This window comes from Castor canadensis, chromosome 8 (assembly GCF_047511655.1).
Source record: "Castor canadensis chromosome 8, mCasCan1.hap1v2, whole genome shotgun sequence".
Lineage (NCBI taxonomy): Eukaryota > Metazoa > Chordata > Mammalia > Rodentia > Castoridae > Castor > Castor canadensis.
The window spans coordinates 111,763,427-112,051,784 of record NC_133393.1 but is presented as its reverse complement, the minus strand read 5'-3'; the positions used below and the strand labels follow the sequence as shown (position 1 = coordinate 112,051,784).

At 36.8% G+C, this 288,358-nt stretch overlaps 2 protein-coding genes across 4 annotated transcripts; both read right to left on the bottom strand.

The window, feature by feature from the left end:
• Positions 1 to 72,137: 72,137 nt before the first annotated feature.
• Positions 72,138 to 173,900, bottom strand: Tph2 (tryptophan hydroxylase 2). Its single transcript, XM_074081780.1, has 11 exons — positions 173,353 to 173,900; positions 171,010 to 171,162; positions 168,556 to 168,739; positions 168,351 to 168,451; positions 163,397 to 163,464; positions 137,292 to 137,488; positions 133,070 to 133,205; positions 110,793 to 110,919; positions 81,952 to 82,047; positions 73,621 to 73,754; positions 72,138 to 73,492 (listed from the first exon to the last, which is right to left on the bottom strand). The coding sequence occupies exons 1-11, from the start codon at positions 173,455 to 173,457 to the stop codon at positions 73,318 to 73,320; spliced, it is 1,476 nt and encodes a 491-aa protein (XP_073937881.1). The 5' UTR covers positions 173,458 to 173,900; the 3' UTR covers positions 72,138 to 73,317.
• An 18,354-nt stretch (positions 173,901 to 192,254) lies between these two features.
• Tbc1d15 (TBC1 domain family member 15) lies at positions 192,255 to 277,187 on the bottom strand. Of its 3 annotated transcripts, none has more exons than XM_020177892.2 (18): positions 277,110 to 277,187; positions 261,853 to 261,951; positions 261,393 to 261,467; positions 248,069 to 248,207; positions 241,985 to 242,195; positions 234,732 to 234,834; positions 233,630 to 233,680; positions 233,134 to 233,331; positions 231,954 to 232,082; positions 231,334 to 231,437; positions 230,236 to 230,330; positions 211,890 to 212,006; positions 205,910 to 206,010; positions 200,588 to 200,687; positions 199,684 to 199,781; positions 195,497 to 195,613; positions 194,916 to 195,002; positions 192,255 to 193,663 (listed from the first exon to the last, which is right to left on the bottom strand). In XM_020177892.2, the coding sequence occupies exons 1-18, from the start codon at positions 277,137 to 277,139 to the stop codon at positions 193,445 to 193,447; spliced, it is 2,073 nt and encodes a 690-aa protein (XP_020033481.1). In that variant the 5' UTR covers positions 277,140 to 277,187; the 3' UTR covers positions 192,255 to 193,444. The 3 variants fall into 3 exon arrangements, with proteins under 3 accessions (XP_020033481.1, XP_073940035.1, XP_020033476.1); XM_074083934.1 differs by lacking the exon at positions 277,110 to 277,187 and adding an exon at positions 276,452 to 276,699; XM_020177887.2 differs by lacking the exon at positions 233,630 to 233,680.
• Positions 277,188 to 288,358: the final 11,171 nt, after the last annotated feature.

The window sequence follows — 288,358 nt, the reverse complement described above, 5'->3', positions numbered from 1 at the left end:
AAAGGAAGATCCAGCAATCTGCTGCCTACAGGAGACCCATCTCATCAACAGAAACAAGCACTGACTGAGGATGAAAGGCTAGAAGAAGATCTACCAAGACAATGGCCCCTGAAAACAAGAAGGGGTAGCAATACTTATCTTGGACAAAGTAGACTTCAAACCTACATTGATCAAATGAGATAAAGAAGGACACTCCGTGCTAACAAAAGGGGAAATATACACCAAAAGGAAATAACAATTATCAACTTATATGCACCCAACATCAATGCACCCAATTTCATCATGCATACACATGTATAAACTCCAACACAGTGGTAGTGGGAGATTTTAATACCCCACTATCAGCAACAGATAGGTCATCCAAACAAAAAATCAATAAAGAAATTCTAGAACTAAATCATATCATAGATCAAATAGACCTAGCTGATGGCTACAGAATATTTCATACAACTTCGGCACAATATACATTCTTCTCAGTAGCTCATGGAACCTTCTCCAAACTGATCATAACTTAGGGCACAAAGCAAGCCTCAGCAACTATAAGAAAACAGAACTAATCCATGGATTCTCTCTGATCACAATGCATTAAAACTAGAACTCAACAACAAAAACAACAGTAAAAAACATGCAAACAATTGAAAGATGAACAACACATTGCTCAATGATCAATGAGTCATTGATGAAATAAAAGAGAAAATTAAAAGGTACCTGGAAGTAAATGAAAATGTAAACACGACCTACTGGGACCTATGGGACACAGCAAAGGTAATCCTAAGAGGAAAGTTTATAGCCATGAGTGCATATAATGAAAGGTCAGAAAGATCTCAAATCAATGACCTAATACTACTTCTCAAACTCCTAGAAAGATAAAAACAAGCAAATCCCAAAAGAAGCAGAGGGAGAGATATAATAAAAATAAGGTATGAAATAGAAACAAACAAACAAAAAAGACAAAGAATCAATGAAACAAAATGTTGGTTCTTTGAAAAAATAAATTAGATTGGCAAACCTGACTAAAATAAGGAGAGAAAAAACCCAAATCAGTAAAGTCAGATATGCAAAAGGGGAGATAACAACAAACACCACAGAAATCCAGGAAATCATCAGAGACTACTTTGAGAATCTATATTCTAATAAATTTGAAAATCTTGAAGAAATGGACAGATTTCTAGATACTTATGACCATCCAAAACTGAACCAAGAGGATATTAATCACCTAAATAGATCTATAACACAAGATGAAATTGAAGCAGCAATCAAGAGTCTCCCAAAAATGAAAGTGCAGGACCTGATGGATTCTCTGCTGACTTCTATCAGGCCTTTAAAGAAGAACTAGTACCAATACTCTTTAAACTGTTCCACAAAATAGAAAGGGAAGGAACACTGCCTAACTCATTTTATGAAGCCAATATTACTCTCATCCCAAAACCAAAGACACCTCCAGAAAGGAAAACTATAGGCCAATTTCTTAATGAACCCATCAGTGCAAAAATCCTCAATAAAATAATGGCAAACTGAATCCAACAACATATCAGAAAGATCATCCACCATGACCAAGTCAGCTTCATCACAGGGATGCAGGGGTGGTTCAACATATGCAAATCTATAAATGTAATACAGCACATTAACAGAAGCAAAGACAGAAACCACTTGACCATCTCAATAGATGCAGAAAAAGCCTTCAACAAGATCCAACACCACTTCGTGATAAAAGCTCTAAGAAAACTAGAAATAGAAGGAAAGTACCTCGACATTGTAAAGGCTATATATGAGAAACCTACAGCCAACATCATTAGGGGAAATTGAAACCATTTCCCCTAAAATCAAGAATGAGACAAGGGTGCCCACTTTCCCCACTCCTGGAATTCCTAGCCAGAGCAATTAGGCAAGAAGAAGAAAAAATAAAAGGAATACAAATAGGTGAAGAAACTGTCAAAATATCCCTGTCTGCAGACAATATGATCCTATACCTTGAAGACCCAAAAAACTCTACCCAAAAGCTCCTATACAACATAAACAGCTATAGCAAGGTGGCAGGATACAAAATCAACTTACAGAGATCATTAGCTTTTCTATACACCAACAATGAACAAACTGAGAAGGAATATATGGAAACAATTCCATTTACAATAGCCTCAAAAAAAATCAAATACCTAGGCATAAACTTAACAGAAGATGTGAATGAGCTCTACAAAGAGAACTACAAACCCCTGAAGAAAGAGATCAAGGAAGACTACAGAAGGTGGAAGGATCTCCCATGCTCATGGATTTGTAGAATCAACATAGTAAAAACGGCTATACTACCAAAAGCAATCTACATGTTTAATGCAATTCCCATCAAAATCCCAACGACTTTCATCACAGAGATTGAAAAATCTACCCTAAAATTCATTTGGAAACACAAGAGACCACAAATAGCCAAGGCAATACTCAGCAAAAGGAGCAACACTGGAGGTATCACGATATCTGACTTCAAACTATATTAAAAAGCAATAGCAAGAAAAACAGCATGGTACTGGCACAAAAACAGACATGAAGACCAGTGGAACAGAATAGAGGACCCATGTACAAATCCATGCAACTATGCCCGCCTTATTTTTTACAAAGGCGCCAAAAATATACAATGGAGAAAAGACAGCCTCTTCAATAAATGCTGTTGGGAAAAGTGGTTATCCGTCTGCAAGAAACTGAAACTAAATTCATGTTTATCACCCTGTACTAGTATCAACTAAAAATGGATCAAAGTCCTTAATATCAGACCCAAAACTCTGAAGTTGGTATAGGAAAGAGCAGGAAACACTCTGGAAGTAATAGGTATAGGCAAGGACTTTCTCAATAGAAGTAGCCTTGCTTCCCTGTAGACTTTGATACATCCCTGTTTAACATGATTCTGACACTTGAATCATCTGCCAGGGGGCCCAGAAGATTCATATCTACTCATGCTTTAGATTATCACCCAGTGACCAACGTCCTGACTATGAAATCTGAAGTTGCCTGTGACTCAGCTCCAACTCCTCTCACTTGCAGTCTGAAAGGGATCCTGTCCCAGTAGGGACCAGGTGGGAAAAACAGTCATCCATGCCCCTGCAATGAAGCAGACCTGGTAATCCAGATCCCATACCAGATTAAAAAATGACCTTATAATTCTGATCATCCCTCTCTCAGCTGGACTCTGGGAACATTTCTTCCCATTCAGGAGCCCACTAGGTAAATGCCTGATGGTGTCTCCCCCAGAGGGACATGATTTCCATACTTCTCACTCATGGTACAGAGCCAGTCCTTTCTGCCTAGGGACTCACTCAGTGATCCAATGGGACCTTTACCAGGGACCAAATGGGAGGCATACATCAGCATAGAGGACTACTATTCCCAGACTTTCAAACAGACAGTCATCCCAGCATCAGCCCTACTGACCAAGTCCCTAAAAGCAAGCCAGTTCACTCAAAGAGCAGACAGGAGCCAGGCCAGATAAAGCTCCTGCTATTATTCCTCCCAAACATAACAGCTCCAACATGACCCAGTTTGAATACTATTTAACTACAATGCTAGAGACAAATCTTTCAGTCCAAAGACCCAAGAAGAAAAGGTCTTTACTTGCTAAAACCAGTCTGTAAAGCTACAAGAGTTACTTGCTCCTTCAAATACATAGACAGTAAGGTCAGACTACATGGATCACAAAGAATCAGGTAAACACAACACCACCAAAAGAAACTAATAAAGCTGCAAGAACTGACCCAAAGGCAATGGGGGAGCTTTAAAATAATCATTTTCTAGAAGCTCAATAAGATACAAGAAAACACAGATGGGCAACTAAACAAAGTTAAGAAAACAATAAGCAAAATGGGAAATTTAGAAAAAAAGAATCAAACATAAATCCTAGAGCTTAGGAATACAAAGTAGAACTTAAAATTTCAATAAAAAAAAACTTCGATACCAAAATTAACCATGCAGAGGAAAGAATTAGCAAACTCAAGGACGGATAATTTTAAATTATAAATTAGAGGAACTAAAACAGAATGAAAAGGAGTGAAGAACGTGTATGAGTCAGGTGGAACACAATCACAAAAATATGTGACTTGTCAGAGTCTCACGGAAGAAAGGGGAAGAAAGTTTACTTTAAAAAACACACAATGGAATTTTATGCAGCCATGAAGAAGAATGAAATGTTATTATTCGCTGGTAAATGGATGGAATTGGAGAACATCATTCTGAGTGAGGTTAGCCTGGCCCAAAAGACCAAAAATCGTATGTTCTCCCTCATATGTGGACATTAGATCAAGGGCAAACACAACAAGGGGATTGGACTATGAGCACATGATAAAAGCGAGAGCACACAAGGGAGGGGTGAGGATAGGTAAGACACCTAAAAAATTAGCTAGCATTTGTTGCCCTTAACGCAGAGAAACTAAAGCAGATACCTTAAAAGCAACAATAGGAAAAGGGGACCAGGAACTAGAGAAAAGGTTAGATCAAAAAGAATTAACCTAGAAGGTAACACCCACGCACAGGAAATCAATGTGAGTCAACTCCCTGTATAGCTATCCTTATCTCAACCAGCAAAAACCCTTGTTCCTTCCTATTATTGCTCTCTACAACAAAATTAGAAATAAGGGCAAAATAGTTTCTGCTGGGTATTGAGGGGGTGGGGGGGAGAGGGAGGGGGTGGAGTGGGTGGTAAGGGAGGGGGTGGGGGCAGGGGGGAGAGAAATGACCCAAGCCTTGTATGCACATATGAATAATAAAAGAAAAAAAAATGGCAGAAAACTTCCAAAATCCTGGGAGGGATGTGGACATACAGGCCATGAAGTTCAAAGAATCTCAAGCAAGATCAACCCAAAATAATTCTACCTGATTCATAATAACCAAATTATCAAAAGTTAAAGACAAAGAGAAAATCTTAAATGCAGCAAGAGGAAAAAAATCATCATGTATAAAAAAACCTCCATAAAAGTATCAGCAGGCTTCACAGCTGAAACCTTATACACCAGGAGGGAATGGGATTAATATATTCAAAGTGGTAAAAGAAAAAAGTCTGCCAACCAAACATACTAAACCCAGCAGAGTTGTTCTTCAGAAATGAAGGCGAGATCAAGATATTTCCAAACTGGAAAAAAAAAAAAAAAGTTGAATGAATTGAAATTCACTATCATTGGATATGCTTACCTGAAATGCTAAAGGGAGTCTTTCAAGTTGAAATGAAAGGAAGCTAAATAACAACATGAAAATACATGAAATAATAAGTGAAACTGGTAAAGGTAAATATATACTCAAATTCAGAATAATATAATGGTGAATAAATCACTTTTAATTCCAGAATAAAGTTAAAAGAAGAAAGGGTTAAAGATAACTATAGCTACCAAAATTTGCTAATGGATATAAGACGTGAAGTGTGGCATCAATGGCACAAAGTGAGGGAGGGAGAAGAGCTAAACATAAAACGTTCTTGTATACAATAAAGTTAAGTAGTTATCAGTTTAAAATAGAATGCTTTTACTGTATTTTGTATAACTACAAAGAAAACACTTCTAATAGATACCCAAAATATACAGAGAAAGGAATCAAAGCATACCCTTAAAAAAAGAATCAAAAACTACAAAAGAAAACTCATTTATTAGGTCAAAAAATTATCATAAAGACTCCCTTTGACAGAACCCTTAAGAGATATAGCCTATCATAACAAGGCATGAATCCAGGAGAAATGATGAAGGATGGGGCAAAAAATCTATTATTACCTAATAAGTAATAACTAGGAAAGTGTATCCATAAAAACCCAAGATAAAATTTTAAATGATAATAATACGGTAATGAAGTGTGACAAAACATACCAGAGAAAAATAAGAGAGATTAGAATGCACTAAAGTTCTTGTTTTCTTTTCAATGAAAAATCATAAATATTAGTAAACATTTCAACTTTTGAAAGGGAAAAATAAGCACAAGTATAAATCTTACTAAGTTGGGAGTTGCGATGGTTAATTTTAAATAACTTGATAGGACTGAGAATTGCCCGGGAGATTAGTAAAGCACATTTCTTTTGTGTCTGTGATCATGTTTCCAGAGATGTTTAGATCATCAAGGCTCTGACCTAATAAATGGATTAATCACTGGATGGATCCACAGTGTGATGGCACTATTGGGAAGTGATTAAAAGTAGAAAGGTGGGGCCAACTTGAAGGAAGTCCTTGCCCTGGCCCCTTTCTGTAGTCCCTTTTTTCTGCTTCCTGGCTGCTGTGATGAGAACTTCTCTGCTCCACTAATCCTTCCCTACCATGATAGACTGACACATCTGAAAACGTGAGGCAAAAATAACTCCTCTTGTTAACTTGTTTCTGTCAAGTAGTTTGTCACCATGATGAGAAAAGTAACTAATACCCAAGTATATCACAAGAATATAAATAAAATATATACCTTTCAAAAAAGAAAACAAAATTTAACTTAACAAATAGGTTATATGAATAAATAAATGAATGAAAAAAGAGAAATGGTAAATTGAAAATAAAAATAACATTATAGAAACAAACCTTAATAAAAGTATAATGAATACAAATGAATCAAACTGATAATAAAAAGATGGAGAATCTGAGGATGAATTTTATAGAGGAAAAGAAAGCAAGTAGAGAAAGTAGATAGAAATGTTTATAATAATGGGATGGGAAAACACAAAAGAAAAATAAGAACTAAAACAAACCCAGTTATAGAACTTGAAGTGGACAATGTCATAAGGGAAAGAGTAACATCATATATTGCTAAAAAGGAACCTAACATCAAGAAGACACAACAATCATTTATATATATATATGAAGCCTTGAGATGTGTATTTTAAAGCAGTAAAAATAGGTGAGAAATATATCTATTTCTGTTACTGATAAATCAGCCACTTTAAGGAAAGATTTTTGTCACATTCTATAAGTCACCTTTGCATTAATGTGACAAAATACCTGAGATAATCAACTTAAAAAGAGAAAAGGTCTATTTTGGTTCATAGTTTTAGAGGTTTCAGTCCATGGACACTTGGCTCCTTTCACTAGGGGCCTGTGGTGACATAGGACATGTGATAAGGGAGCACACGGCAGAGCAAAGCTGTTTACCACAAAGTGGCTTGGAAGCAGAGAAAGACAGGGGCTTCAGTTCCAATAGTCTCTTCAAGGGATGCCCTCGAACTTCATTCTACTAGGCCTCCCTACTGAATGATTCACCATCTCTGAATAGTCCCACAGACTAGGGACCAAGCCTTTAACCAATGAGCCTTTGGAGGATATTCAAGATTAAAACTACAGCATACATTAATTTCAGAAACTGCTAGATCAATAAATTATAAACCAAATAGAAGATGTATAAATCCCACCATAAATAAGTTTTATCACTAGTTATAACATTATAACTAGTAACACTGACTGCACCTACTTCTTTGAACCCATGAGAACACCCAAAGAATTCATATTTTAGTATAGTTTTCCAAACTTAATATATTCACTATGTTGGCATTTTGTTTAGAATTCAGTTTTGCAGACAGCCCCTTGAAATTTTCATAATTTGTTTCTTGAGAGATGTTCTTTAAGAATGCAAACTAAGAAATAAACAGAAAAAGAATACAGGCTAAAGGCACATACTTGCTTACATGCTATTTTATAACATCTTATTTTTTATTTCTTCTGTTTTACTTAGTTTTAGGAACCAACTGCTCTGAATAAAAGGCAGTTCTGACATCTACCTCCCTTGTAGTGGATATTACAACCTATAACATTCTTTTGTCTACTATAGATAGTAATAAGTTATCTTAGTATTGTCAAAGGTTATTTGGTATCATGACTGGTGATGAAAGTGGGTGTTTTGAAACACAAACAAGTTTTGACTTTTAAAGATTCATACTTGCTGTAGAGTGTTTCAGTATTCTCTCACCTTTCTTCCAGCAACAGAACTCTATTTTTACACTTTCTTTATCCCCTCTCTTAGTCTGTTCATTATGATTAGAACAAGACTCCATTGGGAAGCACATGCCCCAGAACTGGACCCAAATCCAAATGTGTTCCCCTAGTCTCATAAATGGTTTCACTGTTCGCATGCAGTATAAGTTTCAGGACTTCTCTGGGAGTTACAGAAATGATGCTCTCTGCTTCTGAGGAACTTTAGCCTACAGGCTGCTGAAGTTTTTACCACTATACAGAAAGAACCACTCTAAGAATAAAGCCAACAAGAAGGAATGAGGGCCCAGAAACAAGGAGAGAAAAAACTGGATCCTGATGATATTGTTTGAGTTTCTTTGTCTACCTGCATTTAAAAACTAACCTCCCCTCATGCTTTCCAGTTACATGGGAAAATAAATTCCTTTTCTGCTTACATCATTTGGGTGGTGTTTCCTGTAACTTTCAGCCAAGACTTTTGATAATGTGACTCTTATATAGCTCACAAATTTCCTACATAGACAAATTCTAGAATGTGAACTCAAACATATTCTGAACTGTGATATAATCATAATTGAAATGAAATCATCCAAGGTGATCATAGCAGAAAAAATTACTTATTCAAATGCATAGATTCTTACATATTTGGAAAATTACCAGTCTCTTTAACTTTAAGTCATACTTCAGTCATTCTAAGTCAGATATTCTTATTAGATTACATGCCTACCTTCACATCCCCAGCAAAAGGTTGGGCAGTATTACCAGAAGAAAGATTTAAAATAGGTACTTGGAAGATAAACATCAGATGTTCATCACATCTGATGATGATGTTCATCACAGTTATCATTGAAAAGTATGAACAGTATAGGAATACATTTTAACTCCTCATAACATCAGAATTTAAAATTCTGAAAAGGGGTCCATGTCTTACATGAAGGATTTTAACCTGGAATCCATAAGCCATTATAGTATTCAGATTGCCCATAACATATGTAAGAAAGTGTATGTGAGAAATTGTTAAGAATTACTGCTCTGTGAATTGTGAGGTTGTTTTCATGTCTAATGAACAAGTTTCAAGGGAAATATATCCAATTTTTAAAATAAGTTGAGATAAAGCATGTATAATATATCAATAGGCAAAAGAATAGTTATCTCTGGTGATTGTATAAAGGCTAATTTTTTATTCTTTGTACTTTATCTGCATTTCTAACATCATTTGTGATGAATGTGAGTTATGTCAGTAATATAAAAGGTTAATTTAATTTTTTAATATCTACCTATATCCTTAGGTATACTATAAAACTCTCAGGTCTAGCATAGCAATTAAGCATTTCAATAAAGCAATAGGTAGTACAAGAATGCAAAACATCAAAATTCAAAAGGCATAAAACCTCACTCAAACTAACCAGAAAATCCTGTATTCGCTGAACTAAAATTTTGCAGTTCTCTCCTAAAGTCACTAATTGCTCAAATTCAAGATATAAAAAAAGAAACACTAAGGAAAATGTGAGCAACCACTAAATCAATCCTCCTATCAATTCTATTCTCATTCAAATGCTCCCCTAAGAGCTTTGAAACCTCAGTGGTGAACAGTGTCCTCCAATGAAGTCTATCATTTTGTTCAGTGCCAAAAGATTAATAAAACTTAACCAAGATAATTACTTAAAAGTAGTCTCCATTGAGTGAATCAGGGTGGGAAAAGACTCATTCCTGTTAGCAATAATTATCCTTGGGTAAATTATTTCCTAACTATTCTCTCCCTAAGGTACCTTCTTCCAAAGAGCTCTTACTAAGAAACCAATAGACTGCCAGGGTTTATTTTTAAGGTCATAATCCACTTGCCAGTGTATGCCAACCTAAACTTCTTCCATTTTGTCCTTTATTTCTCAAATCTTCCTAGGATATCTTTATTCTTCTCCCCCAAGTAAAATTAATACCAATTAATGGAGTGATTAGCTTAATATCCAGCCTATGAAAGTGCCCTATAGTCATCTGCTTATTTATTTATTTATTGTGTTATCCCACCAACAAGTATTTATTGAATGCCCACCCTTGTCAAGCACTATACTAGGTTCTTAGTGCATAAGAGTTAAGAAAGCAGACAGCGACTCCTACTCACTCAGAGGGTTCATTGCATGAGGGATCAAATTAAAAGTAAACATAATAAGTTAGTGAATTATATTGTATGTAAGGAGGTGATAATAAAAAGGAAAGCAAGGTTAAAACATTAGAAATGTCATGGCAGGGGAGAGGACCACAGCAAATGGTATGTGGGGCCTTCATAAATGGGGAAGTCAACATAGGCCTTGATTGGGAAGACAAGATTTTTTCTTGACTTTACTTTTTATAATGTAAAAATCTTAATTTTAAATTTATATCTTCATAATGTATCACTTTGCATTTTTAATGTGTTTGTTCAACAAAATACTATTTTATTATCTTTACAATATTTTCCTCTGTTTTAAGTTTTATTTTATTTTTGCATTAGCATACATTAATAATATGAGGGAATTTTGTTGTGATATTTCCGTGCATGCACACTGTGTACTTTGAACAAATTCGCCCTTTCCATTATATTTCCATTCCTCTACTTTCCTTCTCTCTCCCTTTTCAAAGTGTTTGCTGGGTTTTGTTATGCTGTCTATGTATATATATAGTACATGGGAAGGCAAGATTTGAACAAAGACTTGAAGGTGAGGGAGTTCAACATGAAAATATATGAAGGAATAGCATTCTACATGGAGAACATTATTAGCACAAGGCCCAAGTGTAAAGAATTCTTTCAAGGACCAAGGAGACTGAATGGGCTTTGGCAGGATCAGAAAGGAAGACAGCAAAGGTAATGAGGTCCGACGAGGAGAGTATGGATTGCATGTAGCTTTGTAGGTCTTCATAAGGACTTTAGTTTTCTGCAAGAAATAGAATCTATTGTACAGTGTTAGAATACTGATATAATCTGACTTACATTTTTAAACATCTCTTTGGCGAATTCAAGCTACGCTGAGAAAAGACTGGAGAGAGAAATGCTGGAAACAATGAACTCACATCAGAATGGTAGGAGCAGAAGTGGTGAGAAGTGGCTGGATTCAGGATATTCTTTGTAAATAGAGCCAAGTGCATGTGGGTTCTGAGAGAAAGAGAATAACTTCAGAGGTTTGCTTTAGCAACTGGATAGAGCTGCCATCAGTGAGATGGCAGAGACTAGGGGTAAAGGTTTGAGGGGCAAGATCATGATTTTAGTTTTTTAACATATTGAGCTGGAGATACCTAACAGTCATTCAAATAGCTTGACAAATTGGCAAGTGGACACATAGGTCTGAACTTTGGGAGAAAGGTGTGCATTAAAGATAATAGTTTAGCAGTCATCAGCATATGGATGGTACTTAGAACTATGAAGCTAGCTGATAAAAGAAAAGGCAGGACAAAGAAGGATAACAGAAGAAATGAGAGAAGAGAGGAGAACATGAGGCAGTATGAAATTTGAGCCCTAAAAGCCTTCCACATTAAAATCCCAGGAAGAAGAAAGAACCAGTGAAGGAATCAAGGATGAGAGATGCATGAGGTAGTACTTAATCCATACCACAACCAAATGCTATTATTTCCATCTTACAGACGAGGGGACTAAGACACAGAAAAGTTGTGCTGTGCTAGGTCACATAGCTCTATAAACTAGATTTGATTCAGTTTTTATCTGATTCTGTAATCCACATCTCAGTCCAGGATGCTAAACTTCTAGCTTCCTAAGCCTCAAGGCAATCTTCCCCCTAAAAGTATGGCTTTTTAAAAAATATTCTACTCATGGACTAAAGGAGTGGCTCAAATGATAAGAGCATCTGCTTAGCAAGCATGAGGCCCTGAGTACAAACCCCCCTAACCACACACACACACACACACACACACACACACACACACACAAAATCCTCTCAAGTACTCATTCCCTTAAAAGCCCACCTCCTTTAAGGCTAAAATATTTGGGTATCACCTTCCGTTTACCCACTGTTCTTTTTTTTTGGCAGCAGATATTTTATTCTTTTCACTCTCAATTTAAAAAAATGTGTCTTCACTTCTTCAAGACACATTTGATGTCTCATAACTCCTTCCAGCTTTCCATGTTATTATCCAATGACCTCCAGATCACTTCTCAAGATCTATGGAGGACTTGGAAGCTGGGTTAATTTGGTATCAGTGTGGATTACTTTCAAAAACCCATTTCCATTGCTGGAATCTTACTCAGCTTAAGCACCCAAGATACTAATACGCTAATCTGAAAACTCAACCTCCTGGACTTCTACATAGCTCACTCCCTCATTCCCACAAAATTTGGTGATGACTTCTTCAAGCCCTCAAATTCCTGACTTCTCCAGTTCCTTCTCTTTGAAAATCCCCATGACTTTGTTTCCTTCATGATTGATCTGCAGCTTCCAAGACAACTCATCTTGGTAATGATCCTGCAGCTCAGCTGGTAAAGGTTGCTGGGGAAGTCACACAACTGCTAACAGTTTTGCTTTTTAATCTCAAATGGGCCTCTGATGTTTCTCAGCAATATGTTTTTTCTTACTGTCTTTGTCTGGTGTTCTCTTCCATTCCCTGAAAAGTTATTCTAAACCTTCATCAATCTAATCAATCCTTGCCACTTGCCACCATCACTCCATGCTCCATTGCTTTTCATATCATCAGAAAACCTTATCTCCCTCCTATTTCAAATATAAAATGGAAGCTACCACAAACCCCTTTAGTTCCAAATTCCTGACTCCCAAAATTAACTCATTTGCACCCATATCTTCTCCACCTTCCTTTCCTCCTGCCTCAGAGTAATAGATGTCACTTTTTTTTAATCTAAAATTAATCCTTCTGCCATTATCTGGAGCCTACCATTTCTTACTTCTTCCCAAGTCATGCTCTGTCATTGATCAGGGCCTTTCTGTCTCCTTCTTCATCAGTCTTGATCTCTTGCCTGGCTCTTCCCTGCAGCAAATAAATATGCTCTTGTGTGATAAGACAAGCTAGTTTACATGGACTTTTCTGACCTTGTTTGGATCAGGAATTCTATCTCTTCTATTTCTTCAAAGAATCCTACTGTTCTTTACAGACTTGGCTCAAAGATTCCCTTGGGTCTAAGATCCCCCCTAGCTGAAATATGTCTATTAGAATTCCCTTAGCACTTTTGTTACCATTCTTAACCCATATTGACTTATCCCATAGTCTGTCCTTCCTTTCTTTGTTTATTTGTGTCTTTCTTTTAACAAACACTTTCATGTAGCACTTACAATATCCCACATACTGTTCTAAATTTATATTAAACTATCAATTCATGTAATAATATCAATAATTGCAATATATGCTTATTTAAAAATTTGTGTCTACTTTTCTATATTATACCACAAAGTACTTAAAGGGAAAATTCATACTGATACCTCTTAGCCTTTCCCTATTATATTCTTCTAGATCAGGTGGGCATCTTCTTCATATTAGATGTTTGATATGTTTCCCAAATACATAAGTGTATAGAAGACCTCATATAGTCTTCATGCCGATGTAAAAAGCGCCATATTATGCCTTGTTCTATAAAGACACATCTAGACTGATCTTTTAGTTCTGATGTATGGAAAAAGACTATTTATAGTCACATTTATGTTTGAAAATCTAGAAATGATCCAACTTAAAGTCCTTCACATTATCTTTTTGTTCATTAGAATATGCAGTGTTTCCTCCACTACTTGTAAGAGATTTTTATTTCATGTACTGACTGCCATGTAACATAATAGGCCTGCACTTAGAAAGTATATTCTAGATAATGCTGTATCTTTAAATCCCTAAAATCACCTTCAGCAGGTGAGATACACAATGCAAGCCATGCAGGAACAGTCATTGAGATCAACTGTCAGAACTACAGATTCACATTTCCTTACTAGCATATGCTTGTCAGGTAGAATGATGGGTAGAATCAAACCAAAATGCTGGTGCTACCTACCACATCTCCTCAAATCTTCAGATTCATTAACTATAAGACACAATTTTATATATTTCTCTAAGAAAATTTAAATGCTACCAATCAAATGATGTCATGTCATAAATTATAAAAGAAATACCAATTTTAGGGATGTTAAAATGTGTATCTTAGAATACCTAAGTACAGTATTTTAACCAAACTGTAAGATTTTCAGGAAAAGGAAACTATTTGTATACTCTACAGATCCTTGTATGTAGTTGATAATAATCTTTATTGAATATAATCACATGCATGTAAAAAAATTCAAACTTCCCCTCTGTGTTATGGACCCTCTTTCAGTCTATGAAGTATAATAATGAATCAGTAGCTTACATTGTCACTAGAATAAAAAGACGTTCAGAGGAAATGCTGATCAATTACATAAGCAGAATCCCCATTATCAGGAGTAGAAAGCATAAAGCATTTTGATGTCTAAATGTAAATAAGCGTAATTTTATTAAACTAAATTATAAAAACAATCTGGAATGGAAGGTAAGAGGTTCCATGAGAGTTTTAGGTAGAATCAAGAAGGTTAACAATTGTCCATATTCAGTATGTTATTGTTTGGATATGAACTGCTGGGGTCAGGGAGGCATTTCAGTCCCTCCCTTTTAGTTCTTATCTGCCACAGGGATGTCTTCTGCCTATGCTCTCAACATTGACCACTCCCCTACCAGCTGTACTACACACACACACACACACACACACACACACACACACACCCCATTCCCCAGGTTATGATATGGAAGGGATGCTACAGAAAATTAGTCAGAGCTCAAGACAGAAGCTAGACCCATTTCACAAGTAGATAGAATCACTGAACTTAAATTAGGCACCCTAATTCTCAATTTATGGCTGGATGAGTCAGATTGGGTCTTCCCGAGGATTATTAGCAGGTAAGAATGAATGAGAATCTGCTTTTAAGTTTCCAAGACTAAGTTTGTGTTGCAGTATTTGTTAGTTAAGGACCATCAGGCAACTAACCAGATGTTATTTTCCTATTTAAATTAATGTCTGTGCTCCCTTTTTTGGAAGTCATAGGAAAGAGAATGATAAATGACAGGATTCCAGAAATAAAAATCCATCCAAAATCCTAAAACAAGCCTTCTCTCCTCACTGCCTCTGTCATCCTACTACTTTGGCATGACCCTGTGGTTCTATCTATGTCCACTTACAGTTCATCTTGGTCCTCACCTTGTCTCTTTTCCCTCAATCCCCAATTGTTATGTGTGGGAAGACTGGGAACAAGTTCCTAGACTTGTTATAACATGTAAATGGCCTTGACCTTCATACACATCAAATAAGTGAAAAATAAGTTGCATTCACCTAAGTCATTAATGACCCCAAACGAAACTTCATGGATAGATAGAAATGAACTTGTGGTGACACATGGAATAAGATGGAAGAACTATCAGTGGAAATTACACACATACATCTCCAAAGAAAAAGTAGGAAACTATTCAAAAATATATCCTTATCTTCAATAGTTAAAGATTTATGTCAAACATTGTACTAAGCCTTTGATTTTTCTTGGCAATTTTGCTATATATCATTAACTCTACATAAAATTAAACTATAGCATTTTATATTGCTTTTTAAAAACATTCAGGGCTTCACTTTCCCCAGAATCCTAGGCTTTTAGAAATGGAAGGACTTTTAGTGGTCTGTAAATCTACTCCAAACATTTTACAGATGAGGAAACTAAGACGGTATTATCCATCACTTGCCTAGGGCTGGGATGTAGCTCGGTGGTACAGCGCTTGCCTAGCATGTGTGAGGCCCTGGGTTCGATCCCAGCACCAAAAAAGAAAAAGACAAAAAAAAAAAAAAAAACCTCTCCCCATCACTTGCCTAATATTTCTGGTCACTGGTTAAGAATCAATGCATTAGGTAAATATGCTTTTACTAAAGAACTTTAACTTTAACCATGGAGCATGATAATCATGAAGAAATAGGAGGAAGAGAAGTTTTATTCTTTTGTTATTTGTGTAAAGGGAGGGTATAATACGAAGAGAATATAAAAAAACCATAGAATACACACAAATGGAATATTAGCAGGAACACTTGAAATGCTACACAAAGAAACATTCTAGGAATTGGGAGGCCCGTGTAGTTATTGTTTAATAAAACCAGCTTGATATTTCAATATAAAAGCAAGAATGGCTAAAAAGTGAGCAAGCATCTCATTAAAAACCATTCTTGCCTTCCACTTTTCAAGCTTCATCAGAATATCAAAGGAAACTGTACTTTATTTTTCATTTAAGAACTATCAGATATTCTTTTATGGCCATACTTGACTTTTTTCTGAAAGTCCCTACATACTCTTAAGTACCAAACTTATCAGGTATAAAACCATATTCTTCATCTTTACATGTACACATTCAAATATCTATCCAAATACATAAACTATTATTTAAATTTTGTGTTTTAAAAGCTGAATAACTAGTGTAGTGATGTAAATTCAAGCACTTTTTTTTAAAAAGCTTCTATGTTAGTATGAATATCTACACAAATAACATGAGTTGATCTTTCAGGAAAAAATATTTAATCCCTTAAATACACTCCTCTTAACAGAATCAACTTAATTTTATGTGACATTGTCCTTTCCAGAACTGAAAATGCAATGAATGCAGCAGGTCCCGATCTTGATTTTTAACAGATGGCCTCAGCAATATGACAGTAATAGCATCTGACATGTGTTGTTTCAATGATCTCTTTTACTCTTGGAAAAGTATGGAAGCGTTAGATCCCGTGTGTTCCTTCGGATTGTTATTTCTGGCACACTCTTCTTGGCATATGTTATGATGAACCATTCATAACAAATTAAATTTTCATTAAGGTAAAAAAAATCTTCATAATCCATAAGCCTACAACTTGTCTCAGTTACCAAGGTAACATTTTCTGTGCAAATGGACCAGTTATACAAATAATTGAGTGTGGGGCTGGTTTAGATTTATTTTTTTAAGAATTAGCTGTTTTACTAAAGTGGGGGTGGGGATAAGCCAAGACCTAGAATCCCGGAAATGGAAAAGGGACAAATGCCTGAAAGATTCGTGGCCTTACTCTCAAAGCATTTTGCAGGGACACAATAATCATAGGTTCCCAGGAAACACATCAAAAGAAGCTAAGCCACATAATGCCTCTTGAATGGCACCACATGGGATGGATACAAAGACCAGCTGGAACAGGCAAAATTCCTGTACCCTTAAGGTACTTTAGAATTCCTGTACCTTTAAAACTGATTGTAGCTGTAATTAACAGCTTCCTCTAACTGTGCAATGAAATTTTCCTGAAGGACTAAGTGGTTTTACTCGCTGGCAGGTTTAGTAAAATGGGATTTCAGGCAGCAGTGCTTTCAACCCAAAGTAGCTAAATCTAGTTAAAGCAGAAACATCAGTGATTTTCAGTGAGCACACATCATAGAAACGCCTGAGCATCATAAACCACTGCTGATTGATTCTTTTGGAAGCAAGCTGAAACTAAGTGGGGACCAGAGAAGATGTGAAAGCTAGCCTAGATCTCTCTCTGCCTGAGCTTGCACTCAAATTTCATATAATTTTGTTTCCTATAATAATGAATTCATGCCTACTTAGTAACTGGCAGACTACTTTATTTTCAATGTACACTAGAAATACTGGCTAATTGAATTGGATTCTTGGCCTTGCCTCACCCTTCATACTACCTTACATTGATGATGTTTCAGAACCTGCTATGTAAGAGAAAATCTCTTCTGACATGAAACTTAGGCTACAAATACACTTCATTAGACTCTTTTCAATATTTTCTTTCTACTGAAAATGGAGTTCAGCCATCCACAGTTTATAATAATATGTAAGCTGAAGTCCAAAGTAGTGTAAACAAACAGTCTTACTATCAAATATCTAATTATAATGAGTAAAAAAATTACCAGTGTTTATGAAATAAACATTTTCTATTCTCCCAAATGATTACGTGTAGGAATCAAAATAGAAAAGAAAACTGAAAAAAAAATCATGAGCATAAAATAAAAAACAAGAGTTTGATCTGTTTGATTACTTACTAAAAAGAAAAGAGACTAAAAGAGCCAGTGAAAAAGGGACAGTAACAGGATTATCACTCCATGGCTGAGCAGCTACGAAATACTTAACCAGAGAGAGAAATACATGTGCATAAGACTCAGTATTTCACAGATGCCATCAAAGAACTCTCAGAAGTGAGAGTTTGTGAAAGGAGGAGATGACGAATGCATCTGAGGGAATCAGAAGAGACACAAGCAGGAGGGGAGCATCTGGGAAGGAAAGAGCAGCAGGTTGCACAAGGACTTGGAACAGAGTTGTGTTACGAGACAGTGTCCTGGAGACTCTCTAACACTCTAAGTTGCTAGCATCCCTAGAAGTGGCCAAACACCCTTGGACAAAGTCCAAAATGAAATCAGCTTTTGTCAAAGTCTAAGCTAAAGTAAATAGCTCAATGGCAAATTTTCACTTTGTTCACTTGAAAACTTATATGATAAAAATGGTATGACATAACCTCCTGAGATTAATTTTGTGTTAGATGTATTTTCAAAACAAAGCAAACCAACCATTATTTTAAAGAGAATAATTTTTCTTTCTTGAATTAGATTGTGTGAGAAACTCTGATAGAACTTCTAAGGTGCTAAAACTCTTGGTAAAGTGAAAGTGAGAGAAAACAGTACTTTATTCAAAAAGGTCAGTTTTATACTAGATACAAAGAAAATATCAATAAATCCATAAGAGCAAAATTTGGATAGACTCCATTTTCTAACCACAATGCAATTAAAGAAGTCAATAACAAAGCTGTAGGTGTGGCTCAAGTGGTAGAGTACTTTCCTAGCAAGTATACCTGAGTTCAATCCCCAGTGCATTTCTAGAAGCCACTCTACACAGTGACCAGGAAGGTTTTCTAGAAATGTAAAGTAGATTAAGTCACTCTTAATAAAGACTATTCCATGATTTCCCACTATATATACATGAAAAATCCAAACTTCTCACCAATATCTTATTTCAAAGACTGATGGAGAGGACTGGTGGTGAGCCCCTATAATCCCAGCACTCAGGAGGCTGAGGCAGGAGGATTCTAAGTTCAAGACCAGCCTGAACTATGTAGCAAGACTGTCTCCAGAAACAAAAACAAAAACAAAATAAACAAATGAAGGCTGTAGACTGGGACCTGTGAACAGAATTTCACCCACAGACATATCTAACTTTACTACAAGATATTTGAAAAGATTTTTGATTCATTGACAATCTATGAGAACAAAGTAATTTCATATTAAAATGGAAATTTCTGAATTTTCTTGAAAAGTCTGCCTACACTTGACTCATGTTTCCATATAATGAGTAATAATCAGATAGTTTTTGCCACCTCAATTTATCTCCAAACCCTAGTCTGAGAGTCAGTAGTTCTTTTTTTTATGCCCGGCTTTATTAAGGCATATTAGACAAATACAAAATCATACATACCTATGGTACAAAATGTGGTGTTTGGATATATGTATGCATTATGGAATGACTAAGTCAGGCTAATTAACATATCTACTACATTACATACTTAACATTTTAGGGGGATGAGAACATATAAGAGCTACTCTCTTAGCAATTTTTAAGTATATAATCCATTATTGTTAATAGTCACCATGCAATACAATAAATATCAGAACATATTTGTCCTAACTGAAACAATGCATTTGGCCAACATCTCCCCATCACTGCCAACAAAATTCATTGTGTGCACTGTGTAACATTTCTTTATCATGTCTTGCTATAAATATTTTCTCTATATAAGTATCTCTCACTATGTGAGAAAATGAAATCTAGACTGAAAGAGTTATATTTCTTACCTTTGGGACATTTTGTTTGTTTCTGATACTTATCCCCAAACTGTATTGAAATTAAATGTCTGCATGCTATTCAATAATACACCAAATAGTCTCTTTCAAATTTCCAGATGTTTAGGAACAGTTGAATACTTGACATCACATATAAAAGGGAAAACTCCATGATAAAATTTTTCACTTTCCATCTTGGTCTGTCTATGCAAAGAAAGAAGGGAGGGAGAGAGAAAGGGAGGGAAGGAGAAAGGGAGCTAAGACCTAGGGAAAAGCAACATTTTGAAGCACTTTTATATCCTGTACCTGTGTTAGGCACAATGGGATACTAAAATTTAATGTAAAAAATAATGTCTCCATAATGGCTTAGAATCAAGTTAGAGAGATAGGACATGTGAAACAACTAGAAAATAATTAACATCTATATTTTATTCTGTACATAATTACAATAAAAATTCAAGAGAGAAGAGACCCAGAAGGCTGACAAGATGAAAGGAAAAGTCATGATTAGAAAAGAGCCTAGAAAGTAGAATAGCATCTCAATTAACATAGAAATTACAGACAAAAAAATCAGAACAGGCACAAGCAGGAAGGGGATGGAGTAAAGCATATAACATGACCTAGAGAAAGAACAAGAAAACACATCTGATTATTGGAAAGGTGATTAAACAATATAACAATGACCTCTCCATGTATTATATCCATATTGACATGTGTTCATTTGCATTTCCACTTGCATATCAGGGTGGGGAAAATGGTCTGCCATCCACAGACTTCAAACTCCTGGAAGACCAAATTATCCACAACTCACTTGAACCACTTGAAACATCTTCAAAAATCTCCCTCCACACAAAGTAGATAGAAATAGAAATAACAACATATTGTCTTTCAATAGGATTCTTTGTGAAATAGCTGAAAGAATCTTACGACAAAAATTACATGCATTCTTATTTCACCATAAGGTAAGTAGATAGGAGCTTTTATCTGCAATTCAGACAGGATGAATAAAGGAGCTAGGGGACTTGACCATGCCATATTTCTGGCTAAATTTTAGGTGACTCTCTATAATTATTTAGCTTTTCAGGTGCTTTGGAAATTTTTCCTTCTCTATCCCAGAGAAGTGCATCCATTGTCTCCCCCATTCCTACCACAGGGCTAATAGTTCTCTGATAGCAGGCTGCAAGGGTGTCATTAGCCTCTCCCCTCTCCATCAGCTCACCTCTTGCCAAAAAAGAGCTTCAGAACAGTTGGCTAGAAGTTTTCTATTTGATTTCCTTGCCAATTTTATTTTTACTTTAGCATGCTCTGATTTTTCTGAACTAAGGTTGTACATAGAAAAATTCAACTAACAATTAAAGATACAATTTGATCCATTCATCCATCCTTGCGTGTTTGAAGCCATTTCAGACACAAATCAGATTTTCAACAATTTTCCAACACAGGAACAAATGTTCTCAGTGTAAATTATCAGTCCAGCCATGTTTTTAGCTCAGGTAAGATAGGAGAGATATTAGATCCTTTCCTTTTTTCATCAATCCATGAAAATACAATTACAAACATTTCTGTTGTATTAGAAACAGAATAAACCTACAAGTCAAAAAAGCTGAATTTTGAACCCAGCTCTGCCATGACTTGTTATTTTAATGAAGTGGAAAGAGTACAGGCTTTCAAACAGTACAGGTAAGCAAAAATACTGACTGTGCTGTCTGACACAGAGAGGTATCTTAACTTCTCTGATCCATCTATAAATAAAAATAAGACTATGTAATTCACAGGGTGGTTATGAAGATTAGCTAGACTAGCCCATAAGCAATTATGGGTGCTTCAAATAGGTGGCATCTAATTTGTCTTTCCTATGAAACGGAAGAGTTGAATTAGATGAGTTTTAAGGTCCCTTCTTACACTAATATTTTATGTTTCTGTTATTTTTTCCTAGGCACTATAAATTGTATCTCAGCCTGGTTCCCTCTCCTAGCCTCCAAGCCGTATAATTATAAATACACTACTCCCACCTGTGGGCTGAAAATAGCTCCAGGCTCTGAGACTCTTATGACCACACTATCACATCATAACCCATTTTCAAGAATTGGCTAGCTCCCTGATTTCCTGCTTTGTGTCCCTTTCCTCTGGAACATGAATTTCATCATTTCCTCCCATTGCTCTTATGATTAGGGCCAGTCCTTGATCCCTATTACCATGGCATGGTCAAAGCTACCTGCTATAAGTCCTCCCCACTCCAACCACCTGCCTGCTTGGACACCCACTTCCTGTCTGTTGCCAGCTTGAGAGCCCACACCCACCAGCCAGGACATCTGTCTGTAGACCACTGCCAGGCCTCTCAGATCTTACTACCCATCTGCTGGCTTGCTTCACAGTGCTCATGTGTGACAGCCCAGCCCTGTTCTCTCCTGTCCAACCAGGCCTAATCCACTGTGGGTCCTGAGTTAGCCTGAACCTGGGCCTGCCACAAACAAGACCAAAGACACAGGATATAATACTGTTTTTCTTACTTTAAAAAAAAAAATGAATGTTCCTAATACACTTGAGATGAATTGTCTTCATCTCCTTCATAATTTGTCTATTTTGTAGCCTATTTTTATCATCTAATTTGTTCCTTTGATTACTTGCATTTTTATGAAGATAAAACACATAAACAGAAAAAATGCACAAAATATAACTGCATAGCTCAATGTATTATCACAAATCAAACATACCCATGTAACAACAAGCCTTCTCATTGTGTCCTCCTGGAGTGAAAAGATAGCTCTGGTGCTTCTTTCTTTTCTAATAAGACAACAGCTTATTATAAGAGCCCCATACTTATGGTCTCATTTAACCTTAATTACTTCCTTAAGGCCTTGTCTTCAAGTACAGTTATATTAGGGTTTCAACATAATGACATTGGGAAGGACATAATTTTCAGTCTATGGTAGCTATAATGATACACAAAAATAAAAACACCTAATCCTTATTTTCTGGTTGTATACCAGTGCTTTATCCTCAGTGTACCACTTAGTCCTCCAGCAGCCTATCAGGTGGAACTACCATTATTGTCTAACTTTTACATATAAGAAACAAGTTTCCAAAAAGGTTAAATAATAAAACTCAGAAAAGGTCTTCCTGCAGATTAAAATTTCCCAGTGACTCCCCATTATTCTTAAAATTATATCCAATTTACTCTTACCATGGCAAACGGTGTCTCCCTCTTCCAATCCCACCAGCCTTTTGTCCTCATCTCCTACCACTCTCTCTTCACTCACCACACTGCAACTACAGGAGGCCTCGTTCCGCCATGCAAAGCACATCCCTATGTGGCTTTGGCACTGAGAGTTTTCTCTACCTGGAATGCATGCTCTCCTTATCTATCCTTCCATGTTCCGCTGTTCAGTGGTCTAAGTTCCAAATGAAATACATCTTCTCAGACCTGGGCAACACTATCTTCCACTCCCAATTCCCCCTCAAGCATCATGTTCTATTTTTACTTTGTTTTGACACTATTCCAAATTTTTTGTTGTCTTATTATTTATTCCATTTTTGATTGCTGGCATGTATTGTTCAAATGCAAGAAACATAGTAAGAATAAAGGCCTTGTTATTCTTTTTCACCTCTTTGTCCCAAGTTCCTAGAAACTGGAACATAATGGCACCAAATTCCATTGAGTAAGTGTGAGTAGATGAATGCAGGTCTGATTAATTGACTTGTCCATGGCCATAGTAAAGTTAACAGAAGAACCTAGATTCTAAACTATTCATTCCTGTGTCAGACTCTACAAAGTAATATTTGAAAGAATTTATTTCAAAACTGTACATCAAAATTAAAACAAGTAATAGATTAATTCTTGAAAGAATCTGATTTCATAATAATTATAGCTACCATTTATGGTGGGCTTACCTGTGCTATATACTCTGCTAAGGACTTTTTCAAAACCACCCTATAAAGCAGCTGTCATTATCTTCATTTTGCACTAAAGGAAATTGAGGCTTATAGATGTTGAATAATTTGCTCACACCATGCCTAACAGAGACTGAACTAAGATGGGACCCAGGTTTGTCTATCTGCAGAATTTAAGCCATCCACACCCCAGACTGCAAAAATCAAGCCCATTTAAAAATAATGTGTCATATTGTATATATTTCCTATTCTAAATATGTATGTACTTGGAACTTTAGAAATACAATTAAAACAAGTTGTGTCCAAAAAATAATATGCAAATTTTATCACCATTCCTGACATTATTCTCATCTTTAGTTCTTGTTCTCACTAGAGAAACAAGATGTAATTTGATGATGAAATTTTCCCTGCACTAAAATATAGTATGTGATACAAAAAGGCAGTTCCACTAGATAGAAATTATAGATGGCAGATGTCCACATCTCATTTATTGCCTTTTAAATGAAATAGCAAGAATGTCTTTGAAGGGACATTTATACTACCTAATAGGTAATCTTCCAAAGTGTGGAGTGTTAGCAATTATTAACCAACACAAACTGCTGAGGTTAATGAATAATGCTAATCTGAATCCATCTACATAAACTGCTTTTACTCTGGATGCTTTTTTCCCTCCTTTTCTCTTAAGATGGCTATTCACTAGCTAAAGTAGAAATTAGAAACTTGCAAAGAGTTATCAGACACCTATACTCTTTAAACATCTGTGAATGCCGGACTAGACATGAGAGAAAGTCCCTTACTATTTCCTAACCAAGTAGATTGTCTCCTGCAGGCCTGCAAAACCAGCTTCTAACAGGAGCAGGCAAGTTATTATTATCTGTTAGATAAAGGATTCTACAAGGGAAAGGAAATTGAAAAACATACACAACTAAAACAACCTGCCTAAGCAAAGCAGAATTGGTAAGAAAACAAGTCGATATGAGTTGCTAAACTGGATCATTTTCTGAAGTAAGTGACGCAAAGACTATTTACTGCCACAGAAGGGACAAAAGAGGAAAGCGGGAGTTAAAAGCTTCCCATGAACAGCCTGGCAGAAATACCATTATTTCAGGATCCAGTATGTAACTTCAGGGCACCCAGTTCCATAAGCATCAGAATATTTAGTATGGTCATCAAAATGGATTTTCTTATATACTTAAACTTTTCTAAATGAAACTAATGTTTTCATACAGTTTTGTGCTTTTACTTCTGCTGGTGACAGAAAGATCAAATTCAATAATGTAAAAGTTCTTTGGATTCTCTGAAATCAATCTACAATCTAAACCCAAGCATCTCATTATTCTTCTTTAATAAGCAATCAACATTAAAATCCACCTTCATCAAAGACAAGAGAAAGGGTATAGAAAACTTCTTTCAGTACAAAATATCCTTTGTTGGGGGAAGGGAGGTCTTTCTAGATTAAAAAATTTGCTTCCCAGTCTCTGGCCAGTTTCCCAAAGCTAGCCACCATATTGGCCACTGTTAAAGTAGTTTACTTTCCCCCTTAAAACTGAATGTAAACATAATTCTTGTCTCCACCCAAAACTCTAAAAATTCCTGTTTCCTACCTCTAAAGTCCAAATCCTCCAGTCTCCGCCTTCAAACCTTTTATAAATTGGCCATTTCCTAACTCTTCCAGCATGTGTTGAATAACCCCAATTGTCTTTATATCACACGATTATGCTCAATTCTCTAAACGAACTCCAAGACTACTTATTTCTAAGCCAACATTTATCTAACACTAGTGCTCCAATGGGCTTCCCAGAAATAGTTTGGGAAGTGATGCTCTGGCCTTTTCTCAGGCAGTCCCCTCCATTGGGAATGCCATGTCTCCACATGTCCAGTCCCAGCCTTTTGTGAAGGTCCACATCAAAGTCTGCCTACAGCAAGAAAACAAATGAATCTCTCTTCTGCAGTCTAATAGATGTAGAAGCTCTCTTTCATTACTTTGTAAACCAACATCTGTACAATGCTTTGTGGTTTACAAAACTCTTTCACATATATTGTCTCCAAATTGTTCTGTTTCTAGCACTATTTTCTTGTGCAAAGAGGAAGATTTTTTTTCAGAACCTCAGACAAGTTACTTCTACAACTAAGGAATCATTGATAATATTGTAGGGGAAGTGTTGTAGTTTTTTTTCTTTTCTTTTTTTGATGCAGGGTGCTGAACTTATGGTCCTGTTGCCTCAGCCTCCTGAGTGCTGGAATTACAGGCATGTACCACCATCCCCAGAAATACTGTTATTTTTAAACCAAGGTACTTATTCCCAAAGTCTTTACACAGTTCTCATACAGAGAACACAAACTGATAGACTATAAACAAAATTTGACTGGCACGTATATTGGGTTTGGCCTGCAAAATATTTTTTAATTGAGCCAACTTCTAAAAACTAAATATTTACATAAAATCCAGATCAGCTATCAAGCTTCTCCCTCAGAAGAAAAGGAGGTGGAAGATTATTTTACATTCCTATATGATAATAATGCCCTGGAGTAAAGTAGCTGGTGTTCTCTCCAAAGAAAGTATGTCTCCAGTGTGTCACAGTCCTCATCACTCCTTATTGCCTCCCTAACACTAAAGTCAAGACTTGGACCCCATTATCATCATACACTATTGTTTTTCTATAGAAAGCAAATATATCAAAATTGGAAAAGTGAAGGATCATCCAAGAAGAGCTCATGTTTTAAGAAAAACAGGAAACACCACAAAGTCTGTAGAAGTGAAAGCTGTTTATACATATGTAATAGTAAAAGAAAACGAATCGGTGTCTGACACTTGAGCTGCGTCACCCCATCACATTACAAGTCTGGTCTCTAAGAATGTAAATTTCAAACACTAGGTCTAGATTGCAAAAAGAGAGACAATATTTTGTTTTTATTGTGTATTGACAAAGCTTCCCAAGCTACAACAATGCCTGGCACAAAGTAAGTCCTCCGTTAAGTATTCATGAAATAAATATAGTCTAACAGTAGGGGAAACAGCTATTTTTCAAGCTAACTTAAATTGAACTGAGGCAAATTCTATAAAAGAAGTGTATACAGGATACGATGGAAACACAAAAGACTTTGCCTCCTCATTAAACAAAAGGGGAGTGCATGTTTCTTTGCCCGTTACACCTCGTGACACTCATCCCCACACACACAAAAGTTGGTAAAGCAGAGAACATGCTTTCTACAAAGGGCCAAATAGTAAATGTGTTAAGTTTTTCAGGCTATACCATCTCTAATCTCTATTATAACTATTCAGCCTTGTCATTATAACACAAAAGTCACCATAGACAATATGTAAGTGAATGAACATGGCTGTATTCCAGTAAAACTTTATTTACAGGCAGCCGTATTTGGCTCATGAACCATAGTTCTCCAAACATTGCTCTAAGGAGAACTATTTTTATCATCTTTGTAGTTTATTGAGTTGAACTATTTAAAAGACTTTATCCTTTTTATTTTGGAATATATAGAGATTAGATAGATAGATTTCTATATATCTGTCTATATCTATACAGATACACATATAGATATATACATGCAGAGAAAGAGAGAGAGAGAGGAGAGTCTTTGAGTAATAATAACTGACTCTAACTACTTCCAGAAAAAAAAAAAGTGATACAAAAAAAAAAAAAAAAAAGGAAACAGAATGGGAAAATCTTTTTATACAGTTTCTTAACGGAAACAAAAATCTCTGAACTTTCACTATTAAAGTCTTGACCTCAATACTACTGCTTGGTCTTAAAAAGATACAAGGAAATATGTTTTAGAAACAAATAAGTACTGTTACAGAGAAAAACGATCTTGTTGCCTCTGATGAAAACTCCAGTAATAATATTTAGTGAGATTCTATTGCTACCCTTAATTGTAGTTAGATACTTGGGATTGGAAAAAGGGGATAAGAAATGGACACCATACATTTTAAAACTATTTTAAAACTTCAGACAAATATAATTTATTCTGAGTTACCTTGCTATGCTTGGGTACCTCAAGATCTGCACATGTACCCATTGCACCCCTGTCATTTGAGATCTCTATCATGGGGAGAATCATGCTGTATCTGATATGGGTCATATGATAGGGAGGAAATTTCTAAGACTATACTGACTGCCGTATGCCATGATTCATTGATTTCAATGAGTAACTGAGAAGATAATTCTTGAAAGTATAAAAGTATGTCAAAGGAACTCCAGCAAAAATTATTAACTCTTGCTTCCACACTCTGAAACCAATGTCAAAACCAAAATGGTGAAAAATGAATGTGTCCTCTTTTTTTCCCGTAGTTTTTCCTCCTTGCTCCAAGGTGACCACCAGCTCTTATGTGTTCTTTTTAGGGGCCATGCATGGCCAAAGAAGAATTTGCCTTGAGAGTATGCATCTTTCTGATTTTTTTCCCCTAAAAGCCTAAATTCATTTAGGACTGTAGGGAAAGAAGGAAAGGAAACATGGTGAATGCTTGGAGAGGAAACCTCTCTCAAGGCTAAGAAAAGGTCTAAGGGCTCTACAACAAGGAGGCACCACAAAATGGGGTGATGGCAGGACCCCTGAAAAGAATGACTGCATGCATGTGGGCACACAGGCACCCAGCCTCATACAGACCCAAGTTTCAGCTTGTAAAAAAAGCAGAAGAGCCTCACCTCTGCAAGGGCTAATGTGAGTTGCAGCAGAAATTCATCTGAACCAAAAACATGAATACCTACCCACCCCCCATCCCACTCTCACCACTACCTTTGACCAACCCAGAGATGGAGAAAACTCCAATAATTACTGAAATTGAATTACTTGCCAATATAATGAGATGAAGGCTTGGATCAGGTTAAATTTGATTTAGTGAAGAAAAAGAAATTTCTTACACCTCAATGTTGTGGTGGAATAAAATTCATTGCTACTGTAGCACTTTTTAATGAGTCACTTTAATTTTATACAGTTCAGTCACATCTCACATTAAATGCAAAGTAGAATCATTCTTCTTCTCAGCTTCCTCCACTCCCAGCTCATGAGCTACAATGTGTCAGACACTGTTCTAAAGCACTTTGCCTCCATCTTGTGAGGATTTTTGCTATTATTACCCTCCTATTACTGAGGGGAAACTGAGGCAGAGAGACTAGATATTTACTAAGGTCTCACAGCTTGCAAGTGAGAGAACCAGTGCTCAAAGCTAGGCAATGTGACCAGGAAGGCCATGGTCTTCACCAACAGGCTCCTTTCCTGTCTCTTCAGGCTGGGTGGACCTCCCACCTTCACACAAACAAAGTCTAAATGATGTGGAAGTTCCACAGAACCCCCATGTGCTGGTGTAGCCATAGATAGCAGATGTGAAAATGAAACATGAAAACAAAATAAGCTACAGTGAATAGCTGTTGATTAACTGAATGTTTTCTTTGACATTTTCCAAAAGCAGAAATGTAAAGCCTCTTTCTACAATATTGCCTATTCCAATGTTTTTAAGGTTTTTTTTTTTTTTTAAGAGTGTTCTGGAATCCAACCAGTCCTTTTTGAGCTTTTTCTAGGGATAGAGAAATCCTTCTCTGCACCTGTCTCTAAAGTCTGATAAGCCTTCACAGAAGAAAAGACCCTACCCATCTGGACATGTGGTTGTGGCCACAGCAAGGAGGGCAACCTAGGAGGAGGGGCTGGGCCAATAGACAGTCACAAGATGCACATTCATTCACTACCTTGTCTATGAAGCACACACACTCCTTGTCTCTCGACCCAAGAGGAAGATTATAGTTTGATTTGGAGGGGAAAGTGGGTTGGAAATTTGTAAAAGGAGCAAAGATCTGATTAAAATCTCATAGCATATTCTCAATCTAATCTCCTTTTTCTCTGCAACCTGATTTTAGCAACTGTTTGTCTCCTAAATGCCTTCTCTTGTTCATAACTTTGATGATTCTCACATGGGCTGTAGATGTTTACTCTAATTGTGTTCTTATTAACATTTCCATTTTAAATGTCTAAAAATAAGACTTTGACCTTCCAAAGTAAATGACTGTTTACTGTGTTCCTCCAAGAAAAATTGACTTTGGAAATACTGTAAAGTATGGCCAGGGGGTATGTTCACTAATTTTTCTTCCTATTTGTTTAAGGTAGAGTGCTCTATTTCTTTTCTGGAAGAGATACGGGGACAAAGAATCACTGAATCCTTATGAAAGTATCAGAAGATCATAGTGACAAATGGAAAAGGTTCTGTGGGAGAATACTAAGTGACTATTCATTCTCACAGGCTCACTGATCCATTGCTTTTATTTTAGAAAAGAGAACTAACACTGAATGTAAATTATTTTTCTTAATATATGCCAGTCATTAAAAATGACATCACTTAAGTTCATTTTTTTTTCACCTAAAGAAAAACTATCATTTTATCACTTCAAGGGGATAAAAACAAGATTATGGTTTGCTTCCAAAAAAATAAATATCTTCCTTTGGGATGTGGAACATGAAGAAAAAGGATAATGAGGATTTTTTTCCCCCCTAAGCAGACAGAAGATTAAAATATGAATTAAAAAACATTGAAATATGAATGAAAACAATCCGAGATCAAAAGAGCTATTTGTAAAAACTTGGAAAACCTAACCCAACATATCCCCTGTGCCTTTACAAACGTATATGCTAAGTGGCATGTCACTGCCAAATAATAATTCTGTACACTTTATTGATGATTGTCTCCAGCCTGGCACATGGAAGGAAGCATAATAGTTGCAGAGAATTGCAGCAATAATTTAGCTCCTTTAAACCTCTACTTCAATCACCTTTCATAAAGTGAAAGAAATGAAAGGAACTTTGTAAGATATACAAAGGAAACTAAACTTACTGATACATGCTAGGAGACCTAAACCAATTCCTTTCATCCAGACACACATAATTCTTACTACAGACCACCCTCCATCTTTTTTGGATGAGCAGTCACTCCCTCCCATTAGAGCTGGGGAAGAATGACTACCTCTGATCATGTATCACTATCATTAAAACAAGGCAACATGCCTACCCACCCCTTGCATATGAAAGGAGAGAAAAATAAAAAATAATAATCACCAGCTACCAAACACTGACTTTTTATGTCTTTTACAGAGCTCCATGAATCTTCCAAAATTAATGACAACAGATAAGCTTCCTCAAAGATTTTTGCAGGAGGCTGCAGGCACGTTTCCACAAGGTAAAGCGATTTACTCTGCCCTCGGTGGAGGAAAAAAGGGAGGGCTTAGAAAAATAAACTAGCTTGAAAATAAAATTATAAAGCTGAAGAAATAACATATGAAAGGAACATCCCACCTATTCTCAGTTTTAATCATCTCAAAACCTAAAGGAGAATTAAAGTTATTTATTTCCACAGTAAGGCCATTTTTGCTGAAATTGCAAAACCAGTTGTTTTACAAAAGAAAAAGAACAAATCATAAAAGTTCTGTGCTATCCAAAATAGATACTACAGGTTAAACAAGTAGGGAAAATGAAAATAAAGCTCTGATGAGAATAATTCCAGAAAATGTATTCTCTATTAATAGCAATTCACTCACCAACATCAAAATTATATAATTTCTCTGGCAAAACAATTCCTAAATCTGTAGCTGACTCCAGAAAACTATAAGTAATTAACAATATTTCAAAAATTAAATATCTTTAAGATATTTACTGGGAATTATTCACAAATAAGCAAAGAAGTAATCTTTCTGCCCTTTTGGAACTAAATATGGATGAAAAATAAAATTCATTCATTCAGAAAGTACTTATTAAAGGTATACTATTGTAGTGCCAAACATTCTTCTGGATACTGGAGACACAACACTGAATAAAAAAGGGAGAAAACTCAACTGGATGAGTACAAAATAGAGCTACTATTCCAGTGTACAAAGACAAAATATGAAAAAAAATGTGCATATTAGGTGATGATAAATACTATGGACAAGCAAATCAGGAAAAGATTATGTGTGCTGGTGGTGATAAAACTTAGGGGCAGGTGAAGAGGAAAAAAAGTTGAATAATTAAGGCCTCACTGAGAGGTAGCATTTTTTTATAGATCTGAGGTGAGAGAGCAAGACATATTGATATCTGGAGTAAAAACACTCCAGGGAGAAGGCATAGCAAGTTCCAAGGCTATGGTGGACATATACAAGGACTATCAAAGAATGCAGTACCCCTAAGCAGCATGAAGCAGAAAAAATAAAGATGACATCATAGATGTGAGGATGTCAGGTCAAAATCGTGTATATTCTTTTAAACTCTTTAATTTGGGAAGTTTTTGGAAAGATTCGAGAAAAATGATGCAATCAAACAGGTTTTAACAGGACTACTCTGGTTGCCTTGTTAAGAAATACCATCAGAAAAAAGAGACAACAGGGAGACAGTATAGAAGACTGTGGCTACCCAAATAATATATGATGGTGGCTGGAACATGAGTGGTATCAATGAAGAAAGGATGAAGCAATGAAATTTTGGATATATTTTGAAGGTAAAGTGAATAAAATTCAATGATTTGACATTGGTGGGAATATGGGAGTGTAATAAAGAACAGTCAACTATCACACCAAGTCTTTTGCCAAACATCAGCCAAATGACTGAGCCTAATTTTTCCTGTTTCCCAGCATTTCATGCCCTTCCCATGGTCTCACTACAGACTGCATGTTTTCCCAACCCTGACTATAGGTTCACCACACTTAACATTAACCAATGATCTATGTGGAAGAAACTGTCCATTTTAAACCTGGGGTTTAAGAAGCTTTGCATACTGTTTGTTGTCCTCTTATACATCTGCCATCAGTATAAAAAGAATATGCCATGATGAGTAAACTTGTTCCAGGAAAATAAGAAACAAGTGAAATAGATCTGCTCAGGTGACCAACAGACCTACAGTGGGCATAGAACTTTCTTGGCCTCTGAAGTCTGAAATAGAAGTACCTAGCCAAGCCTAGTCTACATCAGTCAAATCCAAATCAACCTCAGGCATGTGAGTAATAATTAATGATTGTTGTTGTAAGCCTTTGAGGATTGAGATGGTTTATTACAATATAATAGCTAACTGATACATTGAACAACTTAAAGGATAAAATTAAATTGCTAAAATTGGGAAGCCTGAAGAAAGAGCAAGTTGAGAAGGAGAAACTTTTACTCTTGGATGTATTAAGTAAAGATTATGTATAAATAGATCAAGTAAGATGAAGACTGACAGGATCCAAGATGGTGACTAGAGGGAGGAAGCAGACAGCATGAGCTCTGTAAATCAGAAAACTTGCTGACACACTGGAGCCACACTTGGCAGAAAAAAAAACTCCAAGAAGAAGCAAAACTCTGACACACTAAACCCCCAGCCTATACAAAACTTCTCCATGCCATGTTACACTGAGAAAACAGGAGAACTCCTGTACACCATATGTCAGCTCAAAACCTGCCTGGGAGTTGCAGACCAACAGAGCAAGGACAGAAAAAGCACCAAGTGGAATGAAGGGAAGACAAAAAAGGGATGGAAACCATTCTCCCCCCCAAAAATAAATTGGTACAGGAATTCTTCAGAAGGAAATGAAGAAAACGGACACCCTGTTCCAGATTCCAATAAAACAAAGATAGACTATCCCAAGGAATCCAACAAACCCTACAAGAACACCCTAAAAGAAGAAATCCTGCAAGAAATCACTGAGAATTTCATGGAGATGTTATTAGACAAGATCAATCAAATGTACAGGAGGCACTCAAGAAATTCCAAGACAACAAAAATAAAGAATATGAGAAGACACAAAAACAAATTAATGAACTCATAGGAGCCCTAAATAAATACCAAAGTGAAACACAGAACTCCATAAATAGAGAGATAAATGAATTAAGGAAGAAAATTGACAATGTTAAACTGGAAGTAACCCATCATATGGAAAACCTCAGAAAAAAGAATGAAACAGAAATAAAAAATACAATGGAAGGCCATTCCAGCAGACTAGAACAAGCAGAAAACAGAATCTCAAAACTCTAAGATGAAATGGTAATTAAAGGAAAAACTGAAGAACTGTTACTCAGACAACTAAAACCTGTGAAAGGAATATGCAAGAACTCAATGACGCCATCAAAGGACAAAACCAGAGATTCATGGGCATTGAAGAGGAGAAGAGGTGCAAGCAAAAAGATTCATAATATATTCGACAAAATAATAGCAGAAAATTTCCCAAATCTAGAGAAAACTGCACATTTGGGTACAGGAAGCCTCCAGGACACCAAACAGACTTGACCAAAATAAAATTACCCCACAACATATTATCATTAACCAACAAGCACAGAGAATAGAGAAAAAATATTAAAGGCTATAACAGAGAAAAAATAAGTAACATACAAAGGTAAACCCATCAAAATCACAGCAGATTTCTCAATGGAAACCTTAAAAGCAAAAAGGGAATGGAGTGAGGTATTCTGGGCACTGAATGAAAATAACTTCAATCCTAGGATACTCTGCCCAGCAAAACTATCATTCAAAATTGACAGAGCAATAAAGTCTTCCATGATAAGCAGAAACTAAGACAATATAGGACCACCAAGCCACCACTACAAAAGATTCTTCAAGGGATTCTGCACACAGAAAAGGAAAGTAAACAAAACCATGAAGAGCAAGCAGTACCAAACCACAGGAGAAGAAAAGGCGAGAAAGTAGAGAGTAACACTGATTCAGGTGCACAAAATCAAACCCTTAAACAAAGACAACTAAATGACAGGAATCACCACATACCTATCAGTACTAACACTGAATGTTAACGGACTTAATTTCCCAATCAAAAGACACGGTTTGACACACTGGATTAAAAAGGAAGATCCAACAATCTGTTGGATCTCCTGTTGATGAGACAGGAGACCCATCTCATCGACAGATACAAGCACTGACTGAGGGTGAAAGGCTGGAAGAAGATTTACCAAGCTAATGGCCCCCAATAACAAGAAGGGGTAGGAATACTTATTTTGGACTAAGTAGATTTCAAACTTACATTGATCAAGTGAGATAAAGAAGGACATTCCATACTAATAAAAAGGGAAATACACCAAAAGGAAATAACATGTGAAGTTAGAATGAAACTCACTGAGGCTGGGTAGGGTGGATGGGGTAAAAAAAAAAAAAAAAAGGGAAATAACAATGCACCCAATTTCATCAAACATACTCTGAAGGACCTAAAAACATATATAAACTCTAACACAGTGGTAGTGGGAGACTTTAATAACCCCTCTCCCTTCACAGATAGATAGGTCATTCAAACAAAAAATCAATAAAGACATTCTAGAACTATATCACACCATAGATAAAGTGGACCTAGCTGATGTCTACAAAATATTTCATCCAACTTCTGCACAATATACATTCTTCTCAGCAGCTCATGGAACTTTCTCCAATATTGATCATATCTTAGGGCACAAAGCAAGCCTCAGCAAATATAAGAAAATAGAAATAATCCCATGCATTCTACTGATCACAATGCATTAAAACTAGATCTCAACAACAAAAACAATAGTAAAAAACATGCAAACAAGTGGAAGCTAAACAACACATTGCTGAATGATCAATGGGTAATTGATGAAATAAAAGAGGAAATTGAAAAGTTCCAGAAAATTAATGAAAATGAAAAGATGTACCAGAACCAATGGGACACAGCAAAGGCAGTCCTAAGAGGAAAGTTTATAGCCATGAATGTATATAATAAAAGGACAGAAAGATCTCAAATCAATGACCTAATCCTACATCTCAAACTCCTAGAAAAACAAGAACAAGCAAACCCTAAAACAAGCAGAAAAAGAGAAATAATAAAAATAAGGGCTGAAATCACTGAAATAGAAACAAAAAAAAAACATACAAAGAAACAATGAAACAAAAAGTTGGTTCTTTGAAAAAATAAATAAGATTTACAGACTCCTGTTAAACCTGACTAAAATGAGGAAAGAAAAAAGCCAAATCAGAAATGCAAAAGGGGACATAACCACAAATACCACAGAACTCAAGGAAATCATCAGAGACTAGTTTGAGAACCTATATTCTAAACAAATTTGAAAACCTTGAAAAAATGGCCAGATTTCTAGATACTTATGACCATCCAAAATTGAACCAAGAGGACATTAATCACCTATATAGACCTATAACACAAAATGAAATTGAGCAGCAATAAAGAGTCTCCCAAAATAGAAAAGTCCAGGACCTGATGGATTCTCTGTTGAATTCTGTCAGGGCCTGATGGATTCTCTGTTAAATTCTGTCAGACCTTTAAAAAAGATCTAACACCAACCCTCTTTAAACTGCTCCAGGAAATAGAAAGGGAAGGAATGCTGCCTAACACATTTTATGAAGCCAGTATTACACTCATCCCAAAACCAGACAAAGACACCTCCAAAAAGGAGAACTATAGGCCAACCTTCTTAATGAACATTGACGAAAAAGTCCTCAATAATATAATGGCAAACCGAATCAACAACACATCAGAAAGATCATCCACCATGACCAAGTTGGCTTCATCCCAGGGATGCAGGGTGGTCAAAATATGCAAATCTATAAATGTAATAACAGCACATTAATAGAAGCAAAGACAAAAACACTTGACCATCTCAGTAGATGCAGAAAACACCTTCGATAGGATCTAACACCACTTCACGATAAAAGCTCTAAGGAAACTAGGAATAGAAGGAATGTACCTCAACATTGTAAAGGCTATATATGACAAATCTACAGCCAACATCATACTAAGTGGTGAAAAACTGAAACAATTTCCCTAAAATCAGGAACGAGACAAGGGTGCCCACTATCCCCACTCCTATTCAACATAGTACTGAAATTCCTAGCCAGAGCAAATAGGCAAGAAGAAGAAATAAAAGAATACAAATGGGTAAAGAAACTGTCAAAATATCCCTACTTGCAGATGATATGATCCTATACCTTGACGACCCAAAAAACTTTACCCAAAAGCTCCTATACACCATTAACAATTATAGTAAGGTGGCAGGATACAAAATCAACTTACAGAAATCATTAGCTTTTCTATACACCAACAATGAACAAACTGAGAGAGAATATATGGAAACAATTCCACTCACAATACCCTCAAAAAAGGTTAAGGAGTAAACTTAACAAAGGATATGAAGGACCTCTACAAAGAGAACTACAAACCCCTGAAGAAAGAGATCAAGGAAGACTACAGAAGATGAAAAGCTCTCCCGTGCTCATGGATTGGTAGACTCAACATAGTAAAAATGGCTATACTACCAAAAGCAATCTAGAGCAAATACAGCAATGTTGTTGGACTTGGGACACATGATAAGGGGAGAGCACATACAAGAGGTTTGGGGATAGGTAAGAAACCCAAAACACGAAAGTGTTTAATGTCCCCACTGCAGAGCAACTTACACAGAAACCTTAAAGCGACAGAGGTTAACACGAGAAGGGGATCAGGAACCAGTGTAAAGATCAGTTAGAGATAAATCAACTTGGGATGTAACACATTTGTACATGGAAGCAATGCTAGGAATCTCTCTGTATAGCTATCCTTATCTCAACTAGCAAAAATGCTTTGTCTTTCTTATTATTGCTTATGTTTTCTCTTCAACAAAATTAGAGATAAGGGCCTGTTCTGCCTGGAAGTGAGGGAGGGTGGGAGGGAGAGGGAGGGGACAGGGGTAGGGGGCAGAAATGGCCCAAACAATGTATGCACATGTGATTAAATGAATTTAAAAGAAAGATGAAGACTGAATTAGGTGTGGATAGTTCAAGATGAAGACTGAAATATTACCATTGGATCTGGCAACATGACCATCCATTGACTTTACCAAGTTTTGGTAGAAGGGTAGAGAAAAAAAAACCTTAACTGGAATAATACTAATAGAGTAGAGGAGAGAAAAGAGAGCAATATGATCAGATTTCTCTTTAGCAAGTCTTGGCATAGAGAGGAGCAAAAAAATGGGAAAATAGAGAAAAATGATATTCAAAAATGGTGCTTTTTAATGGGAATAAAAATCTCAGGCTTTTTCAAATACTGATGAGAATGACCGGGCAGAAAGGAAAACATGATGAGGAAGAGAGGGGAACATTCAATAAGCAGGAGAAAAAGTAGAGTTATTTGAAAATTAATGCTAGAAGGTGAGTAGTGTTGGGTAGTAGCTCATGGAAAGTCTCTTTTGGATACTTATATTTTCTCAGTGGACTAGAAAGCAAAGTCAGCTAACAGAATCAGGGAGGAAATGTAATAAATAATCATCTAGGAGAGCGGAAATCAAATGACCTATGTAAGGCTTAACCCACCTGAGATTCATGATCACAAATTTAATCTGAGACCAATCACATGATGTGTGTTTGGAGGATAATTAAATTCAACCAGGGTTAGGTGTTCTCTAACAAATGAATGAGGCTAGAGGCAGTATCAAGAGAATTGAAAGTGTAGGCAAGAGAGTGATCATTTAAGTTGGAGAAAAAGGCAAATGTATACAAGACAGGAATGAGGGAAAGTAAAAAGATTGGGTTTAAGGACTTTGAGTTGTGGATACTGAAGACGCTTCAAACTTGTGGTGGTGATGGCAAAAAGTTGCAGTTACAGAGAACAATAAAGTTGAGGCATGTCTTTGAGAATGAAGAACTGCCAGAAGCGTGGGGAAGTAGGCAGATGGAGAAGGGAAAGTGAAGAAAGGGAGAAGTCAGTGTACTGGAAGATTCATCAAGACTCAATTGCTAAGAATTAGGTCAAAAAAAGTGAGAATGCCAATGAAGCAAATGGTAAAATCTTCCAGAAACTCAAAAGTTTTTGAGTTTTTACAAAGTATTTATTTTATATCTTAACTGAAACCATAGTAAGTAGCATTCGAATTTCTCCCTAAAACATTTACAGGGACCTTAGAAGTACATTAGAACTCTCTTAACCCCTGTTCACTTAACCAACTTGTTGGATTACACAATGCTTCCAGTTCTCTGCAGAGGTTTTCTGTGAAGGTCACAGTCATGAGAAAGTCCCTGGCAGAAACTGCTTTCTCATTCAGCTTCCACCAGTTGAGCTGGATGCTTGCCAAGAGTTCCCAACACTGTTTATGCCTCTTAAACTTGTTTTTGTAATTATATGCCCATATTTTCACTAAAGAGGGTGTAAGGTAAATGATATATAAACACACCAAAAAGTGTTTTTTTTTTAATCCTATTGACTGTTAGAAAGATTTTATAAAGATGAGTTACTAAGAAATATGCTGTCAGATTAGGTGTGACCCAGACAGCTATAAAGTATTTTTAAAGAATAATAAAAATGTAGAAGATGTCATCACTTGGATTGTTTTACCCATGTCTTTAGGTTATTGCTCCATTTACAGAAGCCAAGTCAAAACTCAGAGACAATGAATTTTGGGTGTAATAGGTACAAGAAAGACAACACAGAGCTCATTCAGGGGACCCGTGCTAGAAGACAATGAATCCATATCAAAATATTGGTGAATAATTATAAGCTTATGTTTTTAAGCTAAGCTAAATCTTGAAGGTATAATTTTAAAATAATTCCCGTTTTATCCAACTTTTTCAATTACTACTACTGTCGTGACTGAATTACATTAAAGAGCTTCTCATGTTACTTGAAAGTAGGGCAGAATTTAGACAAGAAAAACAGAGAGATCAAATGATTTCTTCCCAAAATAAATCCTTTATAAAGGTGGGAAAAGCATTACTTGGTTGAACTGGACAGCAACTTTGATTTTCATTGTTATTTGTGTGAAGTCTCATCTTGTAATTACTGGAATGGGGAACAATGTGACAAGAGCATCAACCACACACTTGCCTTTAAGGCAGGCTGCTCCTGAATGCCTAAACAGATGAGAATTTCTGCATTTACGTTTCCCTTTGATTCCCTTTATATCAGAATAAGAGTTTGCTGCAATAAATTACATTGTGTCTTTACATTCATCATTTAGTAGTGTAGACTGCATGAGTATGGTTAAGAATCAGTTAAATAATTAAACCAACCTGCCCCTGTCCCGAAGGCTATTAAACATATTTAACAGTGATTATGTTACTGTACAATTTGACCCAGTATTTGTGCCCAAATCCAAGACACTAGACTAAACTACCATAGTGAGGCAAACCACAGAACAGACTCTGTAGAGAACCTTAAAAATGAAGAGAATATTGCTAGGGTAGTAAGAGGAGAAGAAGGAGCTGATGAGAAGCAGTTTGCGGGGGAGAAGAGGAAAGCATTCTCTTTAGAACACTGTGCTGGACTCTGCAGTTTCAGACACAGAAGGAAACCAAAAATTTGCTGCAAATGGTAAGAAACGTCCTGTTCAAAGGAAATAGACTTCTAATATGGAAGCAGAACACCATGAAATACACAGAAAAGGATCAACAAAACTTGGATGGCACAGGAGAAAAATTGAAACCAAAACTGTTCTCTCTGCCACATTTGGCCAAGGTTTGTATTCAGGATGAATTGAAACTCTAGTCTCATTATCTTCATTTATGGTTAACCATGTATAATTATACTTAGGTTAACTAGATACTAAACTATATATAGCTTTCATTTCATACTATGAATTCTATCAAAATTAAAGTTCAAAATCAAAGAACCCTTTTGGGTATTGTAGAAGTTATGATTCAAGACTGAATTGTAACTCTATTAACTACTACACGCAAAATTCTGATACTCATTTCTGATATCATCCTTTTCAGAACAATTTAATGGTATGTATTATGTACTATAAATTCTTCATACCTATTTATCAAGTGCTACTACATCTAGAGATTAAAACTATGGAAATGGGAAGTAAATAGGGCTAAAAAGACTTAGAAACAACTCAAATTTAACAGCTTTAGAGAAATGGTTAAATTATGATATATTTGTATTGTGCTTGGGTCCCAGGTAAGACTAGGTTAATAGTACAATGGGTAGTGTGTATGTGTACAGGGGAGAATGTTTGTTCTTTTGAGAGTTGAGCACTTTCTTCTTGTCAGGATAAAAATGTTTCCAGATGGGAAAGAAGTTACAAGTTCATATGCCCAAAGAAGTCAGGCAAGTGTCATAGATGAGTCAATGGTCTATGTCTAAGAGGTAACAACATGGAACATGCTGCAGAGCACCTCCCATCCACACAGGCAACCAATACTCAGCTGCAGTTAGCAGTGTCTGAGAATGTTTTCCCAATGCTGTCACCTGTTACCTGTTTCCAAAAAGAGCTTACCACTTGGATGCTGCTATGCTTTTTATATAATGGTTAATATAGTAAAAGAGTTCTTTCTAGTAACCCAAGGGATAAAGAGTAGTTTGTTTGTTTGTTTATTTGTTTTTGCAGCCAACATAGAGATCAAAATTAATTACTCACTATAAGTATGGCTTATTGTGACAAGGAGGCTTTCATGGACAGCCTGGATAGGCTAGGACTAGTCAAAGAGTTAGCTACTGCTCTTCAAAAAATGTTAACTTAGGGGTAGGAAAAAGTGGACAAAAGGAGAGAGAAGAGAGAATAAGAAATCAAGCAATACAACAGTAGATGGACTAGAGCTTTTAAGAACATGGACTTTTAAAATATTCAATTCACTGGGATTTCTATGAAACGTCAGCAAAGTAGGCCATGCACATAAGTGCTTTGGAGGATGCCATTTTGGGAAAATCAAATGATAGGAGTTATTCATTCATCCATCTGGATAAGGAAAAAGAAAACCACTCTAGGACATGAGAGTTGAGAGAGTTTCACAGTTTTAATAAAACAGGAAATCAAAGAGAGGGATACCACAAAAATGTAAGCCTCTAGGAGTGGCTGAAATCATAGCTGGGGCACTGGACACCCCATCAGATAGTAATTAGTGAGTATATTTTGGAACTCTACCTACTATCCCAAGATCAGTTTAAAATGATAGGGATTTATTTCTATGTCAAGTCACAGTTAAACTAGTGGTAAGTGAGAGATTAGGAGTTCTGTTCTATAAAGTTATTAAAGTTCCCAGGTGAGCAAAGGATCACCTGGGATCCAACACATGGATTTCAAAGTCAATCTGGGCATTCAGCTAATTCTGGGTAAGAGAGAGGGAGAAAGAGAGAGAATGAATCATGCAAGATATTTCCACATTCCATATTCTATTTGCCATAACTCAATTATATGGCTATACCTAACTGTAGGAAAGACTAAGAATGTGATCTAGGTATATACCCATGAGGAAAGGAGAACTGTTTTCTCCGACTCAGTGAATTCAGGCTAAGTTTATTTAAATCTCAAAGAAATGGGTGATGTGGAAGATGGATGGATGGATGGATGGATGGCAGATTAAAATACATATTTTGAAGAAAAAACAGAAACAAACAGAAAAAAATAACAGATAGAATCCCCAAATATCTGCCTGAAAATTTATATGTCCAGATTCCAGTGGAATATATATACAGCACCCCTATGATGTTAACCTTGTACACATGATCCTGCCTTCTAAGACAAGGTCTGACTAACTGGGGTAACCTTACCAAGCTAGACCAATTAATTAGAACCCACTCAAGAGAGCTTGGAATTGAGGCAGAGGAGCTAAAGTTGGGTTCTTGAACTAGAAATCATAGAAGAAGCTGTTAGTTGTCCACCAATCCCCTTTGTACATAACAATTGGGCTTTGTCTGGCCATATAGCAACCCAGATAGATTTTACATTTCTCAACCTCTTGCATCTGGCTATGGTTATATGGTTTAAATCAAGTCAAAATACTATGAAGCTAGGTGTTGGTGGCTCACACCTATGATCCAAGCTATTTGGCTGTCTGAGATTGGGAGGATCGTAGTTCAAGGCCAGCCAGGACAAATAATTTGCAAGACTAAATCTCCAAAATAACCAGAGTAAAGTGGACTGAAGGTGTGGCTCAAGCAGTAAAGCACTGTCTTTGCAAGTGAGAATCCCTGAGTTAAAACCCTAGTCCCACCAGAAAAACAAACAAACAAACAAAAAAGACTAAGAATATCAGACAAATAACTGCTGGATCATCTCCTACTAAAGACAAGCCTTTTCTCCTGTACTAGCGCCCCTCCTCTCTCATGAAATGGACCTTGGACATGCCCATGAACTACCTTCAAACAGACAAACAGAACAATGATCTAGAGAATGGCAGAGAAAAAGATAAAGAAGTCAGCTGGATCCCAAAATAGTTGCACAAAGCAGGCCTGTCCCACCAAACTGGAATGAAATAGAAATAAACTTTTAAATCATTGCAGTATTTGAGGAACTCATTGATACAGCAGCTCTGTCTTTACTGAAACTTCTACAAAAGTCTTGCAAAGCCACTTATATACCTATGTTGGACAAGTCAGCAATCGAGAGAAGAAAGACACCCAAAGAAAGGATAGGAAAGAAAACATTCTGCCTCAGAGAAAAGATGGAAGTAACTTGCTACTGCTAACTTCTCAGTTACCAGGTCCAGTCTTTCTTGATGTGTTTGAATTACAAGGATATCTTTTCTATAAATGTCTATTTTTGCTTAAGCTACTTTTAATTTATGTTACTCATAGTTAGGAAAATCTCAACTAAGGCTGTGAGAAAGTAAGAGTGAGAGCAAGAGATACACTAACACGTCAAAAATGGCTGGGATGCAGCAGGTCTGTATGGCATTTCATTTACTTTGTAGGTTTTTTTTTAATTTCTCAAACATCTTGTAATGAAAAGATAATACTCTTCTAATAGGAGAAAAGTAATAATGAAAATCTTTCCAATATGAGAAAGGGAAAATTATACTCTGTGTGGTGTGCCAGCTATTACATGAAAAATTATAGTAAACTATCCAACATTGATCATAAAATGCATTGATCTATGAATTTTTAAAATATTATTTCAGTTAATCCTTGAGCCAAACATATGAGGAAAATAATGTCTCCATTCTACAGATAAGGAAATTGAGGCTTTATTAGATTAAGTAGCTTTTCCAAAGTCACAGAACTAATGATTTGCTTAGTTAGAATTCAGGTTTAGTATAATAAAGGACTCAGAATTAAGATTCAGCACATCTGTTGTTACTAGCCAATAAATAACCCATATTTTAAAATGGGAAAGAACATTACATGAGAGATACCCACTCAACTTTCTCTTAGCAAGGAACTACTTTTGCTCCTATGAAAAGAGGTGGAGCCTTTGGGAAGTAATTAGGATTACATGAGGTTATAAGAGTGAGGTCCCCATGATGGCATTAGTGACTTTACAAGAAGAGGAAGAGAGACTTGAGCTAGCACACATGCTCTGTCTTGCCAGTAATGTCCTCCACTATGCTCTGGTCCAGCAAGAAGGCTGGTACCAGGCTCTCAGACTTCTCACCATTCAAAACCATGAGGCAAATAATTCTATTCCTTAAAAATTACCTGATCTCAGGTATTTTGTTTTAGAAACAAAATTAACTAAGACAAGGACTAAAGATGTTTACTTTCTTGTAATTCCCCATTAGAGCAGAGAACCTGTAAATCAGGAAGTTGTCTGGCTTATCTCTGTAACCTCAGGCCTCCAAAGGCAGCTGTTCAGAAAGAATGAATGACCTTAGGAAAATATTTTTCTACTATTGATGTTTGGTTCTGTAGTTAATAATTTGGGGCTATGCAGATTGAGTACTCCTCTACTGAGCAGTGGAGAGGAGCAAATTGAATGTCAACCTAAATAAGCCCAAAGATACTAAAATAAATGTTTTTTTAATTAACTGTTGAGGACTCTGAAATCTCTAAGGCCATTAAAAAAGAGAAATTCTAACTGGGCACCTGTGGCTCACATTTATTATCCTAGTTACTTAAGAGGCTGAGTTCAGGAGGATTGCAGTTCAAGGCCAGACTAGGCAAATAGTTTATGAGACCCCATCTCATTTAATAGCAGGTGCCCAGTGGCATGTGCCTGTCAATCCAATGATATGGGAACCTAAAAAGGAGAATCACAGTCCAGGCTGACCTGTGCAAAAAAAGCAAGACACTAGCTCCAAAATAACCAGAGCAAAAAGGGCTAGAGATATGACTCAAGTGGTCCAGCACCTGCCTTGCAAGTGTGAATCCCTGAGTTCATACCCAACTATTACCAGACAGAGAGAGAGAGAGAGAGAGAGAGGGAGAGAGAGGAGAGAGAGGGAGAGAGAGAGAGAGAGAGAGAGAGAGAGAGAGAGAGAGAGAGAGAGAGAGAGAAACTCAACCTGCTTTAATAAGCTTTGTATTCTAGGAAGGAGGGCATGATCAGAAAGCAAAGGGTTCCCTTCTTACTGAAATCTATTTCCTAATAAACTCTAGAAGTAAACTGTAGAAGTAAACTAGTTGTCTCTGGATAGTGAGAAAATACAAATTATTATGAACTCCGTATTAATATTGTCTGGGAAGAGATGAGTTATGCTTAAAAGGCACAGTATGTCCTTGGGGAAAATTCAACTTTTTCAGAGTCTTGGTAGCTAAGCACCATGAAAATTGAAGGTAATTGTCCCAAACAAGGCCCATTCTTCTACTCAAATATGGAGAATGGGAGAAAGCTCCTTTAAGACCTGGAACCAGTCTTGTTCTTTCAGTCGGTATTATAGCCCAGTCATTCTCAGGCAACCACTGTAACAACGACAGCAAGAGTGATACCAGCAGCTAATATTACTAAGCACTTACTATGTGCACTTCTGTGTACTGTTTCAAAAGCTTCATGTGTATCATCTGACCTCATCCTCAAAGTAACCCAGTGACGTAGCAAATACTGATATTGTCAGTTTGCATGCAAGAAAACAGAAGTACAGAGAGGTTGAACAACTTGTCAAAAGTCACTCGATAGGTCATTTCAAGAAGGGATTGTAGAGCTGGGAAACCAAGAGCTCTTAAGGCTATGACCAAAGATTGAAGATACCACAGTACCTCAATAGTGCTATGTTTTCCTCTGGAGATATAAGATTTTACCACTCATATCATAGTGTGATGTATGATTGATGATGTGAGAAAGTAAGTAAACATCTCAAATTATTTTTAAGAAGTCATAAAAAAAATAAGTCATCCAGCTAATCAGTGGTAGAGACAGAATCTGAGCTCAGAAAACCTCAGGCTGGAGGTAGGCTGTGGACAGCTTTGATGTGGCTCTTGTTTTAAGCAACAGAGGGCATAGGGTCAAGATTCAAGTCTTAGCCACCTATGCAGTCCCCATACCAGAATCATTTCAGCACAGATAAGACAGAATAGCATAGAGGTCAGATACTGGGCTATGGGGTCAACCATTCCAAGTTGAAAAAAAGTAACACCTGCATACAGAATGACCCTGGTAAGTTTTATTTACCTTCTCTGAATTTCATATCATTGATTTTTTAAAAGGAGCATAGTAAAGAGATCTACTTCATAAGGTTATAAATACAAACAATACAGCACGTTCAAAGGACTTAGCTTTGCATGTGTATTTGATAAATAATGCACAAGACTCTGCACAACTTGAAGTTATTTTTATCTTCCTTTGCCTTTTATAGCTGTTTTTTAATGTCCCCAAAAGTTCAGTGTCTTCCAAGTCCTCTCCCAAGCATATATAGAGTCCATGTAAAGATTAATTTTTAAAAATTAAAGAAAACAGGTTAAACAAAGCATCATTAAAAAGAACTTCATTGAAGCTTAAAAGGGAAGTCAGGCTATAATTTAGTATCACTGACAGAGGCAACAGAAAAGGGATCAACAAAATACAGAGTCTTTGTGAATGTACACAGGAGAGTATTAAGGTAGGTAATCTATAGAATTACTCAGGAGACTAAACACAGTTCTATCTTTGAGTCAGCATTCTTTTACATTAATCTCCCTGTTCCTTCCTATGACATTGCTCCTATGACACTAGCTTCCAGAACCTGCTTTATCATGGTTTTCCATTGAAAAGATATTACTGAGCATTTCTTTTGTGCAAAACATGATGCCTTGTGAACACAAAAACACACAAGACACAGCCCCTATCCTGAAGGAATTTACAGTCTAGTTGGAGAGACAAAATATGTCCTGTCCTTGCAAAATATTTAAAATAACAAGTGCCACAGATTAAACACCAAGTAGAATCCAAGTACATTTCACTTTTAATTGCTGACACTGCAGATTTTTGTATGTACTAATAGACCTTTCTCAGAGATCACAAAGTCTTCCTACCAAAGTTTAGCTGAAATCTAATTCTGAGAGTAGACAATGGACAATGCATTTATTTGCAGATCTGTCTCCTTGCTACCTTGGGCATTAGTTAAGAGAAGTGTTCACATTTTGACACATTTCCATATCACTTATAGAGTGGCAGAATCAACACTGGTCAAATGAAAGGATAACTGCAGTTTATTAGATAAAATTGACATTATTGTCTGAAATTAAAGATTTTATCATATTTGACTTTTCATAATTTCCCCCATTAGTCTGATATATCCAGGCATAGACAGACTCAATTATTTGCTCCCACTGTATTTTCCTAATTAAATCACATAAAATGTAACCACCCATGGGCTAGGGACATAGCTCAATGGTTAAGTGATTTCCTAGCATGTGAAAGGCCCTGGGTTCAATCCCCAGCAACACACACACACACACACACACACACACACACACACACCTCTGTAATCAAGAAGCTGGCTTCTGTGGAACTAATATTTGCACAAAGCCTAGCAAAGACCAAACACACACTAGGAAAGAACCATGCTGTTCGTGTCCACTCTGCTGATGGCTTATTCATCTTTCCAAGTGACACATGCTGCTGCCTCTTCTTGGAAAGCTCTTTCTTGCCCCATCATAACCATCTGTTTCTTTCACCAGTTACCTCATTGTTATCTCTCTGATTCCAGCTTATAATTAACCCCCTCAGGAAAGGTTTTTCAGACAGTTTATAAGCTGTCAGAACCAGTACTTTTCCTTGACAGCAATCATATATCTGGCAAACTAACATTGTCTGTTAATCATGTGATTACTTCATTTATGTCTGTCTTTTTCTCAGATTATAGGATACATACATGACCATAACATATATGAATATTTATCTTTTTAAATAACACATAATAATTGTACATGTTTATGGGATACAGAGCTATATTTTAATATATGCATACAATGTGTAATGATCAGCATATCCATCACCTCAAATATCTGCCATTTCTTTATGTTGAAAGCCTTCAAGATTCAGTTTCAAAATGGCAGCTAGGGCACAGACACAGACTGCATGAGCTCCATGAATCAGGGACCTTGCTGAAACACTGGAGACATGCGTGGCTGAGGCAAAGCACAAAGGAGAGCTGAAACTTTGGCACCCTGAACCCCTAGCCCATGGAAAGATCCTCCACACCACAAAACACTGAAAGAACAGGCAGGCTGCCACACCTACACCACCACCATATGCTGACCCATCAGGCCACTGCCCCCTGGCCCACTAGGACACTGCCCCACTAGGCCTCAGCCCCACAACCCACCAGGTTGCCACCCACCCACCAGCCCACCAGCACAAGAGACCTCTACCCCAAGGCCAGGCAGGCTGCCTCCCCACAGGCCAGAGAGGCCACCACCCACCCATGGCACACTAGCCACCGCCTGCCACAGGAGGGCTATAAAACCACCAGACACCAACTGGTAACATTGATTCAGCTGCACACAATCAAACCCTTAAACAACAGAGACAACTAAATGACAGGAATCACCAAGTACCTATCAATAATAACACTGAATGTTAACGGACTTAATTCCCCCATCAAAAGACACCACTTGGCAAACTGGATTAAACAGGAAGATCCAACAATCTGCTGCCTACAGGAGACCCATCTCATTGACAGAAACAAGCACTGGCTTAGGGTGAAAGACTGGAAGAAGATCTACCAAACCAATGGCCGCCAAAAACAAGCAGGAGTAGCAATACTTATCTCAGACTAGTAGACTTCAAACTTACATTGATCAAATGAGATAAAGAAGGACATTCCATACTAATAAAAGTGCAAATACAACAAAAGGAAATAACAATTATCAACTTTTATGCACCCAACATCATTGCACCTAATTTCATCAAGCATATTCTACAGGACTTAAAAACATATATGTACTCCAACAGTGGTAGTGGCAAATTTTAATACCCCCCCCATCGCCAATACATAGGTCATCCAAAAAAAAAAAATGAAGACATTGATTTTTTAGACTTCTAGAACTAAATCACACCATAGATAAAAGAGACCTAGATGATATCTACAGAATATTTCATCCAACTTCTGTACAATATACATTCTTCTCAGCAGCTCATGGAACCTTCTCCAAAATTGATCATATCTTAGGGCACAAACCAAGCCTCAGCAAATATAAGAAAATAGACATAATCCCATGTATTCTCTCTAATCATAATGCATTAAAACTAGAACTCAACAACAAAAACAACAGTGAAAAACATGCAAACAGTTGGAAGCTGAACAACACATTGCTCAATGATCAATGGGTCATTGATGAAATAAAAGAAGAAATTAAAAGGTTCCTGGAAGTTAATGAAAATGAAAACACAACCTACTGGAACCTATGGGACACAGCAAAGGCAGTCCTAAGAGGAAAATTTATAGCCATGAGTGCATATAATAAAAGGTCAGAAAGATCTCAAATCAATGACCTAATGCTATATCTCAAACTTCTAGAAAAACAAGAACAAGCAAATCCCAAAACAAGCAAAAAGAGAGAAATAATAAAAATACGGGATGAAACCACTGAAATAGAAACAAAAAAATCATTAATAAGATTGATAGACCCCTGCCAAACCAACTAAAATGAGGAGAGAAAAAACCCAAATCAGTAAAATCAGAAATGCAAAAGAACATAACAACAAACACCACAGAAATCCAGGAAACCATCAGAGACTACTTTGAGAACCTATATTCTAATAAATTTGAAACTCTTGAAGAAATGGACAGATTTCTAGACACCTATGACCAGACAAAATTGAAACATTAGGATATTAATCACCTAAATAGATCTATGACACAAAATGAAATTGAAGCAGTAATAAAGAGTCTCCCAATAAAGAAAAGTCCAGGACCTGATGGATTCTCAGTTGAATTCTATCAGACCTTTAAATAAGAACTAATACTAACCCTCATTAAACTGTTCCATGAAATAGAAAGGGAAGGAACACTGCCTAACTCATTTTATGAAGCCAATATTACTCTTATTCCAAAACCAGACAAAGTCACCTTCAAAATGGAGAAAATAGGCCAATCTCTTTAACGAACATTGGTGCAAAAATACTCAATAATATAATGGCAAACTGAGTCCAACAACACATCAGAAAAATCATTTACCATGACCAAGTTGGCTTCATTTCAGGGATGCAGGGGAGGTTCAACACACACAAATCTATAAATGTAATACAGCACATTAATAGAAGCAATGACAAAAACCACTTGGTCATCTCAATAGATGCAGAAAAAGCCATCAACAAGATCCAACACCACTTCATGATAAAAGCTCTAGGAAAACTACAAATAGAAGGAATGTACCTCAACTATGTAGAGGCTATATATTACAAACCTACAGCCAACACCATACTTAACAGTGAGAAACTGAAACCATTTCCTCTAAAATCAAGAATGAGACAAGGGTGCCCACTATCCCCACTCCTATTCAACATAGTACTGAAATTCCTACCCAGAGCAATTAGGCAAGAAGAAGAAATAAAAGGAATACAAATAGGTAAAGAAACTGTCAAAATATCCCTATTTGCAGATGATATGATCCTATACCTTAAAAACCCAAAAAACTCTACCCAAAAACTCCTAGATACCATAAACAGTTATAGCAAGGTGGCAGGATACAAAACCAACTTTCAGAAATCATTAGCTTATCTATACACCAACAATGAACAAACTGGGAAGGAATATATGGAAACAATTCCATTTACAATAGCCTCAAAAAAAAATCAAAGACCTATGCATAAACTTAACAAAGGATGTGAATGACCTCTACAAGGAGAACTACAAACCCCTGAAGAAAAAATCAAGGAAGACTACAGAAGATGAAAAGATCTCCTGTGCTCATGGGTTGGTAGAATCCACATAGTAAAACTGGCTATACTACCAAAAGCAATCTACATGTTTAATGCAATTCTCATCAAAATCCCAATGACTTTCATCACAGAGATTGAAAAATCTACACTAAAACTCATTTGGAAACACAAGAGACCACAAATAGCCAAGGCAATACTCAGCAAAAAGAGCAATGCTGGAGGTATCACAATACCTGACTTCAAACTATATTACAAAACAATAGCAATAAAAACAGCATGGTACTGGCACGAAAACAGACATGAAGACCAGTGGAACAAAATAGAGGACCCGGATATGAATCTGCACAACTGTGCCCACCTTATTTTTGACAAAGCTGTCAAAAATATACAATGGAGAAAAGACAGCCTCTTCAACAAATGTTGCTGGGAAAAGTGGTTATCCATCTGCAAGAAACTGAAACTACATCCATGTTTATCATCCTGTACTAGTATCAACTCAAAATGGATCAAGAACCTTAATATCAGACCCAAAACTCTGAAGTTAGTACAGGAAAGAGCAGGGAATACTCTGGAAGCAATAGGTATAGGCAAGGACTTCCTCAGTAGAACGCCAGCATCCCAGCAACTAAGAGAAAGGATGGACAAATGGGACTTCATAAAATTAAAAAGCTTCTGCACAACAAAAGAAATGTTCTCTAAACTGAAAAGACCACCCACAAAGTGGGAGAAAATATTTGCCAGCTATACATCAGACAAAAGACTGATAACCAGAATATACAGGGAACTTAAGAAACTAAGCTCTCCCCAAATCAATGAACTAATAAAGAAATGGGCAAGTGAACTAAACAGAACTTTCTCAAAAGAAGGTATTCAAATGGCAAAAAAATACATAAAAAATGCTCACCATCTCTAGTCATAAAGGAAATGCAAATCAAAACAACACTAAGATTCCACCTCACCCCCGTTAGAATAGCCACCATCAAAAACACCACCAACAACAGGTGTTGGTGAGGATGTGGGGAAAAAGGAACACTCATACACTGCTGGTGGGAATGCAAGCTAGTGTAACCACTCTGGAAAAAAATTGGAGGCTTCTTAAAAATCTAAACATAGATCTACCATATGATCCAGCAATCTCACTACTGGGGATATACCCAGAGGAATGCAACACAGGTTACTCCAGAGGCACCTGCACACCCATGTTTATTGCAGCACTATTCACAACAGCCAAGTTATGGAAACAGCCAAGATGCCCCACTACTGACAAATGGATTAAGAAAATGTGGTGTTTGTACATGATGGAATTTTACTCAGCCATGAAGAAGAATGAAATCTTATCATTCTCAGGTACATGGATGGAAATGGAGAACATTTTCTGAGAAAGTTTAGCCAGGCTAAGAAGACCAAAATTCATATGTTCTCCCTCATATGCAGACTTTAGATCTAGGGTAAATACAGCTTTGTGGCTGGACTTGGGTCACATGACAAGGCGAGAGCCCATACTTGAGGTATGGGATAGGTAGAAAACCAAAAACATGAAAGCATTTGAGTCCCCACACCAGAGGAACTAATTCAGAAACCTTAAAGCAACAGAGGTTAACATGAGAAGGGGATCAGAAACCAGTATAACACATTTGTACATGGAAGCAATGCTAGGAATATTTCTGTATAGCTATCCTTAACTCAACTAGTAAAAATGCTTTGTCTTGGAGATGCAAGATTTCAAGATGGCAACTAGAGGGAAGAAGCAGAAAGAATGCTTCCTAAAGTAAAAGCTTGGAGAGACACTGGAAATACACCTTGCAGGAAAAACTACCAAGAAGAAGCAAAACTCCAACACCTTCACACCCCCAGCCTGTGCATAGTATCCTTACTCCAAGTTAAACAGAGAAATCAGGAGGGCTCCTGTGCCTCCAGACACCAGCTCCTAAACTGCTTGGGAGAAACAGACCACCAGGTGAGCTAAGCGGCATGCGGTACTCCCACAGAAAACCCTGAGCCAGATCAGCATAGCCCCCTGGACAGACTGACCCCCACCCAGGGAAAAAACAGAAAAAAACAAACTGAATAATAAACAAGCAGCTGAAAAAGAAAAAAAAAAAGACAGGTAGCAAAGAGGCAGGGCACTCTGAGCTCTGGAGATTGGGAGAGGAGCACTCCCTCAATCGAACTGTAAATAAACAAGCTGGCTGGAGAAGGCAGGTGTGGCACCACCTTCCCCAGTGTGCTTGGAGAGGGGAAGGCTTGTAACAGTGGCTGTCATGTGGAAAGTTACACCGGAGAGTGGGGGAGGAGAACCTCCCCACGCAAACTCTAAATAATAAAAAAAGACTGCAATTGCACCAGGCGTGTAGGGTTGTATACTGGAGAAAACAAAAGGGGCATGCATCCAGGAGAACTCTAAATAAACAAAGCCTGTGGGGCTAGGTGAGTGTAAAGCTCATTCCTGAGATCTGCAATAAATAAAGCCTGCAGCAGCAGTTGGCGGACAGTAGGTGGCAGGTGAGCCTCAGCCTCAAATAGACATTCACAAAGCTGTCTCCAGACTCTTTTTTTTTTTCTCTTACTTTGCTGAGACTACGACAGAACTAGGACTGGACGTTGAAGGACTAACTGAAACTGTATTTCATTTGAACTTGGGATATTTTGTTTTGTTTTGTTTTTTTCCCCTTTGATGAGACAATGACAGAACTATTTCTCAGACACCAACACCAGGACTGGAGGCTGAAGGACTAACACCAAAATTATTAAGAATGAAACTTTATTGTATTTGAACTTGGAAATTTTTTTATCCTCTCTCTGTGTCTCTAATGCCTGTTTAGCTTACCATTAATTAGTACACTCTCTCCCTGTTTATTTCTTCAGCTCTGTTTCATTGGTTTGTTTGTTTGTTTGTTTGTTTTTCCCTTTTTCTTTAGCTTCTGTGCTTTCCCTCTCCTCTCACCCTTCCATTCTAGATATCGCCATTGTCATTATTACAAGCTAGACAATACTGAATTACACAGTACAGGGACAGTAACAATAGCAAGGGCAATGAAGGGAAGACAGAAAAAAGAGGGAAACCATTTTCCCCCCAATAATAAATTAGTACAGGAACCAGAGAGAAATGAAGAAAACAGATACCCAGATCCAGACTCCAACAAAACAAAGATAAACTATGCCAAAGAACCCAATGAAGCCCACAAGAACAACTTGAAAGAAGAAATTCAATATCATCTCTATAAAAATCTCATTGATTTTTATAGAGATGATACTGGATGTGGTCAACCAAAATGTACAAGAGACACTCAAGAAATTCCAAGATAACAAAAATAGAGAATTTGAGAAAGCACAAGAACAAATAAAAGAAACTATAGAAGCACTGTATAAACAGCAAAGTGAAACAAAGAACATGATTAATAAAGACATAAAGGAACTCAGGACGAAAATACACAGTATTAAAGAGGAAACAACTCAGGATATGGAAAACCTCAGAAAAAAGAATGAAACAGAATTGCAAAACAAAATGGAAGGTAATCCAGCAGACTAGAACAAGCAGAAGACAGAGTCTCAGAACTCAAAGATGAAACAGTAATTAAAGGAAAAACCGAAGAAGTATTAGTTAAACAACTCAAGACCTGTGAAAAGAAAATGCAGAACTTATTGACTCCATCAAAAGACCAAACCTGAGAATCATAGGCATTGAAGGAGAAGAGGTGCAAGAAAAAGGAATGTGTAATATATTCAACAAAATAAATACAGAAAATTTCCCAAATCTAGAGAAAACTATGCCCATATAGTTTTCTATATGGAAAGCCTCCAGAACTCCAAACAGACCTGACCAAAATAGAACTACCCCAGGACACATTATCATTAAAACAAGTACAGAGACTAGAGAAAGAATATTGAAGGCTGCTGTAATTGAGAAAAAACAAATAACATACAAAGGTAAACACATTAAAATCACAGCAGACTTCTCAACAGAAACATTAAAAGCAAGAAGAGCTGGGGGTGAGGTCTTCTGGGCACTGAATGAAAATAACATGAACCCTAAGATACTCTACCCAGCAAAACTATCATTCAAAATAGATGGAGCAATAAAAGTTTTCCATGATAAGCTGAAACTAAAACAATACATGACCACAAACCACCACTACAAAAGATTCTTCAAGAGATTCTTCACACAGAATGTGGAACCCAACATAACCATGAAAGGGCAGGATGTGCCAAACTACAGGAAAAGAAAAAGGAAGAAAGTAGAGAGTGACATCAATTTACACACAATCAAACCCTCAAACAACTAAGACAACTAAATGACAGGAATCACCACATACCTATCACTTAATGTTAATGTTAATGTTAATGGACTTAATTCCCCCATCAAAAGGCACTGTTGATAAACTGGATTAAAAATGAAGATCCAACAATTTGTTGCTTACAGGAGACCCATCTCAAAGACAGAAACAAGCACTGGCTTAGGGTGAAAGGCTGGAAGATCTACCAAGCTAATGGCCTCTGAAAACAGGCAGGAGTAGCAATACTTATATCAGACAAAGTAGACTTCAAACTTACATTGATCAAACAAGATAAAAAAGGACATTCCATACTAATAAAAGGGGAAATAGACCAAAAGGAAATAACAATTACCAACCTATATGCACCCAATGTCAATGAACAAAATTTCATCAAACATAACCTGAAGGACCTAAAAGCATATATTAACTGCAAAACAATAGTCATGGGAGACTTTAACACCCATTATCATCAATACATAGGTCATCCAAACAAAAAAATCAATAAAGAAATACTAGATCTAAAACATACCATAGACCAAATGGACCTAGTTGATGTCTACAGAACATTTAATCCAATTTCTGCAAAATACACATTCTTCTCAGCAGCTCATGGAACCTTCTCCAAAATAGATCATATTCTAGGGCACAAAGCAAGCCTCAGCAAATATAAGAAAATAGAAATTATACCATGCATTCTATCTGATCACAATGCAATAAAACTAGAACTCAAAAACAAAAATAAAGACAAAAAACATGCAAATAACTGGAAACTGAATAGCTCATTGCTTAATGAACAATGGGTCATTGATGAAATAAAAGAGGAAATTAAAAAGTTCCTGGAAGTCAATAAAAATGAAAACACAACCTATTGGAACCTGTGACACAGCAAAGGCAGTCCTGAGAGGAAAGTTTATAGCCATGACTGCATATATTAAAAAGATTGAAAGATCTCAAATCAATGACCTAATGATACATCTCAAACTCCTAGAAAAACAAGAACAAGCAAGTTCCAAAACAAATAGAAGGGGAGAAATAATAAAAATAAGAGCTGAAATCAATGAAATAGAAACCAAAAAAACCATACAAAGAATCGATTAAACAAAAAGTTGGTTCTTTGAATAAATAAACAAGATTGATAGACCCTGGCAAACCTGACTAAAATGAGGAGAGAAAAAACCAAAATCAGTAAAATCAGGAATGCAAAAGGGGAGATAACAAGAAACACCATGGAAGACCAGGAAATCATCAGAGACTACTTCGAGAACCTATATTCAAATAAATTTATAAATCTTGAAGAAATGGACAGATTTCTAGATACTTATGACCAACCAAAATTGAACCAAGAAGACATTAATCACCTGAATAGACCTAAAACACAAAATGAAATTGAAGCAGCAATCAAGAGTCTCCCCAAAAAGAAAAGTCCAGGACCTGATGGATTCTCTGCTGAATTCTATCAGACCTTTAAAGAAGAACTGATACCAACCCTCCTTAAACTGTTCTACGAAATAGAAAGGGAAGGAAAACTGCCTAACACATTTTATGAAGCCAGTATTACACTTATCCCAAAACCAGGCAAAGACACCTCCAAAAAGGAGAATTATAGGCCAATCTCCTTAATGAACATTGACGCAAAAATCCTCAATAAAATAATGGCAAACCGAATTCAACAGCACATCAATAAGGATGAAATTATGATATTTGCATGTAAATAGATGGAACTGGAAATTATCATGTTAAATGAAGTAAGCCAGGCTCAGAAGGACAAAAGTTGCATGTTTTCCCTCATATGTGAAAACTAGACCTATAAGATAAACATATACATATACATGGAAGGGAGAACATGATTTTATTAAGAATTTGTCTGAGGGGACTTCAAGGAGGCAGGAGAGCAAAAGAGAATAATAGGACTGAATACTATTGAAACATTATGCATTTGTGCATGAAGATAGTATAATGTAATACACTAAGTTGCCGAATAACAAGGGGAGTAAGGCAATAGAGAAAGAGCAATAGAGGAGATTAATCTGATTAAGGTACAATGTCTACATGTCTGAAATACCAAGGTGAAATCCCTGTGAACAATCAATATACACTTTTAAAAATGAAGGACGGGAAGGTCCTGTCTGGGGGAGAGGGAATGGTAAACAGAGAGGGTAGAGGAGGGCAAACATGATGGCTGTATTTTGTCTTCATGTAAAAAAATAGAACAATTGAAATTGTTCTAGGAAAGGAGAGGGAGAATGATGTGGAAGGGATGAATCTAAGATATATTGTAAGCACATGTAAATATCACAATGCATCTCTGTACAACTACTATATGATAATAAATTTTTTAAAATCCTCGGCTACCTATTTTTTTATGGCATTCAGTTTGAACTTAAGGCCTTGAGCTTGCTCACTACTTAAGCAACAACTTCTGGCCCAAACAGTTGATTGGGGGCTTTTTTCATGGTACTAGGGTTCGAATATAGGGCCTCACACTTGCTAGGCAGGCACTCTACCACTTGAGCCCCATCCCCAGTCCTCTGGTAGCTATTTTTAAATATACAATAAAATTGTTGTCAACCATAGTTATCCTACTGTGCTGTAGAACTTTAGATGTTATTTTTCCTGTCCAACTGCACCCCTATACCTGTTAACCATCCCCAGCCTTCTCAGCTTCTGGTAACCTCTTTTCTACTCTCTGATCCTATGAAATCAACTTTTTTTAGCTTCCATGTATAAGTGGGAACATGTAGTGTTTATCTCTTTGTGCCTGAATTATTTTACTTAATAATATCTTCAAGGTCATCCATGTTGCCCACAAATGACAGGATTTCATTCTCTAATGCCTGAATAATAACCCATCATATAGATCACATTTTCATAATCATTCACCTATCAATAAGTACCTAGGTCTATTTCATTTCTTAGTTATTGTAAAAGTGCTATGATAAACATGAAAGTGCAAATATTTCTTCAACATAGTGGAACTCCTGAATCTATGGCAGCTCCATTTCTACTTTTTGGAGAATCTCCATATGTTTTCCATCTATCTCAAACATATAAGAAACTCAAACAGCTCAATAGCAAAATATAGTAATTGTAATAATGCAACTAAAATGGGAAAATGATCTCAAGCATTTCTCAAAAGAATAAATACAAATTTCCAGCAAATATAGGAAAATAAGCTCAGCATCACTAACAATCAGGAAAATTCAAATCAAAACCAAGGTGTGGTAGATGTATTTGGTATTCATATATGAAAATAAGCAACCTGTTGAAATTGTTCTAAGAAGTGGGGAAGTGAAGGAAGGAGAATGATGGAGGGGGTAAATCTAAGACATCTTATAAGCACATATGTAAACATCACAAAGCACCCTCCTGTACCATGATTATATGCTAATAAAATTTTAAATATAGAACACCAAAATGCATGAAATAAAAAGTGACAGAATTAAAAAGAAGTAGAAAATTCAACAACAATATTTAGAGACTTCAACATTCTGTTTTTAATAGCAGATAAAAGTATTAGGAAAACCAATAAAAGAGAAAACTTAAACACCATAAAGCAAAAAAAAGAACAATGTGTTATCATTTTACTCCAGATGGAATGACTATTATCAAAAAGAGAAAAATAACAAATACTAGCAAAGATGTGAAGAAAGGGGAACTTTTGTTCCTCTTTTGTTCACCATTAAGTTTATATCATGGAGCAATGTATCGTGTGTGTGTGTGTGTGTGTGTGTGTGTGTGTGTGTGTGTGTTGCATAAAAATATACACACAAGATACATACACAAGGCAGTTTGTTTCATGATCTGTCTCTATCTTTGTCTCTCTCCCTCTCTCATTTTGAATTAATGAATTCAACATACTTCATCCATGAATCTTAAAAGAAAAAAATGAAAGCATGGTTGGTTCTTGCCCAGAATGACAGACACTACAGAGTCTTAGGCTCATTCTGTGTCTTGCCATCTCAAGGAGATGTGAGATATGCTTTTGGAACAAAGGCACCCGAACAGTGATTTTACAGGGAGCAATTAGCATATTCAGCAGTTCATCAAGAGGGAAAAGCACAGGCTAAGGTGGAGCCCAGTGGTAGAGTACTTGCTCAGCATGTGTGAAGGGAAGAATTCACTCACATCTATCTTGTTCTGGCCCTCTTTTGGTCAAGGTGTTAATTCACCTGGAAACATAGAGCTCTCACTCCCCTGCTAAGCACTGTCACTTCCTGATCGCCAGACCCAGGCATCACCTTTCTGCCTCTGTGTATCTGTGTTTCGTCCTCTTTCTCCCCTGGGCATGTTATAAAACAAACATAAGAAGACTCTAAAAAGTAGAGGGAAGTCAGACCTGATAGAGACCCCTAAACCTGAGGAACTATACAGCAGTGAGTCCTCTGGTTTTCTTTTTGCCTTATCTATCCTAGATTGGATGCTGGAAAAGCTATCAACTGAGACACAACATATCAAAGACACAAAACCAAACCAAATCAAACAGAAAACAGCAAAACCACTCTTTTAAGCAAATGACCAGAAAAGGTGTATCTCAGAAAGACAATATCACTCTTCCACAGACAAAATAGCAGGAAAAAAAAAAAAAACCCTCTGATCCTACCCCATTGCAAAAGAGAAAGGAGCCAAGACTTACATCTTGGTGGGGCTTCAACGAAGTACTCCAATGCCGCTAACTGGAGTGATATCACAAGGCATGAGTAGGGAGCTGGGATTACATTTCTACTGAGCAGTACCTAGGTTCTCCTTCCCCATGCTGTCAATGGAGAGCACATGTGGACAAAGGAAGCAGTCACAAGGCATTCACTCTCTCAGACCCTCTACATCTTGGGGGTCAACAGAGGCTGTGTGGAGAAACTGGTGATAACAAGGTGAGCCCCACCCTCCCACTGCCAGAATGGTGTCAGAGGAAGCTAATAAAATAAAAAGGTATAAATAACACCAAGAGTCTCATAACATAATATTCAAAATGGCTAAGTTTCCATCAAGCCACTCATCATATCAAGAGCCAGGAAAATCTCATCTTGAATGAAAAAAGGCAATGAATGGATACCAACATCAACATGACAGAGATGTTAGAATTACAAACATACTTGAGACAAATGAATAATAGACGTTCTCAGCAAAGGTATATAAGACATGAAAAAAAAACTAAATGAAAATTTTAGAACTGAAAAGTTCAAAAATCAAAATAAAAACAGTGGGTAGGCTCAACAGGTGATGAAGTAAGATAGAGAAAGAATGAATTTGAAAAAGAGCAGCAGAAAATTAGCAATATGAAACAAAGGGAAAATACAGTGGGAGAACCATTCCTGTCATTTGAGTTCTGAAAGAGAAAGTGAAAGAGGGCAAGGCTTAAAGAAAAAGTACTCAAACACTGGTGGAAAACTTCCAAATTGATTAAGTGTTTTAACTTCACTGGTAATTAAGAACACAAATTGAACAATAAGATGATGTTTTATTCTTTGCTCCAATGTCAAAAAATTTCTGATCAATAATACTTCATGTTGGTGAATATATTTTTTTAAAAGGGGATTCCTACAGTTAGTGACAGTTTAAATTTGTGGCACATTTTTAAGAGGCTTTTTCTGAACAGCATTTTAGCTACTGCTATCAAAATTATAAATGTACACATTCACTAATGTGAAATTCCACTTCTAGAAATAAATTTTTGCCATGAAGTAGCCACACATGTTCAGAAATAAACTACATAAAGGATATTTCAGCAATAGGTGCAATAGTGGAAATTATAGGCAAAACACAGTTAGGAAGAAATAGCTAATGAGTGGTGTTCTATTTCTACTACAGATGTAGGAGGTAAACTCACACACTTTTATATGAAAATAACTTCAAGATGAAATATGCTAGCAAATATATACAACATGGATACTCTGATCCCTGAGATACTCTTACAAAGAAAGATTGTATGAATACAATGCATAGAAAGTGGATAGAGAGATTAAATTTTAACAGTAGACCCAACTCCAAGCTGTTTTTCTTGAAACTTTGCATAAATTGAAAAAAAAGGAAGTACTATTGTCAAATAATGATGTGGAAAGAAGAGTAAAGATCAAGAGGGGACCAAATCTTCCTAGAGCAAAGACTGATAATTGTTGAGTTTGATGAGGAAAAGGGGGATGTTTATACTTCATTCTCCACTCTTTGTGTCTTTGACTTTTGCCTAATTTTTAAAAATGTGTCGATATATCAATTATACAATAAAATTTTATGAATAAATAAGCATATAGTTCATAAAAATACAATGGAAAAGAACAATACATAGAATAAAATACTATGCACTCATGTATGAAAATGGAAAAATAAGACCTGTTGAAACTATTCCAGGAATGAGGGGGGTAAATGAAGGAGAATAATGGAGGGGATGAATTCAACTATGACATATTGTCACAATGTCACAACGTACCCCTGGTACAGTAATAATATGATAATTTTTTAAAAAATAAATTATTCCAGGAATGGGGTTGGGCATTAAAGGAGAATGATGGAGGGGGTGAATTCAACTATGCTGAATTGTAAGAACTTTTGTAATAATAATAAAAAATAAAATAAAGAAAAAAACAAACATTGAGCCCCAAAATAAACATTGAGTCTCATGAACAAACATTCATGAGAACTCTGTGAGACAGTAGGTTCTATTCTAAGTGCTTTTCATACAGCATCGCATTTAATGTTCATGGTACTCTATAAAATCAGTACTGATATTAATTTCCCTTTCACAAATAAAATACAGTGGTTAAGCCAAATATAGCAGTTATCTTATTTATGCTCTTAGCCTCTAAATGACTTAGAAAAGAAAGCCTACACATCCTCTAAGCCTAAGCAGACACATTTCCTCACCTGTATTTACAGAATACTGACTGCCTTACAAGCTTTAAACAGGATTCAAAAGGAAGGAAAATAAAATGAATTTATAAAATAAAAGGGAGACATTTTAAATTTTCTTACAAATGAGCCTCTAAAATAATTGGGCAGTGTGATGTGTTCAGACAAACCCACTATTATGTTCTCTTTGATTTCATTTTATGTATAGCAATTATACTAAAAATAATGGATATTCAACTAATCCTGACAAAACAAGCTAATTAATACTAGTGTGCAGCGATCTAATTTTCCTTGGGTTGAGATAGGTAATCCCAAATGATAAATTACAATTAGCTAGGGAAACACGTTTAACTCATTTAAAATAACACAACACATCTCAAAAAAAAGAAGGAGAAGCTATAAATATCTTCACAAGCTGAATATGGTCATTCAAAGGCAACATTTTTAGTAAAGGTGGAGGTTGCTCCTCTGAAACACTCATGAAGTTAATGAGTCCACTTCTGTCTAAGATTAAAGGCAGCACTTGACACTATCGAGCTCTTAAGCTCCTGTCCTTATTTTTCTAAACTATAGCCTGAACCAACACATCTACAAGGTCACAGTACTTCAAGGAAAAAATGTTTTGGAAAAGTTTGAGACAGAAAAAGAAAGCAGGACAAAATTTTGCCAGAGTAGGCATCACAAATCTCCCACTTACGTGACATCTAGCTTGTCAAGGAGGATTAAGTCTTCTGCATCAGCCTCCATATTTTGATGGAAACAAGACCACTATAAAATTTATCTACCTCTTAAAAGAAAGAAAAGCATCACTCCCAGAATGAGGCAGAAATCCAAGTTGGAATGTATACTCCACATGCATGGAACTTGTCTGACTTTGGTCATCATTACAACCAGTGCTTAGATGCCCCACCAACACCTCTAGGGGACTACGGACTCAGCTCAACGTCCATTGCTCCTTACGCTTCATTTACAGTGTTTCTCCTCTGGCTTCTAGGACCACACTTTCCTAATCCTCCCACTTCGCTGGATGCCTCCTCCTCTGTTTCCACTGTCTCTGCTCTGTGGCCTCAGTTTCACTGATAGAGGCTCCAAGGGACTTTACAGCCTGCATCTGAGATGATGTCAGGTACAAAGTGGTTAAGGAGCAGGAAGAGGGGAAGGATGATGGGCTTAGGGTTGTTTAGTATCAGTCCATTTGACCCACTCCAAAAACGAATGTTTGGATGAAAATCCAGCAGAAATAGAAGAAAATTATAAAAAGAGAGAGAGAGAGAGACATCAAGGTAAAAGGCCAACCTTAAGTCTGATCACTTATGACACAAGAATCAGCTTCATGAGGCACAGTAATTTTCAAAACAGGACAATAGTTGCATTTTGGACTTTAAAAACCTATTTGAGTTTCTGCACAGCCCGTCTTCTCTCAGAACTCTCCCACCGCAGCTGAGGTTCTCTGCAGTTATTATCAAAGCCACCATACTTTTCACACCGGTCAATCAACTCAGCCAGAAATGGACAGCTGACCTTCACTGGATCAGATTCTCTTTCCTGGGAATTTGGAATTTCAATTCACAGTAATGGGTCTGTCTTTCTCTAAAACTGTAACATTGTAAACTTAGGAGTTAAAAAAATACCCTAGTCCACCATGCAGATGGGTAAGGAGAAAAATCTCATCTGCAGGGAATAAAAGAAGAAAAGACATTTGTAGAAAGCTGAGGTTATGCTCAGCAGTAGACACTTGCCTAACATGAACAAAGCCTGGGTTCAATCCCCAGCATCACACACACACACACACACACACACACACACACACACACACAAGTCATGGAAAGTAGATGAAACAGATATGCAGCTAAGGCAGAAATTCTGAAACCTTTCTAGTTAATAGCTATAGTATCTTTTGGAAGCCCACCACATTCCTGTTCTTGAATTTCATTTATAATAAATTTCCTCCTGTGACTTCAAAGTGAAGTCAACTTACACAAATAATACAAGTCAACAAAAGTCACAAGTAATAAAAGTCAACAAAATAAATGTTTAGAAATGGAAAACAGATTTAAGATTAGACACAGCTTTAATTATAAACCTTACTGAGATGAGGTGAGGTGACACATGTCAGGTCAAAGCAGTCCACAAGGGTAATTGCTCTGTGCCTTGGCTGGTAGTCAAAACCAGTATTCCTTTCAAAATTGTTTCATTTGCAACAAAGATGAGACAGGAAAGAATAAAGCTCAAAGTAAATTGAATATTGTTACTGCTCCCCTTCCCATTATCAAAATATTTTTCTTTTTTTTTATAGTGCTGAGTTGGAGGGTACATTGTGGCATTTATAAAAGTTCTCACAATATATTAAATATATCATACTTGAATTTACCCCCTCCACCAATCTCCTTCATCCTCTCCCCTTCCATTCCTGGAATGGTTTCAGTAGATATCATGTTTTCATTTACATACATTTTTCTAAAAGTAAATTCTCCAGAGAAGAGGACATCACAAAAGAAACAGATGGTTATTTTAAGATAAGTATGAGATACTTGAGATTGCCTTTCCCTCACTCCTTCCTTCAACGGGAAGAATTTAAGCAGTTATGGTTATTCCTCACATACATTTCAGCAGTCCTGTTTATATGAGGCAAAAGATAGACAGATAATTACATTATTGCACTACAAAATAAGCAGCTGAATGTGCAGCAGGACTCAGAAATGGAAACCTTGTCAGTTAGTGTTAGTGAATCATCATATGAACCAAATTGTTCACTTTTTGCTCAGTACATTAACTGCAAGGATGAAAAGAATTGCTCTCCCAACACATAATATTCCAATTTCCTATTTTCACTTAGCACTTCCCTTTCCTGCTTGACGAATAAAATACATTTATAATTTGGACTTAATTTGTTCCCTCTGACGAGGACTTTATTTTTTATCAGAGACAGCCCTAAGCAATTGCTCTCTGAAATGGAGCCTTAGGTACTATGTTAGTACCTCTAACATAGATGGGATTGGTTGGGCCCTGGTAGTAGATGGTCCGATGACTGGAGCATAATACCCAACAACCACTCTGCCCTTGTTTTCAGTTTAAGACAGGTGTAAAATGGCTCACAGCTAATTTGCCACAGTTCAAGAAAATTATGTATGTATTACATTTGTGTATATAGAAATTTTATGTACAACCATGTGCCACACAATGATATTTCTGCCAATGACAGACTGCATGTACAGCAGTGGTCCCATAGATTATCCTGGAACTGAAAATTGCCGTCACCTAGTAATGCAGCCATTGTAATGTCACAGCATGATGCACTATTCACCCTTCTGTGATGATACTGGTGCAAATAAATTTACTGTGCTGCCAGTAGTATAAAAGGATAGCACATGCAGTTATATACAGTAGGTCACACTTGATAATAAATGGCAATGCTACCAGTTTGTCTCTACTAAACTATCTTTTTTATAATTATTTTAGAGTGTACTAGTTTACTGTAAAACGGCATGTCACATTATGTTGTCAGCAGCCTTATACCTCTTACGTTTGCCGTGTTTCTTGGTGGCATCAAGAGGCCACATCAAGTTGTTGTTAACCTATAGCATCTAGGTTTGTGTGAGTATATTCCATGATGTTCAACACAATGGCAAAATTGCCTAACAAAGCATTTCTTAGAAGTGTCCCCATCACTACATGGACAGTGACTGAATATATATATTTAGTTTTCGTGATAATTCTGCAAATGCAGAATGTTCATTCCCATTTTACAGTAAACTAAACTGAAGTTCAGAAAGTGTCAATAAATCTGCAGAGTTTATCTAAATAGTTAGGAAGCAGAAAAAACAAAACTCATGCCCCCGTTTATCTGATTTCAAAGTCTATGTTCTTTCTACTATACTCCGAGAGTTTTTACCTAAAGATGCCCAATACTAATAAAAACCAGATCCTCCTAGAGGAAAACTGAAAAACTGGGACATTGAAAGTCTTATCCACTTCTCTTATCTAAGCTGCCTTTCAGTTGAAGCTGAATTTACTTTGATATTCTCCTTTCATGGAATAAATCAGTGACCTACAGATTGAATCTCAAGTTGTCACCTAAAACCCAATTGAACACTTCTGTTGAGCAATTTTTCTGGCCACATCTCACTGGAAGAAATCTCACCATTCTCACAAATAGAGGAGTAAAACAGGTTGGATATTCCATATTTCTATGGTATAAATTAAGCCAAAAAAATTGTGATTCAATTGTGAAATTGTGATTCCCAGAACCAAGAAGAAAAGTATGAAGAATTCAGATCTAAAATCTCCTGCTTGGCCTCTTGTGCTTTTATCCTGGGTGTTAGCACATTTTTATGCCAGTGACAGCAGTCAGCTGGAAGATGGGAGCAGGAGAGAAGGAGCTCAGAAATTCAGAAAGTCCAAACATGCATCTAACTACAGGTGCAGCTAAACCTATTAACGTACAATGCCATTAAGACATTGTCTTAATCTATTACCCTTGGCCCTACATTCTCTACATGGTAACCTGTGTAAAATTCAGACTCATCTTCCACCACCTTACAGTCACAGAAGGAAGTAGCACATTTCTTTCCAGAAAAGTCCAGGGTTTGACATTAATTCACCCAACTCAGTATACTGCCACCTCTGAACCAATCACTGTAGACATGAGGATATCATAGCCATTGGCCAAACCTTGGTAATAAACCCACTCCTAGAACCAAAAGGTGAAATCAGCCGTACCTAAGGTATGGACTAAAGGAAAAATGGGGATGCAGTTATTGGACACAAAAGGTATGGATGTTGGGTAAACAACTGCTGATCTGTATAGCAGAGCAACAAAAACCCTATTTCCAACATGGAAAAATAGGCTCCACCTAGTCTAGAAGTTGGTAGGAGTGTTTTTCTCTATGTTTCCAGGCAGGAGCTCAAGAGGCAGACTCAGTCTGGCAATTAACTGTCAGCTGATCACCAATTCAAATGTCCTGGAGTGGGCCGTGCTGATGATCTGTACTTGCGGTAATCATTTGGCTGGGTGAATCAAATTATACTTTCCAATGTCACTTCAAATCAGGATTGCTATGTCTGCACTCATTTTTGGCAGTAAGTATTACCATGCAAGTTATTTTCTTTGATATTGACTATACGCGGGCAAAGAAGGAATTTAGGCTTCTTTTAAGTTCTGTTCAACAGGAAAGACCAAAAAGTTTTAGAGATTTGTGAGGAGACTAATTAGGATTCATTCCACTTTAATGGCTAGGCTTGCACACTGAAATGGATAGGGGAACATGCTCTGCCTTTGCAAGGTAGAGATTTTTTTTTCCAAGTAGCTATCTGATTTGGGAGCCTCATTCTTTCATAATGCCATGTGCAGTGATCAATCAAATGTAATGATCAAAAGGAAGTTTGCTTCAATCAATCCCAATAAACAAATAACTGCTATAGTGGCAAACCTAATGTGTTCTTCACTTCAAATTCACTTGCCAATAATTGGCCTCATTAATGTCTGTGAAGTTAGCTGTTCACTAAAATTGGGCAAGCTGTACATTAGATGTGTTCAGTGGTTTGCAAACCTTTGGGAATAATAGACCTACTGAATCAGCATCTTGCTAGTTGAACAAGCTAAAAAGTAAGGAGACTGGAAGGGATCTAGAAAGAGTGAAGGGAGACCAGGAAATCCCTATCACCTTCCAATAATATTATCTAAATATAAAATGGGGCTAGCTTTGCATCTTTAGTAAAAGATTTGATTTTGACAGAAAATGAACTTGATTTCTTTGTGCCATATAGCTTTCAAATTACCCTGCCCACATCTGTCAGATGTTTTTGTTGTTCAATTATAAAAACTGTATCCAGACTGGTTATGAGAATGCTGTTTGCAGGCACCATAACCGCAGATGCCCTTGGGTTGAACATCAGGCTCACTGCAATCTTCACAAAGAAGGAAATATACTTCCAGCTGCTGCACCAGACCCATCCTCCTTGAAGAGAGGAAGAAATCACAGCAAGAGAGACTTTTTTAGGGTGTCTGAAATATGCATTTGGGAGATGAGCGACAAGAAGAAGAGTGGAGATCAACTTAACAAATGTAGTTACACTTGTATGGCCTAGTACTACAAAAATGGCCAGAATGGACAGTGAATAAGCTATTTAGTTGGCCTAGAAATAAGGGATTTTTTTTTTGTCCTGAATTACCCTGTATGTCAGCACCACCAACATTCACTAATAATGTCCTATTTTGTTTCTTTCAGCAACATCTATGAGTCACGAGAAAAAAAAATACCTTTGCTTTCCAGTCTAGCTTTTCTTCCTTAAGAGCTGGCCAGGGAAAAATTAACATTATGGTGTTTTGTCAAAGCTTTAAATATTTACAAAAGACAAAGGATTTCATTAGATGACTGCTGTTTCAGTCAAATGAGAATCAACACAGATCCAGGTTATTCTGCTTTCCTCCAGTCTTTCATATGTGGTTCTCATCCACGCACTTAATTTATAGCTTTATTTAATTACAATTTTTAACAGTGTCCACCATGATAACACAAGATACTGACTTTGCAGATCCTTGATACTGCAATGGCCTCTTAACTAGCTTTACAGTTTGGATATGTGTTCCCACACCCATCCTCTCACCCCACCCCTAACACACACAATCTATTTCCACACAGCAGCCCCAATAAGATCTTTAAAAAGTACATCAGATCTTTTCACTGTGTTTTTTACAACCCACTAGTGACTTTCCACTCTATTTAGGGTACTCCTGACCCCTATGGAATTCTGTATTATCGCTCCCTGGTACTTTCCCATGCTATTCTTGCATCACTTTACTACAGCCCACTGGCAACCTATGTCTTCCTCAAATGCATAATTTATTTCTGCTGATGGGTCTTTCATCTCACCATTCCCTCTTCCAGGAACACTCTTTCAGTCTTTCAATGGCCCTTTTCATGCCTGATTTCTTTTTTTTTTTTTTTTTTTAAATTGTTTTCAATTTTTTTTTTTCATTTTTCTTTTATTATTCATATGTGCATACAAGGCTTGGTTTATTTCTCCCCCCTGCCCCCACCCCCTCCCTTACCACCCACTCCACCCCCTCCCGCTCCCCCCCTCAATACCCAGCAGAAACTATTTTGCCCTTATCTCTAATTTTGTTGTAGAGAGAGTATAAGCAATAATAGGAAGGAACAAGGGGTTTTGCTGGTTGAGATAAGGATAGCTATACAGGGCATTGACTCACATTGATTTCCTGTGCGTGGGTGTTACCTTCTAGGTTAATTCTTTTTAATCTAACCTTTTCTCTAGTTCCTGGTCTCCTTTTCCTATTGGCCTCAGTTGCTTTAAGGTATCTGCTTTAGTTTCTCTGCATTAAGGGCAACAAATGCTAGCTAGTTTTTTAGGTGTCTTACCTATCCTCACCCCTCCCTTGTGTGCTCTCGCTTTTATCATGTGCTCATAGTCCAATCCCCTTGTTGTGTTTGCCCTTGATCTAATGTCCACATATGAGGGAGAACATACGATTTCTTATCTCATGGCTCTTAGTCAAATACCATCTGCTAAAAAACACCTTCCTGGCCAACTTACTTCATCTTTGTCCTTCCCACATTTCTACTTATGAAATAATTCTGATGATTTTCTTCATAAAGCTTGCCACCATTTCAGATTATGTGTGGTTTTTGTCTGTGTCTTTGCCAACTAGAATGTAAATTCATTGTGGGCATAAACTTCCACTCGCTTTATTCCCTACTACATCCTCTAGGTCTAGAACAGCTTCTGGTATGTTCTAAGCCGTAGAGAGTATGTTTTGAGATGCCAAGTCACATTATAAAGAATCACTAGATCATATTGCAGAACAGGCTTATTTCAAAATGTGCCAATCTAACAGCAACCCACTGTTAATTCCCCTGACTCCTCCCAGAATACAGCAATCTGCACAAGAATCATTTTCCAAAAGAAGAGAGCATCTACGGAAGTTGAAGAAAAAAAATAAAAAGAAAAACTCAGACACACCAGAAAACTCTAGGCTGCTTTCTTTTCATTATAAGACAAGGTTCACGAGAATAAGCATCAGTGCTTGATTCCTTAGAAGTTGAAAATTAGATCAAATGAATTGAAGGACAACTACATCTTCTGTTAATGTTTTCTTCCTCGGATGAAGAAAATGAGATGATGTGAGCCATGACTCCATTTGAAAATGAATCTTTGTATTTCTATTTGCCTCCACGTTAAAGCATACTGTTTTTCATTTTAGACTTTTCATGTTGGTAAATGTTGCAATACTTTACATTCATTAGGCTCAGGTCCATTTACTATTGTGAAAGCAAGACAAGCACAGATATACTGTTTCTATAATGCATAATTTCTAAATTGTATAGTAAATAATTTCTAAACCAGAAACCCAAGTCTCACGACCCTCACCATTATGGTGTTAAAAAAATAAACAAAACTTAGGTTAAAGTTCCCCACTCTTAAAAGGTACAATTTATAGAAAGTCTACTATGTTCTTATTACATCAAATAAATTAATCATTCAGATCATTCATACTCTGGATACCTGACCCTAACTCATAACAGACAAAAATGCTTCAAGAGTAACCTGAGCTAATCAGGTTTTATCTATTTTTTGCAAAGCAATATGCATAAGAAACTTTATTTTTCTAGGAACTCTGTGTTGATTTCTGATGAACTGATTATAGAAGTCAGCAGCAGATCCAAAATAAAGTAATGACTCACAGTGAGATGACAGTGAGCAAGTGTCTTTAAATTTATAATTGCCCTTGGATCTATTTAATTTAGCTTTAAGTCATGAGGCATAATTGAGACAAATGGTTACACTAAGCAGGTATCAGATATGACAAGAAACTGGCTGTGATCGTTTTGTTGCACTATTTCCATTCAAGGACTTTTTTCTGCCAACACTTTTCCTATGATGGCTATTAAATTTTATAGGAGTTTTCCCACCATTAGCTGTTATGGCATTTTTATGTTAAATGCTCACAACAAATGAAAACCATGATTCCATTGTTTCACAGGGTGAAAACCATGGTTACTGCTATTCCAAATAGAGAACAAATCTAAAAAAGAATCAAATAATTCCCCCTCTTTGTATGATACCTATATAAGCTCTGTGGGAAATCCTATTTGCCTTGCAGCTCTTCTATTTTTGAAATGATAGAATTTTGCACATATAAGAAAACTGAAGATCCTGGAATACAGCAAGCAGAAGACACCTCAAATGCTTTTTTGATGTTTTGTTTTGTTTTTGTGGTACTGGAGTTTGAACTCAGAGCCTCAAGCTTACTGGGCAGGTGCTCTACTAATTGAGCCACTCTACCAGCCCTCAAATACTATTTTTGTTGAGGGGATTTGTTTACAATTAAATATAATCTTCCCTCAAGTACATTTAACTAAGAAGTTATCCTTTCCTAAACCTACAAGGGAAAAGCTCACTGGTTATTAATCGTTTTTTTGTTTGTTTGTTTAAATGAAAAAAATATGACAGAACTCTCCAGGACTTGTGTCTAAGGCAATATTAAATCATTAAAACAACATATCAGCAGATATTTAGGATTTCTTAGCCAATTTTCTCCTACTAAAGAATTTAGCAACTTGTTCTGAAAATTTGGGGATTTTATTGTTCTAGATTACTATTTATAAGTAAATAGGTATTCAAGGTCACCTAAGCAAGACATAAGAAACCATATATTTATGGTTCTACAAAACTATTAAGATAAAGAACTCCTTCGTTATTCTAGATCTTTTTAATGGTTCAGCTTGCCTGTCTTTCTCTACCAGCAATAATTTTCCAAGGCACCATCCTCTTCACCTCAAATAGGACTTAATTTTCAGGATTCTCACATTTCGCTCACCAAGTGCCTTCCCAAGAACTGAGTTTTTCTGAGAATACTTCAGAAATGAAACAGCCTCTATATTGTGATAACCAGTATTGTTCTGAGAGTGTTCCAGAAATAAAACAGCTTCCATAGTTGTGATAACCAATATTCAAACTTCTGAGTTTTCATTTGAACTTGACCTTTCCTTAATGTGTATTTAAGTTTTTTCTCAAGTTTCTCCTGCATATATTTTCTAAAGATTTCTGACCCATAAGGGACTCCCATATAACTTGTTTAAATTTATGTATAATTTCTTATTAAAAGAACATCCTTGAAAATTACTTGGGTAACATTTTCTTTTTCAGTATCAAGGACTGAACACAGGGCCTTGCGCATTTTAGGCAAGCATTCTACCACTTGAGCCACACTCCCAGTACTTTATATTTTGTTTTTGAGATAGGTTCTCACTAATCTGGAGGCCAGGGCTGGCCTCCAACTTGCAGTCCTCCTGGTTTCTGCCTCATGAGTAGCTGGTATTACAAGTGTGCACCACACACTATTAGAAACTGCTAACTTAAAAGTCATTTTGTCATTGTTTTTTTCTCTCCTTTTGTCCTAATTCCCCACTTCCCGTAGCCTATACTACCAACCAAAGGCACAGTCCAGAGAGTACTGGCTGTGTTAAAGAAATCAGAAAATGAAATTCATTCACTCATTCAGCAGGTTTTTATTTGTTCAGTTAACTACCTTATTTTCTCTTATGGCAAGGACCACCAGAAATTTGTGACATATCAGTATTATTTGCCCAAAGTTCCCCAAACTTTGAGAAAGTAAACAGCCTCCCATAGAGCTGGCCAAGTTTAGGTACATAAGGATAAACACTATATGTGCTGTTGGCAACCCTTAATAACAAACCATCTCTTGTTTAATTATAAACAGTTTGATAGGCATTAGTTTCCCTTCTCTGATTACACATAAACATATACATACACTAAGTTGAACTTCTCAGCAATCAAAAATGAAAGTGCAATGAGCCATGAATGTTGGTACACAACCAACTATGCTACCTTGGGCAAATCACTTAATTTCTCTGTGACTCAATTTCCACACCTCTGAAATCAAAGATGATCGTAGCCCTATGATTTTATTATCCTCTGTACAGAGAAATGGGTCAAACACTTGAGATGACAATTCATTTTATTCTACCAGTGAATTCATAGTTACAAGATTTATACCCCACTGTTTAGTCCTGCCTAATACTCTTTTTGGAAATATTGTCTTTCAAAATACTTCAGAAAGCTTGCCACAATTTGGTTTCTAGAAGGCCAATGCAACCTATATATCCTGTTTATAAAAAGTTCTCTTTTCTTGCATTGTTCAACCTAAAAATCATTCCACTACTCTGTTACCTCAACAATTTTGAAGTAGAATACTGAATCTTTTGTTATTATGATGGGAAGTTTCCTACAATTCTGGGTTTATCTCAAGCAATGCTGTGGAAACACTCATACAATTGAAAACAGAAACTGCTTCACTGCTATTTTCATTGTATCTAATGAACACAGAGGAAAGGCTCAGATCCAAGGAAGAAAAGGTCATAATCTAGAACCTTAAGTGAACTACTTGTTACAAATTTTAAAGATGCAGTTTGGTTAAACACATTAAGCAGGATTGTCAAATATACTGAAGACATTTAAACATATTATGATCTTTCAAACAGTGAGTTTCTTAGGGTGTTTTACATTAACACAGAAGTTACAAGTAGGTATCGAAATGCAGAAGTGCGTGCTTACTAGCCAAGCCACAATACAGAAAGTTGTTGGTGTTACATGACATTGACCGAATTGCCCCTAAGCCCCAAAAGATTATGGTGGCAACAACACTGGTTCCAGGCATCAAATCCCCAGATATTGGTTCATCTTGTTCAAGGCATCACACACCGTGTTCAAATCACTGCGGAGGTCCTGCACCACATTTTCAACACTTCTGGTGTCTTTCAGAATTTCAATACTCTGTGTGTAGGGATTGAAGTATACTGAAAAGGGACGGGTAATTGACTTTGCAAAGTCCCTGCAGAATAAACAGAAATAGAAGAATATGTGATCAACCCCATTGTACAAGAGATTAAAAGAAGGAAGGAACAGAGACAGAAAAAACTTAAAAGTTATTTTCAATAGATGGAAGAAAAACATGTTTACCTCATTTTTTCTTTGGCTTCTTCAAAACTTTCTGAAACAAAGTAGGCTTCCTGGAAGGTGGTGATAAGACATTCCTGTAAGCAGGTTGTCTTTGGGTCAAAGGCTTTCACACAAGCCTTGTCAGAAAGAGCATGCTGCAAAAAATACCACAAAGCCTGTTCAACCACTATGAAATTTTCAATGTGCTATGACATCACATTTCTACAATACATCTGATAGCTCAGTAATCCCACAGAACCACTCGGTTACTAGTCTGCCATGAAATATAAAAGTCTCCCATGTGCAGGGTAAATTGGGTGTTAGGAAGTTTTTTGTTTGTTTGTTTTTCTTTTCAAAGTCTCTTAGGTGCTAAGTGAAAAGTGAGATTACGGTTTTATTTAATTTATTATTAACCAAATTCATGCTGAAGGACAGTTAAGAGCTATATCCCAACAGAGATGAAATTTCAAATCTGTGCTATGAATAGAAGCTTGTACAGCATAAATTCACTCCTAAATTTGTTGCTATAAGCAATGTACTGAAATTTCACTTAAATGGCAGAAGTAATAATTACCTGCATGGAGAGGTAATTGGGACTCTGACTGAACTATCTGTGGATTCACTGTGAGATGTTTTGAGGCCAGATACTATATATCAACAGTCTGGAGACAGCCTGAATACTTGAGGATGCTTGCAAAGCATTCATTTACCTTCCACCAAGTACAGCAGAGCAATATGCACCAGATAAATATTGCCAGTTTGGGAGAAAGAAGAACTAATATTAATAGTTATATAAATGCCCAAAGCAGGCATTAGAAAAACAAAAAAGCTGCTATAATTACTCTCTGAACCATCCATAGTTCCATTCAGCTCACTACATGACCAGCGCTAAAACAGCAAAGAAGTGTGAATGACTGTCTCCTCAAGATCAATTCAGTGATGTCAAAAGTCAGGGGTCATTTCTGTCCTATGCCACCTTTCTATTTATAGGCCCTAGATGGCTGGTTCTGAAACATAACGTGTAATGTACATAAAGATCATTGAGGGATTTATGAGAGTGTAAATACCCAGGCCTCCATTTTATTTAACAGGTCTGTATGAAACTCAGATACATGCATTTTAAAAAGCATCCAAGGTGACTCTGATATATATAGTTATGAAATATATCTTGAGAAATACTCCTCTACATTCTATCTTTAATTTAAGGGGTAAATTTGTTGGGAGACCAAGAAAGGGGGCAGTAGAATTTGTCTTGACTGAGCATTAGAATACAGAGGGGTAAACTCAGCACGTCATTTAGCTTCATGGAGCCTCACTTCCCCCAATCTAAGTGAGAGGTTTGGGCCAGATGGTCCTAAAGGCACTAATCCAACTTCTGGAATCCACCCAAAGCACTTTTCCACCTTCTCAATCTCTAACGACTAAGATTTCCTGGAAAAATTCCAAAAAAAAAATCCTTTCTTGATCAATATTGTTGGTGCATCCCCCAACAATTTCAAAATGCATGCAATGATTTACAGCCTTCTGCAGGCTGTGGTTCCTTCCCTAAATTTGAAAATACAATTGAGAACCATTACCATCATATAAGAGAAGGGGCACACGGCTCACCCGATGTGTGATTTGCTTTCCTGCAAAGTTCCATTGTCCAGGTCAATGAATAAATGAATCATGGAATACAGAGGGCCTCTCAGAGTGAGCTCTTTTTTTTTTTTTTTTTTTTGGCCCACAAAACAACTTCATTATTAAGCAGAAGGTCACTACACCTACAAACGCATTTGTGCTAGATTCAATGCAGTGCAATGAACATCAGGAGATTTTGGTTCCACGTGACCAGTAATTCTCTCCACATTTTTGAAACAACTTCACAGTTTCAAAAAACAAAATATCCTTTGATAAAAGCTGTTGCTTCTCTGCAAACAATTGGCTTCCTATTGGCTTGCCATGGTTTTTAGCAATAGAGGTAGCTTTCTCTGCAGCCATACACTATAGTTACTTTTAAGTGCAGCATGTTGCTCAAATTTTCTGTTCATCAGTACCCATGGAAGAAAGGACACAGGCTCAGTCAATTGTCTTCAATCATTCTGCCCTTTTGTCCCTGCATCAGGGGCACAGAGTAGTAGCAGCACTGAGTATAAGAACATTTAAGCCATGGCTCCCCTGGGATATCCTTGCTAAGCCAAAGTCTTTGCACTGGGTCAAGGACAAGCACAGAAAGGAAGTGAAACTTATAGTTTTGGGTCTCCAAGGCTTCCAGAGGATTTCAGCAACCTTATTGGACACTGTATGTAGAGGGTGCCTTTGGAATCTGTGTACATAGTAACAGATGGAAATCAGTGTGGGTACAGAAAAATTCATCATGTGACAATTCCACTAAATATTCAGATGACCATATTTAGTCATTTTATCAGGGAAAAGGGATAAGAGTAGGTCAAGAAAAGGCCCAGGCAACAGGGTGCCCAGCATCAGGTGTCAAGAAAAATCAGTAGGTTCACAGAATATACACTGCAGCAAAATCGTTAGACAACATAGATCACACATATCTGATGCGATGTTTAAGTAAGAAATTCGAAGTTGACTGTTTTCTGTGGTCAAAATGTAGTTGATTCTGAAGAATCTGTTATATATTGTCACTGCTGGTTACCTCAAAGGGTTCTCTCCACCCATAGAGTGTGGGACCAGTGTTACGCCTTGTCTGTTAATGAATATGCAGGTAACATTCACATATTAGCCGGAAAACTAACAAGAACCCAGAGTTAAGGAAACAGCTAGTAAATGAGACCAACAAAGGAGGAGGTGCCCACACCTGTGAATGGTCTCATCTGCCTGACCATGCACTCTCCTGTGCTATGACTGCCAGAAACATCCATGGCCCCCACAAGGTCTGTGTCTCTGAATACACGACTTTGTGGCCTAAGGGATATAAAATAGCATCCATGTCTCCCTCGATTCCAAAGTCCACTGTTGAATACACAGTTTTCTCCTCAACTCCTAGCCATGTGTCTCTGTAAGCTACCTCAGTTTTGGAGAGCAGCTAGTATACCCTACCCTCTATGTTCAGCGTTGTCGAAAAACATTAAGACAAACTAGTCCATGTCTCCTGGGGACTCTGTGCTGAATCCTTCCTGAAGTGTTAACCATCTGAAATCCTAAAGTCTGCAAGAATTAATCCAGCTTCCTGCAGAGAAAGGCCTAATAATGCTGACAGAATCTGCCTAAAAGTCTTTTACTCTCAAGCCACTGCAAATGTGCAGGAATGCCTTACAGTCACCTTCTCCTACCTGAACGTTATAAGGATTTTCTTGGATTTACCCATAGTTCTAACGATATGGGCACAGGACTGGAACCAGGAGACCTGGATTCTCACTGTGGCTCTCTTCAGGTCTGAATATATGATATCAAATGAGTGGAGCTACCTCAACTTGGTCTGTAGCTTTCCTCTTTAATAAACTGAAAAGATCGACCTACATGAATGCTAAGGCTGTTCTTACAGAACATTTCAACAGGGCCTATAAATACACAGCACTTACCCCACCACCCTCTGCCTCCACTCCAGCCAGTGCAAATGGACAGTAGCAGCCTTTTTCACTGGGCCTGGGGATGACCTCGCCACTCTTTCCCATACAGGTGGCCATTGCCAATTAATAGGCTTTAGTGGACAAATTAAGACTTACTTGACATCTCAGCCTATTAAAATATAGAAATCTCTTTTCAACATCGAAAAAATTTCCCATTACCCAACTGCTAATAGATAATACTGTTAAGAGTGCAGGTTTTTAAGACAAAGAATTGAGGTTCAAATCTGGCCCCATCCTTTTTTCAACTATGTAACTTGGGTAAATTACTTCAGTCTGCAATCCTATTATAATATTCATCCAGAAAATGAGAAAAACTAATGGTACCTAAAACCTAGGTCAGAATTAAATGAGGTAGTGTATGCAAATTCCTAGCATGGGAAGTACTCATATGTTTAGTTATCATTACTCGTTTAGTAAAGAGGATGCTTGGTGTGCACATGTATGCTGCCATCCACATAGGTCTAGTAGAACCCATGGAGGAAGAAACATGGTCTCAGTTATGAGATTTCCAAGTCCCAGACTGCAACAGGGCCTGCCCTGGCTCTTCAGCTTGAAATCTTCCTTTGTCCCAGGTTACCTGTCTTTGCACTGACACAGAATTATCACCTCAAGTACTCTAAATGTAAACCCTGTGATCCTCACTCTCTATATTAGGACTGGTTAAAATTTGGAAAAAAACTCAAGTGTTTTGTCAGGTTTATAGGTAGTTTGTGACCTAGATTCCAAACAAGAATTTGCCAACACTCCTACATTCACATCGGAACAACAGATGTACTTACATGTGTAAGTACATATGTACTTACATGTTTACCAAGGAAAACATGCCATAGATCCCTATTGCCAAATTAGACAATGATGCATCACACTTATTTTTTAATCAGTGATGCTAAGTCTTTATTGATTTGAATATAAGCGTCACAGGTGAGAGAACAACCTCCCTCTTCAAGCAATCCCTCATAAAGGTCAAAGAAACAATTCAGGAGTTTAAAGCTCCAAGTCCTCAAGCATTTGTTCTCTTATTGCTAACAGTTCCAGCTTCATGAAGGGAAGGGGAAGACAAAGGAAGATGTGAACCAGCTGAATAGTGTACACGTGTGGGAGCTCAGCAACCATGAGCTGTAACTCTGGCAAATGCCACGGACCTACTGGTGGCCTCAAACAACCTGCAAGTTCTTCGAGGCTCTTTTCCACAGCATGGAAGTAATTCTGACCACCTCCAAGAACTGCTGGAAGTAGCTGGTAGTAAATACAAATGATCATAATAAATAGAAAGCTGTTCTGAGAATGCTGATTAATAGCTATATAAAGGCAATATAATAAATTCACCATGCAAGGACATGCTAAAAGTAAAGCAAAAACAATTAAGAATTAAATTTGTTTAAACCACCAGCCTTGCCAAAATCTGAAAAGCAAAATAGATGTATTTTTTGTAATATTCCAGCAACTACTATGGGGTAGGTGCTAAGGCTACTAATTAAAAAAAACCTAAACTCTGCCCTAAAGAAAATAAAGAACTAGACTTTACCCTTAGCCATAAAAGAGAAGTAGAAACTGCCTTTTACTTGTGTGATGGATCAAATGTTTGAGATAAGACTCATAATTAATTGATTTGTAATCATTTCCTTACCGCCTACTGTGAACAAACTTCACTGTTGCCTCTCTAAGAGAACTGAGTTCAACAAAGATCCACACCAATCCCATTTTTAGAACTTTCTTACTAGACTCCATGTTCCTTGAAATCTTGAGCATCAGTTTTGTGTTTGTTGAATAAAATGAATGAATAAGCAAGCAAATAATAAGTGAAAAAATGATAGATTTATGTAGCTAGATCAACTCTAGAGTAGAGAGAAAACAAGTGTAAAATGAAAGACACATGTTAGACTGTGGGCAAATATCAATCAATTATCCTATTTTCAATGTGTTTTTCAAAGCCATTTTTCCAGATGACTTAGTTCATGATTAACTGCTCCCCCCAGTGATGGAAGGTATGGAATAAAACCCTTTCTTGCACACTTTTGGAGCTCTTGCCAGTACAGCATGGAACAGATCATTAGAACAAAAGAAAGAACAACCACTGTGGGGGTAGGGAAATAGCCTTTATGATTATAAGATTTATATAGCTTTTACAAGATTTTCCATATATATCCCATTTCTGTATTTAAAAATAAAAATAAGTATTGTCAAAAAGGAAGGGGAAAATGACAGTTATCCTCCAAATTATAGATACATCCTTAGGAATTACTTGCCCAGTTCTAAAGAGCATCATCTATGCCTCAGGAAAATGTAGCCTCTTCCAGTACAAATTTTAGCCATATTCATGTTCTAGGAGAGAAGGTGAATCACAGATACATATAAAGACTATACCAAAGCTTCCAGCAACTTAGCTGAGAACTATATTTGGGCAGCAGTTAAAACAGCATAAAATATTTTACTGCGAAATGTAACTGCATTCAAAACTGTAAACATGTTTACACAGGAATTTTGATAATCTTATTAATAAAGCCATCCCCACATTGGGTCCAGGACTATCATTTCTTCACTCAAATAAAAGTTAGAAGTATTCAGAATTGTGAGAGGGCTCTGGAAACTCACAGGAACACCAAGAAGGGGGTATTAAGAAAGCAACTTGTATTATATATTCTCTGTGGACAGTCAGAAGATATTTCTTATAGAAAGAATTTCTGAATTGTAAAAATGGTCCAAAGTAGCAATGACAGGGATGCTGGAGTGTTGAAATTTGAGAATGGAAGAATGCTAATGACTTGAGGTGATGGACCAGAACGAGAAGATGCATGGCGGACAATGCCCTTCGGTGTACATATTTTTGGCTGGTTTCCATTTCCAGATGATTCTGTCCACACCAATAGGAATGAAAACAACAGATTCACCCCAGTGCTGCCTATATATGCCTCATTAACCAGAGCAGAAGTCCTTGTCGAAAGTTGGGGGCCATGAGAGAGATTTGTTTCTTTTGTTTCTGGTATAATTTATAAACTATCTGAAGAGAATGTAAATAGATGTAGCTTAGGAGACACATCATTTCCAACTAACTTTTTTTTAGAGAAATCAAGAAGTACTCTGCAGAGGGCATGGTCTTATGAGAATATGACACCATGCTTTTGCTTTGAGTTTGGCCACAGCACTAAGATTGTTGAGAAATTTAATCTTAAAAAACATTTTACCACATTTCACAAAGTTTTTGTTATGTTGACCATCATCCTCTGTTCCAGCCATGCTCAGCCCATTCCCAAAATGGGCCAGACTGTAACGAGAGTTCAGGTGATACACACTCTTCTGTCTGCTGACTGTTTCATGCAGCCCATCCTTTCCTAAATCATCCTTCCTATCCCTCAAGAATCAGCATGGATAGGAGGGTCTTCATCAGGAGGTTTTCTCAGGCATGGCCTAAGATATGCCAGGCACATTTGTCATAGCTTTTCTATTATCGCATTGATTGTTTATCTCTCACGCTGGATGTCAAGTCCTCTATAGCAAGAATCCCAGGCAGTATAGCCTTTTAGAGAAGAGCTCTGGTCCAAAGGCTTAAACTGCCTGAATTTGGGCCCAGCTCCAACTCTTATTAGCTGTGTGACTTAGGCCAGTACCTTAATGTCTTTAGGCCTCTGTTTTTTACCTGTAGTAATAATATCACTCATGTCATTGGGTTATTATGAGAATTAAGTGGATTAATAAGTTTAAAGCACCAAAAACACCAAGGTCTCCTTAAGAGTTTGTTAAGGTTATTGTGTTATTTTCTTCATATTCTAATTCTTCATTATTATTATTTTTCTTTTTATCACCACTGTCTGGTAAAGTACATGGTGCATTATAAGAACTTCATTAAAGTTTTGAGGAATTAATTAATTAATGGAGTCATAAAACTACAGTGAAACTGTATCTTTCAAGAATACAAACAACAAAAACTATGTTTCTAATAACTACATTTCCAAATTATATTATGTTAAGATAATAATTGCACAAAATAAAAACTCCAGGATAGTCCATAATCCTGACTTTTGTAGGAATAATGGAATAAATATTAAACTAGTTCAGTACCATTTCCAGATTGTATATCACATTGCATTCTAAATTCATCAAACCCTGCTATCCCCCAGCAGTATATAGAAAGCAATTCTTAAAGGATGAGGATATTAAAATTATCAGCATGCTCCCAGATCCCACCATTTCTGAATAAATAATCATTGCACCAAATTAAAGGACAAATAGCATTCTTATGCACATATTAGATGCTTCCTTGGCAATATGCTTGTTTAGTTCATTTTTTCAATTGTATATGCTCATAAGTATTTAATATACATCCATTTTGAAGAAACTGAAACAATCTGAAGCTCCCCTTTGGGAAGTGGATGCTGGAGAGTCCATGGGAGTCATGGTGGTGACAGAAATCAGAGGAGCAAAGCCACCTCACAGATAAATTTCAATCAGTAGGATCACTGCTAACTCATTGCCCATTTTTCAACACTAAATTTAGGCCAGCCATTTGTTATCCAACATTTGTCACCCAACATTTGTCATTCCTGGTGATTTGTACACATGACTGCTCATCTATTTGAGTCACACCACAAATCCAGAAAGGCATGACCCATTTTCTGAAGTGCAAAAAGTTAGGTCAACACCCATATCTAAGGTGCCAAATCCTCTGTATTAAATATTTATGGGGTATCTGTGAGTAAAATGCTCAGACAAACAAATCAATATTTTCCATGACCTTGAACCAGTTTTCTCGGGAAGGATATTTTCATTTATAGTTTGATACCTTCAGTTCTCCAATGGAGGAAAGTAGTCCTGCTCCATATGCCCGCAGTTGACCTTCTTGCTTGCACAGGCCAAACTCAATTGTGAAGAAATAGCACTAAAAAGAAAAAAGACACACATCCATTGAACTGGTCAACAAATTCTTCAGTAGAATAAAATGGCATCCAAACTAAACTGCTGCACTCTACATAATTTCATCAACATTATCAATTTAAATATACTTAAATCAAGAACACTTATAGAAAACTGTTTGTTTACTTAATAATCCTTCCCTAAGTTTAAGTCTATAGAAAAGTATTAACTATTAAGAGTCTTTTTGTTTGGTTTGGTTTGGTTTGGTTGGGGTTTTTATTGTTTTGGTTTGGGTTGTTGGGTTTTAGGAGTTTTCTGAGACAGGGTCTCACTATACAGCCCAGGCTGGCATCCAACTCACAATCTTATTGCCTCAACCTATCAAGCAAGTATTGGGATTAGAGGCACAAACTGAGCTCACTACTAAGAGTCTTATACTTCCTGGATTCAGAAACTCTATGGAAACTCTAAATTACCATAAACCCTATAGTAATTTTAAAAATTAAAAGTCAGATTTAGAACTGAGTGAGCATATAACAGTAGCATAATAAGACTGTTCTACTGTGCTTACTACATTGTGTTTCTGTGACATAAATAGTTCATGCAAATGTGAAAAAGTAACTTGGAATCCAATCATCTCAAACTGATCTTTTCAGTTGGCTAATTCATTCAACAAACATTTGTTGAATACCTACTCCATGCTAATGCATGATAAAGAAGTGTGACAAAGAAAGCAAATATATACTACCAAATATCGAAACCATTAGTGTATTTTTAGTAAAATCTTGAATGTATATTTATGTAGGCATATGTGTATGCATTGTGTGTATTTACATGTGTACAAATTAGTCTAGGTTTTATCAGCGTCAACTAATGCAGCTTCCCCCAGGGTACTAAATCTGCAATTGCTTCTGTTGTGTTTAAGAAGTTAACATAGACTAGAGCTGGAGGTGTGGCTCAGGTGACAGCATCCCTGCTAGCAAGCATAAGGCCCTGAGTTCAAACCTTAGTAGCTCCTTCCAAAAATAAGCAACCTAGACAGACAGAAATCTCTGCACAACCAACAAAACTTCACGATGCTGCTGAGGAGCTAAAATCACACTGTTTTTACTCTGACAGAAAAGTGAGAAGCTGACAATGAGCAATAAAAATTGCATCAAATTAGCACTGTCCTGCCCCAGTGATGATAGAGCAGGGAAGGTGGTAAGAAAGAGGAGAATTTAAACACTCCTGAAAGGGGGCAGAAAATTATTATTATTTCTAGCTCATGGTAGTTTTTTCTATTTTTTTATTTGGAGGTTAAGATGTCCCTTGGTTCAGGAGGGCTTTATTTGTTTTTTAATGTGGGGGTGACCTCTGAAAAAGAGAGGCCCGATGCTCTGCAGCACTGAGCTGGACCCAAAGGAGTGGTCGTTTCCAGGTCATGGAGCTTAACCTCCACAGCCAATAATCTTCTTTACTGAATCACCTCCCAAAGAGACAAAAATGACAGCTATCTTTCCATCACTACCACCACAGCAACCCTGCACTCCTCTTTACTCTGCTCCACATTTATTTTCTCTCTTTTTTCCAGCATACCACCTTCTAACAGGATCTATAGTTTCTTTATGCATGATATGTATTGTTTGTCATCTGTCTCCCCAGGCAATAAATGCCATGGTAGTAGGTAGCAGGTATCTCTTTCTGTTGTACTTTTTGTTTTGGGGTGTGTGTGTGTGTGTTTGTGGTGCTGGGATCAAACCCAGGACTTTGCACAGGCTGGACCTTCTACCACTGGGTGCACCCTCTGCCCCTCTTTCTGTTCTTTAAAACAAAGTTTCCCAGCTTCTACACTACAGTAATCCCAATAAATCCTCCTCAATTTATTGTATGCAGTTTTGACCAAGCATGGTCAAAAAAATAATAATAAATTTTTTTTAAATCAAAAGGAATTTCAAAAAAATTGTTTTAATTCCTGCTCAGGCATTTTGCAGTTCAGTTGATGGGGAGAAGCTCTCAGTTCATCCTGCTTTATCAATTGTATCGAAATTGTTGTGTTGATCTGCCTTCAATTCTGTGAAAATCTACCTCTAAAAAGCAAATGGTGCCCAAAAAACAAGGTCAAAGTTAATGTGCTTAATTTAAGAGACACAGTGAAAATCTTAGCTTTGTTGAAAGGCAGCATATCTTAGTGGAAGTTGGGTGGTAATAGGAAAAATGAATCAAGCATCCACAATGTAGCACTCTACAAATGCATCCTGAGCATTTGTAGTTTTTCTTCAATGGTGGTCTCCTTGGAAACACATATTGCCAATATCAAGGGTCTTTTGTACTGGCACATTTGGCTATGCAATTCTTTGTTTTGGGAGGTTGTACTGTGTGTCACAAGATGTTTGCCAGCAACATTGGCTGCTACCCACTATGTGCTGGCAGCATCCCCCACCCCAGTTTTAAGAACAAATATTGCCAAGTGTTTCCAGGAGGCAATAACATCCTTGTTTGAGAACAACTGATTTACAATAGTATCTGAAACAATAAAATTTCAATTAGTATTTGGTGGATAAACAGTGAATGAGTGAATGAATGAATCAATGAATGAATGTTGTTAGTCTTGTGTGTTGTCTAAAAGAACTGGGGGAAATAAATGTACTGGGGGGTCTGAGTTCTAGTTTGGGCCCCACTTCTACTTGGCTGTGTAATTACACCCTCTCTAGACTAGTTTTCTTGACCATGACACCCATTCATCTTCCATTCATCTATTCTACAGACACTTCTTCAGCAACTAATATATGCCAGATTCTGTTCTAAAGCTAAGGATATGCAATGAACCAGGCAACCAAGTCCCTAGTCCTATGAAGATACATGCTGTTGAGATGAGACAGGCAGCAACAACAACCACCAGTGGACAGGATAATCTCAAGTAGAATATAATCTACAGGTAATAAAACAGTGTATCAGATATTAAGCAGACAGCATGATTATTTTATTTAGAGTGGTCAAGGAAGGCCTCTCTGAAGGAGTGATATTTAAACATAATCTGAAGCCAGTGTAGAAGTACATACCTGTAATCCCAGCACATAGGAGGATGGAACAGGAGGATTGAGAGTTCAAGGCCAGCTTAGCTACATACTGAGACCCTGTCTCAAAAAAAATTAATTAATTAAACTACAATCTGCAAATTTTCAGTGAGACATGAAAAGGACAGTACCACAAAGATCTAAGCGGAAAAATGTTCTCACTGGAGGGAACAGCAAGTACAAAGGTCTTGAAGCAGAAATCAGTTTGCATTTCCAAGGGCAGTGGAAAGTCACTGGACAGTTTTGAACAGGAGATAGGTATGTTCTGACTTAGCTTTTACCTGATCATGGCAGTGCTATGAAGAACAGATTGTGGAAGCAGCAAAACCAAGTAGAAAGGAAGGCCAGCCATGAGACCAGATTGGCCAGTGAGCAAGAATGCACAAAAAATCTTCCTGAATAGCTATCTTTATCTCAAACTAGCAAAATCACCATGTTTTTCTTATTATCTTTTATGTTTCTCTTCAACAAAATTGGAGAACAAGAGGGCGGAACAGGTTCTGGGGGGTAACACAGGGGAGGGGAGGTGGTCCAAATAATGTATACACATGTAAGTACATGTAAAAATGATAAAATAAAATTTAAAAAAAGAATATGACTTGGGCCAGTGATGTCAGAGCATTACAAGTCAGTCTCGTCCCCATGAAGGCCTCACAAGAAGAACAAAGTCAAGAGATATAAACATGTTGAAAAGTTATGTTGAAAATTAAAATACAACCCACAAGTCTCCCTTTCAAAAAAAGAATTTGCACAATGCGGGCACAGTGAAGAGAAGTAATCACATAGTAATAGAACAAAAGGCTTAGCAGACACCTGGAATCCCAGCACTTTGATTTTATTAAGAAGAAAATTCAAGTTTAGGAAGATGAAGTGATTGATTCAGGACCAAGAGATCTAGAGCTCAGTCTTTTAAACAGCTTTAATCAACATCTGTCATATATTAAGGTGTCTAGATTGAAAAGTTAGTAGATGCAGCATTTTCCTTTATAATCAAAGACTGAGGGAATAAAAATCTAAAAATGAGGAAAACTAGAGTCTCACAGTATCTTCTTAGTGTGTCTTTGGGTGATTTTATTGTAGCTCATTTATAGTACATGACATGACATCCTTGGAGCCTTAACAATGAAAACAGAAGAGTTTGTGGGGGGAAAAAAATGTGCTGTCATATTCAAAAGCATCCAAAATATGCATATGGAGCCAGCTACAGGAGCATTGTGGTCAGCTATTAAGTGCATTTTGAATTTTCCTTATGCTACATCACTGCATACATAATGCATAGGCATGGTCATAATCCACATCAAAGCAGGCTGAGAAGGCCTCTGAGAAGATCTGGTATGCCATTCACATAGTTACCGTATGGATTTGGCCTCCCATCCTATTTTGTAGCAGGAATTTAAAGGTCTGATCAATTTGATGAAAGATTCAAAACTAAATCTATCATCCAGTGTGTCTTCAGTTAACGTGTTTCAAGGCAACCTGAGAGGGAAAAACCACTGTGCCTCCTCCTTCCCATGGTTCAGAATGCTCTCCAGGCCCTTTACCTCATCTGGGAGTCCTTCCAGAAACTCTGACCTTACACAGCTCCATCTGCTCCTTCTCTGTCTACCTATCCCTTTGGATTCCTGCCTTTGTCAACCAAAGAAAGCCCCTAGATGCTGCTATTGCAGCCTGCTGTCCTCAAGGATTAGACCTTTTGTTTTGAGACAATTTTCCATTTGCAGCTCTGTATGTGGCTGACACAAATGAGAAATGGTAAATTGCACCTGAAAGTCAAGTGCTGGCAAAATTTGAATTATGAACTTGCTCAGGGTAATTTTTTTTTCTGTTTTTAATGCTGTTGAAGACCTCAATTAGATCACTAATGGGGGGTGGGGAGGGAGAATGACCAAAAGTTTCTACTATCTGGTTTTATATGAGAAGTCAGCTTACGAGTTGAACTGGATGGCCCCTGGAAGACCCTTCAGAACTCAGGATAACTAATTGATTCCTGAAATTTTAAGAAAATATCATTTATTTTCCTCATAGAACTCTTCAGATGTAGATCTATAACATATTCCCTAGAGATTTTCCAAACAAATATTCTACTTATTATCCAAAAAAGATAGAATTAAAAAGTGAAAAAATATCCTGAGCCTTGTAAAAACACCTGCAAAAGAGAATTGCCGATTCTTGGCTGCTAATGTTCTTTTAAACAGAAACAAATAGTAATACTAACACCTCCCAAATTGAAGGGTAACTTACATCAATACTGATGTTTATGGATTCCAAATTTCACATGCCACTAATAATATATAATTATTTATAAATATTTTATTTGAATATAATTACATATGATCATTAACTGAAAACCAAAACAGAAATGATAGATGGGACCTCTTCTGTAGAAAAAAAGCAGAGTCATTTACATATACATAGTCATTAAGCAGAAGAAAGCCTGAGTGACAATCCAAAATCCAAACACTGCTGTGGAACATAGCTGGGTTGGGGAATATGCTTAGGAAAAGGAAATAGGCCGCCCAATGCTGCCATCTTCAGGTGACTACTGGTAGAACATTATTCTCAAAACAGTTTGAGGGAACCAAGTTTTACAGACATGAAATCACACCAACAAAGTACACAATGCTCTTACACAGTAATGTACAAAAGTATTTATGTGACATCCTTCTCATGATTGATCCTAGGTCCCTGCAGGTCCCTGAAGCTCTTGCTAAGGTCACATACTCCTATTAAAGAGACATCTGACTTTTTCAAGGTGGGATAAAATTTACTCCTCCAGTTTGGTCTCTCACATCCCTGCACACTTTGAAATAATTATATAACCTCTTCCTCAGAGTCATTCTGTATTCATAAATTGGACTAAAATGGTGCATACAAACTTCCAAACTGAGTATTCTGTTTCTTTTGCTTTCTTTAGGAAATTGACTTACACGTGTCATTTAAGAAATTCCAGAGTGAGTAAGTGAGTAAATGTGTAATATATTTTCTCTATCATCTTTCTTAAAAACTTGATCTTGCATAGTAGTAACAGGTATTTTTAAATAATTGCACACATCTTTCTGCATTTAGAATTCCATTATCCACTTATCTAAGCATAGTCTGGAAGCAAGATCATAAACAAGAATTTGAAACAGCCCTGATTTAAATACGTTAACATAACAAAAACTTATATGCTAAATTTGATACCTTGCTTATATGAAAACCCCTTGTTTCCTGTTTGTCCTTCTCTTGTACACATTCCTAACAAAGCTTTGTTACAGAGCTACCATAAAGTTCTCCTTACATCAGAGGAGAACTAGAAAAATATAAAAAAAACAAACTCAAAAAGCACAAGAATACAATATTTGGTATCTGGGTTATAACTCTAAATGCTTCTATATATGAAGTTATCACTAAACAGAATTCATAATGACACTAAAACATTAGGGAAACTGAGCCAGAAAAGGGAAATTTACTCCCCCAGTTTCCTTTCTCAAGGGTCTTTTTGTCTTCCATCTCTCATACCCCTTGAATGCTTTGAAATTTGTTTAATAGTGTTCTCACATATGGTATACTCCTACACACTTGTGAAGTAGATACAGTAGCTCTTATTATTCCCAAAGTATAAGGTGGAAGACTGAGACTCAATGTTTAATTTCTACAACTGATAGTTGGCAGAATTAGGAATCAAATTCAAATATCCAACTTCAAACCAACCATTCTTTCCTCACTTTAATTGAACTTGTAGAAACAAGACCATTATCAGCCAGTAACACTAGCAAACAGTGCCTAGTGCTGAAGTACTGAAACAGTTCCAGAAAGGTATAAACAGCTATTACCCCACATTGTTTGAGTGTTCCTGGCAACCCATGCTTCCCTAGCCCACTTCTGGATCCTGTCTCTCATACTCCCCAGCACAGCTACTACTTCTAGCAAATAAAGCCTTAATGCCTATAGAGAGCCTGGACCCCAGGACACTGCTCTAACACAATCCTAACAAGCATCTGTTCTATTTAGGTGCCCATGTCATGACAAAGGGATAAATCCCAGAAAGGAAGAAAGCTGCTCAAAGATGTTCTAACATCAGGGGTCAGCAGCTCTGGTTAGTTCAGATAAAAACACATAAAAGGAGCCTGGTGTGGTGGTACATGTCTGTAATCACAGCTACTCATGAAGTGGAAGACAAGGGGATCACAAGTTTGAGACCAGGCAAAGTTAGTGAGACTCTGTCTCAAAAACAAAATATACACAAAAGATCTGGAGGCTTAAGTAGTGTATGGGGGGGGGGACACATGAAAGGAGCTATGAATCTCACATCCTTCTTTGCACAGAGATTTTGCTATGATTTTTCTACCTTAGTTCCAACAACTAGCATGTTAGCATACATTTTCAAAAGGTTGTTGAAAAGCTGGAGATATTCAAAGTCCCCTCCCTCTCACCCCTCTCCCATCCACCCCCAGCTACTAGTTTGAATTTTAACTACATCAAAATTTCCATTTATAAGCAGCAAGTGTTTTTCTACCTTTAGTCAAGATTTCTTAATCTTGATTAAATTGCAAATGATAATAAGGTTGGCATAAGAATGATGTTTGATAGCAAAGAAGGGAGCTTTCGAATACAAGTATTGATGGGGGGAAAAATTAAACACTGAGAACAAAAGTGAAAATGAAGGCTTGTTTTGCTTCAGACATGGAGGTCTCACTGCTCCTGATGATCTGCCCGCCCTCCCCTGCCACTATCTCAAGTGAAACTCCCCCAGACATCAGGTTTTGTTGTTGTTTCTTCAACCATTTCAACTCCAAATACTCCTGAGCCACACACAGAGCCTAATCACATCAAGGTGTCAGTGACACCCCATGCTTTTATCTCTAGAGCAAAGGTTCCTGAGTGGGAGAATTCTCTAGGACTAGACTTCTGGAGATAACATAAAGGGGGACTTTGCCTGCTTCCTTAGTTTTCCCTGGGTTACTCCTGTGTAAAATAAGAGTTTAAAAGTGTTAGCACCAAAATTGGAAAAGACTAGGACTGTTCCAGTGTTCCAGTCCCCACAGACATGGCCCACTGTAGTCCTGGGGCCACAGCAGCTCTGTAGTCACAGGCCACTCATGCCACACCTCTAAGTGAAAACTACCTCAGCTCTCAGCAGGTGGCCACTTAAACCATATTTTAAATATTTGCTGGCACCAGTGGCTCATGCCTATAATCCTAGCTACTTGGGAGGCAGAGATCAGGATGCTCTCTGGCCCAGGCAAATAGTTCAAGAGACTCTATCTCAAAAAAACCCATCACAAAAAGAGGGCTTGTGGGGTGGCTCAAGGTGGAGACCTGAATTCAAATCCTAGTACTGCAAAAAAAATTATATTTGTAGGGGGCAGAGGTAGTTAACATGTACAGGCTCTTGTTTGATCCCCAGTACCAAAAATCAAAAATTATATTTATTAATTGTACTATACTAAGCTCTAGTTGAGATTACAAACAGCTAAAGAAGCCAGGTATGGTGGTGCATGCCTATAATCTCACTCTGGAGGATTGTGAGTTGGAAACCAGCCAGCAAAGTTAGGGAGAACTTATCTCAAAGAAAAAAAAAAAAAGAGGCTAGCAGTGTAGCTCAAGTGGTAGAGCACTTGCCTGGTAAGCATAAGGTCCTGAGTTCATTTCCCAGTACCTCAAAAAAATAAAAAGATAGAAAAAAAGAAGAAGCATAACTAAACAGATAGTCTGTATGCTCAAGAAAGGCACAATAAGGGTGAGGAAAGAAAACTAATAATAATCAATTTTAGGTCTTTTGTTTTTAATCCCACCACAAACTTTTCATTCTTATTTTAAAACTACATTTGTTTAATCTGTCTTAGAGCAGGAAGAATTTGAAGCTTGGACTTTGAAGGACTAATAGGATCTTAGATGGGTTATGGAGAAAGAAGTTGCTAAAAAGAGAGACACAGTCCAGGTCTAGGATGCTGAGGTGAGGGGCGGGGCTTAAGGGGACCCAAAAGTGGACCATAGGAAAGTGAAAAGTAAGGAATGGACCAGATCACAGACTTCCTTGAACCAGAGAAACCACCCTTTTGCCAGTGACCCTCCTCAAGCCAAGACAGAAACACAAGTGGAGACAAAGAGAAGGGCAGGGATGTGAGTAACACCCTGTCAGCTAGAAAACGATGACTCCAAGTTGTGAAAGCAACATACACTGTCTTAGGTTATCAACAGCCATCAAATGAATTAAAATGTAAAATCCTCAGCTCTGAGGAAGCACTATGGCAAACCTTATGGAAAATTGATCATCAAATATAAGAGGAACAATCATAGGGGGAGAAAAAGCATCAGCAGAAAACAAGGTTTATTGAAGAATATGTCGACATAGGCGATTTTCAGAAGCCCTGTGTTAGTCGGAGTTTTTCTGCATGATTTTTTTTTAACTAATTCCTGCTTCCTGTCTTTTTGGTTGCTTTCAAGAATAAATGCATGGTTTTATTTAAGTATCCTCTGGCCATTTTGGTTTTATTGCTCCTTCTTCTGCTTATCTGAGAGGACTTTCTATTTCAAACAAGGCCACCTGACTTATTATCATTTAACATTTACCTTTCCCACACTGGGCTCAAATAATACTTTCCAAAATGAACAAAAAAGAGAAGAGGAAAAAGAAATAAACATGTCTACTCTCTTCTGCCAACTCATGAACTTACAGGAATGCCATGAATTCATTTTAACATCAGTGCCATCTAAGCAACTCAGACAATGCCCTGCCAACTCCAGGGTTCAATCTCAGGTCACAATGGTCCTGTGATAGCTCAGTTCCAAACCTTCACTGTCCACTGACCTAGAAAGGTCCAATTTCTTCACATGGCAGAAAAGACCCTTCATGTTCTAGCCCCTGCCTTCTCTGGGCACTACATCCACCATTGCCTTCCCCACCAGGGAACTGTGTCAACTGCACAGGCAGACATGGCTCTCTTCTGCCTAGACCTTGCATCTGTTTTCTCTACCTGGAATGCTTTTGTCATCACCCAGACCCTTTGTTTAATTCCTGCCCTTCTCCCAGGCTAGGTGGCCCTACAGCAATTAAGGATTCAGACTGAAATCACCATTCCGCTAAGCTGTTCCCTGTACCAAAATACTGAACTTCCTGAAGTCAGGGACAGGGTCTGGCTTCTAGTGTTGTTATTGTTTAATGTCTGTTCTATCAACCTGTCTGATGTGCAGCAGGTGCTCAGCAAATAAGCCATGCCAACAGAGTCAATGCAGCCTGGATCAGTAACCAACTTTTCCAATATTACAGACTTTGAAAAGATGAAAACTCCTCTACAGTAGCCATCAAATGGGTTTTCACTTATAGGTTCAGAAATAGATCTGTCTTCTAGTGACCTTACTCTATGTTCCCTTCAACAACAACCTGTGGTCCTCCATGCCAATGAGGGAGGTGCAGGCATTCTTGCCCCTGCCAAGCCCCGTGTATTGTAGGCCTTCAGGAGCATGATGGAGTTTGATTGGCAGGTATCTCCTCTAGAAGTTCAGCAGCCTTGTGGTTAAGTGGCTTCTGGCCTCCTCATTACAAGCAGTAACTCTGAAAACTCATTGATTCTGACATCTGGATCCTCATCTGAAAATGTCAGGAGGAAAGTTTTTCAGTGTGCTGTTTCCAAAGGTTGTAGTCATCTGAAGCCTAGCCAGGAAAAATGCCAACTGTGCTTGGTCAGGGTGTAGAGAGAAGAGTTTGTGATGTGACAGATTCAAACACAAAAGCACCTCACAAGACCAGACTCTCAGAATTAGTACTACAAGGAACTTCTATCAGCCTCACCAACCAGACCTTCATTTAACAGATAACACATAAGATCAGACAGATGCTATTTTCTCCTGGAGAGGAATCTGTGAGATGTCTATCCATCCAATTCTATTTTCCACAAAATTCACAGCTCTTTAATCAGCATATTATGAATATAAATAGGCTTCTCTTTATGCTTTCTGGACCTGCAGATATTCTGGCTTTATATTCAACAGTATCACTCCTTGGACCATAGATACAGTACATGAACCCCAATGTAACATCTCCATAACACAAAGATTCACAGAAGCTGGCTCTTCTTTAAAGCAGTCCCATCTTTTTCCAGATGACCCTTTGCTGAACTTAACAACTAGCTACCTTGAAATGTCTAAACATTACTGTGAATACACACACACACACACACACATTTCCTCACCAAATACAAGCATCAGCATTCCATCTATATATGTTCTTAATCTACTTTGCACAGAAGACCTACTTAAGCAAATGCTATAGGCATTGAAGTTCCCAAGAACTTTTATAACCTAAGCAGTTCTAGACTCCTTAAAGAAGAAGAAAACCGATGAACATATTCTCAGCCATTCATCCTTGGGCATGCCCTCAAATGTTCTGCACCAAATCACACATTCTTCCCAGATGTGGTGATTTTAAAGGTCAGCTCTCCAATACCAATATGAAAAATGAGGTTTTTACTGACTTCTAAGTGAGCTGTGGGTAGTTACCACTGCCCTTAGAGAGTTGTTTTATTTTTATCACTGCATTACTAAAAGCAACACCCCCCTAGACATTAGGGCTAAAGACCTTGCACTTTCTTACCTATTTCTTTCCAGGCAAGACCAGGAATCCTGGATGATGGTTATATATCTGAGAACTGACAAAAAGGCGTGTTTAGAAAGAAGAGCCATTCTTGCTGCTCCATTGCACTGGTTCTAGTCACTAACCATCACCACAACTATCATCATCTCTCACACTCAGAGTTGACACCAACCATCCATATGCACAAATGGGGCTGAAAAAATACACCTGTGAATTGAGGTCCCTGTCACACAAGGGCCTATAGGTAATTGAAACTCTAGACAGCAGTTAAGCTCAGTTGAGTTTCCTATCTCTAGTAATAATCACTGGCAGTTAATGAAGCCTACACTCTACAAGACACAGTACTAAGCATTTTACATCATACTCACAACAGCCCTGAGAGACAAGCATGGTAAAGATAATATAGGAGTTTGAGCACATTGACTTGGGGTGAGAGACCAAAGCTCAAGGGCAAGCTCTGCCACTAACTCAACTTTGGGAAAGTTTTTAAACTATTCTGAGTCTTAGGCTCTTTGTCCATAAAATAAATAACTACCATTTATTTAATTTTTATCCCTGCATTACTAAAAGCAACACCCTCTTAAACATGTGTTTCCTCACCTATTTCCTTTCAGGCAAGACCAAGAATCCTGGATGATGGTTATATATCTGATAACTGAGGAGGAAGGCACAAAATTAATTCTAGATAATAAGAATTCATGACATAGTAAATGATGGCATGACTTGAAATATTTCTATTTTGCTAAACTAAATCTCTTGCTCTGCCTACCAAGAAACATGGTGTGTTTGCTAAGGGCTAGAATGGCAATCCCTCCATGAGTCTTTCTTTCCCCTAATCAGGAAAGCTCCTTAGTTAGTAGAGAGAAGGAGGCAAAGGTCTGAACATTTCCAGTTGAGGATCCACTTCCCACCTGATGATCAGAAACCCTTCTAAATGGGAAAACAGCCACTAAGTTCTAGCACATTGTCCCCTTGTGTAAAGGCCATCTAACTGCCAGGGAGCCCAGCCTTATTAAAAGAAGCTAGAATTAAAGAACACTTTTGAGTTATCCTCTGATGTGTGAATGTAGGCAATTTTTTTTTTAATTTAAGACGTAAGTATATATACAAACATATATAAAGGGATTACAAAACAGCATTTTCTGGTCTGCTAGAACACCTTTGCAAAGAAGCAAAATCCAATGCCCCTTTTCTTACCCACTATAGCCTTGACTTTTTAATCTTGGAAGAATTAACACTTCTTTTTTGGCAGTACTGTGAAGTTTGAACTCAGGGCCTCATGCTTGCTAGGCAGGTTCTCTACCACTTAGGCCACTCCACCAGCCCTTTTCTGCTGGTGGGTCTCACAAACTATTTGATGCAACTGGCATCAAACTGCAGTCCTCCTGATCTCTGCCTCTGGAGTAACTAGAATTACAGGCAGGAGCCACCAATGCCAAGCTAACTCTTTTTAATTAGATTTAAGAAAGAAAAAAAAATTAACAGCCAAGAAAAAAAAAAGTTTGTGAAAGTTAAACATTTAAATGTTTCCAGAGCAAGCCATTTTAAGATACTTCCCCTCATTTTATTATAGAGAAATTTTGAACTTTGCTGGTTGGACACCAACATAGGACCGCTCTGTGCAAACATGAAGACATCCAAAATGCATCAAAACTAGAGCAAACAACCTCTTTTAGAGCCCTTCCAATAGTTTCCTCACATATTTTTATGTTAATACAACCACCTCACAGCTAAACCACAAACACCTGGCCTGAGTTATAGAAGCTGGAGTTCATGAGGAGGAGCAGCCAAGATTTGAAACCCAAATTTATTGCTTTGTTTAGTTATTAAGGGAGGGCTGCATGTCCAATGAACAGCATCACTCCTAATCTGCTTGAGAAGTTTAGTCAGGAATTCATATTTCAAGGGCTCTCCTTGACACAAACAATATTTTCTCATTTATTTTCCCAAGCTATTCCCTGCAACTTGCTTCTTTTTATGTCCACTCAGGGGAGGTATGCTATTAAGTCAGGGAAGGCCTCCTCCATCTCCAGGGAGCAGCTTGACATCTTATAGGGGAGGCCTTCCTTCTATTATTTATAGATAAAACATTTTACATTGCAAAGTAGCATGCTATCTCTATATAAAACCCTTTTGTAAAATAAACTGCATAGTCTGCATTTCAGAAAGGCAAACCTGAGGTGCTGAAAGTTAGAAAATTGCCCAAGGTCTCAAGAAAAGTAGAAACTCTCTCCAGGGGCCTTTCCTGTATGCAAGTGCTTACTGATACAGCCTCCGAGATGTCTAAAGAGTACAATTATGTGAAATATGCTAAATGGCATTATTTGAACACTTAGCACTGTGCTAAGCAGCTTCCCAATGCATTATCCCGTTGATGCTCACAACAGCACTACAAGATTAGATAATATTATTAGTCTCATTTTAAAGATGATGAAACTGGGGCACAGGGACTTTAAGTGACTTGTCAAAGTTACTGGCAAAAATTCACTCCTTGACCAAACTCAGTCATCTCTTGTGGGCTTTTCTTCAGCTAGGCATTGACTTTGGGGCTTCCGTATTCATCTCTGCACTGTTCAATTTTAGCAAGAATTCTGTTAAGGCAGAATCCACTGCCATTGATGTATGATCACCCTCAGTACCTGATCATGCTCCTCATCTTCTGCCATCCCCAGGTGATGTCTGATATCCTCACCTGTCTTCAGCATGAGTCTTATTAGGTCACATTAGCCAGAATCCCTCCTTACCCCTGATATTTCCTTTAGTAATTCTCCATGCACTGACCATCACCACTCTAGCCTGTTCCTTGGCTATAAATTCTTGCCTTTCTTTGTTATATTAGGAGTTGAGTTCAATCTCCCTGTCCTATTACAAAACCCTATTGCTGTGGTCCTGGCATATCAGTGGTTATGAGACTGCTGAGCCAAGTTTGCCCCACTATTCTTTAGGATCATAAGCAATTTTTGTTTTGATGTCACCTAGCAAAGAAGTGACAGAACCTGAACATGAACACAAGTAATTTGACCCTAAATCCTGCATTCTGAATTACCTACTATACTCCACTGCCCCACTTATAGGTCCCTGAGATGCACAGACTCAGGAAACCCATATCATGTCATACACAGTAGGCTTCACTCTGTTTTGTAGATTCTTTGTGGTTTTATGAATTCCAGTTTCCCCCTTACTTGCATTATGAGTGTCTGGGAGCAAGTGCAAAGGGGGAGCTTTAGAATACTTCTGTTACTGGCAGATGCTTATGATCTTCCTCAAAAAGAGAACAATGGGCCAGGCATGGAATCTCAGCCTGTAATCCTAGGTACTTGGGCAGGGGGATCAGAAGGTTAAAGTTCAAGGCCATCTCAATAAATGGCTTTACATGGTGGCACGTGCCTGTCGCTATGCTACACAGGGAAGAATAAATAGGAGGATTGTGGTCAAGGCTGGCCCAAGCATAAAGCAAGATAAAACAACACAGAAAAGCAAAACAACCAACACAGAAAAGGCTGGCAGAGTGGCTCAAGTGGTAGAGCATTTTCCTAGCAAATGAGAGGCCTTGAATTGAACCCTCAGTACTGCCAGAAAAGAGAAAGAAAGAGAGAAACAATAGAAGTGAGTATTAATCAGACTTGCTTATAGGGATAAGACTAATGCAAGATGTAAAGATTGAGAAATATATATGGAAACTAATTTTTTAAATAAAAATTGATATCTACTAAAGTTTTTTCTGACCCTTTTTTCTTCTTGTGGTACTGGATTGAATACAAGACTTTGCACATGCTAGGCAAGTGCTGTACCACTTGAGCCATGCCTCCAACCCTAAGGTTTTTCATGAAAAAACAAAAAAAAGCAAGAAAGCCAAACTCATCAGCCACATACAACATTTACAACAATGCTTTGCAACTTAGCTGAGTGGAAAGTCATAAACCCTGTATTTCTAGAGAATTTTCAATTTATTCTTTCTTCTGTGGATATAAAAGATACAGTCTCTCCTGACAGCACACACATTTGATAAATGGATGAACACCTCATTAACTCCTTTTTCCAAAGACAGGAGCCCCCTTTTACTACGTTATTATTTGACGTGGCAAAACGACTTTTCAGAAAAACTCAAAGGCTATATGCCAGAATGTTAAAAGTGGCCATTGCTGCTGTGATATTACAAATGGCCTTTCTTTTGTTTTCCTCCTTTATCCATTTTTTAAACTCTTCTATAGTGAATATGTGTCATTTTGTAATAATAAGAAGAAACAACAGTTTTTTTTAAAGACTTTTCTTTTTTTTTTTTTTTTCATTTATTTAAAGACTTTTCAATAGAGGAGTCCCTAAGTTACCCTATACCAGACTTCTCTTATTGCTAAGAGATGAGTTTTTATAGACATTATAAAAGACAGACTTTCAGACCCTGGAAAGAATGATGAGTTCCCCCCACTCCAGGTGATTTACTCCTCCCAACCCTAACAGCATTTCTCCCTTCCACCTAGTCTGGATTTAAGCTCTCAAATGACAGCAATTCCATTTTCTGGAAGAACTGTCCCCAGTGTGAAATCCACCCACCAGCAATATTCCAGTGATGCCCATCCTTACAGTGACAAGCATATAAAACTCTAAGCAAATTGCAATATTTCTAAGAAGCAAGAGAAGAGATTTTTAATCACTGTGTGTTCAATCTCACATCATGTTTCTTATTGTGCTCCCATTCATTGTGTGCTCATAATGTACAGTAATACATTTTACATCTACCAAATGTATTCTGGGTTTTTATATCACAGTTTGGAAGAATAGCTTTGGAAATCCTTTTGACTCCTTTATTTGAAAACTACATTTGTGGAATGGAGTAATTAAATTCCTATAGTTTGATATAACATTACCTCTGCTATTCTAGCTCATAAAAAATCCCAACCATCTTCTTTCTGCTTTTGCTAGAAATGGAATTACACCACAGATACTCCTGTTAATACAAGTTAAGGTTTTTAAAGCCTATCCCATTGTATTTAAACCAGAAAACTCTTTCTTTGCTACATCTTTATGGAAATTAAAATGACTGCAGAAATCTTCAGTGTTTGATGAATATATTCAAGTTTGCTCTGAGAAGAAAGTAAGAAGGCTTCAATGTCAGGACTTTTAAATTGTCAGAAGATCTGGTGGATTTAGGAGCTTGAAATGACTTTAGAATTCCTTAACCAACAACATATAGTTCCTTTGTTCTAGTGAGATCAAGTGTGACCATACCTGAGTATAATACAAATGATATTGTAGCATACATGACAAAAATATGTTTTCTCATTTGTACCTCACTCATTCCAGTATTGGGTGATAAAAGAATATAATCATTAAAAAGAAAACATTTCAGACACAAATAGGTAAAGAAATTGTTTCCTTGTGCCTAACCAGAGCACAAGTTTAGGAAGTAGTAAAGCTGTCACTCAAACCCAGCTGTAAAACTTTAAGTCTGTGTTCTTTATGCCATATTGTACCACATCACAGACTGCTGTTGGGACTCTGAAAACACTGTTTTGAAGGTGGAGGCATGGCTCAAGTGGTAGAGCACTTGTCTGGCAAGCTGGAGGCCCTGAGTTCAAACTCCAGTACTGCCAACAACAAAAAAAAAAATAAGAAAAAGAAAAGAAAACACTGTTTTGTATTTATTATATTTTGAATTTCATATCTCATGTGGCCCCCATGCTTGTGCACATTAATAAATTATTAAGACTTTCATCCTGTTAATCTCTGTTGTCACTTTATTTCAACAGACTCAAATATTGAACCTTCACACTACCCATTAGAAATCAAAAATAGCATCCTCAAGTTCTGTGAGGTCCCAACTGTTAACTGCGGTGCAACTGTGTGGACAAAATTAAGTGGATACAAAGCAGGGTGGGTTCAGCACTCACTCAGTGCTCAGAAAATTAAGAGTTACCAAAGAAGCTCTGTATTTATGAGTTTCCAAATATCTAAAATGGGTTTATTTTCTTTTCCTTTGATTTTCATCTACAGCTACATGATGGCTCTTTGAAGCCCCTAGGATAGTTATAAATGACAAAGAAAGATTTCAGTTGCAAACATGTACAACTATTCCATGTAGAAAATGGATTTGTTTCTAAACATAATGGGCAATGTAGAACTATTTTTGTTAATTCCAAATGACTGTGGTGTTCTCATCATAATACAGATGGCACACATCTCATGATGACAATGAAAAATATCAAAAGTGAAACAAATACAAAGGAAACAGCAAAACAGCCATGGCTACAATATTAAGTTTTCTCAGAAGAGAATTAGTCAGAAGTGTGGCCTCATACCTTCCAGGTAGAAAAAAGACCAAAGAAAAATTGTGGTGAATGCAATGAAAAAGGACAGAAGTTAAGTTCTTTGGGGATAATTAGAGAATTCAAGCATTCCTTGCAAGATGCTACTACTTTTCTATCTGCACAGCAGATAGAAAAGTGAAAGTAATGAGTTGGAATAGATATTATTAACTTTTAATTAAGTTACTCTTAGAAATAACACTGATCATTCACCCAAACATCTCAATTAAGAATGTATAAAAGTGCATTCCTTCCACCTTTGTCAGCTTTGCACCAAATGATCCAAACATCTGAACTAGTTCAAAGACTCTACATGGAATAAATAATCCTGGGGCTTATTTCAAGCTTTCTGTAGTGATACTAAAGTGGTCATTTTTTAATGTCATCCATGTTCAGAAAGAACTACAACTGGGTATAAGTCTTCTAATTACAAAGTTTCCCCACCCACAGTCAAGTGGGAAAAGACAAGACAGACCAAGAAACAAACTAACATCCTTGAAAAATAGGAAAATATTAATATGCAATTCATAAACTAAGATTACCTTTACAATTATACTTCTAAAGTGAATTATAGTTGATTATTAGTATAAAACTGACTATTCATTTCAATACCACTTTCAAGATGAAAAAATACAGGATATACTTGGAAATTCAAACACATTTGATCGATGCCTATCATAAACCCCAACCATTGAAAACTCTTTTACTTGGAACAAAAAAATGACATGTTTTCATGAAAAAATGCTCACCATCTCTAGCTATAAAGGAAGTGCAAACCAAAACCACACTAAGATTCCACCTCACCCCTGTTAGAATAGCCATCATCAAAAACACCACCAACAACAGGTTTTGGTGAGGATGTGGGGAAAAAGGAACCCCCATACATTGTTGGTGGGAATGCAAGCTAGTGCAACCACTCTGGAAAAAATTTGGAGGCTTCTTAAAAATCTAAACATAGATCTGCCATATGATCCAGTAATCCCACTCCTGGGGATATACCCAAAGGAATGTGACTCAGGTTACTCCAGAGGCACCTGACACCCATGTTTATTGCAGCACTATTCACAATAGCCAAGTTATGGAAACAGCCAAGATGCCTCACCACCGACGAATGGATTAAGAAAATGTGGTATTTGTACACAATGGAATTTTACTCAGCCATGAAGAAGAATGAAATCTTATAATTCTCAAGTACATGGATGGAAATGGAGAACATCGTTCTGAGCAAGGTTAGCCAGGCTAAGAAGACCAAAAGTCATATGTTCTCCTTCAGAGGTGGAATCTTAGTGTGGTTTTAATTTGCATTTCCTTTATTGCTCAGAATGAAAGAAATGCAGTAAATTTAGAAAAATAACTTTTTACTACTATATATTATCTTATTAAAAGTTCTGAAAAGCCTTACACTTTAAAACAAAGTTTTAATTCAACTCAGGATTTCCTAAATATATGTGCCCATGAATCCCTTCTTTTACAAAACTCATAATGCATTTCATGAAGCAAACATTCTAGAACACATCCTGGGAAGACCATTATGCTTTTATTGGCCTTGGCCAAGACTCTCCTCTCATCAGCATTATTGAGACCCAATGACAGAATCCCTTCAATCAGAAAGTGAAGGAGTGAAGGTAAACATGTTTCAAGGTCATCAGAACTGAATGGAGGACCTAAAACTCTGTAGAGGGAATATTCCAACTGGGCCAGAGGCCAATTTATCCTGCTTGGGAAACATCTGTAGTACATTTGTACTGATTGCTTTCTCCTACAGATGATGTATGGCTTTTGTCACTTGCAAATGCCTTTATGATGTGACGAATGAATAGACTGAATTGAAACCATCTGCATCATAGGATGGGCTGCACCATTCGGTGAAAGATGCCTCTCTACATTGCCTCATATTTGGGGGAAGAGAAATCCATGTATTTCTAGGAGTAGTTCTTAAGCTCACTTGATCAGTAAATTTCTGTTTGTGCATTCCTATACAAATGAATAATTTGTCTCACCAGATGGAAGAGTATGACAACAGATACACAAAACAGAACCAATGACATGGCTTTCATAGATGCAAGGGTTCATTTTCAGGCCTTGAATGAGGAAGTCATAAATAAACTCATTTCACACTACACATTGTTTATCGAATGATACCTTATAACACAGCTTTTAGAAAAAGTAGCCAAAATATGAAAATAAGGCTGAAAGATTATTGTGTACCTTGTGAAAGACATATTTGAGCTTTGTCTAACAAGACAACCTCTCTAAAATGTCACCTGCTTCAGAAATGCTGAATCCCAGGCCCCCTTCCAGACTGATATATATATATATCATAAACCAGTTTCTATCCAATTCTAGGATTATCTCTTTCAGTGACTATATATTGTCAGTTCTTCAAATTTTTCTTTGAGCTAGATTTGCCACCTTACTTTTCCTTCATTAATGAATTAAATAAATCTTTGACACTAGCTCATATGTATGAGAGTCGTGTTGGTAACTGTTTAAACCTATAATTCAAACCAAGTTACCTTTCAACTAAAATAAAATACTTATCACTATTGACCACTGTAATAACCATCTATTTTAGGAAAAAATATTCCATTTGATACATTCTAAGAACCTGTATAAATGCCACCATGTACCCCCACCCATCATAACAATAAAGGAAAAAAAAGAAAATAAAGTAAAATAAAATACAATGTATTTTTATCAAACAAGAAAAAATATTCCATTTTCCAGCAAATGGTAAATGAGAACATACAAGGTAATATAAACATGAATTAGGGCTGGCAGCATAGCTCAAGTGGTAGAGTACCTAGCTAGCAAGCACAAGGCCCTGAGTGCAAATTCTAGTACCACCAAAAAATTAAAAAATAAAGATAAATCTAGCATAGTCTTGTCCCTCAAGCTTGGTATAATCTAATGTAAAATCTAACTTCAGAAATAAGGGCTGGTACTTGAGAGCTTATAAATCTATGTATATTCATAAACAGGTAGACAGGATTTGTTACTAAAGAACCTTTTGGTTTGTTTTCATTTTTTTCATCACAAGGCCCTTATGCATAATATATGTTCCTTAGTTCTCCACAGAACTAGGATAATCCTTATTATCCTATCTCAGGCTGTTCTGAGTGTTTGCTACCTACCTGGCCACTGACAGCATTTAAGTTTACAGCCCTAACGTACACACTAATCTATTAAGTGCACTTTCACTAACACTACAATGGGAAATGACTAGTCTCAAAATTATAACACACTAAGTAGCCCTTACTGGGAATATTTTTGCATATCTATCATGCACAGACCTTGGAGAGCTATGATGAGTACGAAAAGAATGTAGCCACCAAAACAGTGGCCTTATTCATTATCCACCAGAGGGCAAATTATTTACATGTGTAACAATGCATTTGAAATACATTTTCCAAGCATCATTATCAATTTCTACAGATACAAAAGAGTTTCATTTAAATGATTCTCAGGGCACATAAACCATTGCCCACATAAAACAGTGAAGACGGCTTCATTCTCAAAACTGAGTATTATTAAAATGTCAAAATAAATATCATGAAGAAATATAGCAAGAAGATACAGTACCTCCAAGCAATGTAGCCTGGTCCCTCTGAAAATCAGACCCAGAAGTCCAAAAGCAGCTTTGGACAAAACCAAGTTTGGCAGTGCTAAATTAGTCCTAATGGAGGTTGTTTTCTTCCTTAGACAGATTTGTTGACAGTACATCACAGAAAGTTATTGTCTGCTTTCACTAGGCATGACTTTCTTTCTCATAAGTGCTTAAATTCACTAAACAAGGAAAACCAGGCACTATATAAACAAAGGCATTAATAATAGGAATCTCACCTAGAGTGAAAGAATAATATTCTGCATAAATAGTGATCTCCATAGTTTTCCCATTTTTCCTACCTATGGATTTTTCTCCTTTGATGCATCTCATATCTTATCTTCCTCTAGTACTTCTTCAGGGAACTTGATGCAAGCAACTTTGGGGAAACCAACTAATAATACATCCATTTGTCATCTGGCCTCACCAGCCACTACTCCCCCAGCCAGTGACGCCTGAACTCATAATCTCTTAGTCTTTGCAAATGAGTCATTAAATTTGATTCTAGCTTCAGTATATAGCTTGAGGGTCATTAATATGAATGCTATGCAACAGGCTATTTATTCCATGCTTTACTTTGAAATTGGAATTCTGTGCTTTCTTTCAAGACCATTTTCTAGCAGTTTTCCACACACTTTGTTTTTAACCAAGGGATAAGATGTGGCTCTAGAAGTCAATAGCAATTTTAGTATCATTTCAGGAAAAGTCACCCTAGTTGGATCACATGGTCAGTCTATCTTCTTCCATACTCCACATCATATACAACATTCTTTCCATTTTTCTTCTCAGCTTGCCAAATACTCTTCAAAGTAAACAGCCAGTCTACAAAGTTGGAAAGAATTGCAACAGCAAGACTTGTGAGAAATAGAAAGTCAGACGGAGTTGTGATGGGTAGGAGTTCAGGTAATATCAAGAAAACAGAAATGAGTAAACAGCCAAAACCAGGGTGATGCGCACACACACACACACACATTCCCCACTGCATTTAGAAGAGACTCAGCATCTTTCAACTAAATTTGCAACTTTAGATTCTCTCTGTTTTTTTAGACTGTCAAAGCCACTGCAACATTGCAGGCAGGCTGGCATTTGGTAGACACTTGATCTCCCTCCCCTATCACTAGTCATTTCCTGTAAAAAGAAAAGACTATTTTTTTCTTGCCCCTGTTCTCAATTCTGAATCCCAGTCTCCAACACTGAATACAGCACTCATTCACACACTGAGAAGACTAACCTCAAATTCATTTATCCTACATACAAGTCATAGATATCAATAATAAATGATGCTGACTCTGGGTTTTCTGTATTTTTTGTGTGCTATATTGTAAGTTTCTTGAAACAAGGACTATCTCTGTCTGTCTTTTTCATACCCCTACTTCATGTTACCTAAGAACTGTTTGCTTTACTTACTCAACCCACAAGTTGGCTGGTCTTTGTAACATAGTTTTCAAGGTACAAGTATTAGTTGTTTACTAACAAGTGTAAAAGTAGAATCAAAGAAATGGCCCCTCAAACATTTCCATTCCTTAATCCCCAGAACCCATGAATGTGCTACCATGGCAGTTAATTGGTGAGATGGGAAGATGATTATAAATGAACCTGGTAGGCCCAATCTCATCACATAAGCCTTCAGAAACAAAGGACTTTTTCCAGTCATAGTCAATGAGACATGTTACAACAGAAGAAAGGTCAGAGAGAGGCAATTCTGCTGGCTATATAGATGAAGGAAAGCAGCCATGAGTCAAAGAATGTGTGCAGTCTTTAGCAGCCAGAAGAAGCAAGGAAACAGACTCCCCCAGCACTTTCAGAAAGAAACATAGCCCTCCCAAACTATACCAGTACCATATTGTGGCCAAAACCAGCCCTCTTTGACCTCTTTCCCTCTTCTCCACTTGGCTGACTTTTTCTCATCTTTTGAGACTCAGAACAAACTTTCCTCTGAAAAGTCGTTTTATCCATACAGTCTACAAATGTTCAAAACGTTAAAAGGAACAAGTTATAGTCCTTACTAATATGGTTTGAATGATGGAATTAACTAATCATCATTTGATGGAACATAAAAATAAAGGAGAATAAAACTGCTTTTATGTCACTGTTTCTCAAAAGGAATACCACAAGCAGGCACAGTGGTTCACACCTGCAATCCTAGTATTCAGGAAGCTAAGGTAGGGAATTGAAAGTTCGAGGCCAGGCTGGGTTACATATAGCAACTCTGAAGACCTCTTGAGCTACAACCAGGGACTCATTTAAAAGAAGATGGAGAAAGAGGAGAAGGAGGAGATGGAAGGTGCAGGAAAAGAGAAGGGAAGGGAAGGGAAGGGAAGGGGAGAGGAGGGGAGGGGAAAAAGGGGGGATGTAGTGGATGGGAGTGGGAAAGGGAAGGGGAAGGGAGAGGGAAGGGAGGGGAGAATGGAAGGGAGAGGAGAAAGGAAGGGAGGAAAAAGGGAAGGGGAAGAAAAACAGAAGGCAAGAAGGGAAGAGAAGGGAGAGGGGAAGAGAGAAAGGAAAGGAAGGGAGGGAAAAGGGAAGGGAAAGGGAGGAGGAAGAGAGGAGGCAGGGAGAGGAAGGGAAGGGAGAGGGGAGGAAGCCCACACAAGAATCCACCTATGTTCACATCCATAAACTGTATTCTTTTTCTTTTCTTGTTGGGGATGGACACACACACACACACATATATAAACAGAGAAAGGGGGAGGGAGGAGGAGAGAGAGAAAAAGTGTGTGAGAGAGAGAGAGAGAGAGAGAGAGAGAGAGCGCCACAGAGCCTGGTAGAGTTGAATCCCAGGTTATGGCAGTTCAGAGTCAGACAACTAAGTAACATATTCATTCTCGACCAAGAGTATTTACTGTAGAGGGTTAGAGACTGGAACTGAGGATTTCAAGATAAATTTGAAAGGTACAGAAATGGTTACAACATGAAGTTCAAAGCCAGAGAAAAGGCTTAAAAACTAAATAGCAGGACTCCCAGTGTAGTAGGTTAAATTTTGGACACAAATACCTTGACACTCCTTTTACTAAAAGATGGAAACTTATTCCTCTCCCCTTCGTATGGGCTGGAGTGAGTCCCCTTTAATAAAAAGAATATGGCCAACACGATTAGAATTTGATCAAGTCACAAAAAGCACAACAGATCCCTCCTCTGCCCTCTCTTCTCCCCCTCCATTCTCCTCTCCCCACCAGTTTCTCTCTCTTCTCTTCTCCTTCTTCTTCCTCCTCCTTCTTGTTCTTCTGTCTCTGCCTCCCTCCCCCCACCCCATCTTTCTCCCTCCCCTCCCCCACCACACACACACATCACTTGCTGTGGAAGAAGCCAAAAGTTCAGACAGTCTATGGAGAGGCCCACATAGTGAGGAGCTGAGACCTCTGGCTAATGACATGAGTGAACCATCATAGAAGCAGACTAACAAGCCTACGGACAAGTACAGGTCCAGTTAACATCTTTACATCAAAGTGTTAAGAGTCCCAGAGCCAAAATCAGTCAGCTAAGCTGCTGACTGACCATAGAAACTGTGAAGATAATAAATATGTGTTGTTTTAAACCACTAAGTTTTGGGATTATTTATTATATAGTAATAAGTAATCTACACTCATGAGATACAATCTCTACAGCAGAGGTTACCCATTTTAAGTCATGATTCGTATTCAGCCTACAAATATATTTTCTTCAGCTCGTAGTAGTGGGATCTTTTTAACAAGCCAAAATTATATATATATGGTGTGTATATATAAACATATATATATATATATATATATGTATATATATATATGTATATATATATATATATATACACACATATATACACACTATATATTTTTTTTCATTCAGAAATGTAAATTTCCATGCTGTCTCAAAAATTTTGGAGATCTGGCAACACAAAGCCCTGGCAACCATTGGAGGGTTCTCTAGAACCAGCTAGCCTCTGTATGTAAGTAAGACATGCTTCCCCTAGTTCATCACAGTCCCACTCCCCATACATTCCCAGGCTGACACCAAGGGTCAGTACCATTTAGATGGTATCTGTACTGTTATTTCTCTTTTAGGAGAGAAATGTTTCACAGAACCAATAGCTTTATCAAAAGTAGGAAATAGAATATATGCTGAAATACCTGTGAATTTGAAGAAATCTAGGAGAAAACATATTTCTTGGTGAGAATGGGGAATATTACTGCTCATCTAATATGTCACTGATGAACACCTATGGCGAATATCTAAAATCTAACATCTCCTTTTCCTTCTTGTAGCGTTGCTCCTTTAGACTGTCTGGTCCCTGTAGGTAAATGAATTTGCTAAACCTCTTTCTTTTCCTGGACTCTGAAGTGAAGACAAAGTAAAGCATATGAGTTTGCTTGATATGGCCCTTCAGCTTCTTAAAGATAGCATCCACTTTGATTGTTTGTTTGAAAAAGAACTTTGCTGATATCATAGCATCCATAGGATCTTTTCCCAACTACATACTTAGAATAATTATTGAGACTGAGTTTCTTACTACTGACTCAAATTATGTCTGACAGAGAAACTAATGTAGATACTTTATTTTTTTTTAATTTTTATTTTATTCATATGTACATGCAATGTTTGGGTCATTTCTCCCCCCTTACCCCTGTCCCCTTCCTTACCCCCCCCTTACCCCTCGCTACCCAGCAGAAACTATTCTGCCTTTATCTCTAATTTTGTTGAAGAGAGAGTATAAGCAATAATAGGAAGGACCAAGGGTTTTTGCTAGTTGAGATAAGGATAGCTATACAGGGAGTTGACATGCACTGATTTCCTGTACATGTGTGTCACCTTCTAAGTTAATTCTTCTCAAACTAACCTTTTCTGTAGTTCCTGATCCCCTTCTCCTATTGGCCTCAGTTGCTTTAAAGTATCTGCTTTAGTTTCTCTGTGTTGAGGGCAACAAATGCTATCTAGGTTTTTGGGTGTCTTACCTATCCTCATACCTTCCATGTGTGCTCTCGCTTTATCATGTGATCAAAGTCCAATTCACTTGTTGTGTTTACCCTTGATCTAATGTCTACATATGAGGGAGAACATACGATTTTTGGTCTTTTGGGCCAGGCTAACCTCACTCAGAATGATGTTCTCCAATTCCATCCATTTACCTGCAAATGATAACATTTCATTCTTCTTCATGGCTGCATAAAATTCCATTGTGTATAAATACCACATTTTCTTAATCTATTCATCAGTAGTGGGGCATCTTGGCTGTTTCCATAACTTGGCTATTGTGAATAGTGCTGCAATAAACATGGGTGTGCAGATGCCTCTGGAGTTACTTGTGTCACATTTTTTTGGGTATAACCCCAAGAGTGGTATTGCTGGATCATATGGTAGATCAATGTTTAGCTTTTTAGGTAGCCTCCAAATTGTTTTCCAGAGTGGTTGTACTAGTTTACATTCCCACCAGCAGTGTAAGAGGGTTCCTTTCTCCCTCCCATCCTCACCAACACCTGCTGTTGGTGGTGTTTTTGATGATGGCTATTCTAACAGGGGTGAGGTAGAATCTTAGTGTGGTTTTAATTTGCATTTCCTTTATTGCTAGAGATGGTGAGCATTTTTTCATGTGTTTTTTGGCCATTTGAATTTCTTTTGAGAAAGTTCTGTTTAGTTCACTTGCCCATTTCTTTATTGGTTCATTAGTTTTGGGAGAATTTAGTTTTTTGAGTTCCCTATATATTCTGGTTATCAGTCCTTTGTCTGATGTGTAGCTGGCAAATATTTTCTCCCACTCTGTGGGTGGTCTCTTCAGTTTAGAGATCATTTCTTTTGTTTAGCAGAAGTTTTTAGTTTTATGAAGTCCCATTTATCTATGCTACCTCTTAGTTGCTGAGCTGCTGGGGTTCCATTGAGAAGGTTCTTGCCTATACCTATTAATTCCAGAGTATTTCCTATGCTTTCCTGTACCAACTTTAGAGTTTGGGGTCTGATATTAAGGTCCTTGATCCATTTTGAGTTAATAATGGTATAGGGTGATAAACATGGATCTAGTTTCAGTTTTTTGCAGACTGCTAACCAATTTTCCCAGCAGTTTTTGTTGAAGAGGCTGTCTTTTCTCCATCGTATATTTTTAGCGCCTTTGTCAAAGACAAGTTGGTTATAGTTGTGTGGCTTCATATCCGGGACCTCTATTCTGTTCCACGGGTCTTCATGTCTGTTTTTGTGACAGTACCATGCTGTTTTTATTGTTATAGTTTTGTAATATAGTTTAAAGTCGGGTATCGTAATACCTCCAGCATTGTTCTTTTGACTGAGTATTGCCTTGGCTATTCATGGCCTCTTGTGTTTCCATATAAATTTAACGGTAGATTTTTCAATCTCTTTAATGAATGTCATTGGGATTTTGATGGGAATTGCTAATGCAGATACTTTAAAGCAACAGAGGCCAATAGGAGAAGGGAACCAGGAACTAGAGAAAAGGTTAGTTTGAGAAGAATTAATTTAGAAGGTAACACACATGCACAGGAAAGCAATGCAAGTCAATTCCCTGTATAGCTATTCTTATCTCAACTAGCAAAAACCCTTGTTCCTTCCTATTATTGCTTATACTCTCTCTTCAACAAAATTAGAGATAAGGGCAAAATAGTTTCTGCCTGGTAGTGAGGGGGTAGGGTGGGAGAGGGAGAGAGTTGGGGGGAAGAGGAGAGAAATGACCCAAACATTGAATACACATATGAATAAAATAAATAAATAAATAATAAATAAAATAAAATAAAATTGACTCACACACACAAAAAATATGTCTGACCATAACCATATCAACTATTCAGGGACAATCCCAGGTACAAATCTTACTTTGCCATAAATATACACCTTTTCTCCTAGTGTTTCTATGGGATTTAGCAAACTATGGCACATAGGACAAATCTGGTCTACTGCCAGCTTTTGTAAATAAAGTTTTATGAGAAAACAAGCACACTCATCCATTTATGTATTGACTGCCTTTGTACTGCAGTGGCTGAGCTTAATAGCTGTGACAGCACTTATATGACTCGCAAACCTGAAATATTGACTAGCCCTTTGTGTCTAGCTAACTCCTGAATAATATGGATAAGATACAAACATTTTGGTGGCCAGTTAGCCAATAATTCATTGCGCTTCCAAAGATACAACATGGGAAGGGTTAAAAATCCTGCTTTCTCCAGAACATTTACCTATCATTCATAGTCAGTGACTCTAGCTTTCTTTACCTTACAAGTGGACATAGAGTACTTTTTTCTAAGTTAAAAATTAACTCACTGTGGCTAGTTTCTGAACATCTTCATCTGATGCTCCCAGAGATGCCAGACCTATTTCTTGTGAAAATTGAGCAAACTTAGGATCTGCAAGCAGTGGAACATGTCCCAAGAGTTCATGGCAGGTGTCTCTGACAAGAAAAAAAAAATCACAAAGATATGTTACAGAAGAAGCTTTAAACTACCACTGATAATTTAAATATAATGTTGTTACTATAATTAATTACAATCACTGTTAACCATATTTTAACATTGCTGAAATCCAGATGTATCTAAAAATCAATAGCAGCTTAAGTTACATAATATACAGTATTTTTGATAAAATAAAAGTAACTACTTTTTTTGTTGTTGTTGTGGGTCTTTATTTTGTTTGTCTGAGACAGGGTGACAGTACTTAGCTCAGGCTGGCCTCAAACTTAGTTATCCTCCTACCTTCACCCTCTCAAGTGCTGGGATTGCAGGTCTGCTCCAGCACACCTGGCCTTCAGCATTTTTTTTTTTTAAATAGCAGACAATATCATGTTCACCTTTTCTGCTGTTGTTGTTGAGACCAGGAATCGCTATGTAGCCCAGGCTAACTTTGAACCCATCATTCTCCCGCCTGAGCCTCCTAAGTGCTGTGATCATAGGTGTGTGTCACCACCCCAGCAAGTCACTACTCTTTTCAAGTGCTTACTATATGCTAACCACATGGTGTTTTATTATACAAATTACTATATCTTTTTATCCTCAATACAATCTGAGAAAATTAGGATAATTAATTAGTATGAGGTCCTATAGGTCAGGGTGGATGAATTACAACAGTAGTCCAACATCTGGCCCACTGTCTATTTTTGTCAATAAAGTTTTATTGGAACACAGTTCTTCCCATTTGTTTATGTATTATCTGCAGACAATTTTGTCAGCACCTGCAGAGTTAAGTAGCTGAGGTCACATGGCCTGCAAATCCTAAAATAATTAATGTCTGGCCTTTTACAGAAAAAGTTTATTGATCTAGCTATAAGTAATATTAAATTCAATTTAGGCCTGAGTATGCATCTGAGCTTACGTCCTTATGTAATGAACTACAACCTAACTTGGTATATAAAGTAACTGAAAGCCTAATTTAGGAGTGTACTCTTGTAACAAATCCCTGAGTCTTAATCAAGTCAATCCCAGCAGCTGAGCTTCAACCACAGGTGGCTAGCTGATTCAAATAAGGCAAATCTCCCTGCTGTAATCAATTAAACTGCCTATACATCACTTCATCTTGTGCCCATAAATGTTGTCTGACGACACTGCAGCGCCAGTTGCCTGACTTGCTGTGGTTCTAAAGGCATACCCAATTCCAGAATTCCAGAAAGGAAAAAAAAAGCCAATGAAGATTCTTAAACTGACACCCTATACCAAGATTATCTCAAAATAGATCAAGGATCTTAATACCAGACCACAAACTCTAAAGTTGATACAGGAAAGAGTAGGAAATACTCTGGAGTTAGTAGGTATAGGTAAGAACTTTCTCAACGAAACCCCAGCAGCACAGCAACTAAGAGATAGCATAGATAAATGGGACCTCATAAAACTAAAAACCTTCTGTTCATCAAAAGAAATGGTCTCTAAACTGAAGAGAACACCCACAGAGTGGGAGAAAATATTTGCCAGCTACACATCAAAGGACTGATAACCAGAATATATAGGGAACTCAAAAAACTAAATTCTCCCAAAACTAATGAACCAATAAAGAAATGGGCAAGTGAACTAAACAGAACTTTCTCAAAAGAAGAAATTCAAATGGCCAAAAAACACATGAAAAAATGCTCACCATCTCTAGCAATAAAGGAAATGCAAATTAAAACCATGCTAAGATTCCACCTCACCCCTGTTAGAATAGCCATCATTAGCAACACCACTAACAACAGGTGTTGTCGAGGATTCGGGGGAAAAAGGAACCCTCTTATACTGTTGGTGGGAATGTAAACTAGTACAACCACTCTGGAAAACAATTTGGAGGCTACTTAAAAAGCTAGACATTGATCTACCATTTGATCCAGCAATACCACTCTTGGGGATATACCCAAAAGACCGTGACACAGGTTACTCCAGAGGCACCTGCACACCCATGTTTATTGCGGCACTTTTCACAATAGCCAAGTTATGGAAACAGCCAAGATGCCCCACCACTGATGAATGGATCAAGAAAATGTGGTATCTATACACAATGGAATTTTATGCAGCCATGAAGAAGAACGAAATGTTGTCATTCACTGGTAAATGGATGGAATTGGAGAACATCATTCTGAGTGAGGTTAGCCTGCCCAAAAGACCAAAAATCATATGTTCTCCTTCATATGTGGACATTAGATCAAGGGCAAACACAACAAGGGGATTGGACTTTGAGCACATGATAAAAGCTTTAGCACACAAGGGAGGGGTGAGGATAGGTAAGACACCTAAAAAATTAGTTAGCATTTGTTGCCCTTAATGCAGAGAAACTAAAGCAGATACCTTAAAAGCAACTGAGGCCAATAGGAAAAGGGGACCAGGAACTAGAGAAAAGGTTAGATTAAAAAGAATTAACCTAGAAGGTAACACACACGCACAGGAAATTAATGTGAGTCAACTCCCTGTATAGCTATCCTTATCTCAACCAGCAAAAACCCTTGTTCCTTCCTATTATGGCTTATACTCTCTCTTCAACAAAATTAGAGATAAGGGCAAAATAGTTTCTGCCGGGTATTGAGGGGGTAAGGGTGAGAGGGAGGGGGTGGAGTGGGTGGTAAGGGAGGGGGTGGGGGCAGGGGGGAGAAATGACCCAAGCCTTGTATGCACATATGAATAAAAAAAAAAAAGATTCTTAAACTGAATTTGTTGTGACTATGTCTTTTGACCAGAGTGATGAAACAAAAATTGGAATTTAGCTTGTTGTGGTTCTTAAGTTCTTGTTCTTAATGCTTAAATTGTGCTTTATTAGGCTTTGCAATACACTGGAAACAGCAGAGGTTCATATTGTCATCATCTACATGGCTTTTGCACAGAGGACTTGAGCAACTCCTTCAAGGGCAACTTGGGTGAGTCCCCTACTTCTTGGCTCTGGTAGCCAAACTAGGTCACAATAACAGCTTGGGACACCTCTCATTTGCCTGAACTTCATTTGAAGCTGGATAAATGGGCAAAGGACAGGTATATGTCACTACAAAATAAAGCAGCTGCTTTGTTGGGTCATTGCCATAAATAATGAACTACTCCTGATATAAAGTTATATTGGAATGGGTTCCTCTCTGATTCCCTGGGCATAGATGGAGATGCAGCAACATTTTATTCTCTTGACAAAAAACAAATTAGCAAGGTAATCACTGAAAGATGCTTCTGATTTCACCTGTGATCCTTTGAAGCATATTGTTTCAGATAGGTGCTATAATACTAATTCCAGGTGCTACATCCATTATTACGAGGATAAAGTAGGCTGGATGACCATATGGTTGAACAAAGTGACTGGCAGTAAAGGTCATGAAATTGATGCCCACCTGTGATGACATCACTCCATCACAAAACTTTGTTTCCACAACTCCAACCACATTCCCAACTTGACACACCTCCCCAACAATCAGGTTGAAAACAGTCAAGTGAGAGTATATGGACAGAACACTGAAAGAAACTCCAAATTCATACTCTGACAACTCTATGCCAATAATCTCCTTTTTAGGACATGAACTGTAGAAAATACATGCCAGTTATCCTCCTCTAACTTCATTGCTAAGGGAGAGAAGAAGATTCACCGGATTAAGAAACATAAGAAGTATTTAAATGCTATCCAAACCTCCATTTTATCTAAGATGAAATCAGAGAGAGAGAAAGAAAAGGAAAGAATACGCTGAGCTATCATGAACTGGGTATAGTACTAAATGTTTTCATATCTTATTAGTAATGTTATCTTCACTTACAAGGAAGGTACATCATACCTATTTGACCTATGGAGAAACTAAAATTCTATAAACTTAAGAATTTTTTTCAAGGTCATATTTTTAGTAAGAAACAGACAAGACTTAAAATCAAATTCTTTTGACTCAGAGCTATGCTCTTTCTGGTCTCTGTTGTTTTAATTTGCAGTTTAGTATAAATGAGGGGGGGGGCATGTATGACTGAGACCATAAGGAGAGAGTTTAGCCACCCTGGTTAGCACAAGTAAAAACGTAGTCAGTAATGTCCTCAGTCTCTTTTCCTGCCACTCAGTAGTTCTCAACCTCCAAATCACTGAAGGAGCCTTTTAAAAACACCAAATGGTGAGGCCCCACTTAGACCAATTCAATCAGTCTGAGTCAGACCTAAGTGTCTAGCTCAGTGTATTTTTTTTTTCTGAGATCCCCAGATGAAAATAAGACTCAACCAGGGTTTAGACCCACTCTCATAACCAATGACCCTCTCCTGGCAGGTTTTAAGCAACCAGTGCTCAAAACTAAAACTGAATGTACTTATATAATTTTGAGTCACCTAAGTTTAATTTCACTAAAATTGTTTCTCGATATTGGAGAATAATGAATAATGATGACTAGAAGGTGAATAAGTAACTAATTATTCTTCCATAGGTATTTAGTTTAGTTACAGGTCTAATACTTCTATACTGAGAGTGAATCCTATAAACTCATTCTTGTGCTCAAATTTTTAAGATATCATGCAGTCCTACACAAATGTTGGAATTAAGATCAAGTGGTCTACCATGTAAAATCCAAATACCCCCTTTTAGCCCTTAAAGAATCCCTACTGATCCTGGAAGAAAATATGGCAACAATAAGTACAAATAAGACCAGATATTAAACTCCAGGAAAACACTGAAAATAGTATTAACTCACAAGTAAACAAGTTAAGTATACTATACATAATGTAAAAGAACATGGCTATGGTGGAAGTAGATTCATGGTACAACACTAAATTTACTTGTGAGCTTGTTGAATACCTTAAAAAAAAATCTGATGTAAAAAGACAGTCTTCTATCTACCTAGGTACTAATGGAGTCTAAAAGCTTATTGGTGAAAAAGAAAGTAAAAGTTGGCAGCTATGAAAGAAAAGGGAAAGAAAATACCAGATGTCCAAAGACATTAAAGGGCACAGTTCTCCATAGCAGAAAAGGAATTATCACCCAGATTTTAGATTTTAAATCAGAAACTTGTAACACACTAGTCAACCTAAGAACTTTTAATAGCATTACAATGACAAAATAATCCAGCTCAAAGATGACCAAAGAAACCTATGAATTTAGAAGGAGAAAATCACACAGTATAACAGAATAAATTATATTGTTGCATTAAAAATGAAAGCAAGTTGTTATTAGTGGAATGTTAGGGATGCCCTTTGCTCTGTTATCAGTAGAAATGATCGTGCTGTATTTCACTACTTTGTGCTCTCAGCTCCATCTCCACGCAGACACCCTGAGAAGAACTGCCCCCCTCCTCCAAGATTTCTGAACAGTGTGAATGTAGTATGTACAGCAGCCTCACTTCTCATGAGGCTCAGCTTACAGGTTCCTATACATCAAGACCATGAACAAGGTCTTGACTTTGGTGGAACATTCTCTGAAATAAATATCATATTATTCTCTGTCTCACTGTCTTTGGCTAAGGTTTGTGTGGACGAAGGAAAATGAAGTACCTGGAAAACTTTAGCCAAAGAGCAAAGAAAGACTCTTGACATTCCTAATAAAAACAATTCATTAACTCTGAATGCTTTAGTTTATTTGATAACAAAGGTCTTAGAAGGCATAGTTGACCACCACTCTGAGGTGGGGAGAGGGGAGCGGGGGCTAACAGAATTTCTAAGCTATGGAAAGCCTGAGGGACAATCAGACCACCAAGTCTTCTCTCCACTCTTTGTATCACTAAGGCCTTTTGAGCCAAAATTACACTATTTCACCTTATTTTATCAAGTATAAATGCCACTGCTGCTATGTCCTGCCTATAAAGCAGTTCGAGATCCCTGTTGCTTATATCACCCACAGCTGGACCCTGAGTATCTAATTATGAACAAGTTTCCAATGTGAGTCTACAACTATCTCACCAGATCTCTCTTGAAAGATTCAATTATTTGGTCATAATTGCACCTGTCAGCACATGCTGGCTCCAATCTTTAGATTGGCAAACTTTTCTCTTTTTAACTCCCAACGCTTTGATGTATTTTCGCCTGGATAATGCTTTGCAGAGCCCTTTTCACAAAAGCACTCTGTTCACTGGAAACACAGGACCTTTCAAAACTGTTAACACTGTAAAACATCATGTCTCTTTAAAAAAAAAAAAAAAGCTAGAGCTGATATCAGACACTAGACTTTTGCTGCTCTAAATTGGAATCTTCTCTGATAAGCCCTGTTAGCAGGATTCTAAAGCCTGCTGAGATAGGCCCACAAAGGAGCCTGGGCAAAATGTCTCCAGGGAATTCTTAAATCATTCTAAGAATGTTGAGATCATTTTGCTGCAGGGAAATAAGGGTCCTGGTTGTTAAGTTCAAATTCAAAATGTGTCTGGCATTTTTCTCCTCTTATCAGTTTCAAAGCTGACTCCTTGCGCTCAGTGTTGAACAACTCCTTTTTATTTTTGCTGTAAATTAAAGCCTTTAAGAGGCAGTGAGTGAGCACCCAACAGTTTGCTTCCCATCCCAAATCAGCACATCTGTCTTTTAAAATGTTTTTCTATAGGTTTTGTTTGTTCTGCACCACAGAAGCCAACACTTTAGCTAATCATGAAAAGAAGGGAAGGCAGGTAAGTGGGAGGGGCAGAGAGGCTACATTGATGAAAAGAAGCAAGAGGGTGAGCTGGAAACCAAAACCCATTAATTCACATAACATTTAGTGGGAGAAAATTCAAGGAATCTGGGAGACACTGGGATGCTTTAGCAGGCAGGTGACTTTCTTTGTTTTCAGTGTACTGAGACAGTAATAGGATTTAATTTGGTATTGACTCAACTTCTTCTCAGTGCTTACTTTGGAGCCATATACGGATTTAAAATAGCATACTGTGAAAAAGTGGCCCAGATATGATTTTCAGCAACTCTTATGATCCCTTTTTCTTATTTTTCTAACAGAGCCTAGATAAATACAAATGTGGTCCTCTTTTTACAAAGCCAAACACAATTGCAACGCTCCCCTGAAGGAAATCTTCTTCATCTTCCCTTTCCCCCAGGAATCATAAGGATATCCACCCATGTTACTCTTCACTGAAATTCTTTTGAGACTAGCAGATACTAGCTTAAAAACTCAGTTCCAGAAACATTTATTTATATAAATATAGTATATGCTAGGTACCATATTGGGAATGGAGGCTTAAAAGTAAATAAGGCATAGTTTTACAATAACTTCGCAAAATCAACTGGTAGTTCTATACAAGGATCTATACGATTACTAACTTTCCTGATCCAATGGTACAAATAGTTCCCAGTTCTTAGAAGGACTACAAAGACTGAAATGGAAATGCTGTCAATATGTCAATAGTCCCCCCATGATTTCTGAAATAGTTCTTATTTCTTGAAAAAATAAGAGATATTTAACTTTCCCTCCCCAATTTCACTAAAATTAAGGCAATAAAAATATAATGGTTAAAAGCCTGTATCCTGGGCAGGGCTGGGGGGTGGAGCAGTGTAGCTCAGTGGTAGAGCACTTCCCCAGCATATGGGAGGCCCTAAGTTTGATCTCCAGCACTGCAAAAATAAAATAAATAGGTTTTTTTTTTTTTAAACATGTACTCTGGAGTCAGACCTAAGTCCATTCCCCACATTCCTGTGCAGGCAAATGTCTGACAGCAGCACTGACCAGCAGGACTTTCTGCAGTATAATGACTAGCCACTTGGCACAGGTGTCTATAGAACACTTGGAATGTGGCTAGGGCTACTGAAGATTTGAATCAGAGTGTTATTTAATTTTGCTTAATAAATGTAAATAGCTATAACTTGCCATATTAGATAGCACAGATATAGTATTTTCTCATTTATAAAATGGAAATTATAAGGGTTCCTATGTTTTGACATTCTTAAACAATGTAGTAAGAGAATGAATTAAAAACATAAGTTACCATAAGTTAAATATTATTATTCATATTAAACTTTGTTTATGCCAAAGTTTATCATTCTAGAATGAGTTTTACCATTTTAGCAAGTATTTTATCACTTAAAAGCTGGAAACTGAGCTGGCTGAGTGGCTGATGTTGTAGAGTACCTGCTTAGCAAGTGTGACTCCCTGAGTTCAAACCCCAGTACTGCAAAAACATAAAAATAGAAAAATAAAAATAAAGATAATTCACATTAAAAAGCATTTCTCAACAAACAAACAAAGCTGGAAACTGCCAGACACTGGTGGCTCACGCCTGCAGTCCTAACTACTTGGGAAGCTGAGATGGAGAGGATCATGGTCCAAGGCCAGTCTGGGCAAACAGTTTGTGAGGCCCATCTCCAAAACAACCAGAGCAAAAGAGGACTGGAGGTGTGGCTCCAATGGTAGGGTGCCTGCTTTACAAGTACAAAGCCCTGAGTTCAAACCCAAGCCCCACAAAAGAAAAATAAAAGCTAGAAACCAAGCCAGGCATGGAGGTACACACCTTTAATCCCAGCATTTGGGAAGCAAAAGGATCAAGGCTGGCCTGGTCTGTATAGTGAGAACCTGTCTGAAAATTTTAAAAAGCTGAAGCTCCAGAACAAAGGCCATGCTATGTTCCCCTTGGAGTTCCCATTGGGCTTGAAAAAACCCAAATGACTGCCTTTTGAATTCAACTGAACAGAGCAGGTGTTGAAGGGCTCCATTGCTCCAAATAAAGGTGAATCCAAGTGAAACCCAAGTACGCTTCTAATTTTCAGTGTCACATAGGGCTTTGGACCAGATGATGGTTTTGCTGTTTTCTAGTTGTGTGACCTTAGGGAAATTACCTGACTTCTTTGAACCTTAGAATTGCCGTCTGTAAGATGGTGACAGTCCTGCAGACCTCACAGAGATGAGTGGAATGATGCCAGACAACAGAATGTGTTTGGAAAGATCAGATCCCTTTCCTTTCTCTCTTGTGGCAGTGTCTGTGACTGTCTTGTCCATGGATGTCATTCTTCACACAGCAGTGAAAAAGCATGGATGGTGATTACCTCATTTTTGGGGGGTTTTTTTTGCCTAAAATTCAATCATTTTGAATTTCTTCCTCTGAACTTCCAATTTAAAAATGCAAATATTCCTGAAAAAATTGCTCCCTGGCCATCTCAGTCTTCCACACCTGAAGGTACATAATCAACTTCTCCCTGACTATAGCATGCTGAGGGAATATGAATGTTCATTCAGGTACAGATGCTTATGAGTGCTAATTTTGGAATGTGGACACCACACAAGGAAGACAAATCTGGGTATAAGGACAGGGACACAGACACAGAAGGAATCCTGCTTTGAATCAGCTTTTTTAAAAAAAGGAATGAAAGAAAAAGGAAAAGTGGCTGAAGCTTTATCCCAAGTCACTACAGATAGCTTCAAAAAGCAAAAGCAAAACTCTAGCAGGCATTTAGGCACAAATTTAGTTTTACGATGCACAGATTTTAAATAATGTATAGGTTTTTTTTTTTAAATAGAATGTTTACTGTTTGAGTGCTCTGAGCCCTTGAGACAATAGGCTCTGTAAAAAGTTCTAGGGGTTATTTTTGCTTTTAGACACTTCACAAAACAAGACAATATTATGATTGAAAACTTAGGAGTCTAGATCTAGGAGCATGGCCTTGTAACTCAGGATATGCTGGCATCTTATGAGGCATATCAGCCTCCATGTGAATTTAAGAGGTGTTGAGAAGAGTGGACCTATTTGGTATTTATATCGAGCTTTTTGCTCTCCAAAGATCAAAGCATCATTTCACACTGGGAGGTTAAATGGCTTGCCAATGTCATGCTGAGAGCTCATGATGGGGCTTGGATTTGGAGCTTGCAGTTCTAGGTCCTACTGCCTGAGGATAATGACCACTGGCCTCCTATCTGCATCACTGTGCTGTACTGTGGGGCTACCTCTTCCCTTCCCCAGTTAAAAGGAGGCCCTTCCTTGTGATAAAGGGGGCAGGCCAGCTACAGCCCCATGACCATCAAAGGAGAGGGCCAGCTTCAGCAAGCCTGGTAGTTATATCAGTGACTGGACAGGACAGCACAGAACCAGCCTATCAAATGGGCACATAGGGTATTCTTGGTTCTAGCACAGCAAAGCTACCAAAAATAAGAAAATGATACTTTAGAATCTCATACAAACTTTGTAATTAAAAAATCAAGGAAAAAAGGCTATTCAACTTCAGCATATATATAATTTTTCAGGCTTTATATTTACTCTTACCATTTAAACATAAAAATAGTGGTTAAACCCAGAGATGCTGGCACTACTCTAGAGTTTAAGTTCTGACTCCCATACTTACCAGCTGTGTTACCTTGGGCAAATTACTTAGCTTCTGTGTTTATTTTCCCATTCACAAACTCAAAATAACAATAGTAACAACTCAGGGAATTGTTGTATTTAATGAGTTTTTTCATATACAACATTTAAAAATGCCTGGCAATATTAATATCAAATATGTACTGCAGATAGCTGATACTGTACATGTTCGCTCTTAGTAGGGTAAGTGTGCTTGCTGTGGCCAGTGTGGTAGTGGTTGTTGAAATTGCTTACATTGGAGGATGAAAGGGATAATAATATTTTCAGGTCTTAGAGCCTCCACCATCTTTACTGGCCCTGCGTGTAGACCAAACAAAACCTCTCCTGAGGGAGAAAGGGGCGACTAAGGTGGGTATGGGAGCTATGGGTTAAAAGGCAGGAAGGGAGGCCAGATGGGATTGGCTTTCTGAGAACATGCCATTTTCTTAGAATAGCTGGTACTAATGTACTGAACGGCAAAAATGGTAATCACACCTGGGAGAAAGCCAGTTGGCCGGGCAGGCTTGGCACAAGTTTGTGCATCCTATGGGAAAGAACAAGTTAAGCTAAACAGTGCTCAGAGGGCTGAAGGGTAACTCCAGAAAGCTTGTGCTTATCTTCCCAGCTCTGTGAGACCACGACCAGGCTGGACTTCAAGAAGACCCAGTAGTAAAACACACCCATTATGGCCAGGGCTCTCATGACAAGTTTATAGACCCAGAATCCCTCAGCTGGGGATGAGGAGAGAAAGTCAGGAAAAGCAAGATCGTATTTTTCCTCTCGTTACAGACCTAGTGAGAGGCATCTGTTCAATCAGGCAGGTGCAGCCAACCTTTCTTACAAATGTGAAAGCCTGCGTCTTTACCTGCTGATATTATTACTTAATAAATGAGGATTCATGTCTGAGCCCCAAGAAAAGGAAATAAATAACATCTTCTGCCAGTTTTAGGGAAGATTCTGTTCTAATAAGCAAGGTCTAAGTATAAAATTCACTCACTTTACTTGGAAATAGATGAAAAATATTGTCAGACATAATTCACTTTTATTTTTCTTGTAAAATTGAAATATGGTGGCAATTATAAGAAAAATCACCTGACTGAAAAACCTTTTTCAAACTTTAAAACAGTTATATTTAAAAATAACATTAATTGCCCCTAAACTGTTCAGCTGTGACAAAAAAGATTTTCCTTAATGCAAATGCATTTAGTTGTATTATGGCAATAAACGTTGCAGCATTTGTCAATGGTGCCGTGAATTATTTCCTTACCATCAAAGTCTGTCTTTGATTTGAAAAGTGACACCACCAGGGCAGAAGCTATGCCCCATTAGTGTGCGTTGAGTGATCAATCATCCCAATGTAGCCCTGAATCTAGAACACTTTGATTTAATAAGCTTATACTATGTTGTACCAAAAATATTTTTATTACTGGTATGTTAAGCAAAACATATGAAACATGAAATAGAATAGATATTTTTAAATGTTTTCACTACAACATTTTAAAAATAAATTTCTTGTACAAAATTGCCTTACTACATTGGCAATAGCACTTCTGGAAAGACAGATACTGTGCTGGCTTAACCTCAAAGAATGATGTTGGAAAATGTATGCTTATACTTTAAATTCCTTGTTGTTTCTCCTGAACAACGGCAAGGCATTGGTGGTGGGGTTATGCTATGGATGTACATTTCAATCCTGCTCTGGGCAATGCTTTAAACTCCAAAGGGCCCTTGGTACTGAATCATGAGACACACAACACCTCAGGCTCCATTCAGAAATCTAGACCAAGGTAGGTTTGACCTATATTGAAGAGAACAAGATATATATGACTATATATCATATGTAATATTTTAGAAAACAGGATCTTTTTTCCTTGCCCGCCTTCCTTTCCTAGACCTCAGCCAATTATTGGCATGTCTGAAAGAAAGCATAAAATATGGGCCCAGAAGAGCATGTTTTTAAACTGTATTTCTTATTAAAAGGCTCTGCATTTCTAAACTATCACTGGACACGGATGTATTTGCAAACCACATCCACAAGTAAATGTTCACATGCAAATGCAACTAGCAAGTGTTCAATAACTACTCTACACAAAACATATTGGAGGGCATCTGTAGGAACTGTAAACAGTAAAGAACACATTCCCTCTAGAAGGAAGCACTCAAGGAAAAAAAGACAAATGAACTAGCAGAGCTATTGGCAAGTTGAAAAAATACATCTGAAAATCCAAAACCAGAAGCCTGATGTCAGAGATCAGATCAAGCAAAGATGCTGGGGCAAGAGAGTGAGAGAAGATCACCTCTGCAACTTGCTTCTATTTCCTGGAGACTCAAGAATCTCCTGAATTAAATCAACCCTCAATTCCACACCCACCTTCAAAACAGTCTCTAAAGACAAGTCTAAAAATGATCCTACCTCTCTGGTCCATTTCCTCACTGAAGAAGCGCCACCCACCTCAGACATCACCAATACACCCATCTACATGACAGCCCTGTAGACTCCTGCACCAATGCTTGGCAGTAACTGCCAGTCTCATAGGATTTCCTTTTAATATAACATTTAAAGCAGTTCAAATATAATTTTGAACATCTCACAGAGTGAATTTTTTAAGGTAGGGCAAAGGGTTTTTTGGGGGGGGTATTCTGTTTGTTTTTGTTTTGTTTTACCTTTTAGGTACAACTGTATTTAGGATAGTTACCAAAGGAGAAAACAAATGTATGGTTGTTTTTGTTCATTTTTTAGCACCATGTGAAGTACAGTGGAGTCTTTCTCTCCCCACTCTCCCAGAACTGGGGATTGAACTCAGGGCCTTTTCAATCTACCAATTGAGCCATGCCCTACCCCCAGCTTTTTTGTTTGTATTTTGTTTTGGATAGAGTCTCAGGAACTCTTTGACTAAGGCAGCCTCAGTCTCATAATCCTCCTGCCTCTGCTTCCTGAGTAGCTGGGATTACAGGCATGTACTACCATGTTCAGCTTCTTTCTTTCTTTTTGAAAAAATGACAACAGGGACAACCTTCATATTCCTTCAGATCCTCTTCTTCAGCTTCACAGTACTTTTTTTCTGATACTGTCTTTATCCCAAAAGCATAATAGGTTGTTCCTTAGTTGGTGTGATTTGAAGAAAAGGCTATCCTGATCCAAGTAACCTATCTTCCCAGCTCCCACTGGTGCCTGAAATTCTACCATTAAACTTTCATGGTTTTGCCTAATGACACTGAACATGTAAAAATGCCGTGTTCATCAAGGGGTGATCAGCATCGGTGTCTGAAGTCAGAGTGAAGCTGCTGGGATGAGGGCACTCAACAATAGAGAGCAGCAGCCATTTGGAAATGGCCCTACTACCACACACAGTGTGCCCAGGACTTAATGTAGACCAGCAGCAGCATCTTCTCCACAAATATCACATTGGGTCTAGGCTCTTAGTATATCTCAAACCTGACACCATCTGGTAGCATAGCCATCAATGGCTTTAGTACACTCTCTGCTCAGTTTTCCCCTTATATACCAGGTCTAAGGATCTACTACAAGTTCACTCTGGATCTTCTTATTCCTATATTGACTGTGTGAACTAGACTTGAGTTCATTACAGTCTTATGAAGGAAAATAACACATGAACAAATAATTACCAGGTAGTGTTACAAGAATTAAAGTAGACATAAAGCAAAGTGTCATGGAAGCATCTAACTCTGCCTGGAAAAATCTTCATAGAGAAGGTTGCAACTGCATGGTACTGGCACAAAAACAGACATGAAGACCAGTGGAACAGAATAGAGGACCCAGATATGAAGCCACACAACTATAAGCAACTTATCTTTGACAAGGGAGCTAAAAATATACGATGGAGAAATAGCAGCCTCTTCAACAAAAACTGCTGGGAAAACTGGTTAGCAGTCTGCAAAAAACTGAAACTAGATCCATGTATATCACCCTATACCAAGATTAACTCAAAATGGATCAAGGATCTTAATATCAGACCCCAAACTCTTAAGTTGATACAAGAAAGAGTAAGAAATACTCTGGAGTTAGTAGGTATAGGTAAGAACTTTCTCAATGAAACCCCAGCAGCACAGCAACTAAGAGATAGCATAGATAAATGGGACCTCATAAAACTAAAAACCTTCTGTTCATCAAAAGAAATGGTCTCTAAACTGAAGAGAACACGCACAGAGTGTGAGAAAATATTTGCCAGCTGCACATCAGACAAAGGACTGATAACCAGAATATATAGGGAACTCAAAAAACTAAATTCTCCCCAAACTAATGAACCAATAAAGAAATGGGCAAGTGAACTAAACAGAACTTTCTCAAAAGAAGAAATTCAAATGGCCAGAAAGCACATGAAAAAATGCTCACCATCTCTAGCAATAAAGGAAATGCAAATTAAAACCACACTAAGATTCCACCTCACCCCTGTTAGAATAGCCATCATCAGCAACACCACCAACAACAGGTGTTGGCGAGGATGCGGGGAAAAAGGAACCCTCTTACACTGTTGGTGGGAATGTAGACTAGTACAACCACTCTGGAAAAAAATTTGGAGGCTACTTAAAAAGCTGGACATCGATCTACCATTTGATCCAGCAATACCACTCTTGGGGATATACCCAAAAGACTGTGACACAGGTTACTCCAGAGGCACCTGCACACCCATGTTTATTGCGGCACTATTCACAATAGCCAAGTTATGGAAACAGCCAAGATGCCCCAGCACTGACGGATGGATTAAGAAAATGTGGTATCTATACACAATGGAATTTTATGCAGCCATGAAGAAGAATGAAATGTTATCATTCACTGGTAAATGGATGGAATTGGAGAACATCATTCTGAGTAAGGTTAGCCTGGCCCAAAAGACCAAAAATCATATGTTCTCTCTCATATGTGGACATTAGATCAAGGGCAAACACAACAAGGGAATTGGACTATGAGCACATGATAAAAGCGAGAGCACACAAGGAAGGGGTGAGGATAGGTAAGACACCTAAAAAACTAGCTAGCATTTGTTGCCCTTAACGCAGAGAAACTAAAGCAGATACCTTAAAGCAACTGAGGCCAATAGGAAAAGGGGAACAGGTACTAGAGAAAAGGTTAGATCAAAAAGAATTAACCTAGAAGGTAACACCCATGCACAGGAAATCAATGTGAGTCAATACCCTGTATAGCTATCCTTATCTCAACCAGCAAAAACCCTTGTTCCTTCCTATTATTGCTTATACTCTCTCTACAACAAAATTAGAAATAAGGGCAAAATAGTTTCTGCTGGGTATTGGGATGGGGAGAGGGAAGGGGCGGAGTGGGTGGTAAGGGAGGGGGTGGGGAGAGGGGGGAGAAATGACCCAAGCCTTGTATGCACATATGAATAATAAAAGGAAAATGAAGAAAGAAAAAGAAAGTAAATAACAGCCAACCAAGAGTCCTATATTCAGCAAAGTTCTCCTTTAGAACTAATAGAGAAGTAAAGACCTTCCCCAAAAGCACATATGAAAGCAATTCAGGACCACTAAGCCAGAATTGCAGAAGTTATTAAAGGAATCCTGCGAATAGATAAGGAAGAAAGATATTAACAACACAAAAGCTCAGGAAAGAATAAATTTCACAAGAGAAACAGATGAAAAAAGAGAATATCAAAAGAATCAAGTGAGCCAGCAAACTCCCAAGATGGGTAAGGGAGGAGGGAAAAAATAAACATACTGGAATCAATCAGGACAAAACCAACAAAATTATAAAAATCAATAATAACTCAAAATGTAAATGGCCCTAACTCTTCAACTAAAAGACACACACTGACTGATTGGATTAAAAAATAAGATCGTAGTGTTTTGTTGTCTGCAAGATGCACCTCACTGTCAAAGACACACAGAAACTAAAAGAAAGGACAGCAATATGCCAAGCAAATGGAAACTGAAAGCCAGCAGGAATAGCTATACTCATATCTGACAAAGTAGCCTTTAAGACAACATTAATTAGAAAAAATAAAGGTCACAATATATTAATAAAGGGAACAATCCATGAGCAAGATAAAGCAATTATAAATCTATATGTGCCCAAATTGATGCACCCAATTTCATAAAATGAACACTACAAGATATAGGGACATAAAGGCTCAGATACGATAATCATGGGTGATTTCAGTATCACACTCTCATCAAAAAAGAGATCATCCAGACAAAAATTAAACAAAGAAACTTCAGAGATAAGCTGCACTGTAGATCAAATAGACTTAACAGATGTCTGCAGAATATTCCAATTAGCAGCAGTGGAATTCATCTTCTTCACAACAGCCCAGGGAACTTTCTCCAATATAGATCATGTTTTAGGCCATAGGGCAAGCTCTTAGCAAATATAAGAAAATTGGATTTACTGTACTTTATTATATCATAATGGAATAAACTTAGACTTCAATAGCAAGAGAAACTATAGGAAGTACATAAAAAGACCATGGGTCATTAAAGAAATCAGGGAGGAAAATAAAAAAAAAAAAAAAAAAAAAGAGAAGGTTGCAACTGATCTGAATCTTGGAGGATTAAAAGAATTTTACCACAGTTGCTCCAAGAAGAATGAACCACCTGTGCAAATGAACCTGTTGGTTCATGGGGATGGTGAGAGTCCACTATGGCTAGAAAATGGGGTTTTAGATGGGGGCCAGGAGAGAGGCAGATATGGTTTGATAAGGTCATAATTTCTTTTCTATACATATAACAGGGAACTAACAGAAGTTAAAGAATGCTAGCTTCAATTTTGTGTTTTAGAAAGGAAGTGGGTCTACAGTTGGCTTCAAAAAAGGGAGGAGTATAATCACTCTCAAACAGTGGCTCTCACCCCATTGATGTCAGCCTCTGGGGCATATCTTTGGTTGTTGCAACTGGGAGAGGAATGGATAGAAGTATACTATTGATATCTAGTGGGTAGAGATGAAGAATACTATAAACATCCTATAATGCACATGATATCCCTCCAACAACAAAGAATTTTCTGGTCGAAGGTTCAGAATGACAAAGGTATATTTTCTCTCATATGTGGAGGATAGATCCAAATACAAATACAAGTGTTATCATATTTACATATATACATAGAACACATTTCCAATAGTGGGACTATTAGAGGAGACTAGGGGAGGAGGAAAAGAAGAAGACAATGATAGAGAATGAATAATATTGAAATACATCTGTGTAGGAACAAGACACAATGAAACACATTGAAAACTGCTGCATAATAGGGGTAGAGGAAAAGGATAGGGAAGAGTAATAGAGGGGGTTATACTAATTAAAGTATAATATATTTACAGGTAAAGTACCAAGGCAAAACCACACTGAACAATGAACAGACACTTAAACAATGAAGGACAGGAATATAGAACAAGTCAATTAAGGATAGGGCACTAGTGGGAAGAAGAGGGTAAATGAGGAGGATAAAAAATGGTGAATATGGTTGATGTATTTTCCACACATGGATGATTATGGAACAGTGAAATTTGTTGAAGTCATTTTAAGAAGGGGAAAGGGAAGAGGGAGAATAATGGAAGGGATGAACCAAACTGGGGTATATTATATGTATGTGTGGAAATATCACAACATTTGTACAACTATTATATACTAATAAAAATGTTTAAAAAAAAGAAGAATTGCCTGACCCAAAATGTCAATATGTTCGCTACTATGAGATGGCCAGAGGGCACAACATCAAACAGCTCACAATGGACTTTTGCCAGGGTGACAAAATGAAAATCGGAGAGAATACAGGACTTCTTGAATTTTTTTTCTACCACTATATACATGCCAGGTAATGCTCACATGCCCATGTAACTTGGCACTGAGCACCTTTCTTTCTCATTCCAGTGAGTGAGAGGTTTGATCTTATTGGAATAACTTTAAATTTGACCTAGTTGATATTTTGTAAGGAAATCATTTGTAAACATCAATACTTGATTAATCACAGCATTGCTTCGGATCACAGCTGATCAAATCAGCAACCAGGCAAAACTAAAGTGCAGAATCACTGCCTCGGGCACTGCTATAAGGGAGAAGGTGCAATAGCATTTTTCTGCCTCTTAAAGATCAGTGACCTCCAATCCAGACATAAACACACAAAAAGCAACTCCTCCCAACAGGAAAATCAGGAGTCACCAGTTTGACAGAACTTTCTCCTCTACAGTCCTCTAGGCTAGAAATTTTTCCCTAGCAAAATGATTCAGCCTGCCATCACTTTTAATTCTAGTCCCACTACCTGCCCAGTTTAGAGAACCTAGAGTCTTTAAGTGCAAAATATAAAAACAAGCCCAAATCATGTTTAATACCCAATGTACATTAAAAATCATGATAGCAAAATTTTACCTATACTAAAAAAGAAAAGTCCATTTTTCAAATAATGTGTATTTTTGCTGCTTCATTCCCATTTCTTCCCAGGTCTTTATGGTCTACCCTTGCCTCATTAGTGCTGTCTCTCCTACCACAGTTCAGCAATTGGAAGGGGGTTGTTATTTGGAAGCAGAGAACAAGTACCAAACACAGTAGCCAAGCTGAACTACACAAATTGGAGAGTCTGCCCTCTTGTTGGTTTTCAATTGAGAAAATGGGATTTCATTATAAAGATAATGCCCGTGAAAGTGCTTGGGAAGGAAATCGCACTTCTAGTATAGTATTCCACAGATTCAAACAATGTGGCTGAGAAGAGAAATAGGATTTTGTGATAGACAAGTATTAAATGGATCTCCACTGAGAATTTAGTCCACATTGCATATTTCTGGAAGGATGCAACAGAAACCAGTAGTAGTAGTGGCCTCTAGAGAGAATGACCCAAGTATAAAGAGGGCAGAGGAGGGAAAGCAGCCTGCTCTTCACAGTATATTTTTTAGTTCCTTTTGAATTCTGAACGATGTACATGTATTGCCTGTTCGTAAAATATTGACTTTTTCAAAAAGCAAGCGAATGTCATAAAAAACACTGTTAGTGAATCCCCAGTTTCTATCCTTTTGACTTAGTCTCCTTTTGTCTGTATAGTCATAGGATGCCTGAAATTTAAAAACAAAAACAACAACAAAAAACCCTCAAATCTATTGGGAAGCTTTAAATCTACCTGAACTTGATGATCCCACCCATAGACACCTCAAAGACAACATACCCCAAACCCAAGTCTTTCTCTTCCCTCCTTCTTTCCTTCCCTCTCCCTTCCAAGCTTCATCCTCTTTCAATATTCTCAGTCATTATTAGAAATAACTACCTAGTCAATTTTCCAATAAAAACTCTAACATTTATGGAAATGTCATGGTGAAACCCCTTACTATATACAATTTAGTATATGATAATTTAAAATACATAAAGTGGGGATAATAATAAAAACATAAAACTTTAGAATTACTTTAGGGGCTCTCCCTCTCCTTGTCCCTAGTGTAGTCACCAACTATTGTTAATTCCAGCTCTATGGTGTGAAGGGAACATCAAATTGGTGCCATCCTGCACTGTCCCACTGACTTTTCTTAGCTCAACACTTTATAATCTACATTCCTTCACTGTAATATGAGCTAGTTATATCTTAACCATTCTCCACACTTCTGCAGCCCCCAGTCATCTTTCTCGAATACACTTTTCTGATACTGCTTCAGAAGTTTCAATAGCTCCCCATTCCCTAAAGAATGAAGTCCACATTACCTGATTTGACAAATGACCATTTACAATGTACACTGAAGATACATTTCAGTCCTAATACATAAACTGTACCCTGACCACTCTGTTCTATCAGTCCTTGCTCATTGACTCCTCCTGCACACTTTCACAACTTTGTGCTTGTTGCTTCCTTGCCTTGCCTTGCCTTCCTTCCCCATCAGACCTTGTTGGAAAATTAAATTTCTATTCACCTTTCAAAACTTCCATTCAGATGATACTTTCACTGAAAAGTCTTTCATGACTGGTCTGTCCTCTGTGTTCCCCGAACACTCTGTGCATACCTGGACAATACTCCTAACCATACTCTTCCCTAATTATTTATGTTTCTACCTCCCTTGCCAGAATGTGAGCTGCCTTTAAAAAAAAAAAAAAAAGCTACTATATTTTATTTATCTTTAAATCTCTGTACCTCCCTGGTAACATCACACATAAATATTGCTGAATGAATTGGCTGAAAGTACTTTGGTAAAAACGTAACACATTATCCCAAAATTTTATAGACCTCTGTGGCTAAAATCTCATTTCTTTGCCCTTTCTCTCTGCATACCTATTGGCACACTCTCAGGGTCTCAGGAGGACCAGTTATTCAAAAGGAATAACAAAGTGCCTGCTATTTGTAAACAGGGCCATTTGTAAACCCTTTGGGCTAGATTTAGAGATTGCCTTTCTAACTCTGACAATACTCCTTTGAGCACTCACTTCTCTCTAAGAAGCATTTCTTTTCCAAATGTCTTGAGTCCTATAAGTAACCTTTGTTTACCCTGCAAACACTTCCAAGGAAGCTGAACAGAGCTGAAAAACAACTTAGTGACCCTGCAGGGACCCACCTGGCCAGTGACTCATGCCAGCCTAGGAGAGAGAGGGGGGCTTCAGAGACTCAGTTCTAATCCCTACCTACTTCCTCTGCTATCAGCTACTTAACTGCTTGAACCTTGAAGGGCTCTCTGCTCCCCAATGGCAACAGTGGCAGTCCATTAATCACTAGCTTATTCAAGTAAAACAGCATCATAAGCAAGGTGACAACCCAAGTGACTTAAAGAACAGTGGGTGAGAAATTAGGGTAAGATTAGGGTGAGCCCACTCATTTGAATGGAGCCCAAGGGGGCAGGGGACCATGGCAGCCCCCAGCTTTTAGGTCTTTTCTTTTGCTGCTGTCTTGGCTTAGAATTCTCCATCCTGAAAAACTCATGTTCAGATCTCTGCTCAAATGTTGCCTCCCAAGAGGCTTTCCTTGATAATTCAAGCCAAAAAAAGCAACACACATGACTCTCCATCTCCTCCCCCTAATTAATGTCCTCACAGCATTCTTTGATACTTTGTGGTGGTACTTATACCTGATACCATCTGTCAGTATGTGTACCCTATTCATCCAGAAGACCAGGGATGTTATCTGTTATAACATTTCCAAGCATTCTAAGTACCTAGTAGACTCCCAATAAATGTTTGTTACATTTTTTTAAACCCTACAAATAAATAGGATATAGGGCATTAGACAGTTGGAGACTGTATAGTCTCATACATGATAAGGCCAAATGATTAACACATGGGGGTTCACAGTTTATCCCCCACTGCCCACCCATGATAGAGCAGTAAGATGATGCCTTTTAGCTCCTGTGCCTACTCTTAGCCCACTCATTGTCCAGGAGAGAATGAATTTAAGCCCCAGTAGAGGATTCTCTCAAGGAAAGCCAATAGGCAAAGAAGAATCATAAATCTGGATAACTGGAGGTGATGGGCAGGATTGGAAGAATGTTCAAGAAACTAAGATGGCAGAGAGAGCATAGCACAGAGTGCTGAGTTTGGGGGTGATGAAAGGATGGGAAATTAGTAATGAGTTGCTTTGGGGTGTGTGTGTGTGTGTGTGTGTGTGTGTGTGTGTGTGTGTACCTCCTGAACCCAAGAGGGGTCTTCCAATGAGAGGCACATGTGTGTCCCCTGGTCAGTGTTTATCCCTCTGTTCCTTTCTTCATTAGGAGTAGAGATCTGGCCAAGCAGAAAGTTCAGTATTGGGATAAAGTTAGAGAGACGAGTCTGAGCAAGAATATCAGAGGTGCTGTGTGCCAGATGAGGAGTCTGATTCTTCAAGGAGACCTTCCTTCTTTCAGATAGTGCTGTGACCCTCACTGGCCAGAGAGATTAATTTCATCTCTCTGGAGGTAAAAAAGGAACTAAGATACTTTTAAGTCAAGTGAGCATTAACCATTTCACAGTGAAGTGGTCTCCACCCAGCTTCACTTTAAATGTGGGTACTCACGGTTCTGGAGTGTAGAGGGGGTCTGAACCGTGCCGGACATACTGAGTACAGTGGAACACTCTGTAGGCCAGTCCTGCCAAAAAATCTCGTGGGCTCAGGTAGCCAGCCACTGGCCTCACCGTGAAGCCAGACCTTTCTAAAGAGACAACAGAAAGAGCCAAATGAATATTAAACTCAGGACCTGAGGGCCCACACAGGGATTCCTATTATTTATAAGGATGTTCCAAAAACAAAGTAATCAAGGTTCTAAAACTCCTGACAACTGAATGACATATCCTGTTAACAGCCCCATGTTTAGGGCTTCTGATGACTAAAATATTCTCATGAATGATGGTTTCCAGGGGAACAAGCCTTCACTAAAAGGGAAAGAAAGGTAAAAATATATTTAAAGATTTAAATTGAGAAGCCAAATTAGAATAAGAAATCCCAAATATCCAGGAGAAGATTACAATCTAAAGTGGCGCTTACCACACATTACCTGGTCTCTCTAAAAGACACACCTGGGAATCTACTCTATGTGCATGTTTTCAGTAGCACACAGCTAAGGTACCCCTTCACAAATGTTTTGGAATCATTCTAACTACAGCTTTCTGTCAATACCCCTAACTCCATCATGTATTGTTGATTTTGTGATATTATATTAATTACTGCAATTTGAAAAGGTACACTGAAGCTCTCCATGCTTTACTGGTTTATGGTAGGAGGAAACAAAATAAGAATACAATAAAACCTATGAAATGAGGCTGTGGTTCATCAGTGTCCTCAATTTAAAGGCTACCTAATACTTCCTTCTCATGAAATCCAGAAAATTTACAATGTTTTTATTTTTTAATATACATTTTATAAAAATTCTATATATTTTGAAATGGATTCCTTTATTTTGTCTTCTTCTCACAAGAACAGTTCTTTTTTAGTGAAAATTGTATATATTTAAAGTGTAAGACATATTTCAGTAGACATAACCACAGTGAAATGATCTCTATCATCAAGCTAATGCATTCATCTCCCCATATAGTTGTGTGTTAAGAGAACATAAATATACTCTTTCAGCAAATTTCCATATTTAATACAGTATTACTTGCCATAAGCATCATACTGTAAAACAGATCTCTAGACTTATTCAATATTGATAACTGCAACTTTATACTACTTTACCACCATCTCCCTATTCCCCTCACCTCCTCTGGTAATCATCGTACTATTGTCCACCTCTATGTATTCAGCATTTTTAGATTCCACACATAAGTGGGATCATAGAGTACTTGTCTTTCTGGTTTTGGCTTATCTTAATGTAGGAAGGCTAGTCTTATTTCTGATACCAGCATTGCACAGGTTCCCATTCTGAAAACTTCAATTCATTAGGACAGCACCTCAGAATGGTAGGAAACGGTATTAAAAGGCAAGATCCAACTTAATAATAGCTTTAGAAATAATACTGTTTTCAGGTCTCCTCCAACCCATAATTCTAACAGCATTATGTTCACTTCAAAAGCTTCACTTTGGATTATTCCCCATTGAATATCAAAAAATAAGTGTATTTTCTTCTTTTTCTATATTACATCAGTTAAGCCAGCATATCCCACAGGTGGAATAGGAGTGGTGGTACACAGAGGAACATTTTTTATATTTTAATAGTTATGTATTTCATTTTTATGTAAGTTAGAAAAATATAAAACTATGACATCAAGACCTTTGAATTTGTATATCTCATTGCTTTTGTTTTAAATAAGTCACGTGTGTTTAAAGTGAGTAAAAAGAAATCAAAACACCTGCACTTGCATTGTTTTTGCTATGTATCAATGATAATACAAACTGAGCTCCATACTGCCTTTTGTGAAATTTTAACTTGGGAGACAGATATGGCAAAAATTATGAGACAGTTTTCTAATTAATAGGGCTTGAGAAACAACATAGTAAAATGTAAATCCCACATATGAGCAATAGGTCCCAGGATTAATATGTAGTATGTGAGGAAAAAAGAGGACCATGACCGGTCCATGAGGGAGAATATAATCTAGTTGAACAACAACAGAAGGCATTATGAAATTAGGTGCTAATTAAGTGATACTTATCAGTAGCTCTTAATCTCTTTTCCTAACAAATACAGTATGGGGATAATGTTTGCACTTGGGACCTCCTCCTCAGGCATAGTCACAGTGTTATATGTGGTTCTCTGTGTACAAGCTTAAGCCCACACAACACCTCTCTCCTGACACACACAGGATATAGAATGAAATCAGAGGAGGGGAATTTGTGGTGACTATATGGTCAAGATTCATGCAGGAGGCAGGACTTGCTCTGAGTCTTGAAGAAAGGTAGAATTTGAGTAGGTAGAAAAGATGGTTTTTCTAGTAAGGGACAGAATTTAAACAAAACTACAGAGTCTACAATAAAAACAGACAACATATGCAGGGAAGTCACAGCAGGAGACAGTTTAAAAGAGTTGGGTCAGGTCTTTGAATCTTTCCGCCTGTTTTTGTACATCCTAGGAGAAGGTTTTTATGTTTTTTTAATGAGCACATTTAAATGGATATATAAATAACCACATAATATCCTTGATTTTTGCCTCTTGGTCCCTATAACCTAAATACTTATCTAGCCCTTTACCAAAAAAGTTTGCCAAACCCAGCAAAAATACTGGGGAGTCACTGATAGTTTCTGAGCAGAGAGGTTAGGAAGAAAGTAATGTTTTAGGTAATGTTTTAGAAAGGAATGTTTATAAGCAAGCAGTGGGCAAGAGCCAGTGGGAGAAAACATAGGCATCCAGGTGGCAAAATAATGGGGGCCTCAATGTGGGTGGTGGCAGTGGACAAGGGCAGATTTGAGAGGTGTCACAAAGCTAGAAGTGACAAGCTAGCAGACTTCTGGTTGGAGACTGTGGTAGGCTGAATAACAGCCCTCCAAAGATGTACACATTCTGAATTTGTGAATATACTACATTACTTGGAAAAATGGACTTCACAGATGTGACTAAATTAAGGATCTTAAGATGGGAAGATTATCTATGTTGGGGATGCTATAATCACAAGGGTCCTTATTAAAAGCAAAGCAGGAGGGTCAATCAGAAAAGGAGATCTGACAATGGAAGCAAGAAACTAAAGTGAAGTAAGAATAAGGTGTTAAGCCAAGGAGGGCAGGTGGACTCTAGAATCTGGAAAAGGCAAGGTTACAGAAGCCTCAAGATGGAATACAACCCTGCCAACACCTTGGTTTTAGACTTCTGATCTCCAGAACTGTAAGTTAATAATTTGTATTCTTTTAAGTCACAAAGTTAGTGATAATTTGTTGTAGCAAAAATAGGTTACTAGTAATAAAAAGACTAATTAAGAATAGGAGGGAAAAGGTGGGCATGGTGGCACATACCTGTAATCCCAGCTACTCAGACACCAGAGGTAGAAAGATTGTGTTGTAAGGCCAGCCCCGGCAATATGATGAGGCTGTAAGTGAGTTTCCAGGTAGGGAGTGATATCAAAGCTATGGCTTTTTCAACTATTGCCCTTGCAAGGGGAAAAAAGAGAGAGAACAGCAGAGAGCCCAAGGACTTGACCACAATAAAGAGCCAGGGAAGGAAGCAAGACCACCACAAAATCTTTCCTCCTACCCCAGTCCCTCATAACAGCCCTACTCTTTCCCAGCTGCTATCCCAGGAGTGTCCGTGAGGAGTGACCACACAGAGCGTGTGAAACGAGGTCACACTGTGACTCATCTGGTTCACTGCTGCAACATCAGCAATGAGGACAGATCCTGACACACAATTTATACTTAAAGATGTAGATTAATTCACTAATTGATTTACCCCAGGGGAAGAACACTAATGTCCAACATTATCCACCATCTTTCTTCATCCAGTACATAATTTTTAACAAAGCAAATAAAAAGGAAACTTTGAAGTCATTCTATACCCACATAGCCCAACAGGGTAGTTCCTGGATAAGCTCAAAACTGAAACTGCAGATATCTGTTAAGATTTACCATTTACAACAGCTAACTACAAAGAGAGTGATCTCAGCAAGACCCACACTGTATAAACAATAAGTCCATCTGCCCAGCCAAGTCCCTGCTCTGCTTCCCACAGGTGGCTCACAGGTAATTGTTGGTTCAATGGTCCTCTTTTTAAATCATTACTTTTCCTTTTTTGGAAAATGGGCCATTGCTGCCACATGAGTCCTTGGAAGACAAATGAGAATATTGGCCTAGAAAAGACCCCTTTGTAAAGTCTTACCTTTCAGAAACATGGAGACATCTTCAAGTTGTGGCACATTGTCCTCTCTGTAGCCACAGTATTTAGTCAGCAGAGGAAAGTTTTTCAAATACTCTCGGCAAGCATGAGTGGGATAGAGTTTGGAGAGCTCCTGGAACACAGTGCCCCAAGTTTTAGTTTCTTCTTCTGTGTACTCCACCCTGGGAATGGGCTGACCACTGGGCAGGAAAGACAAAAGTAAATAAATAAATCTAGCTTTAGATCACCAGGTTAAGGGTATTCTGAGCTTAATGTCAGGCAGGTTCTTACAGAGTGGAACACCTGACTATAGGATCCCATTCACTATTTTTTTTTAAGTAAATGCTAATCTTCCACTTCTGTGTACTTGGACTCCTATTTAATTTTTTAATTAAGTTACACCTTCACACATCCTTATAGAAATTTGATGAGACTTACGCTCTTAAGCTGAGGTTGGTAGCCAGAGTTCTGGGTTGGAAGGAACTGGATTAGGTGCAAAACTAAGAGGTTTTTCTGTAATCATAAAACAATAATAAATGGATGCTGTCTATTGAAATAAAATTTCCTCATGGATTCTCTTTGTCTCCTGCCCAGACTCCCCCAATTTCCAAGTGTGATTTTGAGATTATTTCTTTAGTGCCCAAAATGTCTGTCAAATATTTAAAGGCTATGCTGAATTTAAAAGTGAGAGTTTTGCAAACCACAGAATAAGGAATATTTATTGTGGGTCATGCTGAAAGGTACACACATTACACGCTTTAGATTCAGGACAGGGGTTAGCAAACTTTTCCAGTAAAGGCCCAGAAAGTAAATATTTTGGTCTTATGGATCACGTTCTCTCAGATTCTTCCCACTGTATCTCAAAAGAAGCCATAAATGGTATGATAAGCACTCTTTACTTGGCCTGCAAGCAGTACTGTGCTGATGATTGATGTCATCTTGGACCAGAGTAATCAAAGAGAGCTTCCTGGGAGAAGGACAACTTGAACTGAGACTTGTTAGCTAGGTGAGATTTACAGGTTCCCTAACAAAAAGGTAAGAAGGAAGTGCGAACAGCAGCCAGCAACCATGAGCAAAAAAAACATGGCTCCCAACATAACCCAAGACCAGCAGGAGGAAGGGAACACAGACATGTACTTTTGAAAGTTGTTGGTTTAGGGCCAAGAACCTGAACTTAGCTTAATTCACCTATTCTGAAAGTGAATTAGGGTTTGAGAAAATGTGTCAGGATACAGTCAATGGCCTCCTACAGCACACCCCCACTGCCCACCCTGCCGTTCATCAGAAATTCTGCCCCTGCAGTCAACAAATACACATGTACAACACATGGAATTTCAAATGTCATATATAGAAAGCTAGGATTTCTGCCCCAGCAATCTACTAATTCAGCCTATAGCAGGCAGTTGCCATAGGAGCCCAGCACAATCATGAAAGCAAATGCCAATCAGAGCTGCTGCAGCTGAAGGGCACCTTCAAGCACCTGGGATCATTCAGGAAATCCTTGAGGTAGTAAAGAGAGAGAGAAAGAGAAAGAATAACAAGAGTAGACTCCAAACAGATCCCTTCACTGTCCTCCCAACCCTAACCCTCTACATAGTTCATTGTTCTTGTCAAAATACTTCCTGCTTATGGTTCAAGTCCAAATATGGCTCCCACTGCCCCCAAAGTGTTTTATTTTTTAAAAAACTGAAAACCTTAAAGGCAGTACATAAACAATGAAGGGATAACATATACAGAAGAATTAGAAATTAACACTTGCTTTATGTAAGTACCAAAACAAGGACTTACACAAATGAAATTAGAACAAGATTAGACTTGTTTAAATTTGACTGTTGATAATATATAAAAAATTACATGCTGGCAAATATTTGCTGAGAAGATCAAGATTGCTAAGTCCTAGCATTGGTGGGTGCATTTAGAATGGAAAGCCTGATATGGAGAGAGAAAAATAGAAGGGATACAAGGAAATAATATATATAAAGAGTTGCTTCTGAATCCAGAAAATTTAGCTAAGTCAATTTGAGACAGGAAGACCAATAAAGCTAATAAGGGATGTGTGCAATCAGAAGGTAAGAAAGTGATGAGGCTGAAACAATAAAGGAAATATTGAGAATCCATTTGAAAAGAATCGTTAGGTCAAACTTTTCCCTTCAATATCAATCTGAAAACATGCAACATTTCAAAGGAGGATCTGAATATGGCCAACAGGGTACAAAAGGAGGATAAGTATGATTAGAGTAGAAGAAAGAATTATACAGATGTTACCTAATAATGAATTTCCAGCAGTGCAGTCCTGGGGACATGGATGGGTGCATATCTCATCTGTTTCTGCTTGTCTGCCCTGCCTGGGTAGCTAACTGGTCTGCTCTTTGAGTTAATGAGCAGAGTGTAAGGCTCTGTTCCTACCCTGAGCCCAGGTGAGTCATCTCTGGTCATGTGGAGAGATTTCTTACACCACTCTCACCCCCTTAAACAACTCTTTAAGGTAAATGTTTAAAGATTTACCATAAATTAAAGGTTAGTTTAGTTCACTGCATTTCTATTGAAAAATATCCAAAATTTAGCAAACATAAGAATCTCCCATTACTTTTATGTAGTTCATATAGATATATGATAATAGCTGATATTTGAGCATTTTCTTGGTGCCAGACACATTTTTAAAGTTAAAGCATTTTTATATGAATTAACCCATTTGATTCTCAAAGCTCCATGAGACAGACATTGTTATTAATCCCTATTTCATTGATGAGGAAGTTAAGGCTGAGAACAATTGAGCAGCTTGTCTAAAATTATGGAGTCAGGCTTACAACCTAGTCAGTCAGGCTTAAAATACTGTAGTCTTTCTCTTTTAATTCCCTCTCTATTACTCTTTTTTATGCCCCTCCCTCAAGATACTATAGTCTTAAGTGATTTATATATACACATGGAATTAAAATTTTATTCTAAGCATCAACTTATTTTCATATTCCACATTAAAATAAGATTTGTAGGTAGGTGTATTCATATGTAGAAAATCTTATCTACAATCATATGTCACCCTGAAACTAGCATGTATTTGTGGATCATTAAGAGTACCTTCATGTATTCTCATTCCTTTAATTTTCTCAGTGAGACTGTGAGGTAGTGCTGAGTCTTCCAACAGAATAAATATGTATTTGGGACAAAAAGAATGTAGGACCACCCACATATTTTTTAATACATTGAAGTCTGACATTTGGAAAAATAAAAATTATAGTCATGGGAAAAATCAGAATGTGTTACATTTCTTTGTACTTGTTATGAATTTTTTTTTTAAATATATTGCACCTGAGAAGGGAGCCAGAGGAGTGTCCTGACCTTTTGGGGGGACTAGGATATATACTCATATATCCTCATGCATCTATCTTTGGGTACATGTCATAATGAAGTATGTGCAATAGACATCATGTCTCAGAATCCTCAAACTCTGCTATAGTCCAAAACTGAAGTCATTAAGCTACTCCACATTCTAGAGAAAGCACCCAGCAGTTAAATCCAACCATCTCCTTAGAGGTTCCATTAAGAGATAATAGAAATGGCCTTATCACCAACAAACTCCTCCCCTACCACCAGGCCCACCCCATCTGTAGGCATCACTCACCAGTCTAATAGGGAATCAGAGATAGCCAAGACATAAGAAGAGCAATGTTTGATGGAAAGGCCAAATTCTTTTCTCTTCCCTAAGTCAGAAGGGAAGGGTGTCTCATGAAATCATTTCTAGCTGGACCCTTGCTAACCAGCAGAACTATAGCCCATCCCCGCCCACCCCCCCCCCCAACACACAACCCTGCTGGTGATGCCACCAGAATGGAGCAGGGAAAAGCAATCCTGGTAAAGTGTTTGGAAGCTTAGGAGCATGTGTCCTCTGAAATGTGAGGTTTGCATGAGTGTGGAGCCTAATGCCCATCTAAATCTAGAGATTTCTGTGAAACACAGTGCATCGTGCCTGGGAGGTAGACAGGGAAGCTCCATACAATTCAGTTCTGCTCACTTCTCAGGAAGGAGAAACCAGTGGTTCCCTCATGACTCATGAAGAAGCACTAGGCCCGCCTAAGCTAAGCATAGCCTAAGCTATGGTGTGCCTAACTCAAAGGAAGGGTCAGTAGTATGACCACTGACAAGACCGAGGGGAGGCAGGGCATATTTCTGCATGGGTGGAGATAGACGGAATGATTCTGCACTCACAAAACAATGTGCAGCCACAGAGCAGGAGAAAATATTCGCTGGCTATACATCAGACAAAGGACTGATAACCAGAATATACAGGGAGCTCAAAAAACCAAACTCCCCCTAAATCAATGAACCAATAAAGACGTAAACTAACCTAAACAGAACTTTTTCAAAGGAAGAAGTCCAAATGGTCAAAAAAACACATGAAAAACGCTCATCATCCCTGGCCTTAAAGGAAATGCAAATCAAAACCACACTAAGATTCCTCCTTACTCTTGTTAGAATAGCCATCATCAAGAACACCACCACCAACAAATGTTGGCAAGGGTTTGGGGACAAAGGAACCCTCATACACTGCTGGTGGGAATGTAAGCTAGTACAACCACTTTGGAAAACGATATGGAGGCTTCTTAAAAAACTAAACATAGACCTGACATACAATCCAGAAATATCACTCCTAGGGATATACCCGAAGGAATGCAACTCAAGTTATTCCAAAGTCACCTGCACACCCATGTTTATTTCAGCACTATTCACAAAAGCCAAATTATGGAAACAGCCAAGATGCCCCACTATTGACAAATGGATTAAGGAAATGTGGTATTTATACACAATGGAATTTTCCTTAGCCACAGAGAAGAATGAAATTTTGTCATTCTCAAGTAAATAGATGTAATTGGAGAACATCACCTTAAGCGATCATCTTAAGTGAAATTACCCAGGCTCAGAAAGCCAAATTTTGTATGTTCTCTCTCATATGCGGACTTTAGACCTAAAACAAATGCAGTAATATTATTGGAAATGGGTCACCCACTAAGGGGAGAACCTGTATGGGAGGAATAGGGAAAGGGAAGGAAACCTAAAACTCAAATGTTGTTGATGTACTCACTGTATAAGAGCAAATATAGTAATCTCAAACTGGCAGAGGCCACTAGGGGAAGGGGACCAGAAAGTAGTGAAGAGGTCTGGTGGAGATGAACCAATGTGAGTTGTAATACACAAGCGCATGGAAGCAACAATAGGATATTTCTGTATAGCTATCTTTATCTCAAACTAGCAAAGATGCTATGTCCTTCTTATTGTCTTTATGTTTTCTCTTTAACAAAATTGGAGAGCAAGAGGGCAGAACAGGTTCTGCCTAGAAGCGAGGGGGGTTGGGGGCAAAAAGGGGCAGGACGCAGGTGAGGAGAGATGGCCCAAACAATGTATGCACATGTGAATAAATGTAAAAACAATTTTTTAAATGTGTAACACTTTGTAAAGAGCACTTCAGCTAAAAGCATGCTATCAAAAGAATGTGCACCAGGGTAAGTGTGGCCTGAGACCTTCCCAAGACTGACATTCCAGCAATGACATAAAAAGATCTTGGCCTCCTCCCTCCCTCTTATCAGCCCCTAACTCCAGAGAACTAGGACATAGAAGATGGAAAGGAAAGGAGGTATCTCAGAACCAAAGCTCCACTGTTCCACCAAAAAAAAAAAAAAAAACCACACACACACACAAAACTGTTGGGGAGAGAGCATATACTTTGAATCCAGTTTGAAATTAATCTTTTTTAAATGAACAGGACCCAGTCTTAAATACCCAAATGAGACCATACTAATAATTGAAAATGACAGGAAATTAGATGTTGCTAAGGAACTTGCTTCCCCCAAAGGAAAGTAGGATTCAACGCAATACAGTAGAAAGCAATGAGCAGAAAAATAAAACTATTTTATGCTGATATAAATCACAAGATGATACTTCTCAACAGAATAATTACATATAAATATTTAATTGTATATCTAGGGACTCTCCTTCATTTATATAGAATTAGCTGAGATTCTGGAATTCTCAGCAACACCAAAAATATTATTCAAAGCTACCTAATTCACTGAAGAAAAGCAGATGTGACTTTCGATAGTTTAATTTATGGCAGATTCTGTCTTTTTGATAAAATAAGGCTTTATAAACATTGATAGGGAATACATGTCAGTGAGGATGGGATGAGAAAAAGGCAGATGTGACCATCCATGGGGATATGGGGATTTAAGCTTGACAATAGTCAAAAGAGAGAGAGAGAGAGTAAGAGAGAGAGAGAGACTCTGGTGGATTATGTCATTCAGAGATGATGAAGAACTTTCTTTGAAAATACTGAAGACTGTGAGATGCATCTTTCTGCCTCTACATTTCAGTCCCACTCTTCCTAGATATTGGGAGATGATTCTGAAAAACCTGTCTTGTCCCCTACAGAAAAGGAGAGAATGGAAAGTACAGATACACCTCATTGAGGCAGATATGGATAGAGTTATTCTGTGCAAGTCCTAAACTTGTTAAAGCAAAACTGTTTGCAAGTACATTTTTGACATAAGTATCCAGGGATGTATACCCCACCAAGACTGAAATTGTGGGTGATCTTTCTATAGCAACAATGCTTTCACTTCACTTAACTTTATGTTTGATCTTTTCCTCCAGCAGGTCTAACAACAAGCTATTTTTCTTATATTTTTTTTAATTTGGGGGATTGGGAAATATTTGTGGTGGTATGTGCTGGCTGCCTCCTGGAGTTCTTGTTGCTAGAATTCCCAATATGAGATGCTGTTTCCCTGCTTGTGTTATCTTTAGAGGACTCCATTGTGGAGAAGCAATTCACTTATTCAATGGCAGAAGATAGGACAGACTGCCATTGGTAGTATTTACACCAAATGGGTAGACTGGCTAAAACACAATACCAAATGCATTTTTTGAAAACAAATGAATTTTCACAGTAGCAAGGACCAAATAGCAGAAGGTCAACCAGTCCCCTTAACCATAAGGGGATGGGTGAATCTGATAGAAATAGGAAGGAAGTCATGTATTGTTTTATTTCATTGCATGTTTCTCAGGGCAGGAGATGTCTCACTTATGCAAGAGCTGTTTATCTACCTGGAATAGACTCTGCCTGTCATCTTTGCCTCATCTTTCCACTCCTTTCCCACTTTAGCGTGTCTCTCTTGATTGACACTTTCACCTGGGGTTGCAGAAGGGAAATGAGAAGAGATGAAATGTAAAATCACCAACTTTGCATCTCATTAGCAATTAGTGGTCCTCTAAGGATTTGGACAAAGTCTTTGGAGAAAGTTTTTAGGAACCGTCAAGGCTAGTGGTCTCTCTTTGTTCCTTCTTGACTTGGAGGCCTTTGCTGAACCTCCCAATGAGCATACCCTGATTTCTGCAGAATTTCCAGAGAGCTAACTGTAATTTATCCCTTTTCTTTCCTATGCAAGAAAGAACACAAGAATATAGAACAGTAAGATTGACATTATTCTAATAATATTATAAGAATAAACTTGTTTTGATCAAATGCAATTTTAAAGACATTGATCATTCATAAAACTTACTATTAACTGTTCTCAAGCATTCATTATACTTCTCACAATTGAAGTCACCCCAGTGTATAAACATTTCAGTCAGTTCTTGATGACTCACTTATAGTCAGTGACCATAATGTCACCCAGTACTGTGTTTCATGAAACCATGTCACTTGCATCCAGGTGTCTCATGAGAAATCAATGAGTTTTGAACAAGAAAAATGTGTATGTATCTAAGATTGCAAAAACTGTTTCCAGAAAAAAGGAGCACCTGGGTGGGATGGATGAATTCCATTAAGTTTCAACCAGAGAGCAAATGTCATCTTTCCCATTACTTCCCAGTAATGGGAAATATATAAGAAGTATCTGGGGCTCCTATGTTTGATAAAATCATACTTCAGGAATTCAGACCATAAAGGATAACCTATGATGAACTGAATAACTTTTGAGAAAATATTACCAGTAATAATCAGGGAGGAAAAAAACAAGAAGTAAAACAAGAAGCAGTTACTCTGCTTTACCAGAGACACCTACATGCACATGTTTATTGTGGAACTATTCACAGAAGCTAAAATATGAAATCAATCTAGATGTGTGTGTGCACATGTGAATGAAGGAGTATTATTCAGCCATAAAGAAGAATGGAATTCTGTAATTTGCAGCAAAATCAATGGAATTGGAGACATTATATTAAGTGAAATTAGTCTGACAGAGAGGCATGTACCACATGTTCTCTCTCATATGTGGAAGTTAAAACAAAAATCAACCAGGCTACAGAATATCAACTGGAAAGGGTGGAAGAAGTGGGTAAAAGGAGGTGGGATTTTATTGATGGACACTGTATGCCTCTGTGGAAATATCAATTAATTAAAGCCAATTAAAATGTACAATTAATGCATGTCAACCAAAAATTTTAAATAATAAAAATATAAAATATATGTTACAAATCTGTCTGTCTTGTTAGAATATATGCTTCTTGAATGCAGAAATTTTTGTTTTGCTTGTTCATTTTTATACCTCTGCCACCCAGAAAGGAGCCTGTGATAGTGTTCAATAAATAATATTAGTTGAATGAGAAAAATCAACCAATCAGCCTATAAACAAGCCATAATTTTAAGTGTTGAGAAAAATTATAGTTGTGTATCAGAAAGTCTGGCAGAGATGTATTTGTCTTACCTTACCCTTTCCTGATGTATTTTAATCTATAGAGAAAGCAACCCTAAAGATGTTGAGATCTCAATAAATTTTCTGGTAGCTTCCATTATCCTTCTGTACTATTTCCTTTACATGTAAAGATCTCTTTTTTTCTAATTTTCTCAACTCAGTTTCAAGATCCCTGACTAGACACTGTCACCCAGTCACACTTGTATCCAAAAGAAAGAAAGCAGCATATATAAACCCAAAAGGACATAAAAATACTAAACTTGACTAAATACAGAGATATTTCCCTAACTAGACATTCTGATGAAAGAGCTTTCCGTGACATTTTCAAGGATAATGATTTAGTGATATTTTCCACAAAAGAACACTCACAAATCAACACATCGACTCAACAGCCACCCAAGTTCTGCCAAGATTCTGAAATGTTTAAGTCATCTGACATAACGTAGCTTGATGGAGTCTCATCTAGGAGGATGTAGGGAGGCCCATGACTGCTAAGCCACCCCAGAAAGCAAGTGTAGAACACAAAGGCATTTTCAGCTACTCCCCTAGGCCACTCAGGTAAAGAGCATTTGTGATCATATATTTTATTTGCTTCTGCAAATGAGTTTTGCGTGCATGAATTTTCGTAAATGAGTCTATGGGCCCTAAGGAACTTTCAGATGGTAGCAAACAAAAACGTTAGTTGGTTTTGTTCACATTGTTAATATTGGTGCTGCCTTTACAAGAGATGTAATGAAAATAAACGACTGCACCTAGGGAGCCTCAGGGAGAGTGAAGATTTAACTCCTGCAAATTATTTGTTTTTATTTGTCCTGTGCACCACAGGATAGGGCTTCCCACCATTTTCTCACCTTGAAGAAAGCCCTCTTCACATTGCAGAGGAGTGATTTTCATCAGCAAAAAACAAGCATGAAATGAAATAACAGCCACAAAAGTGGATTTAACATCCTTCAATATGCGCATCCTCAACATACACAAGGAGATTGAGCTCAAAGAACCCAATGCAGAAAAGAGCTACGATTCCCAAGTCATCAATGACAGCCAAAACCCTCAGAGTACTAGGATGAAGAGACCCAGAGACAGGGTCTTCAAGGGCTCCAAATTCAATCCAATACATCTTGTGACTTGGCCACTAGAGACTGAATGTTGATAACTCCTGACTCCAACCTTTTTCCATGATAGATGAAGGACTGTAATTAACTGTACACATCATAGCCTTGTGCAAGTTAATAATATCACTCATTGACTTAACTGAAAACATTAATATAATAGCTCATTACATGGATTACGCTCATCTTATAGGGTGATTAAGTGACTATTAGTATCCCCATTTCATGGCTTGGGAAACCAAGTCTAACAAACAGTAATCTAGGTTCAAGACACCCCATTCTTACCTCCATGCAAGGTACTGAATATATCCAATCTGTTCCCAGCAATTGGGATTTGTCCACTGTCTCCACATTTGAAACTAAGGGAAATAAGGCTACTTTACAACACTGAGGGGATGAAACAGGATGTTGTTTGAGAAGCACCTGAGCCGGTGCCTAGTACCTAACAGAGACTGAGTGGAACTGATTCCATCCCTCCAGGTGCACAAAACTGAATAAGATTTCATCATTTCTGGAGATGACAAAACAGCACTATTCCATATAAACCCATTTGCCTCTCAGACAGGACTTGTGGAAATAATTTGAATCCTCGTGTTCATGGAAATCATTTTAAAGTAAAAATACCCAAACCTCTTTCTCTGTGAAACAAGTTAGAATCTGGTGCAACTGCTGTCCTTGTCAGTGAGCAATGCAGGGCCATACTGTGTTAATGTTTTCCACAGCTGTGAGAACCAGGTTATAATCAGACAACATCCTACTGAGTCATTCATGCACACTAAAAATGCACCAAGCCCAAAACATGAAAAGGAGAAACCTTTTCCAAATCAATTTCCCCTTTTGTCTTTCTTTGCAACTCTCAGGCTCCTTTCCTTTTAGCCATTGAGCTAACCTTCAGGTACAGAGACAGATTGGCATGAAAATGATTCTCCTATAAAGCCTGGAGTCTTTTAAATACTTACAAGAACTATGCATTTCAAATATGCTGAGAATTCCGTAAAGAGCAGACTTTATACTTTTTAAAAGCCCAAAGCATTTAGTTCTGCTGCTCTTCTTTTTCAGTTTATTTAAAGTGATACCACCTATGTCAAATGGAAGTTATTACACATAATTTTTTAAAAAGAAAAGGAAAGGTGTGGTCTCCTGGTCAGAGAAAGATATTTAGATTCTATAAGAGAAGCACTCTTAAAATCCTTAATGTGACCTCCTCAGAAACGATTCTCGTCATCTGGGAAATGACCCCAGTACTACAAATACTTGGTTTTGTTCTACTTTTCAATTTGCCGCTCCATTTCAGAGAAATTAAAGTATCAACAACTGGTGTTTATGCAGGAGTCACAAAGTACCCAAACAGCCACATATATCTCTGTTTCATTCAAAACCTGGGAAAGCAAATCAATGGAAGATAATAGAATGGGATAAAATTAGCTCAGTCAGGGAGAAAACATATTTGCCTTCTAAGGTGGCTTTTCTAAAAAAAAGAAGAAGAAGAAATGAAAAAAAATTAAAACTTTCTCCCATAATACAATAGAGCTCACAATTCAGCAAGGTGACCATCTGCCAGTGAAACTGATGAGGAGAACATCATTAAGAATAAAAACTTGCAACCTCCAGTTAAGTTCTTCCCTATTGAGAAAGTATAACCTCCCCTTCCATTCTTTCCCCATCTTCTACTTGTTATGTTTCCAATTAAGATTCGCCTATCTAAAAATAGGTAATGTGGCACTCAGGACTCTAGTTAGTAATGTATTCCTTTAAGCACATTCAGAAACCAAGCAGGATCCATAAATCATGCCTCTTCTCACATGAAATGAGAAATGCTAAGGTCAACTGAAATTTCTGGAAAGGTGGAGAGGTGGAGCCACCTCAGTTATTTTTCTGCAAGTTGCAATAATTGCAAACGTCTCTTAGGAGAGACTCAGCATCAGTAATTCTCTAGCTCCAACACAAAGCTAAATTGTACAGCTACCTGGGAGGAGAAGTCCCAGCATGCACAGTGCTGGGAAGTGAAAGACAGTTCTGGAAAACAGCTCTACTTAAGGCCCACAGCCTGATCTTTCTTTGTCTCTGATTATCTTTTCTTTGCAGACTGATGACTGATCCCACTGAGTCATCTAGTGAGATGCTGGCTTGGAAGACTAATATGTTCATTCCAAAGCACATTGATTCCATACTTATGTTTTTATTCAAACATTCTAATATGTATGACATATTATTGACTCTCAGATTCAAAGGGACATTCATTAGTATTTGGTGATGTGGGTGGGGAAAGGAGAGTGGCTAAAATTGCCCCTCTCTGCTTTGATGGAGAGAGGAGGTTATAATCAACACCATTCCGTGCTGAAAGAGAAAATTCTATTTCTCTGATAGAACTGCATGGAATATTCACAAGCTGACCCAAATTGCAAATGCCTGCTGGGATAGTGATTGCACTCTTCAAATATGCTCATCTCGGGCTGTTTTGTTTTAGGGTCTCTGTTTTGTTGAGAACTTACACTCAGAGCAAATGAATTACAAAGTTTGCAATTTTATAAATCAAAAAATCAAGAACTAAATAGGCTAGCAAGTGGTTAAAAAAAAAAGAAAAAGAAAAAAAAAAAAACAGAGTGACAAATTCCTGGCAATTGTTTTTCAAGCCTCAGCCCAGCTGTGTTTATTTCCATTCGTTCTGTATCTCATGATGGTCGGGCTTTGGGAGGGAGAAGAAAAGCCCACAACCTGAAAGAATAGAGGAAATTCACCAACACAGGATTGAGTCATGCCTCTACTAGGCCAAACTCAGGCAGATACCCTAAACCACCTCTGAGAAACCACATAGCCTTGAAGTTGCACAGGGATGGTTGTTGGAGTACTGACTCCATAAAGCCTTAAGTGAATTAAATACTGACAAAAACTATGCATTTCAAAAATGCTAAGACTTCTGTTAGGAAAAGAATAACTTTTTAAAATGCCAAGTCACCAGAGCAGGTCCTGTCTGGGGCGGGGTGGGGGGAGTGTTGGTATCAGTGAGAAGGGGAAGAAGGTAGGGAAAGGGCATGGAAGGATGAATATAGTGCAAATACTGTTTACACATATAGGTAAATGGAAAAATGAGACCCGTTGAAACAATTCCAGGAATGGGGTGAAGGAGGGATAAAGGAGAATGGTGGAGGGGGTGAATTCAAATATGGTATATTTGATACATTGTAAGAACTTTTGTAAATGCTACAATGTACCCCCACCCAGCACAATAAAAAAAAATATGCTAAGTCACTTAGTGCTGTCAATGTTATTTTCAACCTATTCATGAAACCACTTATAAAACAAGTGTAAGTGGCTATAGACACTATAAAGCAAAATTTAAAAACCGAAGAAAAGGTGTAGCCTCTTGAGCAAAGAAAGACACTTAGATTCTACAAGAGCAGCATTCTTAAAAGTCCCAAAAGGGATTGACCCCACTCAGAAACTATTCTGATCATCCAGGAAATGACCCCAGTACTACAAATATTTGCTTTAGTTCTATTCTTCAATTTCCTGCTCCATTTCAGAAGAATTAAAGCATCACCAACTGGTATTTATGCAGGTGACACACTCAGCTATGTCATCTTCAGTACGTTTCTTGATGTCTCTGGACTTGTGTTCCCTCTTCTTCAAAATGAATATGACAATGTCACCTACCTCAAATGTTCACTGCGAGGTCAAATGATACAATATAAGTGACATGCTTAACAACATGCCCAGAACACAGTGAAAATTTAAGAAAAAGAAGTTAAAACTATCTGAAAATGTGAGTGAGAGACCAACATATGATGACCATTTCTATACCATTAGCCATTCCAGGATGAATACAGCATAGTCCAGTCCCAGGCTGAACCCTCCACCTGTAGCCTGGCTGAGACTCATTGCCTGGGAAGGCCTTGAAGAGGGTCAGTTTTTCAGGATGACAAAACAAATTTTGTGCATGATTTGTGAGAATCTGAAAGGTGCTCCCTCATGCACAATTTTTTTAAGACTTCCATAACCTGTGGAACCTGGAGAGTGGCATACCTTAATTATCACTCTTTAAAGTCATTTATTCATTTTAAATGAGCTTAACAGCTGATTATTTGGAATCAAGGGACCATTAGCTACTTAACACATGATAATAATAACCATACCTATCATAGATTCAACACTTGCTTGTGCCAGTCAGCATTTTGAGCCCTATAATCATTGCTTATCCTCCAAAACATACAAGGTAGAGATTGTCCCATTTTATGAGGAGGGAACTGAGACTTACAGTGACTAGGTCATTGCTAATGACTACAGCACTTATAAGTGGTGGGCAGCAATTCAAACCCAGTTCTGTCTAGCTCCAAACCCTATCTGTTTGGTTACATGTTCTGCTACACTGTGTTACCTCTGCTCTCATTGGGATTAGTTCTGCAGATAATGCATTCTGATAATGCATTAGAGCATTCACTATGGCAGAGCAGTTAGAGAAAAACTTGAAGGAACGAAATGGAACATAAGCTAAATGAATGTAGTACCAATCTCAAAGATGTTCTCCAAAGAACCCACCATTTGTATTTGTATAGTGCCCTCCCACGTTATGTCAAGACAAGAGAAACAGTATGTCACTCCCAAGTCTAGGTTATAAAGAGTATTGCTCATTCTGCCTTGCTCTCTTGCTTGGATCACTTGAGGGGGGAGCCAACTGCAATACCTTAAGGATGCTCAGACTGCCCAGTGCAAAGGCCATGCTGTAAGAAATGGAGGTCTCCTGCCAACAGCCCTTCAGCCCCTGTCAAGTCTTCAGATGACTTCAGCCTAGCCAGTTCTTTATCATGGGGGAGACCCTAATCCAGAATCACCCAACTAAGCTGCTCCTTAACTCCTGACACTCAGAAACTGTGCAAGACAATAAATGTTGTTCTAAGATGGAAAATTTGTTATGAAGAAATAACTAAGACAATGTAAAATATCCAACAGAAGTCAAGGCTTAAAGAAAGCCTTAGTTGACAGGGAGTGGAGAAAGTGGGCAACCAAAGGGTAATAAAAAATTTTTGAAGAATGATGGTAGATAGAAAGAAGTGATCAGTTGAAGTTAGAAAATAGTAACATGCAAAAATAGCAAATGCTTATATAGTTCTTCCTAAGAGATGTTCTAAGTGCAGACAGTACATTGACTCATTTAATCCTCATGGCGATCCTATAAGTAGTAAAGTTATCCTCATTTATAGATAAGAAGACTGAGCCACAGAAGGCTTACACAATTTGTCCAGGTCATTCAACTAGCAAACAGCAAAGCTGGGAATCACCCCAGGCAGGGAAGCTCCAATTTCTGCCTCTTAATCATTGCACACTGTCTCTGAGAGCTAAAGAGAAATAGGGGGAAAGCAACCAAAGCCCTCCAAGTTGGCCAGTCTGAGTAAGCCCCATGTCTTTGGTTTTGACGAAGACAATAAAGTACATTGTATAGCAATGCCCAATTTATTGCATTTAGTCCTTACAATACTTCATGGCGAGCCAGAAAGAAAATATTTTTATCTCCATTTTACAGAGGAGAAAACTGAAGCTGAGAAATGTAAGAAATCATTTAGATCCCTGAATTTGAACTAAAGTGAGTTTTCTTAGCAAATTAGGGAATTTTCCAACCCTAATTTAAGTCAAAAATGTTGACATGTTAAAATTCTCTTGTTTTACCCTACCTGTTGACATTTGCATTTACCAATTTACATTTCAAATTTCTGGGATGGGGGGGGAAATAAGTCAAAGAGGAAGCAGTCCTATGAGACGAATATGAGTCCATGTGCCACCTTAATTTCAACCAGAAGAAAATACATTCGTAACAAAACATAATCACAGTAATATTCAAAATCAATTTAAGCAAACAAGAGTGGCATAATTAAAGTCAGAGCTCAAGGCCTCTTTCCAAGAGAATAAAATGGATTGCAATAACTACCACCGCCCCCACCAAAAATATAATTAAATTAAATATGCATGCATGTTGTTGAAGAATAATCATTAGACTAGCCCCAAGAAAAATTTGTTTATTTCTAGTCAATTGAAAAAAATGTATTAATGATTTTTCCTCCAACAATTTAGGAAATTGTGAAATCCACAGAAATGCAGCTGAGGTTAAAATACGAAGGTCCCAATGACAGAAAACTGTATAGTTTGAGAGAAATCTAACAGCTACGACATCACAGTCATAATTTTCTCTTCCTCCACATGGTGTCTGCCCCCCATGCACTTCCATTTCCTCTGAACTGCAAGTCTGTGTGCACACCACATTATCTAATCATGGGGCATTTTTTTTTCTGTTTATACTAGGATTTCTTTTATTTGCATGGGGGAAGACGGGGTGTGATCTACATGTTAGAGTTTCAGAGATGATTTCAGAAACAATGCCCTCCCTGTATAGGGTGCTCATTCTCAGGTCTTCTATGAGGAATATGCACTAATGAATGTTTCCTGTGCTAATATTGGTAAGGCAATTAGGGCTTCCCTGCACGCCGGCCATTGTGCCCTCATGTCTGCAGGTGGCAGTGGGCCTCTGGGCAATCCATCCTGTTTCTTAGCTGCACTGTCAATCAGAAACTTGCCTTGAGTGGTATCTATTGGCGGCTCTCAGCATGCTGACGTTTTCCCATCCCTCACCTCTTCCCAGTTCATGGTATTAGAGACTTTGAGCCTGCTGTTTTTCATCATAGAGTGGAATTTTTTTCCTTTTTCTCTGCTTGTGTTGATTCTTTCCCCCTGTTTTATCCTTTCAAGACTATCATAGAAAATATAGCATTCAACATGAATCCCCCAGAGGTCTTCTTGGTTGTAGTTTCAATATATATTATTCTGTACTTCATTTCTCTTCCTTCTCATTACCATTAGACACCTCAGACTACATCCTGCCCATCCCTGCTGTAACGTTAGAACACCTGTACTCCATCTTGTTTTGTTTCTGACCTTGTATCTAACAACTTCCCCTTAGCCCAGGAAGTCTAATCTAATTATCAATAGAAATTGAATTGTTCTCCCCAGGTCAGAATGGTCCCTAATTTTATTTTTTTATTGACTACTGACAAATTAAGCCATATATATATTTATAGGGCACAAAGTGATGCTAGGATGTATATTTACAAATGAAGAATGATTGGATCAGCTAATAATCCAATGGCTCAAAAACATCATTTATTCTGTCTTACTGAAGCATTATACCTTTTGACCAAAATTTCCTCATTCCCCCCAAGCCAGTCCCAGAATGGTCCTAATTTTATCAACAAACTATGTTGGCAGAGACTTTACATGTTGCAGCTTTCAAGACTACCTCAATTTCCAATAATCTCCTCAGAACAGTGTTTTGCAGCTTTGTTTGAAACAAATCTTAAATGAGTTTATTTGAAGTAGTTATGGCATTGACATCTTTCTACTTTGTGCACTTACAAAGTCATCAGTAGTGGAAAAATACCTATTCAATTACAAATTGCATCTTTATTTTCTATAAACTAAAAGAAATCTTACTTGCTGCAGAGCAAACTGGAAGCAACAGCCAAGGCCCATTTTGAATTTGTTAGTGTCTGTGCCGCTCCCAAACCAGCACAAAAGCAGGAGCAAGTGAGCTTGCAAGTGCACATGTGTATACATGCACACACACACACACACACACACACACACAGAGAGAGAGAGAGAGAGAGCTGATCATTCATTATCCTCAAACTCATAGTCTGAGAAACCTTAGCCAAGACAACATGAGGAGGTTTAAGGAATAATCCTTTGCTCAACTTTCCCCAAGTCCTGGGTTCATGTTTTCCTGATTTAACTACACTTGGTAGGAAATTTCCTCACTCCGTCCACTCACAAGAAGCATACAAGGCAACTGGAAATTTGCTATTAGTATTTGGGCAACTTCTCTCATATATATAAATATGGGAATAAAATTGTTTTTTATAACATCTATCCATGAAGAGGGATATTGGTCACCATGAAAAGCATCAGTTTACCCAACAGTCTCTTAATAGGGAACCAAAGAGTTTCTTTCAAGGATCTTTCAAGGATTACTTCTATGAATGTCTAGCTACATTACGTGCTAAGATGGCAGCCCAGACAATAGCATTAACATACCCAAAAAAGAAAAGAGTAAATCAGTTGGAAACAGGAGGCAGCCTTGAGGAAAAAGTGGTGGGAGACATAATGATGGCACGATTGATCACTGGTTATGTGCCAGGCACCGTGCTAAGCACAGCACAAGCCATCTCTTTTTAATTTCCCCCTACTCAAAGTAAAAGACCTCTATGACAAAAACTATAAACCACTAAAGAAAGAAACTGAAAAAGACATCAAAAGATGGAAAGCTCTCCCATGCTCATGGATCAACAGAATTAATATGAAAATGGCTATACTACCAAAAGCAATCTATATGTTCAATGAAATTCCCATCAAAATCCCAATGACACTCCTCACAGAGATTGAAAAATCAACCCTAAGGTTTATATGGAAGCACAAAAGACCACAACTAGCTAATGTAATACTGAGCAAAAAGAGCAATGGTAGAGGTTTCACAATACCTGACTTCAAACAATACTACAGAGCCATAACAATAAAAACAGCATGGTACTGGCACAAAAATAGACATGAAGACCAGTGGAACAGAATAGAAGACCCAGACATAAATCCACATAGTCTCAGCCACCTAATGTTTTTAACAAACGTGCCCAAAGATGGAAGAAAAGACAGCATCTTCAATAAATGTTGCTGAGAAAACTGGATATCTACATAGAGAAGACTGAAACTAGATCCATGTCTTGCATTCTAAAAGTACCAATTCAAAGTAAACCAACAATTATAAGGCTTGGAACTACTGTAGGAAAGAGTAGGGAATACACTGGAACACATAGACATAGGCAGTAACTTTCTAAATAGAACTCCAACGGCTCAGCAATTAAGAGAAAGGATTGACACATGGGACTGCATAAAACTAAAAAGTTTCTGCATAGCCAAAGAAATGGTCACCAGACTGAAGAGGCTGCCACAGAATGAGAGAAAAATCCTTCTACCAATATATCTGACAAAGGAGTAATAACCAGAATTTACAGGGAATTCAAAAAATTAAACTCCAAAAGAATCAATGACTCAGTGAAGAAATGGACAAATGAACTGAGCAGAACTTTTTTGAAGGAAGAAGTCTAAATGGCCAAAAACATACAAGAAAAACATTCAACATCCCTGGCCATAAAGGAAGTGCAAATCAAAACCATATTAAGATTTCACTTCACCTCAACTAGAATAGCTATCATCAAGAACACAAACAGCAATAGATGTTGGTGATGATGCAGAGAAAAAGGAATCCTTTATTTAAATACAATGGAATTTTATTCAGTCATAAAGAAGAATGAAATTTTGTCATTTGAAGGTAAATGGATGGAACTGGAGAACATAATCTTAAGTGAAGTTAGCCAGGTTCAGAAAGGCCACATGTTTTCGCTCGTATATGGAATATAGACCCGATACAAATACAAATAGAAGCAATATGAAAAACAGGTCACACTAAGGGGAAGTCACATATGAGAGAGGATGGGGGGATAAAGAAGGAAGTTAAGAAGGTGAATGTGTTGATGTAATTCCTATAAGAGAATGAATATAGAATTTTTAAACCTGTTGAAATCACCATAAGAAGGGGACTAAGGTAGAAAGGAGAAAAATAGAGGGGATGAACCAATTCAGGTTATAATACATATGTACATGGAAATGTCACAATGAAACACCCTGTATAGCTATCTTAAGCAAATAAAAATGTCATTTTTTTTTTTTACAAAAATGAAGAACAGAAAGTCAAAACAAATCCTGTCTGGAGGGTAGGTACAAGTGGGAGGGGGGATATAAGGAAAGGATGTAGGAGGATGAATACGGTAGAAATATTATGTACACATGTATGTAAATGGAAAAACAAGACCTGTTGAAACTATTCCAGGAATGGGGGAGAGAAGATAAAGGAGAATGGGGGTGAATTCAACTATGACATACTGTAAGAACTTGTGTAAATGTCACAATGCTCCCCCAGCACAACAATAAAAAAAGGAACTCTTATACAGTGTTGTGGGAATACAAAATTAGTACAACCATGATGCAAAGCAGTATGGAGACTTCTCAAGAAACTAAAAATAGAACTACCGTATGGTCCAGAAATACCACTCCTAGGCATGTACCTGAAGGAATATAAGTAGGATACAATAAAGACACTTGCAAACCCATGTTTATTGCAGCATTATTCACCATAGCTAAGCTATAGAAATAGCACAGATGCCTACAACTAATGAATGGATTAAGAAAATGTGATAACACATTTTATGAAGCCAGTATTATAATTATCCCAAAACCAGGCAAAGACACCTCCAAAAAAGGAGAACTATAGGCCAATCTCCTTAATGAACATTGATGCAAAAATCCTCAACAAAATAATGGCAAACCGAATTCAACAACACATCAAAAAGATTATTCACCACAACCAAGTAGGCTTCATCCCAGGGATGCAGGGGTGGTTCAACATACGAAAATCAATAAACGTAATAAACCACATTAACAGAAGCAAAGACAAAAACCACTTGATCATCTCAATAGATGCAGAAAAAGCCTTTGATAAGATCCAACACCATTTCATGATAAAAGCTCTAAGAAAACTAGGAATAGAAGGAAAGTACCTCAACATTATAAAAGCTATATATGACAAACCTAGAGCCAGCATTATACTTAATGGTGAAAAACTGAAACCATTCCCTCTAAAATCAGGAACCAGACAAGGATACCCACTATCTCCACTCCTATTCAACATAGTACTGGAATTCCTAGCCAGAGCAATTAGGCAAGAAGAAGGAATAAAAGGAATACAAATAGGTAAAGAAACTGTCAAAATATTCCTATTTGCAGACGACATGATCCTATACCTTAAAGACCCAAAAAACTCCACTCAGAAGCTTCTAGACACCATCAATAGCTACAGCAAGGTAGCAGGATATAAAATCAACATAGAAAAATCATTAGCATTTCTATACACTAATAATGAACAAACTGAGAAGGAATGTATGAAAACAATTCCATTTACAATAACCTCAAAAAAAATCAAATATCTAGGTGTAAACCTAACAAAGGATATGAATAACCTCTACAAGAAAAACTATAAACTTCTGAAGAAAGAGATTGAGGAAGACTATAGAAAGTGGAGAGATCTCCCATGCTCATGGATTGGTAGAATCAACATAATAAAAATGTCTATACTCCCAAAAGTAATCTACATGTTTAATGCAATTCCCATCAAAATTCCAATGACATTCATTAAAGAGATTGAAAATCTCTTTAATATGGAAACATAAGAGGCCACGAATAGCCAAGGCAATACTCAGTCAAAAGAACAATGCTGCAGGTATCACAATACCTGACTTCAAACTATATTTCAAAGCAGTAACAATAAAAACAGCATGGTACTGGCACAAAAACAGACATGAAGACCAGTGGAACAGAATAAACCAGATATGAAGCCACACAACTATAACCAACTTGTCTTTGACAAAGGAGCTAAAAATATATGATAGAGAAAAAGCAGCCTCTTCAACAAAAACTGCTGGGGAAACTGGTTAACAGTCTGCAAAAAACTGAAACTAGATCCACGTATATCACCCTATACCAATATTAACTCAAAATGGATCAAGGAGCTTAATATCAGACCACAAACTCTGAAGTTGATACAGGAAAGAGTAGGAAATACTCTGGAATTAGTAGGTATAGGTAAAAACTTTCTCAATGGAACCCCAGCAGCACAGCAACTAAGAGACAGCATAGATAAATGGGACTTCATAAAACTAAAAAGCTTCTGCTCAACAAAAGAAATGGTCTCTAAACTGAAGAGAACATCCACAGAGTGGGAGAAAATATTTGTCAGCTACACAACAGACAAAAGACTGATAACCAGAATATATAGGGAACTTAAAAAACTAAATTCCCCTAAAACTAATGAACCAATAAAGAAATGGGCAAGTGAACTAAATAGAACTTTCTCAAAAGAAGAAATTCAAATGACCAAAAAACACATGAAAAAATGCTTACCATCTCTAGCAATAAAGAAAATGCAAATTAAAACCACACTAAGATTCCACCTCACTCCTGTTAGAATAGCCATCATTAGCAACACCACTAACGACAGGTGTTGTCAAGGATGCGGGGAAAAAGGAACCCTCTTGCACTGTTGGTGGGAATGTAAACTAGTACAACCACTCTGGAAAAAAATTTGGAGGCTACTTAAAAAGCTAAACATTGATCTACCATTTGATCCAGCAATACCACTCATGGAGATATACCCAAAAGAATGTGACACAGGTTACTCCAGAGGCACCTGCACACCCATGTTTATTGCAGCACTATTCACAATAGCCAAGTTATCGAAACAGCCAAGATGCCCCACTACTAATGAATGGATCAAGAAAATGTGGTATCTATACACAATTGAATTTTATGCAGCCATGAAGAAGAACGAAATGTTATCATTTGCTGGTAAATGGATGGAATTGGAGAACATCATTCTGAGTGAGGTTAGCCTGGCCCAAAAGACCAAAAATCGTATGTTCTCCCTCATATGCGGACATTAGATCAAGGGCAAACACAACAAGGGGATTGGACTTTGAGCACATGATAAAAGCTTTAGCACACAAGGGAGGGGTGAGGATAGGTAAGACACCTAAAAAATTAGCTAGCATTTGTTGCCCTCAACGCAGAGAAACTAAAGCAGATACCTTAAAAGCAACTGAGGCCAATAGGAGAAGGGGACCAGGAACTAGAGAAAAGGTTAGATCAAAAAGAATTAACCTAGAAGGTAACACATATGCACAGGAAATTAATGTGAGTCAACTCCCTGTATAGCTATCCTTATCTCAACTAGCAAAAACCCTTGTTCCTTCCTATTATTGCTTATACTCTCTCTTCAACAAAATTAGAGATAAGGGCAAAATAGTTTCTGCCGGGTATCGAGGGGGTGGGGGGAGAGGGAGGTGGCAGAGGGGGTGGTAAGGGAGGGGCTGGGGGCAGGGGGGAGAAATGACCCAAGCATTGTATGCACATATGAATAATAAAACAATAAAAATTTTTTAAAAAAAGAAAATTTGATATCTATATACAATAGAATATTACTCAGTCATAAAGAAGAATGAAGTTTTTTCATTTGCAGATAAATGGATGGAACTAAAGAACATCATATTAAGTGAAGTAAGTCAGGTCAGAAAGACACATACCAACAAAGATCGAATGTTTTCTCTCATATGTAGAAGACAGATCCAAATACAAATACACAAGCATTATCATATATATGTATTATATATATGTATGTACACACACACACACACACACACACACACACACACACACAAAGGTTTCCAAAAGTGAGACTATTAGAGGAGACTAAGGAAAGAGGAAAAGAACAAAAGAATGTTAGAATGTTAGAGAGTGAATAATATTGAACTATATCACATCTGTGTAGGAACAAGATACCATGAAATGCACTGAAAACTGTTGAACAATACAGGGTAGGGGGGACAGGGTGAGGAAAAGTAATAGAGGGTGATTGAGTGATTAATGCACACTATATTTACAGGTAAAATACCAATGCAAATCCCCACTGGACAATGAACAGACACTAAAACAATGAAGGGAAGGAATGTAGCACAGGTCATGTAAAGGGAAGGGTAGTAGCAGGAAGGGAGGATAAATGAAGACGGTAAAGGGGTGACAATGGTTGATGCATTTTCTATACATGTATGAATATGGAACATTGAAACCTTATTTTAAGCAGGGTAGTGGGGGAAGAGGGAGAATAATGGAAGGTATGAGCCATACCAAGGTACAATATATGTATATATGGAAACCCCTGAATAACTATCATAGACTAATAAAAAAAATTTTAAATCTCTCCTATTCCCTAAGAGATGGCCCCTGTGTTAGACACACTTTACAGATGAAGAAGCTGGAGCATAGTGGGGTTGATACTCAATTAGGAATCAGTGGAACCAGCATTCCAACCCAGATTGTCTGCCCACATTGCCCCATGTTCTAAGCACTTCGTTATTTTTGCCTCGTCAGCCTGGGTTCAGCACTGTGCAGGGAGTGAGTTATAACACCCCTAGATTCCAAACTCTCTTTGGAAACACCCTTTGTTTTGATTCTGTATCTACCAAATAGCCCTCAGGAATGGTTTAGCCTCCTCTGCTCTCATGACAACAGGGAGGGTTCAGTGATTCCAATGAGAATTGTCTCTGTAAAATGATCACTGTAAAATTATGAGTTGGCAGTTTCCTGCCTGCCTCAGTCTCCAGAACATTCAATTATAAGAGCCATGCCCCTTGGGCCTGAGCACCGCTCAGCTCTCCAAACTGGGACCATATCTCCAAAGGCCCCAGTTCCACCCAGCCCTCCTCCACTCAGCATAAAACCTCCACCTATTCCAATCCCCCAAGTTCTGCTTTTACCCCCATAGACACCACTGCTCAATTTCACATTTCAGTTGTAGGAAGGTGGCAAATGCAGATGCTTTTTTGCACTTTGACAGCCTCACCCCTTCCATCATTTTCAACATCTTTTCTTCTCCTCTCCATACATTTTTTAAACCACATGACTGCCCATTATTAATAATCCTTGAAATTGATTTACTCATACATAACCACCCACTGCATCAGCTTGTCTTGTCCAGTTTGGGGGCTCTACCAAGAAGAAACAAGTAACATCTGAACTATTCCTTGAGTCATTATGCCAACAAAATCCTATGTTAAAATCATACACACACACACTATACATACATATACATACGTATGTGTATAAATATGACATGTGTTATAAGGTACATACTACCTATCTGTTTTATCTAAGGGAGAGCCTCTACCTGGCACTGAGTTTTTACAATATCCTAGACATATCATGCCCCCAAAGGACTGCCCTGCCCATACACCCTCTAAGGATCCATGATTTGATTCCACGAAGAGGGCGAGGTCTGTGAACCTGAGGAAGCCAATGTTAAGGCCTACGGCCACTTATTCAAGTCTGCTGTAAAAAGTGAGATCAGCCCATAGGGTCCTTTCTTAGCTATTTGACCAGGAAAGTCTGGGAAGTAAGAATAGTGAGTATCGCTGCTGAGAGTCCAGAAGGGGTATGAGGTTGTGCTCGGACCAGCGCAAGCCATGTTCACACTGATATTTGAGGGGTAGAAAGTCACAGGAGGAAAGACACTGTCTGGAAATGTGCAAAATCATGTGCCAAGTACTTCTGGTTTTCAAAAACACGGTTTTTTATAAACATGAAGGCGAAAAGATGAAGGCTGCTTGGGACTTGGGAAGAGAAAGGGCAGAGCACCAGAGCATCAAGGAAAGCTTGGGATGAGCAAATGATTGGCCCAACAAAATGTGCAATTATGAATTCTCTCACTTGGTTTTAAGTATTTGTGTATCATAGTTCTTAAAAAAAATAAAAACCAACACCAATACCCTCTTATTTTAATACACATCATGTCCTAAGTTCTTACCAATGATACATGTGCCTCTCAGGACAGGCAAATGTCTGACCAAAATCTTTCCCCTACCAGGCATGGATTTACATTTTGTTCTGAGGATAAGCTTCATGTAGCTGATCACATTCCATAAAAAGAAAACAGATGGTCTCTAAGTTATACTAGTGAAAGTAGAATAAACAGAAGTCTAATACCCACTATATTTTTCTAGGCATGGCCTTTGGTCAACATACTATATCACTGCCAGTCACAAATTCATCTGTCACTGCCACTTGTCATCATGCAACATGCACAATCCTCACCCCAAAAACTGATGTGCCTCACTTTCACCCCAACCCTGATCTGGGACTGAGTATGAAACTTTTCTATCACCCTCCAATTTATAGGAAGTTTCCCCTTCCATGTAAAGAAAGCACATTTTTACTATGGCTGCTTAAATTAACCCTTCCCAAATTCTTGCTGAATCCACTTTCATTAGGGAAGCTGGTCGCTGAAAATAGTTTAGTGAAACGTCAAATCAAAAGTAAAATTAAAGCACAGTTTCCAAGCCTTACAGAGTGTACAGAAACGACTTCTTGCTAATGGAGCTGAGAATACAAAGGTATAAATGTAACCCTTGCATGTGGCCCACAGGTCTCATTATTTTGCAATTATATCTAGATGTCAAACATCAGTGTTGGCATTTAAGGCCTAAGGAGTTGGTGAGTGTTTAAAATGGTTCATGTCTCCCTCCTGCAAAAGTTAAAGTTGAACAGAAGACAGGTCTGTTTTAACACAGCATGTGTTTTTCTTAACTAGCCAGTGACAAGAAAGAAATACACAGGTACTTACTATTTATAACCCATGGCCACATCCACAAAATACTTCCTTCTCTGTCGATAGACATTGTCCTTAAATCCCTTAAACAGAAAACAGATTAAGTTATTCAACAAAGTGCTGAAAAACTAGCTGCAGAAGGACTAAAAGAAAACCACTGTGATGTTTATTGAGTGTTCAATTCAAATGTAAATCTTATCCTCAGATGACTGACTTGATGACACAGACAAGAGCAAATTGTGCTTACAGTAAAACCTCATTCAATTTGGCTCTACTCATTTGGGATGTGTGGGAATTCAGGCTAGAGTTTACCTTTCCACTAAGTAAGCAGAATGGCTTAGTTAAGCAAATTAATATTTTGAACAATATCTTTTGGCTTTCAAGTATCAATCACATGTAATTGATCTTAATCACAATTTAAGCCTATTCATTAATCCAGGTTTCTTTAATATGGTTACTTAGTAAGTTAACCTAGTTTTAATTGCTTTGTGTAAATAATTAATAAATGTAATATTTACTAACAACTCAGTCATCCAAAATTATCATCAAATTCCCCAAATAGCATGGAATTAAAGAGGTTTTGCTGTATTTTGTGACTATTGCCACACACTGCAAAACTGATAAGGGATTTATGCACAGGGAAGAAAGTTAGCTCCGTTATACTCAGAGCTACTATAATTCCAATACATCTTAGCCAACTTCAAGATTTTTATCTAGCATCATCCACTTGGGAACTTGAACACCATGTCTGTCATTTTTCAGTCGAGTAAACTCCTAGGAGAACTTCCTGGTTTACTCAACAATCTCTCCTCCTGTCAACAAACTTCACATTTTACTTTCCTTCCCATACTTTCACACAATCAATTCTTTCTGGAGTTGTTTCTCCAAGATTTTAGAAGCCCATGAGGAATCGTTTTCACTTAACTTCTTACCTCTACAACCCCCAAGGATGATCAGGAAGCAGTGGCCACTGGCAGTAGAGGCCAGGCAGGAAACAAGCCACAAGGACTATGGAGTTCTAGGATAAAGGAGCAGGAATGAACTGAACACCTATAATCCCAGCTACTTAGGAGGTGGAAATGGAGGATCATGAGTTCAAGGACATGAAGTTAATGAGACCCTATCTCAGAAACAAAATACAAAAACAAAAGGGCTGGGGATGTGGTTAAAGAGATAGAGCACTTGCCTAACAAGCACAAGGTTCTAGGATCAAGCCTCAGTATCTAGTGGGGGCAGGGAGGAAGGCCTAGACTACCCATGCAGCAATACATACCTTTCTGCAAAATGGGATGTTTAAGAGGAACCCCAAATACACTAGAAAATCACTTTGTTCTCCTGTCTGGGAAAAGGATAATGGTCCCTAAGGCTAGAAATCTTCAAAGGTTTATCTGATGGACAGTAATAAAGAATGACCTTTCAGGAATAATGAAAGACTTACTAATGGTGAGAAGAGAGAAAAATACCCTCAGATCATCTGAAAACCCTGTAGAAATAAAGTATCCTCTGCCCACTGGCTAGTACTTTCTTTCGTGTTCGTGAACTGGGAATTTTTAAACTTGAGTTCATGGGTAAACTTTTGAAACCCTAAAAATGTCTATAGGCAGAATTTTGTGACCATAGTAACTACATTCATAAATGGGTCTGTAACCTACAAAACGGTTTCCTGCTGTGGAGGGTCATACTAGAAAGTGAGTGCTTCTAACCTCACTAGTAAAAACCAAGCTACCTGGGGTGGGAAAACTGAAGAATTCCAAGTCCCTTCATTATTCAGAAAGAAAGTAGGCCATGACAAAAGGGAAAGAGTCCCATGAAAAGCACAGCATCTGTTCCCTGGTTCCTGTCAGACTGGACACCATGGTAACAGCATCATAATCTGCTGGGCTTCCAGAAGAATCTCAACTGTCTCCCCTCAGCAAACACCTGCACCTTTTCCAGGGATTCAAGAGAGAAATTTACTCATCATGCCTCATTAGCCTAGAGTGGCAGTGATTACACAAGTGTTGTGGGTGCTGCAGAGCTTCCTGGATTGAACCATGGACTGGCAAAGGAAGGGATGCTAGCTGCACCAGCCATTACAGAAACACAGCATTCCTTTGCCATCCATTCTGAGCTAAAGCCAAGGACAGGGTTACCAAATAAAATACAGGATGCCCAGTAAAATTTCAATTTTAGATTAACAACAAATTTTTGCAATTTAACTAGACATCCTATATATTTATTTACAAAATCTGGCAACACTCACACCCAGAGAATACCTGCTGCACAAATTCACTCTCCCTCCCCCAATTTAAATAAAAGGGAACTGAAGATGCAGCCAGAACCCTGAAGTGCCCAGCTCAATTTACACTGACACTCGAGTAGCCATTTCAAAGAGCTCAAGCCTGATGTAATATTAGAATCATCTGGAGACCTCTAAATACTACTCCAAACCTGGCCATACTCCACAAGGTTCTGATTTAGGCTTTCTAGGGTGAGGAACTGCCATCAGTGTTTTTTAAATTCCTCACAGACAATTTGAATGGACTGCTTAGAGCATACCACAATCTTCTGCAGATCCTTGTACATGCAGATTCCTGTGTCTGTCCCTGAATGATCTGATTCAAAAGGCTCCAGGAGAGCCTCAAGATGTTACATTTTTTTAAAGCATTTTAGGAGAGGATCTTGAACCATACTTTGAAAGACCTTCCCAGTGTAGATCCTGGCAACTCAAAGTGTGATCCCCTTAAGCCTCTGTTTGAGCCTCAACTGGGAGTTCACTAGAAACGCAGAATCTCAAGTCCTACAAAATCACAATCTGCATGTTGAAGAGATCTCCCAAGTGATTTGTTTGTCCATTAAAGTGGGAAAGCTACTGACCTAGATATTTAACTCTTCCTTGGGAGCATCAGCAGCATGACATATTCCAGAAAAGCCCCTTCTAAACTGTCCTAGTTCAAGGGTCCCTGTAGTTATCTCAGAATTGGATTATTATCAGTAATAAGAAGTGCTTACACAACTTTTCCTATCTTCATCAAATAAAAACTTACAAAACCACCAACTTCCCAATATCGAATTTTGCATAATGAACATTCAGTGTGCTTATAAAAGAAATATATGTGGCAAAAATAAAATAAATGTCAAGAGAAGTAGGGGATTGCTAAGTACTTGCAATTATTTGAAGTGGCTGCACAGAAAATAAGAGAAGGTATCATAAAGTGGGCATAATTCAGAGTAATGGAATCAAATTAAGCACAGGAAAATTTACTCTTGGTTTTGGAATACATTTTTTCACAGCAAGGTCAGTGGTTCCTGTGGTGGTTCCATTCAGATGGCTAAATTCCTTTCTCCAGGTTGAGTGATTTTCAAACTAGACTAAGGGGAGCATTTGGAAATAGGAGGTTATCGAAAAATCCTTTACTATCCAGGCCTTGATCTGGATGATTTAATATAGCATTTCCATTACGGTAATTAAGCATTTACTCTTGCTAAAATGCCTTCCAGTTGTTTTATTAGCTAGATTTTCAAACACCCCTTTGAGGTCAATAAGAATTTTATTTACACTTTTTATATCAATAGCCTGAGGTACAGAGGTAAAGGGAGTAGACCAAGGTCATTCTGCAAGTTAACAGCTGGTGTCTGTGCAGTCCTCCTTCTCATCTCTTAAATCAGATTTCTGTGCTAATTCCAACTCCTTTAGGGTTGGGAGAGGGGAAGATTTGTATGCTTGATTATTAGAGGTATGTTTGAATGGCTTTCTGATGATCAGAAGACTTACATGTGATTTACTATGAAATATTCTGAAATTTTAGGCTATGCTGGCAAGTATAACAGAGTCCCTGCATGCATTCAGCTTTTTAAAAATAATACAATTGAATTAGGTCTGTTGAACCATTTATTTGAATAGTATATTTGAATTGGTTTGAATCGGTATAGTATGCCAAATGACTGTTTTGACTGACAGTTTCCTTAGTGTTGACATTGTCATAGTTTCCTTTAAAAGAGTGGTTCTCAAACTGAAGTGTGACTGGTTAAAGCAAGTTCCCCAATGACACTGATACTGCCAGTCCTGTGCCCACAGCTATAGCCTCTGCAGAGTGTAGTCATGCCATCAGATTCCCATGTTTCCTGCATTTAAATAGTGTGGATATCAGTAAATTGTCACCCTCAGAACATAAAGTCTTACTACAAGCATGACTCATCTGCTTGGGTTTCACTCTTTTATCTGCTCATTTTTAGACAAGGGGCACTGAGGGAGGGAAAAAAAGCCTACAACGAGTGAGTGCATTGCTTACTTCTCCCTGACTATCAACTATACTTCATTCTGACCATAGAGAAGTTCCAGGTCTCTTGTGTTAAATAAAAACTGATGTAAAGAGGGGAAGGAGAGAATAATGGGAAATGCTTACTCAAGTATCATATTTCTTTAAAGATGGTCATTTTTATTAGAGTAGAGGAGAGTATGGTGGTAGATAGATTCAGAGTAGATATGGGGAGAGACACATCTTCCATCACAGCCTCATTTCAAAACCTTCTGCTTTCCCCCTGAGACTGAAGCCAACCACATTACTCTACTCCTAACTACCTCCAGTCAACGAAAATGGCAAGAAGAATTTTATTCTCTCACTGGGTCCCAACATGCCTAGTCCTCTCTAGTTTCCCAAATGTGTGATCAATTTTAGTTCATTGTTTTTCCAAGGGTCACCATCTGCAAGTATATTTCAGCCTGTCTAATTCCACAGAAATATTCCCCAGGGACTAGAATCACCTCCTCTATCCAACCCTTTTAAAAATAAATGCTATGTGAAAACACCATCTTTCTAACCTGCTTCCAGCCAACACGTATACAGGGAAGCTTTATCATTTGAAAGTCTGCTCTCATTTATGAAAGATAAATAATAAATGGCTCTACAATAAAGCATAACAGCACAGAACATGGCACACAGCCTGGCATGTGGGTGGAACTGTAAAATGGATTTTACTAGACACTTACTGGGTGGTCGGCATCCAACTCAGTACCATACATGAGAACTCTGTGAGAGCATCTGTCTAACTCAGAGATCTTCCGGGGGAACCAAGGCACATCATCTAGTTCTGTTCAAAACACAGTTCAAAAATATTAGCTCACACATCACATTTTCCTCTTTGCAACATTTGTCACATTGTAAAATCGCCCAACAAGCAAAAAACATCCTTGCCTTCTTCCTCAGTCCAAATGTTCTCTGGTGGATTCAGTGTCACAATGGTGGTTTGAAATTTTAGCAACTGAATGAGCTCATTGAATTCTGTTTTGCCACACTCACAATCCACAAAGATTTCAACCTCAGAACTTCTTCGCCGGGATCTCCTGGATTCGATATGAACCATGTTGACATGTTTTTCCTGTGGAAACATAAGTAATACTTCTAAATCACATTCATTCAGGTCACAATAAAGGAATGCTTTTCTGGTTCAATTCTAAAGCAACAAAGTGTCAAGTACCCACTAAAGAGGAAAAGACAATCTCTTTAATTGACTAATATGTAAAAATGTTTCCGACTACTGTCTCTGTACAAAAGAAAGCTGTGTTGTTATGCCTCTGTGTAAATTGTCCCATTTCATTAAAAATAAGAGGAGGGTACTTAAGATACATGAAGGACATTCTAAAGTATAATTATGAGCATCCTCATTTCCCACCAATAGTGGTGCATGATTATTTTGAGGAAAAATTTCTGTATAACATTATCATCCAGTTTCAAGACTTGAATTTTTATGTTGCTGAAAAAAATAATTTAAACTCAAACTCCCAATATTATAATAATTTGAGGCTTTCTTTTGAAAAAAAGTCTAGAAATAAAAAAATCTTTTAAAAAAATAAGTGAATAATCCAAATGTCAGGCAGAAATTGAGGATGTGGTATGATACTGACCAAAGCATAGCCCAAACAGTAGGAAAAGAAAGAGGACCAGGAAGAGCAGCTAAGAGAGAACTTCTGAAGGTAAAAGGAAAACAAACAGCTTACGTAGGGAACAGTAAGGAGGGAAAATAAAAGGTAAAATGCAATAACCCCTAAGTCAGACCACTTACTAACTGTTCTCTTCTGGCACCCTCCAGGCTAGCAAGTATATATTATTGCAACTATCCCACTATAATGGATCTCAGAGGTGAAAAAAACAAAAAACAAAACAAAACTTACAATAAGCTGTTCCAAGGAGAACAGTAACTGAATGCTTAAAAATCAGGTTTAAATTTTCCCAGTGATAAACTTTTCTTTTCTCTTAAGTTAATTGAAGACTAAGTTTTCCTCTCCACCCTAACCTGCACTGCTCCCCTCCCCCATAGCAGACACTTCCCATCACTCCAGATGGTACACTTTCATTATCGGCATTGCTCCTGACACAATCCTGAATGACCTCAGAATTTTCAGCACAAGAATAGGATAAGAAGTCTCCAGTGCCAGAATAGGATCAAATCAAACAGCATCCTCTCCTGTATAAATAGGTCCTGTGGCCAGGAAACTAAGTGCTCTATTTCTATTCATATTAAACTTCACAATAATGCTACATTTTCTCAGTTAGCTGATAATAACAGAAAGATTAATATTAAGTTCAAAGTTCAAGAGACTTCATATACACTGTGTCACTTTAGGCTTTTAATGTCCTTTGGTTGAAGCCAAATGGAGAGTGGATATTTTTAGGCTAGGAAACTGGGGTCCAGATGGGTTAAGTGGTTTAGCTAAGGCCCCATGACTAGCTGATGTCAGAGTGAAAACTCAGAGCTGTTAACTCCTTCTCTAGGGATTTTTCCACTACACCCAGCTGTCTAATTGAATTGGCTTGCCTTTGGGCACTGAATGGACACGGCCCTAGATGACATAATTATGTGTAAAATATTACCCCAGATTTCCATTACCACTGTTTATGGCACCTGATCCTTTCTTTAAGGTCAAAAGGGAACAAATGAAATGTTTGCCAAATCAGGCTGCTAATTCCCTTTCTATGATCATCATAGAAGCATCATAATAATGCTTCATATCTGTACAATTTACAAAGCACTTTCATACATATTACTGCATCCCAACAACGCAGTTAGGTAGGAATTATTATAGCTATTTTTAAAATGAAGGAATTGAACCTAGAAAGCAGCTGGTGATTAGCCAAACCAGGAGAACACAAGTGTGACTCCCCTAATTGCAATTCCAACTCTTTTTTTTTTACTCACAGCAGTCCAAGGCAGAGCTGGATTCCTTATTTCATGGCTCTAATCAATAGCCAGGGCCCCCAAACAAAATACATTTGTTAAGGGAGGATGTTTACTAATAGGTGGAGGAGTCTTCAGTGTACATTGGCAAGAAGGCAATAGCTTTTATGGATTCTGTGCCTTATCCTCACCCAGGCTCTTTCTTTAGGGTTGACCTGGGAAGATGCTAGTTGGACCTGGGAAGATGCTACTACATTTCTAAAAGATAAAGGGAGAGCTAACCCTACAATTTATATATAAGAAACAACTTATCTTTACAAAACACACATTAAGTTCATGAGACAATGAGGCTTAGAGGAATAACAAGTGCCTATACTCATATATCTCACTCTCTAATGTTTTATAACAGATGACAGATCTGTAGCCAGGCACACAGCCACTTTTAGAGTTTTATAAAAATATTTTCCATTCACCTGAAAGAGCCTCAGTGCTTTTACCAACCCACCAACTTCGTTTTTCAAGGAGAACACAACTGCCGTCTTGCCACTCTCTGCACCAGTGTCGCTTTTGCTGCTGCCTTTGTTGCCTTTCTTGTCATCACTTTTACTAGAGATAGCTTTATTTAGCTTCAAGAAAGAAAAAATCACAAAAAAGTTTGTTAGGATTTCAGAATTTTCCATAATAAAATATTTTTCCAGATATTCCATTCATATACTGGAAGCTATCCCAATCACACAAAGTGAAATTAAGGGTTCTCATAATTTTTGGTTCTAAATATTGGTCTAATTTAACTCTGGGATATTGTTTTCCAATACTTTAAGATGATCTAGTGGATATCATATTTGCTTTACTTTAGTGGCAATAAAAATCTGACCACAATTAAGTATAATGTATCTTATATGAATAATTCTTGCCTTTCTTTCTAGATTTTTTTTACAGTATGAAATTTATTTTATAGTAAATCATATGGAAGCTATATTAACTATTAAACAAAACAAAGACCAAGCATGTAGTTTTGACAACAGTAAATTTTATTTCAATTAAATCTTAAAAACAAAATATCTATTTCATTCTGAAATATGTCAGGACATGCACTGAAATTGATAACCTTACTTTCTGCAATTAGATCCATATTCTCAACATGAATTGTCGATGTGAATCTACCTTCACATTGAGGAGTTCAGCACAGAGGAGTGTGTTCAACTAAGTCCATCTATGTCAGAACTTGGTATTTAAAAAGGGACTACTAAAATCCAGCTACAAATTAAAGGGAAAAAAGAAAGGAAGAAAACTATCTAATCATTGTGAGCGTAGAACATAAGTAATAACTATTCATTCTATGGGCTAAAGATAAAAATGACAGATTCTAGCAACTCACCCACATTGTCAGAAATGCAGAATTAAAAAACTGGACACTTTTCATTTGACAGACAATGCAAAATTATGATGGTCTGCTTTGCTCTCCCTAGGGAATGGTGATATAATATAATCACACCACTTTATCCATCCTCATGAATCTGAGAAATGTACATTTGTTAAGGAACTCACTGAATAGTGGTTTACCATTGTCTTCTTATTCCTCTACTGGCTTTATTTTCACACATTAGTATTGCCTCACTCACTAGATTTATATATAATAGAAATGGATATTTTATTATTTATGACTTGAGGGAGAAAAATCGATGCAGACATTGACATTTGACAGTATGTTTAGTCATTAAAAGCTCAAATGTGCTCTCAACATCTGCCTCCCCCTCCCTGCATGACACACACACATCCCATATATTTAAGTATTTTTTATATAAAAGGGTTATACATTAACTAGAACTCTGAGTTTTCTTTGTTTTGCTTCTAGCAGTTCATTATGACTTCAAAATCTCTCAATGCAATATCTCATGATATTTAAATATTGGAAAATCTATTTACATTTTTGGCCTCATTTTTGCAAATTGATTTAAATAGTTCTACACAAGTTGCTGTGATTATGTTTCAACATTTTTGGCAGTGATAATATGTCAGTACAATGCAAGCCTCTGGCACATATTTAAAGCTACAATATTAAAACAGATTTTTCTATGACAAATTGAATTGGAATTAGTTGATAAACTCTGATAGTACAGCAGTGAAATACCATTTAATATTTTTAATGAGTAGGAACATAAATACATTTTAATTTCAAAGCAGTGAAAAAAAACTACTGTTTTTATTAAATCCCATGACTATTACTCAAATTCAGATCTAAAATCTTACAACTGTTTTTATTTTGTTAATATTTTAAATATAAAAACTTTAATATCGAAACAAGTGGGATATTGCTTTCATAGTTTCATCAGTTAAACTTTTACAGGGAATATTCAGGAAAGCTTTTGAAAGGAGCTTGATCTTTTATTCCAAAACCTGAACCCATACAAAGCATTAGGTCCATGATTAAAGACATATCTTTAAACATGAGGGGATGTAGACATGAGGGGATGTAGGACACACTATAATTTTGTGGAAACCATAAAAAGCTATTTAATTAAAAATTGTACATTTTTGGATTGTGGATTTAGGACACTGATTTATGCAAATTCTTCTTTTCATGTTCAGGAACTTCCCTTTCTACTTTAAGAAAGTTTAACAAGCAGTGATCAGGACATCTGCAGAAGCAGACATTAGGAAAGCAGGGAGACAAGATGATCAAGGAGTGTGTGTGTGTGTGTGTGTGTGTGTGTGTGTGTGTGTGTGTGCTTACTCCCCAGGTGTCGATATGGTGAGGATAAAATGATCACTACCCTAGAAAACACTCTAGAGAGTGCTAGCTATTCACTACTCACTGTTAAGCTGTCAAGTAGTTGATGATCTTCGGGCACTGCTGAATCCAGGGAAAACCCTCTTCTTGCCCAATATTTACTGGAAAACATCATCATTGCTGGCTGCATGGATCCCAATGTAATTTTCTTTCTAGGCAGCAGGGGGGACCAGAGGCACAGTAGCAGCGTTGGCAGAGATGGAGAAAGAGGCCTGGATCTGAAGCCTGCTTGGGGTGCTGTCCACAACCCTGGTGCTGAAGAGCAATGTGAATCATCCCCTCCCTGGGCTCCTTTATATGAGTGACTGGGGATTGATGGAAGCTGATTAGAAAGAAACTCATTTCTGGTTGCTGATGGCCACAGTCAGATTACAGATCTGAAGCCTGGGGTTATCTGTGCTCATGATGCGATTTGTTTGTTTCATAGGTCGAGTAGCCACTTGGGAGGAGGTGGTAGAGTATAATACATAAAGGGGTGATGCTTGTACAAGAAAACATCTGTCCCTAATGTTAACTCTCATTGCTCAAGTCTGCTACTGGAAAGTGTGCCTCAATCTTTAGGTAAATATGAAGTCAAAGGGTTTTTCAGCTTTCTTTCTAAAAGTAGGAAAGCAATTTAATATTATCACTGCTGAATCCATAAGCAATTTCATGTTGATACATTTTTCCAACTTGATGTGTTATGATTGTATGTGTACAAGTCATGTATGTGGGGGGTGGCTTTTATAAAAGTCACTATTTCCTAATCCTGTGGTGTCTTTATGCAGAGTAATGTTCAGGCAATTGTATTACAAAGGAAATGTGAGGCTTTGATTTAGACATGTATAGATGTAGCTCAGACACAAACATTTTATATATATATATATATATATATATATATATATATACATATATATATATAATTTCATTTGATGCTCTTGATGGCCACTAAATTTTTCCTCTCCACTTGTAACTATACCAAATCCTCCATTTGACATACACAGAACATTACTATTAAAAAAAAAAACCTAAAGAAAATCTGGTACTGGCCAGGCTTGTCTATATTGAAAACAAAATGAAAATTCTCCAAAACAGGAGTAGGTAAACTAACTGACTGGGTTTTAATGGTTTCTAGAATCTTGAGGGTGTATAATTATTATTTGATCCAATTCTGGAAATAATTAGTTTATATTTCCTCTAAAGATGAGTGCTGATCAGTTAACAAGAGAAGCAAGTTTAGATAAATTGACTGAAGTAATGACACAAATAATAGCTAATATTCTTAAGTTCTTAATATTTGTCAACTTCCATCCTAAGCACTATTTCCATACACTTTTGTAGGCCAAAATACAATCAATCATCACAACAACACTTCCAAGATAGTCACTACTATTTCCATTTTATATATGGCTAAATGGAGGAATGGAGAGTTTAGGTAACTTTCCAAAGCTTCACACAAAGAACGATCAAGTCAGCATTTAAATCTAGGCAGTCTTGCTCCAGAATCCATTACATCATACAGTCTCCTTAGTACCCCAAACAAGGAAAAACATGTTAACAAAAGTTAGGCTCTATAGACCACACATAAACTATTTTAGCTACAACAGTTTGGAAAAATGTATAACTCAATAAAACTTTGTCAAGCACTTAATTTGTGTTAGCCATTGAAACTGAATCTTGGAGATGAAATGACAAAATACAGTATCTACTCTCAATGAGATCACAATCTAGCTAAAAGAAACATGCATGAAAATAACTAAGTGAAACAAAAATACTGACCTCTCAACAGAAGACATCAAAAGCACAAGGGACAGAGTATTCTATGCCACCTTAGAGGAGTCAAGAGAGGCTTCTGGTAGTAGTGACTGAACTGAATCTTCAAAAGTGAGTTTGTGTTTATTAGTCATAAGGAAATGGGAAATAATAAAGAGATGGATTCAGGTACAGAGAACATCACAAGAAAAATATGTAGGGAAATGTTATTGCTCAACAATGATGGAGTCAAGACATAAGGCAAAGGCGGTTCAGTGAGATAAGACTAAAGAGGGAAGAAGGTTACAGATTACTATGAGCGTTCAATGACATTGTGTGAATTCTATCATCTTTTCCTGTAGGCTAAGGTCAAAAATTAGAAGGGTTTGTGCAAGGAAATCACTTAAACTACTTTTTTAAAGTAGTATCTTTAAAGTGGACTTAAAGACTGAAGGCAGAAACCACTTAATATTTGAAACAGTTTAGCCAGGAGATGACAAGAGCATAAAAGATGTGATGAACCAAAACAGGGATGTGAAAGGGTTAAAACCCATAGGACAATGTCCCTGTTTGGATGTGGGAACAGAAAAAAATATTAAAAGTCATTTATTTAAGATATTTACAGAATATATTAAAATTTTAACTTTAACTACTTTTGTTTTCTCTAAAAGCTATTAAAGCAACACAGAGGGATTCCATTTCTTTTTAAGGCACAAAGAACAGCATAAATTAAAACAACAGCAACAGAAAAACTAGAAGCTTAAAGGAAGGTAAAAGAATAATCAAAGACTTCTCAGAGATGAAAAAGCTGAATTATCAATAAGGAAGACTGAGAAGGAACTCGCTTTACACTACAGAATCCCCTAAATGTTCAATACCTCTGGAATTAGGAATAAACATAAGAGACTGAAAAACAGTGGTTCAAAATCTATGAAGCAGTTAGACAATTTCAAAACTTACAACAAAGTTACAGTAACCAATAGAGTGTGGTCCTTTCTAACAATAGACATATAGGTAAATGGGAGAACATTGATAATCTAGAAATAAGTACTTGCATTTATGGCCTATACGTTACCAAGAAAGGTTCCAAGACAATTAGGAATGAATAACCTTTTTTTAAAAAAAATGGTTCTTGGACACATGTACAACAATGAAGTTGGACTTATACCTCACACCTCACACAAAAATTAACTCAAAATGGATCAGAGACATAAATGTAAGAGCGCAAGCTATAAAACTCTTAGAAGAAAACACAGGAATAAACCTTTGTGATCTTGGAATAGGCAATTGTTTCTTAGCTATGACACCAAACACTCAAAGAAAAAGTTGACAAATTGAATTTTATTAAAATTAAAAACTTTTGTGTTTCAGAGGACACAATCAAAAAAGTGAATAAAAGAACCCACATTATAGGAGAAAGTATTTGTAAGTCATATACCTCCTAGAAACCAGCATCTAAAATACGACTTGGCAACAATAAAGGAGAAAAACTTTAAATAGGTAAAGACTTTGAAAAACATTTCTCCAAAGAAATGACTAATGCTCTAAATATCATTAGAGAAATGCAAATCAAAAACACAATGGTATATGACTTCAGACCCATTGGATAGCTAAAATAGACAGGCAATAGCAAGTGTTGGTAAAGAAATACAAAATTTGAAATCCTCATTTGTTGCTGCAGCCACTTTGGAAAACAGTTTGGTGGTTCCCCAAAATCTGATACATAAAGTTACCGTATGACTCAGCAATTTTACTCAACATATGTGGAAAATGATATAGTTACTTTACAAAAAATATTTGGTAGTTCCTCAAAAATTTAAAACTAGAATTATCATAGGGCTCAGCAATTCAACTCCTAGGTACATATATCCCAAAATAATGAAAACATGTATCCACACAAAAATTGTACATGAATCTTCATAGCAGCATTATTCATAATAGCAAAAGTGGGAATGACTCAAATATTATCACTTGATGAAAAGGCACAAATGGAGTATTATTTTCCAGTATAAAGAAATGAAGTGCTGATACACATTACAGTGTGAATGAGCATTACTAAACAAAAGAAGCCAGTCACAAAGGACCATATATTGTATGATTTAATATTTATAAAATGTCTAGCAGAAGTAAAAAGAGACAATATAAAAGAGAAACAGAAAGTAGATTAGTGGTTACCATGAGCTACCAGGAGGGAGGAAGTGGCTGCTGGCACAGGGTTTCTTTAAGGAGTGGTGAAATTTTCTAGAATTAGTTATTGATGGTAGTTGTACAACTCTGTGAATATACTAAAACTTGCTAAATTGTACACTTTGGGAAGAATTTTTATGGCACATGAACCATATCTCAGTAAACATTTTTAAAATGCAATTAAAATCTCCTATCCCCTATTCTAGATAGCCAAGCTATCTTCTTCCCCTACATCCTTACATGGATAAATAGAGTTTATTTTTTGAAAAGGGTAAAAAAAGGGAGGGGGAGAAGACTCTGTATTTAAAAAGCACAAGGTATAGTTGAGAATATAGGAGAAAGTGATTAAATAAATGTATGCATTAGATGCACTAGATATTGAAACTCCCAGACCTCAGAAGACTGAGCCAGATAAAGGGAAAAGTCCTCTTAGGAAAATCTGACCATACTAAGGGGAAAAACCTGAAAACACCTTAAGAACTAAAGAGAACACTGAGAGCTCTGAACAGTGAGGCTCACAGTGGACAAGCCTCTATACTTGGTAAAACATGTGAGGTTGGAATAGTGACAATTATATAGAAAATCAGCAAATGAAAATCTTTTTCCAAAGAAAAAAAGGTTTAAGAAGAAAGAAAAACATCTCAGTTGAAAATGGCATTTTCAAAGTAACAATAATATAAGTACTAAATATCAACTATATGGTAAAATAGAAAGATAAGTTGTGCATGTGAATAATGGAGGGGGGAAGAGACTGAGGGCAAGGTAAAAAGCTAAATCCCCATCTTCAGTGGTTAGTACCTAAAACTGAAAATCAAAGTATCACCACCACATACACATTACAGCATTGAGAGACACGAAAGTAAACACCAAAATAATCTGAAGTTGGAATTCTTGCCACTTCACAGAGGAACTGGAGGATGGGTGAAGGAAGAGGACAGTTTCCTCATAACAAATTCTGTGGAAATCATGTGTATGTATGAGATTGATTACAAAAACATAAATATTAAAGATATAGTATTTGCTCCCATTTCCTATGTGGGGAACAGAAAATGTTTCTCCCCCTTTTTCCTCACTTTATGCTGTCATATTAAAATAAATCCTTGCTTATAAAAATTGTACTGTATAAGTAGAACATTGGTTTTCAATAAACTGGAGTTTAAATCTTAGCTCTGCTACTTGCCTTACTGTGCTTAAGAACACAAACACATTGCTTCACCTTTCTCAGCCTCCATATCTGTAACATAAGGGTGAAAATACCGAGACTTTATGGGGCTCTTATTCTGATTAAATTGAGTATGTATTAAAGTGGTTAACATGGTGGCTGACAGATATTGGGTACTCAAAGTGCTAGTTAATACCTGTATTTCATTGAATGTAAAGCCAAAGTAAAAATTAGGCATTGTCTTGAAATGCCTGGCAGAAGTTAAAGAGATGTAATTAACCTGGGATTTAATAGTCAGTTGTCCTCATAATCAATGATAAGCAGGAAGACAACAGTCATAAAGCGGACAGAATTGGTTTAAATCAAGCCAGTAAAGAGTCAGGAAGAGGGAACTGGAAGGGGAAAACATAAAGTAAGATACTGTCAGAGAAGCAGATCTCCAGTATAAGACCCTATAGGAAGAAGAGAACCGTATCATGAATAGCCATGATGGTGAACAGCTGAGATATTCAACAAGGGTCCACAACAGGGAAGTTTTATGTTAAAGATGTCAATGGGATTTCAATACAAGTATTTGTTGTTGAGAACAGTAGTGAAATCCGTGGACATACCACCCTGAATGCACCCAATCTCATATGATCACTGAAACTAACCAGAGTTGGGCCTGATTAGTACTGGGATGGGAGGACAGTAGTGAAAACAAATGAAAAAAAAGTACTATTAGCCAGCACCTTAAATCATTATTTGTATGAACAAATAAATAGAAAAGTGGTATATTTTTTAAAAGGTGATATTTATAAATGGAAAGAACCAAGGAGATGCTAAAGTATCCATGGTCCACAGTTGGAACTTTCTCTCACTACCAATTTCCCTCATCTACCAAGATGAGACCCTGAGGAACTCTTATTTCTGGCTTTCTCACCACTCAGCTTCATCACCCTGGCTAGAAAAGAAGTCAACTGAAAGTCCAAAGTCATCAATAGAAAGCTGAGCTTCAGAAGTACAAAGAAATATGTTTGGGGAAAAGGATAAAAGAAAATAGACTTACTGGCACAAAAACAGACATGAAGACCAGTGGAATAGAATAGAGGACTCAGATATGAAGCCACAAAACTATAACCAACTTGTCTTTGACAAAGGAGCTAAAAATATATGGTGGAGAAATAGCAGCCTCTTCAACAAAAACTGCTGGGAAAACTGGTTAGCAGTCTGCAAAAAACTGAAACTAGATTCACGTATATCACCCCATACCAAGATTAACTCAAAGTGGATCAAGGATCTTAATATCAGACCACAAACTCTAAAGTTGATACAGGAAAGAGTAGGAAATACTCTGGAATTAGTAGGTATAGGTAAGAACTTTCTCAACAAAACCCCAGCAGCACAGCAACTAAGAGATAGCATAGATAAATGGGACCTCATAAAACTAAAAACCTTCTGTTCATCAAAAGAAATGGTCTCTAAACTGAAGAGAACACCCACAGAGTGGGAGAAAATATTTGCCAGCTATACATCAGACAAAGGACTGATAACCAGAATATATAGGGAACTTAAAAAAACTAAATTCTCCCAAAACTAATGAACCAATAAAGAAATTGGCAAGTGAACTAAACAGAACTTTCTCAAAAGAAGAAATTCAAATGGCCAAAAAACACATGAAAAAATGCTCACCATCTCTAGCAATAAAGGAAATGCAAATTAAAACCACGCTAAGATTCCACCTCACCCCTGTTAGAATAGCCATCATCAGCAACACCACCAATAACAAGTGTTGGCGAGGACAGGGGGAAAAAGGAACCCTCTTACACTATTGGTGGGAATGTAAACTTGTACAATCACGCTGGAAAAAAATTTGGAGGCTAATTAAAAAGCTAAACATTGATCTACCATCTGATTCAGCAATACCACTCTTGGGGATATACCCAAAAGACTGTGACACAAGTTACTCCAGAGGCACCTGCACACCCATGTTTATTGCAGCACTATTCACAATAGCCAAGTTATGGAAACAGCCAAGATGCCCCACCACTGACGAATGGATTAAGAAAATGTGGTATCTATACACAATTGAATTTTATGCAGCCATGAAGAAGAACGAAATGTTGTCATTCGCTGGTAAATGGATGGAATTGGAGAACATCATTCTGAGTGAGGTTAGCCTGGCCCAAAAGACCAAAAATCGTATGTTCTCCCTCATATGTGGACATTAGATCAAGGGCAAACACAATAAGGGGATTGGACTATGAGCACATGATAAAAGCGAGAGTACACAAGGGAGGGGTGAGGATAGGTAAGACACCTAAAAACTAGCTAGCATTTGTTGCCCTTAACACAGAGAGACTAAAGCAGATATCTTAAAAGCAACTGAGGCCAATAGGAAAAGGGGACCAGGAACTAGAAAAAAGGTTAGATCAAAAAGAATTAGCCTAGAAGGTAACACCCGCGCACAGGAAATCAATGTGAGTCAATGCCCTGTATAGCTATCCTTATCTCAACTAGCAAAAACCCTTGCTCCTTCCTTTTATTGCTTATACTCTCTCTTCAACAAAATTAGAAATAAGGGCAAAATAGTTTCTGCTGGGTATTGAGGGGGTGGGGGGGAGAGGGAGGGGGCAGAGTGGGTGGTAAGGGAGGGGGTGGGGGCAGGGAGGAGAAATGACCCAAGCCTTGTATGCACATATGAATAATAAAAGAAAAAAAAAAGAAAATAGACTTAAAGAGTTAATTTGCCAGGCAACTCCCCAGTGTGAATGGAGAAAGCAGGAGTGAAGTTTTAAGATAGTTGTGGGATGTGAGAATATGGATATATTTGAAAGAGAAGTAGCAGTGACTGTTTTGAGACTGGGATTCAATTAAAAGTTTCATTCTTTTTCCTTGAAAAACTTATCTTCCTGATTCTAAGCCATCATTTTAGTTTACCACATTTATGTCACAAGGAAATTTGATATGTATGCCTTCTATGACTACTACCATATTGAACAAGGCAGTAGAAAAAGATGAAGTTTTTATTAGATGGTAACCTAATCAGTTTAGCTGGATTTTTACTATCGATATTTGACTCCTAGAACTTATATATATTTTAGGTTCATACGTAGGTTAAGTTCAATATTACTAGCATCTACTTCTAATTTCTCAATCTTAATCACACAGAATACCAAAAGAAGTTTATATCTCTTTCCTATGGTTTAGTATTACATCAACAAAAGGGAAGGAAATAAGCCTGCAATGACTTACTTTTAGGAACTCAAGCAGGCTTCTGTGTAACACCATTTTCTTTTCAAAGTATTGGCAAACCAACATTATACACATAGCTCATGAAATACTCATCTATCTTGGCACTTAAATATCAACATGTGAACTTAAAATACAGGCAGCAGTGTGGGGGAAAGAAGTCACAAGTTCACTTAGAATGTTAGAAAACCCCACTCTCTCCTAACCTTGAGTGAAGTCTTCATAACATTACTAATTAACATGTTCAATATGAGTGCTGCACTGTGTTCCTATGAATTTTTCTGAACTATAATATTCTCATGTGGCTTCAACTAGTTCAGCTCATACTATAACAGATGAAGGTGTTTATGACACCACGGAAATGTACTTATTTCTGTCGATCACTCTTACACATTACATCAACTATTGTGTTGAGGGGAAAAGTATAAACAAAGTGAACTTGAACTTCGCATGGAGGTTATATTGGCCATCCAGACATTTAGACAATATAATTAGACTACTTGACTACTACTTGACTTAGGCCAATCTGGAATCAATGCAACTGAAGGGAACTAATTTTAAAGTCTAACCCAAAACAGCTGTGTACAACTTTAAGCCTCAATTTGTCCCCCTAATAAAATGTTTGTCTTATAAATACACACTATATACTAATAAAAATGCATGATGTAGATTATGTCTAACTTTTTGGTTTTTGGGAGGAGGATTTTCCTTTTCAGATTACGTGCTGTATTGATCATGAAGGTAAGTCTGAGAATCAGACTATAGTAATAGACAAAATATGAGCTATCTTACGGTTGTGTTCTCATAAATAAAATACAGGCACACTCTAAGTCCATATAAAGAAGATAAAACTGAACCACAAGGGACAGAGGTTTATGCTGGGGTCTGTGAGGCAGTGGCTCAGACGAAACCAGCACACTTCAAATTAAAATAAAAATGATCTCAAAAGGAAGAAAACTGAAGGGTGACACAAGGTTACATCAACAGCATCATATGTCTGGGGAGGATAAACAAACCATATCGCTTTAATATTTTAAAGGGGAAATAGATGGTGACGGTATCTATTTGGCTGCCATCATATATAATGATCGCATTTACTAAATTTATATGTGCTCCATTTACCCCTCACAATTGAAGTAGACATTATCACAATACAGATAAAAAAGGACCAGGAGTAATGGTCACAAAACTAAGGAAGTAATTGCACCAGGTCCCAAATCCAAGACTGACCTTCCACCCCCAAACCTGTGCTCTTACCCAGGGTTTAACTCTTTTGTTTCACCTTCATAAGTGTAACACCTTTAACTTCATACCGAAAAAGGTTGTGCTTGCTAAAACTTAATAGCTCACCAGTAATGTCACTAAACACAGTCTTTAAACAGCCTGCATTCTTCCATGTAGGGAGCAGGAAGCATATATTATGCCAATATATAGCTTAAAATGGCCATTTAATATGACTGAGCTATAGAAACCTCCAATTGCAGACAGCTGATCCTCATGACACCTGCAGCCTCTGACTCAAAAATAACTTCTTGTGTACCTCACTTAAAAATTGTAATTTTTAAAAATGGGGGTAAGTGGCTGTGGGCTCCAGCTTTCTTGCTGCATACCCTTCCACCCCCCCACAGGGGTACTTCTCCACAATAAACCCTGTGCTGGAGTAAAATAAATAAATAAAATGGGAGGATAAGAAAGAGTAGGAGAGGCAGTGGATTTGAACAAAGTGCCTTAGATACATGTATGGAAATATTACAATGAAACTCCTTTGTATAATATATGCTAACAAAAAATAACTTCTTGATTTTATTTGTGCCCCTTTGTTTCTGCTTCCTTCAACTTCTCCTTTAAAAATTTTTCTGGCCAAAAGCCTTTGACAAGATCCAACACCATTTCATGATAAAAGCTCTAAGAAAACTAGGAATAGAAGGAAAGTACCTCAACATTATAAAAGCTATATATGACAAACCTATGGCCAGCATTATACTTAATGGAGAAAAACTGAAACCATTCCCTCTAAAATCAGGAACCAGACAAGGATGCCCACTATCTCCACTCCTATTCAACACAGTACTGGATTTCCTAGCCAGAGCAATAAGGCAAGAAGAAGGAATAAAGGGATACAAATAGGTAAAGAAACTGTCAAAATATCCCTATGTGCAGATGATATGATCCTGTACCTTAAAGACCCAAAAAACTACTCAGAAGCTCCTAGACGCCATCAATAGCTATAGCAAGGTAGCAGGATATAAAATCAACATAGAAAAATCATTAGCATTTCTATACGCTAATAATGAACAAACTGAGAAGGAATGTATGAAAACAATTCCATTTACAATAGTCTCAAAAAAAAATCAAATACCTAGGTGTAAACCTAACAAAGGATATGAATAACCTCTACAAGGAAAACTATAAACTTCTGAAGAAAGAGATTGAGGAAGACTATAGAAAGTGGAGAGATCTCCCACGCTCATGGATTGGTAGAATCAACATAGTAAAAATGTCGATACTCCCAAAAGTAATCCTCATGTTTAATGCAATGCCCATCAAAATTCCAACGACATTCATTAAAGAGATTGAAAAATCTACTGTTAAATTTATATGGAAACACAAGAGGCCACGAATAGCCAAGGCAATACTCAGTCAAAAGAACAATGCTGGAGGTATCACGATACCTGACTTCAAACTATATTACAAAGCAGTAACAATAAAAACAGCATGGTACTGGCACAAAAACAGACATGAAGATCAGTGGAACAGAATAGAGGACCCAGATATGAAGCCACACAACTATAACCAACTTGTCTTTGACAAGGCGCTAAAAATATACGATGGAGAAAAGACAGTCTCTTCAACAAAAACTGCTGGGAAAACTGGTTAGCAGTCTGCAAAAAACTGAAACTAGATCCACGTATATCACCCCATACCAAGATTAACTCAAAATGGATCAAGGATCTTAATATCAGACCCCAAACTCTAAAGTTGATACAGGAAAGAGTAGGAAATACTCTGGAGTTAGTAGGTATACGTAAGAACTTTCTCAACGAAACCCCAGCAGCACAGCAACTAAGAGATAGCATAGATAAATGGGACCTCATAAAACTAAAAACCTTCTGTTCATCAAAAGAAATGGTCTCTAAACTGAAGAGAACACCCACAGAGTGGGAGAAAATATTTGCCAGCTATACATCAGACAAAGGACTGATAACCAGAATATATAGGGAACTTAAAAAAACTAAATTCTCCCAAAACTAATGAACCAATAAAGAAATTGGCAAGTGAACTAAACAGAACTTTCTCAAAAGAAGAAATTCAAATGGCCAAAAAACACATGAAAAAATGCTCACCATCTCTAGCAATAAAGGAAATGCAAATAAAAACCACGCTAAGATTCCACCTCACCCGTTAGAATAGCCATCATTAGCAACACCACTAACAACAGGTGTTGGCAAGGATGCGGAGGAGAAAGGAATCCTCTTACGCTGCTGGTGGGAATGTAAACTAGTACAACCACTCTGGAAAAAAATTTGGAGGCTACCTAAAAAGCTAAACATTGTTCTACCATGTGATCCAGCAATACCACTCTTGGGGATATACCCAAAAGACTGTGACACAGGTTACTCCAGAGGCACCTGCACACCCATGTTTATTGTGGTACTATTCACAATAGCCAAGTTATGGAAACAGCCAAGATGCCCCACCACTGATGAATGGATTAAGAAAATGTGGTATCTATACATAATGGAATTTTATGCAGCCGTGAAGAACAACAAAATGTTATCATTTGCTGGTAAATGGATGGAATTGGAGAACATCATTCTGAGTGAGGTTAGCCTGACCCAAAAGACCAAAAATCGTTATGTTCTCCCTCATATGTGGACATTAGATCAAGGGCAAACACAACAAGGGGATTGGACTTTGATCACATGATAAAGCGAGAGCATACAAGGGAGGTATGAGGATAGAGGTAAGACACCTAAAAAACTAGATAGCATTTGTTGCCCTCAACACAGAGAAACTAAAACAGATACTTTAAAGCAACTGAGGCCAACAGGAGAAGGGGACAAGGAACTAGAGAAAAGGTCAGATCAAGAAGAATTAACTTATAAGGTAACACACGTGCACAGGAAATCAATGTGTGTCAACTCCCTGTATAGCTATTCTTATCTCAACTAGCAAAAACCCTTGGTCCTTCCTATTATTGTTTATACTCTCTCTTCAACAAAATCAGAGATAAGGGCAAAACAATTTCTGACAAGTATCGAGGGGGTTGGGGGGAGAGAGAGGGGATTGGGGGGATAAGGGAGAGGGTGAGGGGATGGGGGAGAAATGACCCAAACATTGTATGCACATATGAATAAAAAAAAAATCTTTCTGGCCTGGAGAAGTTAAGACAGACTTTGGACAAAAGTCACCTCCCGTCCTCAAAACCTTGTTTCTCAACTTCATTGGCCTGACATGTTGTGAGAAGCTGGACCTAGCAACACAGTGGACATTTCCTAGTATGAACAATTCAGTTAATTTGAACTTTTTTCCTGACATTTGAATCCTTTTTTCGCCTTTTCCAAAACATAAAGCACCTTATAAGGTGACCCATGCATATTCTATCATGAAGTCACTTTTAACTACTTAAAAAAACAAGTTGCCTAAAGCAAATTGCACTGTTTGTCCAGAAATGCTACCTGTGAACATAACTCACATTATCTGTGCTTACCTAAGTAGGAAATTCTAAATTGGGACCAAGAAACACTGGGTCATGGATTGCAAACAAATAATAACAAGGAAAATAAGGCATGTAAACTTTCTAAGCATTTTTTTCTTTTCTAAGTTTTTTAAAAACTTTACAAAGATGTAAAAGAAAAAAAAAAAGAATCCATGTGTGATGCTCTTCATTTGAGTCCTTAAGGAAAACTCAAGAGATTAAAATTGAAGGACCACAGGACCAAGACCAGTCCTCTCATGGATTCACTCTGTATTTTGAAGCCATCAAATAAGATACTTTTATGATTCAGATTAAACTCACTCTCCTAAATTTACCTTTTTTGTTTATAATTCTGAGTTGAAGAAAGATGTGGAAAATTCAGCAACCCAGACATGTGGAAATTGTTAGAAGATGAAATTTAGGATGACCAATAAAATAGGAATTTCTGTAGTAAAGAAGGTCCTTTTCTGCCATAGCCATTGCATTTTTACAAAGGAACTGAGACATACATTAGAGAAGACAGCCTTTTCAATTAATGGTGCTGGGAAAACTCAATATCCACATACAGAAGACTGAACCTTGTTTCTCACCCTGTAGTAATATAAGGTGAGAATATTTTAGTGGGTCAAAGATCTTTAATGTAAGACCAGAAACTGTGAAACTACTGCAGGAAAGAACAGGGGAAACAATAGAGGGAAACAGGGACAACACTGCCTAGGAAGCTCCTATTGTTTTCCGTGTTCCTTCCTGCAGTATGAATAGAACTGCAATAGTTCAGAAAATAAGAAAAAGGACTGACAAATGGGACTGCATCAAACTAGAAAAAGTTTCTGTACAGCAAAGGAAAAGTCACTAGACTGAAAAGACAGCCTACAGAATGGTAGGAAATCTTTGTCGACTATATTAGTACATATAGAGAGCTCAAAAAACTAAACACCCAGTAATAAATGGTCAAAGGAACTGAACAGACAATTCTCAAAAGTACAAATGGCCAATAATTACATGAAGAAATACTCAGCATCCCTAGCAATAAAGGAAGTACAAATCAAAATGACGTTGAGATTTCACCTCACTCCATAAGAATAGCTATCATAAATAACAAACAACAAAAATGCTGGCATGGTGTGTGTGGGAGTAGGGGGAAGGAACCTTTATCCACTATTGGTGGGAATGTAAATTAGTGCAACCACTATGGAAAGCAGTATGGAGGAGTCTCAAAAAAAATTAAAAGTAGACTTACCACATGACCCACCACTACTACTCCTGGGCATATACCCAAAGGAATGTTAGCCAGGACACAATAAGACAACTTGCACACTGTGAAGCACTGTTCACAACAGACATGCTTTGGAAATAATTCAGATGTGCTACAACTAATAAATGGAGTAAGAAAATGTGGTATATATACAATGGAGTATTATTCATCCACAAAGAAGAATGAAAAGTCATTTGCAAATGAACAGAACTGGAGAACATCATGCTAAGTGAAGTCAGGTTCAGAAAGACAAAGGCTGTAGATTTTCTTTCATATGTGGAAGCTGGGCCTAAAAGATATGTACATGAATGCATTCATAATCATATATAAATATACAGAGAGAACATGTTTGTAATGGACTGAGAGGACTAGCAAGAGAGGAAAGGAGAATGATAGTATCTAAATGCATTGCATCTGGGTATGAAGATGGCATAATGAAACACATTAAAAGTGGTTAAAATACAGGGGGAGGGAAAAGGGAACAAGAGAAATAGCGGGGTTTAATTTGCTGAAAGTGAAATCTACTCATGTGAAATATCATGGTAAAATCCATTTTGAACAATGAATGTACTAAAAGAATGAAGGGCAGGAATGTGAAAGTACTGTTCAGGTGTGGGTACCAGTGGGAGGGAAGAGTGTGAATGAAGAGGGTAACTATGGTGAGGAACATTATATACTTGTATGAAAATAGACCAATGAAACCTGTGGAAATTGTTTTAAGGAGCAGGAAGGGAAGAGGGTATGGGAGAATGATGGGGAGGTGAATCTAACCAAGGTACACTGTAAGCATACATGGAAACAATGAAACCCCACTGTACAACTAATATATGCCAATAAAAATGTTTTTAAAATGTCCTTTTCTACAGGTGTTTTTCACTTATTTTTTCCTTTTTCTGATGGAGGATATATTCTCATGTCTGAAATCAAGTAACAAACCTGTTAGGATCAACAGAAATGACTTAGGAAAAGGAAATGTACCAGCATTCTGCCATCTGAGCTAGTTGGCTACAATTATTTTCTTTGGTGGTACTGACGTTTGAACTCAGGGCTTTACACCTGCTAAGTGAATGCTCTACTGCTTGAGCCACACCTCCAGCCCTGCACTCTTATTTCTTAAATTCCTTCCCTTAAGGGTTGTTCTGCCATAGTTTATGAATTCTCAGGTATGTAATATCCATGAAAAAGATTATTTTCCCTAGTCAATAAAACCTTGGCATAATTCATACTAAATAAAAAGCTTGAAGGCTAGTTTGGACAGCATAATTAGTTATAAGATGTGAAGGAAGCTAGTAAGAATGATTTGAGTTTTTCCTCATTTGGGAAGTCTATTAGCCCTAATAAAGAATCCTTAAAAGCTGTTAACTGAAATAGAATATTTGTTCCAAAGCTATTCAGAAGTTTAAATTGAGAAAGTTAACAAATTTCTTTAGCCTCCATTTACACCAACATGTGTTACTAACAAGTATGTCTTGAAGGAAGTGGCGGGGAGGAGTATTTACGTGTCTATGATAGCATTAGTACAAAAAGTAAACATACCTAATTTCACAGAAAATCTATTAATTTTTATATCATCTATTTGGGTCGTATGCTGCTAGCCACAAATACATTGGATCATTTTAATACTTTACTCAACCAACAAAAGGCATGTAGCCAGATTTTTCTAGGCCTATACTCCACAAGGGTGCCCCTGACAATGATTCCTGCATGCAACTTGAATGGTGAGCACTCAGGACACTGATGGCTCTGCACTAGCAATCAATCTGCTTTGCAAAGTGAATCAATGACATCCATGAAGAGACTCTAGTGTCTGCACAAGCTGGCCATGCAACAAGCAAAGCACTCTATAAACAGTCGTATTTTGGTTTTTAAAGCAGTCTACTAACCCACTGGGTCTTGTGCCTCCAATCTGACTAGTCTGGTGTTGGAAATCCCTAATACCAGCTATCACGTCCAAAGTCCATCTCTGAGGTTAATAATCTTTTTAATTAAAAAAGCCGAAGCAGACTGCACTGCTCATTGATCACAGCTAAGCATACTGGAACTTGCTGTTTCTATTCTGTTGTTTTGCAGACAGATATATTGAGGAGCAATATACGTGTTTTAGAGACATTTCCAGTAGCTTACCTCCCATTATTCTAACATTCCAATTTTATCTATAGGGATTGAACTACATCAGGCAAATATGATACTCCTGATTCCTGATAGATGTTAGAAAAGACTTTTGATCATAATTTTCTTTACAGTGATTTCATAAACAGTTTAATTTCCCACAGGTGGAAAGAAACACTTTGGATATCGAGAGGTATAGAAATATGTCCAATATACACTGTTCACTTCTCTCCCACCTTTGCACTTAACTATGTCAAGATGGATAACCTAGTAAGAGTCTACTTACAAAACAGTAAAATAAACATTTGTAATTAGAACAATCTTCAAAAATCCATAACTTAAAATACCCAATAGATCCCATGGAGAGAAGAGACCAACTACGGTTGCATCATTCAAATGACGTGTATTCCATTAACAGTATAGATGGTTAGTATCAAACAGTGGCATTAGATACTAAGGGAACTTTTTCAGATTCATTTCAAATAGTGTAATTCTGTTTCATGTTCAGGCGTGACAAGGTTTAATTTTCTTCAAGATGTTAGAACTGAGGTGCTGTTCTACATAAAGTAGGCTGATTGTCATCATTTTTTACCAAAAATGGCAAGCAGAACCAGAGCAAACCCACCACAGAAATTCAAGGAACTACTTGTTTTAAATACTTAAGGACTTGACTATCCCATCATAAATTAAAATGTTTTAACATATGAAATACAATATATATTAGTCCTTTAACTTCAAGGAAGCTTAGAAAATCACCTGGATACCAGTTAAAATGTAGGTATCTTGGTATCACTTCCAGGCATTATGATTTGGTAGAACCTGAATATGTATTTTGATAATACAGACTAAGAATCTGCAAATGAGCACTCAACATTTTAACTGAGGTTCAGAACATAAAAACACTGGTGTGAGTCAAATTCCTACTACTCTCAGGCTAAATAATTTACAACAATGGTTCTCAACTTCTGTGAGAAAAAAAAATACTCTGAGAAACCATAATTTCTCTCCAAAAATATGGACATGACTTTGCACACAGTAAGATGTTTATGTATCTCCTGAAAACACCAAGTAAAGACAGATGGCCCAAGCATGAATGATGTTACCCTGGTACATAGCTGTATACAAATAAAGTTCTAGATTCTTCCATAAACATTTTGGTTACTTTATATAAACTACCTTTAATAATGGCATAATTATGTGAATATTCCATGCATCCATAAAAACTCTGGGCAAAGTCAAGCTTAATAAGAATCAATCACTATTCAAAAGGTTGTTTCCTTACTGTTCAAAAAGATTCAATCTCTAATCACTGAGACTAAAGTTCTCTACATAGAGTTGAAGAATCTACATGCATGATCAACACAGGGAGTTCTTAAATGCAAAGTCATTTCTCAAAAATTAATACTAACTCTAGCAGTTAAAATTAGAAACAATCTGGATTTTAACAACTTAAGTATCAAATAAAGAACAAATTCTAGGGGTACAAATCTAGTATCTTGTGAAAACTGAACTAAACTTTTAAAACCTTAAACTAAGAAATTTACCTGAACTATGTATACTAGCAATCTCAACAACTCACGTTTACACAGTATTTACTAACTGGATTTTTTATGGATTAAGTCTTTACCACTATGCTATATTATTTCCATATCAAAAATGTGTTAGATAGAAATGCACACAGTTTAGTTAAAATTATGTTTTGTTTTAGAATAAAACTTGACAAAAGTATAAACTTATGTATTATGATTTTAAAAAATCTGAAGTAGATATATTATGCAGTAGAAAAAAACCACATACACACACAACCAAAAAGCCACTGTCCAGGAGAGAACAAGGAGGACATCAAGATGTTCTAAGCAATTTCCTGAATAGCAGGAAATGAAAAACTGGAGATGCTGAGTTTTTGATCAGTTTTCCTTTTTTTCTGAGTAGGCGTACTCATTATTAACTGATGAAAGATAGCACATGATATTAAAAACTAAAATCTAATCATTCTACTTGTCATGATTGTCAGTTAATGCTCAACTCGGAAAAAAGTTCACTTGGTTCCCTTTCTTGGGGTGAGGGAATCTGTCTACTGGACCATTTTAGAACTGTATGACTTTTTCTTTGCACTATTAGCATTAATTGCTGTAAGCTGCTATACTCAATAAGATAATTATGTCCTTCAGAGCAACACTATACCCATTGTCATGATGAAAAAATTTTCAGTTGAATGGGCACAATGTATCCTCAGCACAACAATAATATAATAAAAAAAACAGGCTCATGTCCAAAATAATGGATCAAATTCAAAGCGGAAAAGGGGAATGTCTGGTATGACAAAGTTTTTCTGTATCTCAATTTTAGTGGTTCTTACACAATTATATGTATTTTTACAACTAACAGAATTATACAAAAATGCATGCATTTTACCATATGCATGTATATTTTATATTAAAATACACAGTATTAAAAAGGAAATTTTTTTCAGTTATAAAAGGAGTCATGTTTATCACTTCTATAACCCATTCAAATGATTTTTTATTTCAATAACAAAAAATATTCAACATATTGAGGTCCATCTTGGGTTTTTTTTATTTTGATGAAGAACTAGCAAACTATTTCTAATTGTAATTTAACTGGAAACACTACTTCAACTTCAAATTTATTTTAATGATATGTACAGGAGTTAACAAATTACAATTAAAACGGAATCAGTTATGTTAATTCCACATAACTTAAAATCATGCAATACTGCATGGTAAAAACAGCTTCATTCACATACAAAAAAGCATTACTTTAAGACTCATGATAGTACTTTGAAATATTTGACATAAGCTTTTTGCAAAGAGTATTTTATAAAAATCTGAAGACCTGATTGATCAGTCAATGCATTATTAAGAAAGATAATAAACATTATTAGTAAAATGAGGTTACAGGCAATTAATTTTAAATTACACCAGGTATAGGGTTGAATGTAGTCTCATGAACTAAATGTTCAGTTAAGAAAATAGTTTTGAAAAAGATCTCATACTGAAGCCATGTATTAATTTTGTTGAATCAGGTAATATAAATCAATAGTCAAGTTTATTCAGTTAAAGAAAATACGCCTATCCTTTCTTATGCTCATAAATAGTATTTATAGAGTCTTTATATACAAGTGAAGAAAAGCTCAATGTAAAAAATATACTGCCAATCCACTTATTATGGTCAAATAGTTCTTTACCTACACATTAAATTGTATTGATGAAAATTTCAATTTAAGTCACATTCAACCAGCATAAATATTTAAGCTGAGTATTGTTGTAAACAATAGAACAAATCACTTTTTAAAAAATTTCATCACTGGGTAACAATCTACTTCTCAGCTTAGAATTTTATATAGAAGCTCAGCATTTAATTTAATGAAATCCAAAACCCACTAAAGAGTAAACAAAGTGAACGTTTTTCAAAGTGCTTAATTTCCAACTCATCCACTTGTAATATTTATCCAATTCCAGTTCATCAACAAGAAAATAAAATGTACTTGGTTATAAAAATACTAAGGAATGTTATTGAAAGGGAAAGGCTATTTGGTGGAAGTAACTACAAAAATAATTAGTTTAAAACTTTGTAAAGCTTTAATGTAAGAACATCAGTACACTGTCTTTCCATAAACCTTAAAGCATGATCGATAACAAGATTTTAAATGTGCACCTTTCAAGTACTTGAAAAAGAATAGCAACAAAGTGTCTCTTCAAAGAAAAATGCAAGACAAATGATCATGAAGGTGTTAATCTGCTGACATTTGAGGACACTGGTATCGGTGCTGGGCTGTCATCTTTGGATGCAATGGCAGCAAGGGTAGGCAAAGTGTTACTCTGAAATGCAGATGTAGGACCAGCCATGCCACCATTTTCATCTTCACCAGTGTCTGAATCTGGTGTTGTAACTTCACTGTCCTGAAGCCCCAGGATCTCACAAACTGCTTGTGGCAATTCCTGGGTATGAAAAATCAAACAAGACCATTGGTCACTATTAAGGAAAAAAAATTCACAAAATAATACTTCTATTTAAGATTTCTTTTATTCTAATAATTATGCATCCTTCTCACCTTCCTTCTCCACTCCAAATGAAATCCTAACCATCTGCCTTTTTTTCAGAAGTGGTTCCTAGATCTCTTCCAAATTAGTCACTCTCCATCCCAGCATAACTGTGAACATATAGTTTTCTGTACTGACTTCTTTCTCCTGCTTATAGTATCTTATTTATACTGTCTCTCTCCCTCAGTAAACACAAATTTCTTAAAGGTAAGAAGTATCTCACTGAAATGTATTCAAACAAAACAGCTATCAAAAAAATGATTAAAGAATTAACCTAAATAACTGTTTAGACCCATAAGTAAATGAAACAAAGCTAAGCAAAATTCTCTTAAAAATACAAAAGCCCACTGTCTGGCAAAGGAAAGTCTTAAAAACTCACCCATTGTCTCTGTGTTTTAAGTAGGCCTACATGACACCTTCATGTTTTAGCACCCATATTAGCCAACCAGATCTACTGTCAAATGATTAGGGTTGCTAGACTTTGACTTGATGATGTGTGTTCCCCATCTCAGAAAGTTTAAGACCACAGATGTGAACCACCATTTTGAGTGTTGATTCCCATTTCCTGTATGGGGAGCAGGAAATGTTTTTCCCTTTCTCGTCCACTTCTCCCTACTTTATCCTGTTATACTAAAATAAATCCTTGTTAAAACTTCAAAAAAAATGCAAGAGCCAAAATAACATCAGAAGTATACTGACTTGACTTGAATTCAGGTAATATATTAAATGTGACCATTTTTATAGTTAAGAGCTTGACTGATACAAATGCACTGACATCAACTGAATACTATTCATTTAATTATTTATTATTAGCATCTGTCTTTATTTGGTGAAATTGAATATTTAATAAGAAATCTGTTCTGTATTTATTACATTGGGTAATACTTAAATTCTATAGCCTCTTTAATTGTAGAAATATTTTCATTACTTTTACCATTTTGCCTTGTATTAAATGTTTCCTCTCTGGCATAATTAGTCAACTGTTTCCAATTAAGTGCTGTAAATGTATAATGGTAAACAAAAAAATCAGTCAATGCTTCGTATCTGCCCTCAATTTACTAAAACTGGCATTCATTTTACTTGAAAGAAAATCTTTCTGGATCCTGGCAAAGAGAAAAAAAATCTTGCAATTATCTGAAACTCTGTATACCTTGCATTTTACCATCTGTAAAGAAATTGCTTCTGCCTTGCATAGTATATCTTCCACATCAATTTTCATGGACAATTCATTGATATGCTAAAAAAAAAAATCAATAAAATAAAATAATCAAAACTGAAAGCACTATTATATTTTACTAGATAAATTTATTACTAGTTAGACTGCATAGCAAATAAAACCCTTAATATAAAAATATTCACATACTACAAATATACAGGAACTCAAATATATCTTTCATTAGATTATTTCAAGCTATAAAGCTAAGATATAGCTAATAAGTTTATGGAACATTAAATCTAGTCCCAAAATTACAAGCAAAACACAATTTGTTTTTCAAAAACTAAACTACATAAAAGAGCACTTGTTCAGTTTCCTTTTCTTCCTAGTTAGTCAGGTAAAAATACCTGTCTAAAACATATTTCTTCAACAGTCATTCTCAGAAAGCCAATCCTAGCATGGATATAATTTAAATTACTCCAGGGACTCAACAACACTCCAAGAAAAGATTCTGTATATGAAGACCACCAAACAGTGAAGAGCCAAAAACACTAAAATCTAAATTAAATAACTACCTTAAGTATTTCATTGAATCCATAATGCTTTTCCATTATTTGCTGCTTTTCATTTTCCAGAATAGCACAACAGAGAAGAAGATGGAAATTTTTACATGGCAGGTCAGTCCACATTACCTATAAAAAAAGAAATGGAAATGTTAAAGTATATCAATGCCAAAATGTTTTCCTCATAGATAAACTGAAGCAATGATTTTGCCTAGTTGGTATATTCCAGTTTTTCTGCAAGCAAATGAGAGGTGAAGAGGTCTTACCTTGGACTACAAAGTGATTAAAACCAAGCTCAACAAGTGATACATTCAAAATGTGGCTCTTGTGATAACTACAGTATATAAATCATTAAGCCTAATAAGTAAATGTTATTAATTAATGAACCAAAGTCATAAGGTTAAGTTTAGTAAGCATTAGATACATTTTCAGTACTTTTCTGAATATTTCGTTTCTCACTTAGGAATTTTCACTTTCTGGGGCCGGGGAGGGGGAAAGCTAAATCCTAGAAATAAAAAAATTTAATTATATACTACATGGGATCAAAAACATCCAAAGATAGCTCTATACATAACTCAACAGTATCCCTAATTATTACAAAAACTGAATCTACCCAAAACTTGTACCCAAACACATAAAAAAATCTAATCAATAGTTACATTTTTTCATAAATGTGGGTTATGCCTTCAAATTTAGGACATTAGCTTCCCCCTGGTTCATATACCTTATAATATCTTTTCTGGGAAGATAAGACCACATACAATGTTAGCACATAGTTAAAATATTTTTACTTCTTTTAAAAAGAATAAATCAAGTTGAACAATTTTTTAATTTTTATTATTCATTTATTCACATGTGCATACATTGTTTGGGTCATTTCTCCCCCCTTGCTCCCTTCCCCCACACTCTCTACCCCTCCCCCCTGGCTTCCAGGCAGAACCTGTTCTGCCCTTATCTCTAATTTTGTTGAAGACATAAGCATAATAAGAAAGACAAAGCATTTTTGCTAGTTAAGGATAGCTATAGAGAGAAATTCCTAGCATTGCTTTCATGTACCCATGTGTTACAACCCATGTTGATTCATCTCTAACTGATCTTTACACCGATTCCTGATCCCCTTCACATGTTGACCTCTGTCACTTTAAGGTTTCTGTATTAGTTCCTCTGCAGTGGGGACATCAAACGCTTTCATGTTTTGGGTTTTCTACCTATTCCCTTATCTCCTGTATGTGCTCTCCCCTTGTCATATGACCCAAGTCCAACCACATTGCAGCATTTGCCCTAGATCTAAAGTCTGCATATGAGGGAGAACATGTGATTTTTGGTCTTCTGAGCCTGGCTAACCTCGCTCAGAATGATGTTCTCCAGTTCCATCCATTTACCTGCAAATGATAAGATTTCATTCTTCTTCATGGCTGAGTAAAATTCCATTGTGTACAAGTACCACATTTTCTTGATCCATTCATCAGTAGTGGGGCATCTTGGTTGTTTCTATAACTTGGCTATTGTGAATAGTGCTGTAATAAACATGGGTGTGCAGGTGCCTCTGGAGTAACCTGTGTTGCATTCCTTTGGGTATATCCCCAGGAGTGGGACTGCTGGATCATATGGCACATCTATGTTTAGATTTTTAAGAAGCCTCCAAATTTTTTTCCAGAGTGATTACACTAGCTTGCATTCCCACCAGCAGTGTACAAGGGTTCCTTTTTCCCCACATCCTTGCCAACACATGTTGTTGGTGGTGTTTTTGATGTTGGCTATTCTAACAGGGGTTAGGTAGAATCTTAGTGTGGTTTTAATTTGCATTTCCTTTAAGGCTAGAGATGGTGAGCATTTTTTCAAGGGTTTTTTTTTGGCTATCTGAATTTCTTTTGAGAAAGTTCTGTTTAGTTCAATTGCCCATTTCTTAGCTGATTCATTGATTTTAGGAGAGTTTAGTTTCTTAAGTTCCCTGTATATTCTGATTATCAGTCCTTTGCCTGATGTATAGCTGACAAATATTTTCTCCCACTTTGTGGGTGGTCTCTTCAGTTTAGAGACCATTTCTTTTGTTGTAAAGAAGCTTTTTAACTTTATGAGGTCTCATTTGTCCATCCTTTCTCTTAGTTGCTGACCTGCTGGGGTTCTATTGAGGACGTCCTTGCCTACATCTATTGCTTCCAGACTGTTTCCTGCTCCTTCCTGTAGTAACTTCAGAGTTTCAGGTCTGATATTAAGGTCCTTGATCCATTTTGAGTTGATACTAGTACAGGGTGATAGACATGGATATAGTTTCAGTTTCTTGCAGATAGATAACCACTTTTCCCAGCAACATTTGTTGAAGAGGCTAGGCTGTCTTTTCTCCATCGTATATTTTTGGCACCTGTGTAAAAAATGAGATGGGTATAGTTGTGTGGATTCATATCCAGGTTCTCTATTCTGTTCCACTGGTCTTCATGTCTGTTTTTGTGCCAGTACCATGCTGTTTTTATTGCTACTGCTTTGTAATATAGTTTGAAGTCAGGTATTCTGATACCTCCAGCATTTCTCTTTTTACTGAGTATTGCCTTGGCTATTCGTGGTCTCTTTTGTTTCCAAATGAACATTAGGATGGATTTTTCAATCTCTGTGATGAAAGTCATTGTAATTTTGATGGGAATTGCATTAAACATGTACATTGCTTTTGGTAGTATAGCCATTTTTACTATGTTAATTCTAACAATCCATGAGCATGGGAGAACTTTCCATCTTCTGTAGTCAGTCTTCTTCTACCTCTTTCTTCAGGGGTTTGTAATTCTCCTTGTAAAGGTCATTCACATCCTTTGTTAAGTTTACTCCTCGGTATTTGATTTTTTTTTTCTTTGAGGCTATTGTAAATGGAATTGTTTCCACATATTCCTTCTCAATTTGTTCATTGTTGGTGTATAGAAATTTTAAATTTAATTCAATTTTTGAAAGTTTAATTATAATGCAATTAACCTCAAAGGTTTCATTAAAAGTTTCAATTTATTTAGTAAACACAGATTGAGAAGTTATTGTAGCTATATGGTAATAGTATTCTTTTTGAGGAAGAAGTTGAGATTCTAATTTTAACAAAATTGACACATTTAATTGTGGTTCCATACAGAGAGCATAGGAATTTGACTTCTTATTTCAGAACAGAAGTAGTGAGTACAAAGCATTGACTCTTTCATTTAACGGTGTCTTCTCTAATGGTAGTACAGTCAACAACAGTACAGGAATCAATTTCCAGTTGTAACAGCCTCAGAGGGCACTAGGTTTCCAAACATAGGTTTATTATCCAAATGATTTCTCACCACTCTTTCCTTGAATATTTCTGTCATTCCTTAATTTTTATAAAGGTAAGATAATATCAGTCACTATTCCAATACTGCACTAAAAAGCACAGAAATCTGGTATTAACAGATACTCAGAATAAAGTTTTACCCAAAGTGCAAAATGGAATAAAAAGGATGCACACTGAAAACACACAATGACTTTATTCCAGAATGGAAGGAAAAATGAGTGATAGGTAGTACTAAAGACTAGCTATACCTTTATTTTCTTGAAAAGAAAAATGTAAATATAGTAAAATATTTACATATATTAAATCTGGATTAAGGAATGCTTGTAATATTATTTTTACCATTTTGTTATAACTTAAATTTCTTTGAAAAAGTAAAACACAAGTCAGCTCCCTCCCAAAACACCTCAGACTACAAACTAAATTGCCAGCCCAACTAATCTGTCCATCAAAATTTTCTTGAATACTGGGCTTGTGGGCATGGCTCTAAGTGATAAGAGTATCCTCCTAACAAGCTCAAGGTCCTGAGTTCAAATCCCAGTATGGCAAAAAGAAAAAAAAAAAAACTTTCTTGAATGCTAAACAAATTCATACCAGAATGTGGCACACATTAAATAAAGCCAAGTCTCCCAGAGAAAGAATACAGGCAGCAAATGGTCTAGGGAACTCATTCTGGGATACTTCTTGGTCTCAAAGATCATACAATTATGATTTGAAGAAAAAAGTTTTAAAACATCAGGTATTAGGCTTGAGAACATTAATTTTTAAGAACAGACTACAAATCCATCAGAATTTTAGAATCTACTTTCCTTAGAAATTTCAGGTAAGCTCTGAGAAACCATTTATATACTCAATATAGAAAAAAACTGTTCCTTTCCATTCAATATTACATTTATATAATAATTCAAGAACTTACCTCCCATAATCGAAGAATATCTAGAAAACTAAATTCCCTTTTAAATCTGATTAAGAGCCATCTGAAGCAAAAATATAAGTATCCAGAGTCCTGAGATTCTACAGAGAAAAAAAAATATGTATGTAGTTTATTCTTATGCTAATCATGTCAGAACACAGGAACCTTTTGTCAAACTCAAATTTTTTTATTCATATCAGGTGATTAGAATCCCTACATATTTATTGCATTCTACCAATTCAGGGAAACAATTCAAATTTACATGCTAACTTTTTTTTATTGTTAGCATATTATAGTTATACAGGGGTACATTGTGACATTTACATAAGTGCTTACTGTATATCTTAATTAGATTCACCCCCCCTCCCATCTGTCTCCTTTATTCCCTTTGCTCCCATCTTAGAACAATTTTCATTGTTTTATTTTCATACATGAATACAAAATACTTCCACCATATTCACCCTCCTTCATCCTCTCCTTATGCCCTCTCACCTCCCACTGGTACCCACTCCCAGACAGGACCTATTTTGCATTTCTGTCCTTCATTTATTCAAAAAAAAAAAAAAAAAGGACATTTTTGTTAGTTTTTGATAGCTATACATGGGGTTTTGTTGTGACATTTCCATATATACCTGTATTACATCCTGAATTGTTTCATCCCCTCCATTGTTCTCCCTCCTACCCCATTCTCCTTCTTTATGGTGACTTCAGCATGTTTTTAGAAAGCATCAAAAATAAATAAAATGCTTTAAGGCAGAATTACATGATAGTTTGTTCTTAACATTTCTATTTCCCAGAGGAAGCAAGCAACAGCAATATTGCATTTATGTCTTTAAAAGAGTTCTCTGCATTTTTTTCTGTATTATCCTCCAATTTGCTCCAATTTGTTCTGACTCACTAAACTTACCTAAGTAACTACAAAATCCACTGTCCAACAGTCGAAGTAACGTACTCAGCTGAATTAACTGGGTCTTCATGCCTTGCATTTGTTCTTCAAAATTTTGATGCTTTAAGAGGAAATAATTAATATTTAATAAGTATTTAATTAGTATTTTATAATATGCACTTACTGATAACTAAAACATGATGTCTCAGGACAAATGTTGGACTTCTACCACACTGGTTATGTTAAAAAGAAAATAATTAAAAAGCTAAAAGCAACACTAAAAAGGGAGGAAAGGGAAAAAAATCCTTGGTCTCAAACTAAGGATTATTTTCTCCTTCCAGTCATTTGATTTAGATAAAGAAGAATGCAAGAACAGCAACAGCAGATTAACCAATACATTTATTTCTTACACAGCATAAAAAACTTGCTGAAAAGAACAGATTTAGAAAAAAATTTATCAAATTGTTTCTATTGTTAAATATTCCATTCCTTCAAATTAATATAAGAAATAAAACTGGTAAGAACTTTCTCAATGAAACCCCAGCAGCACAGCAACTAAGAGATAGCATAGATAAATGGGACCTCATAAAACTAAAAAGCTTCTGTTCATCAAAAGAAATGGTCTCTAAACTGAAGAGAACACCCACAGAGTGGGAGAAAATATTTGCCAATTATACATCAGACAAAGGACTGATAACCAGAATATACAGGGAACTTAAAAAACTAAATTCTCCCAAAACTAATGAACCAATAAAGAAATGGGCACGTGAACTAAACAGAACTTTCTCAAAAGAAGAAATTCAAATGGCCAGAAAACACATGAAAAAATGCTCACCATCTCTAGCAATAAAGGAAATGCAAATTAAAACCACACTAAGATTCCACCTCACCCCTGTTAGAATAGCCATCATCAGCAACACCACCAACAACAGGTGTTGGCGAGGATGCGGGGAAAAAGGAACCCTCTTACACTGTTGGTGGGAATGTAGACTAGTACAACCACTCTGGAAAAAAATTTGGAGGCTACTTAAAAAGCTGGACATCGATCTACCATTTGATCCAGCAATACCACTCTTGGGGATATACCCAAAAGACTGTTACTCCAGAGGCACCTGCACAACCATGTTTATTGCGACACTGTTCACAATAGCCAAGTTATGGAAACAGCCAAGATGCCCCAGCACTGACGAATGGATTAAGAAAATGTGGTATCTATACACAATGGAATTTTATGCAGCCATGAAGAAGAATGAAATGTTATCATTCGCTGGTAAATGGATGGAATTGGAGAACATCATTCTGAGTGAGGTTAGCCTGGCCCAAAAGACCAAAAATCGTATGTTCTCCCTCATATGTGGACATTAGATCAAGGGCAAACACAACAAGGGGATTGGACTATGAGCACATGATAAAAGCTTTAGCACACAAGGGAGGGGTGAGGATAGGTAAGACACCTAAAAAACTAGCTAGCATTTGTTGCCCTTAATGCAGAGAAACTAAAGCAGATACCTTAAAGCAACTGAGGCCAATAGGAAAAGGGGACCAGGAACTAGAGAAAAGGTTAGATCAAAAAGAATTAACCTAGAAGGTAACACCCACGCACAGGAAATCAATGTGAGTCAATGCCCTGTATAGCTATCCTTATCTCAACCAGCAAAACCCCTTGTTCCTTCCTATTATTGCTTATACTCTCTCTACAACAAAATTAGAGATAAGGGCAAAATAGTTTCTGCGGGGTATTGAGGGGGGGAGCGGGAGGGGGTGGAGTGGGTGGTAAGGGAGGGGGTGGGGGAAAGGGGGAGAAAAAAAAAAAAGAAATAAAACTAACTTTAGTTTCAACATGTATCTTATTTTAAATAGATAACCAACTATTTCTAAGGTTTGATAAAAATAGAGAATGTGTGAAGGGAAATCCATTGTCATACCCATACTGAAACATTACATACATTAGAAATCTGTGAGGTCAAAACTATTCTCATAATTATACTAAAACACTGCTTGCACTGCATACATTAATTTTCTCACAGGCACAAAGGCTATACAATTTGTGATACTGCAACATACTTACTATAGGAGCGGATATGGAAATTCGCTGTCTTCTATTAAACCAGACATTTTTTAAATGGAAAATTTAAAACAATCTCTTTTCTCAATAAAATTTTTTTATTTGGAAAGTCACTTTTTTAATAAAAAAAAAGTATGTTAGATTGCACTAGGCTTATAGTTATTTTTAAATGAATTAAATTGCATTAATTTTTCCTATGATGAACAGCAGTAGATGTAACTGATAGACAAAACTTCTTTGGGGTCATTTAGAATATGTGAGTGTGAAGGAGTCCCTGAGATCATGAAGTTTGAGAAGTGCTGTGGGTCACATGCTTACACGGCCTTCAAAGTTGAGTGGATTTGCTACCAACACTTGAGTTGAGGGCCAAAAAACACCAAAACAAATGCTTTGAAAGGCTTTTAGATCGTTCTGACCCCTTGAACTCATGTGCCCCAACCACTCTATTGTGACCTACAGACCTAACCCCTGTGAAAAGCCTTAGAACAACATTTCCTCCCTCACATTTCTTTTTTTTTTTTTACAGTACAATAGTAATGCTTTAGTAGAACTATTTATCAGATTAGAAACAATGAATGCTTGATTAGAAAAAAATATCTCAGAGGCTACTAATTCTCCGTGAGCTGTTTCTCTTTAATGAATTAAAGAACTTGGGCTGGTGGAGTGTTTCAAGTGGTAAGAGCACCTGCCTAGCAAGTGTGAGGCCTTGAGTTTATACCACAGTGCCACCAAAATAAATAAATAAAAAAGTTTTGAAGAACTTGTTTAATAGACTAACATCTCAAGCCTCTAAGATACAGGTTTCTCCAGATTTACCAGTCAGAAGGGAAGAATTAATTCACTAATCAACAAGATTAATTTTTGTTGTGATGCAGCCAAAGACTAGAGATGGTTTGGGAGCATCAACATGGAATAACCATTGCTTCCAACTATAATATAAAAAAGAAGCATCCCAAAATAATAGACACCAGTTTTGAAAAAGTACTCACTCCTGGAGAAAAGGAAGATCACTAATGGATATAAAGGACTTCAACTGCAACTATAAATAAATGTGTATGCGTGCATACACATGCATGTACAGAAGGAAACAGGAAGGGGAGAGACTAAAACTGTATATCAAATTGGATGATGAATATAAGAGTTCATTAGATTACTTGTACTTTGCAAAAATTTCCATAATAATACAAAAAGTCTATGCCTAGATCTACAATAGATGTGAATATTAGCAAAAGTAAATTTATGACATTTGGTTCAGCTATCACAAAAGAGCAAAAACTTATATGAAGTAAAGCTGTAAAACAAAAACAAGGAGTAAAGAAGCAGCAGCACGGATTTAAGAACATCAAAACAAAAGCAGAGCAATGAGAAATAATCACATAGATTATTTTGATTGATACACTGCCTTTTCATTCAAATATTACGCTGTAAAAAAAAAGATGTTAGTAGACAATACACTAAAATGAGCTCTTTTTAGAATAAGGACTAGAAAAATCCCCATACCATTCTTAAGGGAAAAGGCAAACAAAGAAAACATTTACTGTGAAAAAAAAAATGAAGATACTGAAACTTTTTGCACACAAAAATGGCAACTACAAAGTGTATTAAAGATGTTGAAAAAGTAGTCTTTATGTACAAGACCTAGATACATGCACACATATACATGCATGTAAGTATGTATGTGGTATTATATGCCAGTATATTTGAATAGACCAACATAGGTTTAGTTTTATTGAAAACTATAATAAGAAATCAAACTGTAGGTTCATGTTAATTTGGGGGGAGGAATACCTACTGTAAACAGAAGTTTAAACTGAACACTGGGGAAAGATTCATGTGTTTATTCTATAAAAATCTGTTGAATCATCTTATGGAGGACATTAGGAAAATTCTGGTTCACTACAAATGAAACAAAGACATAATCCCTTTATCAGGAAGCAGACTAAGTTTTAATGAAAAGAGGACAAACAACAAAAACACAAGAAAGGCAGACAAGAGTTTTTATGTAATTAGTATCAGTTGTACAGACCTTTATAACAAATGCCTCAGGTTTCTAAAGCACTTGGGAGTAAATGGCACTATGAAGGTATGCAAATCAATCAATTAAAAAGGTAAGGAAGATGGACTATGACTAGGTTACTGCACTTGATAACCCTTCTAAATAATTCAAAAACATTAATTCATGGCAAAGTACTAATTCAAACATTTTTTAATTTAACAGCAAAAGAACATTTTAAAATAATCAAATTGTATTAAATATACATGTGGAAAAGAAGTATGAGTTCAAGCTATACACTACAGAGACTTTAGGAAATAGATGAAGGTAGGAAAAATGGACAAGAAAAGAAGTCAAACAAGGAGGAAGAACAAAGAAAAAAGAGGAGGGTATAACTTCTAAGTCTATTTGTACCCCAGAAGCCCTGAGTTAAAGTCTATATTATGGAAAATTATCTTAGGAGACTACTGATTTAAAGACCTTATCCCCTTGAAAGCAAGCCATTTCAATATCCAACATAAAGACCCAGCATCAAGTTCATTAGTTTTATTTGGAAAAAATACAGACATATATAGTCAGGTCTTTGGATTTCATATGCCTGTATCTACTCATATTGTCTCTGCCTTTTTTCTTTCTAATAGATTGCTTCAGAAGGTTTTTCTATTTATCTCTATTAATATTCTCTATATACTACTTGTCTACAACTCTGTCAAAGATATTCTGATAAAATATTTTTATATTAACATAGATATAGATATAGTTCAAATCTAGTAATCACATACTTCAGGGAAAATAACAATGAACTGATAAGAAAGTAACAGGATTACAAATAGTTAAAATGCATGTGGAAAAGAATTAGTTGCTACAATGACAAAATCCAATATATTCACAAAAGGTAAGGGTATTACTTGGCATGAATAAGCTTTATCCTGAAACTGATGATATGAAAGTTCAACTACTTCACAAAACTGAATTCATCTATTTCATCAAGAATCTGTAATGACTCATGGCTTGTCAGCAGAACATAAGCATTTAGTAATATTAAATCCTAATTATTCCTATACTGCAGTCACATTTTGTCTACTTTTTATATATTAAAAACAATTCCAGAATTTCCAAGTCTCTTGAAAGGTTTTTAGAAAAAAATAAGTAAAACAAGCATGTATTTTTTTAAGTTTCATCATAGTTGGCCAAATATAAAAGTCAATGTTATATAATATAATAAGATTATACAACTGAGATTTTCAGGATCAGTCTGATTAAAGGAAGGAATCCTTATTCTTACCATTTGGTCCATGTAAGAAGCAAAGCACCAAAAGGCATCCACTTCATTTTCCATCACATATAAAAGAGGAGAAAGTAAGTCACTCATTCCTTGCACATATCCTAGGAAGGAGGAGAAAAAGACAACTCTTGAAACCTAAGGTTTATGTATTCTTTTGTGCCTATCACCACCATTTCACTGAAAACTACGTCTTGCTTTTTGATTAAAAAAAAAAAACAAAACTGGCAGATGTTGATGTTTGTGAAGAAAAGGAAAATAAAAAAAGGAAGCCTTGTAATCAAGAAAGCTGAGTTGTTTGAGATGTCAAGCAGATGTACAGCTGCCATAACAGGTCTTAGAATCAATATCACTATCAAGAGTACATAATATGCTGAGTGCTGGTGGCTCACGCCTGTGATCCTAGCTACTTCAGGAGTCAGAGATCAGGATGATCACGGTTCAAAGTCAGCCAGGGCAAATAGTTCGCGAGACCTATCTCAATAATACCTAACACAAAGAAGGCTGGTGGAGTGGCTCAAGGTGTAGGCCCTGAGTTAAAGCCCCAGTACCACAAAAAAAAAGAGAGTACATAGTATTAAAAACAAAATGTGCAAGAGTATCATGAAAAAGGAGGGATAAGAAAGAACCTAGAGGAAGACCAAATATAAGAGTATATGCTCTGTTTTCTTTCATATATGAAATACAGACCCAATAAAAACAAGCAATATTATGAAAAACAAGTCAAGCTAGGGGAGGTCACATACAAGAGAGGGAGGAAAAAAGAAGATGAATATAGTTGATGTACTTCCTATACAAGAATGAACATAGAATTTTTACACTTGTTGAAATCACCTTAAGAAGGGGACTAAGGTAAAAAGGAGAAAAATAGAGAGGAAGAACCAATTCAGGTTATGATACATATGAAACACCTTTGTACAGCTATCTTAAATAAACAAAAATGTCTTTATTTTTTTCAAAAAAAGAGAGTAGGAAGGCAAAACAGGTCCTGTCTGGGGAGCTGGTACCAGTAGAAGGTAGAAAGATATAAGGAAAGGGTGTAGGAGGGTGAATGTAGTGGAAATATGTACCTATTGAAACTATTCCAGGAATGGGAGAAAGGGGGAGAAAGAATGATGAAGAGGGTGAATTCAAGTGTGATATATTGTAAGAAATTTTGTAAAAATCAAAATGTACTCCCCAATACAGTAATAAAAAAATTAATCAAAAAAAAAAGAAGGGTATATGCTCAAACAGATTTGCCTCCTTAGGGAGGCAAGGAAAAAGAATACAAAAATCTAGAGGAAGGAAGTCACAAGGCCAGAGTGATAAACAGTGCCAAACAACCATGAATAAGCCAAGTAAAACAGAAACTTAAAAAGGTCCAACTCTTTAATCAGCAGACCACTCCTAACTGAAACAAAAGGAGTCACAAACAAAATTATGTTCTTCTTCTAAACAGTAGTTGTAGTTATCAACTCCTTTCTTTTCTTGTTACTCTTTACCCAACCAACACTAGCAATTGGGTTTATTCAAATAAAAAATTTTATAGCTAAATCTACCACTTTAACTACCTTTCTTTTGATACTCAAACCATGACCCCACAGTCCTCGATTAAAAGAGAAACTGGGAAGTTAAGGAATCAGACACCTTGCTTAAAAATCAATAAAAAGTGTTGGTTTTGCTTTAACACCTGAATACGTCAAGCTTCTTTTTTCACTTCTATCCTGTTTTTGCAATTCATTCTCATCAGTGTCATTTCAGACACTAATTCTTAAACCAACAAAGTGACAAGGGCTCACTAAGTCTATTCACAATGCACTACCACTTAACTCTGATAACTTTTTTACATTTGTTAAAATTACATAAACTTCTTGTCTCCTAACTTGAAAGTCAATGGAACATACTGTTTTTTATTTGCAGATCCAAAGCTTACATTTCTATTCAGCAAAATTTACCTGCACTGAAGCCATTTAGTGAGTATATATTTAAAAGTGGTGGGGAGTAATTCTGCTAGAAATGAAACATATTACATATTACTCTTTCTGTTTTGGAAGAAAACCTTTTAAATGACCCCAAGAAACAGGTAAGTCAAAATGTCTACAGAAAACTCAAATCAAACATCTAATGAAGAGAGGTACTAGATCACCTCTAGATCTCCTGACAAATGAAACTGAAGTGAAATCTGCTATGAGTCTCTGCCCTATCAGCTACTGCTATGCTTTTCTATACAGTCAGGTGTTTCTCTTTTTTTTTTTTTTGGAAGTACCAGAATTTGAACTCAGGGTCTCATACATGGTAGGTGGGCACTCTCCCACGTGAGCCACTCCACCAGCCTTTTCCATGTAGCCTTATTACAATCTCATTTTGAACCCTGTGCGAAAATGTAGTTCTACTCACATTAGCATAAAAGGACACCTGGGTTCCCATGAAAGACAAACAATTCTTACAGTTCCAGACAAAAGAACTACTGAAACATATGAAGAACTAAGAAAAACTGGCATGTGACAAGATTATCTAAATATAAACAACTCTATGAATTTATATGATGTAGGGGTCCAAGGCATACAGGGTCATTATAAAGACTGGTAGGGGAGATAAGATCCAACCCCCCACTACCACACTGAACCACCCCATTATTGGCTGACACCTGTGTTCTTGTAGTCTCCTACAAAGAGGGAAAGGGGCGATAACCAGTTCCAAACAGTTCTGAAGGGATACGCAATATAGGCCACCTGTCACCTTCAGTAAACTTTCAGATGCTTTTTCCTACTTAAGGCTTCATGAATATTACTTGCCGTCTCATGCATACAGTTATAAGAGTAAATTATGGGGAGGGACCTGCACAGTCAGAAATCAGTACACCAAATCTGCTAGTCACTCTAAACCCACCTATAGAAATACCCAGGTTTCTCCCACCAGCCTGACTCAAACCACATAAAAGCCAGAGAGACCCCAGATGGCAGTGCTCTACAGCTCACCTCAAGCTCAGAGTTTTTCCCCTGATGGTGTTACTTTCACTTTCATGCTTTCAATATGCTTTTGCTGTTCTGCCACTGCACTCCTTGTCTCTCGATCAATTCTTTATTAGTAACCCCAGACAAGAACCTAATTCAACTCTCATGCCCATCTACCGGGTTCCTGGTAACATACAGAGATAGTTTCTAAAACAATGCATACTTTTAAAAAAATGAGTTAAGTTAGAAGGAGAACTAAACTGTTCTCTTCAGAACTTTCCTACTCAGCACTGACAATGAAATCAATGACAAATATTAAGTCTAAAACCAATTAGGTCATGAAGGAAATCTAATCTGAATTCAACAAAGTTTCAAAGAGTACTACTCTACTGGCTCTGATTGCATATGGTCTATGACAGAAAAACTTCAAAACTGTGTTCCTCAAAAGATTTACAAAGCACCTTTTCTCTGGAGGAAAAATGCTTTATTATTAAGTTATAATGAATAAAAATTTCTAAGAAACTAATTTAATCCTTTAAATCTTCCCCTTTCATATGAGATCACTACCACATTTCTTCTGTAAGTCTTAGCTGAAGCAAATAGTCAAATTAATCTTCATCTTCTAGGTTGCCTTTCAACTATTTTATACATGATGTTCTTTTGGGAATGCCATGAGTTGTGGGGGTAGAATTAACATACAGATTCCTTTTAACTAAAAAAAGATTGAAGCTATTTAAATTAGCTTCCAGTAGCACTCAGATTCTGGACTATTGCTGACTGATGCACATCTTAATCAGCATCACTACAATTTTTAAAGTATTTCCCTACAATTATCTTCATACCAATTTTGTTTTGATGGAAAGGTGTGAGAAATAAATTCCTTATCATCCTAGTGTACACTTTCTTATGCTAAATAGAAAAGATCTACATACAGGTCACTTTTCCCAAATAACTAAAGTTTATCTCTTAAGAGTAACCAAATAAAACAAAACAAAACAAAACAACTCGGGGGTTAGAAATTACTTTAAAAAAACTAAAATTAGACACTCTCCCGCCTTCTTACACAGAGTATTTTGATTATAATTTCAACTTTTTTTTTTTTACTGTCAGTGCTGGATTGGGATACATTGTAGCATTTACAAAGGCTCTTACAATGTATCAAATATATCCTACTTGATTTCCCCTTTCCACATTCTCTTTCATTCCCCCCTCCCCTTATTCCTGGAACAGTTTCAACAGGTATCATTTTTGCATTTACATACATGTGTATACATTATTTGCACCATATTCATCCTTCTACCCCTTTCCCCACCACCTCCCCTCTCCCACCAGGGCTAAACACCAACCCCCAGCCCCACAGAACCTGTTGCGCCCTCCTGTTCTCCGATTTTGTAGAAGAAAAAACATAAAAGATAAAAAAAGGGAAACATGGCATTTTTACTAGTTTGAGATCAAGATAGCTACACAGGCAGTTTCCTTGTGTTGTTTCGAGGCATATAGGTATTACAACCCCAATTGGTTCATCTCTTCCCCCAATTGGTTATTCAGGATAAACATCATGAATGTACACTGTAAAAAAGAGACATCTCCCATGAATACTTCCTAAAGCAGTGTCTGTACCCACTAACTAAAAATTAATCCTCCTTAAGTTTTTCTGTCTGCTTTTCAAAATTTTCATCTCCTTCCTCACTACTACTGAGACTAAATTCAATGCAAGTACATTTGTATCTCATCTACTAACTAAGAAACCAGACAGTTCAACATGACTGAATCATCAACAACATAGTAAATTTATAGCCCAGGTGGTACTAGTATGAGTAAAAGGCAAAAGATGTGGTCCACTGCTTTTATAAGAACTACCTTAGCTTCTTATAAAACCAGTTATTAGTGGGAACCTTACTGTGTTTCAGATAACTGAAGTAAATGCCTGAATAGACAAGAGTGTGTTGTTGTGTACTGTTAATACAGACAAATGGAGATGGCAAGTGGATGCATTTCTCAGAACATATTCCTGCTGCAATTCACGATTGTATATGAACTTCTATCCCAAAATTATCATCTAAGAGAATGGGAAATGACCCTATTCCCTACATTAAAATGACAAAGGATTTGGGTGCTGAAGGATGCCGGCTTAAAATAAACCTGTGTCTTTATTTACTATTACTTACTACTTGTGCAACCCTGAGTCACTCTCTCAATCAACATAACCTTACTCATAAAGTGGGGATTCCTTCTCCACTTTTTCAAAAGGCTACTATTACAACTAAACTTAAAATAAAAATCCAATCTAGTATTGATTTCAGGTTACAGAAATTCTGTAACCTGAAAAATCACTCAATCAATACACTTTCAATGAGCCAATCTAAAGCTCACAGTAGGTATGACACACAAGACTGGCTACATTTTACATTTTAAAGAGAACTTTGTGACTTTAAACTTACATCAAAGAGGAGAAGGATCATAGTTCAGGGCCAACAAGGAAAAAGTTTTAAAGACCCTAAGATCCCATCTCAACCAAAAAAAGGAGGTTGAAGTTTGATGTGTTGGCACAAACCTGTCATTCCCAGCTATGTGACAAATTTAATAGGACTGTGGTCCAAGCCAGCCTGGGCATAAACATAAGACCTTATTCAAAAAATGACTAAAGCAAAAGGACTGGCAGCATGGCTCCACTGGTAGAGTACCTGCCTAGCATGTTCAAGGACCTGAGTTCAAATGCCAGTACAGCCATGTGTACACACACACACACACACACACACACACACACACACACAAAGAAAACCTTACATATTTCAGCTAAATAAAACAATGTCCTATAGATACCACTATAATGCCCTTCAAAATTTTTAAATATTTCACAGTGCCCCTATGAATCTGTTGCAGCAACCAGGGCTCCTCAGTTGGGAATCATAGCTTTTGAGGTTTCTAGTCCCCTGTGCAACAACCCCTACAAAGCCTAGTCCTCAGAGCTACTACCTATTTCTAACAGGTTTTGAAAATAAACACACAGAAGTCTTTTTAAAATGAGGACTTTAGAGAAAACTTACCTAAATCAAAATCATACATGCAATAGGTCATCAAAATGTCGTGAAGTAAAATCAACCCTGGATTATCTTGGCCTTCATAAAACTTGTTTGTTCGATCTGTTCTGTTAACATCTTTTTCTAAAGAGGAAAATTATCACATATTTGAAAACCTTTCAAAACACAGAATCTTACAAAGCTTGTATCTTACAAGTACAGAATTTCTTTTGTTATTAATTTCACTACTTGCCAAGCTTTATTTAATGAAAGACTATCTCAACAAATTTCATATCAAATATGGCATAAAGTAACATTTTAGAATACTTTTCAAAAATCAATTCATTCCTCATGGGAAAATTTTAAAATATTTTTCAATTTCTATGTAAACACAGAAAACTCATAACTGCATAGTCAAAAACACTTTCAATGGATTAAAAGCAGCACTAATAATTCATATTAGCTGGCAATAAAAATTAGTCTTTAATGCATATGATAGGCAGTAGTACTTGAAAACAGTCATTTAAAAAAGATACTATCTAATCAAGCATAATCAAAAAGCTGTTTCATTCATAATTCATAACTGCTTCATTCATTACAAGAACTATTATCAAACTGTCATTTTCCATAATCTTCTTTAGGACAAATTACTTATTTTCATAATACATTTTCAGTTTAGACACTGTAAAAATTAAAGTTCATACTTTGCTAGAAATGACTTCATGACATTACAAACTGCAAGAATAACTTCACAACATAAAAATAGAAATGAAGGAGGTCCAACGTGGCAGTTAAGAGTAGGGAGTCAGAATTCCTGAGCTCCACAACTGCAGAAACCACCTCAAGACGTGGGAACTACACTTAGGCTGATTGCTTCTAACCAAAATAATAACTGCCGACACATTCGGTACACATAAAATTCAAGAACTGACCTTTAAAACACCCAACAGGGCAAATCTGCCCTGGAAAAAAGCCCCCCGGCCATTTCTCCCGTCTTTTTTTTCTTTTCTCTTTCAATAAGCAGAAGATACCACATCAAACAAATGTCAAACTGCGACATCCTGGACCCCAAACCCATGGAAAACCTCCCTATGTCCTGCCGTGCTGAACCCGGTCCCAGGAAGTGTCTGCCTTGAGAAAAGCAGCTTGCCATTTCTCCACACCAGCCAGTTTCAAAGCTGCCCCTGTAAACCTGCAGACCCAACAGGAGAGCAACACAAACCACACACACAAAACTCCCCTACTAACCCACCAACCCACACCTCTCCTCCAGGAACATAATCTAGCAGAGCCCGGGGCAAAATGAACACCCCCCCTATACACACACAACTGAAAAGCATAAACAGCAAATTGTAATCGAACATGGGCAGTGGAGGTGGGGTGGAACACTGAACCTGCCCCAGAGAACAGGGGTGGGGCAGGAGCCAAACTCTCAGTGAAGGAAAGCTGGAAAAAGTAACAAAGGCTAAGGAGGGGGTTGGGTGACAAGCCAACCTCCCAAAGCAGGGCCTTGGTGGATCACTGAGCTAGTCTCCTCACACTTAGGGTAGTACTCAAAACTGAACCACCCCACCTTGCTGGGGGAGGAGCTGACCAGCCAGAGTTGCAGCTGCAGCCTGGTGAAAATAACATCAGATCTGACCGTCTTGCATGAACTAGCAGTGAGTTACATCAGGTCCCAATTCCAACCTGCCTTGTGGACAGAAGGAAACAAATACTGCTTATAAGCTGGTCATCTGGTGAGACCACTTTAGAGCTCTGCCTGCAATAGATGGCTCATAAGACCAAGAAAAGCAGAATAAAAAAGGAAAAATCCCTCCACCTTTCTCCACCCCAAGACCAAAGGGGCAGCACCCTTCCCCACAAAGCCCAGAACACCAAGAGCCAATATAAGGATTGGATGCCAAAGGAATAAATCCAGAACTCTTAACAAGCAGACTGGACTTTGTGTTGTTGCTGTACTTGTTTTTATTTCTGTATTATTAACTTCACCATCACAATCTTCTTATCCCTATTCTTACCCCTTTCACTTTCCCTCCTTTTTTTGTGCTACAATCCACTGATCTCCCTCCCAACTATTCTTTCTGCTCCTTCTCATCCACTCTCTCCCCATCTGAGCATTTCCCTCCTATACTTCCCCAACCTGTCACCACACTACCCACCTCTCCCTCTCACACACTCACCCCTGCTGACAAGCCTACCTTACCAACCATACATACTCCCAGCCCCCTGCAATCCTTGACACACCCACCCTCCACTACAATAGCCTTCCTCCCAAAGACATACAAGGGCCACAAAACCCAGCAGCCTCCACCCACCCACCTCCTTTCCATCCACACCTCTTTTAGTGACACTTCTACCAATTACCCAAGTTCCTATCTCTAGCCAATTACCCCAACCCCCAATTCCCACTGTTTATAGATATTATCACCAAGGGGTTTTCTTTATAATAGGTAAGCAAATGGTCTGGCATTGAACCTGCAAATTTGATACTGATAATTTATACCTCAAAGGCCAGGGACAGAAATAGCACATCAACCTAGCTAACAACTAAATCAGTCACAACACAAAAACTAAATCAAGGGAAAGAAAACAGGCAATTAAAACCAACAACTAGCCAATCAAGAACATAACTGCATAGCACCAACTGGAGCAATGGGGAGAACAGGGAAGGAAACTACACTCCTGAAAAAAAAAATTCAATAGAGAATCTAATAGGAAATGAAGAAAATGGATACCCAGTTCTTGGACCCCCAACAAAACAATGATAAATGACACTAATGAGCCCAGTGACACCCACAAAAAATTCCTCAAAGACAAAATCATGGAAGAGGTCACTGAGAAACTCTTGGAAAAGATACTAGACACAGTTAACCAGAAAGTACAAGATGCACTCAAGAAATTTCAAGACACCACTAATGAAGAACTTGAGAAGATACAGAAACAACTAAATGAATTCAGAAAGAACATCAACAAACACCAAAGTGAAACAAAGGACACTATTAAAAAAAAGAGACATATGAAATAAAGAAGATAATACAAAGTACAAAAGAGAAGTTAAACAATGATATGGAAAACCTCACAAAAAGAATCAAACAGAAATCCTGGAAAGAAAAACTCCCTTTAGTCAAACAAAAACACAGTGGAAGGCCACTTCAGCAGATTAGAACAGCAGAGAACAGAATCTCAGAGCTCAAAGAGAAAAAAGAAAAAAAACAGAACTCTGAAAGGAATACGCCAAGAACTCAACAACTCCACCAAAAGACCAAACCTGAGTGTCATGGGCATTGAAGAAGAGGTACAAGCCAAAAGAATACATAATATATTCAAAAAACAAACAACAACAAAAAAAACCCAGAAAATTTCCCAAATCTCAAGAAAGATTTATCCTTTCAGGTATAGAGGTACCGGAAGCCTCCAGGACACCAAACAGACATGACCAAAATAAAACCTCTCCACAGCATGTCATTAAAACAACCAACACAGAGAAAGAGAAAGAATATTGAAGTCTGCAAGAGAGAAAAAACAAAGAACATATAAAGGTAAACCTATCAAAATAAAAGATTTCTCAACAGAAACCTTAAAAGCAAGAAGGGCATGAAGTGAGGTATTCCAGGCACCAAATGAAAATAACTTCAGCCCTAGGATACTCTACCCAGCAAAACTATCATTCAAAATTGATGGAGCATTAAAAATCTTCCATGATAAACAGAAACTAAAACAATATATGACCACCAAGGCACCACTACAGAAGATTCTACAAGGAATTCTACACACAGAAGATGAAAGCAAACAAAGAGAAGAAACGCAGGAGAAGAAACGCAGGAGAAGAAAAGACAAGTAATCAAAGAGTAGCACTGATTGAGCTGCACACACTCAAATCCTTAAACAACAAAAACAACTAAATGACAGGAATCACCACAATATCAATATCAATCTTGTTAATATCAATACTAACAATTAATGTCAATGGACTTAACTCCCCATCAAAAGACACCATCTGGCAAACTGGATTAAAAAGCAAGATCCAACAATCTGTTTTTTACAAGAGACTCACCTTATTGACAGAAATAAACAGTGGCTTAGGGTGAAAGGCTGGAAGAAGATTTACCAAGCTAATAGCACCTGAAAACAGGCAGGAATAGCAATACTTAGACGAAGTAGACTTCCAACTTACATTGGTCAAACGACACAAAGAAGGTCACTTCATACTAATAAAAGGGACAATACATCAAAAGGAAGTAACAATTATCAACTTACATGCACCCAATGACACCACACCCAACTTCATCAAGCATACACTAAAGGGCTTAAAAACACATATAGACTCCAACAATAGTAGTGGAAGACTTTAGCACCCCTCTATCACAAATAGCTAGGTCATCCAGACAAAAGATCAACAAAGAAATCCTAGACCTAAATGACACCATAGATCAAAAGGACCTAACTGATATCTACAGGATACTTCATCCAGTAACATCACAATATACATTACTCTCAGCAGCCCATGGAATTTTCTCCAAAATTGCTATCTTAGGGTACAAAGTGAGCCTCAGCAAATACAAGAAAACTGAAATAACCCCCTGCATTCTAACTGATCACAATGCAATAAACTAGAACTCAACAACAAAAGCAGCAGCAGAAAACATGCAAACAATTGGAGGCCAAACAACACATTGCTCAATGATCAGTGGATCATAGAAGAAATAAGAGGAAATCAAAAGGTTCCTGGATGTTAATGAAATTGAAAACACCACCTACCAGACCTACCCCAAAGGCAGTCCTAAGAGGTAAGCTTATTGAGTGTAAATATTAAAAGGACAAAAGATCTCAAATAAACGACCTAATGCTACATCTCAAATTCCTAGAAAAACAAGAACGAAAACCCAAAACAAGCAGAAGGAGAGAAATAATAAAAATAAGGGCCAAAATTAATGAAACAGAGACCCCTCCCCCCCCAAAAAAAAACCATACAAAGAATCAATGTAACAAAAAGCTGGTTCTTTGAAAAAATAAACAAGATTGACAAATATCAAGTCACTGGCAAATGTGACTAAAATGAGGATGGAAAAGACCCAAATCAGTAAAATTAGAAACGCAAAAGGTGAGATAACAACAAACACCAGGGAAATCCAGGGAATCATCAGAGACTACTTTGAGAATCTATATTCAAATAAATTGGAAAATCTAGAAGAAGTGGAGAAATTCCTAGATACTTATGACCATCCAAAACTAAACCAAGAGAATATTAACCACCTAAACAGATCTATAGCACATAATGAACTGAAGCAGCAACAATCTCCCAAAAAAGGAACATCCAGTACCTGATGGATTCTCCACTGAATTCTACCAGACTTTTAAAGAACTAATACCAACACTCCTTACACTTTTCCATGAAACAGAAAGGGAATGAACATTATCCTATGAAGCCAGCATTACATTCATCCCAAAACCAAACAAGGACACATCCAAAAAGGAGAGTTACAGTCCAATCTCCTTAATGAACACTGATGCAAAAATCCTCAATAAAATAATGGCAAACTGAATCCAACAACAAATCAGAAAGATCACTCACCATGACCAAGTCGGCCTCATCCTATGGACGCAAGGATGGTTCAGCATACACAAATCATTACATGTAATACAACACATCAATAGAAGCAAAGACAAAACTGACTTGATCATCTGTACAGACACAGAAAAAGCCTTTGGTAAAATTCAACACCATTTCGTGATAAAAGCTTTAAGCAAACAAGGAATAGAAGGAATATACCTCAACATTATAAAGGCTCTATATGACAAACCTATAGCCAACAACATACTAAATGAGGAAAAACTAAAACCATTTCCCCTAAAGTCAGGAATGAGGAAAGGATACCTACTCTCCCTATTCCTATACCACATAGTCCTGGAATTCCTAGCCAGAGCAATAAGGCAAGAACAAGAAATAAAAGGAATATAAATAGGTAAAGATATAAACAAACTATCCCTTTTCACAGATGACATGATCTTATATTTTAAAGACCTAAAAGACTCCACCCCAAAACTCCCAGACACCATAAACAGCTTCAGCAAAGTAGCAAGATACAAAATCAACTCACAACAATCAGTGGCCTTTCGACATACCAACAATTAACAGACTGAGAAAAATTATAGGAAAACAATTCTGTTTACAATAGCCTCAAAAAAATTAAATACCTATGAATAAACTTAGCAAAGGATGTAAATGACCTCTACAAGGAGAACTACAAACCACTGAAGAAAGAAATGGAAGAAGACTACAGAAGGTAGAAAGATATGGATTGACAGAATCAACATAGTAAAAATGGCTATACTACCAAAAGCAATCCACATGTTCAATGCAATTCCCATCAAAATCCCAATGACATTCATCATAGAGACTGAAAAGTCTACCCTAAAGTTCATATGAAAACACAAAAGACTGTGAATAGCCAAGGCAATATTGAGCAAAAAGAGCAATACTGGAGGTATCACAATACCCAACTTCAAACTATACTACAGAGCCATAGCAATAAAAACAGCATGGTACTGGCACAAAACCAGATATGAAGACCAGTGGAACAGAAAAGAGGACCCAGATACGAATCCATGCAGCTATACCCACCTAATTTTTGACAAAGGTGCCAAAAATATACAATGAAGAAAAGACAAATGTTGGTGGGAAAACTGTGCATCTGCCTGCAGGAAACTGAAACTGAAACTAGATCCATGCCTGTCACCCTATAATAGTATGAGTTCAAAGTGGATTAAGGACCTTAATATCAGATCCAAAACCTTGAAGTTACTATAGGAAAGAGCAAGGAATACACTGGAAGCAATTGGTATAGGCAAGGACTTTCTCAGTAGAACTCAAGTGGCTCAGCAACTAAGAGAAAGAGCTGACAAATGGCACTACATGAAATTAAAAGGCTTCTGTACAACAAAAGAAATGGCCTCTAAATTGAAGAGACCACCCACAGAATGGGGTAAAATCTTTGCTACCTATACATCAGACAAGGGACTGGTAACCAGAATATACAGGGAGCTCAAAATCTAAAATCCCCCAAAATGAATGAATCATTAAAAAAGTGGGTAACTGAACTAAATGGAACTTTTTCAAAGGAAGAAATCCAAATGGTCAAAAAACACATGAAAAAGTGCTCACCATCCCTGGCCATGAAGGAAATGCAAATCAAAACCACACTAAGATTCCACCTCACTCCTGTTAGAATTGCTACCATTAAGAACAACAACTACAACAAATGTTGGCAAGGATGCAGGGAAAAAGGAACCTTCACACACTGCTGACAGGAATGTAAGCTAGTACAACTACTTTGGAAAACAATATGGAGGCTTCTTTAAAAACTAAACATAGATCTGACATATGATCCAGAAATATCACTCCTAGAGATATACCCAAAAGAATGTGACTCAGGTTACTCCAGAGGCACCTGAACACCCATGTTTACTGCAGCACTATTCACAATAGCCAAGCTATGGAAACAGCCAAGATGTCCTAGTATTAATGAATGGATTAAGAAAATGTGGTATTTATATACAATGAAATTTTATTCATCCACAACGTAGAATGAAATTTTGTCATTCACAGATAAATGGATGGAACTGGAGAACATCATCTTTAGTCAGGCTCAGAAGGCCAAAACTCGCATGTTCTTCCACATATGTGGATTGTAGACCTAATACAAATGCAATAATATTACTGGACAACAGGTCACACACTAGGGGGAGACTGCATGGGAGGTAGGCAAAGGGAAGGAAACCAAAAACTTGAATGTGGTTGATATGCTCACTGCATAGGAGTTAATGTAGTAATCTTAAACTTGCCAAGGCCACTATTGGAAGGGGACTAGGAAGTAGTGAAGAAGTCTAGTAGAGATGAACCAATTTGGGTCATAACACACATATGTATGGAAAGGAATCTCCCTGTATAGCTATCTTCATGTAAAACTAGCAAAAATGCCATTTTTTTTTCTTATTATCTTTTATGGTTTTTCTTCAATAAAATCAGAGAATAAGAGGGTGGAACAGGTTCTAAGTAAATGTAAAATAAATTTTAAAAAATTAAAAAAACAAAATGAAAATATCACCATGAATATCCAAAGTAGTACCAACAACTGGATTCACAACACTGATGTGCAACTTGTTGTGAGTGACTACAAATAAAAAGGCATTCTCCATGCTGGGATTACTGGTGTGTGTCACTATGCTCAGCTGTTTTTTTTTTAATTATGTATTTAATCAATTTGCATTTCTCTAAGCATATGCTTAGGATGAAAGGCTGGAAGAAGATTTACCAAGCCAATGGCCCCCAAAAACAGGCAGGAGTAGCAACACTTATCTCTGACAAAGTAGACTTCAAACCTGCATTGATCAAACGAGATAAAGAAGGACATTCCATACTAATAAAAGGGGAAATAGACCAAAAGGAAATAATAATCATCAATCTGTAGGCACCCAATGTCAACGCACCCAATTTCATCAAACATACCCTGAAAGACCTAAAAGCATATATAAATGCCAACACAGTGCTTGTGGGAGACTTTAACACCCCATTATCATCAATAGATAGGTCATCCAAACAAAAAAATCAATAAAGAAATCCAAGATCTAAAATATGCAATAGATCAAATGGACCTAGTAGATGTCTACAGAACATTTCATCCAACTTCTACACAATATACATTCTTCTCAGCAGCCCATGGAACCTTCTCCAAAACAGATCATATCCTAGGGCAAAGCAAGCCTCAGCAAATGTAAAAAAATAGAAATAATACTGTGCATACTATCTGACCACAATGCAGTAAAAGCAGAACTCAACAACAAAAGTAAAGACAAAAAACATGCAAACAGCTGGAAACTAAATAACTCATTACTTAATGAAGACTGGATCATCGATGAAATAAAAGAGGAAATTAAAAAGTTCCGGGAAGTCAATGAAAATGAAAACACAACCTACCGGAACCTATGGGACACAGCTAAGGCAGTCTTGAGAGGAAAGTTTATAGCCATGAGTGCATATATTAAAAAAATTGAAAGATCCCAAATCAATGACCTAATGATACATCTCAAACTCCTAGAAAAACAAGAACAAGCAAATCCCAAACCAAATAGAAGGAGAGAAATAATAAATATAAGAGCTAAATCAATGAAATAGAAACCAAAAAAACCAAAGAATTAATGAAACAAAAAGTTGGTTCTTTGAAAATATAAACAAGATCGATAGACCCCTGGCAAACCTGACTAAAATGAGGAGAGAAAAAACCCAAATTAGTAGAATTAGGAATGCAAAAGGGGAGATAACAACAAACACCATGGAAGTCCAGGAAATCAACAGAGACTACTTTGAGAACCTATATTCAAATAAATTTGAAAATCTAAAAGAAAAGGACAGATTTCTAGATACATATGATCATCCAAAACTGAACCAAGAGGAAATTAATCACCTGAATAGATAACACAAAATGAAATTGAAGCAGCAATCAAGAGTCTCCCCAAAAAGAAAAGTCCAGGACATGATGGATTCTCTGCTGAATTCTATCAGACCTTTAAAGAAGAACTGATACCAACCCTCCTTAAACTGTTCCACGAAATAGAAAGGGAAGGAAAACTGCCAAACACATTTTATGAAACCAGTATTACACTTATCCCAAAACCAGGCAAAGACACCTCCAAAAAGGAGAACTATAGGCCAATCTCCTTAATGAACACTGATGCAAAAATCCTCAACAAAATAATGGCAAACTGAATTCAGCAACACATCAAAAAGATTATTCACCACGACCGAGTAGGCCTCATCCCAGGGATGCAGGGGTGGTTCAACATACGAAAATGAATGAACGTAATAAACCACATTAACAGAAGCAAAGACAAAAACCACTTGATCATCTCAATAGATGCAGAAAAAGCCTTTGATAAGATCCAACACCATTTCATGATAAAAGCTCTAAGAAAACTAGGAATAGAAGGAAAGTTCCTCAACATTATAAAAGCTATATATGACAAACCTACAGCCAGCATTATACTTAACAAAGAAAAACTAAAACCATTCCCTCTAAAATCAGGAACCAGACAAGGATGCCCACTATCTCCACTCCTATTCAACATAGTACTGGAATTCCTAGCCAGAGCAATTAGACAAGAAGAAGGAATAAAAGGAATACAAATAGGTAAAGAAACTGTAAAAATATCCCTATTTGCAGATGACATGATCCTATACCTTAAAGACCCAAATAACTCTATTCAGAAGCTTCTAGACATCATCAATAGCTATAGCAAGGTAGCAGGACATAAAATCAACATAGAAAAATCATTAGCATTTCTATACACTAACAATGAGCAAACGGAAGAAGAATGTATGGAAACAATTCCATTTACAATAGCCTCAATAAAAATCAAATACCTAGGTGCAAACCTAACAAAAGATGTGAAATACCTCTACAAGGAAAACTATACACTTCTGAAGAAAGAGATTGAGGAAGACTATAGAAAGTGGAGAGATCTCCCATGCTCATGGATTGGTAGAATCAACATAGTAAAAATGTCGATACTCCCAAAAGTAATCTACATGTTTAATGCAATTCCCATCAAAATTCCAATGACATTCATTAAAGAGATTGAAAAATCTACTGTGAAATTTATATGGAAACACAAGAGGCCACGAATAGCCAAGGCAATACTCAGTCAAAAGAACAATGCAGGAGGTATCACAATACCTGACTTCAAACTATATTACAAAGCAATAACAATAAAAACAGCATGGTACTGGCACAAAAACAGACATGAAGACCAGTGGAACAGAATAGAGGACCCAGATATGAAGCCACACAACTATAAGCAACTTATCTTTGACAAAGGAGCTAAAAATACACGATGGAGAAATAGCAGCCTCTTCAACAAAAACTGCTGGGAAAACTGGTTAGCAGTCTGCAAAAAACTGAAACTAGATCCATGTATATCACCCTATACCAATATTAACTCAAAATGGATCAAGGATCTTAATATCAGACCCCAAATTCTTAAGTTGATACAAGAAAGAGTAGGAAATACTCTGGAGTTAGTAGGTATACGTAAGAACTTTCTCAATGAAACCCCAGCAGCACAGCAACTAAGAGATAGCATAGATAAATGGGACCTCATAAAACTAAAAAGCTTCTGTTCATCAAAAGAAATGGTCTCTAAACTGAAGAGAACACCCACAGAGTGGGAGAAAATATTTGCCAACTATACATCAGACAAAGGACTGATAACCAGAATATACAGGGAACTTAAAAAACTAAATTCTCCCAAAACTAATGAACCAATAAAGAAATGGGCATGTGAACTAAACAGAACTTTCTCAAAAGAAGAAATTCAAATGGCCAGAAAACACATGAAAAAATGCTCACCATCTCTAGCAATAAAGGAAATGCAAATTAAAACCAAGCTAAGATTCCACCTCACCCCTGTTAGAATAGCCATCATCAGCAACACCACCACCAACAGGTGTTGGCGAGGATGCGGGGAAAAAGGAACCCTCTTACACTGTTGGTAGGAATGTAGACTAGTACAACCACTCTGGAAAAAGATTTGGAGGCTACTTAAAAAGCTGGACATCGATCTACCATTTGATCCAGCAATACCACTCTTGGGGATATACCCAAAAGACTGTGACACAGGTTACTCCAGAGGCACCTGCACATCCATGTTTATTGCGACACTGTTCACAATAGTCAAGTTATGGAAACAGCCAAGATGCCCCACCACTGACGAATGGATTAAGAAAATGTGGTATCTATACACAATGGAATTCTATGCAGCCATGAAGAAGAACGAAATGTTATCATTCGCTGGTAAATGGATGGAATTGGAGAACATCATTCTGAGTGAGGTTAGCCTGGCCCAAAAGACCAAAAATCGTATGTTCTCCCTCATATGTGGACATTAGATCAAGGGCAAACACAACAAGGGGATTGGACTATGAGCACATGATAAAAGCGAGAGCACACAAGGAAGGGGTGAGGATAGGTAAGACACCTAAAAAATTAGCTAGCATTTGTTGCCCTTAACGCAGAGAAACTAAAGCAGATACCTTAAAGCAACTGAGGCCAATAGGAAAAGGGGAACAGGTACTAGAGAAAAGGTGAGATCAAAAAGAATTAACCTAGAAGGTAACACCCACGCACAGGAAATCAATGTGAGTCAATGCCCTGTATAGCTATCCTTATCTCAACCAGCAAAAACCCTTGTTCCTTCCTATTATTGCTTATACTCTCTCTACAACAAAATTAGAAATAAGGGCAAAATAGTTTCTGCTGGGTATTGGGGGGGGGAGAGGGAGGGGGCGGAGTGGGTGGTAAGGGAGGGGGTGGGGGCAGGGGGAGAAATGACCCAAGCCTTGTATGCACATATGAATAATAAAAGAAAAATGAAAAAAAAAATTTGCATTTCTCTCTGCATGAAAACATTGACCTTACTTTGTCTTTTTAGTTCCAAAGAGTAAGTCAGTTGTAAGATGAGTAAGTTATAGAATTCTGATGTCAGGCATAGTGATTATAGTTGACAATATCTTGAAATTTGCTAAGAGAGAATTTAAATGTCCTCCACCCACATCTGCTTCTCATACAGAGGTTATCTATGTGTAGTGATGATATGTTGATCAATTGTGTCAATCATTATATAAGGTATACGTGTATCAAATTAGTACAGTATATACAGTAAACCTGCCTTAAAGTGGATTTATTACATGTGGTTTTGACCAAGCACAGAGAAAAATAGTAAATAAAAAAAAAGAAATTTTAAAAAATGCTGGGTGGGGTGGCTCCTGTCTGTAATCCCAAGTGCTCTGGAAGCAGAGATTGGGAACATCCAGATTTAAGCCCAGCCTGGGCAAAATGTTTGGGAGACTTCATCTCAGCCACATGTCTGTCTTCTCATCTATGTGCGAAGCCTAAGTATCAGGATTACAGTCCAGGCTGACCCAGGTATAAATGTGAGAAGCTATACCAAAAATAACTAAAGCCAAAAGGGGTGTGGGGCATAGCGCACCTGCCTGGTAAAGATGAGGCCCTGAGTTCAAACCCCAGTAATACTTTAAAAAAAAAGTAAAATTTTTCCAAAAAATTAATTCCTGTATGTGTGTTATGCAGCTCTATGGATATGGAGAAGCTCTCAATTAGTCCTATGTTATTGTCAATTGTGTTTATGTTTGGCTGAATATTTCCTAGCCCTTAAATTAGTGAAATTATTCCTCTCAAAAAGCAAATGGTGCCCAAAAGCATTGTAAAAGTCATGGGGTCCCCTATAAAGGGCACATAACGTGTTTAACTTAAGTGATAAAGTGAAAATTTGTTATTTGCAAGGTGGCATTTGTTTAGTGGAAGTTGGGTGGCCTTAGAAAAAAAAGAATCAAGCATCTTGGTACAGTACCGAACTGTATGAATCTCAAGCATGTGCAGTGTTTCCTCAATGGCGGTCTCCTTGGAACTTTTTATTTGTGGGTACCAAGGATGTATGCACCTTTGTCAATTACACATTAGCAAACCTTTAAAGCAATTTGTAAATTTTTGGTTCAATGTATTGAACCAAAAAAATGATCCAAGTACACAAACTCTATTTTAAAAGCATTCCTTTCTTTTCCTAACAATTTGAGATTCTGCAATTACATTTTTAAATTTGAATTTTTAAATGCACTTGAAAAAAAGATTTTCGAATGGCATTTTATAAGGTATTTCTTAGAAATAAAATAAGTACTGAAGTCTAAAAGGCCCTAGTTAAACCCAACTTTCCATCTAACTTGATACAGCTAGTAAAGGTTGAAGAAAAAAAAAATCATGCTGACTGACCCCATTTGATATTCACCATCACTAATCTCAAGTAGGCCCTTAATGCTGCCTGGCAATCATACACTAATTCCTTGGTCCATTCACTCTACCTATTAACTATTTTATAACTCCTAACTCCTAAAGCCTCCATGTTTTCCTAGCTCTTGAAAAAGAATCTTATATCCTACTTCTAAAAACAGAATGTACCAAAAGACAGGTTCCCACTATTCTAACCTCATAACTGCATGTGAATTCATACAGTCTCCCTTCTCTCCTATCACTGTAAATGGTCTTCCACAATCACGACTAAAACCAGCCTCTCTTCTTGTGCATGAGATCCATTACCAGTAGCTAGCCCATGTCATTCTTATCTGCCTCTCTAGTTTGGCAGTTTCCTTTACTGAACCATTCCTATAACATTCAACCCATGCTGTTCTTTTATCATCTTAAAAATCTTTCTTAAACCTACTTTTCCCTCTATCTGCTGCCCTATTTTCTCTTCATCTCTATAGAGCATAACCTGAGAGAGCTGTATGTACTGTCTTCTAGTCCTCTTCTATTCCCTCTTGAACTTACCCTAATAAGGTTCTCACACCTAGCAAACCACAAAAAACTCTCCTTTAGTCAAAATCTCCATGATCTCAATACTCTTTGAAATGATCAATCTAAGTCTTCACCTTACTTGACACCCCAGTCACCCTTTTTTGAAATACTTTCTTCACTTATCTTTTAGGACATCAAACTCTGTTTTCCTTCTTTCCACAGGCTCTTTTTCCCAGTTTTCTTTGCTGGTTCCTCCATACTGTATTTTTGATAAATTGAAATGCCTTAAGACAGAGTTGTTTGGTCTCTTTCTTAACTGTACCATTTCCTTAGTAATTTTGTCTGGTGTCCTAATTCATAGCTTCATGTAGTCTCATACCACATATATGACAATGACCCCTAAATTTATCTCCAGCACCACTACTTCCCCTGAATACCAGCCTTTTTATATCTGCCTCCTATTCTACAAATTAACAGGAAGACATACAGTATATATTTCAAAATCCAGTCCAAAACTGAATTCCAAATATTCCCTTCCAAACTTGTTTCTCTCATAGTTTTTTCCACCTTAGTAAAAACTGGCAACTTCATTTCTATACTTGCTCACCCTAAAAACCCTGGAGTCACTCTTGCTTCCTTTGTCTAGTATATTATTTAAACATTTAAAAAAAAGCATAGAAATCAATATTCGGAACTCCCACCAACTCATCCATTCTAGCCACACAGATCTCTTGCTCTTCTTCAAAAATGCAGAGGTCCTGAGCAAAATCAAGTCCTTGCTGTTGTACAAAATGTCCTTCACCCAGATAGTTGTATGGCATATATCCACAGCTTCTTTAAGTCTCCATTTAAATCTCACCCATTAAACCGCTTAGCTCCAAAATAAGCAATCATAATCTCTCACCTGAATTACAGCAATAACCTCAAATGGTGTTTCTCCTTCCATATTTGCCCCCACCCTACAGCCATTCTCCAGACAGCAGCTAAAGTGACGTTAAAATACAAACCAGATCATTTTGCTTTTTTGTTCAAAATCCTCCAGTCCCTTTTCATGTCACTCAGAGTAAAAGCCAGTCTTTCAATAATCCACTAGGCTGTCAGTAAATCTTTACCTAATACTCTATTTCCTCTTGACCTCATCGGTATCTGTGCCCTACCCCAATTCATTCCAACACTGTTTCCATGATGTACTTCAAGCACACAAAGGTCCTAGGTGGAAACATGCTGCTTCCTTTCTGCTGAGAATCCCTTCCAATAACATTTACAGAGCTCACTTCTCTCCTTTGTACAAGTTTGTCCTCAAACACCAGTTACTCAGTAAAAGCCTTCCATGACTGCCTAAGTTAAAACTGCACGATTACACAAACTTCCTCTCTACCTTACCTTTTTTTTCTACTGAGCACTTATCACTAGCATACCACATATGTTATCTATCTTATTTGCTGTCTGTTCTTCCAACAGGAATCGAAGTTTCTTGAAGGCAAGAATTTTGCCTGTTTTGTTCACTAATGAAGCCCAATGCCTAGAGGAAAGCCTAGTACAAAACTAAATAAATGTTTTATTGAATGAATGAATATATGAATGCTTAAAATAGTTAATATGATTCTAAAAGATCCCCTGGCAATTCTAATGTGCAACCAAAGTTGAAATCACTGGGAAAAAAAAGTGAGATTCCTAAGCCTTCTTTATTGTCAGTTTTATCCCCTAGGTGACATCTTTATCTACAAATATTTATACTGATAATACCTATCAGCCCTAGAGTATTCAATTAGCTATGTGATGTTCATTTGTATGCATCTCCTTAAGGATGCATGTGTGAGTGCGTGTGCGTGTGTGTGTGTGTAAATTCAATTATTCAATTTCACCATACTCCATTCTCATCTCAATTAGTAGTGCCACCCCGCCAAATGCCCAATTTATCAAGTCAAGAAACCAAGTCCTATCCTTAATTTCACTCCACATTTAATTACTACATTAAAAAATATTACCAATCCTATCAACAAAATATGACATGCATCTATCTGCTTCCCTATATTTCCTCTACCACCTTCTTATTTGGACTTCAACTTCCAACTAACTGGTCTCCTTATTCTTTCTCTTATCTTGATATCTATTTCTGCACAGTGGCAAAAAATAATTTTAAAATGTAAATATAATACTTACTTAAAATGTTTCAATAGTTTCTCACCATAAACTAAAATCCAATTTCTTAATCCAAAGGCTTACAGTCTACTACATAGTTTTTACTAAAATCAGTTTATACCCCAAATTTCTTAGTAATCATTCTTAAATACTTTTGAGAAAAAGTGTTCTAAAAGAGAATGCTTTAAAAATAATTATATATACTTATGCTAGTAAAAAGCATGACGCAGTTAAAAAGCTCACTTAATTAAGAATTGGTTCTGAGTATGAGTAAGAGTGGACCAAAAAACCAGATAGATGGCCTAAGATAATTCATTAATCTTTTCTCGGCTTCAATTTCATTATCTGCTAAAAATGAGAAAACTCAATGAGAGTAAGTCTCAATTCAAATCATACCATAGAGATTTAAAATACCTAGGGTTTTTTTTTTTTTTCCCCACCAGACTCCTAGAAAGAATGAGAATGGGACACCAGAAAAGTTGAGAAGATGTCATTATCACTGTTGCTTGATACAAAGGGAAGAGAATGTGACATGTAACCAGAAAAGGCTTAAAATACTGGATTAGTTGACCTTTAAATTCCCTTTTAGTTCAAATATTTATGCCCAAACAAGAACATAGTCTACCACCATTCTACCTACTGAACTGGAAATAGCAAGGGCCTTAGTTGGAAACTTTAATTATCTATGCCTCAGGGCCTTCAACCTTTTGCCTTAACCAGAGGAGGGACAGTTTATTCAGGTATAATTTACTTTTCAGGAAAAAAAATGTTTTCAATCAATCAAAAGTACTATTACCGAAAAGATCTAGTAATTATCTTTATACCCACAAAACTTACCAAATCACACTGCTATATTGGGCTTTCTAAAAATAATTTAGAGAATTCTTTCTTCCATGGGAGGATGAGGGCTAAGGGTAGTAGTGATAACACATCTTCCTATATCTGATACTACAGATATCTAAATGCAATGTAAGAATTTCAAAACTAAGTTCCACTACTATCCCAAAATTATAAAAACATAGTGCAATAACATGGTTAAGAACAGTAAAAATATACAGGTAAAAAAACATTAAAGCTGGGCTCCACACTTATTATCCATATAACCTTGGAGAAGTCAGTTATGCTCTCATTGCCTCCGTTTTCTTACCCATAAAATACAGATTATTAACTGAAACGTGTCAGGTGGACATATACAACAGTAACTATGTATCCTTCAATGATTTCTACCAATTTGATCCTTATCACAAGAGGAAGATAACGCAGTACTGAGTATTTGGAATAAAGTGTAATGGCTTATGGTAAAATTCTATCAAGCATTTTTACGTACAGAAGAGTTATTCTCTAGTAAATAATTTATTTTCAAATACAAAAATTTTCTACTTAGAGCAACCTATTTAGTTTTTTAAATAAAATATATGCATTTTGGAGAAGATCTGGAGGGATATACAACAAAGCCTACATTATGCATAATTACCTCTGGGTAGCAGAAACAAAACTAATTTTTCTTCTTTTTACTAAAATGTAGTTTTTAATTTTTCTAAAATAAACACAAATCACTCTCACAGTGAAGAAGAAAATAAGAAAAAATCTTTAAAAATGAAATTAACTCAAGCAAATAAAGTTAAATTATCCTTTTTATTCATATTTTGGAAGGGAAAATAAGTGTATTAGTAATTATAATGGCTGAATTTATAAGCCTACTGGAAGAGAAACAACAAAGAACATTAAACACACATTGAAATGTACTTTCCAATTCTTATTTCTGTTTTGAACCCTAACACTGTACCATGTAGTTTTGCTTCTTTAATCTTATCAAGAACTCAATGTAAACCCCTCTCACATTTCCAAAATTGTTAAGGAAAAATTACCGATAAGACTTCTATAATCTCTTAACCTCGAATTTCTTTTCTCTTGTTCCTCACTGACAGATTTCCACTGTAGTTTCATCCTGAAGTATTCATCGCTATAGAAAACAATTTTACACCAAAGAAAGTTATTTAAAAATTTTGTTTTTTAACATTGTTTAATTGGGTTTTTACATAAACTATGTCAAAGTATTTACGATGTTACTGGGATGTAAGCTTATAAACATAAAAGTGAAATTACTTAAACTTATGAGTGAAACCAAAGGGAAAAAAAAAAAACCTTATATATGTCACGAAGTTTATGGGATAAATGTTGTTTAACTACTAGAATAATTTAAGGTATTCTTTTAAGAAAATAACTCAGTTCTTAAAATTATCTAAATTTATTCTAGTCATTAAATATTTTAGCCACTAAAGCTTCTGAATAATTATAAAAACAAATCTAAGTCATTTTTTTAATGTGACATTAAAGAGTTCTGTTTTCCAACCGGTTTATTACAGAAACTTGTTAATATAAAAATATCTTAGAACTAGGATTGGCAGAAAAATCTGAAAATGCACAGAGTGACTAAGAATAGCTTTAAATTGAAGGCTATACTAACAACTGAAAACAAGAAGTATATGTGAAAAAATGGTGTTTCCTTTCAAGTATGAGAAATAACTTAAAATAGAAATGCTCTTCAATATGATATAAGAGCATCATGAAAATAATTTAAACCTAAGAGTAAATATACATCCTATGAGCCAATTTTATAATTTCATAATAAAGTATAAAAGTTATTTAAGCAGATATTTTAAAATGTATACCTAAATAATTATCTTTTAAGTATGCAAAGGGCTGCACAAAGCTATCACAAGGGGACTAGAATTTTCTACCATCTTTTTACACATGCACAAACACAGATATAAGGACATCTTTCTCTGTTTCTCTGTTTCTGATTTGAAATAATTACAGTGCTCATAATTTTTAAATTAAACCAATGGAAATGAAGTTATCTTCACATTCCCTAATCTATTCCAAATAGTCATCTAGAACCTACAACTAATTTATATGGATGAATTACTTGAATTTCTTTGATGAACACAAAGACCATTACTTACGTTTTTTGTTTTTGTAATTGAGTTCTTTCCTCCTTAGTACTGTCCCAAGGAAAATAACCCAGAAGAAATTTCCATGCTTGCTTTCTCAATGAATGACTAAGACCCTGAAGAAAGTATCCATGTTAATTACATTAGTTAAAAAAAAAAAGATGTGGTACTGTAAGTTCACATAACTTGCAGGTAAGTAAATAGAAAAACTAATAAAAGGTAGTTCTGTACACAAAATAGTTAAATTCAGTGAATACTACTGTATTTTTTACTTCTAGAATCTGAAGATGTAAGCACCAGAAAGCTTAAATAATACAGAGTATCAGTAGACTAGAGTGGACAACGGGGCTAAGGAGTCTTTCTAAGCCCAGCCTTACTGGATAAGATGAATGTCACTTCGCATAACCTGCAGAACATTAATTAAGGAAGATTATCTTCCCTAGCTCTAGGTTATGAGTATCCCTATTCTCAATCCCCATGGACATTGTAAACACCTCACTGTTCAACTCGATTCAGAAATTTTAAGGCATCATTTATCAAAGAAATAAAAGAATTCACTATTCCTCTAAAAGAAAACCAAAACAACCAAAAATCTGAATACTAGTAGTTGATAAAACAGTATTAGTGTTTACCCCTCTAAATATCATCTGCTTCATATTATCCACATTTAAAACTCTTCCTTCAGAATCAATGTTCTTGGTCCATTCTTCCAGTGATACTGGCTCTCTTCTTTGAACAACAGGTCGTTCTCCTAAATCAATCTAAAATAAGATGATAAACAACAAAAGTACCAGTGAGGTGAAATCAAGGTATACAGAAACTAAACCTAAAATACTATTCTCTTCAGACATGAGTTCTAACACTCCTACTATCTTTCCTCATTTTCCAATGTTTAGTTTATGAAAATAATTAGTTGGCATTACATACATGTTCCCTCCTACTAAACACACAAATAACTGAGTTACAAATTCAGAGACAGAAAATCTGAGAGACTTAAAAATATTTGTCATTAAAAAAAATGTTCTTTACTATTTTGGGTTTCAACTACATAAGTGCAAACATTCAAGACATAAATTCTATGAGCCCCTTCAAACCAAATGGTGTATTTTATTATTAAAGAGACAGAATATATAATTATTCCATTAATCATATTCCAAAATTACCTGTTCTTCCAAAGTAAAGTTTGCAATTCTAAGAATTGATCCATGATCCATTATCTCCACTTGGCATTTTTACAGCTTTTTATTTATCATATATTTATAATTTAAAAAATATAATTTGAAAGATAGAATCTTTAAGTACCACACAGTTCAGATATTTACAATTTTCTACAAGTAAGCCTAAAATTGTAGAAAATTCAAAAGTCTTGCTGAACATCTATAAAGAGTTACTATAATTCAGGGCTAAAATTCATCTTACTTAGAAAAGAGTCACATGATAATAACAGCCCTGAACAAGTGTCATGGCTAACTCCTCTAATGCATACAGAGAAAACATGCAAATTAGGAACAAAACTAAGAGACAATAGACCAAGCTCACCACTCGCTCCTACGCATGTAATGAAAGAACTTGTTCCTTATTACAAAAAGGTAGACAAAGAGAACATTAATGAAGAGAATGAAGAAGACATGAACAAACCAAGAATTTCACAAGAGACAAGAATTGTCAGATATATTAATCAGCAAAATGCTGTAAGAACAAGCTATGGAAAAGAAGAAGGTATCACTGAAACTGAATTTCTATTTCTCTAGCATTCAGTACACATTGCCCTACTAAAATAAAATAGCTATATTAATCTTTATCTCTACTCACTCTTGTGATGACTTCAAATCCTGGTTCTTCTTGTTGATTTATCTTTAGACCTGGAATAGCATCACTGAGAAAATCGGCCATTTCTGAAAGTGGTCGTTGATGTGTAGAGGGATCACTGCCTCTCAAACTATCAAAAATGTAGTTTGTAACTTTGGAAAATCCAACCATAGTTGCTGTATAAGGATCCTTTTTAATTTTCTATGCAGTATAAAGAAAAATATTAGCATTGTTAATTCAAATAAGAATAAAATATCCTATAATGGGCAAAAAAGCAAACAAAGTTTTTTTTTTAAGGGGAGAGAAATCAAAACTAAAGCAATGTTCTAAGATTATCTTAAATTTTTGGAAGAAAAATTTAGATTTTTAAGCCGACCTTTTCAATTGGTTAAAATAGCATAATAAATGGCAAGTTAACGCTACTGCTGAATTGCTGATAAACAACTGATTTGCAGGCTTCGTTCCATCTGCATACTTCAGAAATGTGTGCAGTGCTTACTTCCCAGTGGTGAATGGCCCACAACAGCTTTCTTCTGTGAAGCAGTCCTGCCTTCACACAAAAAAAAATTCCTTCAAGTATGTACTTTTATGCTAGTCTAACACACAATATCTTATAACAAAGTTTAAAAGCTACAATACTTAAATAATAGCTGGCATTTTAATTTTACTATATTGGTAGTAAAAATCATGCCAACAAAAAGTTTCTTCAGGAACACTGCTGTCCTGGAAAACAGCAAAAGGGTTTTCTATTAATTTCTAGGATTACCTCCAAAGCCCAATGTGCCTGCTCATTCATATTTACCCAAACTAATTGTTAAATAATTGATTTCATAATAAATTGTTTCACTTAAAGCATTTAGCTTACTTGTTTTCCTATCTAAAAGTCTTTGATTAATCCTTACCTCTTCAAAACCAAGAAAAAAAGTATCTGAAACATAGTAAGTACTCAAATATTTACTAAATAAACAAATACATGAATAAACCATCTCACTAGTTTACATACTAATCTGAATGAAATTCTGTTCGTGTTCAGTGCACATTTTTAGCCAAATGTAAGAACATGCTTAAGGGAGGGAGATAAAGGAGAATGATGGAGGAAGTAAATTCAGCTATGATATATTATAAAAACTTTTGTAAATGTCACAATACACCCCCAGTATGACAATAATAAATTAAAAAAGAGAGAGAGAAAAGCTAAACCAAAAAATACTTAAAATCTTCTGGGAAAGGAGATGTATCATAACCTCCAAACAATCTATATAAATGGGAAATAAAAAGTCAAACCAGATTTTTTTCCTAAACTAATCATTAAATGAATTCAACTACAAGAAAACTGTAACAAAACCTACTGTTGTCCAATTTCATTATTGTGATAAAAGGAAAATCTGCCTAAAGGGTAATTAAAAATTAAGGAAGTTTCTGGGACTTGCAAATAATATGTGACTTATTATTTCTATAAAATTACAGAGCATAGTTCCATAAAGATTATATATACACAACTGCTTCTTTCTGTGTACTCTCTGAGAAGGCAAGGAATAGGAAGTATCTAAATAGTGGAGTCATATTAATAGATTACTACAGAATGGATTTAGGAAACATACTTGTATTAAACCATATGCTGGTTCATCAAGAAGATTTTCAAAAGACTGGGAAAGACTCTTATTCTGACAATTCACAAGAAGGGTTCTTTTATCTTGTGGAGATCTGTAATGAAAAAAGGGATGTGTAGAAAATACTAGTACAAGGCATCAATCACTATCTGAATAATTAGTAACATCAGTTACTTTTCCTAATCAAAACAAAAACTTTTTAATGTTCCTTTCTAGAAATTTCTCATTATTATAGCAAATATTTAGTAAATATTAAAATGAGCTCCAAAACTACATAAAACATGAAGTACTAAATTAACGAATACTAAATTTTAAAACGTTATGGAACATATAGAATATGAAGTATATTTTTATTCTAAGTAAAGCCAAGATGTTTACATTGTAATGAATCCAAATGATTGCTTAGAATTACAGTAGAAAAGTCTTAAAATATATCTGCCTTTATTAAATTAAAGAAAACCAAGCAACTGTACTAATTCATCAAGTAAATGAGAAGTATAATATATAGGAAAATGTCTTCTTTTGAAATGGTTCCTAAATTTATATCACAGTTTGGCAGAATTGCAATACAAAATGTTAAAAATAGAAGACATAATAGTTATTTGGTAAAGACCATTAACATGTTTACCATAATTATAAATACATACAATATGAACATTTAACATGATTATTATGTGCAGTTCCAAGACAGTGTTTTTAGTTTTCTTGCCTATTAAAGCTCTGAAAGTCTCTCTCCACACTTCTTAGTAGCTACTGAATAAGATGATTTCCAGACATCTAATTTCAAGTAATCAAATTATCCAGTCTTTTTTCTATTCAGTAAGTTTTATGACTTAGGAAGCCACTTGTTATCAATCTACAACTTTTCTGTGCTTAAAATAAAAGTTAAATGTGTTATTTTGCTTCCATACACCTCATTTATTATAAATGTTTCAGATAAGATCTTTAATAACAGTTATCTCTTCTCAATTCTAACGTAACAAGATACAGCAGCAATGCTAGAGGGGATATGAAATCCAAAACAGGATCTTATTCTTATACAGTCACAAACAACACTGCATCTACAGAGACAATGGTAGCTAATAAGCCCCTTGGCTTTTTAAAAGAGGCTGAGGTTGAGTCATTCGACATAGGGGAAAAAATACCTCTTAAAACATTCAATTTTCATTAAACACATTTTTCTCAACATTTGGGGGGATGGTTAAGATAAAGTCCTACAGACATTTTTTATGATAGGTCAGCTTTTCAAGTGTAACAGAAAAAAAAGTAGCTAACATAAGAACAAAATTTTTGCCCTAGCATAACACTGCTGGTACTATGGCTATTTTGTTTCTAACAGTAAGTTACATCAAATTATTTCTTTAAAATCCAAATAAAAATTATCATGAAAATCAAAAACACTGTCTATCATATAAAGGGGGAAACAAAACATGCAAACTTCAGCTATTCAGGCTCAGATAACTCTATGCCTACATAACTAAAACAGTGGCCACTAAAGTGAAGATGGAAAGAAGAAATAATGGCCTTACCAACATGCAACCACAAAAACTTTTCTTAAAAGAGTATGTTCCACTTTTTATACCTAACACTCTGTGACCTGTGATGGGGTTGGGGAGATCTCTAGGAGAAGAAGTATAAAGAAAGTTAAGACCTGATTACCCTGAAGAAATCACCAAAACATTAAAAAAGGACATCAACCAAAGGACAAAGAATGTAGTGCCAGGCAACTATACTCAAAAAGGGAGACTAGCTTCCAAAATATTACTACAATTTTTCTAAACTTCTAGGTTATCACACTAATTTAATCTATAAATAGATATTCTGAGCTGATCTCTTATGCCAACATTATTCAAGACTTTTACACTCATAGCCACAGTAACATGAACTTTCAGTGATTCCAGTACTAGCAATTCTATTACTGCCTACTAAAGACTTTAAAGAAAATCATGGTCTAATGTCACCATAGAAGCATATCCTTTTTTCTTCTTTTCAATTTTTCTGTTTTTGTTTGTTTGGTGCCAAGATGCAGGAATGAACCAGAGAAAAACATATCAACTCTGAAATTTTTCCTAGGCTTTGGAATGAGTCTCTCCCAAAGACCTCAGGATAAATTCATAAACTATAAATTGAAGAATGTCTACTAAGACATTTTATATTGATATTGAGAATGCGCAATATGTAAGGCTAAAGAACTATATCAAACGACACTGCAAAGGGTATCAAAAATGTGAATTAAAAAATAGGAAGATATAGAATATTTACAGTAACAAATTTAATATCTAGAACCCAAACTTACAAGTGGTTGATGTTACATGATGAAACAAATAATCTGGCTATTTTAAGGTATTATTTTACTGCTTGGATATTTAAATATTAATGTAAAAATGACCAATATTCAAAAAAAAAAGAACTAACAGGTCGCTTTCATATCCTAGCAACCAACTTGGTTCCAGAAAGATAAGAAAAATGTATTTGTGGCTCATTTTTTTGCCCAAGTGAATATCATGTTTGTTTTGATTTTTGGTCTGGGTGTTTTTTCTTTTTTTCAGTACTGGGGTTTGAACTCAGCACTTGCTAGGCAGGCACTCTACCACTTGAGGTACTCCTCCAGCCCAGTATAATATTTTAAATGATGAGAAAGAATACTTACAAACACCAATTAATATGATACTTTGTTTTCCTGAAATAAGAAAAACATTTAAGAAATAGTAAGCCTCAAGAAGCTTTTATTCACTGGCTGATTAGGTTACTAAGGCTAAAATAAAACACTATGCACAGCTGGCCTACATTCTTCTTGGCTCTTGAAAGCCCATCCCTGTGATTACTGGCAATCTCTACTCATCCATATGATAAGGCCCTTGCTCCTGTAAGAAGGCGGCCTGCCTGTAGAAACACAATCATTAGGGGTATACAAGAAGACAACATGCCTAGAGCTGCAAGCCACATTTGTCAATTTAACTTGATTGGGTGGAAGGGAGATAAGGACCTGATACCTAGTCTGAATAATTCAGTCTGGAACTCAGAAAGGGTAACCCGCAGGAAAAGACTGGCTGGCATCCTAATAAGACTGAAGCCACTACACTTCTATGTAGTTTCTACAAAAACCTTTGGCCACAAGAACAAGACTGTGGAAGCATCATTTTGCTGAGAGAACTACTCCAGCGACAGGAAATGAGACCCCCATGTTGACACCTAGCAGAATAAAAATCAGGGGATAATGTTTGGAAGTTTTATTTCTTTGAACTTTCACTTAAAAATCTGAGAATTCCATTTATTTGGATCATAAGTAACAAGGACAAGGGTCTTTAAATTGCTTAAGAATTTGATAGAGATGCTTAATATAAATCTGTGGCTTTTCGTGTGTGTGTGTGTGTGTGTGCGTGTGCGTGTGCGTCTGCAGTACTGGGGAAGGGGTTCTGAACTCAGGGCCTCATGCTTACTAGGCAAGTACTCTACCACTTATGTCACTCCCCCAGTACTTTTGCTTTTCATTTGTTTTTCAGATAGCGTCTCCCACTAATTTTGCAGAAGCCAGTCTTAGACCATGATGTTCCTACCTCCACCTTCCAAGTACCTGGGATTACAGGCATGCACCTCCCTGTCCTACTTGTTTTTGAACTAGGGTCTTACTAACTTTTGCCTGAGCTGTCTCAAGTTGGTATCCCACCACCTCTGCCTGTAGCTTTTCTTATATTGGTAATCACTTGCAGGAACTTTATTCTACCACTTGTACTCAGATAATCTCAGGTGAACTATAGGGCATAATATAATTGGGCATAATTTGAGAGGAAGGGGAATAGGAAGCACTTATTTTCAACCTAGCATACAGAAGGGGCCTTGGAGATAAAACATTTAATGTATTGTTCTTACATATTTCAAACCATTCATGGGCAAAGAGTAAACTGCCCCGTACTGTCACAAGAGAATATACAGAGAAATGGCTGATATTTGAGGAGTGGCTCTTGAAATAATCTCTCCAGATAACCATCTCCCCCCTCAAAAACAGCTACATTCTGGTGGACCATAAAGAGTAAACCCAATGACAAGAGAACAAAGTATATATAGAGAGGTTAGTCTCCTCTGCTAGCATTTCTCTAGAACCATTAAAGGCTGCAATTAGCCACTTATAATCACATCTCATCCCATTATATCTTTCCCTTAGTTGGTTTCATTCTTTCCCAGAATTTCAACTACTATTGCACACAAAAACTTACATGTCATCCATTCTATTAAATGTTCTTGTAATACCATCTGTGTCTCTCATAGCACTCATTACAGGTACAATTTATTTATTAAATTGTTTGTCTCTCCACAACACTATAAAAATCCATGACATTTTGATCACAGCTCTTTCCAACATGTGGCACTGCTACACTTAAGACATCGTAGGCCCTCAAGAAATAAAAATAAATAAAACGAATGGAAAAAAAAAAAACATGTAGGAAGAACACCATTTCTATGGTTTCATATTTCCAAATGGAAGTACTTCTAAAGAAACCCTCCTTCCTGAGGACCTGTCTGTTGAGATCAGAAAAGAGTAAGATGTATGCTTGGCATAATTCTTTCTGGGCTCCTCCCTCTCTGGGATTTGCTTGCCAACAAAAAATGTGCTTTTCTGGTCTGCCCTCATTCACATGCAAAGTAGTATGTCCTCACTAGGGATACCTGTGGTTGTCCAGAAGTAACAATAACTGAGTGAGTTCAAAACTAATTTGGGGTGAATTATGAGGCCACATGCCTAAATCTCACTAATGATGGTATTTTTATTACCACCTCTACTTTTTATATTTATTTCTCATTTGTTTACAGATTCAGAAAAGGAAACTAGGTTTCACTTACTACTCTCATTAAAAAGCCACTAACACACATTCAAGGTACACATACCCCTATAACTGCCTAAGTGGTTGCCAGCACTATCCTAAAACCCATCTAGGATACAAAACTCTACCTAAGCTTATCCTTATTCTCTAATTTCCCTTTGGAGTTCCTTAGAACAAATCTACAATTTATTTCTCTCAAATGATTCTTAAAATTATTTATCAAATTAACAATTATCATGCCATTTCATTATCCATCTACTATGCACTGTGGCCAGGACCTACGGGAAAAATGAAAACAAGATGCAATCCCTAACTTTATGAGGTTTACTTTCTAGAGTAGAACACAAAAGCATAAACAAAATTCTTTTATGCTCTTATGTACCATGAAGAAAGCAAACAAGGAAATGAGAAAGGGAGAAGGAATCAAAGTAGGAATTTGCATTAGATGGGACAGGGGGTACCCAAGAAAGTTCCCCTGAGGAAAAAAATATTAAATTGAGAACTCAATGATCAGAAAAGGAGGCAAAAGAAACAGTATGTGAAAAGAACCTTGAAATAACAAAAAGTTTAGGGGATTTTAGGAATTCAGAAAATGGTGTAAGATGAGGTCTAAGTCATAAGTACAGCTAAGATAGAACAGGGTCTCACTGATCAGTTTGAATTTTATTTAATGTTGCACTGAGGGCTGAACGTGTGGCTCACATGGTAGAATATTTGCCTAGCAAGCATGAGGCCCTAGATTCAATCCTCAGTATTCCAAAAAAAAAAAAAAAAAAAAAATCAGATAATGTCATGAGACTCCTTCAAATTAAGCTCCCACATTCTCCAAACATTTTTCCTAAGAACCTTTGATCCCTCTCCTTACACTCATTATCTCTTTAGTGCAGGACATTTATTCCAGGAGCTTTAACATATAACACTTTAAACTAAACCTACCTCTCCAAAGTAAGATCTTAAAAGTAAAAAGAAGACAGAAACTACCACACTTCCCTCATCCTAGGTAGTCCTAGGATGAATGACCTCTTGTTAGTTATATCACAACACTAATTAATATTGAGCTTACTATGATGCTAAAATCCTCAAACCTTTAATGGCTGATACTCAACAACCCTAACTTTCTGCTTCAATCATGATACTGCCTATGCTGAAATCCACTCAACCGTCTCCCTTTTTACATACCACCAACTAATATGGAACAGCATGCCTAGTGCTAGCCAGAGATGATCAACATTGTAACAGAAAACCTCATGCTAGAAAATACATGGTCAGAATCTTCCAACTTTTGGGCCACTCCCAGCTTTACATAATACACATTGAAGCAAAATGTTATCTCTACTATGAAGTGAGGACATAATTAATGAAGTTAACGAAGTTAACAATCATCTCAAGTTCTCCCAGATCAAAACCTCTCCCTTCTCATCTCTACATATCCAATCAATCACAAAATCCAACCTGAAACACTTCTCCAATACTTCTACCTTGCATGTCACTCTCCTAGTTCCTGCCACCTTAATCCATCTGGACGACTGGAACAACTGACATACAAGGTCACTGATACTCTGGCTTTACTCAGCTCTTTGACCTCATCTTTAACTTTGATACTCTCCCTCCCCACACTCTGCTTTGTTCTGTGATTACATCACGTTTGTACCCTTCTCTCCAACTAAAACATTCCTCTCACCAAATAGCTCCCTCTCTTTTGTGCTAATGGTTCACCTATTTTTCAGGTCTCAACTTAGATGCTTGTTCTAGAAAATCTTCTTTGATTCCTCCTTTACCCCCAATCTAAATTAGGTAGCCCTTCTCCTTTTCTGGGAGCTCCCAACATCATTGTACTTCCTCCATCTTAGTTTAATTGCCATTTACTTGTTGCTTTCTTTCATAAGATCTAGGGAGATTTCTATTTTGTTCACAAAACAGAAATGGGTTTGAATACCAAACAACTAGTACAGTGCTTGAGAAGTAAATATACCTATGAAATATTTGTAGAGAGCCAGAAAGGGAGTGTGTGTACAAATGTGCACAGATAAATAAGACAAGATTTTTGGAAAGTGAGAAGACCCTGTCTTCCAACTTTAAAAAAAAAAAACAAACTATATATTTAACAGAAAAGAAATAAAAGATAAATTAGCAAATATACAATTCATAAATTACTGAAACATCATTCACGTAATCATATATAAAAATACTGGACTACTCTTTTTAAAAATACTAATAAGGTTGATAAAGTCTCAGGTTCAAATTACTAAAATGGCAAAATTGTATTCAATCACCAATCCAAAGAAGTCAATATTTCAAAGATACAGCTGCTCATGCCCTCATTTGCACACAGGTCACTGATGACCAATGACAAGCAAAAATAGTTTGCCTTTGGATTAATACAACAATCCAGCTTCAATAAATAGAAAATAATTTGATACTTACTCACACAATAGCACATATTTTTCAAGAGATTCAATCAGTAGTTTGCTATCTCCTTGATGAAAGTGCAGGGCAGGGAGAACGACGTCATCCTTTAGACAGAATACCAAATAGGACCAGCCCATACCCTCTTTGTTTTGCTTGATTGATTTCAGGTCTGTCAAACTGAACAGGAATGACCATTTGCTTTTCCCATTTCTATGACTTGGAGCATCTTAAAAACAAGAAAGTGGGGCAAAATATTTTTGTTCACCTTTTTAAAAGGTACTGACAATGCTCTTCATGACTGCCTAACAGAAACTTGTTGAACCCAGGGAATCATAGAACTATGGCTTCCACCTATATTAGAAATGGTAACACATTTTCCTAAAAAGAATGACTTTGAAACCAATTACCCTACCACATATAAATTCAAAAAATACTACCCCTATGTAATAAGCTTTACCTAAAACTGATTATGGCTTTGGAAGCAGACTGTCTGGAATAAAACTGCAATACTACCACCTTATTAACTGAATGATTAGGGGAAAATAATGGAGTCTCTCTGAGCCTCTGTTTCCTCATCTGTAAAATGGAGATAATTATACTTACCTTCCAGTATTAAGTCTAAGAATTAGAGACAATACTTGTCAGCTAACTAGTACAGACCAGGTAGCAGAAAATACTCAATAAATGTTATTGTTTCCTACTCATTGCAAATAATAGCATGATTCTCTTGGGAGAATCACTTCATTTTTTAAAGCCTTTACTTCTTTACTTTCTTTTGTAATTATTTTTAGGAGATTACACTGATAATGAAGACAAGCATACTAATTTAAAAAAAACAACACTGGAGTGACTATACAGACAGGCATTTTGCAAATGAGTGGCTTGCTAAATTAACTTTCTACTAATTTAAGAACTCAGTTCTTACATAAAATGCAACATTTTCTAAGTTTATAGCATGTTTATAGATGCTAAAACCCTAGATTACTGAATTTTATTATAACTGGTAACAAGGACTTAAAGATTAACTAATTGAATTAAAACTTATAAAACAAATGTATCTTTCTTCTTACTAATGATTTTAATACTTATAATTCACTTCTAATCTAAAATGCCACTTTAACAATTTAATTCAAACATAAGCATGGGATGTCTCTGAAATTTTTAAAAAACTTTTTGTTATTTCATAAGAAGTGTCATACTATCTTGGGGCCAGCTATGGACACCTGTTATCCTTGTGGGAATCAGGAGGGCTACAGTTCAAGGCCATCCCAAGCAGAAAGTTAGAAAGATGCCATCTCAACCAACAAGTTGGGTATGATGGTGTACACCTGGTAATCCTAATCATGCCAGAGGCGTAGGGAGGAGGAAATCAGCCCCAGGCAAAAAACATGAGCCCCTATCAAAAAAACTAAAGCAAAAATGACTGGGCCAATGACTCAAAAGGTAAAGTGCCTTCCTAAAAAGTATGAGGCCCTGAGTTCAAACGCCAGTACTCAAAAACAAAAAAGAAAAAAGGAGTGCTATACTATATAGTTACACAGGGTCTTTATGAATTCCATCCTACATTATCAGTTCCACAAAGATAAATTACATAGGAGACAGTGGCTTACAAGACTTGATCAACAGATCTATCAGTGTTGGCTTACATGTGTATCACCTTCCTACATAGTCAGCAAAACTACAGCTCCATCATTTCCAACTAAATTGCCTAAACTGACACAGAAAAATCTATAGCTTATGTAAACCGCTAATCTGCAAGGCACTATTACTACTTTCATTGACACTTTAACAAGTATCACTTTTCAAGATGTCCAGAAAGATTAAAGAAATTTAGCTATATACACTAACCTGACTCACAAAGCAGTTTGAATGGTAAACTCACATCTAAGGTTGATTCTACATTTAGTGCCATGTATCCACTTGTTTACTTTAATGTTTCAATGGTACAGTCCTCATAGCACCACTACATTCTCATATCAAATGATAACATTTCAAGAATTCTAACTTATCCATGAATGATTTAAGAGTGAATGCACTTGAACTATCTACAAATGATATATACTACTAGCTTGTTTGCAAAGACAAAAAATATTTTCACAGAAGAACAGCAATGAAAAGCTAAATTTTAATTCTTCATTTGCACTAAGACTATCTAACCTAAGTTTTGCAAGAAAATCATATGAAGGATATTAAGTAATACCTTCAGACTATATGAACTATCAGAAGTTTGTGTCTTTAAGATTTTGACTGGAGGTATGGCTCAAGTGACAGAGCGCCTGCTTTACAAATATGAAGTCCTGAGTTCAAACCCCAGTTAATTGAAAAAAAAAAAAAAAAAGTGAAGATTTTACATAGGTTCTTTTTCCCCTTGATGATGGAAGAGACATTTTACATGTAAAATAACTCACACACTTCCTCCCTTAAAACTCCAACAAAGATGAAAGAAATACAAATCAATTCTACAAGTCCTTCTACAAGAAACTTTATGAGAACAGAACTTTTTGGTTCACAGGAATATCCCCAGTGGAGAAGTAGCTAGCATAGATAGGTATTCCAAAGATGTGTTTAAAAGTGAATTAATAACTTAGTATTAAGTCAACACAAAAGTAATCTGCAAGTTATTAACTGAAAATAGAAATGGTTACAAAGGAAAACTAACAAAATTTAATTCAAATTATCCTTCTTTCTCTTTACTGGAAAGTTAAGTAAAATTAATTGATTCTAATGATCTTACTATGTCAGCAAATACATGTAAAAAGTATCTCCAACACACTGAGATGGGATAAATGAACAGCAGAAGAGTAGAATAAAATAGTTCAGTAAGTTTCCATATGTCTTGAGTAGAATTAACATCAAGAACATGGCATTTTATTTGGTTGGGTTTCCAGCCAGAACATGATGACAATCTGTTGCTCATTTTCAAAACATTTAATCTGGTACATAAAAACAAAGGATTTAGCAATAGAAAGTTATAAAATACAAAGTTAAATGTACTTAAGAAATATAAAGTAAAATAAGTCTTTGGTAGCCCATTTTTTTAAAAAGTTTATCCCATGTTTCCCTTGCACCTCACAAAAAAAAGGAAAAGTACAATGCAAAAAATGGGAAGGCTGAATACCTTTCTGTCTGACTGATTGGATTTCTGTTCTCCCCTCACCAATCATCTTTTGGAAATAGTTCTGATGACGGACTTACATCGATTCAACACATTGATTGAATTTTCTCTTTTTACCCTGTACCTATTATGACAAATGATTTGTGCGTTTTTATTCCAAATCTCATCTTTATAGCAAGTTGGACTAATGGCCTTGGCACTCAAAAAAGATTTACTAGTTTTCTAGTTATAGTTGACAAATCATAGTAAACAGAAAACCTTTTCTTTCACTTAACTTATTTTGTGGTTGCTCATATATTTCAAGATTTTCTGACTTTTCTTTAAGCTTTGAAACTACTGTACCTTATGAGAACTAGGCTGGTTGGCATCATAGGTTTGACAGTGCTTCAGTCAAATCCCCTACCTCTCCAAATGCTTTAGTTTTGAGACTTGAGAAAACACTGTGAACTGAAGGGAACCAAACTCAGAGATCCTAAAGTTGGTTATACTGTGCCATTGGTTTAGGGACTAAACACAGAACCTGTCTGCAGCTTTGTGAAGCAGATGCAAGTCAGTCCTAAATGATCAAAATGAAGAGGAAGATAGCCTTGAAACAGGGTTGTAAAACATGATAAACTATCAATTAAAACCTGTAACCTCAGACAGAGCTGTGAGGAATTGCCCATTAGAGCCATGCAAAAGTTCAGGATCCAGGTGAAGAGCACCATGGAGAGATAAACACTCATTCCTGCATTCCTTTGTCTCCACTTGTAAATAAACGTTCCAAACCAGGACTCCCCTTGCTGTTCTTTTCTAAACCTTAGGTCTCTAATCCACTACTAGCCCCTAATTTATGGGAGAGCACATTCCTTGTAACCTGATGCCCTGCACTGCCTTTTAAATTCCCTGTGAATCCTTTGTTCAGGGCTCAGACACAGGTACACATCTGGGCCCACTAGCATAAAATTAAAATCTGAGTTCTCCACTCCTCCAAGTGTCGCTTGGTTTCTCCTATGCCTATATTGCCCCCAAAAAAACACTTTATTCTTTTTTAATGCAAAAAAAAAACTGAGAAGGCTACCAGCTAAGAATAAACTTTTCTCTGAAAAAAACTAATGAAACCTATTTAAAATTTTCATTAAAATGTTTTTAAGAAATTATTTTCTTAGGACGAATAGAGATAAGGAAGGGGAATCAGGGCAAGGAAACATAAGAGAGAGTACTGGTAGCAGGGATATGATCAAAGTATATTACATGCATGTACAAAAAAAATCACAATGAAACCCATTTTTTGGTACAATTAATAATATATGCTAATAAAAATTATTTCCCTAATGTTTTAACAATTTTAAATTCTGTTCACTTAGTAAGTCACCTCTGCATGGTCAAGCAGCATTTACATTTCTAGTTTCTGGCTAAGCTTCACGGTAGTTCTCAATTCTGATCATACTTAAAATCACCTGAAAACCTTTTGAAAAACATGGTTGTCCAGGCTCCATCTCGAGAGTTTCATTTTTGGTTTCAGCTTTGTTTTTTCAAGCCTATCCTCTCTAGGTAATTTCAATGTTTAGCCAAGGCTGAGGACCTACTAATCTTAGAGATCTTTATTGCCAGATTATGCTTTTCTCATTAATGCTTCGTTCTTTTTTAATGAAATTCTGAAAACTCCTCCCTTTTGTTCATTCTAGTGGCTGTGATCTTTCATTTTCAATAATTTAACAATAATGAGAAACAATAAACAAAACTATTATTTCACATACACCAACTGTGATGATATATTCAAGAGAAGTCAAGTATCTCACATCCCACAGACTAAAAGCCTGTGGTTTCACCTTTCCTTGGCACTTTGCCTTCTGGTTTCTGGTAAGAACCTTCCCCTTCAGTAGAAATGGAATGTCCAGGTGCTCTCCCACCCCAAGAAGAACACACTCATGCATGATGGATTATTACCAAAAGCATATGAAATACTATTTACTTCTTCATTGTCTGTTTCCTAGACATCATGAAAAGTGCAACTACAATACATATGAGAACTGATTAAGATCAATTTTACTCTGCTTTGCAAACACAAAGCCCTGTGTTCAAACCCCAGTCCCACCAAAAAATATAATAAAGTCAATTTGACTATATAAATGTAGCAATACATGCTCCCACAGGTCTGACCATCCTTTTGAATGAATAAACATGGATATTTACTAAACTCATGCCAAAATAAAATAAAATAAAATATCCATTCAATTATAAACCACAAAGAAATCAATATTAAAAAAAAAAACAAACACTTGGACTGGATTTGTGTTTCAGACAGTATAATGCCTACTTTGTAAGCACAAAGCCCTGACCCAGTACCCCCTTCAAAAAATAAAAACTTGACCTTTTAACTATATACAAGTATTCGGTATTTTAAAAAAGAGATCACAAATAGGCTGGCTACATCATAGATGGGCTAGCTACATCATATTTGGTACAGATTCTACAATATATGATCTATTTCTCTAACATGAACTAGTATATACAATAATAACTTGGTTCTTCTTTGTTAACTACATGCACATAATCACCATATAGCAAATATATAATATTTAAACGCAGAAAGGAAAATAGTAACTGAAATGAGCTGTGAAAATCCTAGCAAACACTGAAATTAAAATGGCATGCTTTACTAGTATACTCCATCTCCCCCTGGTGCTTTAGGATGAAATAACATGATTTTTAAAAACTACTAGATTAAGAAAAATGGTTACAAAAAGTAATTTTTTAAATAATCTCAAGTGTTTCTTTTTTGCCATTCATAACTAAAAGAACAATTATTTTTAAAATCCTCTTTTGAATAACCAATGGAAAAAAAAGAGATGAAAAGAGTATAATTAAACAGGAGTTATATATATTAAAGTATCAAATCATCCTTCTGATCAAGAAGCATTAAGGAATTCTCTTCACTTTTGTTTATTAGTATATTATATTGTAGCAAATTAGCTTAAGATGTCAAAAGAGTTAATCCATACCTCCATTGGTAGGTGGCTTCTTTTTAAATGAAACTGTATTAACCATGTCCCACTCAGCTTCATAACTGTTCAGATGTTCCGATCCTCGATGAGCTCTTTCTTTTGGAGCCTGGCTCCATTCTACAACTGAACTGGAGTCCTAAAATAATAACATAGAGGTATTTAAAATCTAAAACGAGAATTAAATTTCAATCTATAACATCTCAGCTTTTATATTAAGTTGGAAAATGGCAGATAACGGAACACTTTGTTTTTTTTTTTTTTTTTTTTTTGGTAGGACAGGGGTTTGAACTTGGCTTCGCACTTATAAGGCCAGTGGTCGACTGCTTGAGCCACACCTCTAGTCCATTTTGCTCTGGTATTTGGCAGATGAGAGTCTCACAAAATTTGCCTGGGCTGGCCTCAAACCACACACCTCCTGATCTCAGCCTTCCAACTAGCTATGATTACAGATGTGAGTCACCAGCACCCCACTTAACTGAGTACTACTGCTTGTCCTGTCCTTTTCTCTCTTGCTCATTTTTACAAAAAAGCAAGAAAAGCTTGTTTAGACTTCTTTATAGTCAAGGATGCCAAAAAAAAAAAACAAATGCTAAAGCCAACTCAGAACTTCTGGAAATGTGTTGGCTTTCTTAATAAAAGCTTTATCCCTTTTCTCTTCCTCATTTTCCTGTTTGAATGCCATCATCAACTCTAAAAACATGGCAGCCATCTCATGAAAAAAGCAAGCAAGAGAATCACTGCAAAAAGCACCCAACCTCCAGGCTTTGGAGGTTACTTATGGAAAATAGCTAAATATGGCTATTTAAGGTAACATTGGTCTTATATTTTCTTACTGGCATTGAAAATTAGCTAAAAACAATATATCAAAACGTATAGCTTACGAATGTTCACTTTCAAAAGAAAATGCAACATAATTTAACAAATCAAATTTTCACTTCTATATACAAAAGACCTTATCATAAGTTAAAGACAGGCAAGAATGGGAGAAATTATTCTAAAATATATGACAGACAAAAAAAAATCCAAACTACAAAATAACTACCAATCTATTAAGAAACAGACAAGCATAAAAACAGAAAAAAGCATACAATTTGAATAAGTGAGTCAGAAAAGAAATATAAAGTGACAAACATAAAGAAAGATGTCCAACTTCAATAACAATCAAAGAAAAGCAAGTTCAAGTAAGATTTCTATTTTTGGCTACATTCAATTAAAAGAGATAATATCAACTATGGAAGACAATGTGAAAAAAATGGAGTATCTTACATCATTGATGATAGCATTTATTGGTACTAACTTTAGAAGGGCAATGTCACAATATACATGTATTTAATGACAACTCTGTTTTCATTATCTACCCTAAAGAAATGGAATTTTTTAAAAAAGAAAATGCAAACAAGAATTTTCACTGCAGTACTATTCATAATAATGAAAAACTTAAAATATGCTAATATCTATTAACAGAAGAATGAGTAAATAAGTAATAGAAGAATGGATGAAGTAGTAGTCCATGAAACAGGCAATAGTATAAAGCCTGACATGTGTTCAACTTTACAGTCACGTGCCACATAAGGACTTTTCAGTCAACAACAAACCATGTATATTACAATGGTCCCAAAAACTTAGAATGGAGCTGAAAAATTTCTTTCACCTAGTGCTTTAGAATTCTTCTTACACTGTAATACAATGCATTACTCATATGTTTGTGGAAATGCTAGTGTAAATAAACACACTATGCTGTCAGTCACATAAAAGCACAACACAAGCAATTATGTTCAGTACAGAATACTTGATATTGATAATAAATGGCTATGTAACTGGTTTGCATATTTACTGTATTTGCCATTATTTTAAACTACAGTCCTATTTATATATAAAAAAAAGGTTACTGTGAAACAATATGCCATATTACACCAATAACAGCTCCATATATACTGTGTTTATCATCTCTCTTGATTATATCAAGAAGCCAAGTGATTGACCTGTACCACTTAGGTTTGTGTAAGTATGCTCCAACATTCACAGAATGATGAAAACCCCTAAAACCACATTCTCAGAACACAGGTCCATTATTAAACAAAGTAGAGCAAGACTTCAACTTTCTATCTGAATTTTTCTAAGAAAACAATTCATGTCTCTAACACAATTTTTTTAAAGGGGTAAAGGGAAAATAGTAGATAAGAGTGATATCATAAAAGCATAAGAGAGGATTACAAGATGGTGACTAGAGGGAGGAAGCAGAAAGCATGCCTCCTAAAGTAAAATCTTGGAGAGACACTGGATATACATCTTACAGACAAAAAGAAGAGACACTGGATATACATCTTACCACCAAGAAGAGGTAAATCTTTGACCCCTCCACACCTCCAGCCTACGCAGAGCATCTCCACTTCACGTTAAATGGAGAAACCAGGAGGGACACTGGCGTCCAGACAGCTTGGGAAGACGCAGACCGCAAGGTGAGCTACACGTACGCGGTACTCCCACAGACAACCCTGGGCCAGATCAGCATAGCCCCTGGACAGACCAGACCGACCCCCACCCAAGGAAAAAAGAGAAACTGAGTAACAAGCAATAGGAACAATAAAGACATGTAGCAAAGAGGGTGGGGCGCACTGAACACTGAAGAGCGGGGTAGGGGAATCCCTCCCGGAACTGTAAATAAACAAGCCGGGCTGGAGAAGGCGGGAGCGGCCAGGAGCGGGAAAGCTTGTAAAAGCGGCGGAGGGAGGAAAACTCCACAGGAGAGGGGGTAAGACCCACTTCCCACATGAGCTGTAAATAAACACACGCTGGCCTGAGAAAGCTGGTACAGTGTCACCTCCCTCAGTGTGCTTGGAATGGGGAAAGCGTGTAGCAGCAGCTCCCTCACAGGAGAACTCTTGAGTAAAGAAAGCCTGCAGGGCCAGGTGAGAACTGATACCAACCCTCCTTAAACTGTTCCACAAAATAGAAAGGGAAGGAAAACTGCCAAACACATTTTATGAAACCAGTATTACACTTATCCCAAAACCAGGCAAAGACACCTCCAAAAAGGAGAACTATAGGCCAATCTCCTTAATGAACATTGATGCAAAACTCTTCAACAAAATAATGGCAAACCAAATTCAACAACACATCAAAAAGATTATTCACCACAACCAAGTAGGCTTCATCCCAGGGATGCAAGGGTGGTTCAACATACGAAAATCAATAAACGTAATAAACCACATTAACAGAAGCAAAGACAAAAACCACTTGATCATCTCAATAGATGCAGAAAAAGCCTTTGATAAGATCCAACACCATTTCATGTTAAAAGCTCTAAGAAACTAGGAACAGAAGGAAAGTACCTCAGCATTATAAAAGCTATATATGACAAACCTACAGCCAGCATTATACTTAACGGAGAAAAACTGAAACCACTCCCTCTAAAATCAGGGACTAGACAAGGTTGCCCACTATCTCCACTCCTATTCAACATAGTACTGGAATTCCTAGCCAGAGCAATTAGGCAAGAAGAAGGAATAAAAGGAATACAAATAGGTAAATAAACTGTCAAAATATCCCTATTTGCAGATGACATGATCCTATACCTTAAAGACCCAAAAAACTCCACTCAGAAGCTTCTAGACACCATCAATAGCCATAGCAAGGTAGCAGGATATAAAATCAACATAGAAAAATCATTAGCATTTCTATACACTAATAATGAACAAACTGAGAAAGAATATATGAAAACAATTCCATTTACAATAGCCTCAAAAAAATCAAATACCTAGGTGTAAACCTAACAAAGGATGTGAACGACCTCTACAAGGAAACCTATACACTTCTGAAGAAAGAGATTGAGGAAGACTATAGAAAGTGGAGAGATCTCCCATGCTCATGGATTGGTAGAAGCAACATAGTAAAAATGTCGATACTCCCAAAAGTAATCTACATGTTTAATGCAATTCCCATCAAAATTCCAATGACATTCATTAAAGAGATTGAAAAATCTACCGTTAAATTTATATGGAAACACAAGAGGACACGAATAGCCAAGGCAATACTCAGTCAAAAGAACAATGCTGGAGATATCACGATACCTGACTTCAAACTATACTATAAAGCGATAACAATAAAAACAGCATGGTACTGGCACAAAAACAGATTTCATGAAGACCAGTGGAACAGAATAGAGGACTCAGATATGAAGCCACACAACTATGAGCAACTTATCTTTGACAAAGTAGCAAAAAATATTGATGGAGAAAAAGCAGCCTCTTCAACAAAAACTGTTGGTAAAACTGGTTAGCAGTCTGCAAAAAACTGAAACTAGATCCATGTATATCACCCTATACCAATATTAACTCAAAATGGATCAAGGATCTTAATATCAGATCCCAAACTCTAAAGCTGATACAAGAAAGAGTAGGAAATACTCTGAAATTAGTAGGTATAGATAAGAACTTTCTCAATGGAACCCCAGCAACACAGCAACTAAGAGATAGCATAGATAAATGGGATTTCATAAAACTAAAAAGCTTCTGCTCAAAAAAGAAATGGTCTCTAAACTGAAGAGAACACCCACAGAGTGGGAGAAAATATTTGCCAGCTACACATCAGACAAAAGACTGATAACCAGAATATATAGGGAACTTAAAAAACTAAATTCTCCCAAAACTAATGAACCAATAAAGAAATGGGCAAGTGAACTAAACAGAACTTTCTCAAAAGAAGAAATTCAAATGGCCAAAAAAACACATGAAAAAATGCTCACCATCTCTAGCAATAAAGGAAATGCAAATTAAAACCACACTAAGATTCCACTTCACCCCTGTTAGAATAGCCATCATTAGCAACACCACTAACAACAGGTGTTGTCGAGGATTCGGGGAAAAAGGAACCCTCTTACACTGTTGGTGGGAATGTAAACTAGTACAACCACTCTGGAAAACAATTTGGAGGCTACTTAAAAAGCTAGACATTGATCTACTATTTGATACAGCAATACCACTCTTGGGGATATACCCAAAAGACTGTGACACAGGTTACTCCAGAGGTACCTGCACACCCATGTTTATTGCAGCACTATTCAAAATATCCAAGTTATGGAAATAGCCAACATGCCCCACTACTGACAAATGGATCAAGAAAATGTGGTATCTATACACAATGGAATTTTATGCAGCCATGAAGAAGAACGAAATGTTATCATTCACAGGTAAATGGATGGAATTGGAGAACATCATTCTGAGTGACGTTAGCCTGGCCCTAAAGACCAAAAATCGTATGTTCTCCCTCATATGTGGACATTAGATCAAGGGCAAACACAACAATGGGATTGGACTCTGAGCACATGATAAAAGCTAGAACATACAAGAGAGATATGAGGATAGGTAAGACACCTAAAAAATTAGTTAGCATTTGTTGCTCTCAATGCAGAGAAACTAAAGCAGATACCTTAAAAGCAACTGAGGCCAATAGGAGAAAGGGACCAGGAACTAGAGAAAAGGTTAGATCAAGAAGAATTAACCTAGAAGGTAACACACATGCATAGGAAATTAATGTGAGTCAACTCCCTGTATAGCTATCCTTATCTCAACTAGCAAAAACCCTTGTTCCTTCCTATTATTGCTTATACTCTCTCTTCAACAAAATTAGAGATAAGGGCAAAATAGTTTCTGCCAGTTATCGAGGGAGTGGGGGGAAGAGGCAGGGGGCAAAGTGGGAGGTAAGGGAGCGCGTGGAGGCAGGGGGGAGAAATGACCCAAGCATTGTATGCACATATGAATAGTAATAATAAAAAAAGCATAAGAAAGTTGATTTTGTATCCTGCCTCCTTGCTATACCTGTTTCTTTTTCAAAAGAAGAAATTCAAATGGCCAAAAACATGAAAAAATGCTCACCATCTCTAGCCATAAAGGAAATGCAAATCAAAACCACACAAAGATTCCACCTCACCCGTTAGAATAGCCATCATCAAAAACACCACTAACAACAGGTGTTGGCGAGGATGTGTGGAAAAAGGAACCATCATACAATGCTGGTGGGAATGCAAGCTGGTACAACAACTCTGGATAAAAATTTGGAGGCTGCTTAAAAATCTAAACTTAGATCTGCCATACGATCCAGCAATTCCACTCCTGGGTGTCTACCCAATGGAATGCGACATGGGTTACTCCAAAGGCACCTGCACAACCATGTTTATTGCAACGCTATTCACAATAGCCAAGTTATGGAAATAGCCAACATGCCCCACTACTGACAAATGGATCAAGAAAATGTGGTATTTGCACCCAATGGAATTTTTCTTAGCCATGAAGAAGAATGAAATCTTATCATTCACAAGTAAATGGATGGAACTGGAGAACATCATTCTGAGCAAGGTTAGCCAGATTGAGAAGACCAAAAATCTATGTTCTCCCTCATATGCGGTCTTTAGATCTAGGGCAAATATAGCAATGTTGTAGGACTTGGGTTACATGACAAGGAGAGAACACATACGGGAGGTATGGCGTTAGTTAGGAAACCGAAAACATGATAGCATTTGATGTTCCCACTCCAGAGGAATTAATACATAAACCTTAAAGCAACAGAGGTCAACAACATGAGAAGGGGATCAGGAACCAGTGTAAAGATCAGTTAGTGATGAATCAACCTGGGTTGTGACACATTTGTACATGAAAGCAATGCTAGGAATCTCTATATATAGCTGTCCTTATCTCAACTAGCAAAAATGCTATGCCTTTCTTATTATTGCTTATTTCTACTGTTCAACGGAACTGGAGAAAAGCACCGAACAGGTTCTGCCTGGAAGAGAGGGGAGTGGGGGTGGGGGTGGAGGACAGGAGGGAGAAATGACCCAAACAATGTATGCACATGTGAATAAATGAATAAAATAAAATAAAAGCATAAGAAAAACTAAGAAATGCATGGAAACAGACTGAAAACCAGAGGGAAAATCTGAACAAATGAAATTATAAAGTGGATTTCTTCCAGATCTTTCTTCAAATGTCATTTTTCAGAAAGTCCTTTTTGTTCACCCAATTCAAAATTTAAAAAAGTAACGTAACCCCACTACCATCTGTGCATCAATATTGAGGAAAGCTAAGAAGCAACTGCAGAACCATTCTGCTCAAACCTCTCTCCAACCCCTCCCTACTGCCACCTACATACAAAAAGGATCAGAATTGGCAGATCATGTTGATAATTAGGGAAATGAGGATAAAGGCCAAGCTGAAAACAGGACAACTAACAGAAGTCCAGAAGACCAAAGTTTCATTCATTGGAGAAGGTATAACAGGGTATCTCTGGCTTAGGAGAAATCAAGCACACTTGATAAAGAAGTTGGCAAGACTCCACTAAGTTTCCAGAACACTGGCATTCAGGCTTACTCTTTCTGGGCAGGAATATGTGTATTTTTCTCTACCAAATCAAACTAGCACCAAGAGAAAAGACTGGATTTTGACAGTAGGAATTCCTAATAGCCTAGCCAGGCACCCTACAGGGAGTCCCACTATTAGCAGGCCTATGCATACTTACTGACAATACAATCTCTTTTGAACACCTGCTGTTAAATCTCAGCACCTCTGTACAAAAATCTCCAAACATCAAAGGCAAGTGTGTATACAAAAGACAGAGCTCCAAATGAAACAGGAGGGACACATGGGAGATCATTCAGAAGAAGTAGACTATATAGGGATATGAAAACATGTAAAAAGCTATCATTAAACTCACAAACAAGAAGGGACAGTATATCCATAAAGAATATAATAATATTTTTTTATTGTTGTGCTGGATGGAGGTACACTGTGGCATTTACAAAGGTTCTTACAATGTATTAAATATATAATACTTGAATTCAACTTCTCCAGCAATTCCTGGAACAGTTTCAACAGGTATCATCTTTGCATTTACATACACGTGGACACATTATATGTACTGCATTCATCTTCCTATCCCCTTTCCCCACCATCTCCCCACTTCCACTGGCGCAAACCCTGCCCCCTTGATGGGACCTGTTTTGCCATCCTGTTCTCCAATTTTTTAGAAGAAAAAAGATAAAAGAAAAACATGATGCTTTTGCTAGTTTTGAGATGAGGCTAGCTACACAGGGAGTTTCTTTTGTGTTGTTTCCATACATATATGTATTACAACCCCAACTGGCTCATGTCCTCTAATCCTTTTCACTCCTCCCTATTCTCCTTCCAAGGTAGCCCCAACCAGTTTAAGATTTTTATATTCATTCCTGTACAGAGAACACATTAACCACATTCAAGTTTTTGGTTTCCTTGCCTTAGTGTGACCAGTGTTCCGTAACATTGCTGGATTTGTTTTAGTTCTATATTCTGCATATAAAAGAGAACATGCACCTTTTGGCTTTCTGAACCTGGCTAACTTCACTTAAGATGATGTTCTCCAGTTCCATCCATTTACCTGAAAATGAATAAATTTCATTCTTCTTTGTGGCTGAATAAAATTCCATTGTGTATAAATACCATATTTTCTTAATCCATTCATCAGTAGTGAGACATCTTGGCTGTTTCCATAGCTTAGCTACTGTGAATAGTGCTGCAATAAACATGCGCATGCAGGTACCTTTGTTGTAAGCTCACTCACATTTCTTTTGGGTATTTCCCTACGAGTGGCATTGCTGGATCATATGGCAGATCTATTTTTGGTTTTTTAAGGAGACTCCATACAGTTTTCCACAGTAGTTATACTAGCTTACATTCCCACCAGCAGTGTATGAGGGTCCCTTTTTCCCCCCGAAATCCTCACCAACATTTGTTGTTGCTTGTGTTCCTGAGTTAGAGAATCTTAACGTGGTTTTGATTTGCATTTCCTTTATGGCCAAGATGGTGAGCATTTTTTCATGTGTATTTTTAGCCATTTGGACATCTTCCTTTGAAAAAGCTCTATTCAGTTCATTTGCCTGTTTCTTCATTAGTTCATTGATTTTTGAGCTCCTTGTATATTCTGGTTATCAGTCCCTTGTCTGATGTATAGTTGGCAAAGATTTTCTCCCATTCTGTGGGTGGCCTCTTCAATTTAGAGACCATTTCTTTTGTTGTACAGAAGCTGTTTAATTTCATGTAGCTCCCTTTGTCAATTCTTTCTCTTAGTTGCTGAGCCACTTGAATTCTACTGAGGAAGTCACTGACTATGCTTATTGTTTCCAGTGTATTCCCTGCTCTTTCCTGTACTAGCTTCAAGGTTTCAGGTCTTTTATTAAGATCTTTCATTCATTTTGAGCTGATACTTGTACCACCTCATTTTTTACAAAGGCTCCAAAAACATACGATGGAGAAAAGACAACCTCTTCAACAAATATTGCTGGGGAAAGTGGCTATCTGCCTGTAGAAAACTGAAACTAGATCCATGTTTGTCAGCCTGTACAAGTATCAACATATAATATTTTTGTAGCATTTGGTTATACAAACATTAAAGTGAGTCACAGGTCAAAATCATGGATCTGAAGGGGACAAGGAGGATGCTCAAAACAGGTAAAAAAAATCTTAGAAATTAAAAATATAACAAAAATGAAAAAGGCGCTAGAAGATTAGAAGATAAAGTTGAGAAATTTTCCTAGAATAATACAGACAAAAAATATGACAAAGAATTAGAAAACAGGAAAGAAAGTATTTTAAAATTACAAGGCCAATCCAGAAGATCTAAAAAGTTCCAGAAAGAAAACACAGAATGGGAAGAAGAAATAAATAATTTAAGAATGTTTACCCGAACTAAAAGAAACATTTCCATAGTTAAAAAAGCCCATCATGAACCCAGTAAAATGGATTAAAAAGACCACAAAGCGTATTACTAAACATCCAGAACACTAGAAACACAGCCAATTGTAAAAGCTCATTGAGAGGGAGAAACATAAAGAGGATCAGAAATTAGAATGTGTTATACTTAACATCGATAAAGAAAAACAGATAAACCTAGGGCAATAACTTCAAAAAATCTGCTGCAAAAGTTGATTTCAAACTGTAATTCTATGTCAGCCAAGCTATCAATTCAGAATAAGGTTAGGTAAGTTTAAAAAAGGAACTGTCTTTGCTCCCATGCACCCTTTCTCTCAGGAAACAAAGAAGCTACACCAAGATAAACAAGTGAACCAAAATAGAAGTAGGCCGGGTATAAAGGAAATAGCAAGGTTAAAATATGGAAAAAGGCAAAAAGAATTCCCAGGATAACTGCTGCATAGCAAACCAAGAGAGAAATCAGTTCAGAATGAGTTGTGAAAATGCTCTTGGAGAAATGTCTCTAAAAAATTAAATCAGAAGACCATCTATGTATATTTGAAAAGAAATGTAGATGACTAAGCAAGGTGATTTACAGAGAAGACATAGCTAAATCCCTACAGCCCACAGTGAGAAGTTAATACAAACTATATATGAAAGAAGAGGGGGGAGAATAGTAACATTAGGAGAGCATTACATCAGGATGTAACTAAACAAAGAGCTACATGTTCAACTGATTGCCTCGGGAGATGGAAAGTCTGATGGGAAAGTGAAGGTACCTCAGTTTTTCAGAATAAATCTTCTAAAATTTATAGGACTTAATTTGGATTAGACTCAATTTTATAACAAAATCTTTTATTAAAAATTTTTAAGAGCGAATACTGAACAGAACACAAGAATAAGAATATAACATAATTGGAATTACAAACCAATTAATAAAAATTATGTTCCCATTATAAAATGGATGTCCCCATCTTCCACTATTTTCAAAAATTACCTCAAAATGAATCATAAACAGAAATATAACAGTTAAAATTATAAAACTCTAAGAAGAAACAATAGCAAATCTTGGGTTCAGCAATGGATTTCTGAGTATGACACCAAAAGCACAGACAACAAAAGAAAAAATAAACTGGACTTTAACAAAATTAAAATCATTTGTGTTTCAAAAGGCACCATCAAGAAAGTGAAGACAGATCACACCCATGTTTATTCCGGCACTATTCACAATAGCCAAGTTATGGAAACAGCCAAGATGCCCCACCACTGACGAATGGATTAAGAAAATGTGGTATCTATACAGAATGGAATTTTATGCAGCCATGAAGAAGAACGAAATGTTATCATTTGCTGGTAAATGGATGGAATTGGAGAACATCATTCTGAGTGAGGTTAGCCTGGCCCAAAAGACCAAAAATCATATGTTCTCCCTCATATGTGGACATTAGATCAAGGGCAAACACAACAAGGGGATTGGACTATGAGCACATGATAAAAGCGAGAGCACACAAGGAAGGGGTGAGGATAGGTAAGACACCTAAAAAATTAGCTAGCATTTGTTGCCCTTAACGCAGAGAAACTAAAGCAGATACCTTAAAAGCAACTGAGGCCAATAGGAAAAGGGGAACAGAAACTAGAGAAAAGGTTAGATCAAAAAGAATTAACCTAGAAGGTAATACCCACGCACAGGAAATCAATGTGAGTCAATGCCCTGTATAGCTATCCTTATCTCAACCAGCAAAAACCCTGTTCCTTCCTATTATTGCTTATACTCTCTCTACAACAAAATTAGAAATAAGGGCAAAATAGTTTCTGCTGGGTATTGAGGGGGTGGGGGGGAAGGGAGGAGGTGGAGTGGGTGGTAAGGGAGGGGTTGGGGGCAGGGGGGAGAAATGAACCAAGCCTTGTATGCACATATGAATAATAAAAAAAATAAAAAAAATAAAAAAAGAAATCCCTACAGAGTTTAAAAAAGGACATGCCTAGAAAAGAGAGGCTGCTTCCCTCCCAACTTCATGTAGATGTCTTCCCTACTCTGGCTATCTTTACTCTCTTTAACATAATAGGTATTAAGAAAAAAAAAAAAAAAGAGAAAAAAACGTTTGCAAATTGTGCGTCTGATTAGAGATTTGTATCAAGCATTCTTACAACTCAACAATAAAAAGACACATAACCAAATGGGCAAAGGATTTATAACAGGCATTTCTACAAAGATCTTTATAAAAAGGAGAAATCTTAACACAGAGACAGAAAGAAGATGATGGGAAAACACAGGGAAGGAGAATTTCATCTACAATCCAAGGAATCCCAGAAATCAGGAAAGGCAAGGGCTATGAAGATCTCCTTTACAGCTCTCAGAAAGAACCAACCCTACTGACACCTTGATTTCTGACTTCAAGCTTCCAGAGAGGAAATAAATTTCTATTGCTGTAAGCCATCTAGTTTGTGGTGTTTTGTTATAGCAGCACTAAGAAACTAGTAACTTCATACCTTCTAGATTTACTAAAATTAAAAAAACTGAAACTAGTGTTAATGAGGATGCAGAAAAACTGGAACCTCATGTATTGCTGGTGAGACTATAAAATGGGGCAGCTGCTTTGGCAAACAGCTTGGCAGTTCCTCAAATGTTAAACACAGAATTATATGACCCAACAATTCCACTCCAGGATATACATTCGAGAAATAAAAACATGTCCACACAAAAACCTGTATACAAGTAATTCATGACAGCATTATTTATATTAGCCTAAAACTGAAAACAACGTAAATGTCCATCATTTAACTGAATAAACAAAATATGGTACATCCATAAATGCGTTAATCAGGGAGCAACAATTTAAAAAAAAAAAACAAGCTACTTGTAATCCTAGCTATTTGGAAGGCTGAGATTGGGAGGATCATGGTTCCAGAACAGTCCAGAGGGGAAAAAGTTTATGAGATCCACCGCACCCAATAAAAAGCGAGGTGTGGTGGCACACGCCTATTGTCCCAACTACACAGAAAGCATAAATAAGAGGAACAAGATTCGGGTCAGCCCAGCATAAACTGAAACCTTATCCCAAAAATAACCAAGTGGTTCAGCACTTGCCTAGCAATTGCAAGGCCCTGAGTTCAAGCTCCAGTACCACCAAAAAAACAAAAGAAAGAAACATAAGTGTTACTGGTGATAGTTGCATAATTCTGTGACTACACTAAACATCACTAAACTGTATACTAAAAAAGGATGAATTTTATGGGGTGTTAATTATATTTCCATAAAGCTGTTACTTTAAAAATAGCATTCTAATGCAGCTGGGTATGATGCTGCACGCCTGTAATCCCAGAACTCCAAGATCACATTTTGAGGCAGGAGGCAGGACAACTGATTGAGGTGTCAGCCTGGGCTATATACCGAAACGCTGTCTCAAAAAAAAAGAACAGAACAGCATTCTCTGTCCTTTTTTTTCCCCCACTTTTTTGTTTTTATGAGACAGGGTCTTGCTATACAGCCCATACAGGCCTTGAACTCATGATTCTTTTGCCTCTACCTTCCAATTACTGAGATTCCAGGCCTGTGACACCAGCAAAACAGCATTCTCTTAGTTATACTTCTTTTTCCTTAAAAATACCTTTCCAGCATAGAGAATACTAGAAGAATCCAATGCATCATCTAATGGTCTCCAGTCCAGTATTACTTCAGCATCCTAGAGAAAGAAATTATAAGTTATATTTAGAATATAACTATTACAATATGCTATATCCTTAATCCACTTTTATTTCCTAATACAAAATAAGTTTAGTACCTTATATATTAACATTTTCATACCTGAATCACTGTTCAAATTATTTCTGCTTACTTTACATTATGAAAAATTATATTATTACAACTTTTATACACCACATTTTAAAATATTCCACATTGCCTTATTGGGTTCTCAAAAGTATTTATTTCTACAATTTTAAATTTATAAACACTGCTCAATTATGTAACTGTATCTTACATATGAACTTCAAACTTTCTGATAATGGCCCAAAGAAGAACCACTACCATAAAGTATTATTAAATAAACTCATCTACTAGAAACTTACCTTTTCTAAAACACGTAATATTCCTGAAATTAAGCTGTCTTGATCATTGGTCTTTCCAAAAGATGAGTGAATATATACCCCTTCCTGTTCATATATAATCTGGAAAAGCAAAAATAAGATTAATCACACTTTTTATTTCAATATTTATAAAAAATATTGAGATGTTTTCTTATAGCACCTGTCCAAGTATCTGATATATACACATATGCATATATACATACATACACATATATAATATGTGTATATATGTATGCATATATGTATCCCTTCTCCAAAATGCCTGTGATCAAAAGTATTTCAGATTTTGGAACTATCTGTATACTCCTAATGAGAATCCTCAAGGATGGGGACCAAACACCAAATTAATTTATGTTTCACATACACCTTATATGTACATAGCCTGAAGAATTTTATACTTGATCTTAGCTAAAAGGCCTAGAAATGATCTAAGGGAAACTTTATACAATATATTTAGTGTGCCTGCATTTTGCTATGACTGGTCAGATGAGGTGGTCAAGTGCGGAACTTTCCACTTGTAGTATCATGATGGCATGATACTACAGGTATTAAGGTATTAAGTTTCAAATTCCGGATTTTCAGATTAGGAATGTTCAACCTGTATTTAAAAAATACCAGTGTTAATGAAACTTCAAATAAACTGGAAGACTATTTGCTTTGTTACTCATGAAAGTTTGTTTTTTAGATTAGTGATAATCACAATCTCAATCTTCTCCAAAAATAAAGATGTCACACTAATTGCTACCTGCCTGAATATATAAATTCCACTTAAAAATTTATATTTTGGGGTCTGGGAGAGTAACTCTTGTGGTAGAGTATTTGCTTGTCAGGCGCAAAGCCCTAGTTTCAATCACCAGCACCATAACACTAATAATAATATTTTAATAAATATTTTAGAGAAACACAGATTTAAACTAACAATCGACCTGAAAATATCCAAGAATAAGAAGAGATGATATAATGAAAAACAGATGCTTTCTAACTATTCCCATAATAGTGTATTTTTATAAAAGATCACTTTATTTTGTTTTTGTAACAGTGGCAGAAAAATTCAGGGGGAAATATGGGCATTTTAAACTAGTGATGAGGACTTCTGGAAATGACTGGTTTAAAGGAGCTCAATTTCACAAATATTTACTGAGCAATTCTGTATGTGAAAGCATGTAAAAAATCATCAGTACATGAAGATTAAGACATGATCTCTAAACAAAGTTCTATGTGCATATAGAGAAGACAAGTTAATTCCTGAGTAAGTATAAACATCTAAAGTTAATGGTACAACACTCCATTCCTACGACCCATTTAAAACTATTAAAAATTTAATTATAAAAGTAAAGAAAATAAAATAGTCCCTTGTAGACCTCAGTACTTTTGACATATGCAAGTTTGGAATAGAGAATTTTTCTATTTATGCAGATCTTTTGTTAATATAATCACATTACTCTCTGAAAGCAAAGTTAAGTGTCACAGGGGCCCAACACTCCTTCATTCCTAAATGGAAATGAACATGCTTTAGCTAACATTTATGGAACACTTATGCACCAGTAACTCCACTTATTAAAACTGAATCCTTAAGACAACTCTAAACCATAGGTTCCTAAACTGCATTCTACTACATTATTGGGATGAGGAGCCAATTTGTGTGAATTTAAAAAAAAAAAACTGAAATAGGCTAAATTAAGTTGCCATGGTCAATGACGCAAATCGTAAGAGGTAGTACTGAAACCAAGACTGAAGGATTCTGATGCTAGAGAACCATGCTTTTAGCCATTACACTATCAAGCTACCACATTACTTTTACTGCCTCTCATGTTTGTTATTTTAATCAGTTATGAAATGGACTTACATCATGTCAGGAAAGAGTCCTTCTAGTAATCAAGATCACTGGGGAAATTCTGATATCAAAAACCCAAGATGACTTTCTTTGAAATATTTACTGAACACCAGACTAGCACATAGCAGAAGGCAAAGATGCAATAGGATGAGTTGGGAGAAAGTGAGAGATAATCCTATATTGTTTGTATACAGATGAAAATTGTCCAAATGTAAAATCTGAGAATTACGAAAAAAAAAAAAAAAGCACAGTTCACACCTGAAATCCTAACTACTGTGAGGATCACAGTTTAAGGCCAGCCTGGACAAAAAAGTTAGAAGACCACATGTCAACCAATAAAAAACTGGATATGGTTTTTTAATAAAAAACTGGATATGGTGGTACCTGCCCATCATTCCAGCTACGTGTGAAGCATAAATAGGGGAATCACAGTCTGAGCTGGCCCAGGCATAATTTTGACACCCTATTCGAAAAAATACCTAAAAGCACAAAGGGGTGGTAGTATAGCTCAACTGGTAGAACACCTGCCTAGCAAGTGCAAGGCCCTGAGTTCAAACCCCAGTACTGCCCCCCAAAAAAAGATTAAAAATTTTAAAGTATATAGATATAGTCACACATGTACAGAGATATAAAGAAGAATATTTACAGCCAGGCATGGTGGTACACAACTGTAATCCTAGTACTCAGGAGGATCTTAAATTATAGGCCAGCTGAGCTACACAGTGATGATGAGGAAGAAGAAGATTCACACCACCATTATTTATACTATCAGAGAGAAGGGAAAGAAGGGAGAATATGAATCTAAATGTTCACAAATGGAAATGATCGAATATATCTGGGATGTCTACTCTATGGGGAATATTATTTAGGAGTTAGGAAAAGATAAGGTAGATTAAATAGATGGACAAGCACACAGGTGTACATCAAATTATATATAGCATGATCACATTTACACTTTACACTTTCTAAAAGGTTCTCTAGTTTATTTGTATGAAATATAAAAAGCAAAGTTTGGGAAGATACATTTTAAGTTCTTAATAGAGATTATTAGTGGAGAGAGAATGAAATGAAAGACAAATAAAAAATGTCACTATTTATGTTAATGTCTCTTTTTGAATATTCAAAGTGAAAATATAGTCATATTAAAAATAATTTAAAAGTAAACATGAAAAAAGGAACTCCAGGAGTATAAACTAGAAACCTCCTGGACTTGAGTTAATCAATTTTCAATTTGTATAAAACTGGACATTGAACCAGATGATTACCTGTGGGGGCCACAATATAAAGATATGAAACAGTTATAGGTAAAAATCTCTTAAAAACTCAAGGCTTTTGGCCCAAAAGACCAAAAATCGTATGTTCTCCCTCATATGTGGACATTAGATCAAGGGCAAACACAACAAGGGGATTGGACTATGAGCACATGATAAAAGCGAGAGCACACAAGGAAGAGGTGAGGATAGGTAAGACACCTAAAAAACTAGCTAGCATTTGTTGCCCTTAACGCAGAGAAACTAAAGCAGATACCTTAAAGCAACTGAGGCCAATAGGAAAAGGGGAACAGGTACTAGAGAAAAGGTGAGATCAAAAAGAATTAACCTAGAAGGTAACACCCACGCACAGGAAATCAATGTGAGTCAATGCCCTGTATAGCTATCCTTATCTCAACCAGCAAAAACCCTTGTTCCTTCCTATTATTGCTTATACTCTCTCTACAACAAAATTAGAAATAAGGGCAAAATAGTTTCTGCTGGATATTGGGGGGGGAGGGAGGGGGCGGAGTGGGTGGTAAGGGAGGGGGTGGGGGCAGGGGGGAGAAATGAACCAAGCCTTGTATGTACATATGAATAATAAAAGAAAAATGAAAAAAAAATCAGGATCATTATATGGGTTTTAAAATAAATGTTTATCTGGCAGAGGCCACTATGGGAAGGGGACTAGGAAGTAGTGAAAAGGTCTGGTACAGATGAACCAATATGGGTGGTAATACCCAAAAAAAAAGAAAAAAAAAAAAAAAAAAGAATTAACCTAGAAGGTAACACCCACGCACAGGAAATCAATGTGAGTCAATGCCCTGTATAGCTATCCTTATCTCAACCAGCAAAAACCCTTGTTCCTTCCTATTATTGCTTATACTCTCTCTACAACAAAATTAGAAATAAGGGCAAAATAGTTTCTGCTGGGTATTGAGGGGGGGAGAGGGAGGGGGCGGAGTGGGTGGTAAGGGAGGGGTTGGGGGCAGGGGGGAGAAATGAACCAAGCCTTGTATGCACATTTTTGAATAATAAAAGAAAAGTGAAAAAAATAAAAAATAAAAAAATAAAAAACTCAAGGCTTTTTTGACAATGGATCAGAGAAATATCCCTCCCCCCAAAAAAAAAACTGCTTCATCATATTTTCACCCAAGATTCAGCTATTAGAATAATCAAAAACTTTATGACAGAGGTCACTATGGGAAGGTGACCAGGAAGTAATGAAGAGGTGTGGTAGAGATGAATCAATTCAGGTTGTAATACACGTGGGCATGGAAGCAACACTAGGAATCTCTCTGTATAGCTGTCCTTATCTCAAACTAGCAAAAATGCTGTATCTTTCTTATTATTGCTTATGTCTTCTCTTCAGCAAAACTGGAGAAGAGGGCAGAAAAGGTTCTGCCTGGAAGCAAGGGGAGTGGGGGAGAGAAGGAAGGGGTGGGGAACAGGGGGGAGAAATGGCCCAAACAATGTATGCACATATGAATAAATGAATTTTAAAAAACTTTATGATTCTCATAGCAATAAGAGGGACATGCATTTGCAGAGAAAAGTCTGGTATCATGCACAATGCATGTGATTTTGATGTGTGTGCTGAGGTTGAACCCAAAGCCTTGTGCATCCTAAACTCTAAAGCTAAACTACATGCCCAGCCAGGTTCTGTAAAATTTTAAACACTAAAAATATCCTGTAACAATATAAGAAGTGAACTCTATTGAATCAAATGAAACACTTTATCCAACTGAGGTAACATTAAGCAACTCTTTCCCAGTACATTTGTTACTCAAGTATTGTCTATTCTTTTTTTTAACTTAAGAAAAAACAAAAAAGTCCAAAACTTTGACATTAGGGACGGGAGTGTAGTTCAGTGGTAGACTGCTTGCATAGTATGTGCAATGCACTGCATTCAATACCAAATAACACAAAAAAAGGCACTTTGATGTATTTTATAGTATTAATACAATACTATAAAAATGATACTTCTTATGACAGAATGATACTCTTGGGGAATCAATTCATTATAAAGTTTAATGAAGTATTCTGTCATAAGATCTTCTGCTTATGTTTATCAATAGTCATAAATACTTTAAAAACTATCTCTAAACTTATTTGATATGAAAAATTATTTTGTGACAGGGAACAATCATGTCAGGAATTTCATTTTAGGTAACATTCTTAGTACAATAGTTCTTCTTTCAATTTCTTTACTCTGGTTTTTTAATGATCACTAATGCAAAATTTAAAAATTTTTCAAGTGCTTTTATTTTGGCTATGTAACATTGATATTATATATTACTTTACAAGAACATTTCTGGATTATGACATTTGACCCTCATAGTTCAAATACATATTATCATTCCCATCATGACTTAATGAAGGTTCTTTCACTGCTCTGGAATTGAGACAGAAGTCTGCTTTGACAAGTTTTATTTATCTAAACAGTACATAAAGAAAAAGCAATCAACCTAAGGTTCAGCATATGTGGACACTGAAAAAATAGTTTTAATATCATATGTGACATTTGTTTCCAATCTAAAGTGTTTCTGGGGAAAGGGTCATCTTAAGAGTTTATAAGAACAAAGGAAACAGAACACAAACATTCTGCTAGAATTCAGGGAGGGGAAAGATACACAGATTCTGCAAAAACAAGCAAAGGAGGAAAAACCGATAGAACAAAATTCCATTGTGACAGAAACTGGATTTAACCTGTCACTGAGACAGACGGACACACTCATACACAAACCAAAACTATGAAACAATGGTTTTCCAGATAGTATACATCAGGCATTGAAGAACACTGCCAAAAGAAAGGAAACAATGACTTGAGAAATACAATTGCCTCCTGAGAATCTCCAGCAGAGGCAAAGCAAGAAAAAACCTAGAATGTGCCAATGAGAAGGCAGAAGTAGTTAGTAACTACAGGAAGCCAAGATAGACAGAGTTCACAACACAGTACCAAGAAAGAATACAAAGAACACAAGAAACCTACAATCCTCCTTTCGTATTCACCAAAGAAGGGGTTAGTACATGTGTCTCAAAAAACTACTCAAGACCACCTGAAATTACCAAAAGAAACAACCTGCAGATTTACATAGCTGTTTGTACTAATGAGTAGAAAAACGTCATAATTTACAAAGCACTGGCTAATATACTCTGAACAGTCTTGTCTCAGCAGGGGGTATAATTAGTTATAGAAAAAGCTGTGTTAACACAATCTTACAAAATTGAAAATTGAAAAGCAAGACCCCAAAACAGTAAGCGTTTCTAAGTAACTTATGTGCCCTCTAAGACAGATAACAAAAATGTTTATAGGAACACAAAAACATCCAGCACCCAACAAAATAGAATTCAAATTACCAGACATCTGGTTAAGGCATGCTGAGAACCAGGAAAACCAGCAGAAAGAAAAACTGATCAACTAGAAATAGGCATAAAATGACACAAATAATAAAATCAGGAGGGAAAGCTGTTAAGGTGTTACTTATTCCATGTGTTCAATATGTTAGAAAAAAGTCCTAACTCACGGGAAACATCGAAAATATAAAAAGGACCAATTGAATTTATATCAAAGTGACTTATATCCCGAATATAAAAAGAAAATTTAAAATGAAATACCAAGAAAATAAACAGTTTAAAATGAAATGTGCAAAAGACCTGAACAGGCACTTTACCAGAGAAGGTACAAGAATGGCAAATAAGCACAAGAATGAATATGCCAACATCATCAGCCATTACAGAAATGCAAACTAAAGCCATAATGAAATACTTTCTGAGCATCTATTAGAACAGCTGTAATTTTAAAAAGACTGTTTATACTAAATGTCAAAGATGTGGAGTGACTGGAACTTTCATACACTGACAGTGGGAATGTAAAATGAAATGTCTACTTTGGAGACTAGCTGGCAATGCTTCAAAATGCTAAACAACAACATACATGATCCAGTCATTCTACTCCTAGCTATTTGCTCAAGAAAAATGGAAAGTGTATGTTTATACAAAGACTTATAGACCAATGTTCAGAGTAGCTCTATCTATAATAGCCAAAGTGGAAATAACACAAATATCTATCAACAGGTGACTGGATAAACAAAAATCTGGCATACAATGAGGTATTACCTGACAATAAAAAGAAATAATAACACAAATACATGAATAAATCTCAAAATAATTACCCTGGATGAAGGAAGCCAGACCAAAAATACACACTATTTAATTCCATTTATATAAAATTCTAGAAAATGTAAATAATTAAATTTCAAAACAGTAGTTCAGTGGTTGCCTATTGATTACAATAAGTCAAAAGGAAACTTTCAGAGGTGGTAGAAATACCATTATCTTGACTGGTGTCCATAGATTCATGGTGCACATACACATCAAAAGTTATCAAACTGTACACCCTATACAGGTAGCCTATTATTTGTCAACTTTACCTCAATAAAACTGAGTAAAAATAATTTATATGCAATGAGCCTATTGCTTTTAAATTATATAAACCAATACAAAAGTAAATATATAGTACAGATACTTTCAGTAAATAAAGAAGAAAAATAAATTGGTCTTGCCTCAAAAAAAAAATTTTTTTAATCACACCTTTCAATTGGAAATCAGATGTCAACAGGGAGCAAAATAAAGTGTGAAGAACATTCAAAACTTTGCCACTGTGTGGTGCTAAACTGCACAAACTCAATTCAACAAACATTAAGCAATTATGTGTCAGATACCATAACTAATAGATGAATAAGATAGGTGTGACCCAAGTGGTAGAGCACCTGCCTAGTAAGCACAAGCTCCAGCACCACCAAAAAAAAAGAAAAAAAAAAAGATAAAGTTCCTTGCCTGTACATATCTGGTAATATCATTAAAAAGGGAAGAATGGTCTAAGAAATTAGAATAGTCTAACCGTCCCTCCCTCCCCTAAGGGGTAGGAACATGTGTAAGGTACCTTTTAAAAAAGGAGAAAACTTTTCATTCAGGATAAAACTGTCTCCTGCCCTACAGGATCCCACTTATTCTTAAATATTTGCTAAAATGCCTAAGCAGTTAAGTACATCCATAAAACTTATGATCACCTGCTGATGGCAACAAAAACTACAGATTTCTTTTCCCTTAACAAAGGACATGTGTCGAATATAACTTATTAAAAGAGCTCTGAGAACTACAGCAAATGTTTCAGAATAAATTTGCTGACCTAATTTAGCAAACATTAGAAAAAGCAAAAGTGAGACAAGAAAACAGATAAATTTAACTTTTCAGATAGAAAGATATATACTTCCATACTGTCCAGTTTAAGATCATACTTCTTTCTGACACCAAAGCTGAAAAAGGTTAGTCGAACAATACAGTGGTAAATAGTTTTTTAATGCTGTTTCTACATACGTGGAACTAAGTTTTTATTTAATATTATAATAGTCTCTACATTTATGAACTAAAGATAAATGAAGAACATTAGAATATTTCAACTTAACAGTACTTTCTTACCTTAAATCACTCAAACCTAACACCTACTACACACAGCATACATTCTTGAACTTTAAACAACTATATAAATTTTGAAAGGTCAACTAACAACTAAAAAGTTTCTTTAAAAAAAAAAATTTGGCAGGGCTAGCCTAATAAGCACGAAGCTCTGAGTTCATACCCCAGGACCAAAAGAAAAAATAATGGCATATACACATATAATTTAAGCTTCTGGTTAGAGAAAGTACCCCCAAGAAATGCCACTGAGCCCAGATATTGAAATGAACTCCACAATAGAATATCTAAAAACCTAATTCCTATCTACTACTTCCATAACCACAGGCATCTATATGTTCTTCTGATATTCCCATGTCTATCAAGGACATCCCATCCAGTCAGTTATCCTAAATGCCTCTTTCACCACTGTAACCCTATATGCTATATCCCTCAATCTTCCAGTGACATTGACCCCTCAATTCCTCATAGGTTCTTCAAAATAACATCCTGGTCTCCTCCAATCTAGTCACCTTCTAATAATCCATGTAAAGTGTGTAATGTATAACCAGTGCCAAAACTTACCTTTATAAAATGCACAACTGAACTTAAAATCCTTCTGACTTCTATCACTCCCCAACCTACCTGGAGTCACTCTGAACTTGCCTGCTCCCTGAAAACCTTCTGCCTTTTCCCACGTGAATACTGTTTCCTCTACGTGAAACACACTTTTATCGCTTCTTTTTACAAATAACTTCTATTAAATCCTTCAAAAAAGCACAAGCCTATCCAAACTCTTCTACCTACTCATTCTACCTAATCCGATTTAGAAGTGTCTGATTTGCACAGGATCAGGAATGAGAAGAGATTTTCAGTTATTTCTCCAATGGCTATATATAGAATGCCTATAATGTGACAGGCACAGAGAAAACTACTAGGTACATATAAGTAAGATTCAGTCACTGACTTCATAGCACTTACAGTCTAATTATGGATAAGAATAAGAAAACAATTACAATACACAAGTACTAATAGGGTACTCCAGGTCCTCAACAATGATTACTCAAAAGGGTCCGGCAGAGGGAGAATCAGAATGACGTGACTATCTCCAGTGACATGTAAGACCTGAAGAATGTCAATTTCAATAAAGGTGAGTGAAAGCAGAGGATATATGTTCTTGGCAGAGGATGTGTGTTCTAAACAGAGAATAACAGTTAAGATCATGGTTAAAAGTCAAGTATCAGAGAGTAGGATCTAAATAGTTTAAAGACAAAAATTGAGACCAATTCAGATCAAAGTTTTATTGGCCATGCTACAGAATTTAAGAGTTTGTAATTTATCCAGAAGACCAAAAAAAGGACCCATTAGAGTTCTAACAGGGGAATCTCATGTTCAAACTTGCTTTTTCTAAGCTGGAAAGGCTAAGTATGAACAGCTGCAATAATCCAGGTAGAGACTCATGATGGCTTGCTTCAACTAAGGCAGTAGCAATGAGGATGAGTAAAGGCAGATGGCTTAGAAAGATATTTAGAAGGTTGGAATGACAGGATTTTGTGACTGATTACATGTACATGGTAAAAGGGACAGAAGACAAGGACAAAACTGAGAAGATGAGAGGTTATTTACTGAGATAGACAATGGAGAAGGAAAAAGTAAACAATGAATTTTATTTGGGATTCGTTGATCATTAGCAATGACTATAGAAATAAAAAAACGTAGCAAATTGTTGGTTGTAAAGTAACACACCATAGAAATTCTGAGAGAAGAGTGAATCTTTGAGTTATATGAGGTAGAACAATTCTCGAAGGGTAGTTGTATTGCTTAAGGATATCAGTGTGCTAAATGATGTCAGACAGTAGACAGAAGTAATTTAGCAGTCTGAGATTAAAAAAAGTGACCACATGAATAATTTCTCTTATACTGATGACTACATATACATTATAGTACATTAAGAAAAGGTACAAACACTTTGGAAGTATTTTCTTCCATCAAAAACTGAAAATAAAAAAGTTGGATTAAAATCTCCCATCTAATCTCAACAGCTATGTCTCATCAAAACTAAGATTTAACATCTTCATTCAAAAAAAAAAGTCATGCTTTTATTATCTCACAAACTGAAATGACTTAAAATTGCAAACTACTAGGAGAGGGGAGGTGGCCCAAACAACACATACACATATAAGTAAATGTAAAAACGACAAAATGAAAGAAAGAAAAAAAAAAACTGCAAACTACTATGCTGTGTCAAGAATAAAGCCTGTGTTCAACCCCTGTTCCTAAAGAACCCAGCATAAAGCAGGTACTCAAATGTTTGTTAAAGAATGCCATAAAATAAAGAGAAAGGACATATTCATATTATATCTTAGGCAACTATCATGTTAAAGATCTAGTCTAAGGGAAGAAAAATTCTTTCCTTATCTATGAAAATCAACTAGATGTTTAAAATATTATTTATCTTTATCTTTCTAAAGTATAATGATTTCACAGAACTATAAGCATTTTTAAAAGGAACAGGATGGGGACAATTTTAAGCTACAAAATAAATTCTTACTAAAATGTCATCAAATTCTGATTAAAAATAAGTTAACTGGGCTGGCGGAGTGGCTCAAGAAAAGTGCCTGCCTTGCTAGTGTGAGGCCCTTAGTTCAAATCCCAGTGTTGCCCAAAAAAAAAAAAAACCTGATTTTTCTAATTGTTTCAAGTTATTTTATTAGAATGAAATTCTAATAATAATGAACAAAAACCTAGTGAATGAAAGTATACTACAATAAGATTTTACAATTCTAAAACAAGATCAGTGAGCCTCTCTTATTCCAGCCCTCCCTCATTTGCTCTACCATGTTGCTCTTTTCTCTTCACTGAATACATACTATGTGTCAGAATCTAATCAAGGTACATACAGTTGAAGCAGTTCAAGCTCTGGCCTTATGATAATTAGTCAATCTACAGGTCACCAAAACATAAATATTCACTAAAAACAGCACTCCCTTCAAAGTCTTGAAACTCAATACTGCATTTCTTACTTAAACAAGATAAAGGGGGTGATCATGAATATTTTCTTTTTGAAAACTGAAATCTATAAACTCCAAGGGCCAGGGATATGTGATATATCTCGAATGTCTAACATAGAGATATATGGTACAAATCAAGTGCTTAATAAATATTTGTAGAATGAATGAATGAAAGTAACTGTAATTAGTAGAGTATAATACCAAAAACTATTTCAGGCATTATACTTAGTAAATATCCACTGGCATGAGTTACAGAGCCTTTTTTGTTTTTTAACTAAAGTACAGTATACTATGTAATCAAGTTCATTATATTACATCATAGAAAGAACTCACAGAAGACCGCATTTTCTGATCTAGTCTCCAGAAATTAGTTTTTTGAGGTTTTGGTTTCTATTTTTTCATGGATCCTGATATTCTTATGGTTGATCAGGTTTCCCTTTTTACTTTGGCTGTTAGAAAACTTATAGCCACATTGTGGCTCACTAAGGTATAGTTTAATAATCATACTTCTAGTTCCTAACTTTACTTTCCTTTTGCCTCATTTTCCTCTGTAATTTTACACAATTTAATTGTTTCTATATTTGTGAGCAGCTTAATTTCCTTACAGAAAACTGCCAGCATAAATAAGCATTCAACTACTTCAAACCAACACTAACCATCCTACAATCTTAAACCAGACTAAAACATCTTCCTTAATACTGATAATAGCAGCTAAAGTCTATTGAGCACTTTTTTGATGACAAGAACTATTTTAAATGCTTTGCAAATAGTCACTCATTTAATCCTCCTACAACCATACTGGAAGTATATTAATCCCATTTTACAAATGAGGAAAGTGAGGCCTAGGGAAGTTAAGCAATTTTCTCAAAGTTGCACAACGATAATTCAGATTGCCTAGCCTTTAAGCCTAAACAATCAGGTCCATCTACTTAACCAGTGCCCTAATGAATGATTTTTCATTCATTGTCAAAATTACTTTTAAATGATTTTTAAAACAAGGTATTTTTCAGTTGCTAAAATCACGAAGAGAGTAAGAAAAAAATAACTTTGAAAACAAAGTTCACACCAGTACCAAAAACCATATTCTAAGATTCTACCATATCCAACCAGTGATTTGCAATGAAAAATTGGCTGAGTAACATCTGCAGCATTCTAATATATTATTCATTTATCCTCATAACAATTCCGTAAATTGGGCTGAAGTCACTATTAAGTGAATTTAGTTTCTGAAACCAATTTGACTCCAGAGTCAAAGCTCTTAACCTGCTAGGTCTGCTTCTGTGCAGGAGAGAGATTAACTTCCTCCATCACTTCCTGACACCCAAAGAACATAAAGCAGTTTTAAGAAAGTTAGTCTACATCCTAAATTGCAACCCTTAGGAGTTCTAATTTATTGTACTAGTAGTCCAGCATCTGTGATTTGGGGGAGAGGTAGTATTTAACTATCTCAAGTAACTCTTGTGAGCTTTGGTTAACACCCACTCTCTGGAATGCTAAACCAGACAGTCCTAGATGAACTTCAGAAAGGGTAGAGTTAAATAGATAAAGCACATCCACACATGTTCCTCCCATATCCCCTTTCCCAAAGAAACTTAGAGGAGCATAAAGGTTGAACGTGTTTTCATGCCAAGTTAATCATTACTTATTACTTGAACAGTGACAGTAACAAAGTAAAGGTTTTTGTTTTTCCAAAGTAAGAGACAATTGGATTTTTGTACTGAAAAAAAAAACCCTGGGGTGGTGGCATAGAGAGGGACTGTGGGAAGAGATTGTACACAAGGAAAAAAATCAGCCAAGAACTCAAGAACAGAAGTAGACTACAGGCCTGAGCTATACATTCAAAGTGTAGATGATGCAGAAAATGTAACAAAACTCTTTCCGGTAGAACTGGTAGGACTTGGTTATAGACTTTATAGAAATGGATGACTAAGTTTGTTTGTTTTTGATGGAACTGGGGTTTGAACTCAGGGCTTTGCACTTGAAAAGCAGGCACTCTACGGTTTGAGCCACTCTTCCAGTCCATTTTCGCTATGATTATTTTGGAGATGGGGGTCTGGAGAACTACTTGCATGGGCTGGCTTTGAACCATGATCCTCCTCTCGGCTTCCCAAGTAGCTAGGATTGCAGACATGAGTCCCTGGCACCCAGCCCTGCAAGTTTGTTTTACATGTTACTAGATAAATGATGATTTCGCTAAACCACAACTTACTGAAGGAAGGCTAAGTAGGTTTGGCTGGTCATGATAGTATTTTTGGGAGATGAGCAGCCTGGGGACATGGGAAAAGAGTTTCAGTGAAGTAATGGGGAAAGGATGTGAATTTGCAGTTAATGAGAATAAACAGACCAGAATTATGAAATAGAAGACTAATTTCAAGAAGTCAGACTATGAATTGTAACGACCAGGGAAGAGTAAAAAAGAAATAAGCCTTATATTTCACAACTCATTTTTATCAAGGGTTCTTTCAAAATCGATCTAAACCTGGAAAGGGGAAGTGTATCCATAAGTATGTGATTTTTGGGGAGGCGGGTTTGTTGTTTTTTTAGTTTCTTGTACTCCTGTGCACTATCAAGTAAGAAATGACTGACATAACTCCCATATTTCAGATAAAGAATATAAAGAACAGAAGCCATAATTACCCGGCTTCCCAAAGGTCACACTTCAGTTCAACAGCGAAAACAAGACCACCATTTGTTATTCTGCGGCCTAGTCTAGTACTCCATAGACAGAGCCACAAACGCTATCAAATAATTCAAAATGGGGCGGAATGCAGCAGAGAGAACGTGAGTGAAACTCAAGGGACAGAGAAAGCTATCCGAAACAAGTAAATAGCCCCTGGTGTTCTATGAGTCATTACCAGTCAGTCCCAGCTGTTTACGAAATACCCCGCACTGGAAAATGCTGCCACTTGACTGTCATAAGGCTGACAGCACTAATGCATAAGCTGTGCCCTTGGAATGAGAACTGAAAAATATTCAACGAATTCTCCACGGCTAATACTAGTTCCTAACTAGTTAGGGTGTCAGTGACTAACCTCTGTGAAACAGCACTGCGGGTAACCCCCATGGAAAAGCCCCGCAGACGGGTAGGAAATAAGTATTTTAACCAGTGCCCTTCTAGACAAGCACAGGATGGTGTCAATCTCCAGCTCCCTCCGTGGAAACACGCCTTGCTGCTCACAACCGTCACGGCAATTGGTAAATTCGACGCGATATTCTTTTTCTTCCAAGCACCCATCTGCAGGGCACCTGTTCAGTTCCTCCCGATGGTGGCACAGACGCCTTCACTAGAGCGAAGCAAATGGTGACGGGGCAAGTCAGGTTAACGCCTCAAAAATAGAAAAGGCGTTGAAGTCAGAAGAGGAGACACAGAGAACGAGTCAGGATTTTTTTTTTTTTTAAGGACCTAGGGAGCCACCTGTCCCTTAGAAAGGATAGCGAATAAAAAGCCTTCCGGCTCTGGAGAGTCGAGGCCTAGCTGGCCTTGGGGCAGGAACTGGTCTCTAACTCACTGTCTGAATCGGCATTCCTGGGAAAAACATCTGACACTACCGCCAAGTCCTCTTCTGCATCCGCTACCGGCTGCTCTTGATGCAAATGGACCCTTGTTTCCCCTCCCGGGCCGGCCCCCAGCCAGCAAATGGATTCTGGTCCCACAGAAAACCAAGGGTGTTACCCAGGGCCGTTACTCACCTTCCCGCTCACAACACCCGCCGCCGCCATGTTTTCTGCGCGTGCCCGGTGATGACGTAGCAGTACCTCACGTGTCTCTCGGACCCACAACAACATCCGCCAAAATTTGTATGACATCCGGGCAGGAAAGAGGCGAGGATTGGAGGAATGGCACGGGGTGGGCGGGGTGAGGGTGGGTGGAGCGCCTGACGCATTCGTGCTGAGCGGAGGTCGGGGTGGGGGGGGGGGGGGCTCGAGGACTGCGCAGGTGCAGATTTAGGTTTCTTTGGAGGACCTCCCTAAATTGAAGGGTATTTGTATTGAGGTTTTCCTACTCGCGGAATTTCTAACCAAGCACAGGGCACGTCATTTTTGTGTGATGGACAAACCAACATTTTGGGAGCCAGAAAACAAGGGCGTGAGCTTGTGACGTTACGCAAGTCACCGAGACGCTCCAAACGTGTTTTCTTCTTTGTAAAATCGGGATAGCGTTGCTGTGAGGATTAAAGAAACCCCAGTCCTCCACTCGAGGCACACAGAGACTTTCTCCCCATAACCCTCCTTCCCCCGACCCCCGCCAAATACGAGGTTCCTGAATTTGAGTCTGGTTATGCCACTCAGGGATTTTTTTTTTTTTTTCTAGGACCTGTGTTAATGCCACACCCTCGTTGCTCCAGAGTTCAAGGCACATAGTTCGGAGCGCCTACATAGTAGTTTAATAGCTGTTGGACTTGAAGAGTTTGTGAATTCATCCAGGCTTCATATAAAGAGGGAATTATGCATATAGTGGTTTTAGGGTTGTAGCACATTTATATGGATTAAGTAATAATCTGGTTCGTTCCGGTATTGTAAAAGAATGCAGAGAATGATTATACGCTACTCCTTGAGAACTCTGGTACAAGACCTGTTACTTCTCCGGCCGTAGGGCCAAATTGAAAAAAAAACAAAAACAAAAAACCTTTATTTCATTGAGTGCACCTGAATTCATTGGGGTAGAGAGTCCTATACTAACCAAAATAGAATTTTCCACCAGCTCAGAAGGATGGGTGTGGTTAGAGAAAAACACCCTGTATTTGAAGAAAACTTGATGCCCTTAGCAGTGTTAGATATTCTTGACACAGATTACCTGACACTTGGAATGTTCAGCATAAAGCTAGTATTTATATAGTAAACTTGGGAACTGAAGACTTCTCATTGAAAATTTGGCATTCCAGTTTTATCTGCTACTTCTTGACCTTCTTAAGCTTTATTCTCCAACTACCTCCTAAAGATTGACCCTACCCTGGGTCATCCTTTGATCTTTTTGTCCAAACACTGGTCATGGCCCTTTATCCTAATATTCTGGCATCATCTTCTCCTATGTGCTCATCATTCCCAAATATCTCCACCCCAAATCTCTGTCTCTCCTAAACTCTAACCCCTACATCTACTGTCTGATGAACTTTTTTTTTTACTTTAATGACCTACTCACACCTCAAAAAGTACTAGACCTTTGCTACTAAAATTGAAGTCTGCAGAGGAACAGCACCACCAGCATCTGGGAGCTTGTTAGGAATGCACAATCTCAAATCTCACCCAAGAACTTCTGAACAAAAATCTGCACCTTAAAAAGATTCAAAATTGATTTATATGCATATTTAACCTTAACCATACATTTAAATTAAACTTTATTTTGCTTTTGTTTCTAAAATTGAACTACAGCCGGAATATACTTTCTCAAGGGAAATGCTACTATCATGTTACCCCTTTCTGATATATCTTCTGGAAAGCTGATGGAAAGCATCCCTGCTATGCCTCTTTTCCCTGTCTCTACTGCTGGAGTCATGGTCCAGATCTCTCATTTATCTCTGGTTTGGACTGCTGTGCCATCTTCATTCATTCCTTGCTTTCTGCTTCATCTTCCCCAGCCCATCATACACACACCTACCATATTACTCTTTCTAAGGTATTAATGTGATCATGTTAATTCCCTGCTTATAATCACCTAATGGAACCTACTGTCTTCAGGGAAAAAATCCAAATTCTTCAGCATAGCAACAAGAACCTCCAACTATCCTTGCCTATCATCTTACTTCATCTCCCAACTCATCCTGTTAACAAACCCAGTTTTCCTACCACATCCCAATATCTGTGAATCCCTGAATGAACAGTGCTGTGTCACACAATTGCTTCTGACTGTAGCCACCTGGCTTGGCTTGGATCATAGAAATATCCATGAATCAATCATTGTGACTCCAAGAATATAATGTTCTAATTGTCCAGATATGTATCATGTATCCATTACGGCACTCAAAGTACATGGAATTGGGGCGGGGGCATAATTCTCAAAGAAAAATCCAGGAACCACTTCAGAAAAAAAGGCATGCTGGACAAGGCAAAACAGAAATCAATTACAGAGATTCCCATATAATACACTGTAAGGTACTTGGTGGCTTACTGAACTGCTTTCTGTACTAAACCATGAATTATTCTATGACCACCACACCTGGCACAAATACCCTTCATATAGTAGACACCAAGTGTGCAACAAATTAATTTTAATCAGATGCCTCATTTAGGAATAGCACAATTATGTGTTACATAAAGAGACCTATTTTCCTTCTTCAATGATATCTTCTATCTACATATAAAGGGAAAAAACAAACTCAGAATTTCAAAGTGGTTTGTTTCAGGTTTTAACTTTTTACTATATTAGAGGGAAAATCATACTTCATATATATATATATATATATATATATATATATATATATATATATATAGCAAGTAAACAGGCATTTAAAGTAGCATACACATAAAATGTAATGTAAATAGTAATTAAGTACCATACAACTTAAAATAATTACTGTTTTCATGAGAGTGAGTAGTTTCAAAGCTCCGAAGTTCACTCTTATGAGCTACACACAATCATTCCTTAATTATAATTCATCACTCAGAAACTCATGCAAAATAATCTTAATGGTAAGTACCTTAAAGAAACTTTAGAATTAGGGGTACTTTAGAGACAATCTCCCCCATTTCCAGTTGAAGAGATTGAGTCTCTTAGACATTAGTGACCTGCCAAAGTCACATGCTACTTTATGACTAACACTTCATTCCAGATATGTCTTTATAAGCTGTACTATATTATCAACTGAAAGTGAACACCCCACACTTTGAACTACAGCATTTAATTATCATTCCATTGGATTCTCTCTTACCTTAGTTTCTCATTGGCTTGTCTTTCATAAATTATTACATGTCACATTTCATCTATTAAGATTCCTGCAGCCTTTCTACTAATTGATCTCTACCTTTCTTATATTCTTACAACAGTTGTTTTAGTGATTAATTAATCAAAATAGTAGCATGGAGTGAGCATGACTTTGCTTATAGCCAAGATTACAGGATTTCTCTTTGGAGAAATTGATGGGCTGAAGAAATCAGACCCATAAGTACTAACAGCTAGGAGTCCCCATTGAAATGACTCAACAATGAAGACCAAACATCAAGAAGCTCTGTTTTTATATGTATAATTTCAGTCAGCTTTTAGTGTCTATCTCTTGAACATATAACCCTGGATCATCCCACATTTGAAGAAAACTTTAAACTGAAAAACAGGGATCAAAATAAACCAACCTTAGGCTGGCAAAGTGGTTCAAGTAGTAGAGTGCCAACCTAGCAATCGTGAGTCCCTAAGTTCAAACCACAGTGCTTCAAAAATAAATAAATAAATATGACAATAATCAAAATCAACCAAAAGACAATTCAAAGCAAGCAAGTAATACACAAAAAATATATATTTTTTAATTATAATAAGTGTCTTTAGAAGGAAAAGAGGTTTTGCAATCATAAAACAATATTCAAGGAACCAAAATGAGCTCTCCGGAGTTAAAAATGCAGTAGTAGAATTCCAAGATGGCGGCTGGAGGGAGGAAGCAGAAAGCGTGCCTCCTAAAGTAAAATTTGGGAGAGATGCTGGAGATACACCTTACAGGAAAAACCACCCAGAAGAGGCAAAGCTTTGACTCCTCCACACCTCCAGCCTGCACATAGCATCTCCACTTCACATTAAATGGAGAAACCAGGAGGTCTCCTGCACCGCCACCAGACACCAGTGCCCAGATGGCTTGGGAAGATGTGAACCACAGGTGAACTAAGCAGTACATGGTACTCCCACAGACAACCCTGGGCCAAATCAGCATAGCCCCCTGGACAGAACCCACACAGGGAAAAAAAGACAAACTGAATAATAAGCAATAACAACAAAAAAGACATGTAGCAAAGAGGGCAGGGCGCCCTGAGTGCCAAAAGGAGGGGAGGAGAAATCCCTCACAAGCTAGCTGGAGAAGGCAGGAGTGGCGGCACACGCCCAGCAACCAGGTACAGGAAAGCTTATAAAAGTGGCAGTAGGAGGAAAACTCCAAGGAGAGGGGAAAGCCCCACTTTCCACATAAACTGTAAATAAACACACAGGCCTGAGAAAGCTGGTGCAGTGTCACCTTCCCCAGTGTGCTTGGAAAGGGGAAAGCTTGTAGCAGTGGCATCGCACCAAGCAGAACTCTGAGTAAACAAAGCCTGCAAGACCAGGTGAGTGTTAAGCTCACTCCTGAGATCTGCATAAATAAAGCCTCCAGCAACAGCAGGCTGACAGCAACGGGCAGGTGAGCCACAGCCTCAGATAGCCATTCACAGAACTATCTCCAGACTCTTTTTTTTTTTCTCTCCCTTTCATGAGACAAAAACCGAACTACCACATCATGCTGAAAAACTCACTGAAACTGTATTGCATTTGAACTTGGGACATTTTGTGGGTTTTTGTTGTTGTTCTTTTGTGCTGTTTTGTTTTGTTTTTGTTCCCCTTTGATGAGACAACAATAGAACTACTTCTGAGACACCAACTCCAGGGTTGGAGGCTGAGAGACGAACACCAAATTTATTAAGACTGAAAATTTATTGCATTTGATTTTGGAGATTTTTTTAAATATTTTTTTCACTTATTTATTTTTTGTTTTTATTTATTTTTTTTTATTTTTTATTTTCAATCCTCTCTCTGTCTCTCTAATAGCTGTTCAGCAGATTATTGACTAGTACACTATCTCTCCATTTATATCTTTGGAAATTTTTTGTTGTTTGTTTATTTCATTTTTTTCTACTTGTTTGTTTACTTGTTTTTCCCTTTTTCTTTAATTTCTTTGCTTTCCATCTCCTCTCACCTTTCCATTCTAAATAACACCACTGTTATTATTACAAGCTAGAAAGGACTTAATTGCACACAGTACTGGGGCAATAACAACACCAAGGGCAATGACGGGAAGACAGAAACAACAGGGAAACCAGTTTCCCCACAGCAAAAAATTAGTACAGGAACCAGAGGGAAATGAAGAAAACAGATACTCAGTTCCAGATTCCAAAAAAATGAAGATAAACTATGCCAAAGAACCCAATGAAGCCCACAAGAACAATCTAAAAGAAGAAATACTACAGATAATCAATGAGAATTTTATAGAGGTGATACTGGATATGGTCAACCTAAATGTACAGGAGACACTCAAGAAATTCCAAGACAACACAAATAGAGAATTTGAAAAAGCACAAGATGAAATAAAAGAAACCATAGAGCACTGTATAAACACCAAAGTGAAACAGAGAAAATGATTAATAAACAGATAAATGAACTCAGGTCAAAAATAGACAACATTAAAGAGGAAACCACCCAGGGTATGGAAAACCTCAGAAAAAAGAATGAAACAGAACTGCAAAACAAAATGGAAGGCCAATCAAGAAGAATAGAACAAGCAAAAGACAGAATCTCAGAACTTGAAGATGAAAAGGTAATTAAAGGAAAAACTGAAGAACTATTAGTTAAACAACTCAAGACCTGTGAAAAGAAAATGCAAGAACTCACTGACTCCATCAAAAGACTGAACCTGAGAATCATGGGCATTGAAGAAGGAGAAGAGGTGCAAGCGAAGGGAATGCGTAATATTTTCAACAAAATAATAACAGAAATTTTCCCAAATCTAGAGAAAGCTATTCCCATACAGAGCAAGAGGCCTCCAGAACACCAAACAGACCAGATCAAAATAGAACTACCCCACGGCATATCGTTATTAAAACAAAAAGTACAAAAACTAGAGAAAGAATATTGAAGGCTGTAAAAGAGAAAAAACAAATAACATACAAAGGTAAACCCATCAAAATCACAGCAGACTTCTCCACAGAAACATTAAAAGCAAGAAGAACTTGGGGTGAGAACTTCTGGGCACTGAATGAAAATAATTTCAACCCCAGGATACTCTATACAGCAAAACTACCATTCAAAATAGATGGAGCAATAAAAGTCTTCCATGATAAGCAGAAACTAAAATAATATGTGACCACAAAGCCACCAGTACAAAAGATTCTTCAAGGGATTCTGCACACAGAAAGTGAAACCCAACATAACCATGAAAGGGCAGGCAGCACCAAGCTACAGGAAAAGAAAAGGCAAGAAAGTAGAGAGTAACCTCAACTTAGGTACACACAATCAAATCTTCAAACACTAAGACTACTAATTGACAGGAATCACCACATACCTATCAGTACTAACAATTAATGTTAATGGACTTAATACCCCAATTAAAAGGCACTGTTTGATGAAATGTATTAAAAAGGAAGATCCAACAATCTGTTGCTTAGACAGGACCCATCTCACTGACAGAAATAAGCATAGGCTTTGAATGAAAGTCTGGAAGAAGATTTACCAAGCCAATGGCCCCCGAAAAGAACCAGGAGTAGCAATAATTATCTCTGAAAAAGTAGACTTCAAACCTACATTGATAAAATGAGATAAAGAAGGACATTCCATATTAATAAAAGAGGAAATAGACCAAAAGGAAATAACAATTATCAACCTTTATGCACCCAATGTCAATGCACCCAATTTCATCAAACATACCCTGAAAGACCTAAAAGCATATATTAAATCAAAACACAGTGGTTGTGGGACACTTTAACACCCCATTATCATCAATAGATTGGTCATCCAAACAAAAAATCAATAAAGAAATCCTAGATCTAAAACATACAATGGATCAAATGGACCTACTTGATGTCTACAGAACATTTCATCCAACTTCTACACAATAGACATTCTTCTCAGCAGCCCATGGAACCTTCTTCAAAATAGATCATATCCTAGGGCACAAAGCAAGCCTCAGCAAATACAAGAAAATAGAAATCATACCATGCATTCTATCTGATCACAATGTAATAAAACTAGAACTCAACAACAAAAGTAAAGACAAAAAATATGCAAACAGCTGGAAACTGAATAACTCATTACTTAATGAACAATGGGTCATTGATGAAACAAAAGAGGAAATTAAAAAGTTCCTGGAAGTCAATGAAAATGAAAACAAAACCTACCAGAACCTATGGGACACAGCTAAGGCAGTCCTGAGAGGAAAGTTTATAGCCATGAGTGCATACATTAAAAAGACTGAAAAGATCCCAAATCAATGACCTAATGCTACATCTCAAACTCCTAGAAAAACAAGAACAAGCAAATCCCAAAACAATATAGAAGGAAAGAAATAATAAAAATAAGAGCTGAAATCAATGAAATAGAAACCAAAAAAACCATACAAAGAATTGATTAAACAAAAAGTTGGTTCTTTGAAAAAATAAACAAGATCAACAGACCCCTGGCAAACCTGACTAAAATGAGGAGAGAATAAACTCAAATTAGTAGAATCAGGAATGCAAAAGGGGAGATAACAACAAACACTATGGAAGTCCAGGAAATCATCAGAGACTACTTTGAGAACCTATATTCAAATAAATTTGAAAATCTTAAAGAAATGGACAGACTTCTAGATACATATGATCATCCAAAACTGAACCAAGAGGAAATTAATCACCTGAATAGACCTATAACACAAAATGAAAATTAAGAGTCTCCCCAAAAAGAAAAGTCCAGGACCTGATGGATTCTCTGCTGAATTCTATCAGACCTTTAAAGAAGAACTGATACCAACCCTCCTTAAACTGTTCCACAAAATAGAAAGGGAAGGTAAACTGCCAAACACATGTTATGAAGCCAGTATTACACTTATCCCAAAACCAGGCAAAGACACCTCCAAAAAGGAGAACTATAGGCCAATCTCCTTAATGAACATTGATGTAAAAATCCTCAACAAAATAATGGCAAACCGAATTCAGCAACACATCAAAAAGATTATTCACCACAACCAAGTAGGCTTCATCCCAGGGATGCAGGGGTGGTTCAACATACGAAAATCAATAAATGTAATAAACCACATTAACAGAAGCAAAGACAAAAACCACATGATCATCTCAATAGATGCAGAAAAAGCCTTTGATAAGATCCAACACCATTTCATGAGAAAAGCTCTAAGAAAACTAGGAATAGAAGGAAAGTTCCTCAACATTATAAAAGCTGTATATGATAAACCTACAGCCAGCATTATACTTAACGGAGAAAAACTAAAACCATTCCCTCTAAAATCAGGAACCAGACAAGGATGCCCACTATCTCCACTCCTATTCAACATAGTACTGGAATTCCCAGCCAGAGCAATTAGACAAGAAGAAGGAATAAAAGGAAAACAAATAGGTAAAGAAACTGTCAAAATATCCCTACTTGCAGATGACATGATCCTATACCTTAAAGACCCAAAAACTTCTACTCAAAATCTCCTAGACACCATCAACAGCTATAGGAAGGTAACAGGCTATAAAATCAACATAGAAAAATTATTAGCATTTCTATACACTAATAATGAACAAACTGAGAAAAAAATATATGAAAACAATTCCATTTACAATAGCCTCAAAAAAAATCAAATACCTAGTTGTAAACCTAGTTATAAATCCTAACAAAGGATGTGAACGACCTCTACAAGGAAAACTATAAACTTCTGAAGAAAGAGATTGAGGAAGACTATAAAAAGTGGAGAGATCTCCCATGCTCATGGATTGGTAGAATCAACATAGTAAAAATGTCTATACTTCCAAAAGTAATCTACATGTTTAATGCAATTCCCATCAAAATTCCAACAACATTCATTAAAGAGATTGAAAAATCTACCGTTAAATTTATATGGAAACACAAGAAGCCACGAATAGCCAAGGCAATACTCAGTCAAAGGAACAATGCTGGAGGTATCACGATACCTGACTTCAAACTATATTACAAAGCTATAACAATAAAAATAGCATGATATTGGCACAAAAACAGACATGAAGACCACTGGAACAGAATAGAGGACTCAGATATGAAGCCACACAACAGTAACCAACTTGTCTTTGACAAAGGCACTAAAAATATACAATGGAGAAAAGACAGCCTCTTCAACAAAAACTGCTGGGAAAACTGGTTAGCAATCTGCAAAAAACTGAAATTAGATCCATGCTTATCACCCTATACCAATATTAACTCAAAATGGATCAAGGATCTTAAGATCAAGGATCTTAATATCACACCACAAACTCTAAAGTTGATACAGGAAAGAGTGGAAATACTCTGGAATTAGTAGGTATAGATAAGAACTTTCTCAATGAAACCCCAGCAGCACAGCAACTAAGAGATAGCATAGATAAATGGGACTTCATAAAACTAAAAAGCTTCGGCTCAACAAAAGAAATGGTCTCTAAATTGAAGAGGACACCCACAGAGTGGGAGAAAATATTTGCCAGCTACACATCAGAGGACTGATAACCAGAATATATAGGGAACTTAAAAAACTAAATTCTTCCAAAACTAATGAACTAATAAAGAAATGGGCAAGTGAATTAAACAGAACTTTCTCAAAAGAAGAAATTCAAATGGCCAAAAAACACATGAAGAAATGCTCACCATCTCTAGCAATGAAGGAAATGCAAATTAAAACCACACTAAGATTCCACCTCACCCCTGTTAGAATAGCCATCATTAGCAACACCATTAACAACAGGTGTTGGCTAGGATGCGGGGTGGTGGGAATGTAACTAGTACAACCACTCTGCAAAAAATTTGGAGGCTACTTAAAAATCTAAACATTGATCTACCATATGATCCTGCAATACTACTCTTGGGGATATACCCAAAAGACTGTGACACAGGTTACTCCAGAGGCACCTGCACACCCATGTTTATTGCAGCACTATTCACAATAGCCAAGTTATGGATACAGTCAAGATGCCCCACTACTGATAAATGGATCAAGAAAATGTGGTATTTATACACAATGGAATTTTATGTAGCTATGAGGAAGAACGAGATGTTGTCATTCACAGGTAAATGGATGGAATTGGAAAACATCATTCTAAGTGAGGTTAGCCTGGCCCAAAAGACCAATAATCATATGTTCTCCCTCTTATTCGGACATTAAATCAAGGGAAACACAACAAGGGGATTGGACTTTGAGCACATGATGAAAACGAGAGCATACAAGGGAGGGATGAGGATAGGTAACACACCTAAAAAACTAGATAGCATTTGTTGTCCTCAATGCAGAGAAACTAAAGCAGATACTTTAAAGCAACTGAGGCCAATAGGAGAAGGGGACCAGGAACTAGAAAAGTGGTTAGATCAAGAAGAATTAACCTAGAAGGTAACACACATGCACAGGAAATCAATCTGAGTCAACTCCTTATCTCAACCAGCCAAACCCTTCGTCCTTCCCATTATTGCTTATACTCTCTCTACAACAAAATTAGAAGTAAGGACAAAATAGATTCTGCCAGGTAGCGAGGTAGGGAGGGGCAAGGTGGGTGGTAATGGAGGAAGTGGAGGGGAGGGGGGAGAAATGACCCAAACACTTTATGCACATATGAATAAAAAATTAATTAATTAATTAATTAATTAAAAATAAATAAATAAATAAAAATCCAGCTGTAGAAATGAAAAAAAAGTGGGTTATGAAATAAATTGTAAAAATGACACCAAAAGCAAAGCAAAAAACTGAAGATATGGGATCGCTTTCCTCTGGATCTAAGACAATGGCAAAAGGAAATCTCTAGGTGACAGCTATGTAGCAGGCATTGAGAGAAGACAATCCAAATTGGATCTGAAATGTGAAGGACTCCAAGAAGGATATCACCAAGAAGAAGAAGAAGTAGATTACTTAATGACTGCTAGGCATGGTGAAGTGCACCTGTAATCTCAGCACTTGGGACAGAGTGAATCATGAAGACAGAGGATCATGAACTGAGGCCACCCTGGGATACACAGTGAGTTCCAAACCAGCCCAGGATATACAGTGAGACTGTATCTCAACCCCACCCTCAAATATATATTATTTGATGAA

What these genes read in the sequence shown, in the direction of transcription:
- Tph2 (XM_074081780.1), bottom strand. Translation starts at nt 173,457, where the DNA reads ATGCAGCCAGCAATGATGATGTTTTCCAGTAAATATTGGGCAAGAAGA. An exon ending in AACTACTTGACAGCTTAACA is followed by an intron (nt 171,163 to 173,352) that starts GTGAGTAGTGAA and finishes TCTTTCTTGAAG; the next exon opens with CTAAATAAAGCTATCTCTAG. An exon ending in AAGCACTGAGGCTCTTTCAG is followed by an intron (nt 168,740 to 171,009) that starts GTGAATGGAAAA and finishes ATGTTTCCACAG; the next exon opens with GAAAAACATGTCAACATGGT.
- Tbc1d15 (XM_020177892.2), bottom strand. Translation starts at nt 277,139, where the DNA reads ATGGCGGCGGCGGGTGTTGTGAGCGGGAAG. An exon ending in CAGCATATGGTTTAATACAA is followed by an intron (nt 233,681 to 234,731) that starts GTATGTTTCCTA and finishes TTTTGTGTGAAG; the next exon opens with GCAGGACTGCTTCACAGAAG. An exon ending in CATGTATGATTTTGATTTAG is followed by an intron (nt 206,011 to 211,889) that starts GTAAGTTTTCTC and finishes CCTCCTTCCTAG; the next exon opens with GATATGTGCAAGGAATGAGT.